The sequence below is a fragment of the Loxodonta africana genome, chromosome 5, assembly GCF_030014295.1.
Source record: "Loxodonta africana isolate mLoxAfr1 chromosome 5, mLoxAfr1.hap2, whole genome shotgun sequence".
Classification (NCBI taxonomy): Eukaryota; Metazoa; Chordata; class Mammalia; order Proboscidea; family Elephantidae; genus Loxodonta; species Loxodonta africana.
In genome coordinates this window covers 26,082,671-26,371,028 of record NC_087346.1, presented here as the reverse complement: position 1 = coordinate 26,371,028, position 288,358 = coordinate 26,082,671, and the positions used below count along the sequence as shown (strand labels likewise).

The window sequence follows — 288,358 nt, the reverse complement described above, 5'->3', positions numbered from 1 at the left end:
TTCAACATTCCATTCTGAAGTATTCCATAGATATGAATACCTTTGAAACTACTAAGTTCATTTTTCCTTCATTACAAGTGTTTTAGATCAGGCGTGGCGAACTTTTCTGAAAAGAGCCAGATGAGACACAAATTATGCTCTGCAGGCCATATAGATCTCTGTCGATGTTCTTCAGGGTTTTTTTGTTTGTTTGTTTTACAACCCTTAAAAAAAAAATAAATTCTTAGCTTGTGGGCCAAAGAGGCCAGCAGAGTTGGCTCAGAGGACTTACTTTGCATAGCCCTGTTTGAAATGTTTAAATAAAACAACTTTTTACCTGGAGGTAAAACACAGACACCTTGACTGAATTTTTTAAAGGCATTATTTCCCATGTCAACGGTGCCATCTTCCGGCTCTAGGAACTATTTTTGTATGAACGTAAAATCAGTTTTTTTTTTTTTTCCAACGTAAACTTTAAAAAAAACGATCATCTTTAGCGTGGTTTGAAATAGACATAATTTAAAAAGGAGACGAAGTTACGACCCTCGATCCTACTACTCTGTCTTTCAGTGACTAGATGGTGAACCTTAGACAAACTATACATCCTCTCTGAACCTTGGTTTTCTCATCTATAAGATAGTTCAACAAGGTCATTAATTACGGTTTTTTTTTTTTATTCTTAAATTCCAGATGATTTTTTCCAAATTTTTATGAGTTTATCTATGTTTTTAGCACTCTTACATGGTATATGACACGCTGGTGGCGTAGTAATTAAGAGCTATGGCTGCTAACAAAAAAAGCCGGCAGTTGGAACCCACCAGGCGGTCGGTGGAAACCCTATGGGGCAGTTCTACTCTGTCCTACAGAGTCACTATGAGTCAGAATCCACTCGACTGCAATGGGTTTGGAGTTTTTTTTTTTTTTTTTAAATACGGAATATTAAGTGTTTGGGTGCTAACCAAAAAATCGGCAGTTTGAACCCACCAGCCACCCTGCAGGAGAAAGACGTGGTTGTCGGCTTCTGTAAAGATTACAGCCTTGGAAATCCTATGGGAGAGTTCTATTCTGTCCTTTAGGGTCACTATGAGTCAGAACCTACTCAATGCCAGTAGGTTTTTTTTTTCTTTAATATGGAAATGGGCCTATTTATGACACACTTTTTCGTAGTTATCTTTTTTTATGAATATGAGTTCGTTTTGTTATATGTTGTGTTTGAATTTTCTTCAGAAAAAAAAAATCTTAATTTACACATCACCCTGTCCAAATACCCACCACCCTCAACAACACTTATTAGAAAAATTTTACTGAACTGTGAATAAAAGTAAACTCAAGTAACAGAAAACAATTTTTTTAAAACATTCTGTAAAGACAAGTCTGCATGCTTTGGTTAAGTTGGGGTCAAGGCCAAACTGAGCATCCAAAACTTAATGGAAAAGAAGCATCTCCTAATCCTCTACCATCCTGTTACTGGGGTGATGACTTAGAAGTAGTACGGGCTCAGAGTCTGGGCAGCTCTTTCTAACTTGCTCATGCTTTGACCAATACTATCTCCTATTGCACACTCGGCACCTTGGGTTTACGTGTATTACTCTTTCATTTTTCATTCATATCTGTCATCAACTCTTGTTTCAAAATGCCTTTCTCTGATATTTCACTCTTATTCAGCCTCTCTCGCATCCACCAGGTCAAGATGATCAACTTCCTCGACCTGCATTATGAAAATAGCCATCGTAGTCTATTGCTTTTCAAAGGGTGCTGTGAGAATTTGCATCACTTGGGATGCTGGTTAAACATGCTATGCCCTAAGCCCCATCCTGTAGAATACCACTGTTCAGCAGAAACATAACACAAGTGGCATGTGTAATTTTAAATGTCCCTGAAGTCACGTTAAAATTTTAAAACAGATTAATTTTAATAACACATTTTATTTAATCCAATTTATGTCAAAGATTCATTTCAAAATACAAACAAACCCAGTGCCGTCAAGTCGATTCCGACTCATAGCGACCCTGTAGGACAGAGTAGAACTGCCCCACAGAGTTTCCAAGGAGTCCCTGGTGGATTCGAATTGCCAACCTTTTGGCTAGCAACCTTAGCACTTAACTACTACGCCACCAATATATATAATCCATTAAAAAACATAGGAATACATGATACTTTATATTCTTTTTTCTGTATGTCTTTGAAATGTTATGGATGTATTTTACACTAGTTGCACATCCCAGTTCAGACAAGCACATTTCAAGTGCTCAAGAGCCACATGTGGCTAGTGGCTAGTCTACTGGACTGAATCAAACTGGAAGAGAAGGGAATATAATCCAGGAATTTGTATATTTAGCAAGATATCCAGGGGATTCTTCTACTTAATTTTGAGAACAACCATTCTAGGCTGTCCCGTGCACAATCCTTTCTACCAACATTACTGAACGGGACTTGAAAAAATGTCGCTTTCCTGGTCTCAATCCTGTGGTGCTTGGTGGCCATCCAGTCAGCCTCTAACTCATGGCGACCCCAGGCACAATGGAACAAAGGCCTTTCTTCCTAGTCTGTCTTGGTCTGGAAAGTGCTACTGAAACCTGTTCAGCATCACAGCAACACACAAGCCTCCGCTGACAGATGGTGCTGTCTACACCTGAGGTGCACTGACCAGGAATTGAACCTGTGTCTCCTGTATGGAAGGTGAAAATTCTGCCACCACTAAGACCCTAGAAATCTCTGGTGCCTCCAGCTCAATCAACTCAGATGAGCATTCAAAGCTCACTAAAAGTGGCATAACCTCATCCACCCAACATACTCTCCCACTAGGAAATGTATTAGGTTCTACCATGAAGCTACCATGAGGCAAATATTCAAACATTCATTTATGCAACACATATTTGTCGAGCACACATTAATGCCACCATGGATTCTACAGAAATATACAGACTATATAATACAAATCCTGATGAAGCAACTATTATGAGATGCTATCAGAATATATAAGAGAGGACTTCATACAGTGTGAGGAGTCAAAGAAAATTTTTCTAATAGTAACATTTAAGTTAAGAAGGGGTGTGAGTATAACTAGGAATCCGACCATCAAAAAGAAATTTCTAGACATGATGAAAAGCCCTGAGTTTGAAAGAATAATGAAGCAGAGAGGTTAGGAAAGTAATCTGAAAGGACGCTGTGGAGGCAGGCAGAAGGCTGAAAAAGCCTAAGTGGTGAAAATTCTGTTGTTTTTTTTTTTTTTTTTTTGCATGTATATTTAAATAAAACAAGACTACAAACTTCTCAAAAGGTAGACTATCCCTTTTATGCGTTATTTTTTACTTATATCTTCTCCTAGAGTACAAAGAAAATACTCAATAAATACTTCATCAAGGCATGGAAACCAAAAAAAAAAAAAAAAAGCCAAACCTACTGCCTTCGAGTCAATTCCAACTCATAGTGACCCTGTGCTTAATGCCTGAAAATTCTGTTAATTTCTAGAATCTCCAAGCTACACTAACAATTATTTGCATTTTCTGATAATTTAAAAATCATACTATCATGAAACACAAAGAAGTCTTTCCTGAGGTGCTGAGTTTTAACATAAAGTTAGTTCCTTCGAAACAGGCAATTTTTCTATGGGGAAAGGTGGGTACCAAGCCTTACTTACCATTATGATGTCAGAATGCAGGCCCCAACTGAACTCCCTGGAAACCCTGGTTGCCTAGTGGTTAAGTGCTAACCACTGCTAACCAAAATGTCGGCAGTTTGAATCCACCAGGCACTCTTTGGAAACTTTATGGCGCAGTTTTGCTCGGTCCTGTAGGGTGGCTAGGAGTCAGGTTTTGTAAGCGGAGGTCACAGTGGAAGGGTGAAGGACATTCAGCTTCCTTGCCTCTTACTCACTTCCCCTGACATCACTGTTCTTCACATTAAAACTGGTGATTAAAACACTCAAAAGAGACTAAATGATGTAAGATTTTACTGGGTCAACTCAGCCTATTATCCATTCTACTCGTAGTTTGCACTTCAAACTGATTGAAATACGCTATTTCACTGTGTGAAAGGCTCCCAAAATTCCTGCCCTTCTCTCCCACAAGAGCACACCCTGTAGAAACAATCCGTACACTGACAGCACTGGGGCAGAACCTGTGATTCTGAGGGGATATCACTTTAAAGGGGTTTTTATCACTTTCAAGATTAGGTCAAAAGGAAAATTATCTGAATGGTTCTGATCTAAAAGCCAGCCCTGACCTGACTTGAGTCCTTAAGACTCCAGGACTTCCTGAAGTCACAGAGCTTGGAAGTGAGAAGGCCTATGGAAGGGTGGCCTCCAGGAAACAATTAGCAAGACAAGAGGGACCTCAGTTGTACAAGGGAAGGGAAATTAATTTTTCCAACAACCAGAAAACCTGGAAGAGAACTCCATATGTCAGATGAAGTCTAATCAGCAGACACCTTGATTTCAGCCTTGTGAGACTCTAAGCAGAGAAACCAGCTATGCCATGCGTTCTGAGTGAGGAAACTGAGATAATAAATGGGTGTTGTTTTAAGCTGTTGAAATTATGCTCATTTGTTATGTATCGATAAAAAATCTAATACACACACTCAGGCATTTCTCATATAATTAAAGAACATAGCATGTCTGCTGGATAGCCTTTCAGACTTCATTTTACAAATAATTTCCTTCTTAATGACAAACATTAAACATCCAATGTCTCCTTAACACTCCTCACTGTAACATAAAAAAAACAAAAAAGAAAACTGTTGCCATCAGGTGGATTCCAACTCATAGCGACCCTACAGGACAAACCAGAACTATCCCATAGGATTTCTCTAAGGAGCAGCCTGTGTATTTGAATTGCTGACCTTTTAGTTAGCAGCAGAGCTCTGAACCACTGTACCACCAGGGCTCCCACCCTAACTATTGAATTTGTGAGTCAAATTCACCTTCAGTGTTGAAAGGTCTTTTTGGTGATGTGACCTTAGTTCTGACAAACCACCAAAGGACGGGAGGGTGAACCAAGTACATTTTGCCCAATGAGACACAGCCCCTGCCACCCCAGGCTCTGCTCCGCTGCTTTTGATGGGGCCCTGAGCTCAAGACGGATATGGACATGGAAGACAAAAGTGGATTTGGGTTCATTCTTTCAATTCCTAATCCAATTTCCTTGGGGAAAAAAAACACGATAGCAGACTTAGCGATCAAGAAATAAATGCTGTACTGTATTGGGCAAATCTGCTGCAAAAGATCTCTTTAAAGTGTTAAAAAGCAAAGATATCACTTTTTTTTTTTTTTATTGTGCTTTCAGTGAAAGTTTACCAACCAAGTCATTCTGTCATACAAAAACTTATACACCTTGCTATATACTCCTAGCTGTTCTCCCTCTAATTAGGCAGCATACTCCCTCCCTCCACTGTCTGTTTCCTGTCCATTTCCCCAGCTTCTGATACCCTCTGCCCTCTCATCTACCCTCCAGACAGGAACCACCCACATAGTCTCATGTGTCTACTTGATCCAAGATGCTCACTCATCAACAGTATCATTTTCTATTCCATAGTCCAGTCCAAACCCTAACTAAAGAGTTGGCTTTGGGAAAGGTTCCTATCCTGGGGTAACAGAAGGTCTGGGGATCATGACCTCTGGGGTCCTTCTCGTGCCAGTCAGACCATTCAGTCTGGTCTTTCTATAAGAATTTGGGGTCTGCATCCCCCTGCTCTGCTGCTCCCTAAGGGGTTCTCTGTTGTGTTCCCTGTCAAGGCAGTCATCAGTTGTAGCTGGGTACCATGTAGTCCTTCCGGTCTCAGGCTGATGCAGCCTCTGCTTTCTCAGGCCCTTTCTGTCCCTTGGGCTCATAATTACCTTATGTCTTTGGTGGTCTTCATTCTCCTTTGTTCCAGGTGAGTTGAGACCAACTGTTGCATCTTGGATGGCTGTTTGCTAGCATTTCAGACACCAGACATCACTCTCCAAAGTGGGATGCCGAATGTTTTCTTAATAGATTTTATTACGCCAATTGACTTATATGTCCCCTGAAACCATAGTCCCCAAACCCTCACCCCTGCTATGCTGGCCTTCCAAGCGTTGTTTATTCAGGAAACTTTGCAAAGACCAAGGTGCAGCTGATCCAAGCCATAGTATTTTCAATAGTCTAAAATGCATACGAAAACTGTACAATGACTAAGGAAGACCCCAAAATTGCTGCGTTAAAGTTAAAGTGTTGGTGAAGAGTATTGAATATACCACGGACTACGAAAAGAATGAACAAATCTGCCTTGGAAGAATGATAGCCAGAGTGCTCTTTTGAAGCGAGGATGGTGAGACTTGTCTTAAGGATTTTGGACACGCTATCAGGATTTATCAGGAGGGACCAGCCCCTGGAGAAGGATATTGGAATTAGTAAAATACAGGGTTAGGGAAGAAGAGGAAGACCCCTAACAAGATGGATTGACACAGTGGCTTCAATAATGGGCTCAAATATAGCAACAATCGTGGGGATAGCACAAGACCTGCCAGTGTTTCCTTCTGTCATGCACTGGGTCACTATGTGTCTGAACCAACTGGAAGGCACCCTGACAACATGGGCACCAGGCTCTAGAAGGCAGTGGCTTTGCTGCTCGGCGTGCACTTGCTTCTGGATAAATTTCCACCATGCATCTGCTACTGGGCAACATGAACAAGTATGAAGATCAATGGGGCCACTTTAGGTGCAGCTGATAGGCAGTTTACATTAGTTTCAAAATACCTTTAAAACTCAAAATTGTGCTCCTTGCTCAGTCAGTCCATAGTCGTAGTAAGCGGACGCAAAAATAGGAATTGCCCATCTTCTCCACTCTGCCCCATCGACTCTATCACGAGGAGACTCTATCACCCAAGGAGCAAAAACCCACACACATAACTGAACCCTGAGTAGCAAGGCCAGGTCTACTGACCGCGCCTGCGCATTTACCCAGCTCCGGCCAGGGCGAGGGAGGGAGGGCGGAGAGGAAGGCCAGGGCGCCGCTGCGTAGGCGGGACCAGGAAATTCACCGCGTCTGCGCGAAGGGCAGGACGACGGGCTGCTACGTAACGTTTGAAACGAATGGCGGGGAAGCGCTGCGGGATCCGTGGCAGTCGGTGTTTGCCCCGTGTAAGCCGCGCCTTCGTCTGTGGGCCGAGCCATGGCGCTGCAGCTCAGCCGGGAGCAGGGTGTTACGCTCCGCGGAAGCGCCGAAATCGTGGCCGAGTTCTGTAAGTCCTGGTGCGGGCCAGGGTTGGGGAGAACCGAGCCCAGGCCGTCACGTAGGCCCCCGGCTCGGCCTCGGAGGCGGGGAGCCGGGATGGGCTGGAGCGGCCCTGAATCCGAGCCCTCGCAGCCCCGCGCCGTCTGCCGGCCCCGAGGAATCGGCGGAGAGGCGGATGCCGGCGCCTAGCTCGGGACGCGTTGCTAATGGTGGAGGAGAGGGCTGGGCGCTGCGGGGGCCGCCTCCGGTTCAGCGGCTTCACCTTGAGCGGTTCTTTGGTCGGACTCCGCAGCCCCCTGAGACCTGGTACGGCTGAGCGGAGACCCAGTGTGTGTTTTGACCCAGCCCCTGCCCGGCGTTGGTTCTGAGGCAGGGCACGGTTCATGAGACTTTGTCTGGATAGCATTGTCCCCGACCAGGCCAGCTGTGTGCACGACTTCTACTAGAGCCCGGCAGGACATGAGGGGAGAAAAGGAGGAAAAAGAGGAGAAGCTTGTCTCGAGCAGTTGACCAGTCGGTCCAAGCCTGTTTTGTATCTTCTAATCCTGTAATCTGAATTTAGTCTTGGATTACAATGAGACGAAATGTGGCAGTGGTGGGTTAATGCATTTTGGGGTTTAATTTGTTCTTTATTGCCACGTGAACGCATATATTGCTTTCTTTTACCCAGAAGCAAGATTTTATGGACCTTTAATGCCACTTTGTGCAGACGTACTCTGCCTTGAGTAAGACAAGCAAACCTGTGTTTCAGCATTTACAGTTTTACACCATTAATGAAACCATAACCCACCACATAAAAAAAAAATAAAAAAATAATTTTTTCCGTCTAAATATGGTTTATTTTCTGTAGCTACAAATGATAATGACTTTAATGTTTCTTTTGCTTTCAGCATTTGACATTAACCTCATTTTATATCAGTGTGGCATATATCCATCTGAAACCTTTACCTGAGTGCAAACATATGGACTCACCTTGCTTGTGACTGCTGATCCTGAACTCATCAAATACCTAAATAATGTGGTGGATCAACTAAAAGGTATTTAATAATTGAAAACACTTTGAGTTTTGCAGCCATTTTTGTATCCACATTGCCTGTCATCTTGGTCGTTTTTCAGCTTCCTATATAGAAGTGTGAAACACACTGCCTTCTGAAATATACAGTGGTTTTCAATTGGGAGAAAGCACAGAGTGTATAAATTAAATCCTTTTCCACCACATTCTGAGGTGGCTGAGTATTTTGATGTTAGGAATATGATATGACTTGATAAATGTCTCCATCAACTCTCTTAGAATGATTTTTGCTGTAATTCAAAAGTTCATATGGACAAATGGTACAAGTTAGAACTTAACGTAATTATAATAGTGTTTGAGAAAACGACTACTATACATTCCTAAAATGATGCTTTCTCTGTAGCCGCTGAGATTTTAAAGTTAGTGTTAGAGAAACATCAAGGAAAATAAAATACTAAAATACTAAACTTGGGTTTCTGGGACTAAACTTAAAAAAAAAAAAAAATCCTAAGTAACAGAACACCCATTTTTTAGCTTTTTCCTTATATCTTTCTTTTTAATCTGCCTGTGACTGAGTCTCTTTTACCTGAACCCTCAATTCTTTCTTTCGCTCAAGAAATTGCTTTATTACCTGTTGTACCAGTACTGTTCTCCATGTATTTTTTTCCTTCTAGAATTTCTGATAGTTTCCCTTTCATGTTTCGACTTCCGTTTCTCCCCAATTGTTCTTCCAAAATACTAGTTTGTCTTTTAGCAGTGGCCATCCTTTTTCTTTTGAATTTTTAAATTCAAAAATTGTTTTTTGTATTGTTGTTTCAGAATTTTTTCATGTTGTAGCTTCATTTTTTAGTTTTTATTTTATTTTATACCTTTTCTGTTTTAATATGCCGTTCTGATAATGGCCATCTGACGTTCGTTAGCTTGATACCACTATGAAGCTACGTTATCCTCTAGATAAGCTAGTAACACTTCCCTGCCATTAATATCTGCATGAGTAAAATCCCTACATACTTGTGCAGGTCTGCATGGAAGGATCTCAAGCAATGGTGAAAAGGCAAGGAAAGGAAGATAGGAGTACAGAGTTTCTCAGCCTCAAAGAACTTATGCTTTAGTAGGTCAGTGCTATCAGAATAGCAAGATTGGGCGACTGTTGGGGGTGTGGTAGTAGATAGCAGTCTCAGGTGTAAGCAGGAAGCATGTCATTAGGAGTAACCTCGCTCTCCCAAAGTTGCATCCAAAGTTATGGGTCAGAGGGTTAGGGCTAAATCTCCCGTAGCCGTTCATAGAGCTACACCCAGGTGAATTGGCCTAGAACCTCCACAGATCTGTATGTATAGGTCTGTGTCTTCATCTCAATTTGATGGAGAAGCAAGCATTGCCTAAGCCGCTGGTTCATTGGATTATCTGTTTCAAGACCACTCAAATGAAATTCCACCTCAAATGTATCTGGACTTCCTATTTAGCTTGTTCCCTCTTTTGTATTTATTAAAATTGAGGAGTTATTCTTTGAGGCAAATTGTTTATCTGTTTTGAGTCCCGTTGCTTCTAGTGTCCTCAGGGACTTTACACTACTTTTTCTCCTATTTTTTATTTCTGTTTTGATTGGGATTCTTCCCAATGACATCATGTCTCCAATTGTCAAAGAAGAAAAATTGCTGCCTACCCGAAATCCCCTTCAAATGACCACCCATTCTCCTTTTAAGAGCTAAACCTTTGATGGCAAGTTGTTGATATATGCCAGGAGTCCAGCTGGTGGTCTGTTTTTGTACTGCTTGCAAACAGAACAGACACCTCGGTGGCCCACATAATCTGAAATATTTACTGATTACTAAATGTTTTTCTGTTTCTTGACGGAAAACTTTGCTGACTCCTGTATATGCTATATCAGTTTTCAAAGTTACCTCAGAGCTCAATCTGAGGCCCTCCTCTCACTTTATAATCTCTCTAGATGATCTCTGACATGTTCTGATAAACTTTGTGTAGTTGACTTTTTATATCTAACCCAAATCTCTCCTAACTCCAAACTTATATACCCAATGGCTTTCTTACGTAACTATCCCGGAGATACTTCCGACTCATCATGTTGAAAACTGAATTTAAGATTATCTCCAAAAGTGCTCCACTTTCAACTCACTTTCCTAGCAGTGAATGGCTCAACCATCCAACCGGCCATACAAGCCAGAAACTTGGGAGGTATTCCTGACTTGTTAGCTATGGGGGCTAATCCAGTAAGTTTTGATAAATTTCACCATGAAATCCCTTGAATCTGTCTACTTCTGCATTTCTACCAATATACCTCCTACATGCTTTAATGATCTCATCTTGCTTAAACTACTAAATGAACGAATTAGTGTCTAAAAACCAAAAATCCAAACCCGTTGCCGTTGAATCGATTCCAACTCATACTGACCCTATAGGACAGACTAGAACTGCCCCATAAGTTTCCAAGGAGCAGCTGCTGAATTTGAACTGCCAACCTTTTGTTAAACCACCTTTTGGTAAGGGAGTAAGGGATCTACACTAATGTCTAGATCCCCTGTAACCCATTTTCAAAGTGATAGTTTTGAAATGTAAATCTGATTATATCACGTCCTATTTCAAACACAGTGATGACTTCCCTGGTTTTTGAGATACAATTTCATTTGGCCCACCTGGCCTTGTATGGTCTGGCTCCTGTTTATTTTTCCTGCAGTTGTACTGGCTTTCTTTCAGTCCTATAGTCACCTGCTGTCACCCTCAAGTACTTAAGGCCTGTACCTTCTTCCCTTTCCTTGTGCATATTTAATACTGTTTGCCCCTCAGAGCTAAGCTGAAGCCTTCCCTGTCCTCCCTGATTGGGCCAGTTTTTCCTATTTAAATGCTCTTCAGTGTACCATTTATCCTTCACAGCAGTCACTGCAGTTGTAATTTCACATTTGTTGGTGTGGTGATTAAATCAGTTCCCATCTCCTACACTCCTACGTTGGTTGTGGATGAAAATCTCTCTTGCTCACTGTATCCTCAGCAGCGAGTACTGTACTTTGTAGAAATACTGAGAATTTCAAAAGAGGAGCTAGATTATTGATGTGATAAGTTTTCTGAGCAGGAGGGAGGGGGTACAAAATACCAGTGGTAGGAATTGGCCGAGGGTAGGACGAGAGACCTGAGAAGGTAAGAGTTGCTTTGCAATGCAGTGGACCAAAAAAGATGCCTTGTTTTGTGTTGCAGAATGGTTATACAAATGTTCTGTTCAGAAACTGGTGGTAGTCATCTCAAATATTGAAAGCAGTACGGTCCTTGAAAGATGGCAGTTTGATATTGAGTGTGACAAGACTGCAAAAGATGACGGGTAAGTAAGAAATGATTTTTGCTCTGATAAGCCTTTTCCAAAAACTTGTTTTCATTACGAAATGAGTTCTAAATGTATTGAACTAGTTTCATGTAAAGTAAATTGCATAAAGTGTTTCTGTCAGTTTAATTTAATCTTCAATCTCCTGTGGAAAAGAATTGTGCTCAGTTGAGCGCATCATGGATTTGTGTAGATGGTATTCTCTAAGCTAATGCCTTAGTTCATAGCATCGAGTTCTAAATTTTAATGTTTATGGTGCTCTATTCAGAACTCTACAAGACACACTAGATGGGGCATTTCAGGAATGTACCTATATCTAAGGGGTTTTCTTAGACTCTCCCCCAGCTAAAGATGTGACTCTGCTTTGTTTCCTTTAATGTCACGAACTTGGTAAGACATGTTCATGACCTAAACGTCATAAGTGACTGAGGGCTGAAGACTCCTGGATAGAAATGCCGATCATTCTCTGGTGATGTCTAGCATTGTCCGGGACGTGCTTATCTGCCAACTCATAACCGTAGTTGTGTCTCATAATGAAATGTACTTTGCTCCTGAAGCCTTTAGCTTAGATCAGGAAATTTTTAGATGATAAAAATAATTTGACATACAACTTTAACATTTTATTTGAGGCACTTGGGAGTTAGACTTTAGGCATTTCTAAAATCCAAAATGATATTGCTGATTAAATATTTTTGATCCTTCCTGTTTTTTTAAGAGATGCTGAACTTTTCCTAACTTAAAGAGGTTGGCAAATTTTCTAGTCATGTGATAATAAATGATATGATGCTGATCTTAATAGATGACTGAAAGGATAAATGAAATAAATAAGGATATTAAAATTATGCCTACTAGCTGTAGGTCCTAAGATACTTTTATTCATTATTTTTTAAACTCTTCTTATTGCATTACGCATTTGATTTCAGAAGCACTTAAGCAGGTAAATACTCTTGGTTACTGAGAAAGTTTTAAATAACTTGTTGAAACCTGAAATACATGAATAGATTTGGTTTCTTCCTAGTGCAGCCAGACCAAAGTCTCAGAAAACTATCCAAGATGAGATCCGTTCAGTGATCAACAGATCACGGCTACAGTAACATTTCTGCCGCTGTTGGAAGTTTCCTGTGAGTATTTACACAGCTCCTCATTCATTTAAAGTTGTAATGGGGAAAAGGCTAAACTACTGTTCAAGAATCACCCTTTATTCAGTTTTTTGTTAATTGTCAGTATCATGTGATATAAACGGGGGACAAAGCATTGTAAAGCAAAAAGTAAAGATTGGGGTATTGCAGGGAAAAAAAAAGAAAACTTTTACAATACCCGTTCTGGTGTAATTCCTTTTGCTATTTTCTATGTGTTAAGATTTTAGGTGTAAAATTGTGTTTTGCTCTTCAAACTTAGTTATTCTTTCATTTTCAGATATTTACTGAATGCCTATTATATGCCAGGGAGTGGTCTGGGTACTGAAACATAACAGTGAACAAACCAAGATGTTACCTCTCCTGTGGATTACATTGATTACATTCCTTTTTTTCCCATGTGATGATACACTTATAATATTTTTGATGATTTTCTGTTTAAAAAAAAAAGTCCTATAGTTTTCATAAGATATGATAGGAGGTTGCAGTATTTTCTGTATTAAAATTTATTTTTATTGAGGAAAAGATACTATCTAATGATTAGAGGCCAAGCTATCCTGTCTGAACGCTATGGGTGGTTCAAAAGGTGAGAGAGACAGGGAAGGTTGTTTTACATTTGAAAACATGGTGTACTTTAATGTATTTTTATCCCCAATTTAGGTTCATTTGATCTGCTGATTTACACAGATAAAGATTTGGTTGTACCTGAGAAATGGGAAGAATCAGGACTACAGTTCATTATCAGTTCTGAGGAAGTCCGTCTTCGTTCATTCACTACTACAATCCACAAAGTAAATAGCATGGTGGCCTCCAAAACTCCTGTCAATGACTGAGGGATGAGCTGAGAAAAATAATGTGCTTGCAATTCTCAAAGGTGTTTTCCTAAAAGGAAGTCAACTACAAGTTGATATGTTTTATTTTGCTGGTGGATTTTTAGGTGGGGAAACAACATTTTACCCTACTGAAGTGTGCATCATCCATTTTTTGTACCTGTTTAATGTTCCATGGAGTTGACATCATCCATTTGGGGAGATGATGGCATTATCCCCTCATGAATGTATTTGGCTAAATAGATGAGCACAAAAGCATCTTGCATGTAGTTCTAATGTCAGTTCTTTTGAAGGTGGCAACGGTAGTTGGAAAAACTTTCAGTATAAAGCTAAATAACTTGCTAAATCAGACATTTTGGTCAAGTAGCTTGAGTCAGAATGTAGGTAGGGTGATATTTAATTGTAAATTATTCCAAAAATAGTCTGACTATTCAGAATCTTTGTTTAGATCCTGAAAATAACTAATATAATCCATAAGTCAAGAAATATTGAGGTCCGTCCAGCATTTTTTTAGATCTAGAGTTCCCATGTTGAAAACATTTCCAATTATTTGACTTTATATAACTTTACCTATGAAGCTTTGAATGTTTCTACTGTTTAATTTCCTGTGATAGAGAACTCTTTGAAAATGTCCTTTTACGTTTGATAAAGTCAAGCTTTTAATGACAATGGTGAAATAAAGTTAAATTTGTATGTTTTAAATTTGTCTTAAAATGTTTTGATACTGGTGTTAAATGGTAGGTGGGATGGGTTCAGTATTGCACAGGATTTTTTTGTGTCACCTAGGCTATAGGTCCAAAGCATACAAAGACGAGGAAATCTTGAGGTACCTTGAATCTATTGTGTTTGGTTATACCACTTTAATCTCATAATAATCGACTTAAAATAAATGTTGATTGTTTGTATAACAAGAGATATGCTTTTTGGAATTAGTTCGGTTTAGCGAATGTTGGATTATAGTACCTTTAGGAGTCCCTGGGTGGCGCAAAAAATTAAGCACTGGACTAGTAATGAAAAGTTTGGTGGTTCAAACTCAACCTACAGGCAACTCGGAAATAAGGCCTGGCAATCTGCTTTCAAAATTTCAGAGCCTTGAAAAATATGGAGCGGTTCTACTGTGTGTACGATGGGTTGCCATGAGGCAAAATCAACTCGAGGGCAACTAACAATAACAAGAAAGTGCCTTTCTACACTCTTAGCCTTACCTTCTTGACTTATGTGTAAGATTTCTCACTGTATCCTTAATACGGCCTTTTTTTTACTCTCAAGTTCGTTATCTTTGTATACTTACACAGCTTGCTTATCCCTGTGCCTACATTAATACTATCATCAGGTGTGTTCTATCTAGTTCTCACCTATTTTTCCAAGGTCAATTTATTGCGAACTTCAAAGAAATCTTTTATAATCTATTCTGAATCTCATCTCTTTTGTAGTAAGTGAATTTATTACGTAGCTACAATGTCCATTGGACACTGTTCTAATTTAACTTTCACTTTTCAGTGAATACACATAGCCTGTATTCATTTATTCAAAAATTACATGTTGAGCGTCTATTAATGTGCAAAAATACTATGTTGCAAGTGTCAGGATGAATGAAACAACGTTCTGGCCTTTCCAAAGCTTAAAATCTTAGGAGGCAAAGGAAAATACCTTGCAGAGGACCATAAAGTAGCCACACATGTCATTTAATTATGTATTTCTTTGTCTTCATTACTTCACTTGATGAATCATATCTTTTTGATCCAATTGCATACTTTTTAAGAACGAAGTGCATTGTCTTATATTCCTTCATCTCAGTGCTTGGCAAATAGATGCTACTCTTTGATGGTGGTTATAGTGAATGCTCTTAAGAAAGCCCATACCCTAAGGAGCTGTTGAAGCTACCTAAATGAGGCCCAGGTGGCTAGAAAGGGTTACCCACAAGTCTTTTCTTGAATAAGAAAAGTAATAGTGCAGAAATGGAAGTGATTTTGAATTATGTATAATCAAAAGTCTCTAGGTTTCCAAACAACATACAGTGTAACACAAAGTGGACAGTATTAAAATTAAAGCATTCCTTTGAATTCTTGGATAGTTCATAACCTCCAACATTTGAAATATAGGTTGAGAAGGAAAACAGAAATAGAACATTGGAATAAATAAGGAGAAATGAAAATTCTGGTTGTATTTTTAGGAAATATGTTTGAAAATCTTTAAAGAAAGCAAGGACTATTTAGCCTTCAAGAAGCATTGAATGCCTATGTAGTAAACAATGGAAATGGTAAATAAGATGTGGTTCTTCCCCAAAGGAGCTCACATATTACTGATCACACCAAAATTTCAGGCATTCATGTCTTTATTTGGCGAATTAAATGATTTTGTTTTAATTTGTGATTTAGTATAGCACTGACTTCTTTCTCCTTTAAGAGACATCTCCAGAAATGAATGCTGTGAATTTTAATGTTTCTCAATCAAAATAGTTTTAATGATAGGAGCTTCTGTCCTGTGGTCTATAGCTGCAACTCTGTCGTACCAATTCTGCATCAGGTAAGCTCTTGTTTTGAAAATAAAAGCTAGTTTAGGGAAGGTTTAATGGAAGAATGTTAACCACATAAGGAATCAAAGGCTGAAAACCTGAGAAGTAGGGCAGCTTTAGAGTCCTCAGTGACAGCAACTGTGGATTCTCTATCTCTATGTAATAAATAGACCTTTCCCCAAATGACCTTGCTTGATGGATTCAAGAACAATGTCAATGGAAAGCTTTGTTTGTCTTTCAGTTTGAGAATTAAGAATGTAAAACTGAAATCACATTTTCAAAGGTTCAGCATATACTTCAGTCACTTCATCTCAGCTAATAACTGTTAACAGATTTAAATTTTCCGATTTTACATTTGCATGACACTGTTTACTGTTGTAGGGTTCTAAAGACCAGGCTATGTATCAGTTAAGAAATAAACATGTTGGAATTGAATAGGAGTCAAGCTACGAGCTTTATTGTTAAAGGGAGATGAGAAAACAGCTTCGGTCTATGACTCCAACTGGACTTGTCCCAACCTGTTTCTGCACCTTTAGGCGTACCTTAGGGGAAGACATTTAAAGCAAACAGCTCTAAGATTTGTGACAGGTTTCTACACCATTTTAAACAGAGACATGAAGATTCCAAGAGTCCGGTGGGCCTCTAGACCTGGCCTAGACCCTGATTCTGTTTTGCTTACCATAGGTAGAGGAATGAAAACATGTTCCTGTTGAGCCCATCAAAGTCTGAAATAGAGCCCAGAAGGGACTGAGCTATACCTGGCCTCCAGGATCCTTCTAGTGTCTTCAGTCTGAGAAGACAAGCCTTCGTGGGAATGTCCAAGCAAAAGTATAACAATCTCACGTATTAGGTGGCTTTTGCTGCATGGTAAAGAGCCATGGGGTATCAGTAAGCTCTTATTCTCACAAGTCAACAGGTTAGCTGAAGTTGTTGTGTTCCACATACCTCATTCTACCATCAGAGGGGCAGTGACTAGGTAAGACTGTTAAGGCTTGACTTCAGAACCTTCACACTGATGTTTTTCCCACATTCCGCTAATGAAAGCAAGACTCATGGCCAAGCCAAATATCAATGGGCAGGGGATGATACATGGAGATGAGGGAGGGGAAACATGAAAGCCATCTGATAAATCAGGGGTTGACAGACTTTTTCTGTAAAGATAGTAAATAGTTCAGGCTATGTAGGCGTCTGGTTTCTGTTGCACCTAGTCAAGTTTGCCATTGTATCTCAAAAGCACATGTAGACAATACATAAAGAAATGATCCTGGCTGTGTTCCAATCACAAAAACCAAGTGATGGGCAGGATTTGGCCCAATGGTTGTCATTTGCCTGTAGTAGATCATAGTTTCTTCTTTGGTCACAAATATTAAAACCCCTCCCTACTTCTCAGGATTCCATTTTGTGACATTTATTTAAGGCTCACATGTAAAACAATATCATTTGTTATCTTCATCCTTAGCATCTGAAATCATATGGCAAGTCTCCCGGTTTTATCTTAATTCCATATTCTCTGAAGCACAAATCAAGGACAAAATTCTTCAAGGTATTTGTTGCCCAGGACACCCCATAGTAAATTTTGATATGAAAACTTGGGAAGTGACTTCTATGCCATGTTGTGGTTGTTGTTAGGTGCCAACAAGTCGGTTCCAACTCATAGCGACCCTATGAATAACAGAATGAAACACTGCCCAGTCCTGAGCCATCTTTACAATCGTTGTTATGCTTGAGCTCATTGTTGCAGCCACTGTGTCAATCCACCTCCTTAAGGGTCTTCCTCTTTTCCACTGACCCTGTACTCTGCCATGCATGGTGTCCTTCTCCAGGGTCTATCCCTCCTGACAACATGTCCACAGTATGTAAGAATGCAAAGAATGGGAATTCTATGCCATACAATTGTGTAAAAAGAGACTCAGCACAGCGTAACTGCTCTATATCTACATATCTCTATATCTTCTTTTCACTGAAGTCGAACGCTTGATAAATGTTTATTCTTTTTATTATTAGAGTGTACCTAAGTTTCTTATGGAAACCCTGGTGGCATAGTAGTTAAGAGCTACGGCTGCTGACCAGAAGTTTGAATCCACCAGGTGCTCCTTGGAAACTCTATGGGGCAGTTGTACCCTGCCCTCTAGGGTCGCTATGAGTCAGAACCCGGATGGCAATGGGTTTGGTTTGTTTTTTAAAGTTTCTTATGTTTATTAACCTCGCATATATTTTTAGAATATAGACCACCCATAAAATATTAGCACAATAAGATATCCTCATAGACATTTTTTTCTTCACCTTTATGTTTTCATTTGGAAACCCTGGTGTCGTAGTGGTTAAAAGTTCAGCTGTTCACCAAAAGGTCGGCAGTTCAAATCTACCAAGTAAGTTCTCCTTGGAAATCCTCTGGGGTAGTTCTACTCTGTCTTGTAGGGCCTCTATGAGTCGAAATTGGCTCGATAGCAATGGGTTTGGTCATTTTTTTAGTTTTCATTTGGTTGCTTAGTATCTAAAATTTATTTTAATTACTAAACATGAAAAATCTGAATATCTGTAGTAATGCTACGTTGTAACTTTTATATTTTCCACCAGATGCCACTAATGCTGTGATGTTCATATTAAGATGAATTTTTTTTTTTACTTTTTTGATTATAATATTGAACTCTATACATTAGAGGTTAGCATCGAGATAATTTGAAAATTATAGAAATATGAAGACATTGGAAAAACACATTTAGCATCTATTATTTGCTAGGCACTTTATGTGAATTATTTAATTCTCACAAGAACAATTTGAGTTACTTTTTAAAAGTACTGATTCACCTTTTAGGAAATGGAGGCTCAGAGAATTCAAGGTACTTACCAAGGCCTTTCTTTAAATAAATGGTGGTGCTGGAATTCAAAATCAGGTAAGCCTGTCTTCCAGACCCACTCACATTCTACTCTGTTACCAACTTCCTCCTCTCCCCCCAAGCATGGGCAACTATGGAAGCATGGAGACTAGTTAGGAACCTATTGAAGCTGTCAAGGAGAGAGACAGTGAATGTTTGGATGAGTGTAGTAATGGTGGAGGTGGTTAGGAGAGGCTGCTGATAGCCCTTACTGATGGATGGGATGTGGGTATGAGAAAGAGGAATCAAAGATGCCACCTAAATTTTTGGCGTGGCAATCAGGTGAATGGTGGTATCATCAACAGAGAACACTTGGTCTGGGCATACTGGAGGGAAGAAACAAGTATTCTGTTTTGAATAAAATTTTTGATTGAAGTTGAAAGGAGATGTATGTCAAGTGGACAGTTGAATATTTAATGAGTTTGGGGTTCAAAAACTGAGGAGCTAGAGATAAACTCACCTGCAGGAAAAAACAGCAAAGAGACAAATGCTGAAGACTGAGTACTACAACACACCAATGTTTAGACAGAGCAGACTCTGTTACTTTTTCATATAGCTGGGAGTTGTTTGGACAATCTTGGCTATCCTATATTTTGTAATGTTAGTATGGTTTTTTAGTCTGTGCATTTGACTGTAGGAGGTCCTACATTTTTAGAGAACATTGACTATTAGAACATGTGCAGAAAAGGTAGCAGGGCTGATGAGGAGTTTGGAAGAACTGCCACATGCAAAACATTAACTGGTAATACCTGTAAAATTGAAGACTTAAGGTATAAGCGTGGATAGTGTGATTCTTGTTGTTAGCTGCCATTGGCTTCCGACTCATGGTGACCCTATACACGATGGAATGAAATGCCACCTGGTCTGTGCCATTTCCTCACGATCAAATGTAAATCTGATCATTGTAATCCATGGGGTTCTCCTTGGTTGATTTTTGGAAGTAGATCACAGACCTTTCTTCCTACTTGGTCTGACTCTGGAAGCTCCAATGAAAACTGTTCAGTATCATAGTAACATGCAGTCTTCAACTGGCAGATGGGTGGTGACTGTAGTTACTGTCAAGTGTAGTGATGATCATGTTGGGCAAGGATAGGATTCATTTTCTTTGGCATTCTAGGACAGAACCAGAACTGACTGGAAACTATACTAGATTTATTTGCTCAGTTATAAAGTAGAATTTTATAGCAATGAGTGTTGGGGAACAGTGGTAATTGCCAATATTTAATTCTGAGCTCTCTTTCTCTTCCTGAAAATGTTCATACATATCATAAGGAGGTTGTACACTTTCCTTTTTTGATGGAAGCTTGAATTAAATGACTTGTGAGTTTCCTCCCACCTCAAGGATACTGTGAATCCATAAAGGACAGTCATAATAAAGAGGGTAGATTTACAACTGGTAGACCTTTCCACTGGAATAAAAGATAAGTAGGTGAATCATCCGTGAGTTCAGTCAGTTGGGAATAGGACAGGTAGTACAAACTGAGTGATAGGACTCCTTGCTCCTCTGACAAATCTAATTTCCAATAAAGTTAAATTTCCTAATACATTTATGTGAGAATATTCAGTAACAGTTATCAATTTTCTCTTTCGGATACAGGTTGACATTGCTGTTATTGGAATATAAATAGACTCAAACACACTGTTGCTCTCATACTTGAAGTGGTTTTTCATACATTCTGCATTGCCAAATACTTTTTATTTCACTTAAAAATTTTGTTGATTTCTAGGTTTATTCAGAGTAGTTCTGTTTTTAAAAAAGTATCATTTATTTTAAAGAAAGTGCTATTTTTAAGAGAAAATTTAGTCCAAATAAGTGTATTTAAATCCAAATAAATTTTTACTTATCTCATGAGATGGGTCTGTATCTTCTTTCTTGTTTTTTTTTCTGCTGGTAGTCATTCTAATTAAAAGTGCTTTGTTATAAACATTTTTTTGTTGTTGTCAGCATCTAATCTTTATTGTTACTCATTTATGTATATCATACATCGGCCTCCAGAGTAACAGAGAACTTTTATTTTGATAGGACTCTCTGGCCTTGTATTATTTAGGCTGTGTTTATGTTTAAGTAATGTCTGCTTTTCTATTAACTGAAATTTTTTACAGACATATGTTCAAATATTTATATATTGCTTTTATTAAATGTATAATAAATACTGTAGAATTTTAAATAATAGTGTATAAATGAAAAGTAATCACTTGTATAATAAATACTGTAAAATTTTAAATAATAGTGTATAAATGAAAAAGTAATCACTTTTAATGGCTTAGCATAGTCTTTAAAACATTTTTCTATAGAAATATATATATATACTAAGCATATAATACAGGTGTATGTGTGTATGTATACATATATATACATATATATACATATATATATATATATATATATATACACACACACATACACACACATACACACACATACCAATCTATCTTGGAAGAAGTACAACCAGAATGCTCCTTAGAAGGAAGGATGGTGAGACTGCATCTTACGTATTTTGGACATGTTGTCAGGAGGGATCAGACTTGGAGAAGGACATCCTGCGTGGTAAAGTAGAGGGTCAGTGAAAAGGAGGAAGACTCTCAACAAGATGGATTGAGACAGTGGCTGCAACAATGGGATCATGTATAACAATGCTTGTGAGGATGGTGCAGGACCGGCAGTGTTTCGTTCTGTGGTACACACGGTTGCTATGAGTCAGAACCGACTCCACAGCACCTAATAACAAGAACAACATATATATATGTATATGTTGTTGTTCCCGGGTGCCATCCAGAACAAAACACTGCCTGATCCTGTGCCATCCTCCCATGTTTGCTAGGTTTGAGCCCACTGTTGTAGCTACTGTGTCAGCCCATCTCGTTGAGAGTCTTCCTCTCTTTCACTAACCCACTACTTTACCAAGCACAATGTCCTTCTCCAGAGACTAGTCCCTCCTGATAACATGTCCAAAGTATATAAGACAAAGTCTGGCCATACTTCTTCCAAGACAGGTTTGTTCATTCTCTGGCAGTCCATGGTATATTCAATATTCTTCACCAACACCATAATTCAAAGGCATCAATTCTTCTCTGGTCTTCCCTATTCACTGTCCAGCTTTCTCATGTATATGAGACAACTGAAGAGACCATAAAAAAGACATGGTGTGGAACAATTAGTTACTTTTGTGTATGGCCTTTCTAGCCATGGTCTTGTGACTCCCAGCCAGGTGATTGTGTGATAGGGTAGTTGTGCCCTACCAAGTGGGCTCATCAGTTTTGCCTTAAAAGACCCAATTTCAGAACAGTGAAGAGGAGCCTACTACTAAGGAAGGAGATACCCAGCAGCAGAGACCCCGGCAGCAGGAGACAGCATAGTGAGCTTTCTGGCCCATGAAGTGAGCAAGTTGAGTGCCTTTGGGCAGAGACTGAGGGCCCAGGACAGGTGTGCCTGTGAGTACAGCTAGGAAGAGGCTATCCTGATGCAAGAACTGTATCTTGACTGTTCTGAGCCTGAATTGTAACTGTTACTTCCCTAATAACCCCAATAATTGTGAAAATTGACTGTGAGTTCTGTGTGGCCATTGCAGTGACTTATCAAACCCAGTACAGAGTGCTGTGGGAGGAATGGTTGGTGTCAGAACTGGTAAAGATGGCAGAGAAAGGAGGCATTTCTGACCCCCACCTCATAGGAATCAGCCTTGCACTGTTGATGTTGGGAGCCCTTCCCACTTGTGGAGTCTGAGGAGGTCAGACGCTCCCCCAAGCTGCTTCTGCACATGGCTTGGGTCAGGTGCACCTTAGTCTTCAAAATGACATCTTTGTTTTTTAACACTATAAAGAGGTCTTTTGCAGCAAATTTCCCCAATGCAATATGTCATTTGATTTCTTGACTGCTGCTTCCATGGGCGTTGATTGTGGATCCAAGTGAAATGAAATCCTTGACAACTTCAATCTTTTGCCCCTTTATCATGATGCTGCTTATTGGTCTAGTTGCGAGGATTTGTATTTTCTTTATGTTAAGGTGTAACCCATACTGAAGGCTGTAGTCTTTGGTCTTTGTAAGTGCATGCTTCAGGTTCTCTTTGCTTTCTGCAGGCAAGTTTGCATCATCCACATATCAAAGGTTGTTGATGAGTTTTCCTCCAGTCCTGAGGCCATGTTCTTCATACAGTCCAGCCTCTCGAATTATTTTCTCAGCATAGAGCTTGAATAGGTGTGGTGAAAGATACACCCCTGAGGCAGAACTTTCCTGATTTTAAACCATGCGGTATCCCCTTGCTCTGTTCAAACGACTGCCTCTTGGTCTATGTACAGGTTCCTCATGAGCACAACTAACTATTCTGGGATTTCCATTCTTTGCAATGTTATCCATAATTAGTTAGAACCCACAGGGTCGAATACCTTTGAATAGTCAATAATACACAAGTAAACATCCTTCTGGCATTCACTGCTTTCAGCCAAGATCCATCTGACATCAGCAATGACATCCCCGTTTCCACACCCTCTTCTGAATCCGGCTTGAATTTCTGGCAGTTCCTTTTTGATGTAATGCTGCAGCCATTTTTTAATTTTCATTGGCAAAATTTTACTTGCATGTTTTTCATGATATTGTTTGATAATTTTCACATTCTGTTGGATCATCTTTCTTTGGAATGGGCACAAATACACATAAATATGTTTTATTGGATCTTGTTAAATATATTCTCCCTGTGCTTCGTTTTTCATTTAATACTATACAGTGAAGTATTTAGTACTTTTAACCTTTTTATTATATAACTATTTTTGTAATAAACATTTCCAATTTTTATGATAAAAAGTATTCAAATATTACAGTGGAGTTTAATGTGAAAATTAAAATTTCACCTTCTACCTTTCTCTCTTCACTGAATTAAAGTGATAGTCCGATCCACAACTTGATCATGGAGATGACACAGGACCGAGCAGCCTTTCTTTCCATTGTGCATGGGGTTGCCACGATTTGGGGGTTGATTCCACAGCAGCAAACTATAACAACAGTTTCTTATGCATGCTTCTACATGGAAGTGTTTATGTATTATATATTTACACATACATATAAATAGGTTCATACAAAAGATGTAATTTCCCACTTGGTATTTTCAATTAATATATTTTTTCGGTATAAATTTGCATGTATCGGTCTTTCTAAGACTGTTCTGTAGTATTCCATTAATTTATTTAATGAATCCCCTCTTGATGGCACTTAAGTCACCTTAACTTTCTCGCTTTTCCAAAATAATGCTGAAGAGCGTGTCTTTGCGCATGTGTCACGCTTTAGTCAGAAGCGGAATTGTGGGGTCAATGGGTAAGTAACTGGTCCACAGCCAAGGAAAATCCTCTTCTGACTCCCTGAGAAGCCTATCAAAAAGAGTGTTTCCCCAGCTTTTCCCAATGGCTCTTAATTTTTATGTCCTTTAGAAGCTGAGTTTCTAGAACAAATTGGTGTTCCTCTAGTGTGCTTTACAAATTTTGAACTTATTTTATTGGATTACTTCATGTTTACACTCTCCAAACCCTAGTGGTATAGTGGTTGAGTGCTACGGCTGCTAACCAAGAGGTCGGCAGTTCGAATCTGCCAGGCACTCCTTGGCAACTCTATCGGACATTTCTGCTCTGTCCTATAGGGTCGCTATGAGTCAGAATCAACTCAACAGCAGTGGGTTTGGTTTCTGGGTTTTTAGGTATTCCATCCTCGGATGACTTTGACAAATGGATGTAAGGAACCAAAAGACAGAGGACTTAATCCTATACCCTAAATCAGGTATGAATTTGTGAACAGGTTTGAAATGTAATTTTCTAACTAATAAGATTTGTTCATTAAGTAACCTCAGTTACTTAAAATCTCTGAGGAATTAATTTTTGGCTTAATTTGACATTTTATTTTTCATTAAATATATGAAATTCTTTTTCGCATTATTTTGTTCAGTGTGACCATGATAAAAGTTTGTGTTGGAATAACTATAGAATGAAACTCGTCTACTAAATTTCAAATGTTATTAGTTATACTTACTAAGAACAGATCTTTAGAGATCTTTCCATTCTTTCAAAGTTGGAAGTATTCACTAATGCTTATTTTTAAAAAAGAAAAAAAATCTAGTTAGGCAAGCGACTTAATCTCTATTAGAGTTGAAAGTCCTCTTCCAATCTGGCAAAAACATTGTAGCCCTAGCAACAAGACTGTTAGAAAAGGCCTAGAGAGAAAAATGTCAGAATTGGCCCTCTGATTACACAAGTCATTTTATGTTACCATTTCACTTATTTTTGTACTCTGACCATCTGACCTATTTTGATGCTAGAGAAATGTAATACAGTTTGATTTATTTGTTCAAAGTCCATTTTCATCTGCATTTATCTGTACCATTGTGCTCCGCAAGCATATTTACACAAAAGAACTTCTGTCAGAGAAAGATCTTTATTGTCTTTGCATGTTATCTATGCCAGAATAGGTCTTCAGGCGGAAGCTGGACCACCCAGACTCCATTTCCATGCAAGGGAAAGATCTCAAACATGTTTCAAAACGATCTAGATATGGACATAGCCAGTGGATGGCTAGACACGGATGTGAGTTTCCTTCTGAAATGGCAGTTTTGCTAAATGCAGATGTTAGCGGTTTTGAGGATTGAGGCTGCAATGTCCAAACTATTTCATGTCTAACATACAGTTAGTGGATCACTGTGTTCACAGTCATAATAGCCAGTACAGCACTGTAAAGAACTGTCTGTCCAGTCCACAGCTGCAAGGATGAAAAAGGAAATTCATGTACATTGATCACCCACTGTGTGCCAGGCACTAATTAGGTGCTTTTCGCCTGTTCAGCTCGGTGCCTCTAAATGAATGGAAGTTGGAGTTAGAGGGAGGGTTGGGGTGCTTGGGTCATAGTCTTGGCTGTGGTCTTGGAAATATGGGGTTAACCATGAGGCAAAGGAAATAATGAAGTCTCATTCCTAAATGAGGAGTCCTCAAATGAAAGAAACTGCCACCTTAAAGCCTCAATTCAGACCCATGGAGGAAGAATAGCACAGAGAGAGGAAAAGAACTGGATCCACAATGAAGATTTATAACTGCTGATGCCTGGTGAATTCCAGTGGAGAGCCATAAAGCAAAACCATGAGAAAATGCTCTTAAGGGTGAGAGAACCCTTTTAATTCAACTTGTGAACAGGGAGGGAGTCACACATCAAATTTGTTCATTATATGTGTTTTCAATCCTCACGACAACCGTGTAAGTTTTATTATCCCCATTTTACAGATGGAAAAACTGAGATTCAGGAAGGTTAAATTATTTTTCTGCTTCAATCATCCAAAATCCACCCCCAGGCTGACTCCAAAGCCAATATTCTTTCCACTGTTATCTGATTGCTTTTCAGTTACTACGAGACAGAAGGGTCCCCCTGCTCCAGTGTGCCCAGACTTAGCTTAAAGAAGACAATCACATGAATTGTACCCCAAGTTGGAGAAATAATAACGTGTCCCCACAATATTTGAATATGAGTTGCATTTACTTTTTAAAAGACACTTTTTTCCCCCCATTATAAGCTGTCATTAAATGTTAGTGTCCTGCTGTAAGACAGAAATATTCCTTTTCCTCAGTCAACTTTTTCTTCTCTTGTTTTTTTATGTTTGTGTCCAAATGATGTGTTTGAATTTGGGCTTAACACATAATGCCAACCCTTGTACTCTATAGGTTTTAACCAGTTTGAGAAATAGACACAGGAAACAAAGGGGGTTGAAATATAATGTCTACGTTATTACCCAAATGAGGGGATTCCCTGGGTAGCATAATGAGGCTTATACGTAAGGCAGAAATAGGATTTGCTCTTTCTTCTGATGTGAACTGAGCAGCCCATGTGGTCACAGGTAAAATGGGCAGATTACCTTATTCGTCTTCACCTCTTTCCACCCTTTATCTGGGTGTAAGCCTGCATGCTGAACTGTCCAGGGCAGATGTACTTGAAAGCTTAGAAGTCCTGGAGAGACGTGAGCTGTGGCATTTTCTCTTTTTTGCTTGGGATAGAGTGAGAAAGAATCCTGTTTTCCTTCATCAGGATTGGAATGGAAACCCAAAGCATGGAGTAGCAAGCATCCCTCCCAACCTTTGCCAGCTTTTTATTAGCATATTGCAGTGTGTATTAAAAAAATTCTTTTTTTTAATTCATTATGTGTGTTCATTTTAGATAGTATGTTGATAGGCTTTTTTTTTTTTAGTACCTAATTATGTATTTTTATCTGTATGTGTATAACTAACACACTTAACACATTGCTTATCATGAGCAGAATATTGTTTTAAAAATACACTCAGTATTTAAAGAAAAACATTAGGTCAGCCATCATATGAATGACAGGCTGATGTGAAGGCAGCATGTATATGAAGGAAGGTTTGAAAACAATGTCCTATCTCATTGGGCTTAACAAGCAAGTCAGAAGGAAGGCAGGATTGGCTGTCCCTCTCCGCAGGGAAACATGTATACTCAAAGGGCTACTGTGTTCCTATCCTGAACCCTGCTTCCTTCCACACTTAAGTCCTTTTGGAAATTGCTGGTAGGAATTTCACTTTTTGCCCAACAAAAGACTAACAACGAGTCAGAACAGGGCACCATACAGCACCCTAAACTGAACATGCATTCCCTATCTGATTTCTTATGACTAATCATGTCCAGTCATGTTGTCCAAAATAGCTCAGCAGACTTTATGTAATGAGTGCAAAAACTGTAGCAACATAAAACTATACCAAATAGGAACACGTTGAGACTTTTCTCTTTATCAAACTTCTTAATCCTCTTACAAATGAAAGCCCATAGAAACTAAAGTCCAAATTACTTCATTCTCAATTTTATACCATTGGCTCAGTCTCCGCCAGTCTCTCTCAGATTCCTGGGTTTCTGTAGCCACAGCTGTATCCTGGGGTGTCTTTTCACAGGAATTTCTGTAGCTTCTTTAGCTTCTTCAAAGTTAAATTAATTCAAATCTCTCCTTAGTTCAGTTCTCTAAGGGGTCAATAAATCACACAAAAAAACCACAACTCCATTATGGAAGTTACCACAGCAAAATTACAATCCCAGAATTAAGTGAATGGCATAATCTATTTTAACACTATTAGCTGAAAGGTAGGTGGTTTGAACCCATCCAGAAGTGCCTTGGAAGACAGGTCTAGTGATGTGCTCCTGAAAACCCTATGGAGTAGTTCAGCTCTGCACTCAGGGGGTTGCCATGAGGTAGAATCACTTTGACAGCAACAAAAAACAACAACAGCATTGTCGGCCAGGTAGCATGTGCAGAAAGATTTGTGGTATCTAATGTAGGAAGCAGGAACCTTAGAACATCTGGCCTTCATTCCTGTGCAGGACAAATCAGCTGCAACAGTATCAGGAGTTAGCAGCCTTTAAAGCCACATTCACTGAGCAGAAATTGTCCAAGTTGTGTCTCCATACGTTTAATATATATGTTTGTGTGTGTGTGTGTGTGTATTTGTTGTTGGTAGGGGTGTTGGTGGTGGTGCTTGTGGGGGTCTCCTCATATGTATTACCTACTATCTGAGAGAATGGCATTTAAGTCAATATTGCCTTCTTACACAATTTAAATATTCCGGTTTCCTCATATCCTTGTATTTAGTGTCTTGTGCTTTTGGCACTTCAATGCAAGATTGTGGCCAGTTTAGAGAAAACTTCTACTTCCAAGTTGTTCCAGGTGTGTCCTCTCCAGGTCAGTGGAATGAAGTCTATTCTTCTCTGTGACCATGAGGAATAGGGGAATGACTGTCATCCTATTCCCTCAACACTATATTTTAACTAATAATGTGTTATACTTTATTCTGGTAGTATTAATTGTTATCACTCTTCGCAGACTTCATTCCTATGTAGCCAGGTAAAGTTGGATCCAGCTGGGCAGCAGTTAACCATAGTCAAGATTAAAAAAAGAAAAAATTAAAATAGGAGGCTCACAGTAAGAGCCAATGAGTCAGAACTACTCTTGTTAAGAAATAACAGAAAGGGTAAAGAAACAGCCACATAAACCAGAGACTCCGTCAGCCTGAGATCAGAAGAATTAGATGGTGCCCGGCTACCAGCAATGACTGCCCTGACAGGGAACACAACAGAGAATCCCTGGTGGTGCAGGAGAAAAGTGGGATGCAGACCTCAAAGTCTAGTAAAAAGACTAAACTTAATGGTCTGACTGAGACTGGAGGGACCCCAGAGGTCATGGCCTCCGGATTCTTTGTTAGCCCAAAACTAAAATCGTTCCTGACGCCAACTCTTCAGACAAAGATTAGGCTGGACTATAAGACGTAAAATGATACTGGTGAGGAGTGTGCTTCTTAGCTCAAGTAGACACATGAGACTGTTTGGGCAGGTCCTGTCTAGAGGTGAGATGAGAAGGCAGAGGAGGACAGGAGCGGGTTGAATGGGCACAGGAAATACTGAATGGAGAGAAGGAGTGTGTGGTCACGTTTCAGGAAGAGCAAGTAGGGGTCATATAACAATGTGTGTGTAAGTTTTTGTATGAGAGTCTGACTTAAATGATAAACTTTCACTTAATGCACAATAAAAAAATTAAGAAAAGAAAAAGAAATAACAGAGGGATCCCAAAGTTTAGCAAAACTTTCAGGAGATTCCAGATAACATGAATTAAAGCAGTCAAAAGTTAGTATTCCAGAGGTAGAAAAGACAGAATGAGCACATACAAAACTACCCAGAAAACATGAACTTCAGGGCAGAAGGCAGTTCTGTTGTCCTCTTTTACTCCTTCCTGTCTCAGTGGGATGTGACCTGGGGTTTAAGGAGAGTGGGTTGAGCTGGTGAAGGAAAGGGTGCCAAGAGCTGTTTTGTTGAAACACTATGTGAATTTATAATCAAATTCACTATTTAGGTACATGGCTCTCAGCTACTTAACTTTATCAGCCTCAGGTTTTTCATCTGTAAAAATGGAGGTAACGATGCTTACCTCACAAGGCTGCTGTGAGGAAATGAGAGGACAAGCTTGAACTACCTCGCAAAGAGCCTGGCAACTTATAGTTGCTCGACCAATTTTACTACCTGTTTTCGCTCCCTTCTCTTTTAGTTCATGGAAATGTTTGCTATTTTTGAATAGAAAGTCTTCCTTCATATAAGCATAACTAAAATATTGAGGGATTACAGTGTCTTATACCTAGTGATACCACAAGAGACATACCACAATGGGTTGCTTTAAAGAGCACAAATTGATTTTCTCACAGTTCAGAAGGCTAGAAGTCCAAATTCAGGGTGTGGCTCTAGGGAGAGGTCTTTCCTTGTCTATTTCAGCTTCAAGTAAAAAAAAAATGCTGCCAGCAATCCTCAGTGTGCCTGGATTTGTAGATGATCTCTCTCTGTCGTCTGCCTTCCTCTTCCCCTGTCCGTGTCTTTATTCTGCTCTTTTCATAACTCAGAAGTGATTAGGTTTAGGATCCATCCTAACTCCTGATACGACCTCATTAATACAGCAAAGGAAAAACCCTATGTCCAAGCTGGATCATATCCCCAGGGGTAGGGATTAGGATTTGAGCACATATTTTATGGGATACAATTCAATCCATAATGCTATGTCAAAGCCATGCTAAGTTTATTTTAGTATTATCTGATTTAATTCTCATAGCAACCCTATGAATCTCATCTGCAGATGAGAATACTGAGGCGTTGAAAGTGTAACTGGTTTGCCTAGTGTCACATAGGTAGTAACTAATGAGGAGGGATTCAAAACCAGGTGGTTTGATTTGAGAACTTGACACTTCACAACCTGCTTCCTTATGTAAACATTTAATCAAAACATTAAAAATTGAAGGAAAAAATAGTATTAGGAAAGGAAAGTTTTCTTTTGCGATGTGCTTAGATGTTGGTACGGTTGGCATAGCGTCACCTCATACCCTCTGTTCTATTTGATATTTAGGGTGGGAAGTTCAGTGTTCAATGAACTAAAAGAAAGCAGACTCTATCACTGTTATTCCATTTGCAGGTTTTCGTGAAATAAAGAAATACCAATGCTACTTTGGAAGAAATTAAGCAGCTATTGTAAAGGTAACTTTTACGTGTAACTACCAAACTAAGGAAAGACCCCTCAATGTAACAAAAGGCTTCCTTTCCCTTGTTTCCTTTGCTACAAAGGAGATGGTATCAGAACACCACGTCTTTCCAATGTACACCCAAAGAACAGTCTTTCGTAGCCCTGGTTGCACACCAGTGTCACCCAAAGCCTGTTTTAAAATACAGATTCTCCAGGTCTGATTGATCAGAACCCGGGTGGGCGGATGCCTAAAAAGCTCCCCCACGTCATTTTGGTGCAGACCAGAATTGGTTACCAAGGATTATATTGTAGAAGGAAAGAAGTTCTTGGCCTCTAAGCTCTCTGAAAGAGAGGCAGAGAGTGAGAGTCACCTGGTGAATATTCTGCAAATTGGGGGAAGTGCTTGTTAATTCTACCTACATTTTTTACCTTAACTAAATCCTGACGATGCTTGATGAGTGGACAGAAGGTGTTGCTTAATACACTTCCATGGTGCTAAATACAGTCAGCGTGTCCCGGGCTAGCACTATGGCTTTAAAATATTTTACAAGCCTCTGGAGCCCACTGTCTACATGCCACTTGTATGCTAGTTTGGTTTGAAGACAAGAGGCCTTAACAAGGTCTAAAAGGACCTGCATTCCTGGCCCCTACTTAGCTCTTCAGGTTTATCTCACTTTCCTGTGCCTTCTATTAGCGTGTCCCCCACCTCCTCCAATCCAGCAAACTCATGACTCTGAAACTGCACATGTTGTATCCCCTTTGCATGGAACATTCCCTCCCACTACACACTGTTCTCTCTCCCTCCTTCTCTCCCTCTGTCTCTCTACTTCTTCACCTCTCTATACCTCAGTATCTATCTCTGTGTCTTCATCTAGTTAATCTCGAATTATCCTTTAAAGATCATTTAAATGAGTTCTTCGAATAAGCCCCCCTTGTCTGCCCTCTTTGCACAATCTAAGTCAGGTGACGGGTCCCGCTTCTAATCTCTTATCTCTCTCTTTACCTTTTCTTTGCAGTATTTTTCAGAGTCTGGTGTTACATACAAGGCTATTGATGTGATTATTTAATTTCTGTCTCCTGTATTCAGATCTAGGTTTCATGAGTGGGGCCTGGGTCCCTTTTGTTCTTTGCTGCCTAGACCTAACCAAGTGCCCTTTTCCTGGTACAGGTTCAGATACTATTTCTTGAATGAATGAAGTAGATGAAAGAGAGTCTATTTTCGGTCATCCCTTTCTTTTCCCCATCCATGGCAAAAAACTGTTTCACTCATTTACTTCAATAAAATGCTTTTTCATTCCTCCAATATGCCAAAGCCTGTGAGAATTAAATGATAAATGAGATATGGACTTTTTCTTGAGGTACTTAAGAGATATGTATTCAAATAACTATTATAGGAGACTACAAAGAAAACCACAAACTTTATTAGTAAGATCAAATACCACTGCTCCAAGGACTCAAGGAAAGGAGACACCATATGAGAAGAGGTTCGGTTACCTCACTTCCTTGAGACTTGTGTGCCCTCCAGAGTCAGCTAAATTTGAATTCCTAACATCATTGACTCCAAGATACTTAGCCTATCTGTACAGCATCTGTGAAATGGTCGATTAACTCTTGGAAAGGGAGCACTATATTTAAAGTGTTTTAACCAGAATACTATCAGTTTCATGAAACTTAAGAAGATACAGTACAAATACAAATAAACACATGAAAAGATGTTCAACATCATTAACCATTACGGAAATGTAAAGTAAACCCACAATGAGATAGTGCTCCACACCTCTCAGAATGGCTAAAATAAAAATAGTGAAAACACCAAATGCTGCTGTGGATGTGGAGACGCTGGATTATTCAGATATTTCTGGGGGTGGGGGTGAATATGAAATGATATTGCCACCCTGGGAAATAGTTTGACAGTTCCTTAAAAAATGAAACATGCAGCCACCGTACGGCCTAACAATTGCACACCTGGGCATTTATCACACTAAACCTGTACACAAATGTTTATAGCAGCTTTATTTGTTACAGCCAAACACCAGAAACAATCCAGATGTCCTTCAGCGAAGGAATGGTTACAGCGTGGTACACACCCATACCACTGAGTACCACTAAGTGATAAAAAAAAAAAGTCATACAAAGGAATAAATTATTGATACTGCAACAACCTGGATGAATCTCCAGAGAATTATGAGTGAAAAAAGACATTCCAAAAAGGTCACATACTGTATGATTCCATTTATATAATATTCTTGAAATGACCAAATTATAGAAATGGAGAACAGCTTAGTAGTTGCTACGGATTAAAGAGGTAGTGGGTTGGGAAGGAAGTTGGTGTGAATGTAAAAGAACAATATGAGGGATCCTCGTGATGAGGGAAATGTTCTTTATCTTGACTATATCAATGCTAATATACTGATTATGATATTGTAGTATAGCACTAGAAGACATTACAGGGTTCTCCAGAGAAAATCAGTAGGCGAGGGAGAGAGAGATTGATTTTAGTAATTGGCTCGCACGATTGTGGGGACTGGCAAGTCTAACATCTGTAGGACAGGCCAGCAGGCTGGAAACTCAGGAAGGGGTTGATATTGTAGTCTTGACTCTGAAATCTGGCCAGTCTGGTGAGCTGGAAACTTGGGCAGGATTTCCATGTTACAGCCTTGAGACAGAATTCCTTTTTCTCCAGGAAACCTCAGCTTTTGCTCTTAAGGCCTTCAACTGATTGGATGTGGCCCATTCCCGTTATTAAATGGGATCTCTACTTAAAGTCTACTGATCATAGATGTTAATCACATCTACAAGATATCTTCACAGCAACATCCAGACTGGCATTTGACCAAACAACTGAACACCATAGCTAACCCAAGCTGACACATAAAATTAACCATCTCATTACCATTGGCAGAAACTGAGTAAAAGGTACATGGAAACTGTATGTATTTCTTACAACAGCATGTGAGGACGGTTTAATTTTTTAAAAAATTCAAACTGAGGGGAGAAGTTATGTCAGTTAGTCAGTTACAGTTTGAACCTCAGAACTTTGAAATCATAATAACAAGTGATCGTGGCAACACTGGAATCCTCAGGCTCATGGATTTGTTTGAAGCACTCTGCCCAGTGCTGAGGACTGGACTGGTTTTCACTCCCAGGAGTTGAGGAAAAAAAAGATGTTTACGTCAATCCAAAAGCACCCCAAGCTTCTACGTGGTCCTTCAAGACTTAAGTGGACAAGGTAGTCTTTTAATATACTGTTTTTAATCATCAAAATAGACTGGGGATCACACGAAGCGTTGGGTCTTGTTTCCTCTGAAATACATGAACTAATTCTTAACTTCAGTACTGGTTTCATGAAAAGCTACTCTTATTCATTAGATATAGTGCTACTGAGCACAGAAGAACAGGCTTTACATTCTCAGGAGAGACAATTTCTTGGCTCCATGGGAGAGACTTTTCTGTAGGTCTATGAAAATGTCTTCCCTATTTATGAAAGCTTTTATGGTCTGTTCAACCTAGATGTTTTTCCTATCAAGGTCAGATACTCTTAGATATTATTTGGTTATAACTCAGCCAAATCATATCTAAGACCATTTTATTAATACTGTCTCATGTTTAGAAACTTTTTTTAGTGTTTCCAGTTTTATTTGATGTTCTTTATCAGTTTTCCCAGAAATCAAATATTGATTTAGGAAAGATGGGAATTAATCCTCAATGATCTAAATTTTCACGTTAACGTAAAACAAAACTGAAATTTCTTCTTCACAAATATCCATATCATTTTATCTATGTTGGGTTAGAAACTTTTTTTTTTTTTTAACTAAGTTCTAAGTGCTATTTGAATAAAAGCTGTCACATCCATCACAGTCTTCTCCGCAGAGTATAGCAGAGCAACTTCTGTAGATTCAATAGTAGCTTATGGAATGGAATGAGACTTTTCAAAGGTATAAGTTGGTTTAAAAACATTAGGGAAATATGATTATATTTTTTCCTTAAGAAATACCGTAGATACTTTTCATTAAGACCATGTCAATGGTTACTTTTTTTATAATCAAGATTAACTAGTAGCAAATATTTGTGGACAACTTTAGAGTTTAAAACTACTTTTGATTTCTTAAACTTCATATTAAGTTTAATCACAAACCAAACCCACTGCCACTGAGTTGATTCCAACTCCTAATGAACCCGTAAGGCTTCCAAGGCCATAAACCTCTATGGAAACAGACTGCAACATCTTTCTTCCACAGAGCTGCTGGTGGTTTCGAACCACCAGCCTTTCAGTTAACAGTTGATCAGTTTAACCACTGCACCACCAGGGCTCCTTTAAGTTTCATTAACCCGATTGCCATTGAGCCCATTCCGATCCATAGCAACCCTACAGGGCAGAGTAGAACTGCCCTGTAGGGTTTCCAGAGAGCTGCTGGTGGATTCAAACTGCTAGCCTTTTCGTTAGCAGCCGTATCACTTCACCACTGTACCACCAGGGCTCCCTTAAGTTTCATTATAATCGTGTAAATTGACAACATTTATTCCAGTTTACATGTTCTATTTTATTACTGTCACTGACATTTGCGAGATTAAATAAAGACTTGGTAATCTGAAATTTTTAAGAGATGATTTACATATATTGAGTATGCAAGATATAATATGTATTATATTATTAAGTTGAAAAGAGTATTTCCAAAGATACACTAAGGATAGCTCTCTGTGGCTCACAGCTCCAACCTCTGGGTACTTGATTCTAACCCCAAGCTTTTGGTGTTGCTTTCTGTGTGATTCTTCTTTTTCATTAAATATAGTGATGTTGGCAGCTGGGCGGCTTTATCAGCCTGCTTTCTGCCAGTGGCATTTTGAGGATCAAACAGCCTTCTTTAATTCTGTTCTCTTCCTGTCCCTTTCACTTTAAACTCACATTGTTTCTGCTAATATAAAGTTTTCAAGAACTTTGTGGGTCTACCGCGGATGTCACTGGCAATCACTTCATTAGATTCCACCCATCTTTCTGAGATACTTCCTTTTCTGGTTTTGGCTTCTGCTGAGATGGCTGATGGACAATGCCCAGAAGCTTCTTAGAGGCCCCTTAGAAGAGATCTGTGATTCATACCCTTAATCTCTTCAAAGAGGCTTTTGTATGACTGAACAGTCTCATCTTTTGATCTTTCTAATGTTTTAGCAAAAGACGTTACAATCACATGCTCAGCTTTTTATCTGTGCCACACTTTTAAAATCAATCTCTTAATTTTAGCATCTTTTGCCATCGGAATAGGCTGAGAATTTCCCAAATCATCGAGTTATGGTTCTTTTTTGTTTAATAGTTTTCTCACTTTATCTTTCTTTTCTCACACTTTACTATAAGTAGAGAGAAGAAACCAGGCCTGACCTTCAACAATTTGCTTGGAAATCTCCTCACCTAAATATCCAAGCTCATCAGTATTAAGTTCTACTTTCCACATAACTACAGAGCACAATTCCGTTAAGCTCTCTGCCCGTATATAACAAGAATCTCCCTTCCTCCAGTTTTCAAGAACATGTTCCTCAATTCTTTCTAGAACCTCTCCAGCAGTGCCTTTAAAGTCCATATTTCTACCAATAGTCTGTTTATAAATGATTCCGGTGTTCTCCAAGTCAACACAGGTTTTCTCTACCATGCTTCTCACCCTTTCTGAGCTCTCACCAGCAGAATTTTTAACATCCGTATTTCTATCACAGTCTGTTCAAGGGAATCTAGGCTTTTTCTATCATACTCCTCAAAATTCTCCCAGCTTCCATGTTCTGCCAATTCCAAAGCTACCTCTACATTTTTAAATATTTGTTACAGCAGCACCCACTTGCAGGTGCCAAAATCTATATGAATTTTTTTATTGTAGCTATAACAAATGGCCACAAACTAAGTGGCTTAAAACAATAGAAATTTATTACCTCATAGTTTTTCTACGTCAGAAAGTCCAGGTGGACTTGGCTGGATCCTCTGCTTACGGTCTCACAAGGTTGGTCAAGGTGTCTTTAGGCCCTTGTGAAAACTCTGCTTCCAAACTCATTCAAGTTTTTGGTCAAGTTCAGTCCCTTGAGGTGATAATACTGATGTGACTCTTTTCCTGCTGGCTGTCAGCCAGGGCTGACTTTTGCGCTTAGAGGCTGACTACTTTCCTGTTTCAAATGTGGTTCATTCCAGCAATGAGGGTCAAATCTCACTCACACTTCCAATCTCTCTAACTTCTTTCTGTGCCATCTCTCTAAATCCAGCTGGAAAAAGCTCTCTGTTTTTAAGCATTCATGCAATTAGATTGGACCCACCAGGATATTTCAGGATAATCTCCCTATTTTGAAGTTCATAACCTTAATTACATTTGCAAAGTCTCTTTTACTATGTGACATATTCATAGGTTCCAAGTTTAGGATTTAGGACAGAGGGGCATTCTGCCTTCCACAGTCCTACAAAGAAACTTTCCTCCCATTATTCTACCAACATTGTTCTTGTCAGGGTCCCCAGTGACCTTCAGGTTACTAAATCCGATTGTGAGTAACCATCTGCCTTGGCCTTCTGCAGCCTTTGACATGGCTGTTCTCACACTTCCTGTAGTAGTATCTACCCTTGAACTCTTAGTTTTCCTCTTCACTGAGAGTTCATGATCTGCTTTGATGTTTCTCCTTTTTCCCACCTCTCTGAGTTGCCATCCCTCAGGGCTCTTTCTTTAAATATGCTCTGCATCTATACCAACTTCCTAAGTGACCTCATCTTTTCCAGTAGCTTTAAAAACTATAACCCAATGATTCCTAAACTTGAATTGGGGAGCCCTATTTTGGGGATTGAGATTGTAATTTCTAGCAATTGTGTCATCCACAACCTTTGGAATAAAACTCTAGCGTACATTTGACCATTGACTAGCTATTCTGTGGTTTGCGGTGTGTTGCAGGAAAAGTCCTTCCACTGAGGTGGACACCCACAGTGAGAGAACTACATTATCTGAGGGCCCCAATCGTACCCTGCTGATTCATGGCCCTGTGGAATTCAAAAGAGGCTGGAGAAGGCAGAAGCGACACCTCTTCCTCTTCAGTGATTTGTTGCTTGTGTCTAATTCCAAGTAAGTGTATTCTACTCACTCTTCTGATTATCATTAGAATTGCATTCTCACTAACAAATTGCATTTTAATAGCCCTTACTATAAGCAAATACAAAGTTTTTTTTTTTTTTTTGGCTTTTGATCTTTGATTTACTCAACAAATATGCATGAAGATCCTGCTCTGTATGGTGCCCGTGGAGAGAATACAGTGAAGAATATGACAGGAATGTCCCTCTTCTTTGAACCTTACAGAGAGATAATAAAAATAGAGGAGAGAAACACAGTTTGTGATTAGTGCTCCTGGGAAGAAGATATGTTGGGTGGCATTTGAAGTAGAAGATAGGACATGTTAGAAAAGGGGTCATCAGAAAGGTATCTGGTGGCAGCATTTAAATCCCTACCTATGGGATGGGAAGCAGTTACCACTCCTAGATTTGGGAGCTAGCCATCTACCATGAAGGAATGGCAGACCCTACAGTGGGTGTAGCTTCTCCCCTTTCAGGGAAGGCTCAAGGAAAGCCCATATGACTGGAGTCTGACACATGGGGGTGTGACCTCTGTTATGACACTTGAGAATTAGGTAAGGATCTGGTCACACAGGGTCTCAGTAACCTTTGGTGAGAAGTTTGGAATTTATTCTAGTAGAGTGACCATATCTGGCTTATATTTTTAGCATATTGCTCTGGCTGTTGGTAGATAATGGATTGGAGGGTAGGGAGACTAGTTAGGGGAGGCAGTAGTCCTGATGAATGAAAAAGAGGGCTGCATCTTGGGAGCGGAAATGAAAATGAAAGAGAAGCAGACAAATTTTGAATGTATGTTGGAGATAGAGCCAACTGGGTACACTTTTACACCAACGCAATTTATACCCACATTAGAACATGGTGATTGCTCAAGAAATATATGAAGGCGAGGAGGGGGAGTGGTGGTGGAAGGAATTGACTAACCTGGTCATCTGTTTATCTGCTCCATCTCCATTTTCATTATGAAATATCGTGAAAGTGAAAGAATGATTCAGCATAGAAAATCTCATGAGGAAGCTATTTAGTCACTACGGAAAATAAAACTCTTTTCTTTTGCCTTTACCTTGGCTCCCATTTAAGGCCTGCCATGGATAAAATATGTAAGATTAAGTACTAATTTTGTAAACTGCTATATTTAATGCAAATGACAATAATAACAGGTAGGATTTATCAAGGGCTTATTATGTGTCAGGTATTATGGTAAAGACTTTATATACCTAAGCTTGTCTCACCCTTACAACCCCCCTGGGAGATGAGCTTGTTTTCCTTATTTTTCAGAATACCTTTATACTCAGAGGTCTAGTGGCCTCCCCCAGGGCACCATGTTAGTAATTACTGGAATGCACTTTTGAAACAGAACTATTTGAAAGCACAGGCTTTTACCCTGTGGTGCTGTGGCCACCGTTCTTCCTTTCTTTTGGATTTCATAGAACATTCATAAGCATGTAGTTTGTCTCTCACCATTGAAATCAACCTTTCCTTTGGGTTAAGTAAAAGACTAATTCCCATCTGTTTTGTATCTAGTAAGAAATAGAACAGAATGCTTAATAAACTAAAAAATTAATGACAAGTCCCCCCCGCCACCCCTCTGCTGCCATCGAAGTCAGCTACCAAAAAACAAGCAAACAAAAAACAGAGGCAATGATAAAGATATAAATGTCTTAGAATGCATTATGAATGAGAGAAGTTGCCTACAGATATAACTGTGGATTGGTATTCTCTTTAGAAGTAAAAAGAAAGGAAAAGACTCTGTGTCCAGCCCTTGGCTTGAAGAGAGGTCCACACCCAAGGGCTTGTACAGATTCCACATGGTTACAACCATAATCTCAGGACTTAGACTGCCTGAGTTCAAATCCCGGCACTGCTGTTTTGGCAAGTTACTTAACCTCTCTGTGAGTTTCTTCATCTAAAACCGTGGTAATAGAGACTATCTGATGTAGTTGTTTCAGGATTAAGTGGCATAATATTCATAAAATGTTTAGTGCTTGGCATATGATAAGTGCTCAATAAATGTTAGAGTAGAGTTGAAACTGTGTTCTGGGTTCTTAGATGGCTCCTTGGTTTGGTTTCCACTGTGGAGTAGATAATTTTGAAACTTTATCAAACTAAGGAGAGAATCCTAGAAATGGCTTCTTTGCAGGTCAATATATTTGGAAGTTGCGACGTAGTGTCTTGGATATCTTTACACATTTAAGACCCATTGCTGTCGAGTCGATTCTGACTCATAGCGACCCTATAGGAAAGAGTAGAACTGCCCCATAGAGTTTCCAAAGAGCACCTTGTAGATTCCAACTGCCAACCTTTTGGTTAGTAGCCGTAGCTCTTAACCACTACGCCACCAGTGTTTCCTCTTTACACATAGATGCCTGTGCTCAAAAATACAAAATCTGTGAAAGCAAGCAGATATGTGCTTGGCCTTCCAAATGGCCATGCATTTTAGCTTTATAATACCTTCAGAGTTGCTATCCAGAAAAATGATTTTATATGATAGTTGAATGTTTTCTAAAAAATCTTCAAAGATACAGGAATAGGGTAAGAACTATTGACATAAAATGTACAAAGAAGCCACCTTGTATTACAAGGTGCTTTTCCATTATACTTATATTCAGTTGCTCTAAGCTGTGAATCTAGATTATCCTTCAGGTGTACCTCCTGCACAATTCTTTTCATTTTATAAATCCCATTGAAGAGTTTTAGCTCTAACCTGTCCTTGACTCAGTGGAGTCATAGGGATGTTTCCACATGAGGTGTCTTTGATCTTATTTTAGCTTGAGTGTCCCCACAAGTAGTTCTAACTAGTCATGAGTCCCAGAGCGATGTGCCCAGGTCCGCTAGGCATTCTTCAGAGGGCTGTAACTATTTAAATCTCAGGCCCACCTGACCGTTAAATTTGCAAATTAAGTCAGGGGACATAGTGGTTTTATGTCAGAGTTATAAGGGGGATTAAGCAGAAATTGTCAGAAAGCAATTTCATTGCTGACAAAATCAGTCATCTTCTGACTCTCCAGAGTTAAACGGAAGTGTGTTCATCACATATATATAAGACCTCTTGGCTTCTGGTCTGAATTTTATTTTTTTTTGATTTGGTTTAGTCTTTAGGCTATAGTTTCTCAATTTTAGCCAGAATCTAAGGAAAAATCATATGAACAATTCCTCAAGAGAGGAAATTTGAAATAACTTATGCTTTAAGGGCTACAAAAACTAAAGTTGAGAGCACATTTTAAATCAATTATGTTTTCCTCTCTTAAAAAAGTATTTTATGAATATTTTTATGAATCATAAATCATGTACTTTTTATCTTTGTTCAACCTCTCAAATACTTCTTGAAGTAAGCAAGTCATCAATAATGAAAGAATGAATGTTTCCCTAAGAAAGTAATAATTTTGGTGACATAAACGGTAAAGCCCTTGACAGCTAGCCAAAAGGTTGCCAGTTTGAGTCCACCCAGAGGCCCCTCAGGAGACAGTTCTGTCTGACTGCATCCAAAAGATCACAGCCTTGAAAGCCCTATGGAACAGTCCTGCTCTGCACACATTTAGTAGCCATGAGTTAGAAATGAGTCGTGGCAACTAACAACAACAACAATTTGAAAATTAGAAGTTCACAGAAGCTGGCTGAATGGACATGGGGAATACAGGGTGGAGAGGAATGTACTATCTCGTTAGGGGCAGAGCAACTAGGAGTACATATCAAGGTGTATATAAATTTTTATATGAGAGACTGACTTGATTTGTAAACTTTCACTTAGAACAGTAAAAAAAGGAAAGAAAAGAAAAGAAAAGAAAATTAGAAGTTTTGGTTCCAAGTCAATAGTCAGCACTGAGAAAAATAAACCAGTCAGTCTGTGGTTACTTGCTTCCTTCAATGAAGTATTTTCAGGGCCCTCCTCAGCCAGGCTTCCATCAGCACTTAGGAAAGCCCCATCTGACCATTGACTGTGCTGTGCACCAAGGATAATAGAGATGAGGAAGGCATGCTTTGCTCTGGCACCATGAAAACTGATATCTTACCATGAGCAAAGCTCTGCCTTGGCATTTAAGAAACAAACGAGCAGAGTTTCTGTTGGGTTATCTTCCTAGGTATAGAAAGACCTTCAAAATTAAAGACAAAATACCACTGAACACCATGTGGATGACAGACTGTGATGACACCAATGCCAAGAGGTCCCTTGTTTTGGGCTGGCCCACCGTGAACTTCACAGCCACCTTTAGGTAAGAAGCACAGCTTGGCCCTGTATTTGTGTGGGTTAGCTATGTGAAGGGCATAGTCAGCTTTTCTAGAATGGAGAGAAAATTATAATTACATTTTTTCCTCTATTTTTTAAAATGAAAACATTTTAATCTGAGTGTGTTTTAAAACAATGACTCACCGTTTACCTCCCATCAAGACACTTACATGCCTTCTATTTTTGCAGAGTTTTTTACTCACATATGTGCAAATTGATAGTAAACAATGGGAAGTATCAGAGCTACTCCCTTTGGTTTTGACCAAGTGGTTATAAAAAAGCTCTAAGAGCTACATTGAGGAGTGAGTATTCAGGGTTCTGTTGAGATGACTGCATCCTAAGTCGGTTCTGGCATAAGTCAAGTACCTCATTTTTTTTTTTTTAAGTTTTCATGAGCATTGCCTTTTACTATCAGTATCTTTATAAATCTGGCAGTGTTTTGAAAAAAAAAAGAAAAAACCGAGTGCCGTCGAGTCAATTCTGACTCATAGAACAGTAAATCATAAAATGAAACATCTGCAAGTGAACATCTGAGAATGATAACATCAGCAAATTACGCCCTACAGCATATCACTAACAATAACATGTACAAAAAAATGGACAGTTAAGTGAAGTTGGTCGTTACCTGAATACGTTGTCAGTTGGGGACTGTCTGTACTGGAATAGACCTTTCTTAAGAAAGTATCATTAAGTAGTCCAGTTAAATTGGAAAAATTGCTTTTATGCTCCCAAATTAATTCCTTAAAGAAATAGTCATTAATCATACAAATAAAATTGATCATATTATCAATTACTCGGTTGGTTAAATCACTGTGATTACCTGATTTAGTGTCCAAGAAGGTGACAATGAAAAATAAAGGTATGATCGACAAAGTGCAGATTAATTTTCTAAGGTACATTTCTAGGCTTAGAATGGGAAATACCAACAGTCCGGCGTTCACAGTGACCAGGCAACACTTACATCTATCTACTCTTGTGAACAATGGCACCCCAAGCCCCGCACTTGTTTTACACAGAGCGTGAGTGTTCATCAAGTGCACTCAACACTCTTCTTTCTGACTTTTCCTCACCTCACTCCTTCACAGTCACACACATCATCTTTAAGTCAACTAAAATGTTTCCGAATTGTTCATCTATTAAACTGTAAAATGCAGCTGTTGACATAACAATTTTCAGAGCTTATTAGGAAGAAACATGTGTTCCTATTATCCTCTGCACGTCTTCTCTTCCATAATAGATTTCTGTAAAGATTATCAGTTGCTGTTATCCAACACCTCCTTCATGTTACAGATGAAGGGAAGCAGTTTAAATTGGGAATTCATGAAGTCTTTGATGAGGGAACGGAATAAATTTACACAGGCTGATACAGTGTTATTGGTTCTAAAGCTATGTGAATATGTATAAGGCATTTAAAACAGTGCCTGGCCCTGGTGCTTGCTGTTATTACTCTTCTACAAATGGGTGTGAGTAATTAGAGGCTGTGTACATGTGCGTATGCAGGTTAGGAGGCCAAGTGGAAGACCCCTTGTCTTGATGAAGTAGATCCTGAAATGGTGACTTGGGGAGAGGGAAGAGCTATTGCTGGTGGGAATGTAGAAGCGTGCAGCTGCTGTGGCAAAATGTGGTAGCTCTTCGAGAAGTTAAACAAAGAATTACCATGTTGTTGTTAGGTGCTGTCAAGTTGATTTCAACTCATAGAGTTTTCTAGGCTGTAATCTTTACGGGAGTAGATTGCTATGTCTTTTTCCCATGTAGCCGCTGGGTGGGTTTGAACCACCAACCTTTCATTTAGAAGCAGAACGCTTAGTCATTGCCCAACCACTCCTGGGTATATACTCAGAAGAATTGAAAACGTATTAAAAAAAAAATGCACACAAATGTGCATAGCAGCACTGTTCACAATAGCCCAAATTTGGAAACAACCCTGATCTCCATCAACTGATAAATGGATAAACAAATGTGAAATATCCATACACCAGATATTTTTTTTTTAGTAGGCCGTAAAAAAGAATGAAGTACTGATCCATGCTACAACATGGATGAACTTTAAAAGATGATGCTAAGTGAAAAGAGCCAGACAGAAGGGACCATATATTTTGATTCCATTTATGTGAAATATCCAAAATAGAGACAGAAATCAGATTCATGATCACCAGGGCCTAGGTAAAGGGGAGAATGGGAAGTGACTGCTTAATTGGTTGGGGGTTTTCTTTTGAGGCGAGGAAAATATTCTGGAACTAGATAGTGGTGATGTCTGTATAACATTGTGAAGGTCCTAAATGCCATTTATGGTAAATGTTATGTGTCTTTTACCACAAATAAAATCTGATAAGTGAGAAATCTACGTACAAATGAAGTTTAAAACACTTTAAGTCTGAATATTTGATGCTGTAGTAACTTTAGCAGGGAAAATATCAATCATTAGTAATTTAGCAGTCAGTGAATTGATATTGATAAGAGGATCCTTCTAATTAAGGGTAAGTTTTCTAGGAAATAATTTAACATTTTACAATTCTGCTACCTATATAAATAAATTAAATATTGAGTTTTTTTTTTTTTTTCTTTAAAGAGATATTCTTGTTTCTAGGCCAAGGTAGTTCCATCCAAATGCCAAATATCTTAAGTATGGTTTCATCTGAATAGTTCCGTACTTTATATTTGAGCAAGGCTCTAGGGGGCAGTGGTTAAGAGCTATAGCGTGCTATGGCTTTTAACCAAAAGGTCGGCAGTTGAAATCCACCAGCCTCTCCTTGGAAACCCTGTGGAGCAGTTCTACTCTGTTCCGTAGAGTCGTTATGAGTCGGAATCGACTCAACGGCAATGGGTTTGATTTTTTGTTTTTATATTTGAATAGCACTTTACGTTGTCTTTATCAGTCAGAATCCACTCAAGGACAACAGGTAGGTAGGTATTAAGTTGTAAGAACGCCCTGAGGTATAATTAACTTTCTTTCCAATGGTGACAAGTGACGGTCACGGCTGTTAAATGTCCAGATAACTTGCGTCTATGGTTGCAATCCAGTGTTTAGATTTCAAACCACCTTCTGTCCCACTGTCAGATCTACTTCCTATCGCCGTAACGTTGCCAGTAAAAGCGCAGGGTCACTCAAGGTCCAGGTGTGTGAAGGGCACCACTTACATGGGCATCCACAACAGTAGCAACTGGCTGCTGATATTTTATCAGGAATAGCAGTCATTACGATGTTAGTATAAGTGTCGCATACAGTTTAATTTTTTTTTCCTTTTTTATTCATGCAGTTCTTCAGAACAAAAGGAACAATGGCGCTCTTCCCTTCGAAGGTATTTGTGATAAAAGATATAATCCGTGATAAATGATATTGAAAAATGCAGGTCTCTGCAAGGAAGTGTCCCCAATTATTCCTCCCTCCTTAGCAGAAATTGTTGTACTGTCCTCAAGTAATTTATTTAGATTTACATTGGCTACTACTATAAATAATGTGCTCTTATTTACATGCATGTTTCACTTATCTTGAGGCACTGGGACTACTATAAATAATGTGCTCTTATTCACATGCATGTTTCACTTATTTTGGAGGCAGTTCTGGTTACCAGTCTCCTGTTTCCCTTCTCTCCAACTTAGACGTTGGGGCTAACTTTACTCCCAAAACATATATTCAATCTCCATGAATACAGGTTACTGTAGTGAGAAATTCACAAACCAACTTTTGCTGCCTACCCTTGAACCTAGGAAGGTTCTGGGCCCCCCAGTGCAGACAGGAAAGCTTTTAGGACCTAATCTGCTGCTCAAATCTCACATGACAGGGACCCCTTTATTTTCTAGGCCACGTCTTATTTTCCTGAAATATTTTTGTATGTTTTCTTCTAATCCATCCTTTGATCTTGCTGAGTCTACCCACCTGCTTTTAAAATGGCATACAGTATATTGAAAATATTAGCAACATAGGTTGATTTTCAAATAAGCTATTGGCTAAATTAATACTCTTTTGGCTTTTAATGAATTCGTCTAGGTACATCGATCTAGCCAAAGAGAAAGACCACCCGAAGAGCATTCCCCTGAAAATCTTTACTGAGGACATCGAGAACTGTGCCTGTGTAAGTGTCTTTAAGCCCCTAAATTAAATTCCTTGTCTCTGACTTAGGCAGAAGGAGAGAGAGAGAAGGCATGGAGACAATACCATGTGGAAAAGCATATGTCTTTGTAAAAGGCAAACAAGTGCTAGGCAATATGAAGCAAGAGGAATCCATGTTCCTTCCACTGTTTAGCTTTGAAAGAATTTTGCATGTTAAACGTCCTTCATGTTTCTCTGGATTTGTCTAATAGCAACCAGAGTGACTTGTGTTAACGAAGTGATTTCCACAAGCAGGTATTTCCTATCAGATTTGAGCACTGTCTTTCCAATTGTTACATACATACAGATTGGTTTTGGTTGTTTCTGCAGGTTTTTTTTTTTTTTTAACATTTTATTTGGAAATGGCCCTTTATTCTTAAATATTTATATATTTCCTAAGAGTAAGAATACTCTGTTACTTTACTGCCATACAGGTTCACTCTTGTCAGGTGAGACATAGATGTAGCGTGTGCATGATTCTCTAGAGCCATTTCCCTTTCTAAGGTCAGATATTGCATTTAGTTATGTCAAATGCAGAATAATTTTGAAATATTCTTCATTCTGAGGATTGTCAGGGATTGAATTGAACTGGAATGTGCGACTTTCTAAGGGATCAGTGTGTTTGTACCTCTTTTGTTTATGCAAATGGAGGAAAAGCATTTAGCCCCAGTTATTGTGTATCATTTGATTTCTGCGATTTCAGTGCAGTAGGCAAGATGCTCACACTGATGAATAAGATGGATACGTCATGTTCTGAATATTTTTGTGACATTGTGGCCTGTCATACTTTAAAGCAGCTGTACATCCCACAACACAGAATTTGTAGGTGAGAAAAGGAGGTCGTTCAAAACAGTTATTCCTGTTCAACAGCAAAAGGCATGTGGATGCCCTGACCTATTCCCAAGTGCCTGACGCCACTGCACGAAGGAGAGGAGACTCGAGAGTTCTCTTGTAGCGAAGCAAATGCTGGTCTCTGCCTGCTTTGTTTTCAATTGGTTCTGTTCAGAATTTTCATGGAAAATCACATTGGAATTAAAAAGAAAAACTTAAAAATAATATCTGCAGTGTGCTACATTCATTTTCTACGTTCGTCAGAGATCAAAGTTTTCCTCTGACTTTCATTCTTATGAGAGTTTCCTTAGCATTTTTCTATACTACACAGCTGATGCCAACAAATTTTCTTCGTTTTCTTTTATCTGAAAATGTCTTTATTTCCCTTTCACTCATGAAGGTGTTTTCCCCCATACAGAATTTTGTTTGCAAGGCTGTTTTTTCTTTATAGCTCTTTAAAGCTATCCCACTGTCTTTTGGTCTCCATGCTTTCTGATGCGTAGTCCACGATCAGACAAATCATTGATCCTCTGTATGTGACTTATCATTTTTCTTTGACTGCTTTCAAGATTTTCTCTACATTTTTAGTTTTCAGCCATTTGACTATGATGTGCCAAAGCATGGTTTTCTTTTAATTTATTCTGTTTGAGGTTTACTGCACTGCTCCAAACTGTAAATTTATGTCTTCCATCAAGTTTGGAAAAATTTTAGCCTTCATTACTTCGAACATTTTTTCTTCCCCATTTTCTCTCTTCGCTCCTTCTGATAAAAGTATATTACACCTTTTGATATTGTCCACAGGTCCCTCACACTCTTTTAGTTATTTACTTTTATTCTTTTTTCTTCCTCAGTTGGAATCATTATTATGGATCTATTTTCAAATTCACTGACTCTTTCATTTGTCATCTATATTATGCTCTTTAGCACATCCAATAAATTCTTTCTTTCATGTATTTTTCAGGTAAATTTTTCATTTTAAAATGTTTTGTATTTCTATGCTCAGATTGTGTATATTTTTATTTGATATGAACATATTTTCCTTTGTATCATTGAGAATCTGTGGAAAGAGGTGATGGAAAAGGTCAATATCATCAGTCAGAACAAGTCCAGGAGCTGACTGTGCAACATGCAAGTTCAAGCTGAAACTGAAGAAAATCGGAGCAAGTCCACGAGAGCCAAAATATGACCTTGAGTATATCCCACCTGAATTTAGAGACCATCTCAAGCATAGATTTGATGCATGGAGCACTAGTGACTGAAGACGAGATGAGTTGTGGAATGACATCAAGGACATCCATCCATGAAGAAAACAAGAGGTCACTGAAAAGACAGGAAAAGGTCAAGATGGATGTCAGAGGAGACCCTGAAACTTGCTCTTGAGCGTCAAGCAGCTAAAGAAAAAGGAAGATTTGATGAAGTAAAAGAACTGAACAGGAAATTTCAAAGGGCCTCTCGAGAAGACAAAGTAAAGTATTATACTGACATGTGCAAAGAGCTGGAGATGGAAATCCAAAAGGGAAGAACACACTCAGGATTTCTCAAGATGAAAGAACTGAAGAAAAAATTCAAGTCTCAAATTGAAATAGTGAAGGATTCCATGCGGAAAATATTAAACGACGCAGGAAGCATCAAAAGAAGATGGAAGGAATACACAGGGTCATTCTACCAAAAAGAATGAGTCAATATTCAACCATTTCAAGAGGTGGCATATGATCAGGAACGGAAGGTACTGAAGGAAGAAGTCCAAGCTGCTCTGAAGGCATTGGGGAAAAACAAGGCTCCAGGAATTGATGGAACATCAACTGAGATGTTTCAACAAACAGATGCAGCGCTGGAGGTGCTCACTCGTCTATGCCAAGAAATATGGAAGACAGCTTCCTGGCCAACTGACTGGAGGAGATCCATATTTATGCCTATTCCCAAGAAAGGTGATCCAACTAAATGTGGAAATTATAGAACAATATCATTAATATCACATGCAAGCAAAATTTAGCTAAACATCACTCAAAACCGGCTGTAGCAGTGTATCGATAGGGAACTGCCAGAAATTCAGGCCGGTTTCAAAAGAGGACGTGCAACCAGGAATATCATTGCTAATGTCAGATGGATCCTGGCTGGAAGTAGAGAATTCCAGAAGGATGTTTGTCTGTGTTTCATTGACTATGCAAAGGCATTTGACTGTGTGGATCATAACAAACTATGGATAATATTGCAAAAAATGGGAATTCCACAATACTTAATTATGCTCATGAAGAACCTTTACATAAATCATGAGGCAGTTGTTCAGACAGAACAAGGGGATACTGATTGTTTTAAAGTCAGGAAAGGTGTGCGTCAGGGTTGTATTCTTTCACCATACCTATTTAATCTGTATGCTGAACAAATAATCCGAGAAGCTGGACTATATGAAGAAGAACGGGGCATCAGGATTGGAGGAAGGCTCATTAACAACCTGCATTATGCAGATGACACAACCTTTCTTGCTGAAAGTGAGGAGGGCTTGAAGCACTTACTAATGAGTATCAAAGACCACAGCCTTCAGTATGGGTTACACCTCAACATGAAGAAAACAAATCTCCTCCCAGCTGGACCAAAGAACAACATCATGATAAACGGAGAAGAGATTGAAGTTGCCAAGGATTTCATTTCACTTGGATCCACAATCAACAGCCATGGAAGCAGCAGTGAAGAAATCAAAAGATGCATTGCATTGGGCAAATCTGCTGCAAAGGACCACTTCAAAGTGTTGAAGAACAAAGACGTAACCCTAAAGACTAAGGTGCGCCTGACTCGTGCCATGGTATTTTCAATCACATCATATGCATGTGAAAGCTGGACAATGAATAAGGAAGACTGAAGAAGAGTTGACGCCTTTGAATTGTTGTGTTGGCGAAGAATATTGAATATACCAGGGATTGCCAAACAAACGAACAAATCTGCCTCGGAAGAAGTGCGGCCAGAATGTTCCTTAGAGGCAAGGCTGGCGGGACTGTGTCTTACATACTTTGGACATATTGTCAGGAGGGATCAGTCCCTGGAGAAGGACATCATGCTTGGCAGAGTACAGGGTCAGTGGAAAAGAAAAGGTCAATGAAGTGGATTGACACAGAGGCTGCAACAGTGAGCTCAAGCATAACAATGATTGTAAGGATGGCGCAGGACCGGGCAGTGTTTCGTTCTGTTGTGCATACGGTTGCAATGAGTTGGAACCGACTCAACGGCACCTAACAACAACAGCAACAACATTGAGCAGAGTTCTAATAGGTGCTCTTTGTCTCATGATTTGAATATCTGGGTCATTTGAGAGTTTATCTCAGTCCTTCAGACGTGGTCAAATTTTCCTGGTTCTTCATAGGTCAGGTAAGACTTTAGCTCACAGAACAGGATAGCCATATTTGCATTTTTTTGATTAAATCATGCAAAAGGTTTTTTAAAAAATTATTATTTGTTTACAAAGATGTATTTGTTAGAGTGTATCTGATTTATTTACAAAGAGCAGCAGCAGGAAGAAATATACAGGTCCTGTTTTGAACAGGTGTGTTCCTTATGCTAAGAAAAACCATTATCTCACAAACAAAATAAATTAGGGAGGGATTATTAGCATTTCAAAAGAAATTTTCTACTTTACAAAAGATTTCATGGGAGAATTCCTTTCAATTAGATGGAAGGGTTTTCAGATATTTTAAGAAACAGCAGAACCTTCACTTCTAATGAAATACCAAGCTAAACCCTCATGTGTGAACCCTTCTAGGCACTTTAGCAATGGTTGCTGTTACTGGGTGACATTAAGTTGGTTCCCAGTCACAGCGACCCCATGTACAACAGAAAGAAACACTGCCCGGTCCTGGGCCATCCTCACAATCATTATGTTTGAGCCCATTGTTGCAGCCATTGTGTCAGTCTATCTTGTTGGGATCTTCTTTTTCAGTGAACTTCTCCTTTACCAAACATGATGTCCTTCTCCAGGGACTGGTCCCTCCTGATAACATGTCCACAGTACATGAGACAAAGTCTCACCATCCTTGCTTCTAAGGATCATTCTGGTTGTACTTCTTCCCAGACGCATTTGTTTATTCTTCTGGCAATCCATGGTGTATTCAGTATTCCTCACCAACAGCGTAATTCAAAGGCATCAGTTCTTTGGTATTCCTTATTCATTGTCCAACTTTTGCATGCATATGAGGCAACTGAAAATCCCTTAGCTTGGATCAGGCACACCTTAGTCTTTAAAGTGGTATCTTTGCTTTTTCACACTTTAAAGAGGTCTTTTGCAACAGATTTGCCCAATGCAATATATCATTTGATTTCTTGAGTGCTGCTTCTATGGGCATTGATTGTGGATCCAAGTAAGGGGGAATCCTCGATAACTTCAGTATTTTCTCCATTTAGAATGATAAACATCATGGTAAACTTTTAGCAATAGGAAGCCCTAATGCCCCTGATTCTGGGTCCCTGAGCTCTACTTCTGGGCTGTGAGACACTTGTTCAGAATCCTTGTGGCTGCATCAGTGCATTTCTGATGGTTTTGTTTTTGAAAATTGAATTAACAAACAACTTTCAGGCCCATGTGTCATATCAAGAAATTGGCTCATAAGAAAAAAAAAAAAAAGGACAAATGATGAATTATGAAAGGGTTTCCTTTAGCTTTGTTTTTAATATCATTTTTGTGTCAGTGCCTATGAGTGTCCACTTAGCCTGCTTATCTGTCCTCTTTAAGCCTTATTTACCAGAAGGCATAGCCCTCAGTGTGGATTTATGTGCTAATACTGTAAAACCTATGTGCATATCTTGGTTACATGGCATAATCCTATTTCTAAATAATGTCTCTTAGAATTCAAAGAGTTGAACAGATATCATCCCAGAATCCTCAGAGTCCCTTTCAGGTTGTTTTCTGCAAATTGTCCCGTGTTCTTATGGATCAATATGTCAATGTGAGGTGTAGTTGAGAGCTATTACAGATACCCTGTTCACTGGCAGCGTTGGAACAGAACGTAGATTTCTAAAATTTTCAGTCTTGTTTCAAACCATTGGTTTTATTTTATTTTTTTAATTCTATTGTATTTTCAATGGTATTCAACAATAAAAACGTCAGTAGCCACTGTGCATGACTTAGAAAATGGCCACTGAATAGTCTTTTGAAAACATTTTTTATAGCCAGTTCTTATTCTGATGTTACCATAACTGTGGGTGAAGTGCAAATCAATAAAGCCAGACTGTAAAAATAGGACTCAGGAAGAGAGAGAAAGGGTCCAAATCTCTCCATTTGAAATCGTCCCTTCCATATGGAAATATTGTTGAGGGGCTGAGGACCAGTCTATGTGCCCTCCCTGAATTCTCAATCTTTCCCTTTTTTAAGCCATTATGTTCGTGTGCCACACATCCTTTATTTTAGAAGAAATAGGTGTTTTACTGAAATGCTTTCTGCTGCCTTCATATTTAAAACAAAAAACCAAAGCCCACTGCGTTCGAGTCAATTCTAACTCATAGTGACCCTATAGGACAGAGTAGATCTGCCCCATAGGGTTCCACATAACACCTGGCGGATCTGAACTGCCGAGCTTTTTGGTTAGCAGCCATTGCTCTTAACCACTCTTCACCGGGGTTTCCTTCATATCTAAAGGAATGAAAAATAAAATTATACTTAAGGATCTATGCTCTACATGTGCTTTACTTTGTCAGTGTCTGAAATCAAGCTTTGCATTTAGAATATGGATAACAATTTGCAATCATTATTTACAGAGCTGTTTTAAAATTCTTTACTTACAAATGTATTTTTTATTTCATTCTTCAGCCTATAAGTTTAACAGTAACAAATTCAGATACAACCAATGACATTATCGACAAGTCACTACCAATGCTCAGAATAACTGTAAGTTACCTGCAAACAATTTTTAGTTAAGAATAAACTTGGATTTTTGAGAGTTGCGTGTGTGTGTGTATGAAATACAACTCCTTTCATAAGGCAGCTGATTGTTATAGATACCTAAGGCATATTTTGTCCTCCAGAATTTAGAAATTGAAAGCCTCGAAACTCTGATATTACTTTCTACACAGGTGCTGTTCTTATACTCCAATTTTAAATTCCATGTGACCTTGAAGTCATAGAATAATTAAATTGAAGTGTAGTTTTAGAGTGCTAATAACAGCATGTATTTTTACTGTATATATTGTGTATATAAAAGACCAAAAACCCCTTGCCATCAAGTCAATTCCGACTCACAGCAAGTGTATAGGGAAGAGTAGAACTGTCCCATAGAGTTTCCAAGCAGCAGCTGATGAATTTGAACTGCGGACGTTTTGGTTAGCAGCTGAGCTCTTACCCACTGAGCCACGAGGGCTCCGTTACATACGTATACAACAAAATTTTTATAAGATTTTTAGTGAGATAGTTGTAACCTCCGCCTTACCTGTTCTGTTTTACTGTTCTTTCTGAACCTCCTTTCCTGGTTCTTCCCCTCCCGTACCTCATTTATCCTAATTGTCACTCTAGAACTGAAACTCAGTATGATGGATCCTACAGGACGTGTTTTGTAGTAAATTTTGATGTGAAGAACCCAAAACTAGAAGTCATAGCCCCTGACTGCAGGTCCTGAGGATGAGATGACTGATGCCTCTAATGAGTTGCTAACGAGGGAGACAAGTTCTGAAGGAGACTATGAATTTAGGAGCATTTGTGTGTCCACCACTCTCGTCCTTGTTTTGCTTTTAGTGTCTGCTTCTTTATATTTTGATGGGGCTGACCTAAGTTAATGAAATTTTTCTCATGGAAGAAGTAGGCATGTTTGAGGATGAGGGTGAGGTTGGGGAAAAGGAAAGAGTAATTGTAAGAGTCTCCTGCTCTATGAACACCACACAATTGAGAACTATTATTAAAGAGAGTGACATTCAGGTGGATAGAAACTGTAGAAAGGACTTGGATATCATGGCTCCTTAAATAATGTAGAAATATGAAAATGCCTTGCTATTGTGGCGTGACGTGATTGTAAGACTTGTAATTAAACTCAGCCTGACCTACTGATATAATACCAAACCAAAAACCAAACTCATTACCTTCGAGTCAATTCCGACTCATAGAGACTCCATGAGTGATATAATAAAGCCCCTGAAAAGCCAGAATTTGGCTTATGGAATCAATGATTTCTTTACTAGAGAAATTTAATAATACATTTAAAATAAAATTGAATTTATATTCACTCAGTAAATCAGATACCTCTGTACCTATATCATATACATGCTGTGAAAAGGAAAACTTAAATCTTGGAAAGAGTGAGTAGCTTTAGGTGTAGAGTAGATTGATCAGTGATACAGTTCATTTTATTTCACGTTTGTAATTTTCCTTTGCTTGAAGTCATCAGTTTCACCAGACAAGAAAGAATTTCTACTTTACTAAAAAATCAGCGTTACTTGGCCCTGACTCTTCTATGGGATTCCAACATAGTGTTCCCAGCCCCTACCTTAAAAGAAAAGATTTGTGTTAGATCTTATTTCCTATTTGAAATACAATTTTGAGCAAATTTAGCTGAGAGAGTATGCAAGTGTGTGTGTATGTGTGTACGTGCATACACATACATGTGCTTGTGATAGCCTCCATAGCTGGGACCCTCCTTCACACAGGCAAGGCCATGATATCTTACCAGGAGTCAAGTGCAGGCATATGAACTATCACCAACAACTCCATTACTTTTTTCTGGAGGACTGTAAAATAATTCAGCACAGTGTGTATGATTGAGATGTGGTTGCTCCAAGGGGGCTTTCTAGTATTGCTGGGCAGTAACTGCTGGGATAATAGTTCTCCACATCTGGCCTGATCTGCAGCTTTGCATCCTTTATCCTTCTTGCTCCAGAATGTAGCTTGTCCAAACCAAAGCCAGTGGACTGACTTCACTCTGCCCATCTCCTCAAGGTCTTTGGGTATTTGTCTGCCTGCTCAAGGCAGCTGAGCTTGAGATGTTTTTCAAGTTTTCCTTTGCTCAGACATAGTCACGGCAGGCTGTGTGTCTCTCTGAGCAGCACACTTGTCTGGGCAGAGACAAATGAAGACAAAGCCTAAGGTTCTCCAAGGAGTCCAGAGACAGCAGGACCGTCAAGAAGAGATTAGACTTTTCTTTCTTAGTGAAGGAACCTAAATATGATTTCATATCCACGGGCCACAGATAAAGTGAAAGACTGATTCATTGTTGTTCCATAGATCCCCGGCCTATCAGAAGGGACAAAGCAGGAATCTGGAGTAGTCTACTGGGTGCTGGGAGAGGGACGGGTTGCTGAAATCACAACTGCTAACTCAAAAACTGTGGCCGACTGCATGGACTTACAGTATTTACACTGGTCCCAATTCTTTTTCTTTTTGAAAACATAGAAATGTTAAAGAAATGTGCCCTCTTTCAAGTACCTACTGTGAAAGAATTGTTGTGACTTTTTTTTTTTTTTTTTTTTTGGTCTCCAAGGGCTCTAAGAGTGATTACCAGTTGTGGGTCAGTTCTGGCAAGAAAGAGGCCCCATTCCCACTCATTGGTAAGTGGCAGGGAACTCTAAGACGGGGTTGACTGGATTCAAAATTATAACTCCAAAGTCTCAAAGTATTGCTTGTTTGGCCTTAAGTTTGAATATCCTTTGGAGTAAAAACTTCTCACAATATCCATTCATACATTTGATAAATAAATTATGAAGCTTTACTCTATCCCAGGGAATAAATAATAACATCTCTTCATTCAGCAGCTTGTGGTCAAGTTGGGGAGAAAAATGTGAATTTTTCCTCTCTGCTTTTTCACTTGACATACAGCCCTGTCTTGATAAACCTCTCCTTATTTTTTATGAAAGCAATACGGATTGAAATTTCTTTTCCCCATACATCATATTTTATATTCCATTCTTGAATTATTCTGTTCCATATTCTGACTACGAAGTAGCCTCTGTGTTGTAAGCATCCTCTAAAATGCAGCAGGTCTCTCTGTCCAACTACAAGTACTTACTGAACACCTGCTCAGCGCCCAGAGCTTCTCTCAGCATCACAGGCAAACTGAGATAAGCACATCTAGATTCCTGAGGTCTTCACTGGACGACTAACCTGCACTTTGCCATTTTAGATTTTACAGCCTGAGTTTTCCAACATTTATCCTCAAAATTATTGATAAATAGATTACACCTCTCCTGAAATAGTTATTAGAACCATTTAGGTAAAAAAAAAAAAAAAAAATTCTTGGATTAGCAAGTTGATTTAGTGTGGTCAAAAGAAATAGAGCAAATAAAATAAGGGAAGGGACAGGTTCTGTAGCAGAGCTTGCCATGGGGCGATGGTGAAAACTGATTGCCGCTAGAAATCCTGTGGGGTGTTCCCTCTTATCTACATTATCTTCTAAATTCTTTCCACCATCCAGGATGTTTCCAAGCGATCTGAATAATCTAAAAACCAAGTTTTTTAGGATTCACAGATTGCATGTTCTCCATCTCAGAATATAACAAATCAAGTACACAGCTGAGGACCAAAATCCTGTTTCATATTTTGTATTAACGTCAGCATCTTTGTAAAAGTCATTCTGCAATAAAATACATGAATAAAAATCAGACTAATACTTCAATATAAAATGTGTTCATTTAGATGAAATGAATGTAGATGGTAACTTCTAAGCTTAGAACAGCTTCAGGCACCACTGCTGACTCTGTGGAGTCTAAATCTTCCGTCATTTACAAGGGTCCTTTAAGAGCCATTCTGTACATGGATTTTCATGTGCTTTTAATTTTTTTTTTTTTTTTTCACTTCTTAGTTGTGGATTAGCCCCTGGTTACCCTGATGAATTTGTTTTATTTTGTTGCTCTCATGGCAGCTTCTTTGTGGCTTAGTTCCTGTTATGAACAGAGCATTCATATTGCATTTATACCAGGAGAAACGGAAAGGCAAGAGCTCACCACCTTACAGTCAGTCAGAACTAGAAGAAAGGGAGTGTTTCCTCTCTTCTTAAAAAGCTCAATCTATGTTGCAGCGCAGGGTCTCTGAGAATTCGATGGAGAGGAAGCCATTGGAAGCATGAAAGAGCAAAAGATATCATTTGGCTCTCAACACCTAATGATTGAGGGTTCCGTTTCTCTGTGTAAACACTGTTTTGGAGTAGGCTTCTGGGCTTCCAATACTCTGCAGCCTTATTTCTAATTCCGCCTGTGAGGGCCACCCTCACTCCAGCGGGGGGGTGGGGGGAGGGGGAGAGGAGGTAAGCATAAGGGCAACTCTACCTGCTGCTCTGGCTATAGCATTAATGAAATGTAATGAAATACCTGTTAAATGGACATATGTGTTAGAGAAGAGTGATCCTAGTGAGTCTTGACACGTATCATCCAATTATTTAAAGAACATTAACTGCCAATGTTTATTAATATATTTACTTTGTTACTCTGATCTGTACAAATCTGTGTAATATTGATGGTAAGTGCTTTAAATGATGAATTTAGGCTGGGGTGGTGGTCAGGTAATTTGCCTAAGATGCTCAGATCTAGTTAGTTTCTAGGCAGAAACTAGAGGGCTTTAAATATTCTCAGATGGAAACATAGTAAAAGTCAACATGGTGTAGTACTCAAACTGATCTCTACTTTCCAATCAGGTAACATATTTTAAAGACTATTTTCACTTTACGTTTTTTAAACACCTTTCTTGGGCCCCTGCTTTGTGCACGGTCTCCCCCTTGAGAGCACACGCAGGAGACACAGCCTTTTTTATCCCCGAGTCCCAGCACGCCAGTGTGGTGCACATGGGTGCCGTAAGGTAGCTTTGATCACACCCATCACCAGTCGGCCTGAATCTGTATGTACATGTTTCTCTGTATAGGACATGAACATCCCTATGGAATAAAAATGAGCCATCTTCAAGCCACTGCACTCCTGCCACACTGCCTAAGGGGCTCCATATCTCCATCCACTCTCCAGGAGCCCTTCTTACTGGAGCAGCCATTCCCAGAGATGGGAGGTCCGTTCATCCTAAAGCCCAGGCGCCCACTGAGGAGCCAGGAGCAGAAAAGTGAGTCCCTCCCCTCCTGCAGGTGTCTTCTCTCAACTCATGTCTCCATTCCTAGAAACAAAATCATAACACAGAGCTGATTCTCCATGTCAGGGAGAAGGGCAGTGTAGGCAAGGATCCAATCTTCACCAAGAATGAGACTGAGAGAAATGCCAAGGGTCTGTCCTCAAGAGCCAACTCACTTCTAGAAAGCTTCTTTTCATTCCTCCAGGTAGTAGTAGTTCCCTTCTCTGTATCCCCAGGGCCCTTCATGCATATTTTAAGTATGTGTGTACATATCTGTGTGTCTTATTAGAATATGGGCTTCTTAAGGCCTGGAAAGTCATGTTTTCCCCATCTCAGGGCTTTCGTCAGGATCTAGGCCACAGCAGAAGGGGATTTATGACTGCTTAGCTTAGACACACAAGGAATGGAAGAGTGGAGTAGAAGAGTTTCGGAGCTGAACTGGAATCTATTCAGAGCTTGGGCTGAAGTGGCCTCTAAGTTCTACCTCCACAGCAAGCCACGAGGACCAAGCTCACTTTCCCTGTGTGCTTCTGAGCGAGGACTAGACTGGAGCAGGACTGAGTGTGTATGGTTGGGGGCTTTTTAATCTTCCTTCTTACCATTCTTTTTCCTACCATTCCTGTATTTTCCCATCAGTATTTCTCTTTTTGAAGAAAATGTATTATTAATTTGAGGAATAGTGTGGCCAGAATGGAATTCCCACTTAAAGTGTTTTTATTTTTATGATAGTTATTCTATAAGCACAAAGTTTTACACATTTTATTTTTTAATATTCATACCCTATTTACAAGCATGAGGTAACACTACTCCAATCTTGCCAGGACCGTTGAAGAAAGGCTAGGTTTCTATAAAGTTAGCTTGTTCAATCACCTCATAGTTTTCATGACAATAGCACTTATTTTCACTGGTCCCAGAAGGAACATGAACTCTTACACAAGATAGTGTACATAACAAAAGGTCCATCTAGGCTCCAAAGTCCTTTTGAGAAAGTACAGAACTCAGTTTGTACTTTGCCTTCTGTTTATGTCACAGAGTAGCTTTATATATAGCTTTAAATCAAATGAGTCAGAATCGACTCGACGGCACTGGGTTTAAATCAAGGGATAGAGCAATGTTCTTAAGAGGTATTAAAGCTAAATAACTGAACACATTTGGATAGTATTAGAAATAATAAAATCAGGTCAAGGCTAGGGAAACCAGGCCGAGTACAACTACTTCACCAATATATTAACCTGTACATTCAACATTTGCACATGTTGACATTCCTGGATGTATAGAAATCCCTTCCTGGATTGAGGAATGTGTTTGTTTTCCTTGAGACTTTTAAAACGATGGAGTATGAATGTTAGGGCAGGAAGACAGAGTCTTAGTTAGGTGGAATGGTGGCAATCCTTCATGACCGCATACCCTCTGGAGGGTGCTAAGCCAAATGGAGAAGGGGATGGGGTCTGCTTTTAGAGGAGGAGACTGATGTCTTGATTGCCTTGGGCCCTCTGAGTGAGGAAAATCGTTCTCAACAAGGTTACTATGCAGTGTGCCTTGTGCTGAGGAGTACATTATACATTTCATCCATATTAGTACTCAGTTCCATGAGATGTTATGTTAAAGTGGAGGAACCTGAAGTTCAAAGAGATTGAGTAATTTGTTCCCGTACCTGGCAGAACCCTCTGATCCAGCACCGGAAGTACTGCACCTAAGGTTATACTTGCCACATCCTAGAAAAGCCAAGTCAATGGGCATTTAAGGATATTTGGTGAAATGTTGCTCATCTGTTTATCCTCCCACAACTTGGCTCGTCTATGGACTCTTTTAGCATCTGGTTCTAAGCACTTAAGAAAATATTAGGATATCTTATCAGGAAACATTCATAGCTGAGTATTAGAAAAGACCTCTCTGAACTCAGGTTTCATTGCTGACCACCTGGTCTTAGAAAAGCTCTTCTTGTTCAGCATTCCTTTGACAGGGACTGTTGGGTAGCTAAAAATCATCTCTGGGTAGCATGGATCGGTGTTACAAGAAACAAGGCCACCTGAGTTTTCATCACACAGCCAGCATTTAAAGGTGACTTCCCAAGACTCCTGTCCTCAGGTGGAGGCACATCGTCCATGGAACTGCCTGAGGGTTGTGGCCCCTTGGAGTGAAGGAGTTATAGGCTGCCCAGGAGCTGGGGTCAGGGAGGTTGAGTCATGAAGGGCAGATCTTTTTGATAAGAAAAAGTTCACAATAGTCAGGCACTCACTCAGAAAGCCAAAGAGGAAATCTAGAGGGGGGAGACTTACCGTAAAGGTAGGTGATTATCAAACTCTACTTGATTTTGATACCACATTTTTTAGCTTATGAAATGGGATCTGATCCTCATGGATCGTATTTAACATCAGTGAACTTGTACCACCAAGCACTAGGTGCCTCAGGAGGCACTGCAGCAGGAGCAGATAGCACCTGTAGGAAGTGTCTCCTCCAGAAGAATTGAACCTGAGTCTGATCAAGCCTCTGGATGTAACTATCCATTTATGGAATAAGGGAAAACAGAACAAGTTACCACCACGAGGATGTGATCCACCTGCCCAGGACGGGGGAAATTCTACACACTGAATGACTCCATTTCTCTCTCTTGTAGCCCTAGGAAACAACATGCTCTGCAAATGGAAACAGTGGAAATAAGCTTAAGTGAATTAATCTACTACTTCTAATAATCTCACTTCTTTCTTAGATGCAGGCCAGAAGACAGGTGAAAAGAAATGGCCTGTGGTGAACTGGGCCTTTCGGCGGAACCCCAGCACTTGCCAGGACAACGTGTGCAGGGCTCTACCATCCCCCGAGCCAGGGAAGCTCTTTGGGGTTTCACTCAAAGATGTTTGTCCCAGTGATGACCTGCCCACTCCTCTCCGGGTAGGTCTCCTTTTGGCCTTCTGTGGCCCCTCTGAGCAGAGAGACTGAGGAAGAGAAAGCTCTGCAAGCCCATGTGTTCTCATCCAAATCTATTTCTAAGTGGAGAAAGCACTAGACAGCCCCTGGCTTTGGCTGAGAAGCTTTGTTATATTCTTTCAAAGAATACAAAATTGACTTAGTTATTGCAGAATCATAAGGTAGACACAGAGAAAAAGGTAATTTTTCCATTCCAGTAGTTTCAGCAAAGACCCACATATGCCTGCTCAGATGAGTCAGAACGTGCTCTGTGTTTACCAGTCTCTGAAGCAGAGGTTCCACCTCCTTTCACATTCTCCTTTCAGCTCCTTCCTTGAACTCCAGGCTACTCTCAGCTTTCCCTTAGTTGCTTCTTCAGCTGAGACTACTCAATCTTACAACTCAAAATATTTCAGATGGTGTTTGATTTAATATTTCAGATGGTGTTTGATTTTATTTCAAGTGCATAAGCTTAAGACTACAAGACTCACCTTCTGGCATATACCAATATCTTAATCCTGATAGAATAAGTCAAACGAAAGCCACAAAGTTTAGCTCGTGTTGTCTCAAAGTAGTGTATTAAACCATCAGTGTTTCCAGTTATTGAGTATCTAGTATCCCTCCAGGGGCTATACTAGTGCCTCACATGGTTGATGTGAAGAAAATCATCATCTTAAGGGCATGCTGGGTACCACCCCAGACCCTGCAACTTTCACGGAAAATTTGGGGTCATTATCATTATCATCAGAGAGCCCTGGAGTTGCAATGGTTAAGAGCTGGGTTGCTAACCTAAAGGTTGGCAGTTGGATTCCACTGGCTGCTCCTTGGAAACCCTATGGGCAGTTCTACTCTGTGCTATAGGATTGTTGGGAGTTGGAATTGTCCCAGGACAACTGGTTTGTTTTGGTTTGTGATTATCATCATCCCCATTTCACAAAGGAGATAAACAAAAGCTTTAATATAGGTAAGTACTGTACTTTCCCCAAGGTCACACAGTGAATCGGTGGTAAAATACATTTCAATGCCACAGATTACCTGACTCCAACACCTATTATCTTTCTACACTGCAAGCAGAGGCCTAGCTGGGGGTAGGGGGAGTTGGGCAGGTAGGGTGCCTGTCCTGTGCTCTGACTGTGTGCCCTGGGCACCACTTGAGGAAGGGTGCCAGAACAGTTTCTATTCGCCACCACACTTTCCATGGCCAGCTGGGAGAGATCATTGAGAGATTTAACACTAATTGCCCTAGGTACTGCTTTCCCTAGATAGGCCCCTGACCGCAAGCAGGAGACATAAAGATAGAGAAAAAGGAAATGAAAAAGTAAGAAACCAAACTAAACCATTCCTATCAAGTCAATTCTGACTCATAGCAACCCTACAGGACAGAGTAGAAGTGCCCCATAGAGTTTCCAAGGAGCGCATGGTGGATTTGAACTGCCGACCTTTTGGTTAGCAGCAGTAGCACTTTACCACTACGCCACCAGGTTTTCCAGAAAGTGCTGAGAGGATTTATTTGGAGAAGGCTATCTGGAGGAGAAGGTTTTTGAGCCTGATTTTGAAAGAGGAGAGGAAATACAAGAAGTAGGAATGGGGAATACAGTTGCTTAAAAGGGGATAAGCAAATGGGGAAAGAATGGTGAGGTAGGACGGGGTGATGTAACAGAAGTCTTAAAGTAGACAGAGAAGTTTGATTTAGAAGTGTAAATTAACTGAAAAAGAAAATCTGAATAAAACAAGTGTTTGAAGTGTTTCAGTGTAGAAATGTAGAGTGGACCAATGAATAGAAAACATATTTAGAGATGCCCAAAGAATTTACTTGAGTCCTTCCAGCTTGAGCACCATACTCTCCTGTAGCCTAGCTCCGGATGCCAACAAGGACAAGCTTGTGCTGAGGCCTGTGTGTATGAAATTCTGCATGTTGTCTTTTCCATTCCTTCCCCCCAGGATATGCTTTTCTTTCTTAACCAAAAAGGGCCTCTGACAGAGGGCATCTTCAGAATATCGGCCAGTGTCAGAGCATGTGGAGCCCTCAAGCAGAAACTAAACTCAGGAGAGAAGGTGAATTGGGAGGACGAGCCAGTTTTGGTAGTAGCGTCTGTCTTAAAGGTAAGGAAGGTTCTAGCATTATCTTCACACAGTGTAGCTGTATAGAAATATGATTGGCTTCCTTCTTCATGATTGGCAAAGAGCCATAGTAGGTATAATAGGGTCAGAATTTGAAAATCTGAAAAACATTACAGAAAGGCAAGGAAACTGCCGTGGGTGTTAAAAGCACCTGTCTGTATGCCACGTGCAAAAAAATTAACTAAATAAAAATTTGAAAGCACGCACTTACACACACACAAGCATCCTACTTTTGAAGAGCTCCTCACCGGAAATGATGGCAAAGTTTCCAAAAGAAATTTCTTTTTAAACTTTTGAAAATAATGACAAAAATTTCCCATAGTAAGGAAATTTTTACCTTATGATGAGTCAAAAAATACTCAGCCCATGAGACTAGAGGGACCCCAGAGGTCACGGTCCCCAGATCCTCTGTTAGCCCAAGACTGAACCATTCTCCAAGCCAACTTCAGACAGGGATAGGACGGGATTATAGGACAGAAAATGATTCTGGTGAGAAGTGAGCTTCCTGGCCCAAACAGACACATGAGACTATGTGGGCAGCTCCTGTCTGGAGGCAAGGTGAGAAGGCAGAGGGGGACAGGAGCTCGTTGAATACATACAGAAAATACAGGGTGCAGAGGAGGAGTGTGCTGTACTCATTAGGGGAAGAGCAACTAGGAGGACATAGCAAGGTGTGTATAAGTTTTTGTATGAGAGACTGACTTGATTTGTAAACTTTCACTTAAACTAGAAGAAAATAAAATGAATAAATAAATGCTCAGTCAGGCCACCAACAGCTCCACTGGTTTTATCATCATTCCTTCCCATTCTCTTAACGCCTTTCACTTTAAAAGTACCATAGGAATGATGCTACCATTGGGCCTTCTTTCATCTTGACCACCTTCGGCATTCTTTGTTAATACGTGTTGTGCTTAACCTGCCACGTGGTAACCTGCTCTTCTCAAATGCCTTGCTCTTCACATCCTTAGAGATGCCTCACATATTTTGAAAATAGAATCTACATCCAAGACCACCTTTAAGCAAAGTGTTGATCCCAGAACAGCCTCTGCAGGCCTGCTTCAGGGCTCTTGTCCCCAGCATGGCGGAGATACAAGGAAGGCAGGGTAGAAACAGGGCCCAGGGCCTCCAACTCAGGCTGAGGCATAAAGGTCAAAAGTGCCTTGCCCTAGACATAAGTAAAGTAGAGTTTTCTGTATTCCCTTTCCAGTCAAGTGGCCAGGTGCCCATTTAATATTACTTCCCGAGTTTATTTACAATCAAATCTGTCTTGGTAAAGGGGACATCATATATGCATCAGTAAATGGACGTTTCTTGCAAACCTGTGTCTTGGTCCATATGAAAATATATAGCAACAAATGTTCTATCACTAGTGTGTACCTGCTTTTCTGTAACACCCTCCTGTCCACTAGCTTTTAACACGTAGGTTAGCATAAATTAGCCAGCCCCCAGATCAAAAGGCTTTGGCCCCTTACTGTGAGACTTCCACCAAGACAGTATGCGGAATTCTGCATGTACCAACAGCCTAAGCTGAATTTTTGCCCTATTGTTATTTTGTGAGTTCGGTGTTTGGTCTCCTTGGGATCCTTACAGGGCACTGGTAATGGAAGAAGGGACATGCTTCTGTTCAGGCAGTGCCCTGTTGGAAGCATGCAGAGGAAGCAAGGTCACCATTGCTCTAATGAGTGGAGGGTGGGAGGGACTTGGGAAACTGACTTTGTCCGTTTTCTTCACAGCTAAGTCCTCAGAACGCAAAGCAGAGCCTGACACACACAGGACCTCAGTAAATATAAGAAAGAGTGAATGATTTCCAGGTTGTGATCATGATAGTTGCCCTGAGGCATTTCCTGTAGTAGCTGCTATTAAGAGAAGTCTCCTGGCACAGTGGTTAAGAGCTAAGGCGTGTTTTGACTGCTAACCATAAAGATTGGCAGTTAGAATCCACCAGCTGCTCCTTGGAAACCCTGTGGAGCAGTTCTTCTGTGTCCTATATGGTCACTATGAGTCAGAATGGACTCAAAGACAATGTTGTTTTTTTGTTGTTGTGGGGGTGTTGGGTGAATGTTCGACCTATTTATTTAGTGAGACCACTGGCAGAAAGATGTGACTTTGAAGCTAGCAAGGTGATCTGACGTTTTCCCCTTGTTATCACACTAAAATTAAGCTTAATAAATTTTAATAGGCCCAACTGTATGATATTAAGACAGATTTTCCAGGTCACCACTTAGGAAGCTGGCCTGTGGACGCCTGTGGCTCTAGTACTCAGAGGCCTGAAGTTTTGCTGTATCTAAATTTTGATCATTTCTTTCTGTTTTGGAACATTTTACTTCCCAAAGAAACTAAACCCCCAGAAAATATGATATCCTATCCCACCTTTCCAATTAAGGCGGGGAGCCCTGGTGGCACAATCATTAAGCACTCAGCTCCTAAGGGAAAGGTCAGTCGTTTGAACCACCAGCCGCTCCTCGGGAGAAAAGGCCTGGCGATCTGCTCCCATAAAGGTTACAGCCTAGGAAACCCTATGAGGCAGTTCTCTTCTGTCACATAGGGTCACTATGATGAGTCTGAATCTACTCAGGGGTGCACGGAAACAACAAAAACCCTTAAAGAGATGAAAAAGGAAGCTTTTATGAGAGGAGGTTTTTCCAAGAAGCACATATATCTCAAGTCAGAAGACCTACTCCTGTTTTATGTGTGTGTGAGTGTGTGCCTGTATTTGTGTGTGTGGTGTTTGTTTCAGAACTTTTCTTGCCAGGAATTAAGAACACCATGGCTGAAATAGATCATCAAAATGTGTATGTATCTCTTTTGAAGAAAATAATAGGATTTAGGGTGTTTATCACCAGGCCTTGTAATTTGTACCAGTTGGCTAAACTGTACATAAGAAGATTTCAGAAGATAGAAAGGGGCTTTACCTTTATTCCCATCACAGCCCAGACTCTGCTTTGATGCCACTAGTTTTAGTTGGCGAAAATCCAAGCACCTGCTTATGGGTGTGCAAGTCAGCAAAGAGGTGGAGCCGAGGTCTGTGGATGTCACAGTGTGGGTGGCTATGAAGGAAGTGGGGACCAAACTGAATTTTTCAACTAAATGTGATCTCTATCATTTGTCTAATACACGTTTGCCCTAAGAATAATATTATTTTTCATCTATTTTAGGATTTTTTTAGAAACATCCCGGAAAGTGTATTTTCCTCTGGTCTGTATTATCAATGGCTTACTGTTATTGATGAAGGGAATGAGGAGGAGAAAATAACTGGAATCCAGAGGTAATGATGCAGTCATTACCCAGCTCTGGCCATGCCTCAAAAATACAACCAACACACTCTCAGGAAAAAATAGCTTCTATTGTAAAACTTTGCCTACTAAATAAGGACTACTGCCAAAGGGTTTCATGTGGTCACACCCATGGAGGCCAGTTTAAAAGTAGATGTCTACATTGCTGCTGTCACCAAGTTACTGTTTCTCTCCTCACCTTACTAATAGGGGTCCGTTGACCATTGTGCACCTTCTGAATATTTGAAATTAATAGGAGATGAAATCTGTTAGTCCAAGAGAGGTGGTAGAGGCCAACTCTGACAGCGTTATTATTTAAATTTCTCAAATTTTTAACTAACTAGAAAGTCTTGTTATGCTCAGAAAGTAAATTTAATGAAGCATTTCTGTATACATTCATGCCTGCAACTTGCTATTCTCTCGGCACACAGAGGTGAAGGATCTAATCTCTCACCTCAAGAAACTCAGAGGCTGGTGGAGGAGAGAAGTAGATAAACTGAAGTGTCATCAGTGCTATAAAAGGGACACTCAGAGGTTCTGGGGGAACATGGTGGAGTGATAATTAGCTTCCTACAAGACTCAGAGAAAACAGAAGCTCAAATTGCAAAGTCAAGAAATGATCACAAAGAATTCCAGGTCTATGCCCATGCAAGTAGAAATTTCTGGCAGGACTCATCATGAATGTTATGGGCAACATAGCAGAATAGGAAAAAAGTACTCAGTAACTCCATTTCCTAAGCTTTCCTTCTATGAAAAACCCTAGAATTCCAATAGTATGTAGTATGTGTATATGCCTGTTGAGAACAATTCTTTTTTCGCGACTTGCAAATGTTATGAATTATCGCCTTCACAATACTTTTGGTGAACCCCCTTTTAGCAATAGAACATAGTATTTGCATTGAAGAGTTAGAATCTAAGGAACAGCGTGAAAGTCACCAAAAAACAAGGCGATGGAACAAAATACCACCTCTATTTCTCTTATAGTTTAGAGAAGACCATTTGAGTACAATGAGCACCAAGTCCTATAGCTCTCTGTTGTGCGTGTTACCAACTGCACTCCTGTTACGCTTTAGAGGAGACCGTTCGGGTACACCAAGTATCACATCCCGTAGCTTGTTGCTGCTGCTAGTATAAAACCTGTGTACTTCACACTACTTTAAGGGTGTATCTTCAGTCCGTAGTACTCAGAGGTGGGCTCCCTGTTGCTGGTGCCGTTTTGGTGACCATATTTTCTCCTAGTTGCAGCATCTTGGTATAAAAAAAAAAGTAAAACTCTGAATATGAACTGAGAAACAGTTCCAATGCATGATTAGAAAAAAAAAAACATCAATCACAAATATTAGAACATTGAAAATTATACTCTTGTAAACTTGTAGAAGAAAGTGGTACCATTTAGATTGATTTGGAATAAAATTGACCTGGGATGCTGCTGAGCAGAGCAGATCTCAGAACGTACTTATACGTCTTAGTAGATAAGATTTGAACTTTTATCATCAGACGGCATGTTTTTCGTTGTTACCTTGGAAATAAAGGGAGTATTTTCAATGCAATTGCTGTTTAATTTCATCAGTAACTTTTGTGAGTGTTAATTGAGCACATTCTGGAATGTTATGGGGTTTGTGTGTCCTAAATTTATATTAAATTCTACATTAATAAGATTAGTCCAAGTGAAACACGGAAACCCTGTGGCATAGTGGCTGAGTGCCACAGCTGTTAACCAAAGGGTCGGCAGTTCGAATCCACCAGGTGCTCCTTGGAAATGCTATGAAGGGGTTCTGCTCTGTCTTATAGGGTCGATATGAGTTGGAATAGACTCGACAGCAACAGGTTTTGGTTTTTTTTTATTGTTGTTAAACACATGGTAGTGGTTTCTGGGAAATATTGCAGGCAGCATTTTTTATGAGACAGAGTTCTACATTCTTTTATGGTTTTCACTGGGTTATGGACATTGTGGACAAAAAAAAATGTCTTGTCTCTCTCCTTATTTACAAATTCTTAAAGAAATGACTTAAGAGTGTGTTTTTCTGTATTTCAAGGCTTTTAGACCAACTTCCAAAAGCCAATGTTGTTCTCCTACGATACCTTTTTGGGGCTTTATACAACATTGAACAACATTCTGCATCGAATCAGATGACTGCATATAATTTATCAGTCTGTATCGCCCCAAGCATCCTTTGGTCTTCTACTTCCTGCAGCCCAGGACTGGAAAATGAATTGACAAAAAAGGTAATCCTATTTCTCCTTTTTATGCCTTTGGGGCCTGAGTTCTCACTTCGAACTTGAAAATCAGGTTGTTATCTAAAGCACCATTTTTTAAAAGTATACACTTTAATCCTACTCTTCTGGGATGGCAGAGTCACTTGTCTTATCATGGTGGGGTATGGGACGGTGGGTCGTTAAGTGGGAAATTGAGAGCAGCTGAGTCACTTCTTTCCCATTCAGGACACTAAATAGAAGACTGACTGAACCATAAACCAAAACCCATTGCCATCAAGTGGATTCCGACTTAACAGCAACCCTATAGGAAAGAGTAGAACTGCCCCATAGGGTTTCCAAGGAGTGGCTGGTGAATTTGAAGTGCTGACGTTTCGGTTAGCAGCGTGCTGTTTAAACAGTGTGCCACCAGGGCTCTGACCAAACCACAGAAAGATAAAAAAGTGGTGTGATATGATAGAAAAAACCTGGGCTTTGAAGGTAGACAAGCCAAGCTTCAACTCTCAACCTTACCATTGCTGGATGTGTAAGCTTGGGCAAAGTCTCCAAGCCAGCCCCCTCATCTAAACATTGGTAGTTCTGACAGCACCCAGCTCATCTAGGCATTGCTTGCAGTTGTGCCCATGCACATCCCAGGGGGCCAGGCAATATGAGCACCCTTGGTTCCACACACACTAGACTTCTGCCAGCACTGGCCCACTCAGAAATACTTGGCTGCCCTTTTATGTCTGCTATTGGGGTGAAGAAACTAGTAAAAGATTCCAGAACATCCTAAGGGAGCAGCAGGGTGCCTAATAAGATCACAATTTCCCCCTAGCACCCCCACAGAGCAAGCCTAAGGCAAGACAATGCTTGGGGAAGGACAGCAGTTCGACAGACAGACAGATTTTTCTACCCCACTGCCCCATTCCTTCACAGTCAGCCCACAGAGAAATTCCACTTCTCACGCTTCAGATACTTCTTCACTTAACAAGTGAATTTCATGAATTTTCATGTATCGGATGCTTTATAAGTTGAATAACATCTTTACCCCCAACACCATATGTGGGTAATTTAAAAATTATCTGAATGTTAACTGTGTAGCCATTGGTATAAAAATATTAACCATTAAGCCAGGGACACAAATTTCATGTTTATTTCACTGATTAAGTGCATTTTTAACGTCTTTGCCCAAACTACTCTTCAAAGTATCACAGTTTCTTAGAGAAAACTAGTTTATTTGCTTTCACATCAACTCTGAATTTGTCTCAGAATTCTTTCACATTTTGGTTAGATTCAGGGTGCCTATATGAAATGTGATTTATAACTTTGTCAGATTAAAAAAAAAAAACAACATTTTTGCCATTTTGTGTTCCAGATTTCTCTTGTACAATTTGTTATCAAAAATTGCTTGAACATATTTGGAAAAGACATCACTTCCCTCTTAGAGGAAAGCTCAATGATCACAACAATGAGTTGTGATTATTCAGAGAAGGCCTCAGGTACTGTGAATAATTTAATGGCTTTTCTAAGAAAGAGTGAGCCTGGTAGGAGTCATGGGTGATGCGGAGACAGCAACTGTCCTGGAGCCCACAGCATGACCAAGGACAATGAAGCTGGGCCTAGGGGTCTTCTTACTGCTTCTTCAGAAGGGTGGCTCATGGATAGGGGGAGATAGCATGCTGTTGTGAGATCAAAGAAAAGACCAAGTCCACGATGTCAAGAAGTTGCTAGTGCAGCTTGTAACAGCATCAGGACAGAGCATGGTAGGATACAGTGGTTTGGAGACTTTTTCAAACAAAACTTTAAATGGAACCCTGATATATCTAACAGATGCGCTCTGGTTGAAACCAAAGTGAGGGGCCAAGAGCACTGCCTGTTTTATTTCTCCCCCTTTTCTTGCTCCGTGTCCCTGAGGTACCTCAGGGATCCAGTGCTCTTTGAAACAGTTTGAAAAGAACCAGCATCATTGAGAAAAAAGGACTTGATGTCAAACAGCCTTTTCAGAGTGTGAAGCCCTGCCCCACTGTTAGCAGTTCTGTCATCCGTGGCCAGTTTTTCCATCTCAGCCTCAAATTCTTAATCTCTAAAATTCAGATAAAAATGGTATCTAAATCTCAGGATATTTGTGAGGATTAAATAAGATAATGATGTCAAGTGAATTTGTAAAAAAGACAACAATGGAGTAGTAGAGATTTCTCTGAGGCCAGACTCAGTAGCTAGTATCATTTGAGTCTAGCTAATCATAGCTAAGGGGCCCCTGGGTGGTGCAAACAATTAAGCACCCTGCTACTAACCGAAAAGTTGGCAGCTCAAACCTGCTCAGAGATGCCTTGGAAGAAAGACCTGGCGATCTCCTTCCAAAAGGTCACCGTCATGAAAACCCTATGGAGCACAGTTCTGTTCTGCAACACCTGGGGTCACCATGAGTCAGAATTGTCTCAATAACACCTGGACATCATAGCTAACTGCCAACAGCCCATTTTACAAGGTGGATTTTAGATTCAGAACCAGTGTCATGTATCATGCGTCCCTTCATATTTTTGCTATTTATTGGTTGTATGATATGTATCTCAGTGCTCTGAGGAAATCTTTAAGAAAGTCCATTTTATCAGGAACTGAGATGAGTCTAATATCTGAGAATATGTTTATGCCAAGAGAACTTTTTTTTTTTCTCATTCAGAAGTAACAACGGAGCAGCCTGTTGAATGCAAGCCGATACGAGTTATACTAATTTACAGAAAGAGACAACTGCGGGATTCTGCCCAGGCCCCTTCTGACGTGGACCAACCACCTGTCACCATTTTCTGAGTCCCTGAAGATTAGAACAGCCATAATCGTATTGGACTCTTCCATATCACTCCTATCTATAAGACACCACTGAGAGCTGTTGTGTTTTCCAAAACGTTTGTAGGGCTTTGCTGAATTTGTATTTTATGGGATTTTTTTCCAAAATGTAAAGGTGTACAACTAATGAGGACAGAAAAAAACCTCAGGGTAATGCTTATCTCTGTGAAAGAAGGAAGGGGATGGGATAGGAAAAAAGAAATTTGAAGCATATGTGTGTTGTTTTATATCTTAAAAGAAAGATTTAAAAATGCTAACATTTTTCATATGCTTTTCACATCATTTTTAAAAATATTGTGATTTTGGAGAAAATTTACATAGAAATTAGGTCCTCATTTAACGATGTCTATACATATTCAATGACATTGGCTTTACTTCTCAGAATGTGTCAGCATTCTCATTATTTCCGTTCTGGTTGTTGTGTTTCCATTAATCTAGCTCCTTGACCCTCCTTACCTTCTCATCCTTGGTCTAGAGTAAATATTAACTGTTAGGTTTCATTCAGGTGGTTGGTTAGAGTAGCACAGTATTCACTGGCGATATTATTTATTGCTATGATCCACTCAGTCTTTGGCTGCTAGGTGACCTCTGGGAATAGTTTGAGTTCCAAGTTTAAAAGGCATCCCAAGGCAATAGTCTCAGGGTTCCTCTAGTCTCTACCAGTCCAGTAGGTCTGATCTTTTTCTAGGAATTTGAGTTTTGTACTTCTTTTTTTTTTTTTTTTCATTCTCTCTGGAACCATCTATTGTGTCCCCGATCAAAATGGTTGATAGTGGTAGCTGTGTACCATCTAGTTCTTCTGGTCTTATGGTAGCAAAGGCTGTGGTTCGTGTGGGACATGGGTCCTATGGATTAATTTCCTTCTTGAGTCTTTGGTTTCTTTCATTCTCCTTTGCTCCAGACCAGAAGAGATCAGGAGTTGTATCTTAGATGGCCGCTCACAAGCTTTTAAGGCCCCAAACGCTACTCACCAAACTGGGATGTAGAACATTATCTTTATGTGCTATGTCCTACCAAGTGGCCAGGTTGTCCCCTGAGATTATGATCCTAAGCCCTCAAACTGCTTCACATCATTTTTTAATAAATAAAAAGTTTAGATAGTTTTTATTGCATAAATATCCACAACATACCTATGTTTGCATATGTAAGTAAATAAAGTATTATTGAATGTACCAAGGGCTGCCAAAAGAACAAACAAATCTGTCTTGGAAGAAATACAGCCAGAATGCTCCTTAGAAGCAAGGATGGTGAGACTTGGTCTTTGGACTTGTTATCAGAAGGGATCAGTCCCTGGAGAAGGGATGGATTGACACAGTGGCCACAACAATGGACTCAAGCATAACAACAATTGTGAGGATAGCGCAGACCGGGCAGTGTTTTCTTCTGTTGTGCATAGTGTAACAACAACAAAGTATTATTCAATGAATCAGTAACCTACACAAATTTTTATTATTCTGCAGCTTTTCTTTTAAACCTTAACATGTTTTCTCCATATATGTAGAACTAATTCACTCAGTCTAGTTGTTTTATGGAGTCCCTGAGTGGTAAAAATAGCTACCATGCTTGGCTGCTACCTGAAAGGTTTGGAGGTTTGAGTCTATCCAAAGGTGCCTCAGAAGAAAGGCATGCTGTCTACTTCTGAAAAGTCAATGATTGAAATCCCTGTTAAGCCTTGTTCTACTCTGAAGGACGTGGGTTTGCCAAGATTCCGAGTCAACTCAGTGCTAACTTTTCTCTCTTTTTTTTTTTTTTGAGTTTCTATAAGTTGCTAAAGAGCCCTAGTGGTATACTGGTTAAGTATTTGGTGGTAACCCAAGGGTAAGTGGTTTGAATCCACCAACCACTCCACGGGAGAAAGATGTGGCTCACTTATGCCTAATGTATCTCCCTTTTTTTATTTGTTTGTATGTGTACAACTAGCTTATTGAAAAGCCTGATTCACTGGGGTACAGCTATGGAATTGCTTTACTTATTTATTTTTTTCTAATCACTGCCTTTGACTGTGCTGAATCTCCCTTTCTAGTCCTTTAATGATATGCAGGACAGATCTCACAGCTGATTACTTTCACATATTAAACAGTGCAGTTCAGTTCTGTCCACTTATCCCAGTTTAAATTAGCAGTCTCATGGCCTTCCTCTCTGCCAGCTCAGCCCAATCGTAACTGGAGGAACTTGGATTTAGGAGGGAGCCTCGTCTGCTCTTTTGCTTCTCCTCATCCTGTTATGGTCTTCATCTCTCCTCCAATGTAGTGGATTGGGGTGAGGGTGGGGGTCGTGGAAGCCTTTGGAATCTTCTCTTTACTGACATGAGCTGCGCTTTGATTCACTGAGTTGGCAGGCACCTTTATGTTGGGGGATATAGGTGAATTCTTTGTGAAATGAATGAAAAACTCTGACTTGACTTCTCCTGACCCACCTCCCCATTCCCATCCTTGGTAGTTCAAACCGCATTCTCTTTCTTTTTTTTTAAATTAGTTTTTATGGTTCTTTAAGTGAAAGTTTACAAATCAGGTTAGTCTCTCATACAAAAATGTATATACACCTTCCTAGACACTCCTACCTGCTCTCCCTCTAATGAGATAGCACAATTCTTCCCTCCACTCTCTCTTCTTATGTCCATTTGGGTAGCTTCTGGCCCCCTCTGCCTTCTCATCTCCCCTCCAGACAGGAGATGCCAACATAGTCTCATGTGTCTACTTGATCCAAGAAGCTCGTTCTTCACCACTATCATTTTCCATCCCATACACCAGTCCCATCCCTATCTGAAGAGTTCACTTTGGGAAAGGTTCCTGTCTTGGGCTAACTGAAGGTCTAGGAACCATGGCCTTCTAGTCCCAGTCTGACCATTAAGTAGGGTCTTTTTCTGAGAATTTGGGGTCTGCATCCCACTGCTCTCCTGCTCCTTCAGGGGTTCTCTGTTCTGTTCCCTGTCAAGGCAGTCATCGGTTGTGGCTGGGTACCATCTAGTTCTGCTCTCAGGCTGATGTAAAAACCAAAGCCAAACCCAGTGCTGTCGAGTCAATTCTGACTCATGGCGACGCTATATGACAGAGTAGAACTGCCCCATAGAGTTTCCAAGGAGCGCCTGGCAGATTCGAACTGCTGACTCTTTGGTTAGCAGCTGTAGTGCTTAACCACTATGCCACCAGGCTGATGTAGTCTCTGGTTTATGTGGTCCTTTCTGTCTCTTAGGCTCATCATTACCTTGTGTCTTTGGTGTTCTTCCTTCTTCCTTGTTCCAGGTGGTTTGAGACCAATTGATGCATCGTAGATGGACACTTGCTAGCGTTTAAGACCTCAAACACAACTCTCCAAAATGGGATGCAGAATGTTTTCTTAATAGGTTTTATTATGCCAATTGGTTTAGATATCCCCTGAAACCATGGTCCGCAAACCCTCACCCCTGCTATTCTGGCCTTTGAAGCGTTCAGTTTATTCAGGAAACTTCTTTGCTTTTGGTTTAGTTCAGTTGTGTTGACCTCTCCTGTATTGTGTATTATCTTTCCCTTCACCTAAAATAAAGCATATCTACTACCTAATTACTGAAAACCCCTCTACCTGCCTTCCTCCCTCCCCCCTCTCCTAACCATCAAAGAATATTTTCTTCTGTGTTTAAACTATTTCTCCAGTTCTTATGATAGTACTCTTATACACAGTTTGTCCTTTTGCAACTAATTTCACTCAGCATAATGTCTTCTAGATTTCTCCATGTTATGAAACGTTTCATGGATTCATCATTGTTCTTTATCGATGCGTAGTATTCCATTGTGTGAATATACCATAATTTATTTATCCATTCATCTGCTGATGATCACCTTGGTTGCTTCCAACTTTTTGCTATTGTAAACAGTGCTGCAATGAACATGAGTGTACATATATCCGTTCGAGCAAAGGCTCTTATTTCTCTAGGATATATTCCAAGGAGTGGGATTGCTGGATCATATTGTAGTTCAATCTCTAATTTTTTAAGTGCCAAATCCATTTCCAAAGTGTTGGTACCATTTTACATTCCCACCTGCAATGTATCAGTGTTCCGTCTCTCCACAACCTCTCCAGCATTTATTAGTATGTCTTTTTTGGATCAATGCCAGCTTTGTTGAAGTGAGACGGAATCTCGCTGTAGTTTTGATTTGCATTTCTCTAATGGCTAATGATCGTGAGCCTTTCCTCATGTATCTGATAGCAGCCTGAATCTCTTCTTTAGTGAAGTGCCTGTTCATAGCCTTTGCCCATTTTTTCATATGGTTATTTGTCTATTTGTGGTTGAGTTTTAGCAGAATCATGTAGGTTTTAGAGAGCAGGCACAGATCGGAAATGTCATAGCTAAAAACTTTTTCCCAGTCTCTAGGTAGTCTTTTTGCTCTTTTGGTGAAGTCTTTGGATGAGCATAGGTGTTTGATTTTTAGGAACTCCCAGTTATCTGGTTTTTCTTCTGCATTTTTATTCTTGTTTTGTATACTGTTTCTGCCAGGTATTAGGGCTCCTAACGTTGTCCCTATTTTTTCTTCCATGATCATTATCATTTTAGATTTTATGTTTAGGTATTTGATCCATTTTGAGTATATTTTTGTGCATGGTGTGAGGTATGGGTCTTGTTTCATTGTTTTGCACGTGGATATCCAGTTATGCCAGCACCATTTGTTAAAAAGACTGTCTTTTCCCCAATTAACTGACTTTGGGCCTTTGTCAAATATCATTTGCTCATATGTGGATAGATTTATGTCTGGATTCTCAACTCTGTTCCATTGGTCTATGTATCTGTTGTTATACCAGTAGCAGGTGTTTTGACGACTGTGGTGGTATAATAGCTTCTAAAATCAGGCCTCCCACATTGTTCTTGTTTTTCAGTAATGCTTTACTTATCTGGAGTCTCTTGCCCTTCCATGTGAAGTTGGTGATTTGTTTCTCCATCTCATTAAAAAATGTCATTGGAATTTGGATGAGAATTGCATTGTATCTATAGATGGCTTTTGGTATAATAGACATTTTTACAATGTTAAGTCTTCCTATCCCTGAGCAAGGTATGTTTTCCTGCTTACGTAGATCTCTTTTGGTTTCTTGCAGTAGTGTCTAGAAGTTTTCTTTGTATAAGTCCTTTGCATCTCTGGCAAGGTTTTTTCCTAAGTATTTTATCTTCTTGGGGGCTACTGTAAATGGTATTGATTTGGTGATTTCCTCTTTGATGTTCTTTTTGTTGGTGTAGTGGAATCCAATTGATTCTTGTATGTTTACCTTGTATCCTGATACTCTGCCAAGCTCTTGTATTAGTTCCAGTGTTTTTTTGAGGACTCTAGGGTTTTCTGTGTATAAGATCATATCTTCTGCAAATAGATATACTTTTTCTTCTACCTTACCAATCTGGATGCCATTTATTTCTTTATTTAGCCTAATTACCCCGGCTAGACCCTCTAGCACAATGTTGAATAAGATTGCGGATAAGGGGCATCCTAGTCTGGTTCCTGCTCTCATGGGAAATGCTTTCAGAATCTCTCCATATAGGATGATGTTGGCTATTGGCTTTGTATAAATGCTCTTTATTATGTTGAGGAATTTCCCTTCTATTCTTATTTTGCTGAGAGTTTTTATCATGAATGGGTATTGGACTTCGTCAAATGCATTTTCTGCATCAGTGGAGAAAATCATGTGGTTCTTGTCTTTTTATTTTATTTATATGGTAAAAAGAAAAAAGGAAAAAAATTTTTTTTTCCTTTGGATTACATTAATTGTTTTTCTAATGTTGAACCATCCCTGCATAAACACCCCTGCATTCGTGGTATAAATCCCACTTTGTCGTGGTGAATTTTTTTTTTTTGATATATTGTTGAATTCTGTTGGCTAGAATTTTGATGAGGATTTTTGCATCTAAGTTCATAAGGCTTATAGTTCTGTAATCTTTTTTTGTGGTGTCTTTACCTGGTTTTGGCATCAGGGATATGCTGGCTTCATAGAATGAGTTTGGGAGTATTCCGTCCGTTTCTATGGTGTGAAATACATTTAGCACTAGTGGTGTTAACTCTTCTCTGAAATTCTGGTAGAACTCTATAGTGAAGCCATCGGGGATAGGTTGTTTTTTCTGTGTGTGTGTGTGAGTTTTTTGATTACCTTTTCAATCTCTTTTTTTGTTGTGCGTCTATTTAGTTGTTCTAGCTCTGTTTGTGTTAGCTTATGTAGGTAGTGTGTTTCTAGGAATTCATCCATTAATTCCAGGTTTTTAAATTTGTTAGAATACAATTTTTTGTAGTAATCTGATATGATTATTTTAATTTCAGTTGGGTCTGTTGTAATATCGCCTATCTCATTTCTTATTTGGGTTATTTCTTTCCTTTCCTGTTTTTCTTTTGTCAGTCTGGCCAATGGTTTATCAATTTTGTTAATTTTTTCAAAGAATCAGCTTTTGGTCTTGTTAACTCTTTCAGTTGTTTTTCTCTTCTCTATTTCATTTAATTCTGCTTTAATTTTTATTATTTGTTTTCTTCTGGTGCCTGACTGTTTCTTTTGTTCCTCTCTTTCTATTCGTTCAAGTTGTAGGGACAGTTCTTTGATTTTGGTCCTTCTTTATATATGTGTGCATTTATTGCTATAAATTGACCTCTTAGCACTGCTTTCGCTGTGTCCCAAAGGTTCTGACTGAAGTGTTTTCATTCTCATTGGATTCTATGAACTTCTTTATTCCCACCTGAATGTCTTCTATAACCCAGTCTCTTTTGAACAGAGTATTGTTCGGTGTCCAAGTATTTGATTTCTTTTCCCTGTGTTTTCTCTTCTTGATTTCTACTTTTATGGCCTTATGGTCAGAGAAGATGCTTTGTAATATATCTTTTGGATTCTGCAAAGGCTTTCTTTATGAACTAATATGTGATCTATTCTAGAGAATGTTCCATGTGCGCTAGAAAAGAAAGTATACTTTGGAGCTGATGGGTGAAGTGTTCTGTATGTGTCTATGAGGTCAAGTTGGTTGATTGTGCCATTTAGATCTTTCATGTCTTTATTGAGCTTCTTACTGGATGTCCTGTCCTTCACCAAAAGTGGTGTGTTGAAGTCTCCTACTATAATTGTGGAGCTGTCTATCTCACTTTTCGATGCCGTTAGTGTTTGTTTTATGTATCTTGCAGCCCTGTCATTGAGTGCATAAATATTTAATATGGTTATATCTTCCTGGTAAATTGTCCCTTTAATCATTATATAGAGTCCTTCTTTATCTTTTGTGGTGGATTGAACTTTAAAGTCTATTTTGTCAAGAGTTAATATTGCCATTCCAACTTGTTATAGATTGTTGTTTTCTTGATATATTTTTTTCCATTCTTTGAGTTTTAGTTTGTTTTTGTCTCTAAGTCTAAGGTGTGTCTCTTGTAGGCAGGATATAGCTGGAATATGTTTTTTTAATCCAATTCGTACTCTCTGTCTCTTTCTTGGTGAATTTAATCCATTCACTTTCAGTGTAAGTATACATACGTATGAGTTCAGTGCTGTCATTTTGATACTTTTTTTGTGTGCATTGCTGACAATTTCATTTTCCACTGACCTTTCTGTGCTGAGAAGTTTTTCTTTGTAAATTGTAGTTGAATTTGTTTTTCATCGTAGTTGAATTTGTTTTTACCGAGTCTTTATGTTTATCTTGGCTTTTATTTTGAAGCATGGGATTGTTAGTCTTCTTTGTGGTTACCTTAATATTTATCCCTATTTTTCTAAGTAGAAACCTAACTTGTATCTCTGTATATCACCTTGATTTCCTCTCCATATGGAAGATCTATGCCTCCTGTATTTAGTCCCTCTTTTTTGATCATTGTCATCTTTTACATAATGACATCAGTGATTCCGTGTTTTGAGCATTTTTTTAATCTTATTTTATTTTTGTGATTTCCCTATCTGGGTTAATATCAGGATGCTTTGTTCTGTGTCCTTGTGTTGTGCTGATATCTGATATTATTGATTTTCTGACCAAAGAATTTCTTCAGTAATTCGTGTAGCTTTGGATTGGTTTTTGCAAATTCTCTAAGCTTGTGTTTATGTGTAAATGACTTAATTTCACCTTCATATTTGAGAGAGAGTTTTGCTGGATGTATGATTCTTGGTTAGCAATTTTTCTCCTTCAATGTTGTCTTTATGTAATCCCATTGCCTTCTTGCCTGCATGGTTTCTGCTGAGTAGTCCGAACTTATTCTTCTCCTTTGTAGATGAATTTTTGTTTACCCCTGGCTGCTTTTAAATTTTTCTCCTTATCTTTGGTTTTGTCATGTTTGATGAAAATATATCTTGGTGATTTTCTTTTGCGATCTATCTTGCATTGGGTTTGATGAGCATCTTGGATACACATCCTTCCATCTTTCATGATGTCAGGGAAGTTTTATGCCAACAGATCTTCAAAAATTCTCTCTGTACTTTCTGTTATCCCTCCCTGCTCTGGAATTCCATTGATACGCAAGTTATTTTTCTTGATACATTCCCACACGTTTCTTAGGGTTTCTTCGTTTTTTAAAGTTCTTTTCTCTGATTTTTCCTCAAATATATTGGTGGCAATTGCCTTATCCTCCATCTCTCCAATTCTGCATTCCAATTCCTCAATTCTACTCCTCTGACTTCGTATTGAGTTGTCTAGTTCTGTAATTTTGTTGCTAATCTTTTGAATTTCTGAATGCTGTCTCTCTATGGATACTTGCAGCTTATTAAATTTTTCATTGTGTTCTTGAATAATTTTTTTAATTCTTTCAACTGGTTTTTCTCTGTGTTCCTTGCCTTTTTCCGTACATTGCCTGATTTCATTTCTGACGTTGTCCCTGATGTCTTGAAGCGTTATGTATAGTAATCTTTTCTTTTCTACATCTGGCAATTCCAGGAATACATCTTCATCTGGCAGATATCTTGATTCTCTCTTTTGGGGCATTGTAGAAGCAATCATGGTCTGCTTCTTCGTGTGATTTGATATTGACTGCAGTCTCTGAACCGTCTATTAGTTATTGTTATAATTTATTTTACATTTGCTCACTGAGTCCTATCTTCTTGTTTTGTTTTGTTTCAATATACCCACATGGGCTTCTAGAGTGCACTAACTTGATTACTGGAGCCTTTGAAGCACTAATGTCCTATTACCAGATGGTTAGAGCTGTTACCAGGTATATGAGAATATAAGTCCATTCACTATTCTTGAGTAGAATCAGCTCAGGTGTCCTGATGATCAGTCACCTCATGTGTGGTGTAGGTTGTCACCTACTATCTTAGAGGAGTAGTGGTGATAGTTGTATGCGCTAGTTTCTGGTAGAGGCAGGGGTCACACTCTGAGGAGGTCAGCGTTCTAACAGCCTTCCTGTAAGTGCCAGTGAGGAAGCAGTGTTCCCTTCTCTAGAGCGCCTTGGTGGGTGGGCTCTGTATCTGTACCTTAGGCACCCAGTGCTTATACCTGTAAAGACTGGTAGGTACCATTATCCTCAGAATCCTTTCATGGGTGGCTAGGTGGTGTGGATGGAGCCTCAGCCCTCAGGTCCCTGCTCTGGGTAGGTGAGGGCTCTGTTTAATAGGTAGAGTGGTATCAGACCTCCAAAACCTGCCTCTCCACTGCTCAGCTGAAACAATTATAGTCAGACCTTTAGCAGATTTGCTTTTGCATTATAAAGGTCACCTGGTTCCATGTAGGGGTGAAAGCCAAAGTCTTTGGATCTCTTATGCCTGGACTGGAGCTGCTTCTGCTTTGATCTTCTGATTTAAGGGAGTCAGGAAATTATTTTTCCCCTGATTGTTAATTTGCTCCTTTTCCCAGGCCAGAAAAATGAATCAGACAAAAGCAGGTCACTACTATCTCAGGCCCAGGGAATTCAAATGTTATGAAGCTAGCTGGGGCAAGGAGTGGAGGGATCAGAGAGGTAGGAGATAGTAGTGTGGTAAAATAGACAAAATCACTTACCTTGTGTCCAGAACACTGTTTTACCTGAGGTTAGAGAGGTGTGTGTAGCCTGTGTGTTATGGGTGGGTCCCCTGTCGAGATAGCCTCAGGGCTTTAGGGCTGTATGCCATGCTTGCCTCGTCTCAGAAAACTACCATCAGCCCCACCACATTTGCACCAAAGAGCGGCACCAAGGAATTGGAGTTGTGATGCTGTGTGGGCTTAGCAACTAGTCGCTGCTTCTTAGTGGTCTCTCACTTCCCTTGTCACTCAGGTTGGTGTGTAGCCTCTGTGCGCTGGCTGGGTCCCCGCCCACATTGCCCCAGAGGGTTAAGGTTGCATCCTGTGCTTGCCATGTCTCAGGAATCTACCATCAGGCCCACCGCATTCACGCCAAAGAACAGCTCCAAGGATTCAGAGCTGGGACGCTGCACAGGCTTGGTAACTAGTTGCTGCTTCTGTGTTGTCTCTTGCTCCCCTGTTACTCAGGTCGATTCCTTAGTTCTATGTTTGTTGATCAGGGTTTGTAGATTGTCATATATGTTATCGATTCATTTTTTTTTTAGGTGTTCGTTGCATGAGGGTTCAGTGGCAGCTTTTGACTATTCAGTCATCTTGGCCCGCCTCTTACAGGTAGCATATAGTTTTTTTTTTTTAAATCCAAGGTGAAAATTTCTGACTTTAATCAAGTAATTTAACATATCTACATTTATTATCACCAATAATATATTTGAATTTACATTGAGCATCTTATTTCGCATTTTTATTTTATCAGAGATTTTAGTTTCTTTTTTCCTAATTTTTTTGATTGATAAACTATGGGTTACAATTGTTTTATTAGTGTTTTCCCTGTAATTTTTTACTTACAGATATTAAAATTTCTCAGCCCTTATCTTTTTGAATAATGCTGCTTCAACTTTCTATTATCTTTTTCAGAGTCCTATTAAAATTCTACTTAAAAAATGAGTTCTCAAACTTCCATATCTATTAGCTACTTAAATTTTTTTTATCTCTGTGTTTTATTATGGACAAAATTCTGTTCCCATTCTCTCTTTTCTTTACCGTTGTTAATTTCAGAGTTTATCCTTTAAGTTTTGTGTGTGTGTGTTTTAATACTTACACATTTTCTAGGATTAGTAATTGATTCCTCTTTCTGTTCATATCATTTTCCATTTTTTCCGTAGAAATCATTCTTTCCTCTCTGTGAACCTTAAACATACTTATTTTAAAGTCATTTTAAGATTGCACAATTGTTTTCCTTTTTTAGGGAGTAAATTTGTCTCCTGGCTGGTTATTTCTTTGGCTGTCTGTCTTTCTTCAGATCTCTTGTTTATATTGTTATTTTAGTTTGCTGGCTCATATTGAGGAGGAGATTTTTTTTAAGTTCTTCTCAGCCCTTACCATTCTTGTCTAATGGGTTTTCAGTCACGCCCATCTGATACCCTGAAGCTGCTAATACAAAGAAAGGTTTATATCAGTAGCACTTGTCAAGCTTTCATTCAGCATGAATACTGGCAATATCGCAGATCGATTCACAGTACTTTAAGGCTACGTCTGCTTCCCAACTTCTAAAAGGCTCCCTGGGCAGTGTTTTGTTCTTTTCGGATTCCCTTCCTGGAGTAGGATGGAGACTTACACTAGCCTTGGTTTTCAGCAGTGAGGTGGCTCTTTCCCTTGACTCTGCTGGGCCCATGTTATCCACATGCATTGGTTCCAGGCTGCCTCTGCCTGTTCCTAAACTCAGGGCAGTCAGGCCCATGGACTCAGCCCTTCTCACCACTTTGTGTTTCTGCTGTTTCCGATCCAAGGAGGTGCTCATCAGTTTTCTATACAGTTCTATCTTCTTTGCTCCACTTGTTGGTCACCAAAGAGAATAAATTAACAAATGAGGATACTCCATACATTTCCCAGCAATCATTCAAAGCTCTCTTCCCTTACTCTCAATCTGCCACTCTTCCAATTATATATTCCATTGATGTTCAGTTCATGGGGTCTCCCACTTGAAAGTCTGTTTTGCTTTCTTGACTAAATATTTTGTAGTGATGTTAAATAAAGTATAAAAATAAAGAGTTAAAAAGATACTCTGAAGTTTTGACAATATCATTGTTGTTTAGCTTCCAACAAGTCATCCCTTGATTCATGGTGACACCATGTAAAATGGAACAAAATTCCACCCGGTCCTTTGTCACCCCCAGAATCGGACTGCTATTATCCACAGGGTTTTCACTGGCTGATTTTCAGAAGTAGGTCACCAAGCCTTTTTTCCTAGTCTGTCCTAGTCTGGAAGCTCTGTTGAAATCTCTTTAGCATCATAGCAACAGAGAAGCCTTCACTGACAGACAGGTGGTGGCTGAGATGCACTGGCCAGGAACTGAACCCAGGTGTCCAGCATGGAAGGTGGGAATTCTACCACTGAACTTACTTCCCCTAAAGACTTGAGCTCACACTGACCCTTCTTGTGCTCTTCTTTCTAGACTTCCTTGGTAGAAGAGTCTATTTTAATTCTGCTGCTTATGCCCTGGCACATGGGATGGCTCCATTATGTCCCTTGGCCCTAGTATTGCCAGATTAAATAGTGCATGCCCAGTTAAATTTAAATTTCAGATAAATAATGAATAAATATTTCATATATTTACATCCTAGATATTGCATGAGACCTGCTTATCCTAAAAAATTATTTGTTGTTTACCTGAAGTTCGAAGTTAGCATTATTTTAGGCTTCTTTGTATCTCTAAGCATGTTAAACACAGGATTAGAAAGATAGTTATGTTTCTTTTCATTATGAAATCCATGCTACCTGCTACAGCCAACAAATAGGGTTAACTATCTCTTTAAAAATGCCAGTAACACAGGGATTGGACTGGACTATAACATGGAAAATGATACTGGTGAGGAGTGAGCTTCTTGGCTCAAGTAGATACATAATACTATGTGGGCAACTCCTATACGGAGGAGAGATGAGAAGGCAGAGGGGGGCAGAATCTGGCTGAATGGACACAGGAATACAAGGTGGAGAGAAGGAGTGTGCTGTTCATTAGGGGGAGAGCACCTGGGAGCATATTGCAAGGTGTGTATAATTTTTGTATGAGAGACTGACCGGACTTGTAAACTTTCACTTAAAGCACAAAAAAAGTCAGTAAAGAAATACACTTTATTTCAGTGATGCATTAAAAAATATAACATACTGGGGGCGGAGCCAAGATGGCAGAGTAGTCAGATGCTTCTGGTGATCCCTCTTACAACAAATACCTGAGGAACAAGTGAAACGATTATATATATGACATGCTAGGAGCCCTGAACATCAAAGGCAAAGTCAGGGAATCGGACTGAGCAGCAGGAAGAGGGAGAGACAGTTCAGAAGTTGCAAGGATTTACCTGAGCTGACTTGGTGGGAACAAGCACCCCTCAGACATGATGTCCTAGAGCCACCGTGGAGGGGCTGGCAGTAGTGTTTGGGATGCTGTTTCCTCAGGGAGGGATAGTGAGCCACACAGTCTACTTACACCTCTGAAACCAGAGAAAAACAGTGCTCTCAGCAAAAGCTAAGCACTTGTGTTTATTTTACCCCACCCCTTGCCCCCAAGCTGGCTTCAGTGGTTGTCGATTTCCCTGCATCTGAGATAGGTCTTGCTGCGCACCCTGAGCCATTCTCCCGGCCTTGGAGAAGGAATAAATTAACAATTGGGGGAAAAGATAATCTGCCAGCTCCACTAAGCTGGGGAGTTCAGGACAGAATCAGCTTCTGTCCAGGGACAAACAGTCCACGAACTTTGAATAGCTTTCGTACCTGCGTGGTACTGTGTGGGTCCATTTCAGGAGATTAGGCCTTGATTGGCAGACTGCAATGGTGTGTGTGCTTGAGGTCTGACTTCAACTGTTTCAGCTGTGTGGTGGACAGGTGGGTTTTTAATGTTTGACAACACTTTGCCATTAAACAAGGTCCTCCTCACCTGCCCATATCCAGGGCCTGAGGGCCGGTTGTCCCACCCAGATCACCTAGCCACCCATGACAGGGCTCCAAGGAGAAGTGGTGCCTCCCAGTCCTTCTAACCAAAACCATTCGGTGCCCATGTTCCAGCTGCACAACCCACCTGCCTGTGCAGTCTCCTTAACAGGGATGCAGTTTCCTTGCAGACACTTGGGGATGGTTGTCAGCCCCCTGCCTTTTTTAGAGCATGACCCCCTGCTGCAAGCAGATACCTCTGCCTACACCAATCACCCCTGACCCTCTAAGACTGTAGGACAAAGCGTTTACCACACACTTGCTGACCAACTGCCTGGACATGTGGGCTGAATCCATAGAAGAAAAGTGAATGGACTCCTAGGCTCATATACTTGGTAACAGGTCCAGCCGTCTGGTAACAGGACTTTAGAGCTTCAAAGGGGCAAATAATCAAGCTCGCTCACTCAAGCAGCCTATTTGGGTTTATCAAAACAAAACAAAGCAAGAAGCTAAGATACAGTAATCAAACACATAATAAATTAATACAATAATGTATAAATGGCTTGGAGACAACAGTCAATATTGAATCACATAAAGAAGCAGACAATGGCTTCAACAAGCTCTCAAAACAAAGAATGAAGGAATCTTCCAGATGAAGACATCTTCCTGAAATTACCACATGTAGACTAAAGAAGATTAATATACAGAACTCTTCAAGCGATCAGGGAGGTGATCAGGAAAACACACAAGCCAAAGAACACACAGATAAAACAGTTGAAGAAAGAAAAAGATTACTCAAGAACATAATGAAAAATTTAATAGGCTGCAGGAATCCATAGAGAGACAGCAATCAGAAATTCAGCAGATTAACAATAAAATTGCAGAATTAGAAAACTCAAGAGAAAATTAGAGAAGCAGAATTGAGGAAATGGAAGGCAAAATTAATGAGATTAAGGATAAAACACTTGGCACCAATATAGGCAAAGAAAAATCAGTTAAAATAATTAAAAAAAAAACTGAAGAAATCCTAAGAATCATGTGGGACTCTATCAAGAGAAATAACCTACAAGTGATTGGAGTATCAGAAAAGCGAGGGATAACAGAAAATATAGTGAGAATTGTTGAAGATATGTTGGCAGAAAACTTTCCTGATATCATGAAAGGTGACAAGATATCTATCCAAGATGCTCATCGAACTCCACATGAGGTAGATCTCAAAAGAAAGTCACCAAGTCATATGATAATCAAACTTTCCAAAACTGAAGATAAAGAGAGAATTTTAAGAGGTGCTAGGGATAAATGAAGTCATCTTCAAAAGAAAAGTCAATAAGAATATGTTCGGACTACTCAGCAGAAACCATGTTAATGCTTTAGAGTTTGTTTTCTCAAGGCCAGGCACAAAATTCAGATGAATAAATGAATGAATGAATGAATTCAAGGCATCTTTTTAAATGAAATGATTTGTTTTCCTACCTTATAAAAGGTAGAATACTAGAAATAACTAGAGAATTTTTGGTAGGCTTCATAAAGAGTGAACAAATCAGATTTAGAAGAAATACAATCAGAATGCTTTTTAGAAGGAATGATGGTGACACTTTGACTTGCTTACTATCCACGCATCATCAGGAAAGACCAATCACTAGAGAAAGACAAAACATTTGGTAAAATGGAGGACTGGCAAAAACGAGGGAAACTTTCAATGAGATGTGTAACGTGATAGTCACAACAATGGGCTCAAACATAACAAGTATCATGAAGATGGCTTTTTTCTTTATACATAAAGTTGCCATGAGCCAGATCCAACTCAAGAGCAACCAACAACAAAATTGTAAAAGCTGCAAGGAAAGAGTTGTGAAATCAGAGAAGCTCCCTTTTAGTGAGTGAATTTCACTCAGATAAAAATGTGATTGTTGTTATTCTTAGGTGCCATTGAGTTGATTTCAACTCATGGTGACCACAAGTGACAGATGAGAACTTCCCCCTAGGGTTTTCTTCGCTTTAAATCTTTACAGAAGCAGATCTGTACGTCTTCCTCCCACAGAGATGCTGCATGTGTTCAAACCATCAACCTTTCAGTTAACACTTTGTACCACTACGAATCCAAAAAAAGGTGATTAATCTGTATATATATTTCAGAAAGTAACACAAGAATGTGCTCACTGTCAATAGTATGTTCCTACCCGAAAGGGAAATATCGATCTAATCCTCATAAACCGGTTATGGATTACATGCCAACAGAGGATTTAACTCTCCACCATTCTGATGTTGTTGGTTACTGATAAAACTCAGCACTGTCATTTACCCTTCTCATCAACTGACAACTCTGCTTCCTTCTCTTGCCTGCCTGAAACTTCTGCTATGATGTAGACGCCAAACACTGAGTCTTCTACAAAGTAGAAAAGTTTCAGTCTCATGAAATGATTGTACCAGGTTCTCTTAACTACTGATGCTTTGAGAAATAGACTCATGACTTTGGAACTTAAGGAGGCATCACTTAGAACTGTCAGACTGTATTAGAGGAATGAGCCAGAATTTCCAGGGTTCCTTTTAGTCCAGGAGCAGATACCTTTGTGAGAGCGGACTGCTTAGCCAGCACCCAGAAAAACAAGAACTGATTACATGGGGCTGAATTAAGTATACTTGTTGGAAATATTGTTGATATCACTGTCTCTTAGGATCCAGGGACAAATATTTTTAATAAATGCCTTTACTCTTTTTGATAATGTAATTATATGCATAGGTTTAATAAGAATCTGTCCTCCTTGTTATCAGGATGTAATTAAACAAATCAGTTGCGTAACTTAAACCATGCCTGGGTATCATGTTTGACAATAAGCCCACCATTAAAAAACAAGGGTTTATATTTCATACGTCAACTGAGGTACACAGAGTCCTTGTAGGAAACTGAGCTGATATCTGCTCTACAGTTTATACAGTCCCTGCCTTACAGGTAGTAAGGAAGGTCACTTACTGGCAGGTCAAGAACTTTGGCAGATATTGGGAAATTCAGAAAGAAAGAAATTCACTCACACTTATGGAGACTTCAGCAAAATCTGGGGAAAATGAGATTCCTGGGCTTGGATTCCTAGCCTCAGATTAGGAGATTAAATAAAAAAAGTGTCACATCATACACTGCTGACATGGATGTAAATTGGTACAAGTCTTTCAGAGGGGAATTTGGCAATGTCTAACAAAACCACATATGTACTTACCTTTTGAGTCAGTAATCCCACTTCCAGGAATTTATCTTAAAGATATACCTCCAACCATAAAAGAAAAAATAAATACAGGTACATGTTATTCACTACAGCTTGGGTTATATTTGCAAAATACTGGACACTACCTAAATGCCAACAGAAGTCTGGTTGAATTAAACCATGGTACATCCACACGATGGATTACTATAAAACTGTCAAAATGGAGGTGGAAGATCTCTATGGAGCATGGCATTATCCCCAAATTTTTATTTTTATACATTTTTAAGAGAAGAAAAAAAAAATGCAACGTTCCATGTGAGAGAGAATGGGAAAAACATGTATCTGCGATCTGTACAATTTTGGAGAATAAAAAAGAGAGTAAATCAGAGACTAATGGGGTTGATTACCTACAGGAAGTGATTATGAAAAGAATGGGGGATTGAAAACAAAGAAGAAATAAGGTAGCTGTGTTAATTTAGCAGCAGACTTTTTTATAGCTTTCTTTTTTGTTTGTTTTTAGTTCTGATTTTTAGAACCAGGTTGATGTTTGCAACGCTTGAAAAATCAAATAACTCATTAGAATTAACCAGGGTATGGGGGAAATCCAGAACGGAATACAAATAATAAAAATCACCCCAACTGTATTATAAATGAGTAATTACCATATTTTTAGATAACGTGCCCACACATATAACATGCGGCATAGCCGGCTTATAAAAATAGGGGTGGAGGTGTTGTGCAGTTGGGAAAAATTCATATAACACTGCATTATTTGCATAAAAATGCCGTTCACTGAAAGGGATAGGGAAGGAAAGAACTTACCTAAGAAACTTTGGAAACCAATATTCTTTCTGTATACTCCAAAACTAAGACAAAAAAAAACCCAAAAAACCTACTCTATACATATTGTAGTGTGCTTAGCCAATCTCTTTTTCATAGGGTTATAGGTTCGGAATTCCATAAGTACTTTGTATATATTCTAGGATTAAGCAAGAAGTAAATACAGTGTGGATAATAATAGCCAGGATTCTTATTTTCAGAGCGAAGAGAGGATAAAGACAAGGGGAAGACTAGAATGAACTCTATGGTGTAGTCAGAAATGGAGGTCTAAGGATGAATTCATGATTTTTTAATATGTGTTATATACATATGTTTATGTATGTGTATGTGCAAGTGTATATATGCATATGTGTGTGTATATATATCATAAATATAGAAAAAGATACGGATGGGTATGTACCTGTGCATTTACACACATGCATTTCCTAGCTTCGTGCTAGGAAGTTAGCATAACCTGAGAGTAATTACAGTTCAGCAGCTGTGAGTGCATCCCATGTCCGTGTCTTAGCTTCTAAATGCCATTCTCCAATAAAAGGAGCCAGAGCATCTGGAGAAATAACAGATTCCACAGCCGGGGCACAGAAAAAACAAAATGATCCTGCAATATCTTGTGCCAGAAAGTATTGTCATGCTCAAAAATTAACGACATGTCAAAAGCAAAGAAGCTCTCTTAAAGAGGCTCCCAATGACCAAGTCTGGAGTAATTTGAACAAGAAAAAAAGTAGTTATAACAACAGATTATAACCCGTAGAATAAAATAAAAATCCCTAAGTCCAAACTGATGTGGATAAATAAATAAATGGTGCAGAAGGGAAAGCTGCCAGTAAAATTCCAATTAATAAATGTATAAGGAATCATAGAAATAGAAAACCAACTTTAGAAAACACATATTAATTATTTTTAGGCAAAATTCATAATGGATTCTAAATTTAGTAGGTGAAAGCATGATGAGAAACAGAATATTTACATAATATCAATATTTTGATTTATATATATAAAAAAATAATTTAAAAAAAATAAATAGAAACTGTACAGAGGAGAAACCTGGCAGACACAGCCCAGCTAAATAATCAAAGTTAACCTCACCAATATGAGATGTATCGACATGTGTTCCTCGATAAGATGCACCGAGAAAGGCACGACATCACCTCTATGATATTCTTCACAGAAGTACACATGAGAATTTAATAATGCTGACACATCAGTGTCTTAGTTTCCCAACAGAAACTAACAAACCTAACAAAATACCATGAAGTGGGTGACTTTGAAGCGTGTAAGTTTATCATCTCACAGTTCTCTCTCGGTCAGCTCTAGGGGAAGATCCTTCCTTGTCACTTCCAGCTTCCGGTAGCCCTGGGCATTTCTTGACATTCTTTGGCTTTTAGATGCACATTCCACTGCAGATTCATCTGTCCACTCCTCCTGTAACACTGTTTCTGTGTCTGTTGTCCCCTTTATAAGACACTATTCAAGGAGGGATTAGGACCCACCCTATTTAAATATGACCTTGTTAACTGATAACATCTTCAAAGGAAGACTTTATCTCCAAACAAGGCCACATTCACTAGTACAGGAGTTAAGGCTTCAACATATATTTTGGTGGCACACAATTTAACGATTCAACCATAACAGTCCACTGTCTGCCCCCCAAAATTCCTGTCATTCCCATGTGCGAAATGCATTCATCCCATCTATCTCAAAAATCCAAAACCAAACCCGCTGGCATAGAGTCAGTTGCGACTTCAAGTGACACTATAGGACAGAGTAGAACTGCCCAATAGGGTTTCCAAGGAGTGGCTGGTGGACTTGAACTGCCGATCGTTTGGTTAGCAGCTGAGCTTTAAGCACTACCACCAAGGCTTCTCACCCTATCTCAGCACCCCCAAAAGTCTTAAACCTTTCCAATATCCACTCTAAGCCTAAAATGCATTTTTTAAATAATTTATTTTTGTTTTTGTTGTTGAGAATATACACAGCAGAACATATACCAATTCAACAATTTTTACATGTGCAATTCAGTGACCTTGATTACAGTTTTCAAATTGTGCTACCATTCTCATCCTCCTTTTTTGAGTTGTTCCTCTCTCATTAGCAAAAACTCACTGCCCCTAAGTTTCCTATCTATCGTTTTGAGTTGCTGCTGATCCCATGTAGATAGATCTTAAAAGAGACATTCTTTACTAGTTAGGCTAAACTATTGCTTGGTTTTAAGAGGACTTCAGGGGATATTTTTGGTTTATGTTTGAAGGTTTAAAGATTATCTCAGGGCGATAGTTTCAGGGGTTTATCCAGTATCCATGACTCCACAAAATCTGTATTCCATGAGAATTTGAAATTCTGGTCTGCATTTTCCTTCTTTTGATCAGGATTCTCTTATAAAATCTTTGATGAAAATGTTCAGTAATGGTAGCCAGGCACTATCCAGTTCTGGTCCCATGGCAGAGGGGGCAGTTGTTCATGGAGGCAATTAGCCACACATTCCATTTCCACCTCCCCTTCCTGACTGTCCTTCTTCCTCTGTTGCTCCAGGACAATAGAGACCAATTGTTGTATCTTGGATGGCTGCTTGTAAGCGTTTAAGACTGCAGACACGTTGCAATGAACTAGGAGGTAGAACAGAAGGACTAAACACAATATTAGACATAAGTAAGACTCTGGGAAGCAGGCCTAGTGGCACAGTGGTTAAGAACTCAGCTGCTAACGAAAAGGTTTGTTCTTGTTAGGTGCCGTCGAGTCAGTTCCGACTCATAGAGACCCTATGGACAACAGAACGAAACACTGCCAAGTCCTGTGCCATCCTTACAATCGTTGTTATGCCTGAGCTCATTGTTGAGCCACTGTATCAATCCACCTTGTTGATGCTCTTCCTCTTTTTCGCTGACCCTGTACTCTGCCAAGCATGATGTCTTTCTCCAGAGACTGATCCCTCCTGACAACATGTCCAAAGTATGTAAAACAAAGTTTCGCCATCCTTGCCTCTAAGGAGCATTCTGGCCGCACTTCTTCCAAGACAGATTTGTTCGTTCTTTTGGCAGTCCACGGTATATTCACTATTCTTCATCAACACCGCAATTCAAAAGCGTTAACTCTTCTTCAGCCTTCCTTATTCATTGTCCAGCTTTCACATGCATATGATGTGATTGAAAATTCCATGGCTTGGGTCAGGTGCACCTTAGTCTTCAGGGTGACATCTCTGGTCTTCAACACTTTGAAGAGGTCCTTTGCAGCAGATTTACCCAATGCAATGAGTCTTTTGATTCCTTGAGTGCTGCTTCCATGGCTCTTGATTGTGGATCCAAGTAAAATGAAATCCTTGACAACTTCAGTCTTTTCTCCATTTATCATGATGTTGCTCTTTGGAACAGCTGTGAGGATTTTTGTTTCCTTTATGTTGAGGTGTAAACCATACCGAGGCTGTGGTCTTTGATATTCATTAGTAAGTGCTTCAAGCCCTCCTCACTTTCAGCAAGCAAGGTCGTGTCATCTGCATAACGCAGGTTGTTAATGAGTCTTCCTCCAATCCTGATGCCCTCTTCTTCAAATAGTCCAGCTTCTCGAATTATTTGCTCAGCATACAGATTAAATAGGTATGGTGGAAAAATACAACCCTGATGCACACCTTTCCTGACTTTAAACCAATCAGTATCCCCTTGTTCTGTCCGAACAACTGCCTCTTGATCTATGTAGGGGTTCCTCATGAGCACAATTAAGTGTTCTGGAATTCCCATTCTTCACAGTGTTATCCATAGTTTGGTATGATCCACACGGTCGAATGCCTTTGCATAGTCAAGGAAACACAGGTAAACATCCTTCTGGTATTCTCTGATTTCAGCCAGGATCCATCTGACATCAGCAATGATATCCCTGGTTCAACGTCCTCTTCTGAATCCAGCCTGAATTTCTGGCCGTTCCCTGTGGATATACTGCTGCAGCCATTTTTGAATGATTTTCATCAAAATTTTGCTTGTATGTGATATTAAAGATATTGTTCTATAATTTCCACTTTCACTTGGATCACCTTTCTTGGGAATTGGCATAAATATGGATCTCTTCCAGTCAGTTGGTCAGGAAGCTGTCTTCCATATTTCTTGGCCTACATGAGTGAGCACCTCCAGTACTGCATCTGTTTGTTGAAACATCTCAGTTGATTTTCCATCAATTCCTGGAGCCTTGTTTTTCACCAGTGCCTTCAGAGCAGCTTGGACTTCTTCCTTCAGTACTATCGGTTCCTGATCATATGCTACCTCTTGAAATGGTTGAATATCAACTAATTCTTTTTGGAATAATGACTCTATGTATTCCTTCCATCTTCAGCGAAAAGGTAGGCCGTTCAAATGCACCTGCCATTCTGCAGGAGAATGATGTGGCAATCTGCTTCTGTAAATATTAACAGCCTGGGAAACTGAATAGGGTAGTTCTACCTTGTCCTATAGGGTCACTAGGAGTCAAAATTGACTTGTTGGCCATAGGTTTAGGTATAGAAGACTCTGGGTATGTTCCATCTTGGAGCAAATTCCCTCCCCATCTGGGAACCTTGCTTCCAAGCAAAGTGGTGCAACAGGCACAGTGTCGACACTCCGATTCCAAAAGGAGAAATTGGAAGGAGTGAAGGGATCACACTTATCAAGAAGTCCGAAATCCAGCAAGGCAAATTTCAAGACTCGAAAATAATTCTTTCTCTGAAACCACCTGGGCAGTGGCCGTAACCTCCAAACCCTGTGCAGCCTGTCCTGGTCCACTAGTAAGGGAGCCCAGCCCATTGGACTGAGGCAGTGGCTCAGCCCTGTGGAATGGAAGAAATGGTAGCCCTGCCCCACCACCCATGACAAAAGCCCCTGTGGCCTCTGAATTGCTTGATGATCCTTTTCTTTTCTTGAAAGACAATAGATGTTTAGAACCCAATAGCTACATCAGCTTGTTTCCTGCCTATGAAATTTCAGGCATTACACCTCTTTCCTTCATTTTTTCCCATATCTATTCCCTTCAGTGTAAGCTAGTACAGTTTCTGTTGAGATAGTTGGATGCATTCCTAAATCACATGCCTGATCTCTTTAGGAAACAGGTATCTAGCCAAATACATGGTGTTTTTTCAAAAAAAATGCCTTCTTAATTTTTACAACATGAATAGGCTGATAATTCTCCAAATCTTCAAGCTATGGCTCCTTTTTGCACAGTTCATTTCTTAATCTATCTCTTTCCTCCTGCATTTTACTATAAGTAGCAAGGAGGAGCCAGGCTACACCTTCAAGATTGTGCTTAGAAATCTCCTCAGCCAAAATCCAAGTGCATATCTTGCAAGCTCTACACAAAACACTTGAACATAACTCAGCTAAATTCTTTGCCACGTTATAACAAGGATAGCCTTTCCTCCAGTGTTCAATAACGCATTCATTATTAACATTTAAGGCCTTACCAGAAGCACATTTGAGGTCCACCTCTTTAGCAACATTCTGTTTATGATGATATAAGCTTTCTAAGCTCTTAGCAGAATTGCCTGTTAAGACCGTCATTCTATTACCAATTGCCAATCTGACACAAAGAGTCCTTGTCTTTTTCCGAGTAAGAATACACGTAAAAGACAAACTTTATCTTCAGCAAACTTTATTTTGCTTGAGTCATGCAAAAGCAGACTACTTCTCATGTGCTTTGGGCATGTCATTAGGAAGGACCAATCCCTGGAGTAGGACATCATGTTTGGTAAAGCAGAGGGTCAATGAAAAAGAGGAAGGCCTTCAACCACATGGATTGACACAGTGGCTTCAACAATGGACTCTAAGATAGCAACGGTTGTGAGAATGTCACTGGATCGAGCAGAATTTCGTTCTGTTGTATATAGGGTTTCTATGAGTAGGAACAGAGTTGAGACCACCTGTGCCTGCAGATGAGCAGCTAAATTTAGCAGAAAAAAATTTATACATTCCTTCTGACTGAGCCCCGTTTAAATCTGTGACCATAAAACTTTAGTAGGCTCTAGCTCTCCCTGGCCATTCTACTACATTTGTCTAGTCAGTTTCCTTTCCCGTACTTAGAAGACTACTTCATACCTGATTATCTCTGAAACCACTATGCCACCAGGGTTTCCAAAGAGAGAAGGACAGTAGGGTTCAGAGGAGACAAACATAAGCGGAGATGTAAAGGGGCTCCGGGTCCAAAGATCAAATGCATAAATCCCAGTGCATCCAGTGGACAGAGAAATAGGATGAGGATAATGTGAATACATGGGACCCCATATAGCACAAAAGCCTGGAGCACCTTACCAGGGCAGGCTGCCTAGGAGCTATGGTTGTGCTGATGAGCAGACTTTGGTTTCTCTGTAAATAGAAATGATGGCTGAAGCCATATGTTTGGGTAAAACTGTCAGAATGAAGACAGAAGAGTATGTGTGTGTGTTTGTATTTGTTTATTCACCTCTACAATTATTTACAAATTAAAATAAAAAGTAGTTTGTTAATATATCACTAAAGAGTGCATGCTCTAAGACATCTATTAAGACCCGTTGGTTATGAGATCCTTGCAGTGCCTAGGTTTCTGCAAGAAGTCACCTAGGCATCGTCTGATGGCATTAAAAAAAAAAAAGAAACCCATTGCCATCGAGTCGGTTCCAACTCATAGCGACCCAATAGGACAGAGTAGAACTGCCCCATAGAGTTTCCAATGAGAGCCTGGTGGACTCGAACTGCCAACCTTTTGGTTAGCACCCATAGCACTTAACCACTACGCCACCAGGGTTTCCTGGTTTGTGATGGCACAGAGTAGACAAACTACACACTTCCATATCCTGTGGGTGATTATTGGAAGAGTTCAAATTGACTTTCTTTTTTTCAAGGCAAACAGGGAGGCATCAGAATGTCCTCCTCTGGGGACAGACAGGGGTAGATAACTTTATTAGAAGTATAGCATATTTGGGAAATAGAAGCTTAGAGAGGTTAAATAGCTGTCCAAATCCATGTAAATAAACTGAAGATACAATATATTTTCCCCCAAAGCTGTTTTCTCCAAGATGCCTTCCAAAGGAGGTGACATAAACAGTGTTGGCAGCCAAGTAGTGAATTAAGATCCTAGAATAAGACAGGAAGGAGAAGGCTGGCTATTGAGTCTGATGAAAAGGCCTTTGACCAAGCAAAGAGTTATGTTTTTTTTTAGAGCAATTTAAGGTATTATGTATTTTTTTACTTTTCGATCAATGATATGGAAATTTTTGAGGATTTTATTTTCCTCCCCTGATTGAGTTTTAAAAACATCTGATTTTTTCCCCAGAATTTTACCAGCAATTATTTATCATTTTAGAAAAAAATTGCAATGCCATCAGCAATGTTGCTTGTGATGATGCAACCATCAATAATACAACGCCGTCTGTCAGTCTGCATGTAGAGCGTGTGACTATGATATTCTTCAGCCAAGCTGCATTCTAGCAGTTGCATATTAAAATACCTATAATTTTATTACAAGCTGATTTCCTTTTATCTCCTGCACTTTAAAAGAAATTATTGTGGTGAAAATACACATAACAAAACATCTCAATAATATCTACACATACAGTTCAGTGACATTGATTGCATTCTTCAAAGTTGTGTGTCTATTCTCGCTATCCTTTTCCAAATCATTCCACCACCATTAACATAAACTCAATGTCCCCTAGCAAAAACTCCCTCTTTTCCCCCTCCCTCGTGCTAATGGTAAACGCTAAGCATCTTTGGCTTCTGCTTATTTGCTTATTTCATATAAGGGAGATCACACAATATTTGGCCTTTTTCAACTAACTTATTTCATTCAGCATGATGTTTACAAGTTTCATCCATGTAGGGGGATGCGTCAGGACTTCATTTCCCTTTATGGCTGAGTAGTTTTCCATTGTGGGTATATACCACGCTTTGTTTGTCCATTCATCTGTTGATGGACATTTTGGTTGGTTCCATCTTTCAGCTATTGTGAAAAGTGCTGCAATGAACATTGGTATACAGGTTTCTGTGTGCATTTCTGCCTTCACTTCTTCTGGGTACATACTTAGGACTGGGACTGCTGAGTCATACGGTAGTTGTGTGTTCCACACTTCGAGTAACTACCAAACTGTTTTCCACAGAGGCTGTACCATTTTATATTTCTACCAGCAATGGATGAGGATTTCAGTTTCTCCACAATCTTTCCAACTGTTGTTTCTTGACTTATTTTTATCATCTCCATTCCAGTAAGAGTGAGGTAGTATTTCATTATAGTTTTGATTTGCATCTTCCTAATGGGTAATGACACTGAGCATCTTTTCATGTGCTTGTTGGCCATTTGTACTTCACGTGGACAAAAATATCTGATAGATGTTTTTAATTATATGTGTGGATGGGTTTATTGTCTATAAATAAACTTCATTTCAGGTTAGTAAGGGGTCGTACAAAAAATATTCGGGGTGTGGTAAATTAACGATTGATAGAGGTGATGGAGATATTTAGCCTTTTATTAGAGGACAAAGATCAGTCACGTGAGAGTATGAGGATGGCCTGGAGATGTTAAGAATAGAGTGAGAAGGCCAGTTATGAGGATATTGACCATTTTCGCCAGGAAATGATCAGAGGCAAACTGACAAAGCAGCAGTGCAAAGAGAAAGAGGGGAATAGATTGAAAAAATAGTAGATAGAATGGACATGGTTGGCAATTGAACAGGTGTGAGATATGAGGACATGGAGATGGGTAAGTGAATTCCAGGATGACTGTGAGAAGAAAGATGAACTCAGTATTGGAGGTATTAAGCTTGAAATTCCTATGGGACATCCACGTGGAAATGTCAAATAGATAAATGCAGATTTCAAATCATGCCGGTTGTCTGGGACAGTCCTGGTGTACAACTGGTGCCTACAACTGTGGTCCTGGTGTAATTATTAATAGGACTGCTTTCACACTCCAAAATATCCCAATAAATTACATGGTTCTTCTAGTAGAGCTCTAAAACTCCGGAACAAGGGCTGTGCTGGTGAGTAAATGTTGGAGTCTCTGTATATAGAAATGATGGCTGAAGCCATGTGTTTGGGTAAACTTGTCAGAATGAATAGACAAGAGTATGTGTGTGGGCACGTGTGTGTGTGTGTCCTTTTTTATCCACCCTTAAAAAATGATTTCTAACTAATGGACCACAATTATCATAACCTCCACAAGACTGAGCCCAGGACAACTAGTTGGTGCCCAGTTACCACCACTGACTGCTCTGGCAGGGATCACAATAGAGGGCTCCAGACAGAGTGAGAGAAAAAGGTAGAACAAAATTCAAACTCACATACAAAACAGCAACAACAAAAGTCCAGACTTGCTTGTCTGACAGAGAGTGGAGATATCCCAAGAGTATAGCCCCTGAATACTTTTTTTTTTAATTGCGCTTTAAGTATAAGTTTACAAACCAAGTCAGTCTCTCATACAAAAACTTATGTTCACCTTTCTGTACACTCCTAGTTGCTCTCCCTCTAATGAGACAGCACACTCTTTCCCTCCACTATCTATTTTCGTGTCCATTCGGCCAGCTTCTGACCCCCTCTGCCCTCTCATCTCCTCTTCAAACAGGAGCTGCCCACATAGTCTCATGTGTCTACTTTATCCAAGAAGCTCACTCTTCACCAGTATCATTTTCTATCCCATAGTCCAGTCCAATCCCTGTCTGAAGAGTTGGCTTTGGGAATGGTTCCTGTCTTGGGCTAACAGAAATTTTGGGGACCATGACCTATGGGGTCCTTCTAGTCTCAGACTATTAAGTCTGGTCTTCTTACAAGAATTTGGGGTCTGCATCCCACTGCTCTCCCGCTCCCTCAGGGGTTCTCTGTTGTGTTCCCTGTCAAGTCAGTCATGGCTTGTAGCCAGACACCATCTAGTTCTTCCGGTCTCAAGCTGATGTAGTCTCTTGTTTATGTGGCCCTTTCTGTCTCTTGGGCTCATAATTACCTTGTTGTCTTTGGTGTTCATTCTTTACTCCAGGTGGGTTGAGACCAATTAACTGATGCATCTTAGATGGCCGTTTGTTAGCCTTTAAGACCCCAGACACCACTCTCCAAAGTGAGATGCAGAATGTTTTCTTCATAGATTTTATAATGCCAATTGACTTAGATGTCCCCGGAAACCATGGTCTCCAAACCCCCATCCCTGCTGGGCTGGCCTTCAAATCGTTCAGTTTATTCAGGAAACAGTTTTGCTTTTGGTTTAGTCCACTTGTGCTGACCTCTCCTGTATTGTGTTTTGCCCTTGCCTTCACCTAAAATAATTCGTAACTACTATCTAATTAGTGAAAACCCCTCTCCTTCCCTCCCTTTCTACTCTCGTAACCATCAAAGAATATTTTCTTCTTTGTTTATTTTTCAAGTTCTTATAATTGTTGTCTCATATAATTTTGTCCTTTTGCAACTGAATAATTTCACTTAGCATAATGCCTTCCAGATTTCTCCATGTTATGAAATGTTCCACGGATTCATCATTGTTCTTTACCGATGCGTAGTAGTCCATTTTGTGAATATACTATGATTTATTTATCTGTTCACCCATTGATGGGCACCTTGGTTGCTTCCATCTTTTTGCTATTGTAAACAGTGCTTCAGTGAACATGGGTGTGCATATATCTGTTCATGTAAAAGCTCTGATTTCTCTAGGATATGTTCCAAGGACTGTACGGTAGTTCTATTTCTAGCTTTTTTAAGGAAGCGCCAAATTGATTTCCAAAGTGGTTGTACAATTTTACTTTCCCACCAGCAGTGTATAAGTGTTCCAGTCTCTCCACAACCTCTCTAACATTTATTATTTTGTGTTTTTTGGAGTAATGCCAACCTCGTTGGAGTGAGATGGAATCTCATTGTAGCTTTGATTTACATGTCTCTAATGGCTAACGATCGGGAGCGTTTCACTGGACACACTTTCAACTCAGTAGTGAAGTTACTGCTGAGGTTCACCCTTCAGCCAAAGATTAGACAGGTCTACAGGCCCAACAATAACATATGTGAGGAACATGGTTCATAGTTCAATCATGTATATGAGACTAAGCGGCACAACAGCCCCAAAGCAAAGACGAGAATGTAGGAAGGGAGAGAAGACTGGACGAATGGAAACAGGTAACCCAGGGTGGAGAAGGGGAAAGTGTTTACACATTGCAGGGTTGGCAACCAACGTCACAAAACAATTTGTGTATTAACTGTTTAAAGAGAAACTAATTTGCTCTGTAAGCTTTCACCTAAAGCACACACACACATACACACACAAAAAATTTTAAACCAAAACAAATATATATTTCTAAAAAGAAAATAAAAAGTAGATTCTGAATATGTCATGGAAATTAGTTTACAATATGTTTTTCCTGTACCAGTCCTTTCTATTGTAGAAAAAAATTTGTTTGAATGCAGAATATAACTCTTAATAACTAGATTCTTAATGTTCAAAAAACTAGTTATTCATCAATTATAATTATACTTGAAGGCATTAAGTCAGAAATTTGCTAAGTTAAATACCTTTTTTAGCTGATGCTGCCTATCAAAATTGAGGTGGCCATAATTACATGAAATCCTGTAGATAGTAAACGTGTTGTCAGCTCCTAAAGAATTAGGATCACTTTACCTCATTGGCTTATTGGAATTAAAGGGATAAATAACCCCAAACAGGTCTGTAACCTATTAAATTTATTTTAATGAGAATCAAATACACTAATCTTAGCTTAAAACTTATAAAGACATTGGTAGTTGAAATGACAAGAACTTCAAAAAGTTAATTTACAAAAATAAACCGAAAAGGAAGTAAAACAAGACTCTAAGTGCATTTGTCCCTAGTTTTCTTTCTAAGATTAAATTAATAATAGCTTTATCTGATAGATGTTCTGTAAATATTGTTGCATAAATTCATATTTTTCAATACAGAAATCACTTTATTTTATGTTATAAATGTATAACAGGTAGTCATAAAAATTTCAGATAATGCAGAAATATATAAAGTAAAAAATAAAAACATAAATAAACAAGCCTGTAATACCACCTTTTAACATTTGGAATATGTCTCCTTTTTTTTTTTTTTGACAGTTTTATTGAGATGCTATACAATTGATTCACATAATATACAATTCACACATGGAAAATGTACAGATGTTTTTTAGTGCATTCAGAGAGTTATGTAGCCATCATCACAATTAAGTTTAGAACATTTTCATCATCCCCAAAAGAAAAATAAAATACCAATTAGCAGTCACTGTCCATTCCTTCCTAACACCTTGCATCCCCCCGCCCCCACTGCCCCCTGCCCTAGGTAACAGCTTTCTGTCTCTAGATTTGCCTATTCTGGACAATTCATATCAATTGAATCATACAATATGATCTTTTGTGACTTGTTTCTGTCACTTAAAATAATGTTTTCTAAGTTTGTCCACATTATGGCATGTATCAGTACTTCATTCAATTGCCAAATAATATTCCATTTTATGTACAAATCACATCTTCACTTGACTTACCACCTGTCTGTCAGTTTGTCTTACCATGGTGGCTTACCTGTTGCTCTGATGCTGGAAGCTATGTCATCAGTATTTTACGTACCAGCAGGGTAACCCATGATGGACAAATTTCAGTGGAGCTTCCAGACTAAGATAACCTAAAGGCCTGGCTATCTACCTACAAAAGTTAGCTAATTAAAACCTTATGGATCACAACAGAACATTGTCAGACTTGCTTGCTTTGTAGACATCATTAGAAGAGATCCATTACTGGAGAAGGTCACCATGTTTGGTGAAATAGAGGGTCAGTGAGGGCAAGGAAGATCCTCAGTGAGGTGGATTGGCACAATAGCTGTAACAATGGACTGAAACACGCTGGTGGTTTCGAGGATGATGCAGGGCCAGGCAATGTTTTCTTCTGTTGTACATAAGGTCACCATGAGTTGAAGTCGACTCTGTGGCAGCTATCTATTTTCTCTTTGGTTGATGGACATTTGGGTTGTTGGATGGTTTCCACTTTTGGCTATTATGAGTAATGCTGCTATGAACATTTCATGGACAAGTTTTGGGAGTGGACAATTTGTTTTTTTCTTTTGAGTATATACCTAAAGGTGGAGTTGCAGGGTCATATTGGAAACCCTGGTGGCATAGTGGTTAAGTGCTACGACTGCTAACCAAAATGATAGCAGTTCGAATCTGCCAGACACATTGGAAACTGTGTGGGGCAGTTCTACTCTGCCCTGTAGGGTCGCTATGTGTCTGAATCAACTTGACAGCAGGGGGTTTGGTTTTGGTTTTTTTGGTAACCCTATGTTTCATCTTCTCAGGCACTGACAGGCTGTTTTCCAAGGTGATGGTACCATTTTACATTCCCATCAGCAGTGTATGAGGGTTTCAATATCTCTGTATCCTTGCCACCACTTTTTATTTTGTGTCTTTTTCATTTAGAGCTTCCTACTGGGTGTCGTTATAAGTCCAAATTGAATTTAACCAAGAGGTCGGCTGTTTGAATCCACCAGGTAGTCCTTGGAAACTCTACGGGGCAGTTCTACTCTGTCCTATACGGTCACTATGAGTCAGAATCAACTCGACGGCAGTGGGTTTGGTTTTTTTTAAGCCACCTAAGAAGGGAGTGGAGCCCTGGTGGCACAGCGGTTAAAAGCTCAGCTGCTATCCAAATGGTTGGCAGTTTGAATCCACCAGCCTTTCCTTGGAAACCCTATGGGGCAGTTCTAGTCTGTCCTATAGAGTTGCTATGAGTTAGAATTGACTAGAAGGCAATAGATTAAATTTGGTATTTGGAGGAAGAGAATGTCATGGATTGAATTATGACCCCCCAAACATGTGTGTATTAACTTGGTTAAGCCATGATTCCCAGTATTGTGTGTTTGTCCTCCATTTTGTCATTTTAAATTTATGTTAAAGACAATTAGGCTGGGATGTAACACCCTTGCTCAGGCCACACCCCTAAACCAACATAAAGGCAGTTTCTCTGTGGTGTGGCCTGCATCACCTTTTATCTCTGAAGAGATAAAAGGATAGTGAAGCAAGCGGAGAGTTGGGGACCTCGTACCAGCAAGAAAGCAGCACCGGGAGCAAAGCACGTCCTTTGGACCCGGGGTCCCCATGCCTCAGAATCTGCTCGACCGGGGGAAGATTGAGGAAAAGGACTTTCCTCCAGAGCCAGCAGAGAGGGAATGCCTTCCCCTGGAGCCGATGCCCTGATTTTGGACTTTTAGCCTATTTTAGTGTGAAGAAATAAATTTCTCTTTTTTAAAGCCATCCACTTGGTGTACCTCTGTTACAGCAGCACTAGATGACTAAGACAGGGAGTAAGTAGAGAAGGGGAGCATCTTGGAGCATTCCAAATATTGGAATGAGAAAGACTCAAGGGAGACTGGAACAGAATATCCATGGAGAAAGGAAGAAAACTGAGTCTGTTTTTCTGGCGATCAAGTGAAAAAAGTGATTCAAGAATGAAAAAGTGGTTAAATGTGTCAAGAGCTCCTATGAATATAAGTTAGATGAGGACTGAAAATGGACCATTGGGTTTGGCATTGTAGAGATCTTTGACAAGATTGGATTCAGTGGAGAGGTGGGACAAATCTTACTGGAGCTGGATCAGAAGATAATGGAGTCGAAAAAGTGGAGACGAGGGGAAAGAAAACTTTTGCAAGGAATATCATTATAAAGGTGGCAGAAAATTCCAAAGGCGCCAGAAGAAGGAAGATTAAGGAGAGTTTCTATTTAAATATGTGAGATGTTGTTGTTGTTGTTAGGTGCCACCGAGACAGTTCCAACTCACAGCGACCCTATGAACAACAGAACAAAACACTGCCCGGTCCTGCGCCATCCTTACAATCATTGTTATGCTTGAGCTCACTGTTGCAGCCACTGTGTCAATCCACCTCATTGAGGGTCTTCCTCTTTTCCGCTGACCCTGTACTCTGCCAAGCATGATGTCCTTCTCCAGGGACTGATCCCTCCTGACAACATGTCCAAAGTGTGTAAGACGCAGTCTCACCATCCTTGCATCTAAGGAGCATTCTGGCCGCACGTCTTCCGAGACAGATTTGTTTGTTCTTTTGGCAGTCCACGGTATATTCAATATTCTTCGCCAACAACACAATTCAAAGGCGTCAACTCTTCTTCAGTCTTCCTTATTCATTGCCCAGCTTTCACATGCATATGATGTGATTGAAAATACCATGGCTTGGTTCAGGCGTACCTTAGTCTTCAGGGTGACATCTTTGCTCTTCAACACTTTGAAGAGGTCCTTTGCAGCAGATTTACCCGAAGCAATGAGTCTTTTGATTTCTCGACTTCTTCTTCTATGGTTGTTGATTGTGGATCCAAGTAAAATGAAATCCTTGACAACTTCCATCTTTTCTCTATTTATCATGATTTTGCTCATTGGTCCAGTTGTGAGGATTTTTCGTTTTCTTTATGTTGAGGTGTAATCCATACCGAAGGCTGTGGTCACTGACCTTCATTAGTAAGTGCTTCAAATCCTCTTTCACTTTCAGCAAGCAAGGTTGTGTCATCTGCATAACGCAGGTTGTTAATGAGTCTTCCTCCAATCCCGATGCCCCGTTCTTCTTCATATAGTCCACCTTCTCAGATTATTTATTCAGCATACAGATTAAATGGGTATGGTGAAAGACTACAATCCTGACGCACACCTTTCCTGACTTGAAACCAATCAGTATCCCCTTGTTCTGTCTGAACAACTGCCTCTTGATCTATGTAAGGGTTCCTCACGAGCAAAATTCAGTGTTCTGGAATTCCCATTTTTCCCAGTGTTATCCATAGTTTGTTATGATCCACACAGTCGAATGCCTTTGCATAGTCAATAAAACACAGGTGAACACCCTTCTGGTATTCTCTGCTTTCAGCCAGGATCCATCTGACATCAGCAATGATATTCCTGGTTCCACGTACTCTTCTGTAACCGGCCTGAATTTCTGGCAGTTCCCTGTGGATATACTGCAGCAGCCTTTTTGGAATGATCTTCAGCAAAATTTTGCTTGCATGTGATATTAATGATATTGTTCTATAATTTCCACATTCGGTTGGATCACCTTTCTTGGGAATAGGCATAAATATGGCTATCTTCCAGTCAGTTGGTCAGGAAACTGTCTTTCATATTTCTTGGCCTACATGAGTGAGCACCTCCAGTGCTGCATCTGTTTGTTGAAACATCTCAATTGATATTCCATCAATTCCTGGAGCCTTGTGTTTCGCCAATGCCTTCAGAGCAGCTTGGACTTCTTCCTTCAGTACCATTGGTTCCTGATCATATGCCACCTCTTGAAATGGCTGAATATCGACTAATTCTTTTTGGTATAATGACTTTGTGTAATCATTTCATTTTCTTTTGATGCTTCCTGTGTTGTTTAATATTTTCCCCATGGAATCCTTCACTATTGCATCTCGAGGTTTGAATTTTTTCTTTAGTTCGTTCAGGTTGAGAAACGCCAAGCGTGTTGTTCCCTTTTGGTTTTCCATCTCCAGCTTATTGCACATGTCATTATAATACTTTACTTTGTCTTCTTAAGAGGCCCTTTGAAATATTCTTTTCAGTTCTTTTACTTCATCAATTCTTTCTTTTGCTTTAGCTGCTCGACGCTCAAGAGGACGTTTCAGAGACTCCTCTGACATCCATCTTGGTCTTTTCTTTCTTTCCTGTCTTTTCAGTGACCTCTTGCTTTCTTCATGGATGATGTCCTTGATGTCATTCCACAAATCATCTGGTCTTTGGTCACTAGTGTTCGGTGCATCAAATCTGTTCTTCAGATGATCCCTAAATTCAGGTGGGATATACCCAAGGTCATATTTTGGCTCTCATGAACTTGCTCTGATTTTCTTCAGTTTCAGCTTGAACTTGCATGTGATCAATTGATGTTCTGTTCCACAGTCGGCCCCTGGCCTTGTTCTGACTGATGGTATTGAGCTTTTCCATCGTCTCTTTCCACAGATGTAGTCAATTTGGTTTCTGTGTGTTCCATCTGGCGAGGTCCATGTGTACAGTCACCGTTTATGTTGTTGAAAGAAGCTTTTTGCAATGAAGAAGTCGTTGCTCTGGCAAAATTCTATCATTTGATCTCCAGCATCTTTTCTATCACCAGGGCCATATTTTCCAACTACTGATCCTTCTTCTTTGTTTTCAACTTTTGCATTCCAACTACCAGTAATTATCAATGCATCTTGATTGCATGTTTGATCAATTTCAAACTGTAGCAGCTGATAAAAATCTTCTATTTCTTCATCTTTGGTCCTAGTGGTTGCTGCATAAATTTGAATAACAGTCATATTAACTGGTCTTCCTTGTAGGCGTATGGATATTATCCTATCACTGACAGCGTTGTACTTCAGGATAGATCTTGAAACGTTCTTTTTGATGATGAATGCAACACCATTCCTCTTTGAGTTGTCATTCCCAACATAGTAGACTATACGATTGTCCAATTCAAAATGGCCCATACCAGTCCGTTTCAGCTCACTAATGCCTAGGATATCGATGTTAATGCGTCCATTTCATTTTTGATGATTTCCAATTTTCCTAGAATCATACTTCATACATTCCATGTTCTGATTATTAATGGATGTTTGCAGCTGTTTCTTCCCATTTTGAGTCGTGCCACATCAGCAAATGAAGGTCCTGAAAGCTTTCCACCATCCATGTCATTAAGGTCAGCTCTACTTTGAGGAGGCAGCTCTTCCCCATTCATCTTTTGAGTGCCTTCCAACCTGGGGGGCTCATCTTCCAGCACTATATTAGACAATGTTCCACTGCTATTCATAAGGTTTTCACTGGCTAATGCTTTTCAGAAGTAGACTGCCGGGTCCTTCTTCCCAGTCTAGAAGCTCAGCTGAAACCTATCCTCCATGGGTGACCCTGCTGGTATCTGAATACTGGTGGCATAGCTTCCAGCATCACAGCAACACACAAGCCCCCACAGTACAACTAACTGACAGACACGTGGGGGGATTAATCTCTAGTCCTTAGAAAATGGAACAGGCTCTGTTCAGAATATAGCTGAACAGCCTGTTCCACTCTTAAAAATAACAAACACCCTAATACCTTACAACATATTCTCCCCTATTCAAAATGGATGATTGAGACCTTGAGATGACATGACATGATGCTCTAAGTAATCCCTAAACATTTTTTTATTACACCAGCTACACTGGTCTCTTACAAAGGGGTACAGAGCTATCTTAGCTCCTGTGGCCTTGGTCTCTCCTTTCTTTTTTCTTCTCTTGAGAAATGGCCTTCAGTCTACAAACCAACAAGAAGGCTGTCTGACATTTTTAATCTACAACTTTCTTACTCCCTATCTCAGCTACAGTAAAAAAGAAAAAAAAAAAAAAAACTTACTCCCCATCTCAGCTACAGTAGACTTGACAAAACTGTTCCACTAGCCGAGAGATTCTTTCGTGAGGTTTTTCAGCCTGTTACAAATATACTGATTAGAGCCCAGATGTCTGACATACATATCTTTAGTTTAAGTTTTTTTTTTTTTTTAGTTGTTTTGTGATGTATAAGACCATCTGTAGACTATGTGCTCAAAACATTAGGTAACCCTGATCTTCCCCATATAAAACCCTCCTATCAACCCTTTAGATAGACAAAATTTGAAAAAAACTTAACCTCCCCGTCTCTTGAATACCGGTATTCAATAAAGCCCTCTCTTACTGCTTCCTGTCTCAATATTAACTTCGCCACAGGCGACTTGAACCCGTGATTTGTGATAACAGTAGTAATCTCTACGGAAGCAGATCGCCACATCCTCCTCCCATAGAGCAGCTCCTATGCTCAAACCACCAGCCTTTTGGTGAACAGCCTAGCACTTAACCACGGGGCCACCAGGGCTCCTGTACCACCAGGACCTTCAAAAGAAGGATAACAGCTCTATACTGTCATTCAACAATCCATTCTGAAGTATTCCATATATATGAATACCTTTGAAACTACTAAGTTCATTTTTCCTTCATTACAAGTGTTTTAGATCAGGCGTGGCAAACTTTTTTGAAAAGAGCCAGATGAAACACAAATTATGCTTTGCAGGCCATATAGATCTCTGTCGATGTTCTTCAGGGTTTTTTTGTTTGTTTGTTTTGCAACCTTTAAAAAAAAAAAAAAATTCTTATCTTGTGAGCCAAAGAGGCCAGCAGAGTTGGCTCACAGGACTTACTTTGCATAGCCCTGTTTTAAAAGGTTTAAATGAAACAACTTTTTACCTGGATTTTTTTTTTTTTTTTTAAAACAGAGACACCTTGACTGAATCTTTTTAAAGGCATTATTTCACATGTCAACAGTGCCATCTTTCGGCTCTAGGAACTATTTTTGTACGAACATAAAATCAGTTTTTTTTTTTTCAACGTAATCTTTAAAAAAAACAAGAGCATCATGTAGCATGGTTTCAAATATACCCAATCTAAAAAGGAGACGAAGTTAGGACCCTCGATCCTACTATTCTGTCTTTCACTGACTAGATGGTGAACACCTTAGACAAACTATATATCCTCCCTGAACCTTGGTTTTCTCATCTATAAGATAGTTCAACAAGGTCATTAATTAAGGTTTTTTTTTTTTTTTTTTAAATTCCAGTTGATTTTTTCCAAATTTTTATGAGTATATCTATGTTTTTAACACTCTTTCACAGAATATGCACACGCTGGTGGCATGGTGATTAAGAGCTATGGCTGCTAACAAAAAAAGTCGGCAGTTGGAATCTACCAGGCGCTCGGTGGAAACCCTATGGGGCAGTTCTACTCTGTCTTACAAGGTCACTATGAGTCAGAATCCACTCGACTGCAACGGGTATGGAGTTTTTTTTTTTTTTTAATATGGAATATTGTTTGGGTGCTAACCAAAAAATCGGCAGTTTGAACCCACCAGCCACCCTGCAGGAGAAAGATGTGGTTGTCAGCTTCTGTAAAGATTACAGCCTTGGAAATCCTATGGGACAGTTCTACTCTGTCCTTTAGGGTTGCTACGAGTCAGAACCTACTCAATGCCAGTAGGTTTTTTTTTCTTTAATATGAAAATAGGCCTATTTATGACACACTTTTTTGTAGTTATCTTTTTTTATGAATATGAGTTCGTTTTGTTATATGTTGTGTTTGAATTTTCTTCAGAAAAAAAAATCTTAATTTATACATCACCCTGTCCAAATAGCGACCACCCTCAACAACACTCATTGGAAAAATTTTACTGAACTGAATAAAAGTAAACTCAAGTAACTGAAAACAATTTTTTAAAAACATTCTGTAAAGATAAGTCTGCACGCTTTGGTTAAGTTGGGGTCAAGGCCAAACTGAGCATCCAAAAGTTAATGGAGAAGAAGCACCTCCCAAGCCTCTACCATCCTGTTACTGGGGTGATGGCTTAGAAGTAGTACGGGCTCAGAGTCTGGGCAGCTCTTTCTAACTTGCTCATGCTTTGACCAATACTATCTCCTATTGCACACTCGGCACCTTGGGTTTATCTGCATTACTATTTCATTTTTCATTCATATCTGTCATCAACTCTTGTTTCAAAATGCCTTTCTCTGATATATCACTTCTTATTTAGCCTTTCTGGCATCCACTTAGTCGAGATGCTCAACTTCCTAGCCCTGCATTATGAAAATAGCCATCATAGTCTATTGCTTTTCAAAGAGTGCTCTGAGAATTTGCATCAGTTGGGATGCTGGTTAAACATGCTACCTCCTAAGCTCCATCCTGTAGAATACCACTGTTCAGCAGAAACATAACACGAGTGGCATGTATAATTTTAAATGTCCCTGAAGTCACGTTAAAGATTTAAAGGAAAACAGATTAATTTTAATAACACATTTTATTTAATCCAATTTATGTCAGAGATTCATTTCAATATACATACAAACCAAACAAACCCAGTGCCATCAAGTCGAATCCGACTAATAGTGACCCTATAGGACACAGTAGAACTGCCCCACAGAGTTTCCAAGGAGCACCTGGTGGATTCGAATTGCCGATCTTTTGGCTAACAACCTTAGCACTCAACTACTACGCCACCAACATATATAATCCATTAAAAAACATAGGAATACATGATCCTTTATATTCTTTTTTCTGTATGTCTTTGAAATGTTATGGATGTGTTTTACACTAGGAGCACATCCCAGTTCAGACAAGCACATTTCAAGTGCTCAAGAGCCACATGTGGCTAGTGGCTAGTCTACTGGACTGAATCAAACTGGACGAGAAGGGAATATAAGCCAGGAATTTGCATATTTAGCAAGATACCCACGGGATTCTTTTACTTAATTTTGAGAACAACCATTCTAGGCTGTCCTGTGCACAATCTTTTCTACCAACATTATTGAACTGGACTTGAAAAAATGTCGCTTTCCTGGTCTCAATTGCTTGGTGGCAATCCAGTCAGCCTCTAACTCATGGCGACCCCAGGCACCACGGAACAAAGGCCTTTCTTCCTGGTCTGTCTTGGTCTGGAAAGTGCTACTGAAACCTGTTCAGCATCACAGCAACACACAAGCCTCCGCTGACAGATGGTGGTGTCTACACGTGAGGTGCACTGACCAGGAATTGAACCTGTGTCTCCTGTATGGAAGGTGAGAATTCTGCCACCACTAAGACCCTAGAAATCTCTGGTGCCTCCAGCTCAATCAACTCAGATGAGCATTCAAAGCTCGCTAAAAGTGACATAACCTCATCCACCCAACATACTCTCCCACTAGGAAATGTATTAGGTTCTACCATGAAGCTACCATGAGGCAAATATTCAGACATTCATCTATGCAGCACATATTTGTGGAGCACCCACTAAATGCCACCATGGATCCTACACAAAAATAGGGAATATATAACACAAATCCTGATGAAGCAAGTAATATAAGATGCTATGAGAATACATAAGAGAGGACTTCATACAGTCTGAGGAGTCAAAGAAAGTTTTTCTAATAGTAACATTTACATTAAGAAGGGGTGTGAGTATAATTAGGAATCTGACCATCAAAAAGAAATTTCTAGACATGATGAAAAGCCCTTATTCTGAAAGAATAATGAAGCAGAGAGGTTAGGAAAGTAATCTGAAAGGAGGCTGTGGAGGTAGGCAGAAGGCTCAAAAAGCCTAAGTGGCAAAAATTCCGTTGTTCTTTGTTTTTTTTCTTGCATGTATATTGAAATAAAACAAGACTACAAACTTCTCAAAAGGTAGACTATCGCTTTTATGCGTTATTTTTTACTTATATCTTCTCCTAGAGTACAAAGAAAATATTCCATAAACACTTCCTCCAGGTACGGAAACAAACAAACAAAAGCCAAACCCACTGCCTTCGAGTCAATTCCAACTCATAGTGACCCTGTGGTTAATGCCTGAAAATTCTGTTAATTTCTAGAATCTCCAAGTTATACTAACAATTATTTGCATTTTCTGATAATTTAGAAATCATACTATCATGAAACACAAAGAAGTCTTTCCTGAGGTGCTGAGTTTTAACATAAAGTTAGTTCCTTCGAAACAGGCAATTTTTCTATGGGGAAAGGTGGGCACCAAGTCTTACCATCATGATGTGAGAATGCAGGCCCCAACTGAACTCCCTGGGAACCCTGGTTGCCTAGTGGTTAAGTGCTAACCACTGCTAACCAAAATGTCGGCAGTTTGAATCTACCAGGTGCTCCTTGGAAACTCTATGGGGCAGTTCTACTCAGTCCTATGGGGTGGCTAGGAGTCAGGTTTTGTAAACGGAGCTCCCAGTGGAAGGGGTGAAGGACATCCAGCTTCCTTGCCTCTTACTCACTTCCCCTGACATCACTGTTCTTCACATCAAAACTGGTGATTAAAAAACTCAAAAGAGACTAAATGATGTAAGATTTTACTGGGTGAACTCAGCCTATTATCCATTCTACTCGTAGTTTGCTCTTCAAACTGATTGAAATACGCTATTTCACTGTGTGAAAGGCTCCCAAAATTCCTGCCCTTCTCTCCCACAAGAGCACACCCTGTAGAAACAATCCCTACCCTGACAGCACTGGGGCAGAACCTGTGATTCTGAGGGGATATCACTTTAAAGGGGTTTTTCTCACTTTCAAGATTAGGTCAAAAGGGAGATTATGTGAATGGATCTGATCTAAAAGCCAGCCCTGATCTGACTTGAGTCCTTAAAACTCCAGGACTTTCCTGAAGTCACAGAACTTGGAAGTGAGAAGGCCTATGGAAGGGTGGCCTCCAGCAAACAATTAGCAAGACAAGAGGGACCTCAGTTGTACAAGGGAAGGGAAATTAATTCTGCCAACAACCAGAAAATGTGGAAGAGAACTCCATATGTCAGATGAAACCTAATCAGCAGACACCTTGATTTCAGCCTTGTGAGACTCTAAGCAGAGAAAGCAGCTACGCCACGCCTTCTGAGTGAGGAAACTGAGATAATAAATGGGTGTTGTTTTAAGCCGTTGAAATTATGCTCATTTGTTATGTATCGATAAAAAATCTAATACACACACTCAGGCATTTCTCACATAATTAAAGAACATAGCATGTCTGCTGGATAGTCTTTCAGACTTCATTTTACAAATAATTTCCTTCTTAATGACAAACTTAAAATGTCCGATGTCTCCTTAACACTCCTCACTGTAACATAAAGAAAACTGTTGCCATGAGGTGGATTCCAACTCATAGCGACCCTGCAGGACAAACCAGAACTATCCCATAGGATTTCTCCAAGGAGCAGCCTGTGTATTTGAGTTGCTGACCTTTTGGTTAGCAGCAGAGCTCTGAACCACTGTACCACCAGGGCTCCCACCCTAACTATTGAATTTGTGAGTCAAATTCACCTTCAGCGTTGAAGGGTCTTTTTGGTGACGTGACCTTAGTTCTGACAAACCACCAAAGGATGGGAGGGTGAACCAAGTACATTTTGCCCAGTGAGACACAGCCCCTGCCACCCCAGGCTCTGCTCCGCTGCTTTTCATGGGGCCCTGAGCTCAAGACGGATATGGACATGAAAGACAAAAGTGGATTTGGGTTCATTCTTTCAATTCCTAATCCAATTTCTTTGGGGAAAAAAACCTGATAGCAGATTTAGCGATCGAGAAATAAATGCTGTACTGTATTGGGCAAATCTGCTGCAAAAGATCTCTTTAAAGTGTTAAAAAGCTAAAATACCACTTTTTTTTTTTTTATTGTGCTTTCAGTGAGAGTTTACCAACCAAGTCAGTCTCTCATACAAAAACTTATACACCTTGCTATATACTCCTAGTTGTTCTCCCTCTAATTAGGCAGCACACTCCCTCCCTCCACTGTCTGTTTCCTGTCCATTCCCCCAGCTTCTCATACCCTCTGCCCCCTCATCTACCCTCCAGACAGGAACCACCCACATAGTCTCATGTGTCTACTTGATCCAAGATGCTCACTCATCAACAGTATCATTTTCTATCCCATAGTCCAGTCCAAACCCTAACTAAAGAGTTGGCTTTGGGAAAGGTTCCTATCCTGGGGTAACAGAAGGTCTGGGGATCATGACCTCTGGGGTCCTTCTCGTGCCAGTCAGACCATTCAGTCTGGTCTTTCTATAAGAATTTGGGGTCTGCATCCCCCTGCTCTGCTGCTCCCTAAGGGGTTCTCTGTTGTGTTCCCTGTCAAGGCAGTCATCAGTTGTAGCTGGGTACCATCTAGTCCTTCTGGTCTCAGGCTGATGCAGTCTCTGCTTTCTCAGGCCCTTTCTGTCCCTTGGGCTCATAATTACCTTATGTCTTTGGTTGTCTTCATTCTCCTTTATTCCAGGTGAGTTGAGACCAACTGTTGCATCTTGGATGGCTGCTTGCTAGCATTTCAGACGCCAGACACCACTCTCCAAAGTGGGATGCCGAATGTTTTCTTAACAGATTTTATTATGCCAATTGACTTAGATGTCCCCTGAAATCATAGTCCCCAAACCCCCACCCCTGCTATGCTGGCCTTCCAAGCATTGTTTATTCAGGAAACGTTGCAAAGACCAAGGTGCAGCTGACCCAAGCCATATTATTTTCAATAGCCTAAAATGCATACGAAAACTGTACAATGACTAAGGAAGACCCAAGAATTGCTGCATTCAAGTTAAAGTGTTGGTGAAGAATATTGAATATACCACGGACTACGAAAAGTATGAACAAATCTGTCTTGGAAGAACATATCCAGAGTGCCCCTTCCAAATGAGGATGGTGAGACTTGTCTTAAGGATTTTGGACATGCTGTCAGGAGGGACCAGTCCCTGGAGAAGGATATTGGAATTAGTAAAGTACAGGGTTAGGGAAGAAGTGGAAGACCCCTAACAAGATGGATTGACACAGTGGCTTCAATAATGGGCTCAAATATAGCAACAATCGTGGGGATAGCACAAGATCTGCCAGTGTTTCCTTCTGTCATGCACAGGGTCACTATGAGTCTGAACCAACTGGAAGGCACCCTAACAACATGGCCACCAGGCTCTAGAAGGCAGTGGCTTGGCTGCTCGGCGTGCACTTGCTTCTGGATAAATTTCCACCATGCATCTGCTACTGGGCAACATGAACAAGTATGAAGATCTATGGTGCCACTTTAGGTGCAGCTGGTAGGCAGTTTACATTAGTTTGAAAATACCTTTAAACTCAAAATTGTGCTCCTTGCTCGCTCAGTCCATAGGCGTAGTAAGCGGACGTAAAAATAGGAATTGCCCATCTTCTCCACCCTGCCCCATCGAGTCGATCACGAGGAGAATCTATCAGCCAAGGAGCAAAAACCCACACACATAACTGAAACCCCAGTAACAAGGCCAGGTCTCCGGACCGCGCCTGCGCATTTAGCCAGCTCTGGACAAGGCGAGGGAGGGAGGGCGCAGAGGAAGGCCAGGGCGCCGCTGCGTGGGCGGGACTAGGAGATTCATCGCGCCTGCGCGAAGGGCAAGACGGCGGGCTGCGGCGTAACGTTTGAAACGAGTGGCGGGGAAGCGCTGCGGGATCCGCGGCAGTCGGTGTCTGCCCGGTGTAAGCCGCGCCTTCGTCTGTGGGCCGAGCCATGGCGTTGCAGCTCACCCAGGAGCAGGGTGTTACCCTCCGCGAAAGCGCCGAAATCGTGGCCGAGTTCTTCTCTAAGTCCTCTTGGTGCGGGCCAAGGTTGGGGTGAACCAAGCCCAGGCCGTCCCGTAGGCCCCCGGCTCGGCCTCGGAGGCGGGGAACCGGGATGGGCCGGAGCGGCCCTGAATCCGAGCCCTCGGGGCCCCGCGCGGTCTGCCTGCCCCGAGGAATCGGCGGAGACGCGGATGCCGGCGCCTAGCCCCGGACGTGTTGCTAATGGTGGAGGAGAGGGCTGGGCGCTGCGGGGGCCGCTTCGCGGTGCAGCGGCTTCACCTGGAGCGGCTCTTTGGTCGGACTCCGCAGCCCCCTGAGATCTGGTACGACTGAGCGGAGACCCAGTGTGTGTTTTGACCCAGCCCCTGCCCGGCGTTGGTTCTGAGGCAGGGCACAGTTCATGAGACTTTGTTTGGATAGCATTGTCCCGGACCAGGCCAGCTGTGTACGCGACTTCTACCAGAGCCTGGCAGGATATGAGGGGAGAAAAGGAGGAAAAAGAGGAGAAGCTTGTCTCGAGCAGTTGACCAGTCGGTCCAAGCCTGTTTTGTGTCTTATAACCATGTAATCTGAATTTAGTCTTGGATTACAATGAGGCGAAATGTGGCAGTGGTGGGTTAATGCATTTTGGCGTTTAATTTGTCCTTTATTGCCACGTGAACGCATATATTGCTTTCTTTTACCCAGAAGCAAGATTTTATGGACATTTAATGCCACTTTGTACAGACATACTCTGCCTTGAGTAAGACAAGCGAACCTGTGTTTCAGCATTTACAGTTTTACACCATTAATGAAACCATAACCACATAGCCACATCTAAATATGGTTTATTTTCTGTAACTACAAATGATAATGACTTTAACGTTTCTTTTGCTTTCCGCGTTTGGCATTAACAGCATTTTATATCATCATGGCATATATCCATCTGAAACCTTTACCTGAGTGCAAAAATATGGACTCACCTTGCTTGTGACTGCTGATCCTGAACTCATCAAATACCTAAATAATGTGGTGGATCAACTAAAAGATATTTAATAATTGAAAGCACTTTGAGTTTTGCAGCCATTTTTGTATCCACATTGCCTGTCATCTTGGTTGTTTTTCAGCTTCCTATATAGAAGTGTGAAACACACTGCCTTCTGAAATATACAGTGGTTTTCAATTGGGAGGAAGCACAGAGTGTATAAATTAAATCCTTTTCCACCACATTCTGAGGTGGCTGAGTATTTTGATGTTAGGAATATGATATGGCTTGATAAATGTCTCCATCAACTCCCTTAGAATGATTTTTGCTGTAATTCAAAAGTTCATATGGACAAATGGTACAAGTTAGAACTTAACATAATTATGATAGTGTTTGAGAAAACGACTACTGTACATTGCTAACATGATGCTTTCTCTGTAGCCGCTGAGATTTTAAAGTTAGCGTTAGAGAAACATCAAGGAAAATAAAATTGTATTAAACCTGCATACTAAACTTGGGTTTCTGGGACTAAACTTAAAAAAAAAAAAAATCCTAAGTAAGAGAACACCCATTTTTTTAGGTTTTTCCCTATATCTTTCTTTTTAATCTGCCTGTGACTGAGTCTCTTTTACCTGAAACCTCAATTTTCTCTTTCGCTCAAGAAATTGCTTTATTACCTGTCGCACCAGTACTGTTCTCCATGTATTTTTTTCCTTCTAGAATTTCTGATAGTTTCCCTTTCGTGTTTCAACTTACGTTTCTCCCCATTTGTTCTTCCAAAATAGTAGTTTGTCTTTTAGGAGTGGCCATCCTTTTTCTTTTGAATTTTTAAATTCAAAAATTGTTTTTTGTATTGTTGTTTCAGAATTTTTTCATGTTCAGTTGTAGCTTCATTTTTTAGTTTTTATTTTTTACCTTTTCTGTTTTAATATGCCGTTCTGATAATGGCCGTCTGACCTTCGTTAGCTTGATACCGCTATGAAGCTACATTATCCTCTAGATAAGCTAGTAACACTTCCCTGCCATTAATATCTACATGAGTAAAATCCCTAGATACTTGTGCAGGTCTGCATGGAAGGATCTCAAGCAATGGTGAAAAGACAAGGAAAGGAAGATAGGAGTACAGAGTTTCTCAGCCTCGAAGAAGTTAAATGCTTTAGTAGGTCAGTGCTATCAGAATAGCAAGATTGGGCAACTGTTGGGGGTGTGGTAGTAGATATCAGTCTCAGGTGCAAGCAGGAAGCATGTCATTAGGAGTAACCTCCCTCTCCCAAAGTTGCATCCAAAGTTATGGATCAGAGTGTTAGGGCTAAATCTCCTATTGCCGTTCATAGGGCTACACCCAGGTGAATTGGCCTAGAACCTCCATAGATCTGTATGTATAGATCTGTGTCTTCATCTCAATGTGGTGGAGAAGCAAGCATTGCCTGAGCCGCTGGTTCATTGGATTATCTCTTTCGAGACCACTCAAATGAAATTCCACCTCAGATGTATCTGGACTTCCTATTTAGCTTGTTCCCTCTTTTATTTTTATTAAAATTGAGGAATTATTCTTTGAGGCAAATTGTTTATCTGTTTTGAATCCCGTTGCTTTTAGTGTCCTCAGGGATTTTACTCTACTTTTGTCCTATTTTTGATTTCTGTTTTGATTGGGATTCTTCCCAATGACATCACGTCTCCAGTTTTCAAAGAAGAAAAATTGCTGCCTACCCGAAATCCCCTTCAAATGACCACCCATTCTCCTTTTAAAAGCTAAACCTTTGATGGCAAGTTGTTGATACATGCCAGGAGTCCAGCTGGTGGTCTGTTTTTGTACTGCTTGCAAACAGAACAGACACCTAGGAGGCCCACATAATTTGAAATATTTACTGATGACTAAATGATTTTCTGTTTCTTGACGGAAAACTTTGCTGTCTCCTGTATATGCTATATCAGTTTTCAAGGTTACCTCAGAGCTCAATCTGAGGCCCTCCTCTCACTTTATAATCTCTCTAGATGATCTCTGACATGTTCTGATAAACTTTGTGTAGTTGACTCTTTATATCTAACCCAAATCTCTCCTAACTCCAAACCTATATACCCAATGGCTTTCCTACGTAACTACCCCAGAGATACTTCCGACTCATCATATTGAAAACTAAATTTAAGATTCTGTGCAAAAGTGCTCCACTTTCAATTCACTTTCCTAGCACTGAATGGCTCAACCATCCAACCTGCGATACAAGCCAGAAATTTGGGAGGTATTCCTGACTTGTTTCTCTTCCTTACCCCCATAGCTAATCCAGTAAGTTTTGAAAAATTTCACCATGAAATCCCTTGAATCTGTCTACTTCTCCATTTCTACCAATATATCCTCCTACATGCTTTAATGATCTCATCTTGCTTAAACTACTAAATGAACTAATTAGTGTCTAACAACGAAAAATCCAAACCCGTTGCCGTTGCATCGATTCCAACTCATACTGACCCTATAGGACAGACTAGAACTGCCCCATAGGTTTCCAAGGAACAGCTGCTGAATTTGAACTGCCAACCCTTTGTTAAACAACCTTTTGGTAAGGGAGTAAGGGATCTACACTAATGTCTAGATCCCCTGTAACCCATTTTCAAAGTGATAGTTTTGAAATGTAAATCTGATTATATCACGTCCTATTTCAAACACAGTGATGACTTCCCTGGTTCTTGAGATACAATTTCATTTGGCCCACCTGGCCTTGTATGGTCTGGCTCCTGTTTATCTTTCCTGCAGTTGTACTGGCTTTCTTTCAGTCCTATAGTCACCTGCTGTCACCCTCAAGTACTTAAGGCCTGTACCTTCTTCCCTTTCCTTGTGCATATTTAATACTGTTTCACCCTCAGAGCTAAGCTGAAGCCTTCCCTGTCCTCCCTGATTGGGGCAGTTTTTCCTATTTAAATGCTCTTCATTGTACCATTTCTCCTTCACAGCAGTCACTGCAGTTGTAATTTCACATTTGTTGGTGTGGTGATTAAATCAGTTCCCATCTCCTACGCTCCTACCTTGGTTGTGGCTGAAAATCTCTCTTGCTCACTGTATCCTCAGCAGCGAGTACTGTACTTTGTAGAAATCCTGAGAATTTGAAAAGAGGAGCTGGATTATTGATGTGATAAGTTTTCTGAGCAGGAGGGAGGGGGTACAAAATACCAGTGGTAGGAATTGGCCGAGGTGAGGACGAGAGACCTGAGAAGGTAAGAGTTGCTTTGCAATGCAGTGGACCAAAAAAGATGCCTTGTTATGTGTTACAGAATGGTTATACAAATGTTCTGCTCAGAAACTGGTGGTAGTCATCTCAAATATTGAAAGCAGTGAGGTCCTTGAAAGCTGGCAGTTTGATATTGAGGGTGAGAAGACTGCAAAAGATGACAGGTAAGTAAGAAATGATTTTTGCTCTGATAAGCCTTTTCCAAAAACTTGTTTTCTTTATGAAATGAGTTCTAAATGTATTGAACTAGTTTCACGTAAAGTAAATTGCATAAAGTGTTTCTGTCAGTTTAATTTAATCTTCACTCTCCTGTGGAAAAGAATTGTGCTCAGTTGAGCGCATCATGGATTTGTGTAGATGGTATTCTCTAAGCTAATGCCCTTAGTTTATAGCATCGAGTTCTAAATTTTAATGTTTATGGTACTGTATTCAGAACTCTACAAGACACACTAGGTGGGATTTCAGGAATGTACTTATATCTAAGGGGTTTTCTTAGACTCTTCCGCAACTAAAGATGTGACTCTGCTTTATTTCCTTTAATGTCATGAACTTGGTAAGACATGTTCATGACCTAAACGTCATAAATGACTGAGGGCTCCAGCCTCCTGGATGGAAATGCCGATCATTCTCTGGTGATGTCTAGCATTGTCTGGGACGTGCTTATCTGCGAACTCTTAACCATAGTTATGTCTCATAATGAAATGTACTTTGCTCCTGAAGCCTTTAGTTTGTTCAGGAAATTTTTAGATGATAAAAATAATTTGACATACAACTTTAACGTTTTATTTGAGGCACTTGGGAGTTAGACTTTAGGCATTTCTAAAATCCAAAATGATATTGCTGATTAAATATTTTTGATCCTTCCTGTTATTTTAAGAGATGCTGAAGTTTTCCTAACTTAAAGAGGTTGGCAAATTTTCTAGTCATGTGATAATAAATGATATGATGCTGATCTTAATAGATGACTGAAAGGATAAATGAAATAAATAAGGATATTAAAATTATGTCTTCTAGGCTGTAGGTCCTAAGATACTTTTATTCATTTTTTTTTAAACTCTTCTTACTGCATTACACATTTGATTTCAGAAGCACTTAAGCAGGTAAATACTCTTGGTTACTGAGAAAGTTTTAAATAACTTGTTGAAACCTGAAATACATGAATAGATTTGGTTTCTTCCTAGTGCAGCCAGAGCAAAGTCTCAGAAAACTATCCAAGATGAGATCCGTTCAGTGATCAACAGGTCACGGCTACAGTAACATTTCTGCCGCTGTTGGATGTTTCCTGTGAGTATTTACACAGCTCCTCATTCATTTAAAGTTGTAATGGGGAAAAGGCTAAACTACTGTTCAAGAATCACCCTTTATTCAGTTTTTTGTTAATTGTCAGTATCATGTGATATAAACAGGAGAAAAAGCATTGTAAAGCAAAAAGTAAAGATTGGGGTATTGCAGGAAAAAAAAAAGAAAACTTTTACAATACCCATTCTGGTGTAATTCCCTTTGCTATTTTCTATGTGTTAAGATTTTAGCAGTAAAATTGTGTTTTGCTCTTCAAATTTAGTTATTCTTTCATTTTCAGGTATTTACTGAATGCCTATTATATGCCAGGCAGTGGTCTGGGTACTGAAACATAAGAGTGAACAAACCAAGATGTTAGCTCTCCTATGGATTACATTGATGACATTCCTTTTTTTCCCATGTGATGATACACTTATAATATTTTTGATGATTTTCTGTTTAAAAAAAAAAAAAGTCCTATAGTTTTCGTAAGATATGATAGGAGGTTGCAGTATTTTCTGTATTAAAATTTATTTTCATTGAGGAAAAGATACTATCTAATGATTAGAGGCCAAGCTATCCTGTCTGAACGCTATGGGTGGTTCAAAAGGTGAGAGAGACAGGGAAGGTTGTTTTACATTTGAAAACATGGTGTACTTTAATGTATTTTTATCCCCAATTTAGGTTCATTTGATCTGCTGATTTACACAGATAAAGATTTGGTTGTAACATGAGAAATGGGAAGAATCAGGACCACAGTTCATTATCAGTTCTGAGGAAGTCTGTCTTCGTTCATTCACTACTACAATCCACAAAGTGAATAGCATGATGGCCTACAAAACTCCTGTCAATGACTGAGGGATGAGCTGAGAAAAGTAATGTACTTGCAATTCTCAAATGTGTTTTCCTGAAAGGAAGTCAACTACAAGTTGATATGTTTTATTTTGCTGGTGAATTTTTAGGTGGGGAAACAACATTATACCCTACTGAAGTGTGCATCATCCATTTTTTGTACCTGTTTAATGTTCCAAGGAGTTGACATCATGAATTTGAGGAGATGATGGCTTTATCCCCCATTAATGTATTTGGCTAAATAAAAATAGATGAGCACAAAAGCATATTGCACGTTGTCCAAAAGGGAATCAGTGTTCTAATGTCAGTTCTTTTGAAGGTGGCAACAGTAGTTGGAAAAACTTTAACTATAAAGCTAAATAAGTTCCTAAATCAGACATTTTGGTCAAGTAGCTTGAGTCAGAATATAGGTAGGATGATATTTAATTGTAAATTACAGCAAAAGAAACCTGAATATTCAGAATCTTTGTTTAGATCCTGAAAATAACTAATATAGTCCATAAGTCAAGAAATATTGAGGTCTGTCCAGCATTTTTTCAGATCTAGAGTTCCCATGTTGAAAAAATTTCCAATTATTTGACTTTATATAACTTTACCTATGAAGCTTTGAATGTTTCTACTGTTTAATTTCCTGTGATAGAGAACTCTTTGAAAATGTCCTTTTATGTTTGATAAAATCAAGCTTTTAATGACAATGGTGAAATAAAGTTAAATTTGTGTGTTTTAAATTTGTCTTAAAATGTTTTGATACTGGTGTTAAATGGTAGGTGGGATGGGTTCAGTATTGCACAGGATTTTTTTGTGTCACCTAGGCTATAGGTCCAAAGCATACAAAGACGAGGAAATCTTGAGGTACCTTGAATCTATTGTGTTTGGTTATACCACTTTAATCTCATAATAATCGACTTAAAATAAACATTGATTGTATAACAAGAGATATGCCTTTTGGAATTAGTTCAGTTTAGCAAATGTTGGATTGTAGTACCTTTAGGAGTTCCTGGGTGGTGCAAAAAATTAAGCACTGGACTAGTAACGAAAAGTTTGGTGGTTCAAACTCACCTACAGGCAACTGATAACTAAGGCCTGGCAATCTGCTTTCAAAATTTCAGAGCCTTGAAAAATATGGAACGGTTCTACTGTGTGCACGATGGGTTGCCATGAGGTAAAATCAACTCGAGGGCAACTAACAATAACAACAAAGTGCCTTTCTACACTCTTAGCCTTACCTTCTTGACTTACGTGACAGATTTCTCACTATATCCTTAATACGGCCTTTTTTTTACTCTCAGCTTCGTTATCTTTATATACTTATACAGCTCGCTTATCCTTGTGCCTGCATTAATACTATCATCAGGTGTGTTCTATCTAGTTCTTACCTATTTTTCCAAGGTCAATTTATTGCAAACTTCAAAGAAATCTTTTATCATCTATTCTTAATCTCATCTCTTTTGTAGTAAGTAAATTTATTACGTAGCTTCAATGTCCATTGGACACGGTTCTCATTTAACTTTCACTTCTAAGTGAATACACATAGCCTGTATTCATTTATTCAAAAATTACATGTTGAGCATCTATTAATGTGCAAAAATACTATGTTGAAAGTATCAGGATGAATGAAACAACGTTCTGGCCTTTCTGAAGCTTAAAACCTTAGTAGGCAAAGGAAAATATATTGCAGAGGACCATAAAGTAGCCACACATGTCATTTATTATGTATTTCTTTGTCTTCATTACTTCACTTGATGAATCATATCTTTTTGACCCAATTGCATACTTTTTAAAAACGAAGTGCATTGTTTTATATTCCTTCATCTCAGTGCTTGGCAAATAGATGCTACTCTTTGATGGTGGTTGTAGTGAATGCTGTTAAGGAAGCCCATACCCTAAGGAGCTGTTGAAGCTACCTAAATGAGGCCCAGGTGGCTAGAAAGGGTTATCCATAAGTCTTTTCTTGAATAAGAAAAGTAATAGTGCAGAAATGGAAGTGATTTTGAATTAGGTATAATGAAAAGTCTCTAGGTATCCAAACAACATACAGTGTAACACAAAGTGGACACTCTTAAAATTAAAGCATTTCTTTGAATTCTTGGATAGTTCATAACCTCTAACATTTGAAATATAGGTTGAGAAGGAAAGCAGAAATAGAACCTTGGAATAGATAAGGAGAAATGAAAATTCTGGTTGTGTTTTCAGGAAATATGTTTGAAAATCTTTAAAGAAAGCAAGGACTGTTTAGCCTTCAAGAAGCATTGAATGCCTATGTAGTAAACAATGGAAATGGTAAATAAGATGTGGTTCTTCCCCAAAAGAGCTCACATATTACTGATTACACTAAAATTTCAGGCATTCATGTCTTTATTTGGCAAATTAAATGATCTTGTTTTAATTTGTGATTTAGTATAGCACTGACTTCTTTTTCCTTTAAGAGACATCTCCAGAAATTAATGCTGTGAATTTTAATGTTTCTCATTCAAAATAGTTTTAATGATAGGAGCTTCTGTCCTGTGGTCTATAGCTGCAACTCTGTAGTACCAATTCTGCATCAGGTAAGCTCTTGTTTTGAAAATAAAAGCTAGTTTAGGGAAGGTTTAATGGAAGAGTGTTAACCGCACAAGGAATCAAAGGCTGAAAACCTGAGAAGTAGGGCAGCTTTAGAGTCCTCAGTGACAGCAACTGTGGATTCTCTATCTCTATGTAATACATAGACCTTTCCCCAAATGCCCTTGCTTGATGGATTCAAGAACAATGTCAATGGAAAGCTTTGTTTGCCTTTCAGTTTGAGAATTAAGAATAAAACTGAAATCACATTTTCAAAGGTTCAACATATACTTCAGTCACTTCATCTCAACTAATAACTGTTAACAGATTTAAATTTTCCAATTTTACATTTGCATGACACTGTTTACTGTTGTAGGGTTCTAAAGACCAGGCTATGTATCAGTTAAGAAATAAACATGTTGGAATTGAATAGGAGTCAAGCTATGAGCTTTATTGTTAAAGCGAGATTAGAAAACAGCTTCGGTCTATGACTCCAACTGGACTTGTCCCAACCTGTTTCTGCACCTTTAGGCGTACCTTAGGGGAAGGCATTTAAAGCAAACAGCTGTAAGATTTGTGACAGGTTTCTACACCATTTTAAACAGAGACATGAAGATTCCAAGAGTCTGGTGGGCCTCTAGACCTGGCCTAGACTCTGATTCAGTTTTGCTTACCATAGGTAGAGGAATGAAAACATGTTCCGGTTGAGCCCATCAAAGTCTGAAATAGAGCCCAGAAGGGACTGAGCTACACCTGGCCTCCAGGATCCTTCTCCTAGTGTCTTCAGTCTGAGAAGACAAGCCTTCGTGGGAATGTCCAAGCAAAGGTATAACAATCTCACTTATTAGTTGGCTTCTGCTGCATAGTAAAGAGCCATGCGGTATCAATAAGCTCTTATTCTCACAAGTCTACAGGTTAGCTGAAATTGTTGTGTTCCACATACCTCATTCTACCATCAGAGGGGCAGTGACTAGGTAAGACTGTTAAGGCTTGACTTCAGAACCTTCACACTGATGTTTTTCCCACATTCCGCTAATGAAAGCAAGACTCATGGCCAAGCCAAATATCAGTCGGCAGGGGATGATACATGGAGATGAGGGAGGGGAACATGAAAGCAATCTGATAAATCAGGGGTTGACAGACTTTGTCTGTAAAGATAGTAAATAGTTCAGGCTATGTAGGCGTCTGGTTTCTGTTGCACCTAGTCAAGTTTGCCATTGTATCTCAAAAGCACATGTAGACAATACATAAAGAAATGAGCCTGGCTGTATTCCAATCAAAAAAACCAAGTGATGGGCAGGATTTGGCCCAATGGTTGTCATTTGCCTGTAGTAGATCCTAGTTTCTTCTTTGGTCACAAATATTAAAACCCCTCCCTACTTCTGAGGATTCCATTTTGTGACATTTATTTAAGGCTCACATGTAAAACAATATCATTTGTTATCTTCATCCTTAGCATCTGAAATCATACGCCAAGTCTCCCTATTTTATCTTAATTCCATATTCTCTGAAGCACAAATGAAGGACAAAATTCTTCAAGGTATTTGTTGCCCAGGACACCCCATAGTAAATTTTGATATGAAAACTTGGGAAGTGACTTCTATGCCATGTTGTTGTTGTTAGGTGCCAACAAGTCGGTTCCAACTCATAGCGACCCTATGAATGACAGAATGAAACACTGCCCAGTCCTGAGCCATCTTTACAATCGTTGTTATGCTTGAGCTCATTGTTGCAGCCACTGTGTCAATCCACCTCCTTAAGAGTCTTCCTCTTTTCCGCTGACCCTGTACTCTGCCATGCATGGTGTCCTTCTCCAGGGTCTATCCCTCCTGACAACATGTCCACAGTATGTAAGAATGCAAAGAATGGGAATTCTATGCCATACAATTGTGTAAAAAGAGACTCAGCACAGCGTAACTGCTCTATATCTACATATCTCTATATCTTCTTTTCACTGAAGTCGAACGCTTGATAAATGTTTATTCTTTTTATTATTAGAGTGTACCTAAGTTTCTTATGGAAACCCTGGTGGCATAGTAGTTAAGAGCTACGGCTGCTAACCAGAAGTTTGAATCCACCAGGTGCTCCTTGGAAACTCTATGGGGCAGTTGTACCTTGCCCTCTAGAGTCGCTATGAGTCGGAACCCAGATGGCAATGGGTTTGGTTTGTTTTTTAAAGTTTCTTATGTTTATTAACCTCGCATATATTTTTAGAATATAGACCACCCATAAAATATTAGCACAATAAGATATCCTCATAGACATTTTTTTCTTCACCTTTATGTTTTCATTTGGAAACCCTGGTGTCGTAGTGGTTAAAAGTTCAGCTGTTCACCAAAAGGTCGGCAGTTCAAATCTACCAAGTAAGTTCTCCTTGGAAATCCTCTGGGGTAGTTGTACTCTGTCTTGTAGGGCCTCTGTGAGTCGAAATTGGCTCGATAGCAATGGGTTTGGTTATTTTTTTAGTTTTCATTTGGTTGCTTAGTATCTAAAATTTATTGTAATTACTAAACATGAAAAATCTGAATATCTGTAGTAATGCTACATTGTAACTTTTATATTTTCCACCAGATGCCACTAATGCTGTGATGTTCATATTAAGATGAATTTTTTTTTTTTTTTTACTTTTTTGGCTATAATATTGAACTCTATAAATTAGAGGTTAGCATCGAGATAATTTGAAAATTATAAAAATATGAAGACATTGGAAAAAACACATTTAGCATCTATTATTTGCTAGGCACTTTATGTGAATTATTTAATTCTCACAAGAACAATTTGAGTTACTTTTTAAAAGTACTGATTCACCTTCTAGGAAATGGAGGCTCAGAGAATTCAAGGTACTTACCAAGGCCTTTCTTTAAATAAATGGTGGTGCTGGGATTCAAAATCAGGTAAGCCTGTCTTCCAGACCCACTCACATTCTACTCTATTACCAACTTCCTCCTCTCCCCCCAAGCATGGGCAACTATGGAAGCATGGAGACTAGTTAGGAAGCTATTGAAGCCGTCAAGGAGGGAGACAGTGAATGTTTGGATGAGTGTAGTAATGGTGGAGGTGGTTAGGAGAGGCTGCTGATAGCCCTTACTGATGGATGGGATGTGGGTATGAGAAAGAGGAATCAAAGATGCCACCTAAATTTTTGGCGTGGCAATCAGGTGAATGGTGGTATCATCAACAGAGAACACTTGGTCTGGGCATACTGGAGGGAAGAAACAAGTATTCTGTTTTGAATAAAATTTTTGATTGAAGTTGAAAGGAGATGTATGTCAAGTGGACAGTTGAATATTTAATGAGTTTGGGGTTCAAAAACTGAGGAGCTAGAGATTTGTGAATCATCAGAGCCTAAACTCACCTGCAGAAAAAGACAGCAAAAAGACAAATGCTGAAGACTGAGTACTACAACACACCAATGTTTAGACAGAGCAGACTCTTACTTTTTCATATAGCTGGGAGTTGTTTGGACAATCTTGGCTATCCTATATTTTGTAATGTTCATATGGTTTTTTAGTCTGTGCATTTGACTGTAGGAGGTCCTACATTTTTAGAGAACATTGACTATTAGAACATGTGCAGAAAAGGTAGCAGGGCTGATGAGGAGTTTGGAAGAACTGCCACATGCAAAACATTAACTGGTAATACCTGTAAAATTGAAGACTTAAGGTGTAAGCGTGGATACTGTGATTCTTGTTGTTAGCTGCCGTTGGCTTCCGACTCATGGTGACCCTATACACGATGGAATGAAATGCCACCTGGTCTGTGCCATTTCCTCACGATCAAATGTAAATCTAATCATTGTAATCCATGGGGTTCTCCTTGGTTGATTTTTGGAAGTAGATCACAGACCTTTCTTCCTACTTGGTCTGACTCTGGACGCTCCAATGAAAACTGTTCAGTATCATAGTAACATGCAGTCTTCAACTGGCAGATGGGTGGTGACTGTAGTTACTGTCAAGTGTAGTGATGATCATGTTGGGCAAGGATAGGATTCATTTTCTTTGGCATTCTAGGACAGAACCAGAACTGATTGGAAACTATACTAGATTTATTTGCTCAGTTATAAAGTAGAATTTTATAGCAATGAGTGTTGGGAAACAGTGGTAATTGCCAATATTTAATATTGAGCTGTCTTTGTCTTCCTGAAAATGTTCATACATATCATAAGGAGGTTGTACACTTTCCTTTTTTGATGGAAGCTTGAATTAAATGACTTGTGAGTTTCCTCCCACCTCAAGGATACTGTGAATCCATAAAGGACAGTCATAATAAAGAGGGTAGATTTACAACTGGTAGACCTTTCCACTGGAATAAAAGATAAGTAGGTGAATCATCCCTGAGTTCAGTCATTTGGGAATGGGACAGGTAGTACAAACTGAGTGATAGGACTCCTTGCTCCTCTGACAAATCTAATTTCCAATAAAGTTAAATTTCCTAATACATTTATGTGAGAATATTCAATCAACAGTTATCAATTTTCTCTTTCGGATACAGGTTGACATTGCTGTTATTGGAATATAAATAGACTCAAACACACTGTTGCTCTCATACTTGAAGTGGTTTTTCATACATTCTGCATTGCCAAATACTTTTTATTTCACTTAAAAATTTTGTTGATTTCTAGGTTTATTCAGAGTAGTTCTGTTTTAAAGAAAGTATCATTTATTTTAAAGAAAGTGCTATTTTTAAGAGAAAATTTAGTCCAAATAAGTGTATTTAAATCCCAATAAATTTTTACTTATCTCATGAGATGGGTCTGTATCTTCTTTCTTGTTTTTTTTTCTGCTGGTAGTCATTCTAATTAAAAGTGCTTTATTATAAACATTTTGTTGTTGTTGTTGTTGTCAGCATCTAATCTTTATTGTTACTCATTTATGTATATCATACATCGGCCTCCAGAGTAACAGAGAACTTTTATTTGTGATAGGACTCTCTGGCCTTGTATTATTTAGGCTACGTTTATGTTTAAGTGATGTCTGCTTTTCTATTAACTGAAATTTTTTACGAACATATGTTCAAATATTTATATATTGCTTTTATTAAATGTATAATAAATACTGTAGAATTTGAAATAATAGTGTATAAATGAAAAGTAATCACTTGTATAATAAATACTGTAAAATTTTAAATAATAGTGTATAAATGAAAAAGTAATCACTTTTAATGGCTTAGCATAGTCTTTGAAACAGTTTTCTATAGAAATATATATATATACTAAGCATATAATGTAGGTGTGTGTGTGTATGTATATATGTATATATACAGATACACACACACCAATCTATCTTGGAAGAAGTACAACCAGAACACTCCTTAGAAGGAAGGATGGTGAGACTGCATCTTACGTATTTTGGACATGTTGTCAGGAGGGATCAGACTTGGAGAAGGACATCCTGCGTGGTAAAGTAGAGGGTCAGTGAAAAGGAGGAAGACTCTCAACAAGATGGATTGAGACAGTGGCTGCAACAATGGGATCATGTATAACAATGATTGTGAGGATGGTGCAGGACTGGCAGTGTTTCGTTCTGTGGTACACACGGTTGCTATGAGTCAGAACCGACTCCACAGCACCTAATAACAAGAACAACATATATATGTAGATGTTGTTGTTGCCAGGTGCCATCCAGAACAAAACAGTGCCTGATCCTGCACCATCCTCCCATGTTTGCTAGGTTTGAGCCCACTGTTGTAGCTACTGTGTCAGCCCATCTCGTTGAGAGTCTTCCTCTCTTTCACTAACCCACTACTTTACCAAGCACAATGTCCTTCTCCAGAGACTAGTCCCTCCTGATAACGTGTCCAAAGTATATAAGACAAAGTCTGGCCATACTTCTTCCAAGACAGATTTGTTCATTCTCTGACAGTCCATGGTATATTCAATATTCTTCACCAACACCATAATTAAAAGGCATCAATTCTTCTCTGGTCTTCCCTATTCACTGTCCAGCTTTCTCATGTATATGAGACAACTGAAGAGACCATAAAAAAGACATGGTGTGGAACAATTAGTTACTTTTGTGTATGGCCTTTCTAGCCATGGTCTTGTGACTCCCAGCCAGGTGATTGTGTGATAGGGTAATTGTGCCCTACCAAGTGGGCTCATCAGTTTTGCCTTAAAAGACCCAATTTCAGAACAGTGAAGAGGAGCCTACTACTAAGGAAGGAGATACCCAGCAGCAGAGACCCTGGCAGCAAGAGACAGCATAGTGAGCTTTCTGGCCCATGAAGTGAGCAAGTTGAGTGCCTTTGGGCAGAGACTGAGGGCCCAGGACAGGTGTGCCTGTGAGTACAGCTAGGAAGAGGCTATCCTGATGCAAGAACTGTATCTTGACTGTTCTGAGCCTGAATTGTAACTGTTACTTCCCTAATAAAGCCAATAATTGTGAAAATTGACTGTGAGTTCTTTGCGGCCATTGCAGTGACTTATCAAACCCAGTACAGAGTGCTGTGGGAGGAATGGTTCGTGTCAAAACTGGTAAAGATGGCAGAGAAAGGAGGCATTTCTGACCCCCACCTCATGGGAATCAGCCTTGCACTGTTGATGTTGGTAGCCCTTCCCACTTGTGGAGTCTGAGGAGGTCAGACGCTCCCCCAAGCTGCTTCTGCACATGGCTTGGGTCAGGTGCACCGTAGTCTTCAAAATGACATCTTTGTTTTTTAACACTATAAAGAGGTCTTTTGCAGCAAATTTCCCCAATGCAATATGTCATTTGATTTCTTGACTGCTGCTTCCGTGGGCGTTGATTGTGGATCCAAGTGAAATGAAATCCTTGACAACTTCAATCTTTTGCCCCTTTATCATGATGCTGCTTATTGGTCTAGTTGCGAGGATTTGTATTTTCTTTATGTTAAGGTGTAACCCATACTGAAGGCTGTAGTCTTTGGTCTTTGTAAGTACGTGCTTCAGGTTCTCTTTGCTTTCTGCAGGCAAGTTTGCATCATCCACATATCAAAAGTTGTTGATGAGTTTTCCTCCAATCCTGAGGCCATGTTCTTCATACAGTCCAGCTTCTCGAATTATTTTCTCAGCATAGAGCTTGAATAGGTGTGGTGAAAGATACAACCCTGAGGCAGAACTTTCCTGATTTTAAACCATGCGGTATCCCCTTGCTCTGTTCAAACGACTGCCTCTTGGTCTATGTACAGGTTCCTCATGAGCACAACTAACTATTCTGGGATTTCCATTCTTTGCAATGTTATCCATAGTTAGTTAGGACCCACAGGGTCGAATACTTTTGAATAGTCAATAATACACAAGTAAACACCCTTCTGGCATTCACTGCTTTCAGCCAAGATCCATCTGACATCAGCAATGACATCCCCCTTTCCACACCCGCTTCTGAATCCGGCTTGAATTTCTGGCAGTTCCTTTTTGATGTAATGCTGCAGCCATTTTTTAATTTTCATTGGCAAAATTTTACTTGCATGTTTTTCATGATATTGTTTGATAATTTTCACATTCTGTTGGATCATCTTTCTTTGGAATGGGCACAAATACACATACATATGTTTTATTGGATCTTGTTAAATATATTCTCCCTGTGCTTCGTTTTTCATTTAATACTATACAGTGAAGTATTTAGTACTTTTAACCTTTTTATTATATGACTATTTTTGTAATAAACATTTCCAATTTTTATGATAAAAAGTATTCAAATATTACAGTGGAGTTTAATGTGAAAATTAAAATTTCACCTTCTACCTTTCTCTCTTCACTGAATTAACGTGATAGTCCGATCCACAACTTGATCATGGAGATGACACAGGACCGAGCAGCCTTTCTTTCCATTGTGCATGGGGTTGCCATGATTTGGGGGTTGATTCCACAGCAGCAAACTATAACAACAGTTTCTTATGCATGCTTCTACATGGAAGTGTTTATGTATTATATATTTACAGATACATATAAATAGGTTCATACAAAAGATGTAATTTCCCAAGTTGATATTTTCAATTAATATATTTTTTCAGTATAAATTTGCATGTATCGGTCTTTCTAAGACTGTTCTGTAGTATTCCATTAATTTATTTAATGAATCCCCTCTTGATGGCACTTAAGTCACCTTAACTTTCTCGCTTTTCCAAAATAATGCTGAAAAACGTGTCTTTGCGCATGTGTCACGCTTTAGTCAGAAGCGGAATTGTGGGATCAGTGGGTAAGTAACTGGTCCACAGCCAAGGAAAATCCTCTTCTGACTCCCTGAGAAGCCTATCAAAAAGAGTGTTTCCCCAGCTTTTCCCAATGGCTCTTAATTTTTATGTCCTTTAGAAGCTGAGTTTCTAGAACAAATTGGTGTTCCTCTAGTGTGCTTTACACATTTTGAACTTATTTTATTGGATTACTTCATGTTTACACTCTCCAAACCCTAGTGGTATAGTGGTTGAGTGCTACGGCTGCTAACCAAGAGGTCGGCAGTTCGAATCTGCCAGGCACTCCTTGGCAACTCTATCGGACATTTCTGCTCTGTCCTATAGGGTCGCTATGAGTCAGAATCAACTCAACAGCAGTGGGTTTGGTTTCTGGGTTTTTAGGTATTCCATCCTCGGATGACTTTGACAAACGGATGTAAGGAACCAAAAGCAGAGTACTTAATCCTACACCCTACCTGTGCTCTCTAAAGAGTAAATCAGGTATGAATTTGTGAACAGGTATGAAATGTAATTTTCTAACTAATAAGATTTGTTCTTTAAGTAACCTCAGTTACTTAAAATCTCTGAGGAATTAATTTTTGGCTTCATTTGACAATTTGTTTTTCATTAAATGTATGAAATTCTGTTTCGCATTATTTTGTTCAGTGTGACCATGATAAAAGTTTGTGTTGGAATAACTATAGAATGAAACTCGTCTACTAAATTTCAAATGTTATTAGTTATACTTACTAAGAACAGATCTTTAGAGATCTTTCCATTCTTTCAAAGTCGGAAGTATTCACTAATGCTTATTTTTAAAAAAGAAAAAAAATCTAGTTAGGCAAGCGACTTAATCTCTATTAGAGTTGACAGTCCTCTTCCAATCTGGCAAAAACATTGTAGCCCTAGCAACAAGGCTGTTAGAAAAGGCCTAGAGAGAAAAATGTCAGAATTGGCCCTCTGATTACACAAGTCATTTTATGTTACCATTTCGCTTATTTTTGTACTCTTACCATCTGACCTATTTTGATGCTAGAGAAATGTAATACAGTTTGATTTATTTGTTCAAAGTCCATTTGCATCTGCATTTATCTGTACCATTGTGCTCCGCAAGCATATTTACACAAAAGAACTTCTGTCAGAGAAAGATCTTTATTGTCTTTGCATGTTATCTATGCCAGAATAGGTCTCCAGGCGGAAGCTGGACCACCCAGACTCCATTTCCATGCAAGGGAAAGATCTCAAACGTGTTTCAAAACGATCTAGATATGGACATAGCCAGTGGATGGCTAGACACGGATGTGAGTTTCCTTCTGAAATGGCAGTTTTGCTAAATGCAGATGTTAGTGGTTTTGAGGATTGAGGCTGCAATGTCCAAACTATTTCATGTCTAACATACAGTTATTGGATCACTGTGTTCACAGTCATAATAGCCAGTACAGCACTGTAAAGAACTGTCTGTCCAGTCCACAGCTGCAAGGATGAAAACAGGAAATTCTTGTACATTGATCACCCACTGTGTGCCAGGCACTAATTAGGTGCTTTTCACCTGTTCAGCTCGGTGCCTCTAAATGAATGGAAGTTGGAGTTAGAGGGAGGGTTGGGGTGCTTGGGTCATAGTCTTGGCTGTGGTCTTGGAAATATGGGGTTAACCATGAGGCAAAGGAAATAATGAAGTCTCATTCCTAAACGAGGAGTCCTCAAATGAAAGAAACTGCCACCTTAAAGCCTCAATTCAGACCCATGGAGGAAGAATAGTACAGAGAGAGGAAAAGAACTGGATCCACAATGAAGATTTATAACTGCTGATGCCTGGTGAATTCCAGTGGAGAGCCATAAAGCAAAACCATGAGAAAATGCTCTTAAGGGTGAGAGAACCCTTTTAATTCAACTTGTGAACAGGGAGGGAGTCACACATCAAATTTGTTCATTACATGTGTTTTCAGTCCTCACGACAACCGTGTAAGTGTTATTATCCCCATTTTACAGATGGAAAAAGTGAGATTCGGGAAGGTTAAATTATTTTTCTGCTTCAATCATCCAAAATCCACCCCCAGGCTGACTCCAAAGCCAATATTCTTTCCACTGTTACCTGATTGCTTTTCAGTTACTATGAGACGGAAGGGTCCCCCTGCTCCAGTGTGCCCAGACTTAGCTTAAAGAAGACAATCACATGAATTGTACCCCAAGTTGGAGAAGTAATAACGTATCCCCACAATATTTGAATATGAGTTGCATTTACTTTTTAAAAGACTCTTTTTTCCCCCCATTATAAGCTGTCATTAAATGTTAGTGTCCTGCTGTAAGACAGAAATATTCCTTTTCCTCAGTCAACTTTTTCTTCTCTTGTTTTTTTTGTGTTTGTGTCCAAATGATGTGTTTGAATTTGGGCTTAACACATAATGCCAACCCTTGTACTCTATAGGTTTTAACCAGTTTGAGAAATAGACACAGGAAACAAAGGGGGTTGAAATATAATGTCTACGTTATTACCCAAATGAGGGGATTCCCTGGGTAGAAGAATGAGGCTTATACGTAAGGCAGAAATAGGATTTGCTCTTTCTTCTGATGTGAACTGAGCAGCCCATGTGGTCACAGGTAAAATGGACAGATTACCTTATTCATCTTCACCTCTTTCCACCCTTTATCTGGGTGTAAGCCTGCATGCTGAACTGTCCAGGGCAGATGTACTTGGAAGCTTAGAAGTCCTGGAGAGACGTGAGCTGTGGCATTTTCTCTTTTTTGCTTGGGATAGAGTGAGAAAGAATCCTGTTTTCCTTCATCAGGATTGTAATGGAAACCCAAAGCATGGAGTAGCAAGCATCCCTCCCAACCTTTGCAAGCTTTTTATTAGCATATTGCAGTGTGTATTAAAAAAATTCTTTTTTTTAATTCATTATGTGTGTTCATTTTAGATAGTATGTTGATAGGCTTTTTTTTTTTTTAGTACCTAATTATGTATTTTTATCTGTATGTGTATAACTAACACACTTAACACATTGCTTATCATGAGCAGAATATTGTTTTAAAAATACACTCAGTATTTAAAGAAAAACATTAGGTCAGCCATCATATGAATGACAGGCTGATGTGAAGGCAGCATGTATATGAAGGAAGGTTTGAAAACAATGTCCTATCTCACTGGGCTTAACAAGCAAGTCAGAAGGAAGGCAGGATTGGCTGTCCCTCTCCGCAGGGAAACATGTATACTCAAAGGGCTACTGTGTTCCTATCCTGAACCCTGCTTCCTTCCACACTTAAGTCCTTTTGGAAATTGCTGGTAGGAATTTCACTTTTTGCCCAACAAAAGACTAACAACGAGTCAGAACAGGGCACCATACAGCACCCTAAACTGAACATGCATTCCCTATCTGATTTCTTATGACTAATTATGTCCAGTCATGTTGTCCAAAATAGCTCAGCAGACTTTATGTAATGAATGCAAAAACTATAGCAACATAAAACTATACCAAATAGGAACACTTTGAGACTTTTCTCGTTATCAAACTTCTTAATCCTCTTACAAATGAAAGCCCATAGAAACAAAAGTCCAAATTACTTCATTCTCAATTTTATACCATTGGCTCAGTCTCAGCCAGTCTCTCTCAGATTCCTGGGTTTCTGTAGCCACAGCTGTATCCTGGGGTGTCTTTTCACAGGAATTTCTGTAGCTTCTTTAGCTTCTTCAAAGTTAAATTAATTCAAATCTCTCCTTAGTTCAGTTCTCTAAGGGGTCAATAAATCATAGAAAAAAACCACAACTCCATTATGGAAGTTACCACAGCAAAATTACAATCCCAGAATTAAGTGAATGGCATAATCTATTTTAACACTACAAAGGTAGGTGGTTTGAACCCATCCAGAAGTGCCTTGGAAGACAGGTCTAGTGATCTGCTCCTGAAAACCCTATGGAGTAGTTCAGCTCTGCACTCAGGGGGTTGCCATGAGGTAGAATCACTTTGACAGCAACAAAAACAGCAACAGCATTGTCGGCCAGGTAGCGTGTGCAGAAAGATTTGTGGTATCTAATGTAGGAAGCAGGAACCTTAGAACATCTGGCTTTCATTCCTGTGCAGGACAAATCAGCTGCAACAGTATCAGGAGTTAGCAGCCTTTAAAGCCACATTCACTGAGCAGAAATTGTCCAAGTTGTGTCTCCATATGTTTAATATATATGTGTGTGTGTGTGTGTGTGTGTGTATTTGTTGTTGGTAGGGGTGTTGGTGGTGGTGCTTGTGGGGGTCTCCTCATATGTATTACCTACTATCTGAGAGAATGGCATTTAAGTCAATATTGCCTTCTTACACAATTTAAATATTCCGGTTTCCTCATATCCTTGTATTTAGTGTCTTGTGCTTTTGGCACTTCAATGCAAGATTGTGGCCAGTTTAGAGAAAACTTCTACTTCCAAGTTGTTCCAGGTGTGTCCTCTCCAGGTCAGTGGAATGAAGTCTACTCTTCTCTGTGACCATGAGGAATAGGGGAATGACTGTCATCCTATTCCCTCAACACTATATTTTAACTAATAATGTGTTATACTTTATTCTGGTAGTACTAATTGTCATCACTCTTCGCAGACTTCATTCCTATGTAGCCAGGTAAAGTTGGATCCAGCTGGGCAGCAGTTAACCATAGTCAAGATTAAAAAAAGAAAAAATTAAAATAGGAGGCTCACAGTAAGAGCCAATGAGTCAGAACTACTCTTGTTAAGAAATAACAGAAGGGGTAAAGAAACAGCCACATAAACCAGAGACTCCGTCAGCCTGAGATCAGAAGAATTAGATGATGCCTGGCTACCAGCAATGACTGCCCTGACAGAGAACACAACAGAGAATCCCTGGTGGTGCAGGAGAAAAGTGGGATGCAGACCTCAAAGTCTAGTAAAAAGACCAAACTTAATGGTCTGACTGGAGGGACCCCAGAGGTCATGGCCTCCGGATTCTTTGTTAGCCCAAAACTAAAATCGTTCCTGACGCCAACTCTTCAGACAAAGATTAGGCTGGACTATAAGACATAAAATGATACTGGTGAGGAGTGTGCTTCTTAGCTCAAGTAGACACATGAGACTGTTTGGGCAGGTCCTGTCTAGAGGTGAGATGAGAAGGCGGAGGAGGACAGGAGCGGGTTGAATGGGCACAGGAAATACTGAGTGGAGAGAAGGAGTGTGTGGTCACGTTTCAGGAAGAGCAAGTAGGGGTCATATAACAATGTGTGTGTAAGTTTTTGTATGAGAGTCTGACTTAAATGATAAACTTTCACTTAGTGCACAATAAAAAAATTAAGAAAAGAAAAAGAAATAACAGAGGGATCCCAAAGTTTAGCAAAACTTTCAGGAGATTCCAGATAACATGAATTAAAGCAGTCAAAAGTTAGTATTCCAGAGGTAGAAAAGACAGAATGAGCACATACAAAAAATACCCAGAAAACATGAACTTCAGGGCAGAAGGCAGTTCTGTTGTCCTCTTTTACTCCTTCCTGTCTCAGTGGGATGTGACCTGGAGTGTAAGGAGAGTGGGTTGAGCTGGTGAAGGAAAGGGTGCCAAGAGCTGTTTTGTTGAAACACTATGTGAATTTATAATCAAATTCACTACTTAGGTACATGGCTCTCAGCTACTTAACTTTATCAGCCTCAGGTTTTTCATCCGTAAAAATGGAGGTAACGATGCTTACCTCACAAGGCTGCTGTGAGGAAATGAGAGGACAAGCTTGAACTACCTCGCAAAGAGCCTGGCAACTTATAGTTGCTCGACCAATTTTACTACCTGTTTTCGCTCCCTTCTCTTTTAGTTCATGGAAATGTTTGCTATTTTTGAATAGAAAGTCTTCCTTCATATAAGCATAACTAAAATATTGAGGGATTACAGTGTCTTATACCTAGTGATACCACAAGAGACATACCACAATGGGTTGCTTTAAAGAGCACAAATTGATTTTCTCACAGTTCAGAAGCCTAGAAGTCCAAATTCAGGGTGTGGCTCTAGGGAGAGGTCTTTCCTTGTCTATTTCAGCTTCTAGTAAAAAAAAAAGTGCTGCCAGCAATCCTCAGCGTGCCTGGATTTGTAGATGATCTCTCTCTGTCATCTGCCTTCCTCTTCCCCTGTCCGTGTCTTTATTCTGCTCTTTTCATAACTCAGAAGTGATTAGGTTTAGGATCCATCCTAACTCCTGATACGACCTCATTAATACAGCAAAGGAAAAACCCTATGAGGGGTAGGAATTAGGATTTCAGCACATATTTTATGGGATACAATTCAATCCATAATGCTATGTCAAAGCCATGCTAAGTTTATTTTAGTATTATCTGATTTAATTCTCATAGCAACCCTATGAATCTCATCTGCAGATGAGAACACTGAGGCGTTGAAAGTGTAATTGGTTTGCCTAGTGTCACATAGGTAGTAACTAATGAGGAGGGATTCAAAACCAGGTGGTTTGATTTGAGAACTTGACACTTCACAACCTGCTTCCTTATGTAAACATTTAATCAAAACATTAAAAATTGAAGGAAAAAATAGTATTAGGAAAGGAAAGTTTTCTTTTGCGATGTGCTTAGATGTTGGTACGGTTGGCCTAGCGTCACCTCATACCCTCTGTTCTATTTGATATTTAGGGTGGGAAGTTCAGTGTTCAATGAACTAAAAGAAAGCAGACTCTATCACTGTTATTCCATTTGCAGGTTTTCGTGAAATAAAGAAATACCAATGCTACTTTGGAAGAAATTAAGCAGCTATTGTAAAGGTAACTTTTACATGTAACTACCAAACTAAGGAAAGACCCCTCAATGTAACAAAAGGCTTCCTTTCCATTGTTTCCTTTGCTACAAAGGAGATGGTATCAGAACACCACGTCTTTCCAATGTACACCCAAAGAACAGTCTTTCGTAGCCCTGGTTGCACACCAGTGTCACCCAAAGCCTGTTGTAAAATACAGATTCTCCAGGTCTGATTGATCAGAACCCGGGTGGGCGGATGCCTAAAAAGCTCCCCCACGTCATTTTGGTGCAGACCAGAATTGGTTACCAAGGATCATATTCTAGAAGGAAAGAAGTTCTTGGCCTCTAAGCTCTCTGAAAGAGAGGCAGAGAGTGAGAGTCACCTGGTGAATATTCTGCAAATTGGGGGAAGTGCTTGTTAATTCTACCTACATTTTTTACCTTAACTAAATCCTGACGATGCTTGATGAGTGGACAGAAGGTGTTGCTTAATACACTTCCATGGTGCTAAATACAGTCAGCGTGTCCCGGGCTAGCACTATGGCTTTAAAATATTTTACAAGCCTCTGGAGCCCACTGTCTACATGCCACTTGTATGCTAGTTTGGTTTGAAGACAAGAGGCCTTAACAAGGTCTAAAAGGACCTGCATTCCTGGCCCCTACTTAGCTCTTCAGGTTTATCTCACTTTCCTGTGCCTTCTATTAGCGTGTCCCCCACCTCCTCCAATCCAGCAAACTCATGGCTCTGAAACTGCACATGTTGTATCCCCTTTGCATGGAACATTCCCTCCCACTACACACTGTTCTCTCTCCCTCCTTCTCTCCCTCTGTCTCTCTACTTCTTCACCTCTCTATACCTCAGTATCTATCTCTGTGTCTTCATCTAGTTAATCTCGAATTATCCTTTAAAGATCATTTAAATGAGTTCTTCGAATAAGCCCCCCTTGTCTGCCCTCTTTGCACAATCTAAGTCAGGTGATGGATCCCACTTGGAATCTCTTATCTCTCTCTTTACCTTTTCTTTGCAGTATTTTTCAGAGTCTGGTGTTACATACAAGGCTATCGATGTGATTATTTAATTTCTGTCTCCTATATTCAGATCTAGGTTTCATGAGTGGGGCCTGGGTCCCTTTTGTTCTTTGCTGCCTAGACCTAACCAAGTGCCCTTTTCCTGGTGCAGGTTCAGATACTGTTTCTTGAATGAATGAAGTAGATGAAAGAGAGTCTATTTTCGGTCATCCCTTTCTTTTCCCCATCCATGGCAAAAAACTGTTTCACTCATTTACTTCAATAAAATGCTTTTTCATTCCTCCAATATGCCAAAGCCTGTGAGAATTAAATGATAAATGAGATATGGACTTTTTCTTGAGGTACTTAAGAGATATGTATTCAAATAACTATTATAGGAGACTACAAAGAAAACCACAAACTGTATTAGTAAGATCAAATACCACTCCTCCAAGGGCTCAAGGAAAGGAGACACCATATGAGAAGAGGTTCGGGTACCTCACTTCCCTGAGACTTGTGTGCCCTCCAGAGTCAGCTAAATGTGAATTCCTAACATCATTTGACTTCAAGATACTTAGCCTATCTGTGCAGCATCTGTGAAATGGTTGATTAACTCTTGGAAAGGGAACACTATATTTAAAGTGTTTTAACCAGAATACTATAAGTTTCATGAAACTTAAGAAGATACAGTACAAATACAAATAAACACATGAAAAGATGTTCAACATCATTAACCATTACGGAAATGTAAAGTAAACCCACAATGAGATAGTGCTCCACACCTCTCAGAATGGCTAAAATAAAAATAGTGAAAACACCAAATGCTGCTGTGGATGTGGAGACGCTGGATTATTCAGATATTGCTGGGGGTGGGGGTGAATATGAAATGATATTGCCACCCTGGGAAATAGTTTGACAGTTCCTTAAAAAATGAAACTTGCAGCCACCGTACGGCCTAGCAATTGCACACCTGGGCATTTATCACACTAAACCTGTACACAAATGTTTATAGCAGCTTTATTTGTTACAGCCAAACACCAGAAACAATCCAGATGTCCTTCAGCGAAGGAATGGTTACAGCGTGGTACACACCCATACCACTGAGTACCACTAAGTGATAAAAAAAAAAAAAAAGTCATACAAAGGAATAAATTATTGATACTGCAACAACCTGGATGAATCTCCAGAGAATTATGAGTGAAAAAAGACATTCCAAAAAGGTCACATACGGTATGATTCCATTTATATAGTATTCTTGAAATGACCAAATTATAGAAATGGAGAACAGCTTAGTAGTTGCTAGGGATTAAAGAGGTAGTGGGTTGGGAAGGAAGTTGGTGTGAATGTAAAAGAACAATATGAGGGATCCTCGTGGTGAGGGAAATGTTCTTCATCTTGACTATATCAATGCTAATATACTGGTTATGATATTGTAGTATAGCACTAGGAGACATTACAGGGTTCTCCAGAGAAAATCAGTAGGCATGGGAGAGAGAGATTGATTTTTGGAATTGGCTCGCACGATTGTGGGGACTGGCAAGTCTAACATCTGTAGGACAGGCCAGCAGGCTGGAAACTCAGGAAGGGGTTGATATTGTAGTCTTGACTCTGAAATCTGGCCAGTCTGGTGAGCTGGAAACTTGGGCAGGATTTCCATGTTACAGCCTTGAGACAGAATTCCTTTTTCTCCAGGAAACCTCAGCTTTTGCTCTTAAGGCCTTCAACTGATTGGATGAGGCCCATTCCCGTTATTAAATGGGATCTCTACTTAAAGTCTACTCATCGTAGATGTTAATCACATCTACAAGATATCTTCACAGCAACATCCAGACTGGCATTTGACCAAACAACTGAACACCATAGCTAACCCAAGCTGACACATAAAATTAACCATCTCATTACCATTGGCAGAAACTGAGTAAAAGGTACATGGAAACTGTATGTATTTCTAACAACACCATGTGAGGACGGTTTAATTTTTTAAAAAATTGAAACTGAGGGGAGAAGATATGTCAGTTAGTCAGTTACAGTTTGAACCTCAGAACTTTGAAATCATAATAACAAGTGATCGTGGCAACACCGGAATCCTCAGGCTCATGGATTTGTTTGAAGCACTCTGCCCAGTGCTGAGGACTGGACTGGTTTTCACTCCCAGGAGTTGAGGAAAGAAAAGATGTTTACGTCAATCCAAAAGCACCCCAAGCTTCTACGTGGTCTTTCAAGACTTAAGTGGACAAGGTAGTCTTTTAATATACTGTTTTTAATCATCAAAATAGACTGGGGATCACACGAAGCGTTGGTCTTGTTTCCTCTGAAATACATGAACTAATTCTTAACTTCAGCACTGGTTTCATGAAAAGCTACTCATATTCCTTAGATATAGTGCTACTGAGCACAGAAGAACAGGCTTTACATTCTCAGGAAAGACAATTTCGTGGCTCCATGGGAGAGACTTTTCTGTAGGTCTATGAAAATGTCTTCCCTATTTATGAAAGCTTTTATGGTTTGTTCAACCTAGATGTTTTTCCTATCAAGGCCAGATACTCTTAGATATTATTTGGTTATAACTGAGCCAAATCATATCTAAGACCATTTTATTGATACTGTCTCATGTTTAGAAACTTTTTTTAGTGTTTCCAGTTTTATTTGATGTTCTTTGTCAGTTTTCCCAGAAATCAAATATTGATTTAGGAAAGATGGGAATTAATCCTCAATGATCTAAATTTTCACGTTAACGTAAAACGAAACTGAAATTTCTCCTTCACAAATATCCATATCATTTTATCTATGTTGGGTTAGAAACTTTTTTTTTCTTTTAACTAAGTTCTAAGTGCTATTTGAATAAAAGCTGTCACATCCATCACAGTCTTTTCCGCAGAGTGTAGCAGAGCAACTTCTGTAGATTCAATAGTAGCTTATGGAATGGAATGAGACCTTTCAAAGCTATAAGTTGGTTTAAAAACATTAGGGAAATATGATTATATTTTTTCCTTAAGAAATACCGTAGATACTTTTCATTAAGACCATGTCAATGGTTACTTTTTTTATAATCAAGATTAACTAGTAGCAAATATTTGTGGACAACTTTAGAGTTTAAAAATACTTTTGATTTCTTAAACTTCATATTAAGTTTAATCACAAACCAAACCCACTGCCATTGAGTGGATTCCAACTCCTAGTGAACCCGTAAGGCTTCCAAGGCCGTAAACCTCTGTGGAAACAGACTGCAACATCTTTCTCCCACAGAGCTGCTGGTGGTTTCAAACCACCAGCCTTTCAGTTAACAGTTGATCAGTTTAACCACTGCACCACCAGGGCTCCTTTAAGTTTCATTAACCCGACTGCCATCGAGCCCATTCTGCAACCCTACAGGGCAGAGTAGAACTACCCCGTAGGGTTTCCAGAGAGCTGCTGGTGGATTCAAACTGCCAGCCTTTTCCTTAGCAGCCGTATCACTTCACCACTGTACCACCAGGGCTCCCTTAAGTTTCATTATAATCCTGTAAATTGACAACATTTATTCCAGTTTACATGTTCTATTTATTACTGTCACTGACATTTGCCAGATTAAATAAAGACTTGGTAATCTGAAATTTTTAAGAGACGATTTACATATATTGAGTATGCAAGATATAATATGTATTATATTACTAAGTTGAAAAGAGTATTTCCAAAGATACACTAAGGATAGCTCTCTGTGGCTCACAGCTCCAACCTCTGGGTACTTGGTTCTAACCCCGAGCTTTTGGCGTTGCTTTTTGCGTGATTCTTCTTTTTCATTAAATATAGTGATGTTGGCAGCTGGGCAGCTCTATCAGCCTCCTTTCTGCCAGTGGCATTTTGAGGATCGAACAGCCTTCTTTAATTCTGTTCTCTTCCTGTCCCTTTCACTTTAAACTCACATTGTTTCTGCTAATATAAAGTTTTCAAGAACTTTGTGGGTCTACTGCGGATGTCACTGGCAATCACTTCATTAGACTCCACCCATCTTTCTGAGATACTTCCTTTTCTGGTTTTGGCTTCTGCTGAGATGGCTGATGGACAATGCCCAGAAGCTTCTTAGAGGCCCCTTAGAAGAGATCTGTGAGTCATACCCTTAATCTCTTCAAAGAGGCTTTTGTATGACTGAACACTCTCATCTTTTGATCTTTCTAATGTTTTAGCAAAAGATCTTACAATCACATGCTCAGCTTTTTATCTGTGCCACACTTTTAAAATCAATCTCTTAATTTTAGCATCTTTTGCAATCGGAATAGGCTGAGAATTTCCCAAATCATCGAGTTATGGTTCTTTTTTGTTTAATAGTTTTCTCACTTTATCTTTCTTTTCTCACACTTTACTATAAGCAGAGAGAAGAAACCAGGCCTGACCTTCAACAATTTGCTTGGAAATCTCCTCACCTAAGTATCCAAGCTCATCAGTATTAAGTTCTACTTTCCACATAACTACAGAGCACAATTCCGTTAAGCTCTCTGCCCGTATATAACAAGAATCTCCCTTCCTCCAGTTTTCAAGAACATGTTCCTCAATTCTTTCTAGAACCTCTCCAGCAGTGCCTTTAAAGTCCATATTTCTACCAATAGTCTGTTTATAAATGATTCAGGTGTTCTCCAAGTCAACACAGGTTTTCTCTACAATGCTTCTCACCCTTTCTGAGCTCTCACCAGCAGAATTTTTAACATCCGTATTTCTATCACAGTCTGTTCAAGGGAATCTAGGCTTTTTCTATCATACTCCTCAAAATTCTCCCAGCTTCCATGTACTGCCAATTCCAAAGCTACCTCTACATTTTTAAATATGTGTTACAGCAGCACCCACTTGCAGGTGCCAAAATCTATATGAATTTTTTTATTGTAGCTGTAACAAATGACCACAAACTAAGTGGCTTAAAACAATAGAAATTTATTACCTCATAGTTTTTCTATGTCAGAAAGTCCAGGTGGACTTGGCTGGATCCTCTGCTTAGGGTTTCACAAGGTTGGTCAAGGTGTCTGCAGGCCCTTGTGAAAACTCTGCTTCCAAACTCATTCAAGGTTTTGGTCAAGTTCAGTCCCTTGAGGTGATAATACTGATGTGACTCTTTTCCTGCTGGCTGTCAACCAGGGCTGACTTTTGCACTTAGAGGCTGACTACATTCCTGTTTCAAATGTGGTTCATTCCGGCAATGAGGGTCGAATCTCACTCACACTTCAAATCTCTCTAACTTCTTTCTGTGCCATCTCTCTAAATCCAGCTGGAAAAAGCTCTCTGTTTTTAAGCATTCATGCAATTAGATTGGACCCACCAGGATATTTCAGGATAATCTCCCTATTTTGAAGTTCATAACCTTAATTATATTTGCAAAGTCTCTTTTACTATGTGACATATTCATAGGTTCCAAGTTTAGGATTTAGGACAGAGGGGCATTCTGCCTTCCACAGTCCTACAAACAAACTTTCCTCCCATTATTCTACCAACATTGTTCTTGTCAGGGTCCCCAGCGACCTTCAGGTTACTAAATCCGATTGTGAGTAACCATATGCCTTGGTCTTCTGCAGCATTTGATATGGCTGTTCGCACACTTCCTGTAGTAGTATCTACCCTTGACCTCTTAGTTTTCCTCTTCACTGACAGTTCATGATCTGCTTTGATGTTTCTCCTTTTTCCCACCTCTCTGAGTTGCCATCCCTCAGGGCTCTTTCTTTAAATATGCTCTGCATCTATACCAACTTCCTAAGTGACCTCATCTTTTTCCGTAGCTTTAAAAACTATAACCCAATGATTCCTAAACTTGAATTGGGGAGCCCTATTTTGGGGATTGAGATTGTAATTTCTAGCAATTGTGTCATCCACAACCTTTGGAATAAAACTCTAGCGTACATTTGAGCATTGACTAGCTATTCTGTGGTTTGCGGTGTGTTGCAGGAAAAGTCCTTCCACTGAGGTGGACACCCACAGTGAGAGAACTACATTATCGGAGGGCCCCAATCGTACCCTGCTGATTCATGGCCCTGTGGAATTCAAAAGAGGCTGGAGAAGGCAGAAGCGACACCTCTTCCTCTTCAGTGATTTGTTGCTTGTGTCTAATTCCAAGTAAGTGTATTCTACTCACTCTTCTGATTATCATTAGAATTGCATTCTCACTAACAAATTGCATTTTAATAGCCCTTACTATAAGCAAATACAAAGTTTTTTTTTTTTTTTGGCTTTTGATCTTTGATTTACTCAACAAATATGCATGAAGATCCTGCTCTGTATGGTGCCCGTGGAGAGAATACAGTGAAGAATATGACAGGAACGTCCCTCTTCTTTGAACCTTACAGAGAGATAATAAAAATAGAGGAGAGAAACACAGTTTGTGGTTAGTGCTCCTGGGAAGAAGATATGTTGGGTCGCATTTGAAGTAGAAGATAGGACATGTTAGAAAGGCACCTGGTGGCAGCATTTAAATCCCTACCTATGGGACGGGAAGCAGTTACCACTCCTAGATTTGGCAGCTAGCCATCTAGCATGAAGGAATGGCAGACCCTACAGTGGGTGTGGCTTCTCCCCTTTCAGGGAAGGCTCAAGGAAAGCCCATATGACTGGAGTCTGACACATGGGGGTGTGACCTCTGTTATGACACTTGAGAATTAGGTAAGGATCTGGTCACACAGGGTCTCAGTAACCTTTGGTGAGGAGTTTGGAATTTATTCTAGTAGAGTGACCATATCTGGCTTATATTTTTAGCATATTGCTCTGGCTGTTGGTAGATAATGGATTGGAGGGTAGGGAGACTAGTTAGGGGAGGCAGTACTCCTGATGAATGAAAAAGAGGGGTGCATCTTGGGAGCGGAAGTGAAAATGAAAGAGAAGCAGACAAATTTTGAATGTATGTTGGAGATAGAGCCAACTGGGTACACTTTTACACCAACGCAATTTATACCCACATTAGAACATGGTGATTGCTCAAGAAATATATGAAGGCGAGGAGGGGGAGTGGTGGTGGAAGGAATTGACTAACCTGGTCATCTGTTTATCTGCTCCATCTCCATTTTCATTATGAAATATCGTGAAAGTGAAAGAATGATTCAGCATAGAAAATCTCATGAGGAAGCTATTTAGTCACTACGGAAAATAAAACTCTTTTCTTTTCCTTTTCCTTGGCTCCCATTTAAGGCCTGCCATGGATAAAATATGTAAGATTAAGTACTAATTTTGTAAACTGCTATATTTAATGCAAATGACAATAATAACAGGTAGGATTTATCAAGGGCTTATTATGTGTCAGGTATTATGGTAAAGACTTTATATACCTAAGCTTGTCTCACCCTTTCAACCACCCTGGGAGATGAGATTGTTTTCCTTATTTTTCAGAATACCTTTATACTCAGAGGTCTAGTGGCCTCCCCCAGGGCACCATGTTAGTAATTACTGGAATGCACTTTTGAAACAGAACTATTTGAAAGCACAGGTTTTACCCTGTGGTTCTGTGGCCACCGTTCTTCCTTTCTTTTGGATTTCATAGAACATTCATAAGCATGTAGTTTGTCTCTCACCATTGAAATCAACCTTTCCTTTGGGTTAAGTAAAAGACTAATTCCCATCTGTTTTGTATCTAGTAAGAAATAGAACAGAATGCTTAATAAACTAAAAAATTAATGACAAGTCCCCCCCGCCACCCCTCTGCTGCCATCGAAGTCAGCTACCAAAAAACAAGCAAACAAAAAACAGAGGCAATGATAAAGATATAAATGTCTTAGAATGCATTCTGAATGAGAGAAGTTGCCTACAGATATAACTGTGGATTGGTGTTCTCTTTAGAAGTAAAAAGAAAGGAAAAGACTCTGTGTCCAGGCCTTGGCTTTAAGAGAGGTCCACACCCAAGGGCTTGTACAGATTCCACATGGTTACAACCATAATCTCAGGACTTAGACTGCCTGAGTTCAAATCCCGGCACTGCTGTTTTGGCAAGTTACTTAACCTCTCTGTGAGTTTCTTCATCTAAAACCGCGGTAATAGAGACTATCTGATGTAGTTGTTTCAGGATTAAGTGGCATAATATTCATAAAATGTTTAGTGCTTGGCATATGATAAGTGCTCAATAAATGTTAGAGTAGAGTTGAAACTGTGTTCTGGGTTCTTAGATGGCTCCTTGGTTTGGTTTCCACTGTGGAGTAGATAATTTTGAAACTTTATTGAACTAAGGAGAGAATTCTAGAAATGGCTTCTTTGCAGGTCAATATATTTGGAAGTTGCGACGTAGTGTCTTGGGTATCTTTACACATTTAAGACCCATCGCTGTCGAGTCGATTCTGACTCGAGCGACCCTATAGGAAAGAGTAGAACTGCCCCATAGAGTTTCCAAAGAGCACCTTGTAGATTCCAACTGCCAACCTTTTGGTTAGTAGCCGTAGCTCTTAACCACTACGCCACCAGTGTTTCCTCTTTACACATAGATGCCTGTGCTCAAAAATACAAAATCTGTGAAAGCAAGCAGATATGTGCTTGGCCTTCCAAATGGCCATGCATTTTAGCTTTATAATACCTTCAGAGTTGCTATCCAGAAAAATGATTTTATATGATAATTGAATGTTTTCTAAAAAATCTTCAAAGATACAGAAATAGGGTAAGAACTATTGACATAAAATATACAAAGAAGCCACCTTGTATTACAAGGTGCTTTTCCATTATACTTATATTCAGTTGCTCTAAGCTGTGAATCTAGATTATCCTTCAGGTGTACCTCCTGCACAATTCTTTTCATTTTATAAATCCCATTGAAGAGTTTTAGCTCTAACCTGTCCTTGACTCAGTGGAGTCATAGGGATGTTTCCACGTGAGGTGTCTTTGATCTTATTTTAGCTTGAGTGTCCCCACAAGTGGTTCTAAATAGTCATGAGTCCCAGAGCGATGTGCCCAGGTCCCCTAGGCACTCTTCAGAGGGCTGTAACTATTTAAATCTCAGGCCCACCTGACCGTTAAATTTGCAAATTAAGTCAGGGGACATAGTGGTTTTATGTCAGAGTTATAAGGAGGATTAAGCAGAAATTGTCAGAAAGCAATTTCATTGCTGACAAAATCAGTCATCTTCTGACTCTCCAGAGTTAAACGGAAGTGTGTTCATCACATATATATAAGACCTCTTGGCTTCTGGTCTGAGTTTTATTTTTTTTTAATTTGTTTCAGTCTTTAGGCTATAGTTTCTCAATTTTAGCCAGAATCTAAGGAAAAATCATATGAACAATGCCTCAAGAGAGGAAATTTGAAATAACTTATGCTTTAAGGGCTACAAAAACTAAAGTTGAGAACACATTTTAAATCAATTATGCTTTCCTCTCTTAAAAAAGTATTTTATGAATATTTTTATGAATCATAAATCATGTACTTTTTATCTTTGTTCAACCTCTCAAATACTTTTTGAAGTAAGCAAGTCATAAATAATGAATGAATGAATGTTTCCCTAAGAAAGTAATAATTTTGGTGACATAAACGGTAAAGCCCTTGACAGCTAGCCAAAAGGTTGCCAGTTTGAATCCACCCAGAGGCCCCTCAGGAGACAGTTCTGTCTGACTGCATCCAAAAGATCACAGCCTTGAAAGCCCTATGGAACAGTCCTGCTCTGCACACATTTAGTAGCCATGGGTTAGAAATGAGTCGTGGCAACTAACAACAACAACAATTTTAAAATTAGAAGTTCACAGAAGCTGGCTGAATGGACATGGGGAGTACAGGGTGGAGAGGAATGTACTATCTCGTTAGGGGGAGAGCAACTAGGAGTGCATATCAAGGTGTATAGAAATTTTTATATGAGAGACTGACTTGATTTGTCAACTTTCACTTAGAACAGTAAAAAAAGGAAAGAAAAGAAAAGAAAATTAGAAGTTTTGGTTCCCAGTCAATAGTCAGCACTGAGAAAAATAAACCAGTCAGTCTGTGGTTACTTGCTTCCTTCAATGAAGTATTTTCAGGGCCCTCCTCAGCCAGGCTTCCATCAGCACTTAGGAAAGCCCCATCTGACCATTGACTGTGCTGTGCACCAAGGATAATAGAGATGAGGAAGGCATGCTTTGCTCTGGCACCATGAAAACTGATATCTTACCATGAGCAAAGCTCTGCCTTGGCATTTAAGAAACAAACGAACAGAGTTTCTGTTGGGTTATCTTCCTAGGTATAGAAAGACCTTCAAAATTAAAGATAAAATACCACTGAACACCATGTGGATGACAGACTGTGATGACACCAATGCCAAGAGGTCCCTTGTTTTGGGCTGGCCCACCGTGAACTTCACAGCCACCTTTAGGTAAGAAGCACAGCTTGGCCCTGTATTTGTGTGGGTTAGCTATGTGAAGGGCACAGTCAGCTTTTCTAGAATGGAGAGAAAAATATAATTACATTTTTTCCTCTATTTTTTAAAAAGAAAACATTTTAATCTGAGTGTGTTTTAAAACAATGACTCACCGTTTACCTCCCATCAAGACACTTACATGCCTTCTATTTTCCCAGAGTTTTTTACTCACATATGTGCAAATTGATAGTAAACAATGGGAACTATCAGAGCTACTCCCTTTGGTTTTGACCAAGTGGTTATAAAAAAGCTCTAGGAGCAACTTTGAGGAGTGAGTATTCGGGGTTCTGTTGAGATGACTGCATCCTAAGTCGGTTCTGGCATAAGTCAAATACCTCATTTTTTTTTTTTTTTAAGTTTTCATGAGCATTGCCTTTTACTATCACTATCTTTATAAATCTGGCAGTGTTTTGAAAAAAAAAAAAAAAAAAAACCCAGTGCCGTCCAGTCAATTCTGACTCATAGAACAGTAAATCATAAAATGGAACATCTGCAAGTGAACATCTGAGAATGATAACATCAGCAAATTACGCCCTACAGCATATCACTAACAATAACATGTACAAAAAAATGGACAGTTAAGTGAAGTTGGTCATTACCTGAATATGTTGTCAGTTGGGGACTATCTGTACTGGAATAGACCTTTCTTAAGAAAGTATCATTAAGTAGTCCAATTAAATTGGAAAAATTGCTTTTATGCTCCCAAATTAATTCCTTAAAGAAATAGTCATTAATCATACAAATAAAATCGATCATATTATCAATTACTCGGTTGGTTAAATCACTGTGATTACCTGATTGAGTGTCCAAGAAGTTGACAATGAAAAATAAAGGTATGATCCACAAAGTGCAGATTAATTTTCCAAGATACATTTCTAGGCTTAGAATGGGAAATATCAATAGTCCGGCGTTCACAGTGACCAGGCAACACTTACATCTATCTACTCTTGTGAACAATGGCACCCCAAGCCCCGCACTTGTTTTACACAGAGCGTGAGTGTTCATCAAGTGCACTCAACACTCTTCTTTCTGACTTTTCCTCACCTCACTCCTTCACAGTCACACACATCATCTTTAAGTCAACTAAAATGTTTCCGAATTGTTCATCTATTAAACTGTAAAATGCAGCTGTTGACATAACAATTTTCAGAGCTTATTAGGAAGAAACATGTGTTCCTATTATCCTCTGCACGTCTTCTCTTCCATAATAGATTTCTGTAAAGATTATCAGTTGCTGTTATCCAACACCTCCTTCATGTTACAGATGAACGGAAGCAGATTAAATTGGGAATTCAGGAAGTGTTTGATGAGGGAACAGAAAAAATTTACATAGGTTGATACAGTGTTATTGGTTCTAAAGCTATGTGAATATGTATAAGGCATTTAAAACAGTGCCTGGCCCTAGTGCTTGCTGTTATTACTCTTCTACAAATGGGTGTGAGTAATTAGAGGCTGTGTACATGTACGTATGCAGGTTAGGAGGCCAAGTGGAAGACCCCTTGTCTTGATGAAGTAGATCCTGAAATGGTGACTTGGGGAGAGGCAAGAGCTATTGCTGGTGGGAATGTAGAAGGGTGCAGCTGCTGTGGAAAAATGTGGTAGCTCTTCGAGAAGTTAAACAAAGAATTACCATGTTGTTGTTAGGTGCTGTCAAGTTGATTTCAACTCATAGAGTTTTCTAGGCTGTAATCTTTACGGGAGTAGATTGCTATGTCTTTTTCCCATGGGGCCGCTGGGTGGGTTTGAACCACCAACCTTTCATTTAGAAGCAGAACGCTTAGTCATTGCCCAACCACTCCTGGGTATATACTCAGAAGAATTGAAAACGTATTAAAAAAAAAAAAAATGCACACAAATGTGCATAGCAGCACTGTTCACAATAGCCAAAATTTGGAAACAACCCTGATCTCCATCAACTGATAAATGGATAAACAAATGTGAAATATCCATACACCAGATATTAGTAGGCCATAAAAAAGAATGAAGTACTGATCCATGCTACAACATGGATGAACTTTAAAAGATGATGCTAAGTGAAAAGAGCCAGACAGAAAGGACCATATATTTTGATTCCATTTATGTGAAATATCCAAAATAGAGACAGAAATCAGATTCATGATCGCCAGGGCCTAGGTAAAGGGGAGAATGGGAAGTGACTGCTTAATTGGTTGGGGGTTTTCTTTTTAGGCGAGGAAAATATTCTGGAACTAGATAGTGGTGATGTCTGTATAACATTGTGAAGGTCCTAAATGCCATTTAAGGTAAATGTTATGTGTCTTTTACCACAAATAAAATCTGATAAATGAGAAATCTATGTACAAATGAAGTTTAAAACACTTTAAGTCTGAATATTTGATGCTGTAGTAACTTTCGCAGGGAAAATATCAATCATTAGGAAATAATTTAACATTTTACAATCCTGCTACCTATATAAATAAATTAAATATTTAAAAAAAATTTTTTTTTTTCTTTAAAGAGATATTCTTGTTTCTAGGCCAAGGTAGTTCCATCCAAATGCCAAATATCTTAAGTATGGTTTCATCTGAATAGTTCCGTACTTTATATTTGAGCAAGGCTCTAGGGGGCAGTGGTTAAGAGCTATAGCGTGCTATGGCTTTTAACCAAAAGGTCGGCAGTTCAAATCCACCAGCCTCTCCTTGGAAACCCTGTGGAGCAGTTCTACTCTGTTCTGTAGGGTCGTTATGAGTCGGAATCGACTCGATGGCAATGGGTTTGATTTTTGGGTTTTATATTTGAATAGCACTTTACGTTGTCTTTATCAATCAGAATCCACTCAAGGACAACAGGTAGGTAGGTATTAAGTTGTAAGAACGCCCTGAGGTATAATTAACTTTCTTTCCAATGGTGACAAGTGACGGTCACGGCTGTTAAATGTCCAGATAACTTGCGTCTATGGTTGCAATCCAGTGTGTAGATTTCAAACCACCTTCTGTCCCACTGTCAGATCTACTTCCTATCGCTGTAACGTTGCCAGTAAAAGTGCAGGGTCACTCAAGGTCCAGATGTGTGAAGGGCACCACTTACATGGGCATCCACAACAGTAGCAACTGGCTGCTGATATTTTATCAGGAATAGCAGTCATTACGATGTTAGTATAAGTGTCGCATACAGTTTAATTTTTTTTCCTTTTTTATTCATGCAGTTCTTCAGAACAAAAGGAACAATGGCGCTCTTCCCTTCGAAGGTATTTGTGATAAAAGATATAATCTGTGATAAAAGATATTGAAAAATGCAGGTCTCTGGAAGGAAGTGTCCCCAATTATTCCTCCCTCCTTAGCAGAAATTGTTGTACTGTCCTCAAGTAATTTATTTAGATTTACTTTGGCTACTACTATAAATAATGTGCTCTTATTTACATGCATGTTTCACTTATCTTGAGGCACTGGGACTACTATAAATAATGTGCTCTTATTCACATGCATGTTTCACTTATTTTGGAGGCAGTTCTGGTTACCAGTCTCCTGTTTCCCTTCTCTCCAACTTAGACGTTGGTGTTAACTTTACTCCCAAAACATATATTAAATCTCCATGAATACAGGTTACTGTAGTGAAAAATTCACAAACCAACTGTTGCTGCCTACCCTTGAACCTAGGAAGGTGCTGGGCCCCCCAGTGCAGACAGGAAAGATTTTAGGACCTAATCTGCTGCTCAAATCTCACATGACAGGGACCCCTTTATTTTCTAGGCCACGTCTTATTTTCCTGAAATATTTTTGTATGTTTTCTTCTAATCCATCCTTTGATCTTGCTGAGTCTACCCACCTGCTTTTAAAATGGCATACAGTATATTGAAAATATTAGCAACATAGGTTGATTTTCAAATAAGCTATTGGCTAAATTAATACTCTTTTGGCTTTTATTGAATTCGTCTAGGTACATCAATCTAGCCAAAGAGAAAGACCACCCGAAGAGCATTCCCCTGAAAATCTTTACTGAGGACATCGAGAACTGTGCCTGTGTAAGTGTCTTTAAGCCCCTAAATTAAATTCCTTGTCTCTGACTTAGGCAGAAGGAGAGAGAGAGAAGGCATGGAGACAGTACCATGTGGAAAAGCATATGTCTTTGTAAAAGGCAAACAAGTGCTAGGCAATATGAAGCAAGAGGAATCCAGGTTCCTTCCACTGTTTAGCTTTGAAAGAATTTTGCATGTTAAACGTCCTTCATGTTTCTCTGAATTTGTCTAATAGCAACCAGAGTGACTTGTGTTAACGAAGTGATTTCCACAAGCAGGTATTTCCTATCAGATTTGAGCACTGTCTTTCCAATTGTTACATACATAGAGATTGGTTTTGGTTGTTTCTGCAGGTTTTTTTTTTTTTTTTTTAACATTTTATTTGGAAATGGCCCTTTATTCTTAAATATTTATATATTTCCTAAGAGTAAGAATACTCTGTCACTTTACTGCCATACAGGTTCACTCTTATCAGGTGAGACATAGATGTAGCGCGTGCATGATTCTCTAGAGCCATTTCCCTTTCTAAGGTCAGATATTGCATTTAGTTATGTCAAATGCAGAATAGTTTTGAAATATTCTTCATTCTGAGGATTGTCAGGGATTGAATTGAACTGGAATGTGCGACTGTCTAAGGGATCAGTATGTTTGTACCTCTTTTGTTTATGCAAATGGAGGAAAAGCATTTAGCCCCAGTTATTGTGTATCATTTGATTTCTGCGATTGCAGTGCAGTAGGCAAGATGCTCACACTGATGAATAAGATGGATACGTCATGTTCTGAATATTTTTGTGACATTGTGGCCTGTCATAGTTTACAGCACCTGTAGATCCCACAAAACAAAATTTGTAGGTGAGAAAAGGAGGTAGTTCGAAACAGTTATTCCTGTTCAACAGCAAAAGGCATGTGGATGCCCTGACCTATTCCCAAGTGCCTGACGCCACTGCACGAAGGAGAGGAGACTCGAGAGTTCTCCTGTAGTGAAGCAAATGCTGGTCTCTGCCTGCTTTGTTTTCAATTGGTTCTGTTCAGAATTTTCATGGAAAATCACATTGGAATTAAAAAGAAAAACTTAAAAATAATATCTGCAGTGTGCTACATTCATTTTCTACGTTCGTCGGAGATCAAAGTTTTCCTCTGACTTTCATTCTTATGAGAGTTTCCTTAGCATTTTTCTATACTACACAGCTGATGCCAACAAATTTTCTTAGTTTTCTTTTATCTGAAAATGTCTTTATTTCCCTTTCACTCATGAAGGTGTTTTCCCCCATACAGAATTTTGTTTGCAAGGCTGTTTTTTCCTTATACCTCTTCAAAGCTATCCCACTGTATTTTGGTCTCCATGCTTTCTGATGAGTAGTCCACGATCATACAAATCATTGATCCTCTGTATGTTGCTTATCATTTTTCTTTGGCTGCTTTCAAGATTTTCTCTACATTTTTAGTTTTCAGCCATTGACTATTATGTGCCAAAGCATGGTTTTCTTTTAATTTATTCTGTTTGAGGTTTACTGCACTGCTCCAAACTGTAAATTTATGTCTTCCATCAAGTTTGGAAAAATTTTAGCCATCATTACTTCAAATATTTTTTCTTCCCCATTTTCTCTCTTCTCTCCTTCTGATAAAACTATATTACACCTTTTGATATTGTCCACAGGTCCCTCACACTCTTTTAGTTATTTACTTTTATTCTTTTTTCTTCCTCAGTTGGAATCATTATTATGGATCTATTTTCAAATTCACTGACTCTTTCATTTGTCATCTATATTATGCTCTTTAGCACATCCAATAAATTCTTTCTTTCATGTATTTTTCAGGTAAATTTTTCATTTTAAAATGTTTTCTATTTCTAAGCTCAGATTGCATATATTTTTATTTGATATGAACATATTTTCCTTTGTATCATTGGGAACCTGTGGAAAGAGACGATGGAAAAGCTCAATATCATCAGTCAGAACAAGGCCAGGAGCTGACTGTGCAACAGACCATCCATTGCGCATAAGCAAGTTCAAGCTGAAACTGAAGAAAATCGGAGCAAGTCCACGAGAGCCAAAATATGACCTTGAGTATATCCCACCTGAATTTAGAGACCATCTCAAGAATAGATTTGATGCATGGAGCACTAGTGACTGAAGACCAGATGAGTTGTGGAATGACATCAAGGACATCCATCCATGAAGAAAACAAGAGATCACTGAAAAGACAGGAAAAGGTCAAGATGGATGTCAGAGGAGACCCTGAAACTTGCTCTTGAGCGTCAAGCAGCTAAAGCAAAAGGAAGATTTGATGAAGTAAAAGAACTGAACAGGAAATTTCAAAGGGCCTCTCGAGAAGACAAAGTAAAGTATTATACTGACATGTGCAAAGAGCTGGAGATGGAAATCCAAAAGGGAAGAACACACTCACGGTTTCTCAAGGTGAAAGAACTGAAGAAAAAATTCAAGCCTCAAATTGAAATAGTGAAGGATTCCATGGGGAAAATATTAAACGACGCAGGAAGCATCAAAAGAAGATGGAAGGAATACATAGGGTCATTCTCTGAAAAAGAATGAGTCAATATTCAACCATTTCAAGAGGTGGCATATGATCAGGAACGGAAGGTACTGAAGGAAGAAGTCCAAGCTGCTCTGAAGGCATTGGCGAAAAACAAGGCTCCAGGAATTGATGGAACATCAACTGAGATGTTTCAACAAACAGATGCAGCGCTGGAGGTGCTCACTCGTCTAAGCCAAGAAATATGGAAGACAGCTTCCTGGCCAACTGACTGGAGGAGATCCATATTTATGCCTATTCCCAAGAAAGGTGATCCAACTAAATGTGGAAATTATAGAACAATATCATTAATATCACATGCAAGCAAAATTTAGCTAAAGATCACTTAAAACCGGCTGTAGCAGTGTATCGATAGGGAACTGCCAGAAATTCAGGCCGGTTTCAAAAGAGGACGTGCAACCAGGAATATCATTGCTAATGTCAGATGGATCCTGGCTGAAAGTAGAGAATACCAGAAGGCTGTTTGCCTGTGTTTCATTGACTATGCAAAGGCATTTGACTGTGTGGATCATAACAAACTATGGACAATATTGCAAAGCATGGGAATTCCGCAACACTTAATTATGCTCATGAAGAACCTTTACATAAATAATGAGGCAGTGGTTCAGACAGAACAAGGGAATACTGATTGTTTTAAAGTCAGGAAAGGTGTGCATTAGGGTTGTATTCTTTCACCATACCTATTTAATCTGTATGCTGAACAAATAATCCGAGAAGCTGGACTATATGAAGAAGAACGGGGCATCAGGATTGGAGGAAGGCTCATTAACAGCCTGCATTATGGAGATGACACAACCTTTCTTGCTGAAAGTGAGGAGGGCTTGAAGCACTTACTAATGAGTATCAAAGACCACAGCCTTCAGTATGGGTTACACCTCAACATGAAGAAAACAAATCTCCTCCCAGCTGGACCAAAGAACAACATCATGATAAACGGAGAAGAGATTGAAGTTGCCAAGGATTTCATTTCACTTGGATCCACAATCAACAGCCATGGAAGCAGCAGTGAAGAAATCAAAAGATGCATTGCATTGGGCAAATCTGCTGCAAAGGACCACTTCAAAGTGTTGAAGAACAAAGACGTAACCCTAAAGACTAAGGTGCGCCTGACTCGTGCCATGGTATTTTCAATCACATCATATGCATGTGAAAGCTGGACAATGAATAAGGAAGACTGAAGAAGAGTTGACGCCTTTGAATTGTTGTGTTGGCGAAGAATATTGAATATACCATGGACTGCCAAAAGAACGAACAAATCTGTCTCGGAAGAAGTGCGGCCAGAATGTTCCTTAGAGGCAAGGTTGGCGAGACTGCGTCTTACATACTTTGGACATATTGTCAGGAGGGATCAGTCCCTGGAGAAGGACATCATGCTTGGCAGAGTACAGGGTCAGTGCAAAAGCAAAGGTCAATGAAGTGGATTGACACAGAGGCTGCAACAGTGAGCTCAAGCATAACAATGATTATAAGGATGGCGCAGGACCGGGCAGTGTTTCGTTCTGTTGTGCATACGGTTGCAATGAATTGGAACCGACTCAACGGTACCTAACAACAACAGCAACAACATTAAGCATAGTTCTAATAGCTGCTCTTTGTCTCATGATTTGAATATCTGGGTCATTTGAGAATTTATCTCAGTCCTTCAGACTTGGTCAAATTTTCCTGGTTCTTCGTAGGTCAGGTAACACTTTAGCTCACAGAACAGAATAGCCATATTTGCATTTTTTTGATTAAATCATGCAAAAGGTTTTTTAAAAAATTATTATTTGTTTACAAAGATGTATTTGTTAGAGTGTATCTGATTTATTTACAAAGAGCAGCAGCAGGAAGAAATATACAGGTCCTGTTTTCAACAGGTGTGTTCCTTATGCTAAGAAAAACCATTATCTCACAAATGAAATAAATTAAAAAAAAAAAACAAACAGCATTTCAAAAGAAATTTTCTACTTTACAAAAGATTTCATGGGAGAATTCCTTTCAATTAGATGGAAGGGTTTTCAGATATTTTAAGAAACAGCAGAACCTTCACTTCTAATGAAATACCAAGCTAAACCCTCATGTGTGAAACCTTCTAGGCACTTTAGCAATGGTTGCTGTTACTGGGTGACATTAAGTTGGTTCCCAGTCACAGCGACCCCATGTACAACAGAAAGAAACACTGCCCGGTCCTGAGCCATCCTCACAATCATTATGTTTGAGCCCATTGTTGCAGCCATTGTGTCAGTCTATCTTGTTGGGATCTTCTTTTTCACTGAACTTCTCCTTTACCAAACATGATGTCCTTCTCCAGGGACTGGTCCCTCCTGATAACATGTCCACAGTACATGAGACGAAGTCTCACCATCCTTGCTTCTAAGGATCATTCTGGTTGTACTTCTTCCCAGACGCATTTGTTTATTCTTCTGGCAATCTATGGTGTATTCAGTATTCCTCACCAACAGCATAATTCAAAGGCATCAGTTCTTTGGTATTCCTTATTCATTGTCCAACTTTTGCATGCATATGAGGCAACTGAAAATCCCATAGCTTGGATCAGGCACACCTTAGTCTTTAAAGTGGTATCTTTGCTTTTTCACACTTTAAAGAGGTCTTTTGCAACAGATTTGCCCAATGCAATATATCATTTGATTTCTTGAGTGCCGCTTCTATGGGCATTGATTGTGGATCCAAGTAAGGGGGAATCCTCGATAACTTCAGTATTTTCTCCATTTAGAATGATAAACATCATGGTAAACTTTAGCAATAGGAAGTCCTAATGCCCCTGATTCTGGGTCCCTGAGCTCTACTTCTGGGCTGTGAGACACTTTTTCAGAATCCTTGGGGCTACATCAGTGCATTTCTGATGGTTTTGTTTCTGAAAATTGAATTAACAAACAACTTTCAGGGCCATCTGTCATATCAAGAAATTGGCTCCTAAGGAAAAAAAAAAAAAAGGACAAATGATGAATTATGAAAGGATTTCCTTTAGCTTTGTTTTTAATATCATTTTTGTGTCAATGCCTATGAGTATCCACTTAGGCTGCTTATTTGTCCTCTTTAAGCCCTGTTTACCGGAAGACATAGCCCTCAGTGTGGACTTATGTGCTAATACTGTAAAACCTATGTGCATATCTTGGTTACATGGCATAATCCTATTTTTAAATAATGTCTCTTAGAATTCAAATAATTGAACAGATATCATCCCAGAATCCTCAGAGTCCCTTTCAGGTTGTTTTCTGCAAATTGTCCCGTGTTCTTATGGATCAATATCTCGATGTGAGGTGTAGTTGAGAGCTATTACAGATACCCCGTTCACTGGCAGAGTTGGAACAGAACTTAGATTTCTAAAATTTTCAGTCTTGTTTCAAACCATTGGTTTTATTTTATTTTTTTAATTCTATTGTATTTTCAATGGTATTCAGCAATAAAAACGTCAGTAGCCACTGTGCATGACTTAGAAAATGGCGACTGAATAGTCTTTGAAAACATTTTTTATAGCCAGTTCTTATTGTGACGTTACCATAACTGTGGGTGAAGTGCAAATCAATAAAGCCAGACTGTAAAAACAGAACTCAGGAAGAGAGAGAAAGGGTCCAAATCTCTCCATTTGAAATCGTCCCTTCCATATGGAAATATTTTTGAGGGGCTGAGGACCAGTCCGTGTGCCCTCTCTCAATTCTCAATCTTTCCCTTTTTTAAGCCATTATGTTCGTGTGCCACACATCCTTTATTTTAGAAGAAATAGGTGTTTTACTGAAATGCTTTCTGCTGCCTTCATATTTAAAACAAAAAACCAAAGCCCACTGCGTTCGAGTCAATTCTAACTCATAGTGACCCTATAGGACAGAGTAGATCTGCCCCATAGGGTTCCACATAACACCTGGCGGATCTGAACTGCCGAGCTTTTTGATTAGCAGCCATTGCTCTTAACCACTCTTCACCGGGGTTTCCTTCCTATCTAAAGGAATGAAAAATAAAATTATACTTAAAGATCTATGCTCTACATGTGCTTTACTTTGTCAGTGTCTGAAATCAAGGTTTGCATTTAGAATATGGATAACAATTTGCAATCATTATTTACAGAGCTGTTTTAAAATTCTTTACTTACAAATGTAGTTTTTATTTCATTTTTCAGCCTATAAGTTTAACAGTAACAAATTCAGATACAACCAATGACATTATCGACAAGTCACTACCAATGCTTGGAATAACTGTAAGTTACCTGCAAACAATTTTTAGTTAAGAATAAACTTGGATTTTTGAGAGTTGCGTGTGTGTGTGTATAAAATACAACTCCTTTCATAAGGCAGCTGATTGTTATAGATACCTAAGGCATATTTTGTCCTCCAGAATTTAGAAATTGAAAGCCTCGAAACTCTGATATTACTTTCTACACAGGTGCTGTTCTTATACTCCAGTTTTAAATTCCATGTCACCTTGAAGTCATAGAATAATTAAATTGAACTATAGTTTTAGAGTGCTAATAACAGCATGTATTTTTACTGTATATATTGTATATATAAAAGACCAAAAACCCCTTGCCATCAAGTCGATTCCGACTCACAGCAAGTGTATAGGAAAGAGTAGAACTCTCCCATAGAGTTTCCAAGCAGCAGCTGATGAATTTGAACTGCTGACGTTTTGGTTAGCAGCTGAGCTCTTACCCACTGAGCCACGAGACCTCCATTATATATGTATACAACAAAATTTTTATAAGATTTTTAGTGAGATAGTTGTAACCTCCTCCGCCTTACCTGTTCTGTTTTACTGTTCTTTCTGAACCTCCTTTCCTGGTTCTTCCCCTCCCGTACCTCATTTATCCTAATTGTCACTCTAGGACTCAAACTCAGTATGATGGATCCTACAGGACGTGTTTTGTAGTAAATTTTGATGTGAAGAACCCACGGCTAGAAGTCATAGCCCCTGACTGCAGGTCCTGAGGATGAGATGACTGATGCCTCTAATGAGTTGCTAACGAGGGAGACAAGTTCTGAACGAGACTATGAATTTAGGAGCATTTGTGTGCCCACCACTCTCGTCCTTGTTTTGCTTTTAGTGTCTGCTTCTTTATATTTTGATGGGGCTGACCTAAGTTAATGAAATCTTTTTCATGGAAGAAGTAGGCATGTTTGAGGATGAGGGTGAGGTTGGGGAAAAGGAAAGAGTAATTGTAAGAGTCTCCTGCTATATGAACACCACACAATTGAGAACTGTTATTAAAGAGAGTGACATTCAGGTGGATAGAAACTGTAGAAAGGACTTGGATATCATGGCTCCTTAAATAATGTAGAAATATGAAAATGCCTTGCTATTGTGGCGTGACGTGATTGTAAGACTTGTAATTAAACTCAGCCTGACCTACTGATATAATACCAAAACAAAAACCAAACTCATTACCTTCAAGTGAATTCTGACTCATAGAGACTCCATGAGTGATATAATACAGTCCCTGAAAAGCCAGAATTTGGCTTATGGAATCAATGATTTCTTTACTAGAGAAATTTAATAATACATTTAAAATAAAATTGAATTTATATTCACTCAGTAAATCAGATACCTCTGCACCTTTATGATATACATGCCCTGAAAAAGAAAACTTAAATCTTGGGAAGAGTGAGTAGCTTTAGGTGTAGAGTAGATTGATCAGTGATACACTTCATTTTATTTCACGTTTTAATTTTCCTTTGCTTGAAGTCATCAGTTTCACCAGACAAGAAAGAATTTCTACTTTACTAAAAAATCAGCGTTACTTGGCCCTGACTCTTCTATGGGATTCCAACATAGTGTTCCCAGCCCCTACCTTAAAAGAAAAGATTTGTGTTAGATCTTATTTCCTATTTGAAATACAATTTTGAGCAAATTTAGCTGAGAGAGTATGCAAGTGTGTGTGTATGTGTGTACGTGCATACACATACATGTGCTTGTGATAGCCTCCATAGCTGGGACCCTCCTTCATACAGGCAAGGCCATGATATCTTACCAGGAGTCAAGGGCAGGCATATGAACTATCACCAACAACTCCATTACGTTTTTCTGGAGGACTGTAAAATAATTCAGCAGAGTGTGTATGATTGAGATGTGGTTGCTTCAAGGGTGCTTTCTAGTATTGCTGGGCAGTAACTCTGCTGGGATAATAGTTCTCTGCATCTGGCCTGATCTGCAGCTTTGCATCCTTTATCCTTCTTGCTCCAGAATGGAGCTTGTCCAAACCAAAGCCAGTGGACTGACTTCACTCTGCCCATCTCCTCCAGGTCTTTGGGTATTTGTCTGCCTGCTCAAGGCAGCTGAGCTTGAGATGTTTTTCAAGTTTTCCTTTGCTCAGACATAGTCACGGCAGGCTGTGTGTCTCTCTGAGCAGCACACTTGTCTGGGCAGAGACAAATGAAGACAAAGCCTAAGGTTCTCCAAGGAGTCCAGAGACAGCAGGACCATCAAGAAGAGATTAGACTTTTCTTTCTTAGTGAAGGAACCTAAAAATGATTTCATATCCACGGGCCAGAGATAAAGTGAAAGACTGATTCTATTGTTGTTGCATAGATCCCCGGCCTATCAGAAGGGAGAAAGCAAGAATCTGGAGTAGTCTACTGGGTGCTGGGAGAGGGACGGGTTGCTGAAATCACGACTGCTAACTCAAAAACTGTGGCCGACTGCATGGACTTACAGTATTTACACTGGTCCCAATTCTTTTTCTTTTTGAAAACATAGAAATGTTAAAGAAATGTGCCCTCTTTCAAGTACCTACTGTGAAAGAATTGTTGTGACTTTTTTTTTTTTTTTTTTTGGTCTCCAAGGGCTCTAAGAGTGATTACCAGTTGTGGGTCAGTTCTGGCAAGAAAGAGGCCCCATTCCCACTCATTGGTAAGTGCCAGGGAACTCTAAGATGGGGTTGACTAGATTCCAAATTATAACTCTAAAGTCTCAAAGTATTGATTGTTTGGCCTTAAGTTTGAATATCCTTTGGAGTAAAAACTTCTCACAATATCCATTCATACATTTGATAAATAAATTATGAAGCTTTACTCTATCCCAGGGAATAAATAATAACATCTCTTCATTCAGCAGCTTGTGGTCAAGTTGGGGAGAAAAATGTGAATTTTTCCTCTCTGCTTTTTCACTTGACATACAGCCCTGTGTTGATAAACCTGTCCTTATTTTTTATGAAAGCAATACGGATTGAAATTTCTTTTCTGCATACATCATATTTTATATTCCATTCTTGAATTATTCTGTTCCATATTCTGACTACGAAGTGGCCTCTGTGTTGTAAGCATCCTCTAAAATGCAGCAGGTCTCTCTGTCCAACTACAAGTACTTACTGAACACCTGCTCAGCGCCCAGAGCTTCTCTCAGCATCACAGGCAAACTGAGATAAGCACATCTAGATTCCTGAAGGCTTCGCTGGACGACTGACCTGCACTTTGCCATTTTACATTTTACAGGCTGAGTTTTCCAACATTTATTCTCAAAATTATTGATAAATAGATTACACCTCTCCTGAAATAGTTATTAGAACCATTTAGCTAAAAAAAAAAAAAAAAAAATTCTTGGGTTAGCAAGTTGATTTAGTGTGGTCAAAAGAAATAGAGCAAATAAAATAAGGGAAGGGACAGGTTCTGTAGCAGAGCTTGCCGTGGGGCGATGGTGATAACTGATTGCCGCTAGAAATCCTGTGGGGTGTTCCCTCTTATCTACATTATCTTCTAAATTATTTCCACCATCCCGGATGTTTCCAAGCGATCTGAATAATCTAAAAACCAAGTTTTTTAGGATTCACAGAGTGCATGTTCTCCGTCTCAGAATATAACAAATCAAGTACACAGCTGAGGATCAAAATCCTGTTTCATTTTTTGTATTAATGTCAGCATCTTTTTAAAAGTCATTCTGCAATAAAATACATGAATAAAAATCAGACTAATACTTCAAATATATTTATTTAATAAAATGTGTTCATTTAGATGAAATGAATGTAGATGGTAACTTCTAAGCTTAGAACAGCTTCAGGCACCACTGCTGACTCTGTGGAGTCTAAATCTTCCGTCATTTACAAGGGTCCTTTAACAGCCATTCTGTACATGGATTTTCATGTGCTTTCAATCTTTTTTTTTTTTTTCACTTCTCAGTTGTGGATTAGCTCCTGGTTACCCTGATGAATTTGTTTTATTTTGTTGCTCTCATGGAAGCTTCTTTGTGGCTTAGTTCCAGTTATGAACAGAGCATTCATATTGTATTTATACCAGGAGAAACGGAAAGGCAAGAGCTCACCACCTTACAGTCAGTCAGAACTAGAAGAAAGGGAGTGTTTCCTCTCTTCTTAAAAAGCTCAATCTATGTTGCAGTGCAGGGTCTCTGAGAATTCGATGGAGAGGAAGCCATTGGAAGCATGAAAGAACAAAAGATATCATTTGGCGGTCAACACCTAATGATTGAGGGTTCCGTTTCTCTGTGTAAACACTGTTTTGTAGTTGGCTTCTGGGCTTCCAATACTCTGCAGCCTTACTTCTAATTCTGCCTGTGAGGGCCACCCTCACTCCGGGGGGGGGTGGGGGGAGGGGGAGAGGAGGTAAGCATAAAGGCAACTCTACCTGCTGCTCTGGCTATAGCATTAATGAAATGTAATGAAATACCTGTTAAATGGACATACGTGTTAGAGAAGAGTGATCCTAATGAGTCTTGACACGTATCATCCAATTATTTAAAGAACATTAACTGCCAATGTTTATTAATATATTTACTTTGTTACTCTGATCTGTACAAATCTGTGTAATATTGATGGTAAGTGCTTTAAATGATGAATTTAGGCTGGAGTGGTGGTCAGGTAATTTGCCTAAGATGCTCAGATCTAGTTAGTTTCTAGGCAGAAACTAGAGGGCTTTCAGTATTCTCAGATGGAAACATAGTAAAAGTCAACATGGTGTAGGGCTCAAACTGATCTCTACTTTCCAATCAGGTAACATATTTTAAAGACTATTTTCTCTTTACATTTTTTAAACACCTTTCTTGGGCCCCTGCTTTGTGCACGGTCTCCGCCTTGAGAGCACACACAGGAGACACAGTCTTCTTTATCCCCGAGGCCCAGCACGCCAGTGTGGTACACGTGGGTGCCGTAAGGTAGCTTTGATCACACCCATCACCAGTCGGCCTGAATCTGTGTGTACATGTTTCTCTGTATAGGACATGAACATCCCTATGGAATAATAATGAGCCATCTTCAAGCCACTGCACTCCTGCCACACCGCCTAAGGGGCTCCATATCTCCATCCACTCTCCAGGAGCCCTTCTTACTGGAGCAGCCATTCCCAGAGATGGGAGGTCCGTTCGTCCTAAAGCCCAGGCACCCACTGAGGAGCCAGCAGCAGAAAAGTGAGTCCCTCCCCTCCTGCAGGTGTCTTCTCTCAACTCATGTGTCCATTCCTAGAAACAAAATCATAACACAGAGCTGATTCTCCTTGCCAGGGAGAAGGGCAGTGTAGGCAAGGATCCAATCTTCACCAAGAATGAGACTGAGAGAAATGCCAAGGGTCTGTCCTCAAGAGCCAACTCACTTCTAGAAAGCTTCTTTTCATTCCTCCAGGTAGTAGTAGTTCCCTTCTCTGTATCCCCAGGGCCCTTCATGCATATTTCAAGTACGTGTGTACATATCTGTGTGTCTTATTAGAATATGGGCTTCTTAAGGCCTGGAAAGTCATGTTTTCCCCATCTCAGGGCTTTCGTCAGGATCTAGGCCACAGCAGAAGGGGATTTATGACTGCTTAGCTTAGACACACAGGAATGGAAGAGTGGAGTAGAAGAGTTTCGGAGCTGAACTGGAATCTATTCTGAGCTTGGGCTGAAGTGGCCTCTAAGTTCTACCTCCACAGCGAGCCATGAGGACCAAGCTCACTTTCCCTGTGTGCTTCTGATCGAGGACTAGACTGGAGTAGGACCGAGTGTGTATGGTTAGGGGCTTTTTAATCTTCCTTCTTACCATTCTTTTTCCTACCATTCCTGTATTTTCTCATCAGTATTTCTCTTTTTGAAGAAAATGTATTATTAATTTGAGGAATAGTGTGGCCAGAATGGAATTCCCACTTAAAGTGTTTTTATTTTTATGATAGTTATTCTATAAGCACAAAGTTTTACACATTTTATTTTTTAATATTCATACCCTATTTACAAGCATGAGGTAACACTACTCCAATCTTGCCAGGACCGTTGAAGAAAGGCTAGGTTTCTATAAAGTTAGCTTGTTCAATATCTCATAGTTTTCATGACAATAGCACTTATTTTCATTGGTCCCAGAGCAACATGAACTCTTACACAAGATAGTGTACATAACAAAAGGTCCATCTAAGGCCCAAAGTCCTTTTGAGAAAGTACAGAACTCAGTTTATACTTTGCCTTCTGTTTATGTCACAGAGTAGCTTTATATATAGCTTTAAATCAAATGAGTCAGAATCGATCGACGGCACTGGGTTTAAATCAACGGATAGAGCAATGTTCTTAAGAGGTATTAAAGCTAAATAACTGAAACATTTGGATAGTTTTAGAAATAATAAAATCAGGTCAAGGGTAGGGAAACCAGGCCGAGTACAACTACTTCACCTACGTATTAACCTGTACGTTCAACATTTGCACATGTTGACATTGCTGGATGTATAGAAATCCCTTCCTGGATTGAGGAATGTGTTTGTTTTCCTTGAGACTTTTAAAACGATGGAGTGTGAATGTTAGGGCAAGAAGAAAGAGTCTTAGTTAGGTGGAATGGTGGCAATCCTTCATGACTGCATACCCTCTGGAGGGTGCTAAGCCAAATGGAGAAGGGGATGGGGTCTGCTTTCAGAGGAGGAGACTGATGTCTTGATTGCCTTGGGCCCTCTGAGTGAGGAAAATCGTTCTCAACAAGGTTACTATGTGCTGTGCCTTGAGCTGAGGAATACATTATACATTTCATCCATTTTAGTACTCAGTTCCATGAGATGTCATGTTAAAGTGGAGGAACCTGAAGTTCAAAGAGATTGAGTAATTTGTTCCCGTACCTGGCAGAACCCTCTGATCCAGCACCGGAAGTACCGCACCTAAGGTTATACTTGCCACATCCTAGAAAAGCCAAGTCAGTGGGTATTTAAGGATATTTGGTGAAATGTTGCTCATCTGTTTATCCTTCCACAACTTGGCTCGTCTATGGACTCTTTTAGCATCTGGTTCTAAGCACTTAAGAAAATATTAGGATATCTTATCAGGAAACATCCATAGCTGAGTAGTAGAAAAGACCTCTCTGAACTCAGGTTTCATTGCTGAGCACCTGGTCTTAGAAAAGCTCTTCTTGTTCAGCATTCCTTTGACAGAGACTGTTGGGTAGCTAAAAATCATCTCTGGGTAGCATGGGTCGGTGTTACAAGAAACAAGGCCACCTGAGTTTTCATCACACAGCCAGCATTTAAAGGTGACTTCCCAAGACTCCTGTCCTCAGGGGGAGGCACATCATGCATGGAACTGCCTGAGGGTTGTGGCCCCTCAGAGTGAAGGAGTTATAGGCTGCCCAGGAGCTGGGGTCAGGGAGGTTGAGTCATGAAGGGCAGATCTTTTTGATAAGAAAAAGTTCACAATAGTCAGGCACTCACTCAGAAAGCCAAAGAGGAAATCTAGAGGGGGGAGACTTACCGTAAAGGTAGGTGATTATCAAACTCTACTTGACTTTGATACCACATTTTTTAGCTTATCAAATGGGATCTGATCCTCATGGATCGTATTTAACATCAGTGAACTTGTACCACCACGCATTCGGTGCCTCAGGAGGCACTGCAGCAGGAGCAGATAGCAGCTGTAGGAAGTGTCTCCTCCAGAAGAATTGAACCTGAGTCTGATCAAGCCTCTGGATGTAACTATCCATTTATGGAATAAGGGAAAACAGAACAAGTTACCACCACGGGGATGTGATCCACCTGCCCAGGACGGGGGAAATTCTACACACTGAATGACTCCATTTCTCTCTCTTCTAGCCCTAGGAAACAACATGCTCTGCAAATGGAAACAGTGGAAATAAGTTTAAGTGAATTAATCTACTACTTCTAATAATCTCACTTCTTTCTTAGATGCAGGCCAGAGGACAGGTGAAAAGAAATGGCCTATGGTGAACTGGGCCTTTCGGCGGAACCCCAGCACTTGCCAGGACAACGTGTGCAGGGCTCTACCATCCCCCGAGCCAGGGAAGCTCTTTGGGGTTTCACTCAAAGATGTTTGTCCCGGTGATGACCTGCCCACTCCTCTCCGGGTAGGTCTCCTTTTGGCCTTCTGTGGCCCCCTGAGGAGGGAGATTGAGGAAGAGAAAGCTCTGCAAGCCCATGTGTTCTCATCCAAATCTATTTCTAAGTGGAGAAAGCACTAGACAGCCCCTGGCTTTGGCTGAGAAGCTTTGTTATATTCTTTCAAAGAATACATATTTGACTTAGTTATTGCAGAATCATAAGGTAGACACAGAGAAAAAGGTAATTTTTCCATTTCAGTAGTTTCAGCAAAGACCCACATATGTCTGCTCAGATGAGTCAGAACGTGCTCTGTGTTTACCAGTCTCTGAAGCAGAGGTTCCACCTCCTTTCACATTCTCCTTTCAGCTCCTACCTTGAACTTCTCACTACTCTCGGCTTTCCCTTAGTTGCTTCTTCAGCTGAGACTACTCAATCTTACAACTCAAAATATTTCAGATGGTGTTTGATTTAATATTTCAGATGGCGTTTGATTTGATTTCAAGTGCATAAGCTTAAAACTACAAGACTTACCCTCTGGCATATACCAATATCTTAATCCTGATAGAATAAGTCAAACGAAAGCCACAAAGTTTAGCTTGTGTTGTCTCAAAGTAGTGTATTAAACCATCAGTGTTTCCAGTTATTGAGTATCTAGTATCCCTCCAGGGGCTATACTAGTGCTTCACATGCTTGATGTGAAGAAAATCATCATCTTAAGGGCATGCTGGGTACCACCCCAGACCCTGCAACTTTCACGGAAAATTTGGGGTCCTTATCATTATCATCAGAGAGCCCTGGAGTTGCAGTGGTTAAGAGCTGGGTTGCTAACCTAAAGGTTGGCAGTTGGATTCCACTGGCTGCTCCTTGGAAACCCTATGGGCAGTTCTACTCTGTGCTATAGGATTGTTGGGAGTTGGAATTGTCCCAGGACAACTGGTTTGTTTTGGTTTGTGATTATCATCATCCCCATTTCACAAAGGAGATAAACAAAAGCTTTAATATAGGTAAGTACTGTACTTTCCCCAAGGTCACACAGTGAATAGGTGGTAAAATACATTTCAATGCCACAGATTACCTGACTCCAACACCTATTATCTTTCCACACTGCAAGCAGAGGCCTAGCTGGGGGTAGGGGGAGTTGGGCAGGTAGGGTGCCTGTCCTGTGCTCTGCCTGTGTGCCCTGGGCACCACTTGAGGAAGGGTGCCAGAACAGTTCCTATTGGCCACCACAGTTTCCATGGCCAGCTGGGAGAGATCATTGAGAGATTTAACACTAATTGCCCTAGGTACTGCTTTCCCTAGATAGGCCCCTGACTGCAAGCAAGAGACATAAAGATAGAGAAAAAGGAAATGAAAAAGTAAGAAACCAAACTAAACCATTGCTATCAAGTCAATTCTGACTCATAGCAACCCTACAGGACAGAGTAGAAGTGCCCCATAGAGTTTCCAAGGAGCGCATGGTGGATTTGAACTGCCGACCTTTTGGTTAGCAGCAGTAGCACTTTACCACTAGGCAACCAGGTTTTCCAGAAAGTGCTGAGAGGATTTATTTGGAGAAGGCTATCTGGAGGAGAAGGTTTTTGAGCCTGATTTTGAAAGAGGAGAGGAAATACAAGAAGTAGGAATGGGGGATACAGTTGCTTAAAAGCGATAAGCAAATGGGGAAAGAATGGTGAGGTAGGACGGGGTGATGTAACAGAAGTCTTAAAGTAGACAGAGAAGTTTGATTTAGAAGTGCAAATTTACTGAAAAAGAAAATCTGAATAAAACAAGTGTTTGAAGTGTTTCAGTGTAGGAATGTAGAGTGGACCAATGAATAGAAAACATATTTACAGACGCGAAAAAAAAAAAAAAAAAACCTAAAGAATTTACTTGAGTCCTTCCAGCTTGAGCACCATACTCTCCTGTAGCCTAGCTCCAGATGCCAACAAGGACAAGCTTGTGCTGAGGCCTGTGTGTATGAAATTCTGCATATTGTCTTTTCCATTCCTTCCCCCCAGGATATGCTTTTCTTTCTTAACCAAAAAGGGCCTCTGACAGAGGGCATCTTCAGAATATCGGCCAGTGTCAGAGCATGTGGAGCCCTCAAGCAGAAACTAAACTCAGGAGAGAAGGTGAATTGGGAGGACGAGCCGGTTTTGGTAGTAGCATCTGTCTTAAAGGTAAGGAAGGTTCTAGCATTATCTTCACACAGTGTAGCTGTATAGAAATATGATTGGGTTCCTTCTTCATGATTGGCAAAGAGCCATAGTAGGTATAATACAGTCAGAATTTGAAAATTTGAAAAACATTACAGAAAGGTAAGGAAACTGCCGTGAGTGTTAAAAGCACCTGTCTGTATGCCACGTGCAAAAAAATTAAATAAATAAAAATTGGAAAGCACGCACTTACACACACACAAGCATCCTACTTTTGAAGAGCTCCTCACCGGAAATGATGGCAAAGTTTCCAAAAGAAATTTCTTTTGAAACTTTTGAAAATAATGACAAAAATTTCCCATAGTAAGGAAATTTTTACCTTATGATGAGTCCAAAAATACTCAGTCCATGAGACTAGAGGGACCCCAGAGGTCACGGTCCCCAGATCCTCTGTTAGCCCAAGACTGAACCATTCTCCAAGCCAACTTCAGACAGGGATAGGACGGGATTATAGGACAGAAAATGATTCTGGTGAGGAGTGAGCTTCCTGGCCCAAGCAGACACATGAGACTATGTGGGCAGCTCCTGTCTGGAGGCAAGGTGAGAAGGCAGAAGGGGACAGGAGCTCGTTGAATACATACAGAAAATACAGGGTGGAGAGGAGAAGTGTGCTGTACTCATTAGGGGAAGAGCAACTAGGAGGACATAGCAACGTGTGTATAAGTTTTTGTATGAGAGACTGACTTGATTTGTAAACTTTCACTTAAACTAGAAGAAAATAAAATGAATAAATAAATGCTCAGTCAGGCCACCAACAGCTCCACTGGTTTTATCATCATTCCTTCCCATTCTCTTAATGCCTTTCACTTTAAAAGTGCCATAGGAATGATGCTACCATTGGGCCTTCTTTCATCTTGACCACCTTCGGCGTTCTTTGTTAATACGTGTTGTGCTTAACCTGCCACGTAGTAACCTGCTCTTCTCAAATGCCTTGCTCTTCACATCCTTAGAGATGCCTCACATATTTTGAAAATAGGATCTACATCCAAGACCACCTTTAAGCAAAGTGTTGATCCCAGAACAGCCTCTGCAGGCCTGCTTCAGGGCTCTGTCCCCAGCATGGCGGAGATACAAGGAAGGCAGGGTAAAAACAGGGCCCAGGGCCTCCAACTCAGGCTGAGGCATAAAGGTCAAAAGTGCCTTGCCCTAGACATAAGTAAAGTAGAGTTTTCTGTATTCCCTTTCCAGTCAAGTGGCCAGGTGCCCATTTAATATTACTTCATGAGTTTATTTACAATCAAATCTGTCTTGGTAAAGGGGACATCATATATGCATCAGTAAATGGACGTTTCTTGCAAACCTGTGTCTTGGTCCATATGAAAATATATAGCAACAAATGTTCTATCACTAGTGTGTACCTGCTTTTCTGTAACACCCTCCTGTCCACTAGCTTTTAACACGTAGGTTAGCATAAATTAGCCAGCCCCCAGATCAAAAGGCTTTGGCCCCTTACTGTAAGACTTCCACCAAGACAGTATGCAGAATTCTGCATGTACCAACAGCCTAAGCTGAATTTTTGCCCTATTGTTATTTTGTGAGTTCGGTGTTTGGTCTCCTTGGGATCCTTACAGGGCACTGGTAATGGAAGAAGGGACATGCTTCTGTTCAGGCAGTGCCCTGTTGGAAGGATGCAGAGGAAGCAAGGTCCCCATTGCTCTAATGAGTGGAGGGTGGGAGGGACTTGGGAAACTGACTTTGTCCGTTTTCTTCACAGCTAAGTCCTCAGAACGCAAAGCAGAGCCTGACACACAGGACCTCAGTAAATATAAGAAAGAGTGAATGATTTCCAGATTGTGATCATGATAGTTGCCCTGAGGCATTTCCTGTAGTAGCTGCTATTAAGAAAAGTCTCCTGGCACAGTGGTTAAGAGCTAAGGCGTGTTTTGACTGCTAACCATAAAGATTGGCAGTTAGAATCCACCAGGTGCTCCTTGGAAACCCTGTGGAGCAGTTCTTCTGTGTCCTATATGGTTACTATGAGTCAGAATAGACTCAAAGACAATGTTTTTTTTTTGTTGTTGTTGTGGGGGTGTTGGGTGAGTGTTCGACCTATTTATTTAGTGAGACCACTGGCAGAAAGATGTGACTTGGAAGCTAGCAAGGTGATCTGACGTTTTCCCCTTGTTATCACACTAAAATTAAGCTTAATAAATTTTAATAGGCCCAACTGTATGATATTAAGACAGATTTTCCAGGTCACCACTTAGGAAGCTGGCCTGTGGACGCCTGTGGCTCTAGTACTCAGAGGCCTGAAGTTTTGCTGTATCTAAACTTTGATCATTTCTTTCTGTTTTGGAACATTTTACTTCCCAAAGAAACTAAACCCCCAGAAAATATGATATCCTATCCCACCTTTCCAATTAAGGCGAGGAGCCCTGGTGGCACAATCATGAAGCACTCAGCTCCTAACGGAAAGGTCAGTGGTTTGAACCACCAGCCTCTCCTTGGGAGAAATGGCCTGGCGATCTGCTCCCATAAAGATTACAGCCTAGGAAACCCTACGAGGCAGTTCTCTTCTGTCACATGGGGTCACTATGATGAGTCTGAATCCACTCAGGGGTGCACGGAAACAACAAAAACCCTTAAAGAGATGAAAAACGAAGCTTTTATGAGAGGAGGTTTTTCCAAGAAGCACATATATCTCAAGTCAGAAGACCTACTCCTGTTTTATGTGTGTGTGAGTGTGTGCCTGTATTTGTGTGTGTGGTGTTTGTTTCAGAACTTTTCTTGCCAGGAATTAAGAACACCATGGCTGAAATAGATCATCAAAATGTGTATGTATCTCTTTTGAAGAAAATAATAGGATTTAGGATGTTTATCACCAGGCCTTGTAATTTGTACCAGTTGGCTAAACTGTACATAAGCAGATTTCAGAAGATAGAAAGGGGCTTTACCTTTATTCCCATCACAGCCCAGACTCTGCTTTTATGCCACTAGTTTTAGTTGGAGAAAATCCAAGCACCTGCTTATGGGTGTGCAAGTCAGCAAAGAGGTGGAGCCGAGGTCTGTGGATGTCACAGTGTGGGTGGCTATGAAGGAAGTGGGGACCAAACTGAATTTTTCAACTAAATGTGATCTCTATCATTTGTATAATACACGTTTGCCTGAAGAATAATATTATTTTTCATCTATTTTAGGATTTTTTTAGAAACATCCAGGAAAGTGTATTTTCCTCTGGTCTGTATTATCAATGGCTTACTGTTATTGATGAAGGGAATGAGGAGGAGAAAATAACTGGAATCCAGAGGTAATGATGCAGTCATTACCCAGCTCTGTCCATGCCTCAAAAATACAACCAACACACTCTCAGGAAAAAGAGCTTCTATTGTACAACTTTGCCTACTAAATAAGGACCACTGCCAAAGGGTTTCATGTGGTCACATCCATGGAGGCCAGTTTAAAAGTAGATGTCTACGTTGCTGCTGTCACCAAGTTACTGTTTTCTCCTCACCTTACTAATAGGGGACCGTTGACCATTGTGCACCTTCTAAATATTTGAAATTAATAGGAGATGAAATCTGTTAGTCCAAGAGAGGTGGTAGAGGCCAACTCTGACAGCGTTATTATTTAAATTTCTCAAACTTTTAACTAACTAGAAAGTCTTGTTATGCTCAGGAAGTAAATTTAATGAAGCATTTCTGTATGCATTCATGCCTGCAACTCTGCTAGTCTCTGGGCACACAGAGGTGAAGGACCTAATCCCTCACCTGAAGAAACTCAGAGGCTGGTGGAGGAGAGAAGTAGATAAACTGAAGTGTCATCAGTGCTATAAAAGGGACATTCAGAAGTTCTGGGGGAACATGGTGGAGTGATAATTAGCTTCCTACGAGACTCAGAGAAAACAGAAGCTCAGATTGCAAAGTCAAGAAAGGATCACAAAGAATTCCAGGTCTATGGCCATGCAAGTAGAAATTTCTGGCAGGACTCAACATGAATGCTATGTGCAACATAACAGAATAGGAAAAAAGTACTCAGTAACTCCATTTCCTAAGCTTTCCTTCTATGAAAAACCCTAGAATTCCAATAGTATGTAGTATGTGTATATGCCTGTTGAGAACAATTCTTTTTTCGCGACTTGCAAATGTTTTGAATTATCGCCTTCACAATACTTTTGGTGAACCCCCTTTTAGCAATAGAACATAGTATTTGCATTGAAGAGTTAGAAACTAAGGAACAGCGTGAAAGTCACCAAAAAACAAGGCGATGGAACAAAATACCACCTCTATTTCTCTTATAGTTTAGAGAAGACCATTTGAGTACAGTGAGCACCAAGTCCTGTAGCTCTCTGTTGTGCATGTTACCAACTGCACTCCTGTTACGCTTTAGAGGAGACCGCTCGGGTACACCAAGTATCACATCCCATAGCTTGTTGCTGCTGCTAGTATAAAACCTGTGTACTTCACACTACTTTAAGGGTGTATCATCAGTCCGTAGTACCCAGAGCTGGGCTCCCTGTTGCTGGTGCCGTTTTGGTGACCATATTTTCTCCTAGTTGCAGCATCTTGGTATAAAAAAAAAAGTAAAACTCTGAATATGAACTGAGAAACAGTTCCAATGCATGATTAGAAAAAAAAAACATCAATCACAAATATTAGAACATTGAAAATTATACTCTTGTAAACTTGTAGAAGAAAGTGGTACCATTGAGATTGATTTGGAATAAAATTGACCTGGGATGCTGCTGAGCAGAGCAGATCTCAGAACGTACTTATATGTCTTAGTAGATAAGATTTGAACTTTTATCATCAGGCGGCGTGTTTTCATTGTTACCTTGGAAATAAAGGGAGTATTTTCAATGCAATTGCTGTTTAATTTCATCAGTAACTTTTGTGAGTGTTAATTGAGCACATTCTGGAATGTTATGGGGTTTGTGTGTACTAAATTTATATTAAATTCTACATTAATGAGATTAGTCCAAGTGAAACTCAGAAACCCTGTGGCATAGTGGCTGAGTGCCACAGCTGTTAACCAAAGGGTCGGCAGTTCGAATCCACCAGGTGCTCCTTGGAAATGCTATGAAGGGGTTCTGCTCTGTCTTATAGGGTCGATATGAGTTGGAATAGACTCGACAGCAACAGGTTTTGGTTTTTTTTTATTGTTGTTAAACACATGGTAGTGGTTTCTGGGAAATATTGCAGGCAGCATTTTTTATGAGACAGAGTTCTACATTCTTTTAGGGTTTTCACTGGGTTATGGACATTGTGGACAAAAAAATGTCTTGTCTCTCTCCTTATTTACAAATTCTTAAAGAAATGACTTAAGAGTGTGTTTTTCTGTATTTCAAGGCTTTTAGACCAACTTCCAAAAGCCAATGTTGTTCTCCTGCGATACCTTTTTGGGGCTTTATACAACATTGAACAACATTCTGCATCGAATCAGATGACTGCATATAATTTATCAGTCTGTATCGCCCCAAGCATCCTTTGGTCTTCTACTTCCTGCAGCCCAGGACTGGAAAATGAATTGACAAAAAAGGTAATCCTATTTCTCCTTTTTATGCCTTTGGGGCCTGAGTCCTCACTTCGAACTTGAAAATCAGGTTGTTATCTAAAGCACCATTTTTTAAAAGTATACACTTTAATCCTACTCTTCTGGGATGGCAGAGTCATTTGTCTTATCATGGTGGGGTATGGGAAGGTGGGTCGTTAAGTGGGAAATTGAGAGCAGCTGAGTCACTTCTTTCCCATTCAGGACACTAAATAGAAGACTGACTGAACCATAAACCAAAACCCATTGCCATCAAGTGGATTCCGACTTAACAGCAACCCTATAGGAAAGAGTAGAACTGCCCCATAGGGTTTCCAAGGAGTGGCTGGTGAATTTGAAGTGCTGACGTTTTGGTTAGCAGTGTGCTGTTTAACCAGTGTGCCACCAGGGCTCTGACCAAACCATAGAGAGATAAAAAAGTGGTGTGATATGATAGAAAAAACCTGGGCTTTAAAGTTAGACAAGCCAAGCTTCAACTCTCAACCTTACCATTGCTGGATGTGTAACCTTGGGCAAAGTCTCCAAGCCAGCCCCCTCATCTAAACATTGGTAGTTCTGACAGCACCCAGCTCATCTAGGCATTGCTTGCAGTTGTGCCCATGCACATCCCAGGGGGCCAGGCAATATGAGCACCCTTGGTTCCACACACACTAGACTTCTGCCAGCACTGGCCCACTCAGAAATACTTGGCTGCCCTTTTATGTCTGCTATTGGGGTGAAGAAACTAGTAGTAAAAGATTCCAGAACATCCTAAGGGAGCAGCAGGGTGCCTAATAAGATCACAGTTTCCCCCTAGCACCCCCACAGAGCAAGCCTAAGGCAAGACAATGCTTGGGGAAGGACAGCAGTTCGACAGACAGACAGATTTTTCTACCCCACTGCCCCATTCCTTCACAGTCAGCCCACAGAGAAATTCCACTTCTCACGCTTCAGATACTTCTTCACTTAAGAAGTGAATTTCATGAATTTTCATGTATCGGATGCTTTATAAATTGAATAACATCTTTACCCCCAACACCATATGTGGGTAATTTAAAAATTATCTGAATGTTAACTGTGTAGGCATTGGTATAAAAATATTAACCATTAAGCCAGGGACACAAATTTCATGTTTATTTCACTGATTAAGTGCATTTTTAACGTCTTTGCCCAAACTACTCTTCAAAGTATCACAGTTTCTTAGAGAAAACTAGTTTATTTGCTTTCACATCAACTCTGAATTTGTCTCAGAATTCTTTCACATTTTGGTTAGATTCAGGGTGCCTATATGAAATGTGATTTATAACTTTGTCATATTAAAAAAAAAAAAACATTTTTGCCATTTTGTGTTCCAGATTTCTCTTGTACAATTTGTTATCAAAAATTGCTTGAACATATTTGGAAAAGACATCACTTCCCTCTTAGAGGAAAGCTCAATGATCACAACAATGAGTTGTGGTTATTCAGAGAAGGCTTCAGGTACTGTGAATAATTTAATGGCTTTTCTAAGAAAGAGTGAGCCTGGTAGGAGTCATGGGTGATGCCGAGACAGCAACTGTCCTGGAGCCCACAGCATGACCAAGGACAATGAAGCTGGGCCTAGGGGTCTTCTTACTGCTTCTTCAGAAGGGTGGCTCATGGATAGGGGGAGAGAGCATGCTGTTGTGAGATCAAAGAAAAGACCAAGTCCACGATGTCAAGAAGTTGCTAGTGCAGCTTGTAACAGCATCAGGACAGAGCATGGTAGGATACAGTGGTTTGGAGACTTTTTCAAACAAAACTTTAAATGATATATCTAACAGATGCGCTCTGGTTGAAACCAAAGTGAGGGGCCAAGAGCACTGCCTGTTTTATTTCTCCCCCTTTTCTTGCTCAGTGTCCCTGAGTTACCTCAGGGATCCAGTGCTCTTTGAAACAGTTTGAAAAGAACCAGCATCATTGAGAAAAAAAGGACTTGATGTCAAACAGCCTATTCAGAGTGTGAACCCCTGCCCCACTGTTAGCAGTTCTGTCATCTGTGGCCAGTTTTTCCATCTCAGCCTCAAATTCTTAATCTCTAAAATTCAGATAAAAATGGTATCTAAATCTCAGGATATTTGTGAGGATTAACTAAGATAATGATGTCAAGTGAATTTGTAAAAAAGACAACAATGGACTAGTAGAGATTTCTCTGAGGCCAGGCTCAGTAGCTAGCATTATTTGAGTCTAGGTAATCATAGCTAAGGGGCCCCTGGGTGGTGCAAACAATTAAGCGCCCTGCTACTAACCGAAAAGTTGGCAGTTCAAACCTGCTCAGAGATGCCTTGGAAGAAGGGCCTGGCAATCTCCTTCCAAAAGGTCACGGTCATGAAAACCCTATGGAGCACAGTTGTGTTCTGCAACATGTGGGGTCGCCATCAGTCAGAATTGTCTCAATAACACCTGGAGATCATAGCTAACTGCCAACAGCCCATTTTACAAGGTGGATTTTAGATTCAGAACCAGTATCATGTATCATGCGTCCCTTCATATTTTTGCTATTTATTGGTTGTATGATATGTATCTCAGTGCTTTGAGGAAATCTTTAAGAAAGTCCATTTTATCAGGAACTGAGGTGAGTCAGTCTAGTATCTGAGAATATGTTTATGCCAAGAGAACTTTTTTTTTTCTCATTCAGAAGTAACAACGGAGCAGCCTCTTGAATCCAAGCCAATAAGAGTTATACTAATTTACAGAAAGAGACAACTGCGGGATTCTGCCCAGGCCCCGTCTGACGTGGACCAACCACCTGTCACCATTTTCTGAGTCCCTGAAGATTAGAACAGCCATAATCGTATTGGACTCTTCCATATCTCTCCTATCTATAAGACACCACTGAGAGCTGTTGTGTTTTCCAAAATGTTTGTAGGGCTTTGCTGAATTTGTATTTTACGGGATTTTTTCCCAAAATGTAAAGGTGTACAACTAATGAGGACAGGAAAAAACCTCAGGGTAATGCTTATCTCTGTGAAAGAAGGAAGGGGATGGGATAGGATAAAAGAAATTTCAAGCATATGTGTGTTATTTTATATCTTAAAAGAAAGATTTAAAAATGTTAACATTTTTCATATGCTTTTCACATCATTTTTAAAAATATTGTGATTTTGGAGAAAATTTACATAGAAATTAGGTCCTCATTTAACGATGTCTATACATATTCAATGACATTGGCTTTACTTCTCAGAATGTGTCAGCATTCTCATTATTTCCGTTCTGCTTGTTGTGTTTCCATTAATCTAGCTCCTTGACCCTCCTTACCTTCTCATCCTTGGTCTAGAGTAAATATTAACTGTTAGGTTTCATTTAGGTGGTTGGTTAGAGTAGCACAGTATTCACTGGCGATATTATTTATTGCTATGATCCACTCAGTCTTTGGCTGCTAGGTGACCTCAGGGAATAGTTTGAGTTCCAAGTTTAAAAGGCATCCCAAGGCAATAGTCTCAGGGTTCCTCTAGTCTCTACCAGTCCAGTAGGTCTGATCTTTTTCTAGGAATTTGAGTTTTGTACTTCTTTTTTTTTTTTTTTTCATTCTCTCTGGAACCATCTATTGTGTCCCTGATCAAAATGGTAGATAGTGGTAGCTGTGTACCATCTAGTTCTTCTGGTCTTATGGTAGCAAAGGCTGTGGTTCGTGTGGGACATGGGTCCTATGGATTAATTTCCTTCTTGAGTCTTTGGTTTCTTTCACTCTCCTTTGCTCCAGACCAGAAGAGATCAGGAGTTGTATCTTAGCTGGCCGCTCACAAGCTTTTAAGGCCCCAAACGCTACTCACCAAACTGGGATGTAGAACATTATCTTTATGTGCTATGTCCTACCAAGTGGCCAGGTTGTCCCCTGAGATTATGATCCTAAGCCCTCAAACTGCTTCACATCATTTTTTAATAAATAAAAAGTTTAGATAGTTTTTATTGCATAAATATCCACAACATACCTATGTTTGCATATGTAAGTAAATAAAGTATTATTGAATGTACCAAGGGCTGCCAAAAGAACAAACAAATCTGTCTTGGAAGAAATATAGCCAGAATGCTCCTTAGAAGCAAGGATGGTGAGACTTGGTCTTTGGACTTGTTATCAGAAGGGATCAGTCCCTGGAGAAGGGATGGATTGACACAGTGGCCACAACAATGGACTCAAGCATAACAACAATTGTGAGGATAGCGCAGACCGGGCAGTGTTTTCTTCTGTTGTGCATAGTGTAACAACAACAAAGTATTATTCAATGAATCAGTAACCTACACAAATTTTTATCATTCTGCAACTTTTTTTTAAACCTTAACATATTTTCTCCATATTGATATATGTAGAACTAATTCACTCAGTCTAGTTTTTTTATGGAGTCCCTGAGTGGTAAAAATAGCTACCATGCTTGGCTGCTACCTGAAAGGTTTGGAGGTTTGAGTCTATCCAAAGGTGCCTCAGAAGAAAGGCATGCTGTCTACTTCTGAAAAGTCAATGATTGAAATCCCTGTTAAGCCTTGTTCTACTCGGAAGGACGTGGGTTTGCCAAGATTCCGAGTCAACTCAGTGCTAACTTTTCTCTCTTTTTTTTTTTTTTGAGTTTCTATAAGTTGCTAAAAAGCCCTAGTGGTATACTGGTTAAGTATTTGGTGGTAACCCAAGGGTAAGTGGTTTGAATCCACCAACCACTCCACGGGAGAAAGATGTGGCTCACTTATGCCTAATGTATCTCCCTTTTTTTATTTTTTTGTATGTGTACAACTGGCTTATTGAAAAGCCTGATTCACTGGGGTACAGCTATGGAATTGCTTTACTTATTTATTTTTTTCTAATCACTGCCTTTGACTGTGCTGAATCTCCCTTTCTAGTCCTTTAATGATATGCAGGACAGATCTCACAGCTGATTACTTTCACATATTAAACAGTGCAGTTCAGTTCTGTCCACTTATCCCAGTTTAAGTTAGCAGTCTCATGGCCTTCCTCTCTGCCAGCTCAGCCCAATCGTAACTGGAGGAACTTGGATTTAGGAGGGAGCCTCGTCTGCTCTTTTGCTTCTCCTCATCCTCTTATGGTCTTCATCTCTCCTCCAATGTAGTGGATTGGGGTGAGGGTGGGGGTCGTGGAAGCCTTTGGAATCTTCTCTTTACTGACATGAGCTGCGCTTTGATTCACTGAGTTGGCAGGCACCTTTATGTTGGGGGATATAGGTGAATTCTTTGTGAAATGAATGAAAAACTCTGACTTGACCTCTCCTGACCCACCTCCCCATTCCCATCCTTGGTAGTTCAAACCGCATTCTCTTTCTTTTTTTTTAAATTAGTTTTTATGGTTCTTTAAGTGAAAGTTTACAAATCAGGTTAGTCTCTCTTACAAAAATGTATATACACCTTCCTAGACACTCCTACCTGCTCTCCCTCTAATGAGATAGCACAATTCTTCCCTCCACTCTCTCTTCTTGTGTCCATTTGGGTAGCTTCTGGCCCCCTCTGCCTTCTCATCTCCCCTCCAGACAGGAGATGCCAACATAGTCTCATGTGTCTACTTGATCCAAGAAGCTCGTTCTTCACCACTATCATTTTCCATCCCATACTCCAGTCCCATCCCTATCTGAAGAGTTCACTTTGGGAATGGTTCCTGTCTTGGGCTAACAGAAGGTCTAGGAACCATAGCCTTCTAGTCCCAGTCTGACCATTAAGTCTGGTCTTTTTCTGAGAATTTGGGGTCTGCATCCCACTGCTCTCCTGCTCCCTCAGGGGTTCTCTGTTCTGTTCCCTGTCAAGGCAGTCATCGGTTGTGGCTGGGTACCATCTAGTTCTGCTCTCAGGCTGATGTAAAAACCAGAGCCAAACCCAGTGCCGTCGAGTCGATTCTGACTCATGGCGACACTATAGGACAGAGTAGAACTGCCCCATAGAGTTTCCAAGGAGTGCCTGGCAGATTCGAACTGCTGACTCTTTGGTTAGCAGCTGTAGTGCTTAACCACTATGCTACCAGGCTGATGTAGTCTCTGGTTTATGTGGTCCTTTCTGTCTCTTAGGCTCATCATTACCTTGTGTCTTTGGTGTTCTTCCTTCTTCCTTGTTCCAGGTGGTTTGAGACCAATTGATGCGTCGTAGATGGACACTTGCTAGCGTTTAAGACCTCAAACACAACTCTCCAAAATGGGATGCAGAATGTTTTCTTAATAGGTTTTATTATGCCAATTGGTTTAGATATCCCCTGAAATCATGGTCCGCAAACCCTCACCCCTGCTACTCTGGCCTTTGAAGCGTTCAGTTTATTCAGGAAACTTCTTTGCTTTTGGTTTAGTTCAGTTGTGTTGACCTCTCCTGTATTGTGTATTATCTTTCCCTTCACCTAAAATAAAGCATATCTACTACCTAATTAGTGAAAACCCCTCTACCTCCCTTCCTCCCTCCCCCCTCTCCTAACCATCAAAGAATATTTTCTTCTGTGTTTAAACTATTTCTCCAGTTCTTATGATAGTACTCTTATACACAGTTTGTCCTTTTGCAACTAATTTCACTCAGCATAATGTCTTCTAGATTTCTCCATGTTATGAAACGTTTCATGGATTCATCATTGTTCTTTATCGATGGGTAGTATTCCATTGTGTGAATATACCATAATTTATTTATCCATTCATCTGCTGATGAGCACCTTGGTTGCTTCCAACTTTTTGCTATTGTAAACAGTGCTGCAATGAACATGAGTGTACCTATATCTGTTCGAGCAAAGGTTCTTATTTCTCTAGGATATATTCCAAGGAGTGGGATTGCTGGATCATATGGTAGTTCAATCTCTAATTTTTTAAGTGCCAAATCCATTTCCAAAGTGTTTGTACCATTTTACATTCCCACCTGCAATGTATCAGTGTTCCAGTCTCTCCACAACCTCTCCAGCATTTATTAGTATGTGTTCTTTGGATCAATGCCAGCTTTGTTGAAGTGAGACGGAATCTCGCTGTAGTTTTGATTTGCATTTCTCTAATGGCTAATGATCGTGAGCCTTTCCTCATGTATCTGATAGCAGCCTGAATCTCTTCTTTAGTGAAGTGCCTGTTCATAGCCTTTGCCCATTTTTTCATATGGTTATTTGTCTATTTGTGGTTGAGTTTTAGCAGAATCATGTAGGTTTTAGCAGGCACAGATCGGAAATGTCATAGCTAAAAACTTTTTCCCAGTCTCTAGGTAGTCTTTTTGCTCTTTTGGTGAAGTCTTTGGAGGAGCATAGGTGTTTGATTTTTAGGAACTCCCAGTTATCTGGCTTTTCTTCTACATCTTTATTCTTGTTTTGTATACTGTTTCTGCCAGGTATTAGGGCTCCTAACGTCCCTATTTTTTCTTCCATGATCATTATCATTTTAGATTTTATGTTTAGATCTTTGATCCATTTCGAGTATATTTTTGTGCATGGTGTGAGGTATGGGTCTTGTTTCATTGTTTTGCAGATGGATATCCAGTTATGCCAGCACCATTTGTTAAAAAGACTGTCTTTTCCCCAATTAACCTACTTTGGGCCTTTGTCAAATATCATTTGCTCATATGTGGATAGATTTATGTCTGGATTCTCAGCTCTGTTCCATTGGTCTATGTATCTGTTGTTATACCAGTAGCAGGTGTTTTGACTACTGTGGCGGTATAATAGGTTCTAAAATCAGGTAGACTGAGGCCTCCCACGTTGTTCTTCTTTTTCAGTAATGCTTTACTTATCTGGGGTCTCTTGTCCGTCCATGTGAAGTTGGTGATTTGTTTCTCCATCTCATTAAAAAATGTCATTGGAATTTGGATGAGAATTGCATTGTATCTATAGATGGCTTTTGGTATAATAGACATTTTTACAATGTTAAATCTTCCTATCCCTGAGCAAGGTATGTTTTCCTGCTTACGTAGATCTCTTTTGGTTTCTTGCAGTAGTGTCTAGAAGTTTTCTTTGTATAAGTCCTTTACATCTCTGGCAAGGTTTTTTCCTAAGTATTTTATCTTCTTGGGGGCTACTGTAAATGGTATTGATTTGGTGATTTCCTCTTCGATGTTCTTTTTGTTGGTGTAGTGGAATCCAACTGATTCTTGTATGTTTACCTTGTATCCTGATACTCTGCCGAACTCTTCTATTAGTTTCACTGTTTTTTTGAGGACTCTAGGGTTTTCTGTGTATAAGATCATATCTTCTGCAAATAGAGATACTTTTTCTTCTGCTTTAGCAATCTGGATGCCATTTATTTCTTCATTTAGCCTAATTACTATGGCTAGACCGTCTAGCACAATGTTGAGTAAGATTGGGGGTAAGAGGCATCCTTGTCTGGTTCCTGCTCTCATGGGAAATGCTTTCAGAATCTCTCCATATAGGATGATGTTGTCTGTTGGCTTTGTATAAATGCTCTTTATTATGTTGAGGAATTTCCCTTCTATTCTTATTTTGCTGAGAGTTTTTATCATGAATGGGTGTTGGACTTTGTCAAATGCATATTCTGCGTCAGTGAAGAAAATCATGTGGTTCTTGTCTTTTTATTTTATTTATATGGTAAAAAGAAAAAACAATTTGTTTTCTTTGGGTTACATAATTTGTTTTTCTAATGTTGAACCATCCCTGCATAAACACCCCTGCATTCGTGGTATAAATCCCACTTTGTCATGGTGAATTTTTTTTTTTTTTTTGATATATTGTTGAATTCTGTTGGCTAGAATTTTGATGAGGATTTTTGCATCTAAGTTCATAAGGCTTATAGTTCTGTAATCTTCTTTTTTTGTGGTGTCTTTACCTGGTTCTGGTATCAGGGATATGCCTGCTTCATAGAATGAGTTTGGGAGTATTCCGTCCCATTCTATGCTGTGAAATACTTTTAGCACTAGTGGTGTTAACTCTTCTCGGAAATTCTGGTAGAACTCTATAGTGAAGCCATCAGGGACAGGTTTTTGTGTGTGTGTGTGTGTGTGTGTGAGTTTTTTGATTACCTTTTCAATCTCTTTTTTTGTTATGCGTCTATTTAGTTGTTCTAGCTCTGTTTGTGTTAGCTTATGTAGGTAGTATGTTTCTAGGAACTCATCCATTAATTCTAGGTTTTTAAATTTGTTAGAGTACAATTTTTGTAGTAATCTGATATGATTATTTTAATTTCAGTTGGGTCTGTTGTAATATCGCCTATCTCATTTCTTATTTGGGTTATTTGTTTCCTTTCCTGTTTTTCTTTTGTCAGTCTGGCCAATGGTTTATCAATTTTATTAATTTTTCAAAGAACCAGCTTTTGGTCTTGTTAACTCTTTCAATTGCTTTCCTCTTCTCTATTTCATTTAATTCTGCTTTAATTTTTATTATTTGTTTTCTTCTGGTGCCTGACTGTTTCTTTTGTTCCTCTCTTTCTATTTGTTCAAGTTGTAGGGACAGTTCTTTGATTTTGGTCCTTCTTTTTGTGCATTTATTGCTATAAATTGACCTCTGAGCACTGCTTTCGCTGTGTCCCAAAGGTTCTGATTGGAAGTGTTTTCATTCTCATTAGATTCTATGAATTTCTTTATTCCCACCTGAATGTCTTCTATAACCCAGTCTCTTTTGACAGAGTATTGTTCGCTGTCCAAGTATTTGATTTCTTTTCCCTGGTTTTTCTGTTGTTGATTTCTACTTTTATGGCCTTATGGTCAGAGAAGATGCTTTGTAATATATGTTTTGGATTCTGCAAAGGCTTTCTTTATGAACTAATATGTGGTCTATTCTAGAGAATGCTCCATGTGCGCTAGAAAAGAAAGTATAATTTGCAGCTGATGGGTGGAGTGTTCTGTATGTGTCTATGAGGTCAAGTTGGTTGATTGTGGCATTTAGATCTCTCATGTCTTTATTGAGCTTCTTACTGGATGTCCTGTCCTTCACCAAAAGTGGTGTGTTGAAGTCTCCTACTATAATTGTGGAGCTGTCTATCTCACTTTTCGATGCCGTTAGTGTTTGTTTTATGTATCTTGCAGCCCTGTCATTGGGTGCATAAATATTTAATATGGTTATATCTTCCAGGTAAATTGTCCCTTTAATCCTTATATAGAGTCCTTCTTTATCCTTTGTGGTGGATTGAACTTGAAAGTCTATTTTGTCAAGAGTTAATATTGCCATTCCAACTTGTTATAGATTGTTGTTTTCTTGATATATTTTTTTCCATCCTTTGAATTTTAGTTTGTTTTCATCTCTAAGGCTAAGTTATCTCTCTTGTAGGCAGGATATAGCTGGAATATGTTTTTCTTTATCCAATTCGTACTCTCTTTCTCTTTACTGGTGCATTTAGTCCATTTACTTTCAGTGTAAGTATACATAGGTATGAGTTCATTGCTGTCATTTTGATACCTTTTTTGTGTGCATTGCTGACAATTTCATTCTCCACTGACCTTTCTGTGCTGAGAAGTTTTTCTTTGTAAATTGTAGTTGAATTTGTTTTTCATTGTAGTTAAATTTGTTTTTAGCGAGTCTTTATGTTTATCTTGGTTTTTATTTTGAAGCATGGGATTGTTAGTCTTCTTTGTGGTTACCTTAATATTTATCCCTATTTTTCTAAGTAGAAACCTAACTTGTATCTCCGTATATCACCTTGATTTCCTCTCCATATGGAAGATCTATGCCTCCTGTATTTAGTCCCTCTTTTTTGATTATTGTCATCTTTTACATAATGACATCAGTGATTCCGTGTTTTGAGCATGTTTTTTAATCTTATTTTATTTTTGTGATTTCCCTATCTGGGTTAATATCAGGATGCTTTGTTCTGTGTCCTTGTGTTGTGCTGATATCTGATATTATTGATTTTCTGACCAAAGAATTTCTTTACTAATTCGTGTAGCTTTGGTTTGGTTTTTGCAAATTCTCTAAACTTGCGTTTATGTGTAAATGACTTAATTTCACCTTCATATTTGAGAGAGAGTTTTGCTGGATGTATGATTCTTGGTTAGCAATTTTTCTCCTTGAATATTGTATTTATGTAATCCCATTGCCTTCTTGCCTGCATGGTTCTGCTGAGTAGTCCGAACTTATTCTTCTCCTTTGTAGGTGAATTTTCGTTTATCCCTGGCTGCTTTTAAAATTTTCTCCTTATCTTTGGTTTTGTCACGTTTGATGATACTATATCTTGGTGATTTTTGTTTTGCGATCTATCTTTCTTGGGGTTCAATGAGTGTCTTGGATAGATATCCTTTCATCTTTCATGATGTCAGGGAAGTTTTATGCCAACAGATCTTCAACAATTCTCTCTGTACTTTCTGTTATCCCTCCCTGCTCTGGAATTCCATTCATACGCAAGTTATTTTTCTTGATACATTCCCAAATCTTTCTTAGGGTTTCTTCGTTTTTTTAAATTCTTTTCTCTGATTTTTCCTCAAATATATTGGTGCCAATTGCCTTATCCTCCATCTCCCCAATTCTGCATTCCAATTCCTCAATTCTACTCCTCTGACTTCCTATTGAGTGGTCTAGTTCTGTTATTTTTTTGCTAATCTTTTGAATTTCTGAATGCTGTCTCTCTATGGATACTTGCAGCTTATTAAATTTTTCATTGTCTTCTTGAATCATCTTTTTAATTCTTTCAACTGCTTTTTCTGTGTGTTCCTTGCTCTTTTCCGTACATTGCCTGATTTCATTTCTGATATTGTCCTTGATGTCTTGAAGCGTTCTGTATAGTAATCTTTTCTTTTCCACATCTGGCAATTCCAGGAATATATCTTCATCTGGGAGAGATCTTGATTCTCTGTTTTGGGGCATTGTAGAAGCAATCATGGTCTGCTTCTTCGTGTGATTGGATATCGACTGCAGTCTCCGAGCCATCTATAAGTTATTGTTATAATTTATTTTATATTTGCTCACTGAGTCCTGTCTTCTTGTTTTCTTTTGTTTCAATATACCCACATGGGCTTCTAGAGTGCACTAACTTGATTATTGGAGCCTTTGAAGCACTAATGTCCTATTACCGGATGGTTAGAGCTGTTACCAGGCATATGAGAATATGAGTCCATTCACTATTCTTGAGTAGAATCAGCTCAGGTGTCCTGATGGTCAGTCACCTCATGTGTAGTGTAGGTTCTCACCTAGTATCTTAGAGGAGTAGTGGTGATAGTTGTATGCACCAGTTTCTGGTAGAGGCAGGGGTCACACTCTGAGGAGGTCAGGGTTCTGACAGCCTTCCTGTAAGTGCCAGTGAGGAAGCAGTGTTCCCTTCTCTAGAGCTCTGCATCTGTACCTTAGGCACCCAGTGCTTATACCTGTAAAGACTGGTAGGTACCATTATCCTCAGAATCCTTTCATGGGTGGCTAGGTGGTGTGGATGGAGCCTCAGCCCTCAGGTCCCTGCTCTGGGTAGGTGAGGGCTCTGTTTAATAGGTAGAGTGGTATCAGACCTCCAAAACCTGCCTCTCCACTGCTCAGCTGAAACAATTATAGTCAGACCTTTAGCACATTTGCTTTTGCGTTATAAAGGTCACCTGGTTCCATGTAGGGGTGAAAGCCAAAGTCTTTCAATCTCTTATGCCTGGACTGGAGCTGCTTCTGCTTTGATCTTCTGGTTTAAGGGAGTCAGGAAATTATTTTTCCCTGATTGTTAATTTGCTCCTTTTCCCAGGCCAGAAAAATGAATCAGACAAAAGCAGGTCACTACTTTCTCAGGCCCAGGGAATTCAAACGTTATGAAGCTAGCTGGGGCAAGGAGTGGAGGGATCAGAGAGGTAGGAGATAGTAGTGTGGTAAAATAGACAAAATCACTTACCTTGTGTCCAGAACACTGTTTTATCTGAGGTTAGAGAGGTGTGTGTAGCCTGTGTGTTCTGGGTGGGTTCCCTGTCGAGATTGCCCCAGGGCTTTAGGGCTGTATCCCATGCTTGCCTCGTCTCAGGAAACTACCATCAGCCCCACCACACTTGCACCAAAGAGCGGCACCAAGGAATCGGAGTTGTGACGCTGTGTGGGCTTGGCAACTAGTCGCTGCTTCTTAGTGGTCTCTCACTTCCCTTGTCACTCAGGTTGGTGTGTAGCCTCTGTGCACTGGCTGGGTCCCCGCCCACATTGCCCCAGGGGGTTAAGGTTGCATCCTGTGCTTGCCATGTCTCAGGAATCTACCATCAGGCCCACCGCATTCATGCCAAAGAATAGCTCCAAGGATTCAGAGCTGGGATGCTGCACAGGCTTGGTAACTAGTCGTTGCTTCTGTGTTGTCTCTTGCTCCCCTGTTACTCAGGTCGATTCCTTAGCTCTATGTTTGTTGATCAGGGTTTGTAGATTGTCATATATGTTATGGATTCATTTGTTTTTTTAGGTGTTTGTTGCAAGAGGGTTCAGTGGCAGCCTTTGACTATTCAGCCGTCTTGGCGCGCCTCTTACTGGCAGCATATAGTTGTTTTTTTTTTTTTTTTTAATTGAAGCTGAAAATTTCTGACTTTAATCAAGTAATTTAACATATCTACATTTATTATCACCAATAATATATTTGAATTTGCATTGAGCATCTTATTTCGCATTTTTATTTTATCAGAGATTTTAGGGTTTTTTTTTCCTAATTTTTTTGATTGATAAACTATGGGTTACAATTGTTTTATTAGTGTTTTCCCTGTAATTTTTTACTTACAGATATTAAAATTTCTCAGCCCTTATCTTTTTGAATAATGCTGCTTCAACTTTCTATTATCTTTTTCGGAGTCCTATTAAAATTCTACTTAAAAAATGAGTTCTCAAACTTCCACTATTAGCTACTTAAAATTTTTTTTTCTCCATGTTTTATTATGGACAAAATTCTCTTCCCATTCTCTCTTTTCTTTACCGTTGTTAATTTCAGAGTTTATCCTTTAAGTTTTGTGTGTGTGTTTTAATACTTACACATTTTCTAGGATTAGTAATTGATTCCTCTTTCTGTTCATATCATTTTCCATTTTTTCCGTAGAAATCATTCTTTCCTCTCTGTGAACCTTAAACATACTTATTTTAAAGTCATTTTAAGATTGCACAATTGTTTTCCTTTTTTAGGGAGTAAATTTGTCTCCTGGCTGGTTATTTCTTTGGCTGTCTGTCTTTCTTCAGATCTCTTGTTTATATTGTTATTTTAGTTTGCTGGCTCATATTGAGGAGGAGATTTTTTTTAAGTTCTTCTCAGCCCTTACCATTCTTATCTAATGGGTTTTCAGTCACACCCATCTGATATGCTGAAGCTGCTAATACAAAGAAAGGTTTATATCAGTAGCACTTGTCAAGCTTTCATTCAGCATGAATACTGGCAATATCACAGATCGATTCACAGTACTTTAAGGCTACGTCTGCTTCCCAACTTCTAAAAGGCTCCCTGGGCAGTGTTTTGTTCTTTTCAGATTCCCTTCATGGAGTAGGATGGAGAGTTACACTAGCCTTGGTTTTCAGCATTGAGCTGGCTCTTTCCCTTGACTCTGCTGGGCCCATGTTATCCACATGCATTGGTTCCAGGCTGCCTCTGCCTGTTCCTAAACTCAGGGTAGTCAGGCCCATGGACTCAGCCCTTCTCACCACTTTGTGTTTCTGCTGTTTCCGATCCAAGGAGGTGCTCATCAGTTTTCTATACAGCCCTATCTTCTTTGCTCCACTTGTTGGTCACCAAAGACAATAAATTAACAAATGAGGATACTCCATGCATTTCCTAGCAATCATTCAAAGCTCTCTTCCCTTACTCTCAATCTGCCACTCTTCCAATTATATACTCCATTAATGTTCAGTTCATGGGGTCTCCCACTTGAAAGTCTGTTTTGCTTTCTTGACTAAATATTTTGTAGTGGTGATAAATAAAGTATAAAAATAAAGAGTTAAAAAGATACTCTGAAGTTTTGACAACATCATTGTTGTTTAGCTTCCAACAAGTTATCCCTTGATTCATGGTGACACCATGTAAAATGGAACAAAATTCTACCCGGTCCTTTGTCACCCCCAGAATCGGACTGCTATTATCCACAGGGTTTTCACTGGCTGATTTTCAGAAGTAGGTCACCAAGCCTTTTTTCCTAGTCTGTCCTAGTCTGGAAGCTCTGTTGAAATCTCTTTAGCATCATAGCAACAGAGAAGCCTTCACTGACAGACAGGTGGTGGCTGAGATGCACTGGCCGGGAACTGAACCCAGGTGTCCAGCATGGAAGGTGGGAATTCTACCACTGAACTTACTTCCCCTAAAGACTTGAGCTCACACTGACCCTTCTTGTGCTCTCCTTTCTAGACTTCCTTGGTAGAAGAGTCTATTTTAATTCTGCTGCTTATGCCCTGGCACATGGGATGGCTCCATTATGTCCCTTGGCCCTAGTATTGCCAGATTAAATAGTGCATCCCCAGTTAAATTTAAATTTCAGATAAATATTGAATAAATATTTTATATGTTTACATCCTAGATATTGCATGAGACCTGCTTATCCTAAAAAATTATTTGTTGTTTACCTGAAGTTCGAAGTTAGCATTATTTTAGGCTTCTTTGTATCTCTAAGCATGTTAAACACAGGATTAGAAAGATAGTTAAGTTTCTTTTCATTTTGAAATCCATGCTACCTGCTACAGCCAACAAATAGGGTTAACTATCTCTTTAAAAATGCCAGTAACACAGGGATTGGACTGGACTATAACATGGAAAATGATACTGGTGAGGAGTGAGCTTCTTGGCTCAAGTAGATACATAATACTATGTGGGCAACTCCTATATGGAGGAGAGATGAGAAGGCAGAGGGGGGCAGAATCTGGCTGAATGGACACAGGAATACAAGGTGGAGAGAAGGAGTGTGCTGTTCATTAGGGGGAGAGCACCTGGGAGCATATAGCAAGGTGTGTATAATTTTTGTATGAGAGACTGACCGGACTTGTAAACTTTCACTTAAAGCACAAAAAAAGTCAGTAAAGAAATACACTTTATTTCAGTGATGCATTAAAAAATATAACATACTGGGGGCGGAGCCAAGATGGCAGAGTAGTCAGATGCTTCTGGTGATCCCTCTTACAACAAATACCTGAGGAACAAGTGAAACGATTATATATATGACATGCTAGGAGCCCTGAGCAACAAAGGCAAATCAGGGAATCGGACTGAGCAGCAGGAAGAGACAGTTCAGAAGTTGCAAGGATTTACTTGAGCTGACTTGGTGGGAACAAGCACCCCTCAGACATGATCTCCTAGAGCCACCGTGGAGGGGCTGGCAGTAGTGTTTGGGATGCTGTTTCCTCAGGGAGGGATAGTGAGCCACACAGTCTACTTACACCTCTGAAACCAGAGAAAAACAGTGCTCTCAGCAAAAGCTAAGCACTTGTGTTTATTTTACCCCACCCCTTGCCCCCAAGCTGGCTTCAGTGGTTGTCGATTTCCCTGCATCTGAGATAGGTCTTGCTGCGCACCCTGAGCCATTCGCCTGGCCTTGGAGAAGGAATAAATTAACAATTGGGGGAAAAGATAATCTGCCAGCTCCACTAAGCTGGGAGTTCAGGACAGAATCAGCTTCTGTCCAGGCACAAACAGTCCACGAACTTTGAATAGCTTTCGTACCTGCGTGGTACTGTGTGGGTCCATTTCAGGAGATTAGGCCTTGATTGGCAGACTGCAATGGTGTGTGTGCTTGAGGTCTGACTTCAACTGTTTCAGCTGTGTGGTGGAGAAGTGGGTTTTTAATGTTTGACAACACTTTGCCATTAAACAAGGTCCTCCTCACCTGCCCATATCAAGGGCCTGAGGGCCGGTTGTCCCACCCACATCACCTAGCCACCCATGACAGGGCTCCAAGGAGAAGTGGTGCCTCCCAGTCCTTCTAACCAAAACCATTCGGTGTCCATGTTCCAGCTGCACAACCCACCTGCCTGTGCAGTCTCCTTAACAGGGATGCAGTTTCCTTGCAGACACTTGGGGATGGTTGTCAGCCCCCTGCCTTTTTTAGAGCATGACCCCCTGCTGCAAGCAGATACCTCTGCCTACACCAATCACCCCTGACCCTCTAAGACTGTAGGACAAAGCGTTTACCACACACTTGCTGACCAACTGCCTGGACATGTGGGCTGAATCCATAGAAGAAAAGTGAATGGACTCCTAGGCTCATATACTTGGTAACAGGTCCAGCCGTCTGGTAACAGGACGTCAGAGCTTCAAAGGGGCAAATAATCAAGCTAGCTCACTCAAGCAGCCTATTTGGGTATATGAAAACAAAACAAAGCAAGAAGCTGAGATACAGTAATCAAGCACATAATAAATTAATACGATAATGTATAAATGGATTGGAGACAACAGTCAATATGGAATCACATAAAGAAGCAGACAATGGCTTCAACAAGCTCTCAAAACAAAGAATGAAGGAATCTTCCAGATGAAGACATCTTCCTGAAATTACCACATGTAGACTAAAGAAGATTAATATACAGAACTCTTCAAGGGATCAGGGAGGTCATCAGGAAAACACACAAGCCAAAGAACACACAGATAAAACAGTTGAAGAAAGAAAAAGATTACTCAAGAACGTAATGAAAACTTTAATAGGCTGCAGGAATCCATAGAGAGACAGCAATCAGAAATTCAGAAGATTAACAATAAAATCACAGAATTAGAAAACTCAATAGAAAATTAGAGAAGCAGAATTGAGGAAATGGAAGGCAAAATTAATGAGATTAAGGATAAAACACTTGGCACCAATATAGGCAAAGAAAAATCAGTTAAAATAATTAAAAAAAAAAAACTGAAGAAATCCTAAGAATCATGTGGGACTCTATCAAGAGAAATAACCTACCAGTGATTGGAGTATCAGAAAAGCGAGGGATAACAGAAAATATAGTGAGAATTGTTGAAGATATGTTGGCAGAAAACTTCCCTGATATCATGAAAGATGACAAGATATCTATCCAAGATGCTCATCAAACTCCACATGAGGTAGATCTCAAAAGAAAGTCACCAAGTCATATGATAATCAAACTTTCCAAAACTGAAGATAAAGAGAGAATTTTAAGAGGTGCTAGGGATAAATGAAGTCATCTTCAAAAGAAAAGTCAATAAGAATATGCTCGGACTACTCAGCAGAAACCATGTTAATGCTTTAGAGTTTGTTTTCTCAAGGCCAGGCACAAAATTCAGATGAATAAATGAATGAATGAATGAATTCAAGGCATCTTTTTAAATGAAATGATTTGTTTTCCTACCTTAGAAAAGGTAGAATACTAGAAATAACTAGAGAATTTTTGGTATGCTTCATAAAGAGGGAACAAATCAGATTTAGAAGAAATACAATCAGAATGGTTTTTAGAAGGAATGATGGTGAGACTTTGACTTGCTTACTTTCCACGCATCATCAGGAAAGACCAATCACTAGAGAAGGACAAAACATTTGGTAAAATGGAGGACTGGCAAAAATGAGGGAAACTTTCAATGAGATGTGTAACATGATAGTCACAACAATGGGCTGAAACATAACAAGTATCATGAAGATGGCATAGGATCTATGTTTTTTTCTTTATACATAAAGTTGCCATCAGGCAGCTCCAACTCAACAGCAACTAATAACAAAATTGTAAAAGCTGCAAGGAAAGAGTTGTGAAATCAGAGAAGCTCCCTTTTACTGAGTGAATTTCACTCAGATAAAAATATGATTGTTGTTATTCTTAGGTGCCATTGAGTTGATTTCAACTCATGGTGACCACAAGTGACAGATGAGAACTTCCCCCTAGGGTTTTCTTCGCTTTAAATCTTTACAGAAGCAGATCTGTACGTCTTCCTCCCACAGAGATGCTGCATGTGTTCAAACCATCAACCTTTCAGTTAACACTTTGTACCACTACGAATCCAAAAAAAAGTGATTAATCTGTATATATATTTCAGAAAGTAACACAAGAAGGTGCTCACTGTCAATAGTATGTTTCTACCCGAAAGGGAAATATCGATCTAATCCTCATAAACCAGTTATGGATTATATGTCAACAGAGGATTTAACTCGCCACCATTCTGATGTTGTTGGTTACTGATAAAACTCAGCACTGTCATTTACCCTTCTCATCAACTGACAACTCTGCTTTCTTCTCTTGCCTGCCTGAAACTTCTGCTATGATGTAGACGCCAAACACTGAGTCTTCTACAAAGTAGAAAAGTTTCAGTCTCATGAAATGGATTGTAGCAGGTTCTCTTAACTACTGATGCTTTGAGAAATAGACTCATGACTTTGGAACTTAAGGAAACATCACTTAGAACTGTCAGACTGTATTAGAGGAATGAGTCAGAATTTCCAGGATTTCTTTTAGTCCAGGAGCAGATAACTTTGTGAGAGCAGACTGCTTAGCTAAAAAAAAAAAAAAAAACAAGAACTGATTACATGGGGTTGAATTAAGTATACTTGTTGGAAATATTGTTGATATCACTGTCTCTTAGGATCCAGGGACAAATATTTCTAATAAATGCCTTTACTCTTTTTGATAATGTAATTATATGCATAGGTTTAATAAGAATCTGTCCTCCTTGTTATTAGGATGTAATTAAACAAATCAGTTGTGTAACTAAAACCATGCCTGGGTATCATGTTTGACAATAAGCCCACCATTAAAAAACAAGGGTTTATATTTCATACGTCAACTGAGGTACCCAGAGTCCTCATAGGAAACTGAGCTGATATCTGCTCTACAGTTTATACAGTCCCTGCCTTACAGGTAGTAAGGAAGGTCACTTAGTGGCAGGTCAAGAACTTTGGCAGATATTGGGAAATTCAGAAAGAAAGAAATTCACTCACACTTATGGAGACTTCAGCAAAATCTGGGGAAAATGAGATTCCTGGGCTTGGATTCCTAGCCTCAGATTAGGAGATTAAATAAAAAAACGTGTCACATCATACACTGCTGACATGAATGTAAATTGGTGCAAGTCTTTCAGAGGGGAATTTGGCAATGTCTAACAAAACCACATATGTACTTACCTTTTGAGTCAGTAATCCCACTTCCAGGAATTTATCTTAAAGATATACCTCAAACGATAAGAAAAAATAAATACAGGTACATGTTATTCACTACAGCTTGGGTTATATTTGCAAAATACTGGACACTACCTAAATGCCAACAGGAGTCTGGTTGAATTAAACCATGGTACATCCACACGATGGATTACTATAAAGCTGTCAAAATGGAGGTGGAAGATCTCCATGGAGCATGGCATTATCCCCAAATATTTATTTGTATACATTTTTAAGAGAAGAAAAAAAAAATGCAACGTTCCATGTGAGAGAGAATGGGAAAAACATGTATCTGCGATCTGTACAATTTTGGAGAATAAAAAAGAGAGTAAATCAGAGACTAATGGGGTTGATTACCTACAGGGAGTGATTATGTAAAGAATGGGGGATTGAAAACAAAGAAGAAATAAGGTAGCTGTGTTAATTTAGCAGCAGACTTTTTTAAAGCTTTCTTTTTTGTTTGTTTTTAGTTCTGATTTTTAGAACCAGGTTGATGTTTGCAACGCTTGAAAAATCAAATAACTCATTAGAATTAACCAGGGTATGGGGGAAATCCAGAACGGAATACAAATAATAAAAATCACCCCAACTGTATTATAAATGAGTAATTACCATATTTTTAGATAACGTGCCCACACATATAACACGCGGCATAGCCGGCTTATAAAAATAGGGGTGGAGGTGTTGTGCAGTTGGGAAAAATACATATAACATTGCATTATTTGCATAAAAATGCCATACACTGAAAGGGATAGGGAAGGAAAGAACTTACCTAAGAAACTTTGGAAACCAATATTCTTTCTGTATACTCCAAAACTAAGACAAAAAAAAACCCAAAAAACCTACTCTATACATATTGTAGTGTGCTTAGCCAATCTATTTTTTAAAGGGTTATAGGTTCGGAATTCCATAAGTACTTTGTATATATTCTAGGATTAAGCAAGAAGTAAATACAGTGTGGATAATAACAGCCAGGATTCTTATTTTCAGAGCGAAGAGAGGATAAAGACAAGGGGAAGACTAGAATGAACTCTATGGTGTAGTCAGAATTGGAGGTATAAGGATGAATTCATGATTTTTTAATATGTGTTATACACATATGTTTATGTATGTGTACGTGCAAGTGTATATATGCATATGTGTGTGTATATATATATCATAAATATAGAAAAAGATACGGATGGGTATGTACCTGTGCATTTACACACATGCATTTCCTAGCTTCGTGCTAGGAAATTAGCATAACCTGAGAGTAATTAGAGTTCAGCAGCTGTGAGTGCACCCCATGTCCGTGTCTTAGCTTCTAAATGCCTTTCTCCAATAAAAGAAGCCAGAGCATCTGGAGAAATAACAGATTCCACAGCCGGGGCACAGAAAAAACAAAATGATCCTGCAATATCTTGTGCCAGAAAGTATTGTCATGCTCAAAAATTAAAGACATGTCAAAAGCAAAGAAGCTCTCTTAAAGAGGCTCCCAATGACCAAGTCTGGAGTAATCTGAACAAGAAAAAAAGTAGTTATAACAACAGATTATAACTCGTAGAATAAAATAAAAATCCGTAAGTCCAGACTGATGTGGATCAATAAATAAATGGTGCAGAAGGGAAAGCTGCCAGTAAAATTCCAATTAATAAATGTGTAAGGAATCATAGAAATAGAAAACCAACTTTAGAAAACAGATATTAATAATTTTTAGGCAAAATTCATAATGGATTCTAAATTTAGTAGGTGAAAGCATGATGAGAAACAGAATATTTACATAATATCAATATTTTGATTTATATATATAAAAAATTAATTTAAAAACAATAAATAGAAACTGTAAAAAAAAATTTTTTTTTTCTAGTACAGAGGAGAAACCTGGCAGACACAGCCCAGCTAAATAATCAAAGTTAACCTCACCAATATGAGGTATATCGACATGTGTTCCTCGATAAGATGCACCGAGAAAGGCACGACATCACCTCTATGATATTCTTGACAGAAATACACACGAGAATTTAATAATGCTGACACATCAGTGTCTTAGTTTCCCAACAGAAACTAACGAACCTAACAAAATACCACAAAGTGGGTGACTTTGAAGCGTGTAAGTTTATCGTCTCACAGTTCTCTCTCGGTCAGCTCTAGGGGAAGATCCTTCCTTGTCACTTCCAGCTTCCGGTAGCCCTGGGCATTTCTTGACATTCTTTGGCTTTTAGATGCACATTCACAGGGCCTCTCCTCCTCACTGCAAGTTCATTCGGCCACTCGTCCTGTAACACTGTCTCTGTGTCTGTTGTCCCCTGTATAAGGCACTATTCAGGAAGGGATTAGGACCCACCCTATTTAAATATGACCTTGTTAACTGATAACATCTTCAAAGGAAGACTTTATCTCCAAACAAGGCCACATTCACTAGTACAGGAGTTAAGGCTTCAACATATTTTTTGGTGGGACACAATTTAAAGATTCAACCATAACAGTCCACTGTCTGCCCCCCAAAATTCCTGTCATTCCCATGTGCGAAATGCATTCATCCCATCTATCTCAAAAATCCAAAACCAAACCCACTGGCATCGAGTCAATTCCGACTTCAAGTGACACTATAGGACAGAGTAGAACTGCCCAATAGGGTTTCCAAGGAGTGGCTGGTGGACTTGAACTGCCGATCGTTTGGTTAGCAGCTGAGCTTTAAGCACTACCACCAAGGCTCCTCACCCTATCTCAGCACCCCCAAAAGTCTTAAACCTTTCCAATATCCACTCTAAGCCTAAAATGCATTTTTTAAATAATTTATTTTTGTTTTTGTTGTTGAGAATATACACAGCAGAACATACACCGATTCAACAATTTTTACATGTGCAATTCAGTGACCTTGATTACATTTTTCAAATTGTGCTACCATTCTCATCCTCCTTTTTTGAGTTGTTCCTCTCTCATTAGCAAAAACTCACTGCCCCTAAGTTTCCTATCTATCGTTTTGAGTTGCTGCTGATCCCATGTAGATAGATCTTAAAAGAGACATTCTTTACTAGTTAGGCTAAACTATTGCTTGGTTTTAAGAGGACTTCAGGGGATATTTTTGGTTTATGTTTTAAGGTTTAAAGATTATCTCAGGGCGATAGTTTCAGGGGTTTATCCAGTATCCATGACTCCACAAAATCTGTATTCCATGAGAATTTGAAATTCTGGTCTGCATTTTCCTTCTTTTGATCAGGATTCTCTTATAAAATCTTTGATGAAAATGTTCAGTAATGGTAGCCAGGCACTATCCAGTTCTGGTCCCATGGCAGAGGGGGCAGTTGTTCATGGAGGCAATTAGCCACACATTCCATTTCCACCTCCCCTTCCTGACTGTCCTTCTTCCTCTGTTGCTCCAGGACAATAGAGACCAATTGTTGTATCTTGGATGGCTGCTTGTAAGCGTTTAAGACTGCAGACACGTTGCAATGAACTAGGAGGTAGAACAGAAGGACTAAACACAATATTAGACATAAGTAAGACTCTGGGAAGGAGGCCTAGTTGCACAGTGGTTAAGAACTCAGCTGCTAACGAAAAGGTTTGTTCTTGTTAGGTGCCGTCGAGTCAGTTCCGACTCATAGAGACTCTATGGACAACAGAACGAAACACTGCCAAGTCCTGTGCCATCCTTACAATCGTTCTTATGCTTGAGCTCATTGTTGAGCCACTGTATCAATCCACCTTGTTGACGCTCTTCCTCTTTTTCGCTGACCCTGTACTCTGCCAAGCATGATGTCTTTCTCCAGAGACTGATCCCTCCTGACAAGATGTCCAAACGATGTAAAACAAAGTTTCGCCATCCTTGCCTCTAAGGAGCATTTTGGCCGCACTTCTTCCAAGACAGATTTGTTCGTTCTTTTGGCAGTCCACGGTATATTCAATATTCTTCATCAACACTGCAATTCAAAAGCATTAACTCTTCTTCAGCCTTCCTTATTCATGGTCCAGCTTTCACATGCATATGATGTGATTGAAAATTCCATGGCACGAGTCAGGCGCACCTTAGTCTTCAGGGTGACATCTCTGGTCTTCAACACTTTGAAGAGGTCCTTTGCAGCAGATTTACCCAATGCAATGAGTCTTTTGATTTCTTGAGTGCTGCTTCCATGGCTCTTGATTGTGGATCCAAGTCAAATGAAATCCTTGACAACTTCAGTCTTTTCTCCATTTATCATGATGTTGCTCTTTGGTCCAGCTGTGAGGATTTTTGTTTTCTTTATGTTGAGGTGTAAACCATACCGAAGGCTGTGGTCTTTGATATTCATTAGTAAGTGCTTCAAGCCCTCCTCACTTTCAGCAAGCAAGGTTGTGTCATCTGCATAATGCAGGTTGTTAATGAGTCTTCCTCCAATCCTGATGTCCTGTTCTTCAAATAGTCCAGCTTCTCGTATTATTTGTTCAGCATACAGATTAAATAGGTATGGTGGAAGAATACAACCCTGATGCACACCTTTCCTGACTTTAAACCAATCAGTATCCCCTTGTTCTGTCCGAACAACTGCCTCTTGATCTATGTAAGGGTTCCTCATGAGCACAATTAAGTGTTCTGGAATTCCCATTCTTCACAGTGTTATCCATAGTTTGGTATGATCCACACGGTCGAATGCCTTTGCATAGTCAAGGAAACACAGGTAAACATCCTTCTGGTATTCTCTGATTTCAGCCAGGATCCATCTGACATCAGCAATGATATCCCTGGTTCAACGTCCTCTTCTGAATCCAGCCTGAATTTCTGGCAGTTGCCTGTGGATATACTGCTGCAGCCATTTTTGAATGATCTTCATCAAAATTTTGCTTGTATGTGATATTAAAGATATTGTTCTATAATTTCCACTTTCACTTGGATCACCTTTCTTGGGAATTGGCATAAATATGGATCTCTTCCAGTCAGTTGGTCAGGAAGCTGTCTTCCATATTTCTTGGCCTACATGAGTGAGCAACTCCAGTACTGCATCTGTTTGTTGAAACATCTCAGTTGATTTTCCATCAATTCCTGGAGCCTTGTTTTTCACCAGTGCCTTCAGAGCAGCTTGGACTTCTTCCTTCAGTACCATCGGTTCCTGATCATATGCTACCTCTTGAAATGGTTGAATATCAACTAATTCTTTTTGGAATAATGACTCTATGTATTCCTTCCATCTTCAACGAAAAGGTAGGCCGTTCAAATGCACCAGCCATTCTGCAGGAGAATGATGTGGCAATCTGCTTTTGTAAACATCAACAGCCTCGGACACTGAATAGGGTAGTTCTACCTTGTCCTATAGGGTCACTAGGAGTCAAAATTGACTTGTTGGCCATAGGTTTAGGTATAGAAGACTCTGGGTATGTTCCATCTTGGAGCAAATTCCCTCCCCATCTGGGAGCCTTGCTTCCAAGCAAAGTGGTGCAACAGGCACAGTGTCGACACTCCCATTCCAAAAGGAGAAATTGGAAGGAGTAAAGGGATCACACTTATCAAGAAGTCTGAAATCCAGCAAGGCAAATTTCAAGACTCGAAAATAATTCTTTCTCTGAAACCACCTGGGCAGTGGCCTTAACCTCCAAACCCTGTGCAGCCTGTCCTGGCCCACTAGGAAGGGAGCCCAGCCCATTAGACTCAGGCAGTGGCTCAGCCCTGTGGAATGGAAGAAGTGGTAGCCCTGCCCCACCACCCATGACAAAAGCCCCTGTGGCCTCTGAATTGCTTGATGATCCTTTTCTTTTCTTGAAAGACAATAGATGTTTAGAACCCAATAGCTACATCAGCTTGTTTCCTGCCTATGAAATTTCAGGCATTACACCTCTTTCCTTCATTTTTTCCCGTATCTATCCCCTTCAGTGTAAGCTAGTAGGGTTTCTGTTGAGATAGTTGGATGCATTCCTAAATCACATGTCTGATCTCTTTAGGAAACAGGTATCTAGCCAAATACATGGTGTTTTTTCAAAAAAAAATGCCTTCTTAATTTTTACAACATGAATAGGCTGATAATTCTCCAAATCTTCAAGTTATGGCTCCTTTTTGCACAGTTCATTTCTTAATCTATCTCTTTCCTCCTGCATTTTACTATAAGTAGCAAGGAGGAGCTAGGCTACACCTTCAAGATTGTGCTTAGAAATCTCCTCAGCCAAAATCCAAGTGCGTATCTTGCAAGCTCTACACAAAACACTTGAACATAACTCAGCTAAATTCTTTGCCACCTTATAACAGGGATAGCCTTTCCTCCAGTGTTCAATAACATATTCATTATTTCCATTTAAGGCCTTACCAGAAGCACAGTTGAGGTCCACCTCTTTAGCAACATTCTGTTTATGATGATATAAGCTTTCTAAGCTCTTAGCAGAATTGCCTGTTAAGACCATCATTCTATTACCAATTGCCAATCTGACACAAAGGGTCCTTGTCTTTTTCCGAGTAAGAATACACGTGAAAGACAAACTTTATCTTCAGCAAGCTTTATTTTGCTTGAGTCAAGCAAAAGCAGACTACTTCTCATGTGCTTTGGGCATGTTATTAGGAAGGACCAATCCCTGGAGTAGGACATCATGTTTGGTAAAGTAGAGGGCCAATGAAAAAGAGGAAGGCCTTCAACCACATGGATTCACACAGTGGCTTCAACAATGGACTCTAAGATAGCAACGATTGTGAGAATGTCACTGGATCGAGCAGAATTTCGTTCTGTTGTGTATAGGGTTTCTATGAGTAGGAACGGAGTTGAGACCACCTAATGACAACCTGTGCCTGCAGATGAGCAGCTAAATTTAGCAGAAAAAAATTTATACATTCCTTCTGACTGAGCCCCGTTTAAATCTGTGACCATAAAACTTTAGTAGGCTCTAGCTCTCCCTGGCCATTCTACTACATTTGTCTAGTCAGTTTCCTTTCCCGTACTTAGAAGACTACTTCATACCTGATTATCTCTGAAACCACTATGCCACCAGGGTTTCCAAAGAGAGAAGGACAGTAGGATTCAGAGGAGACAAACATAAGCAGAGATGTAAAGGGGCTCTGGGTCCAAAGATCAAATGCATAAATCCCAGTGCATCCAGTGGACAGAGAAATAGGATGAGGATAATGTGAATACATGGGACCCCATATAGCACAAAAGCCTGGAGCACCTTACCACGGCAGGCTGCCTAGGAGCTATGGTTGTGCTGATGAGCAGACTTTGGTTTCTCTGTATATAGAAATGATGGCTGAAGCCATATGTTTGGGTAAAACTGTCAGAATGAAGACAGAAGAGTATGTGTGTGTGTTTGTATTTGTTTATTCACCTCTACAATTATTTACAAATTAAAATAAAAAGTAGTTTCTTAATATATCACTAAAGACTGCATGCTCTAAGACATCTATTAAGACCCCTTGGTTATGAGATCCTTGCAGTGCCTAGGTTTCTGCAAGAAGTCACCTAGGCATCGTCTGATGGCATTAAAAAAAAGAAACCCATTGCCATCGAGTCGGTTCCAACTCATAGCGACCCAATAGGACAGAGTAGAACTGCCCCATAGAGTTTCCAATGAGAGCCTGGTGGACTCGAACTGCCAACCTTTTGGTTAGCACCCATAGCACTTAACCACTACGCCACCAGGGTTTCCTGGTTTGTGATGGCACAGAGTAGACAAACTACACACTTCCATATCCTGTGGGTGATTATTGGAAGAGTTCAAATTGACTTTCTTTTTTTCAAGGCAAACAGGGAGGCATCAGAATGTCCTCCTCTGGGGACAGACAGGGGTAGATAACTTTATTAGAAGTATAGCATATTTGGGAAATAGAAGCTTAGAGAGGTTAAATAGCTGTCCAAATCCATGTAAATAAACTGAAGATACAATATATTTTCCCCCAAAGCTGTTTTCTCCAAGATGCCTTCCAAAGGAGGTGGCATAAACAGTGTTGGCATCCAAGTAGTGAATTAAGATCCTAGAATAAGACAGGAAGGAGAAGGCTGGCTATTGAGTCTGATGAAAAGGCCTTTGACCAAGCAAATAATTATGTTTTTTTTTAGAGCAATTTAAGGTATTATGTATTTTTTTACTTTTCGATCAATGATATGGAAATTTTTGAGGATTTTATTTTCCTTCCCTGATTGAGTTTTAAAAACATCTGATTTTTTCCCCAGAATTTTACCAGCAATTATTTATCATTTTAGAAAAAATTTGCAATGCCATCAGCAATGTTGCTTGTGATAATGCAACCATCAATAATACAACGCCGTCTGTCAGTCTGCATGTAGAGCGTGTGACTATGATATTCTTCAGCCAAGCTGTATTCTAGCAGTTGCATATTAAAATACCTATAATTTTATTATAAGCTGATTTCCTTTTATCTCCTGCACTTTAAAAGAAATTATTGTGGTGAAAATACACATAACAAAACATCTCAATAATATCTACACATACAGTTCAGTGACATTGATTGCATTCTTCAAGTTGTGTGTCTATTCTCGCTATCCTTTTCCAAATCATTCCACCACCATTAACATAAACTCAATGTCCCCTAAAAAAAACTCCCTCTTTTCCCCCTCCCTCGTGCTACTGGTAAACGCTAAGCATCTTTGGCTTCTGCTTATTTGCTTATTTCATATAAGGGAGATCACACAATATTTGTCCTTTTGCAACTAACTTATTTCATTCAGCATGATGTTTACAAGTTTCATCCATGTAGGGAGATGCGTCAGGACTTCATTTCCCTTTATGGCTGAGTAGTTTTCCCTTGTGGGTATATACCACGCTTTGTTTGTCCATTCATCTGTTGATGGACATTTTGGTTGGTTCCATCTTTCAGCTATTGTGAAAAGTGCTGCAATGAACATTGGTATACAGGTTTCTGTGTGCATTTCTGCCTTCACTTCTTCTGGGTACATACTTAGGACTGGGACTGCTGAGTCATACGGTAGTTGTGTGTTCCACACTTCGAGTAACTACCAAACTGTTTTCCACAGAGGCTGTACCATTTTATATTTCTACCAGCAATGGATGAGGATTTCAGTTTCTCCACAATCTTTCCAACTGTTGTTTCTTGACTTATTTTTATCATCTCCATTCCAGTAGGAGTGAGGTAGTATTTCATTATAGTTTTGATTTGCATCTTCCTAATGGGTAATGACACTGAGCATCTTTTCATGTGCTTGTTGGCCATTTGTACTTCACATGGACAAAAATATCTGATAGATGTTTTTAATTATATGTGTGGATGGGTTTATTGGCTGTAAATAAACTTCATTTCAGGTTAGTAAGGGGTTGTACAAAAAATATTCGGGGTGTGGTAAATTAACTATTGATATAGGTGATGGAGATATATAGCCTTTTATTAGTTAGAGGACAAAGATCAGTCACGTGGCAGTATGAGGATGGCCTGGAGATGTTAAGAATAGAGTGAGAAGGCCAGTAATGAGGATATTGACCATTTTTGCCAGGAAATGATCAGAAGCAAACTGACAAAGCAGCAGTGCAAAGAGAAAGAGGGGAATAGATTGAAAAAATAGTAGATAGAATGGACATGGTTGGCAATTGAACAGGTGTGAGATATGAGGACATGGAGATGGGTAAGTGAATTTCAGGATGACTGTGAGAAGAAAGATGAACTCAGTATTGGAGGTATTAAGCTTGAAATTCCTATGGGACATCCACGTGGAAATGTCAAATAGATAAATGCAGATTTCAAATCATGCCGGTTGTCTGGGACAGTCCTGGTGTACAACTGGTGCCTACAACTGTGGTCCTGGTGTAATTATTAATAGGACTGCTTTCACACTCCAAAATATCCCAATAAATTACATGGTTCTTTTTTCTAGTAGAGCTCTAAAACTCCGGAACAAGGGCTGTGCTGGTGAGTAAATGTTGGAGTCTCTGTATATAGAAATGATGGCTGAAGCCATGTGTTTGGGTAAAATTGTCAGAATGAATAGACAAGAGTATGTGTGTGGGCACGTGTGTGTGTGTGTCCTTTTTTATCCACCCTTAAAAAATGATTTCTAACTAATGGACCACAATTATCATAACCTCCACAAGACTGAGCCCAGGACAACTAGTTGGTGCCCAGTTACCACCACTGACTGCTCTGGCAGGGATCACAATAGAGGGCTCCAGAGTGACAGAAAAACGTAGAACAAAATTCAAACTCACATACAAAACAGCAACAACAAAAGACCAGACTTGCTTGTCTGACAGAGAGTGGAGACATCCCAAGAGTATAGCCCCTGAATATTTTTTTTTAATTGCGTTTTAAGTATAAGTTTACAAACCAAGTCAGTCTCTCATACAAAAACTTATGTTCACCTTTCTGTATACTCCTAGTTGCTCTCCCTCTAATGAGACAGCACACTCTTTCCCTCCACTATCTATTTTTGTGTCCATTCAGCCAGCTTCTGACCCCCTCTGCCCTCTCATCTCCTCTTCAAACAGGAGCTGCCCACATAGTCTCATGTGTCTACTTTATCCAAGAAGCTCACTCTTCACCAGTATCATTTTCTATCCCGTAGTCCAGTCCAATCCCTGTCTGAAGAGTTGGCTTTGGGAATTCTTCCTGTCTTGGCCTAACAGAAGTTCTGGGGACCGTGACCTCTGGGGTCCTTCTAGTCTCAGACTATTAAGTCTGGTCTTCTTACAAGAATTTGGGGTCTGCATCCCACTGCTCTCCCGCTCCCTCAGGGGTTCTCTGTTTTGTTACCTGTCAAGTCAGTCATGGCTTGTAGCCAGACACCATCTAGTTCTTCTGGTCTCAAGCTGATGTAGTCTCTGGTTTATGTGGCCCTTTCTGTCTCTTGGGCTCATAATTACCTTGTGTCTTTAGTGTTCATTCTTTACTCCAGGTGGGTTGAGACCAATTAATTGATGCATCTTAGATGGCCGTTTGTTAGCCTTTAAGACCCCAGACACCACTCTCCAAAGTGAGATGCAGAATGTTTTCTTCATAGATTTTATAATGCCAATTGACTTAGGTGTCCCCTGAAACCATGGTCTCCAAACCCCCATCCCTGCTGGGCTGGCCTTCAAATCGTTCAGTTTATTCAGGAAACAGTTTTGCTTTTGGTTTAGTCCACTTGTGCTGACCTCTCCTATATTGTGTTTTGCCCTTGCCTTCACCTAAAATAATTCTTAACTACTATCTAATTAGTGAAAACCCCTCTCCTTCCCTCCCTTTCTACTCTCGTAACCATCAAAGAATATTTTCTTCTTTGTTTATTTTTCAAGTTCTTATAATTGTTGTCTCATATAATTTTGTCCTTTTGCAACTGAATAATTTCACTTAGCATAATGCCTTCCAGATTTCTCCATGTTATGAAATGTTCCACGGATTCATCATTGTTCTTTACCGATGCGTAGTAGTCCATTTTGTGAATATACTATACTTTATTTATCTGTTCACCCATTGATGGGCACCTTGGTAGCTTCCATCTTTTTGCTATTGTAAACAGTGCTTCAGTGAACACGGGTGTGCATATATCTGTTCATGTAAAAGCTCTTATTTCTCTAGGATATGTTCCAAGGACTGTATGGTAGTTCTATTTCCAGCTTTTTAAGGAAGCGCCAAATTGATTTCCAAACTGGTTGTACAATTTTACTTTCCCACCAGCAGTGTATAAGTGTTCCAGTCTCTCCATAACCTCTCTAACATTTATTATTTTGTGTTTTTTGGAGTAATGCCAACCCGTTGGAGTGAGATGGAATCTCATTGTAGCTTTGATTTACATGTCTCTAACGGCTAACGATCGGGAGCGTTTCACTGGACACACTTTTAACTCAGTAGTGAAGTTACTGCTGAGGTTCACCCTTCAGCCAAAGATTAGACAGGTCTACAGGCCCAACAACAACATATGTGAGGAACATGGTTCATAGTTCAATCATGTATATGAGACTAAGGGGCACAACAGCCCAAAAGCAAAGACGAGAATGTAGGAAGGGAGAGAAGACTGGACGAATGGAAATAGGTAACCCAGGGTGGAGAAGGGGAAAGTGTTTACACATTGCAGGGTTGGCAACCAACGTCACAAAACAATTTGTGTATTAACTGTTTAAAGAGAAACTAATTTGCTCTGTAAGCTTTCACCTAAAGCACACACACACATACACACACAAAAACTTTTAAACCAAAACAAATATATATTTCTAAAAAGAAAATAAAAAGTAGATTCTGAATATGTCATGGAAATTAGTTTACAATGATATGTTTTTCCTGTACCAGTCCTTTCTACTGTAGAAAAAAATTTGTTTGAATGCAGAATATAACTCTTAATAACTAGATTCTTAATGTTCAAAAAACTAGTTATTCATCAATTATAATTATACTTGAAGGCATTAAGTCAGAAATTTGCTAAGTTAAATACCTTTTTTAGCTGATGCTGCCTATCAAAATTGAGGTGGCCATAATTACATGAAATCCTGTAGATAGTAAATGTGTTGTCAGCTCCTAAAGAATTAGGATCACATTACCTCATTGGCTTATTGGAATTAAAGGGATAAATAACCCCAAACAGGTCTGTAACCTATTAAATTTATTTTAATGAGAATCAAATACACTAATCTTAGCTTAAAACTTATAAAGACATTGGTAGTTGAAATGACAAGAACTTCGAAAAGTTAATTTACAAAAATAAACCGAAAAGGAAGTAAAACAAGACTCTAAGTGCATTTGGCCCTAGTTTTCTTTCTAAGATTAATTTAATAATAGCTTTATCTGATAGATGTTCTGTAAATATTGTTGGATAAATTCATATTTTTCAATATAGAAATCACTTTATTTTATGTTATAAATGTATAACAGGTAGTCATAAAAATTTCAGATAATGCAGAAATATATAAAGTAAAAAATAAAAACATAAATAAACAAGCCTGTAATACCACCTTTTAACATTTGGAATATGTCTCCTTTTTTTTTTTGACAGTTTTATTGAGATGCTATACAATTGATTCACATAATATACAAATCACACATGGAAAATGTACAGATGTTTTTTAGTGCATTCAGAGAGTTATGTAGCCCTCATCACAATTAAGTTTAGAACATTTTCATCATCCCCAAAAGAAAAATAAAATACCAATTAGCAGTCACTGTCCATTCCTTCCTAAGACCTTGCATCCCCCTGCCCCCATTGCCCCCTGCCCTAGGTACAGGTTTCTGTCTCTAGATTTGCCTATTCTGGACAATTCATATAAATTGAATCATACAATATGATCTTTTGTGACTTGTTTCTGTCACTTAAAATAATGTTTTCTAAGTTTGTCCACATTATGGCATGTATCAGTACTTCATTCATTTCAATTGCCAAATAATATTCCATTTTATGTACAAATCACATCTTCACTGGACTTACCACCTGTCTGTCAGTTTGTCTTACCATGGTGGCTTACCTGTTGCTCTGATGCTGGAAGCTATGTCATTAGTATTTTATGTACCAGCAGGGTAACCCACGATGGACAAATTTCAGTGGAGCTTCCAGACTAAGATAACCTAAAGGCCTGGCTATCTACTTCCAAAAGTTAGCTAATTAAAACCTTATGGATCACAACAGAACATTGTCAGACTTCCTTGCTTTGTAGACATCATTAGAAGAGATCCATTACTGGAGAAGGTCACCATGTTTGGTGAAATAGAGGGTCAGTGAGGGCAAGGAAGATCCTCAGTGAGATGGATTGGCACAATAGCTTTAACAATGGACTCAAACATGCTGGTGGTTTCGAGGATGATATAGGGCCAGGCAATGTTTTCCTCTATTGTACATAAGGTCACCATGAGTTGAAGTTGACTCTGTGGCAGCTATTTTCTCTTTAGTTGATGGACATTTGGGTTGTTGGATGGTTTCCACTTTTGGCTATTATGAATAATGCTGCTATGAACATTTCATGTACAATTTTTGGGAGTGGACAATTTGTTTTTTTCTTTTGAGTATATACCTAAAGGTGGAGTTGCTGGGTCATATTGGAAACCCTGGTGGCATAGTGGTTAAGTGCTATGACTGCTAACCAAAATGATAGCAGTTCGAATCTGTCAGACACATTGGAAACTGTGTGGGGCAGTTCTACTCTGCCCTGTAGGGTCGCTATGAGTCTGAATCAACTTGACAGAAGGGGGTTTGGTTTTGGTTTTTTTGGTAACCCTATGTTTCATCTTCTCAGGCACTGACAGACTGTTTTCCAAGGTGATGGTACCATTTTACATTCCCATCAGCAGTGTATGAGGGTTTCAATATCTCTGTATCCTTGCCACCACTTTTTATTTTGTGTCTTTTTTATTTAGAGCTTCCTACTGGGTGTCGTTATAAGTCCAAATTGAATTTAACCAAGAGGTCGGCTGTTTGAATCCACCAGGTGCTCCTTGGAAACTCTACGGGGCAGTTCTACCCTGTCCTATATGGTCACTATGAGTCAGAATCAACTCGACGGCAGTGGGTTTGGTTTTTTTTAAGCCACCTAAGAAGGGAGGGCAGCCCCGGTGGCACAGCGGTTAAAAGCTCAGCTGCTATCCAAATGGTTGGCAGTTTGAATCCACCAGCCTTTCCTTGGAAACCCTATGGGGCAGTTCTAGTCTGTCCTATAGAGTTGCTATGAGTTAGAATTGACTAAAAGGCAATAGATTAAATTTGGTTTTTGGAGGAAGGGAATGTCATGGACTGAATTATGACCCCCCAAACATGTGTGTAGTAACTTGGTTAAGCCATGATTCCCAGTATTGTGTGGTTGTCCTCCATTTTGTCATTTTAAATTTATGTTAAAGACAATTAGGCTGGGATCTAACACCCTTGCTCAGGCCACACCCCTAAACCAACATAAAGGCAGTTTCTCTGGGGTGTGGCCTGCATCACCTTTTATCTCTGAAGAGATAAAAGGATAGTGAAGCAAGCAGAGAGTTGGGGACCTCGTACCACCAAGAAAGCAGCACCGGGAGCAATGCACGTCCTTTGGACCCGGGGTCCCCGTGCCTCAGAATCTGCTCGACCGGGGGAAGATTGAGGAAAAGGACTTTCCTCCAGAGCCAGCAGAGAGGGAAAGCCTTCCCCTGGAGCCAATGCCCTGATTTTGGACTTTTAGCCTATTTTAGTGTGAAGAAATAAATTTCTCTTTTTTAAAGCCATCCACTTGGTGCACCTCTGTTATAGCAGCACTAGATGACTAAGACAGGGAGTAAGTAGAGAAGGGGAGCATCTTGGAGCATTCCAAATATTGGAATGAGAAAGACTCAAAGGAGACTCGAGAAGAATATCCATGGAGAAAGGAAGAAAACTGAGTCTGTTTTTCTGGCGATCAAGTGAAAAAAGTGATTCAAGAATGAAAAAGTGGTTAAATGTGTCAAGAGCTCCTATGAATATAAGTTAGATGAGGACTGAAAATGGACCATTGGGTTTGGCATTGTAGAGATCTTTGACAAGATTGGATTCAGTGGAGAGGTGGGACAAATCTTATTGGAGCTGGATCAGAAGATAATGGAGTCGAAAAAGTGGAGACGATGGGAAAGAAAACTTTTGCAAGGAATATCATTATAAAGGTGGCAGAAAATTCCAAAGGCACCAGAAGAAGGAAGATTAAGGAGAGTTTCTATTTAAATATGTGAGATGTTGTTGTTGTTGTTAGGTGCCACCGAGACAGTTCCGACTCACAGCGACCCTATGAACAACAGAACAAAACACTGCCCGGTCCTGCGCCATCCTTACAATCATTGTTATGCTTGAGCTCATTGTTGCAGACACTGTGTCAATCCACCTCATTGAGGGTCTTCCTCTTTTCCGCTGACCCTGTACTCTGCCAAGCATGATGTCTTTCTCCAGGGACTGATCCCTCCTGACAACATGTCCAAAGTCTGTAAGACGCAGTCTCACCATCCTTGCATCTAAGGAGCATTCTGGCCGCACGTCTTCCGAGACAGATTTGTTCGTTCTTTTGGCAGTCCACGGTATATTCAATATTCTTCGCCAACAACACAATTCAAAGGCGTCAACTCTTCTTCAGTCTTCCTTATTCATTGCCCAGCTTTCACATGCATATGATGTGATTGAAAATACCATGGCTTGGTTCAGGCGTACCTTAGTCTTCAGGGTGACATCTTTGCTCTTCAACACTTTGAAGAGGTCCTTTGCAGCAGATTTACCCGAAGCAATGAGTCTTTTGATTTCTCGACTTCTTCTTCTATGGTTGTTGATTGTGGATCCAAGTAACATGAAATCCTTGACAACTTCAATCTTTTCTCCATTTATCATGATTTTGCTCATTGGTCCAATTGTGAGGATTTTTCGTTTTCTTTATGTTGAGGTGTAATCCATACTGAAGGCTGTGGTCACTGACATTCATTAGTATGTGCTTCAAATCCTCTTTCACTTTCAGCAAGCAAGGTTGTGTCATCTGCATAACGCAGGTTGTTAATGAGTCTTCCTCCAATCCCGATGCCCCGTTCTTCTTCATATAGTCCACCTTCTCAGATTATTTATTCAGCATACAGATTAAATGGGTATGGTGAAAGACTACAATCCTGACGCACACCTTTCCTGACTTGAAACCAATCAGTATCCCCTTGTTCTGTCCAAACAACTGCCTCTTGATCTATGTAAGGGTTCCTCACGAGCAAAATTCAGTGTTCTGGAATTCCCATCTTTCCCAGTGTTATCCATAGTTTGTTATGATCCACACAGTCGAATGCCTTTGCATAGTCAATAAAACACAAGTGAACACCCTTCTGGTATTCTCTGCTTTCAGCCAGGATCCATCTGACATCAGCAATGATATTCCTGGTTCCACGTACTCTTCTGTAACTGGCCTGAATTTCTGGCAGTTCCCTGTGGATATACTGCAGCAGGCTTTTTGGAATGATCTTCAGCAAAATTTTGCTTGCATGTGATATTAATGATATTGTTCTATAATTTCCACATTCGGTTGGATCACCTTTCTTGGGAATAGGCATAAATATGGATATCTTCCAGTCAGTTGGTCAGGAAACTGTCTTTCATATTTCTTGGCCTACATGAGTGAGCACCTCCAGTGCTGCATCTGTTTGTTGAAACATCTCAATTGATATTCCATCAGTTCCTGGAGCCTTGTGTTTCGCCAATGCCTTCAGAGCAGGTTGGACTTCTTCCTTCAGTACCATCAGTTCCTGATCATATGCCACCTCTTGAAATGGCTGAATATCGACTAATTCTTTTTGGTATAATGACTTTGTGTAATCATTTCACTTTCTTTTGATGCTTCCTGCGTTGTTTAATATTTTCCCCCATGGAATCCTTCACTATTGCATCTCGAGGTTTGAATTTTTTCTTTAGTTCTTTCAGGTTGAGAAACGCCGAGCGTGTTGTTCCCTTTTGGTTTTCCATCTCCAGCTTTTTGCACATCTCATTGTAATACTTTACTTTGTCTTCTTAAGAGGCCCTTTGAAATATTCTTTTCAGTTCTTTTACTTCATCAATTCTTTCTTTTGCTTTAGCTGCTCAACGCTCAAGAGGACGTTTCAGAGACTCCTCTGACATCCATCTTGGTCTTTTCTTTCTTTCCTGTTTTTTCAGTGACCTCTTGCTTTCTTCATGGATGATGTCCTTGATGTCATTCCACAAATCATCTGGTCTTTGGTCACTAGTGTTCGGTGCATCAAATCTGTTCTTCAGATGGTCCCTAAATTCAGGTGGGATATACCCAAGGTCATATTTTGGCTCTCATGAACTTGCTCTGATTTTCTTCAGTTTCAGCTTGAACTTGCATGTGAGCAATTGATGTTCTGTTCCACAGTCAGCCCCTGGCCTTGTTCTGACTGATGGTATTGAGCTTTTCCATCGTCTCTTTCCACAGATGTAGTCAATTTGGTTTCTGTGTGTTCCATCTGGCGAGGTCCATGTGTACAGTCACCGTTTATGTTGTTGAAAGAAGGTATTTGCAATGAAGAGGTCGTTGCTCTGGCAAAATTCTATCATTCGATCTCCAGCATCTTTTCTATCACCAGGGCCATATTTTCCAACTACTGATCCTTCTTCTTTGTTTTCAACTTTTGCATTCCAACTACCAGTAATTATCAATGCATCTTGATTGCATGTTCGATCAATTTCAAACTGTAGCAGCTGATAAAAATCTTCTATTTCTTCATCTTTGGTCCTAGTGGTTGCTGCATAAATTTGAATAACAGTCATATTAACTGGTCTTCCTTGTAGGCGTATGGATATTATCCTATCACTGACAGCGTTGTACTTCAGGATAGATCTTGAAACGTTCTTTTTGACGATGAATGCAACACCATTCCTCTTTGAGATGTCATTCCCAACATAGTAGACTATATGACTGTCCAATTCAAAATGGCCAATAGCAGTCCGTTTCAGCTCACTAATGCCTAGGATATCGATGTTAATGCGTCCATTTCATTTTTGATGATTTCCAATTTTCCTAGAATCATACTTCATACATTCCATGTTCTGATTATTAATGGATGTTTGCAGCTGTTTCTTCTCATTTTGAGTCGTGCCACATCAGCAAATGAAGGTCCTGAAAGCTTTCCACCATCCATGTCATTAAGGTCGACTCTACTTTGAGGAGGCAGCTCTTCCCCAGTCATCTTTTGAGTGCCTTCCAACCTGGGGGGCTCATCTTCCAGCACTATATCAGACAATGTTCCACTGCTATTCATAAGGTTTTCACTGGCTAATGCTTTTCAGAAGTAGACTGCCGGGTCATTCTTCCTAGTCTAGAAGCTCAGCTGAAACCTATCCTCCATGGGTGACCCTGCTGGTATCTCAATACCGGTGGCATAGCTTCCAGCATCACAGCAACACACAAGCCCCCACAGTACAACTAACTGACAGACACGTGGGGGGATTAATCTCTAGTCCTTAGAAAATGGAACAGGCTCTGTTCAAAATATAGCTGAACAGCCTGTTCCACTCTTAAAAATAACAAACACCCTAATACCTTACAACATATTCTCCCCTATTCAAAATGGATGATTGAGACCTTGAGATGACATGACATGATGCTCTAAGTAATCCCTAAACATTTTTTTTATTACACCAGCTACACTGGTCTCTTACAAAGGGGTACAGAGCTATCTTAGCTCCTGTGGCCTTGGTCTCTCCTTTCTTTTTTCTTCTCTTGAGAAATGGCCTTCAGTCTACAAACCAACAAGAAGGCTGTCTGGCATTTTTAATCTACAACTTTCTTACTCCCTATCTCAGCTACAGTAAAAAAGAAAAAAAAAAAAAAAAACTTACTCCCCATCTCAACTACAGTAGACTTGACAAAACAGTTCCACTAGCCGAGAGATTCTTTTGTGAGGTTTTTCAGCCTGTTACAAATATACGGATTAGAGCCCAGATGTCTGACATACATATCTTTAGTTTAAGTTTTTTTTTTTTTTTTTTAGTTGTTTTCTGATGTATAAGACCATCTGTAGACTATGTGCTCAAAACATTAGGTAACCCTGATCTTCCCCATATAAAACCCTCCTATCAACCCTTTAGATAGACAAAATTTGAAAAAAACTTAACCTCCCCGTCTCTTGAATACCGGTATTCAATAAAGCCCTCTCTTACTGCTTACCTCTTCCTGTCTCAACATTAACTTCGCCACAGGCGACTTGAACCCGTGATTTGTGATAACAGTAGTAATCTCTACGGAAGCAGATCGCCACATCCTCCTCCCATAGAGCAGCTCCTATGCTCAAACCACCAGCCTTTTGGTGAACAGCCTAGCACTTAACCACTGGGCCACCAGGGCTCCTGTACCACCAGGACCTTCAAAAGAAGGATAACAGCTCTATACTGTCATTCAACAATCCATTCTGAAGTATTCCATATATATGAATACCTTTGAAACTACTAAGTTCATTTTTCCTTCATTACAAGTGTTTTAGATCAGGCGTGGCAAACTTTTTTGAAAAGAGCCAGATGAAACACAAATTATGCTTTGCAGGCCATATAGATCTCTGTCGATGTTCTTCAGGGTTTTTTTGTTTGTTTGTTTTACAACCCTTAAAAAAAAAAAAATTCTTATCTTGTGAGGCAAAGAGGCCAGCAGAGTTGGCTCATAGGACTTACTTTGCATAGCCCTGTTTTAAAGGTTTAAATGAAACAACTTTTTACCTGGATTTTTTTTTTTTTTTTAAAACAGAGACACCTTGACTGAATCTTTTTAAAGGCATTATTTCACATGTCAACAGTGCCATCTTTCGGCTCTAGGAACTATTTTTGTACGAACATAAAATCAGTTTTTTTTTTTCCAACGTAAACTTTAAAAAAAACAAGAGCATCATTTAGCATGGTTTCAAATAGACCTAATCTAAAAAGGAGACGAAGTTAGGACCCTCGATCCTACTATTCTGTCTTTCACTGACTAGATGGTGAACACCTTAGACAAACTATATATCCTCCCTGAACCTTGGTTTTCTCATCTATAAGATAGTTCAACAAGGTCATTAATTAAGGTTTTTTTTTTTTTTTTTTAAATTCCAGTTGATTTTTTCCAAATTTTTATGAGTATATCTATGTTTTTAACACTCTTTCACAGAATATGCACACGCTGGTGGCGTGGTGATTAACAGCTATGGCTGCTAACAAAAAAAGTCGGCAGTTGGAATCCACCAGGCGCTCGGTGGAAACCCTATGGGGCAGTTCTACTCTGTCTTACAAGGTCACTATGAGTCAGAATCCACTCGACTGCAACGGGTATGGAGTTTTTTGTTTTTTAATATGGAATATTGTTTGCGTGCTAACCAAAAAATCGGCAGTTTGAACCCACCAGCCACCCTGCAGGAGAAAGATGTGGTTGTCAGCTTCTGTAAACATTACAGCCTTGGAAATCCTATGGGACAGTTCTACTCTGTCCTTTAGGGTTGCTATGAGTCAGAACCTACTCAATGCCAGTAGGTTTTTTTTTCTTTAATATGAAAATAGGCCTATTTATGACACACTTTTTTGTAGTTATCTTTTTTTATGAATGAGTTCGTTTTGTTATATGTTGTGTTTGAATTTTCTTCAGAAAAAAAATCTTAATTTATACATCACCCTGTCCAAACAGCCACCACCCTCAACAACACTCATTGGAAAAATTTTACTGAACTGAATAAAAATAAACTCAAGTAACTGAAAACAATTTTTTAAAAACATTCTGTAAAGATAAGTCTGCATGCTTTGGTTAAGTTGGGGTCAAGGCCAAACTGAGCATCCAAAAGTTAATGGAGAAGAAGCACCTCCCAAGCCTCTACCATCCTGTTACTGGGGTGATGGCTTAGAAGTAGTACGGGCTCAGAGTTTGGGCAGCTGTTTCTAACTTGCTCAGGCTTTGACCAATACTATCTCCTATTGCACACTCGGCACCTTGGGTTTATCTGCATTACTATTTCATTTTGCATTCATATCTGTCATCAACTCTTGTTTCAAAATGCGTTTCTCTGATATATCACTTCTTATTTAGCCTTTCTGGCATCCACCTAGTCGAGATGCTCAACTTCCTAGCCCTGCATTGTGAAAATAGCCATCATAGTCTATTGCTTTTCAAAGAGTGCTCTGAGAATTTGCATCAGTTGGGATGCTGGTTAAACATGCTACCTCCTAAGCTCCATCCTGTAGAATACCACTGTTCAGCAGAAACATAACACGAGTGGCATGTATAATTTTAAATGTCCCTGAAGTCACGTTAAAGATTTAAAGGAAAACAGATTAATTTTAATAACACATTTTATTTAATCCAATTTATGTCAGAGATTCATTTCAATATACATACAAACCAAACAAACCCAGTGCCATCAAGTCGAATCCGACTAATAGTGACCCTATGGGACACAGTAGAACTGCCCCACAGAGTTTCCAAGGAGCACCTGGTGGATTCGAATTGCCGACCTTTTGGCTAACAACCTTAGCACTCAACTACTACGCCACCAACATATATAATCCATTAAAAAACATAGGAATACATGATACTTTGTATTCTTTTTTCTGTATGTCTTTGAAATGTTATGGACGTATTTTACACTAGGAGCACATCCCAGTTCAGACAAGCACATTTCAAGGGCTCAAGACCCACATGTGGCTAGTGGCTAGTCTACTGGACTGAATCAAACTGGACGAGAAGGGAATATAAGCCAGGAATTTGCATATTTAGCAAGATACCCAGGGGATTCTTCTACTTAATTTTGAGAACAACCATTCTAGGCTGTCCTGTGCACAATCCTTTCTACCAACATTATTGAACTGGACTTGAAAAAATGTCACTTTCCTGGTCTCAATCCTGTGGTGCTTGGTGGCAATCCAGTCAGCCTCTAACTCATGGTGACCCCAGGCACAATGGAACAAAGGCCTTTCTTCCTGGTCTGTCTTGGTCTGGAAAGTGCTACTGAAACCTGTTCAGCATCACAGCAACACACAAGCCTCCGCTGACAGATGGTGGTGTCTACACGTGAGGTGCACTGACAAGGAATTGAACCTGTGTCTCCTGTATGGAAGGTGAGAATTCTGCCACCTCTAGGACCCTAGAAATCTCTGGTGCCTCCAGCTCAATCAACTCAGATGAGCATTCAAAGCTCGCTAAAAGTGACATAACCTCATCCACCCAACATACTCTCCCACTAGGAAATGTATTAGGTTCTACCATGAAGCTACCATGAGGCAAATATTCAGACATTCATCTATGCAACACATATATGTGGAGCACCCACTAAATGCCACCGTGGATCCTACACAAAAATAGGGAATATATAACACAAATCCTGATGAAGCAAGTAATATAAGATGCTATGAGAATACATAAAGAGAGGACTTCATACAGTCTGAGGAGTCAAAGAAAGTTTTTCTAATAGTAACATTTACGTTAAGAAGGGGTGTGAGTATAATTAGGAATCCGACCATCAAAAAGAAATTTCTAGACATGATGAAAAGCCCTTATTCTGAAAGAATAATGAAGCAGAGAGGTTAGGAAAGTAATCTGAAAGGAGGCTGTGGAGGTAGGCAGAAGGCTCAAAAAGCCTAAGTGGCAAAAATTCCGTTGTTCTTTGTTTTTTTTCTTGCATGTATATTGAAATAAAACAAGACTACAAACTTCTCAAAAGGTAGACTATCGCTTTTTTGCGTTATTTTTTACTTATATCTTCTCCTAGAGTACAAAGAAAATATTCAATAAACACTTCCTCCAGGCACGGAAACAAACAAACAAACAAAAGCCAAACCCACTGCCTTCGAGTCAATTCCAACTCATAGTGACCCTGTGCTTAATGCCTGAAAATTCTGTTAATTTCTAAAATCTCCAAGTTATACTAACAATTATTTGCATTTTCTGATAATTTAAAAATCATACTATCATGAAACACAAAGAAGTCTTTCCTGAAGTGCTGAGTTTTAACATAAAGTTAGTTCCTTCGAAACAGGCAATTTTTCTATGGGGAAAGGTGGGCACCAAGCCTTACCATCATGATGTCAGAATGCGGGCCCCAACTGAACTCCCTGGAAACCCTGGTTGCCTAGTGGTTAAGTGCTAACCACTGCTAACCAAAATGTCGGCAGTTTGAATCCACCAGGTGCTCCTTGGAAACTCTATGGGGCAGTTCTACTCAGTCCTATAGGGTGGCTAGGAGTCAGGTTTTGTAAACGGAGCTCCCAGTGGAAGGGGTGAAGGACATCCAGCTTCCTTGCCTCTTACTCACTTCCCCTGACATCACTGTTCTTCACATCAAAACTGGTGATTAAAAAACTCAAAAGAGACTAAATGATGTAAGATTTTACTGGGTCAACTCAGCCTATTATCCATTCTACTCGTAGTTTGCTCTTCAAACTGATTGAAATACGCTATTTCACTGTGTGAAAGGCTCCCAAAATTCCTGCCCTTCTCTCCCACAAGAGCACACCCTGTAGAAACAATCCGTACACTGACAGCACTGGGGCAGAACCTGTGATTCTGAGGGGATATCACTTTAAAGGGGTTTTTATCACTTTCAAGATTAGGTCAAAAGGGAGATTATGTGAATGGATCTGATCTAAAAGCCAGCCCTGATCTGACTTGAGTCCTTAAAACTCCAGGACTTTCCTGAAGTCACAGAACTTGGAAGTGAGAAGGCCTATGGAAGGGTGGCCTCCAGCAAACAATTAGCAAGACAAGAGGGACCTCAGTTGTACAAGGGAAGGGAAATTAATTCTGCCAACAACCAGAAAACGTGGAAGAGAACTCCATATGTCAGATGAAACCTAATCAGCAGACACCTTGATTTCAGCCTTGTGAGACTCTAAGCAGAGAAAGCAGCTACGCCACGCCTTCTGAGTGAGGAAACTGAGATAATAAATCGGTATTGTTTTAAGCCGTTGAAATTATGCTCATTTGTTATGTATCGATAAAAAATCTAATACACACACTCAGGCATTTCTCACATAATTAAATAACATAGCATGTCTGATGGATAGTCTTTCAGACTTCATTTTACAAATAATTTCCTTCTTAATGACAAACTTAAAATGTCCGATGTCTCCTTAATACTCCTCACTGTAACATAAAAAAAAACAAAAAAGAAAACTGTTGTCATCAGGTCGATTCCAACTCATAGTGACCCTACAGGACAAACCAGAACTATCCCATAGATTTTCTCCAAGGAGCAGCCTGTGTATTTGAGTTGCTGACATTTTGGTTAGCAGCAGAGCTCTGAACCACTGTACCACCAGGGCTCCCACCCTAACTATTGAATTTGTGAGTCAAATTCACCTTCAGTGTTGAAGGGTCTTTTTGGTGATGTGACCTTAGTTCTGACAAACCACCAAAGGACGGGAGGGTGAACCAAGTACATTTTGCCCAGTGAGACACAGCCCCTGCCACCCCAGGCTCTGCTCCGCTGCTTTTGATGGGGCCCTGAGCTCAAGACGGATATGGACATGAAAGACAAAAGTGGATTTGGGTTCATTCTTTCAATTCCTAATCCAATTTCTTTGGGGAAAAAAACTTGATAGCAGATTTAGCGATCGAGAAATAAATGCTGTACTGTATTGGGCAAATCTGCTGCAAAAGATCTCTTTAAAGTGTTAAAAAGCAAAGATACCACTTTTTTTTTTATTGTGCTTTCAGTGAGAGTTTACCAACCAAGTCAGTCTCTCATACAAAAACTTATACACCTTGCTATATACTCCTAGTTGTTCTCCCTCTAATTAGGCAGCACACTCCCTCCCTCCGCTGTCTGTTTCCTGTCCATTCCCCCAGCTTCTGATACCCTCTGCCCTCTCATCTACCCTCCAGACAGGAACCACCCACATAGTCTCATGTGTCTACTTGATCCAAGATGCTCACTCATCAACAGTATCATTTTCTATCCCATAAAAAAATAGTCCAGTCCAAACCCTAACTAAAGAGTTGGCTTTGGGAAAGTTTCCTATCCTGGGGTAACAGGTGGTCTGGGGATCATGACCTCTGGGGTCCTTCTCGTGCCAGTCAGACCATTCAGTCTGGTCTTTCTATAAGAATTTGGGGTCTGTATCCCCCTGCTCTGCTGCTCCCTAAGGGGTTCTCTGTTGTGTTCCCTGTCAAGGCAGTCATCAGTTGTAGCTGGGTACCATCTAGTCCTTCTGGTCTCAGGCTGATGCAGTCTCTGTTTTATCAGGCCCTTTCTGTCCCTTGGGCTCATAATTACCTTATGTCTTTGGTTGTCTTCATTCTCCTTTATTCCAGGTGAGTTGAGACCAACTGTTGCATCTTGGATGGCTGCTTGCTAGCATTTCAGACGCCAGACACCACTCTCCAAAGTGGGATGCCAAATGTTTTCTTAACAGATTTTATTATGCCAATTGACTTAGATGTCCCCTGAAATCATAGTCCCCAAACCCCCACCCCTGCTATGCTGGCCTTCCAAGCATTGTTTATTCAGGAAACGTTGCAGAGACCAAGGTGCAGCTGACCCAAGCCATAGTATTTTCAATTGCCTAAAATGCATACGAAAACTGTACAATGACTAAGGAAGACCCCCAAATTGCTGCATTTAAGTTAAAGTGTTGGTGAAGAATATTGAATATACCACGGACTACGAAAAGTATGAACAAATCTGTCTTGGAAGAACATATCCAGAGTGCCCCTTCCAAACGAGGATGGTGAGACTTGTCTTAAGGATTTTGGACATGCTGTCAGGAGGGACCAGTCCCTGGAGAAGGATATTGGAATTAGTAAAGTACAGGGTTAGGGAAGAAGAGGAAGAACCCTAACAAGATGGATTGACACAGTGGCTTCAATAATGGGCTCAAATATAGCAACAATCGTGGGGATAGCACAAGATCTGCCAGTGTTTCCTTCTGTCATGCACAGGGTCACTATGAGTCTGAACCAACTGAAAGGCACCCTAACAACATGGGCACCAGGCTCTAGAAGGCAGTGGCTTGGCTGCTCGGCGTGCACTTGCTTTTGGATAAATTTCCACCATGCATCTGCTACTGGGCAACATGAAAAAGTATGAAGATCTATGGGGCCACTTTAGGTGCAGCTGGTAGGCAGTTTACATTAGTTTGAAAATACCTTTAAAACTCAAAATTGTGCTCCTTGCTCGCTCAGTCCATAGGCGTAGTAAGCGGACGCAAAAATAGGAATTGCCCATCTTCTCCACTCTGCCCCATCGAGTTGATCACGAGGAGAATCTATCAGCCAAGGAGCAAAAACCCACACACATAACTGAAACCCCAGCAACAAGACCAGGTCTCCGGACCGCGCCTGCGCATTTAGCCAGCTCTGGACAAGGCGAGGGAGGGAGGGCGGAGAGGAAGGCCAGGGCGCCGCTGCGTGGGCGGGACCAGGCGATTCATCGCGCCTGCGCGAAGGGCAAGACGGCGGGCTGCGCGTAACGTTTGAAACGAGTGGCGGGGAAGCGCTGCGGGATCCGCGGCAGTCGGTGTTTGCCCGGTGTAAGGCGCGCCTTCGTCTGTGGGCCGAGCCATGGCGTTGCAGCTCACCCAGGAGCAGGGTGTTACCCTCCGCGAAAGCGCCTAAATCGTGGCCGAGTTCTTCTCTAAGTCCTCTTGGTGCGGGCCAAGGTTGGGGAGAACCAAGCCCAGGCCGTTCCGTAGGCCCCCGGCTCGGCCTCGGAGGCGGGGAGCCGGGATGGGCCGGAGCGGCCCTGAATCCGAGCCCTCGCAGCCCCGCGCGGTCTGCCTGCCCCGTGGAATCGGCGGAGAGGCGGATGCCGGCGCCTAGCCCCGGACGCGTTGCTAATGGTGGAGGAGAAGGCTGGGCGCTGCTGGGGCCGCTTCGCGGTGCAGCGGCCGCTTCGCGGTGCAGCGGCTTCACCTGGAGCGGCTCTTTGGTCGGACTCCGCAGCCCCCTGAGACCTGGTACGACTGAGCGGAGACCCAGTGTGTGTTTTGACCGAGCCCCTGCCCGGCGTTGGTTCTGACGCAGGGCACAGTTCATGAGACTTTGTTTGGATAGCATTGTCCCGGACCAGGCCAGCTGTGTACACGACTTCTACCAGAGCCTGGCAGGATATGAGGGGAGAAAAGGAGGAAAAAGAGAAGCTTGTCTCGAGCAGTTGACCAGTCGGTCCAAGCCTGTTTTGTGGCTTATAACCATGTAATCTGAATTTAGTCTTGGATTACAATGAGACGAAATGTGGCAGTGGTGGGTTAATGCATTTTGGCGTTTAATTTGTCCTTTATTGCCACGTGAACGCATATATTGCTTTCTTTTACCCAGAAGCAAGATTTTATGGACATTTAATGCCACTTTGTACAGACATACTCTGCCTTGAGTAAGACAAGCGAACCTGTGTTTCAGCATTTACAGTTTTACACCATTAATGAAACCATAACCACATAGCCACATCTAAATATGGTTTATTTTCTGTAACTACAAATGATAATGACTTTAACGTTTCTTTTGCTTTCCGCGTTTGGCATTAACAGCATTTTATATCATCATGGCATATATCCATCTGAAACCTTTACCTGAGTGCAAACATATGGACTCACCTTGCTTGTGACTGCTGATCCTGAACTCATCAAATACCTAAATAATGTGGTGGATCAACTAAAAGGTATTTAATAATTGAAAGCACTTTGAGTTTTGCAGCCATTTTTGTATCCACATTGCCTGTCATCTTGGTCGTTTTTCAGCTTCCTGTATAGAAGTGTGAAATACACTGCCTTCTGAAATATACAGTGGTTTTCAATTGGGAGGAAGCACAGAGTGTATAAATTAAATCCTTTTCCACCACATTCTGAGGTGGCTGAGTATTTTGATGTTAGGAATATGATATGGCTTGATAAATGTCTCCATCAACTCCCTTAGAATGATTTTTGCTGTAATTCAAAAGTTCATATGGACAAATGGTACAAGTTAGAACTTAACATAATTATGATAGTGTTTGAGAAAACGACGACTGTACATTCCTAACATGATGCTTTCTCTGTAGCCGCTGAGATTTTAAAGTTAGCGTTAGAGAAACATCAAGGAAAAGAAAATTGTATTAAACCTGCATACTCAACTTGGGTTTCTGGGACTAAACTTAAAAAAAAAAAAAAATCCTAAGTAAGAGAACACCCATTTTTTTAGGTTTTTCCCTATATCTTTCTTTTTAATCTGCCTGTGAGTGTGTCTCTTTTACCTGAAACCTTAATTTTCTCTTTCGCTCAAGAAATTGCTTTATTACCTATCGCACCAGTACTGTTCTCCATGTATTTTTTTCCTTCTAGAATTTCTGATAGTTTCCCTTTCGTGTTTCAACTTATGTTTCTGCCAAAATACTAGTTTGTCTTTTAGCAGTGGCCATCCTTTTTCTTTTGAATTTTTAAATTCAAAAATTGTTTTTTGTATTGTTGTTTCAGAATTTTTTCATGTTCAGTTGTAGCTTCATTTTTTAGTTTTTATTTTATTTTTTACCTTTTCTGTTTTAATATGCCGTTCTGATAATGGCCGTCTGACCTTCGTTAGCTTGATAGCGCTATGAAGCTACATTATCCTCTAGATAAGCTAGTAACATTTCCCTGCCACTCATGTAGATATTAAAAAAAAAAAAAAATTTTTTTTTTTTTTAATATCTACATGAGTAAAATCCCTAGATACTTGTGCAGGTCTGCATGGAAGGATCTCAAGCAATGGTGAAAAGACAAGGAAAGGAAGATAGGAGTACAGAGTTTCTCAGCCTCAAAGAAGTTAAATGCTTTAGTAGGTCAGTGCTATCAGAATAGCAAGATTGGGTGACTGTTGGGGGTGTGGTAGTAGATATCAGTCTCAGGTGCAAGCAGGAAGCATGTCATTAGGAGTAACCTCCCTCTCCCAAAGTTGCATCCAAAGTTACGGATCAGAGTGTTAGGGCTAAATCTCCTATTGCCGTTCATAGGGCTACACCCAGGTGAATTGGCCTAGAACCTCCATAGATCTGTATGTATAGATCTGTGTCTTCATCTCAATTTGGTGGCGAAGCAAGCATTGCCTGAGCCGCTGGTTCATTCGTTTATCGCTTTCGAGACCACTCAAATGAAATTCCACCTCAGATGTATCTGGACTTCCTATTTAGCTTGTTCCCTCTTTTATTTTTATTAAAATTGAGGAATTATTCTTTGAGGCAAATTGTTTATCTGTTTTGAATCCCGTTGCTTTTAGTGTCCTCAGGGATTTTACACTACTTTTGTCCTATTTTTCATTTCTGTTTTGACTGGGATTCTTCCCAATGACATTACGTCTCCAATTTTCAAAGAAGAAAAATTGCTGCCTACCCGAAATCCCCTTCAAATGACCACCCACTCTCCTTTTAAAAGCTAAACCTTTGATAGCAAGTTGTTGATATATGCCAGGAGTCCAGCTGGTGGTCTGTTTTTGTACTGCTTGCAAACAGAACAGACACCTAGGAGGCCCACATAATTTGAAATATTTACTGATGACTAAATGATTTTCTGTTTCTTGACAGAAAACTTTCCTGTCTCCTGTATATGCTATATCAGTTTTCAAGGTTACCTCAGAGCTCAATCTGAGGCCCTCCTCTCACTTTATAATCTCTCTAGATGATCTCTGACATGTTCTGATAAACTTTGTGTAGTTGACTCTTTATATCTAACCCAAATCTCTCCTAACTCCAAACCTATATACCCAATGGCTTTCCTACGTAACTACCCCAGAGATACTTCCGACTCATCATATTGAAAACTAAATTTAAGATTCTGTGCAAAAGTGCTCCACTTTCAATTCACTTTCCTAGCACTGAATGGATCAACCATCCAACCTGCGATACAAGCCAGAAATTTGGGAGGTATTCCTGACTTGTTTCTCTTCCTTACCCCCATAGCTAATCCAGTAAGTTTTGAAAAATTTCACCATGAAATCCCTTGAATCTGTCTACTTCTCCATTTCTACCAATATATCCTCCTACATGCTTTAATGATCTCATCTTGCTTAAACTACTAAATGAACTGATTAGTGTCTAACAACGAAAAATCCAAACCCGTTGCCGTTGCATCGATTCCAACTCATACTGACCCTATAGGACAGACTAGAACTGCCCCATAGGTTTCCAAGGAACAGCTGCTGAATTTGAACTGCCAACCCTTTGTTAAACAACCTTTTGGTAAGGGAGTAAGGGATCTACACTAATGTCTAGATCCCCTGTAACCCATTTTCAAAGTGATAGTTTTGAAATGTAAATCTGATTATATCACGTCCTATTTCAAACACAGTGATGACTTCCCTGGTTCTTGAGATACAATTTCATTTGGCCCACCTGGCCTTTTATGGTCTGGCTCCTGTTTATCTTTCCTGCAGTTGTACTGGCTTTCTTTCAGTCCTATAGTCACGTGCTGTCACCCTCAAGTACTTAAGGCCTTTACCTTCTTCCCTTTCCTTTTGCATATTTAATACTGTTTCACCCTCAGAGCTGAGCTGAAGCCTTCCCTGTCCTCCCTGATTGGGGCAGTTTTTCCTATTTAAATGCTCTTCATTGTACCATTTATCCTTCACAGCAGTCACTGCAGTTGTAATTTCACATTTGTTGGTGTGGTGATTAAATCAGTTCCCATCTCCTACGCTCCTACCTTGGTTGTGGCTGAAAATATCTCTTGCTCACTGTATCCTCAGCAGCGAGTACTGTACTTTGTAGAAATCCTGAGAATTTGAAAAGAGGAGCTGGATTATTGATGTGATAAGTTTTCTGAGCAGGAGGGAAGGGGTACAAAATAGCAGTGGCAGGAATTGGCCGAGGATAGGACGAGAGACCTGAGAAGGTAAGAGTTGCTTTGCAATGCAGTGGACCAAAAAAGATGCCTTGTTATGTGTTACAGAATGGTTATACAAATGTTCTGCTCAGAAACTGGTGGTAGTCATCTCAAATATTGAAAGCAGTGAGGTCCTTGAACGCTGGCAGTTTGATATTGAGGGTGACAAGACTGCAAAAGATGACAGGTAAGTAAGAAATGATTTTTGCTCTGATAAGCCTTTTCCAAAAACTTGTTTTCATTACGAAATGAGTTCTAAATGTATTGAACTAGTTTCACGTAAAGTAAATGGCATAAAGTGTTTCTGTCAGTTTAATTTAATCTTCAATCTCCTGTGGAAAAGAATTGTGCTCAGTTGAGCGCATCATGGATTTGTGTAGATGGTATTCTCTAAGCTAATGCCCTTAGTTTATAGCATCGAGTTCTAAATTTTAATGTTTATGGTGCTGTATTCAGAACTCTACAAGACCCACTAGATGGGATTTCAGGAATGTACTTATATCTAAGGGGTTTTCTTAGACTCTTCCCCAACTAAAGATGTGACTCTGCTTTATTTCCTTTAATGTCATGAACTTGGTAAGACATGTTCATGACCTAAACGTCATAAGTGACTGAGGGCTCCAGCCTCCTGGATAGAAATGCCGATCATTCTCTGGTGATCTTTAGCATTGTCCGGGACGTGCTTATCTGCCAACTCTTAACCGTAGTTATGTCTCATAATGAAATGTACTTTGCTCCTGAAGCCTTTAGTTTGTTCAGGAAATTTTTAGATGATAAAAATAATTTGACATACAACTTTAACGTTTTATTTGAGGCACTTGGGAGTTAGACTTTAGGCATTTCTAAAATCCAAAATGATATTGCTGATTAAATATTTTTGATCCTTCCTGTTATTTTAAGAGATGCTGAAGTTTTCCTAACTTAAAGAGGTTGGCAAATTTTCTAGTCATGTGATAATAAATGATATGATGCTGATCTTAATAGATGACTGAAAGGATAAATGAAATAAATAAGGATATTAAAATTATGTCTTCTAGGCTGTAGGTCCTAAGATACTTTTATTCATTATTTTTTAAACTCTTCTTATTGCGTTACGCATTTGATTTCAGAAGCACTTAAGCAGGTAAATACTCTTGGTTACTGAGAAGTTTTAAATAACCTCTTGAAACCTGAAATGCGTGAATTGATTTGGTTTCTTCCTAGTGCAGCCAGAGGAAAGTCTCAGAAAACTGTCCAAGATGAGATCCGTTCAGTGATCAGACAGATCACGGCTACAGTAACATTTCTGCCGCTGTTGGAAGTTTCCTGTGAGTATTTACACAGCTTCTCATTCATTTAAAGTTGTAATGGGGAAAAGGCTAAACTACTGTTCAAGAATCACCCTTTATTCAGTTTTTTGTTAATTGTCAGTATCATGTGATATAAACAGGGGGCAAAGCATTGTAAAGCAAAAAGTAAAGATTGGGGTATTGCAGGGAAAAAAAATGAAAACTTTTACAATACCCGTTCTGGTGTAATTCCCTTTGCTATTTTCTGTGTGTTAAGATTTTAGCAGTAAAATTGTGTTTTGCTCTTCAAACTTAGTTATTCTTTCATTTTCAGGTATTTACTGAATGCCTATTATATGCCAGGCAGTGGTCTGAGTACTGAAACATAACAGTGAACAAATCAAGATGTTAGCTCTCCTATGGATTACATTGATTACATTCCTTTTTTTCCCATGTGATGATATACTTATAATATTTTTGATGATTTTCTGTTTAAAAAAAAAAAAAGTCCTATAGTTTTCGTAAGATATGATAGGAGGTTGCAGTATTTTCTGTATTAAAATTTATTTTCATTGAGGAAAAGATACTATCTAATGATTAGAGGCCAAGCTATCCTGTCTGAACGCTATGGGTGGTTCAAAAGGTGAGAGAGACAGGGAAGGTTGTTTTACATTTGAAAACATGGTGTACTTTAATGTATTTTTATCCCCAATTTAGGTTCATTTGATCTGCTGATTTACACAGATAAAGATTTGGTTGTACATGAGAAATGGGAAGAATCAGGACCACAGTTCATTATCAGTTCTGAGGAAGTCTGTCTTCGTTCATTCACTACTACAATCCACAAAGTGAATAGCATGATGGCCTACAAAACTCCTGTCAATGACTGAGGGATGAGCTGAGAAAAGTAATGTACTTGCAATTCTCAAATGTGTTTTCCTGAAAGGAAGTCAACTACAAGTTGATATGTTTTGTTTTGCTGGTGAATTTTTAGGTGGGGAAACAACATTATACCCTACTGAAGTGTGCATCATCCATTTTTTGTACCTGTTTAATGTTCCAAGGAGTTGACATCATGAATTTGAGGAGATGATGGCTTTATCCCCCATTAATGTATTTGGCTAAATAAAAATAGATGAGCACAAAAGCATATTGCACGTTGTCCAAAAGGGAATCAGTGTTCTAATGTCAGTTCTTTTGAAGGTGGCAACAGTAGTTGGAAAAACTTTAACTATAAAGCTAAATAAGTTCCTAAATCAGACATTTTGGTCAAGTAGCTTGAGTCAGAATATAGGTAGGGTGATATTTAATTGTAAATTACAGCAAAAGAAACCTGAATATTCAGAATCTTTGTTTAGATCCTGAAAATAACTAATATAATCCATAAGTCAAGAAATATTGAGGTCTGTCCAGCATTTTTTCAGATCTAGAGTTCCCGTGTTGAAAAAATTTCCAATTATTTGACTTTATATAACTTTACCTAGGAAGTTTTGAATGTTTCTACTGTTTAATTTCCTGTGATAGAGAACTCTTTGAAAATGTCCTTTTATGTTTGATAAAATCAAGCTTTTAATGACAATGGTGAAATAAAGTTAAATTTGTGTGTTTTAAATTTGCCTTAAAATGTTTTGATACTGGTGTTAAATGGTAGCTAGAATGGGTTTAGTATTGGAAATGATTTTTTTGTGTCACCTAGGCTATAGGTCCAAAGCATACAAAGACGAGGAAATCTTGAGGTACCTTGAATCTATTGTGTTTGGTTATACCACTTTAATCTCATAATAATCGACTTAAAATAAACATTGATTGTATAACAAGAGATATGCCTTTTGGAATTAGTTCAGTTTAGCAAATGTTGGATTGTAGTACCTTTAGGAGTTCCTGGGTGGTGCAAAAAATTAAGCACTGGACTAGTAACGAAAAGTTTGGTGGTTCAAACTCACCTACAGGCAACTGATAACTAAGGCCTGGCAATCTGCTTTGAAAATTTCAGAGCCTTGAAAAATATGGAACGGTTCTACTGTGTGCACGATGGGTTGCCATGAGGTAAAATCAACTCGAGGGCAACTAACAATAACAACAAAGTGCCTTTCTACACTCTTAGCCTTACCTTCTGGACTTATGTGAAAGATTTCTCACTATATCCTTAATACGGCCTTTTTTTTACTCTCAGCTTCGTTATCTTTATATACTTATACAGCTTGCTTATCCCTGTGCCTGCATTAATACTATCATGTGTTCTATCTAGTTCTCACCTATTTTTCCAAGGTCAATTTATTGCAAACTTCAAAGAAATCTTTTATAATCTCTTCTTAATCTCATCTCTTTTATAGTAAGTAAATTTATTACGTAGCTACAATGTCCATTGGACACTGTTCTCATTTAACTTTCACTTCTAAGTGAATACACGTAGCCTGTATTCATTTATTCAAAAATTACATGTTGAGCATCTATTAATGTGCAAAAATACTATGTTGAAAGTATCAGGATGAATGAAACAACGTTCTGGCCTTTCTGAAGCTTAAAACCTTAGTAGGCAAAGGAAAATATATTGCAGAGGACCATAAAGTAGCCACACATGTCATTTATTATGTATTTCTTTGTCTTCATCACTTCACTTGATGAATCATATCTTTTTGACCCAATTGTATACTTTTTAAAAACGAAGTGCATTGTTTTATATTCCTTCATCTCAGTGCTTGGCAAATAGATGCTACTCTTTGATGGTGGTTATAGTGAATGCTGTTAAGGAACCCCATACCCTAAGGAGCTGTTGAAGCTACCTAAATGAGGCCCAGGTGGCTAGAAAGGGTTATCCACAAGTCTTTTCTTCAATGAGAAAAGTAACAGTGCAGAAATGGAAGTGATTTTGAATTAGGTATCATGAAAGGTCTCTAGGTATCCAAACAACATACAGTGTAACACAAACTGGACACTATTAAAATTAAAGCATTTCTTTGAATTCTTGGATAGTTCATAACCTCTAACATTTGAAATATAGGTTGAGAAGGAAAGCAGAAATAGAACCTTGGAATAGATAAGGAGAAATGAAAATTCTGGTTGTATTTTTAGGAAATATGTTTGAAAATCTTTAAAGAAAGCAAGGACTGTTTAGCCTTCAAGAAGCATTGAATGCCTATGTAGTAAACAATGGAAATGGTAAATAAGATGTGGTTCTTCCCCAAAAGAGCTCACATATTACCGATTACACTAAAATTTCAGGCATTCATGTCTTTATTTGGCGAATTAAATGATCTTGTTTTAATTTGTGATTTAGTATAGCACTGACTTCTTTTTCCTTTAAGAGACATCTCCAGAAATTAATGCTGTGAATTTTAATGTTTCTCATTGAAAATAGTTTTAATGATAGGAGCTTCTGTCCTGTGGTCTATAGCTGCAACTCTGTCGTACCAATTCTGCATCAGGTAAGCTCTTGTTTTGAAAATAAAAGCTAGTTTAGGGAAGGTTTAATGGAAGAATGTTAACCGCATAAGGAATCAAAGGCTGAAAACCTGAGAAGTAGGGCAGCTTTAGAGTCCTCAGTGACAGCAACTGTGGATTCTCTATCTCTATGTAATAAATAGAACTTTCCCAAATGACCTTGCTTGATGGATTCAAGAACAATGTCAATGGAAAGCTTTGTTTGTCTTCCAGTTTGAGAATTAAGAATGTAAAACTGAAATCACATTTTCAAAGGTTCAACATATACTTCAGTCACTTCATCTCAGCTAATAACTGTTAACAGATTTAAATTTTCCAATTTTACATTTGCATGACACTGTTTACTGTTGTAGGGTTCTAAAGACCAGGCTACGTATCAGTTAAGAAATAAACATGTTGGCATTGAATAGGAGTCAAGCTACGAGCTTTATTGTTAAAGCGAGATTAGAAAACAGCTTCGGTCTATGACTCCAGTTGGACTTGTTCCAACCTGTTTCTACCCCTTTAGGCGTACCTTAGGGGAAGACATTTAAAGCAAACAGCTTGTAAGGTTTGTGACAGGTTTCTACACCATTTTAAACAGAGACATGAAGATTCCAAGAGTCCGGTGGGCCTCTAGACCTGGCCTAGACTCTGGTTCAGTTTTGCTTACCATAGGTAGAGGAATGAAAACATGTTCCGGTTGAGCCCATCAAAGTCTGAAATAGAGCCCAGAAGGGACTGAGCTTCACCTGGCCTCCAGGATCCTTCTCCTAGTGTCTTCAGTCTGAGAAGACAAGCCTTCGTGGGAATGTCCAAGCAAAGGTATAACAATCTCACGTATTAGGTGGCTTTTGCTGCATAGTAAAGAGCCATGCGGTATCAATAACCTCTTGTTCTCACAAGTCTACAGGTTAGCTGAAGTTGTTGTGTTCCACATACCTCATTCTACCATCAGAGGGGCAGTGACTAGGTAAGACTGTTAAGGCTTGACTTCAGAACCTTCACACTGATGTTTTTCCCACATTCCGCTAATGAAAGCAAGACTCATGACCAAGCCAAATATCATTCGGCAGGGGATGATACATGGAGATGAGGGAGGGGAAACATGAAAGCAATCTGATAAATCAGGGGTTGACAGACTTTTTCTATAAAGATAGTAAATAGTTCAGGCTATGTAGGCATCTGGTTTCTGTCGCACCTAGTCAAGTTTGCCGTTGTATCTCAAAAGCACATGTAGACAATACATAAAGAAATGAGCCTGGCTGTATTCCAATCAAAAAAACCAAGTGATGGGCAGGATTTGGCCCAATGGTTGTCATTTGCCTGTACTAGATCATAGTTTCTTCTTTGATCACAAATATTACAACCCCTCCCTACTTCTGAGGATTCCATTTTGTGACATTTATTTAAGGCTCACATGTAAAACAATATCATTTGTTATCTCCATCCTTAGCATCTGAAATCATATGGGAAGTCTCCCTATTTTATCTTAATTCCATATTCTCTGAAGCACAAATCAAGGACAAAATTCTTCAAGGTATTTGTTGCCCAGGACACCCCATAGTAAATTTTGATATGAAAACTTGGGAAGTGACTGCTATGCCATGTTGTTGTTGCTGTTAGGTGCCAACAAGTCGGTTCCAACTCATAGCGACCCTATGAATGACAGAATGAAACACTGCCCAGTCCTGAGCCATCTTTACAATCGTTGTTATGCTTGAGCTTATTGTTGCAGCCACTGTGTCAATCCACCTCCTTAAGGGTCTTCCTCTTTTCCGCTGACCCTGTACTCTGCCATGCATGGTGTCCTTCTCCAGGGTCTATCCCTCCTGACAACATGTCCACAGTATGTAAGAATGCAAAGAATGGGAATTCTATGCCATACAATTGTGTAAAAAGAGACTCAGCACGGCGTAACTGCTCTATATCTATATACGTCTATATCTTCTTTTCACTAAAGTCGAACGCTTGACAAATGTTTATTCTTTTTATTATTAGAGTGTACCTGAGTTTCTTATGGAAACCCTGGTGGCATAGTGGTTAAGAGCTACGGTTGCTAACCAGAAGTCTGAATCCACCAGGTGCTCCTTGGAAACTCTATGGGGCAGTTGTACCCTGCCCTCTAGAGTCGCTATGAGTCAGAACCCAGATGGCAATGGGTTTGGTTTATTTTTTAAAGTTTCTTATGTTTATTAACCTCCCATATATTTTTAGAATATAGACCACCCATAAAATATTGGCACAATAAGATATCCTCATAGACATTTTTTTCTTCACCTTTAGTTTTCATTTGGAAACCCTGGTGTCGTAGTTGTTAAAAGTTCAGCTGTTCACCAAAACGTCGGCAGTTCAAATCTACCAAGTAAGTTCTCCTTGGAAATCCTCTGGGGTAGTTCTACTCTGTCTTGTAGGGCCTCTGTGAGTCGAAATTGGCTCGATAGCAATGGGTTTGGTTATTTTTTTAGTTTTCATTTGGTTGCTTAATATCTAAAATTTATTGTAATTACTAAACATGAAAAATCTGAATATCTGTAGTAATGCTACATTGTAACTTTTATATTTCCCACCGGATGCCACTAATGCTGTGATGTTCATATTAAGATGAATTTTTTTTTTTTACTTTTTTGATTATAAGATTGAACTCTATAAATTAGAGATAATTTGAAAATTATAAAAATATGAAGACATTGGAAAAAACACATTTAGCATCTATTATTTGCTAGGCACTTTGTGTGAATTATTTAATTCTGACAAGAACAATTTGAGTTACTTTTTAAAAGTACTGAATCACCTTCTAGGAAATGGAGGCTCAGAGAATTCAAGGTACTTACCAAGGCCTTTCTTTAAATAAATGGTGGTGCTGGGATTCAAAATCAGGTAAGCCTGTCTTCCAGACCCACTCACATTCTACTCTATTACCAACTTCCTCCTCTCCCCCCAAGCGTGGGCAACTATGGAAGCATGGAGACTAGTTAGGAAGCTATTGAAGCCGTCAAGGAGGGAGACAGTGAATGTTTGGATGAGGGTAGTAATGGTGGAGGTGGTTAGGAGAGGTTGCTGATAGCCCTTACTGATGGATGGGATGTGGGTATGAGAAAGAGGAATCAAAGATGCCACCTAAATTTTTGGCGTGGCAATCAGGTGAATGGTGTGTGGTATCATCAACAGAGAACATTTGGTATGGGCATACTGGAGGGAAGAAACAAGTATTCTTTTTTGAATAAAATTTTTGATTGAAGTTGAAAGGAGATGTGTGTCAAATGGACAGTTGAATATTTAATGAGTTTGGGGTTCAAAAACTGAGGAGCTAGAGATTTGTGAATCATCAGAGCCTAAACTCACCTGCAGAAAAAGACAGCAAAGAGACAAATGCTGAAGACTGAGTACTACAACACACCAATGTTTAGACAGAGCAGACTCTTACTTTTTCGTATAGCTGGGAGTTGTTTGGACAATCTTGGCTATCCTATATTTTGTAATGTTAATATGGTTTTTTAGTCTGTGCATTTGACTGTAGGAGGTCCTACATTTTTAGAGAACATTGACTATTAGAACATGTGCAGAAAAGGTAGCAGGGCTGATGAGGAGTTTGGAAGAACTGCCACATGCAAAACATTAACTGGTAATACCTGTAAAATTGAAGACTTAAGGTGTAAGCGTGGATACTGTGATTCTTGTTGTTAGCTGCCGTTGCTTCCGACTCATGGTGACCCTATACACGATGGAATGAAATGCCACCTGGTCTGTGCCATTTCCTCACGATCAAATGTAAATCTGATCATTGTAATCCATGGGGTTCTCCTTGGTTGATTTTTGGAAGTAGATCACAGACCTTTCTTCCTACTTGGTCTGACTCTGGAAGCTCCAATGAAAACTGTTCAGTATCATAGTAACATGCAGTCTTCAACTGGCAGATGGGTGGTGACTGTAGTTACTGTCAAGTGTAGTGATGATCATGTTGGGCAAGGATAGGATTCATTTTCTTTGGCATTCTAGGACAGAAGCAGAACTGATTGGAAACTATACTAGATTTATTTGCTCAGTTATAAAGTAGAATTTTATAGCAATGAGTGTTGGGAAACAGTGGTAATTGCCAATATTTAATTCTGAGCTCTCTTTGTCTTCCTGAAAATGTTCATACATATCATAAGGAGGTTGTACACTTTCCTTTTTTGATGGAAGCTTGAATTAAATGACTTGTGAGTTTCCTCCCACCTCAAGGATACTGTGAATCCATAAAGGACAGTCATAATAAAGAGGGTAGATTTACAACTGGTAGACCTTTCTACTGGAATAAAAGATAAGTAGGTGAATCATCCGTGAGTTCAGTCAGTTGGGAATAGGACAGGTAGTACAAACTGAGTGATAGGACTCCTTGCTCCTCTGACAAATCTAATTTCCAATAAAGTTAAATTTCCTAATACATTTATGTGAGAATATTCAATCAACAGTTATCAATTTTCTCTTTCGAATACAGGTTGACATTGCTGTTATTGGAATATAAATAGACTCAAACACACTGTTGCTCTCATACTTGAAGTGGTTTTTCATACATTCCGCATTGCCAAATACTTTTTATTTCACTCAAAAATTTTGTTGATTTCTAGGTTTATTCAGAGTTGTTCTGTTTTAAAAAAGTATCATTTATTTTAAAGAAAGTGCTATTTTTAAGAGAAAATTTAGTCCAAATAAGTGTATTTAAATCCCAATAAACTTTTACTTATCTCATGAGATGGGTCTGTATCTTCTTTCTTGTTTTTTTTTCTGCTGGTAGTCATTCTAATTAAAAGTGCTTTATTATAAACATTTTGTTGTTGTTGTTGTCAGCATCTAATCTTTATTGTTACTCATTTATGTATATCATACATCGGCCTCCAGAGTAACAGAGAACTTTTATTTGTGATAGGACTCTCTGGCCTTGTATTATTTAGGCTATGTTTATGTTTAAGTGATGTCTGCTTTTCTATTAACTGAAATTTTTTACGAACATATGTTCAAATATTTATATATTGCTTTTATTAAATGTATAATAAATACTGTAGAATTTTAAATAATAGTGTATAAATGAAAAGTAATCACTTGTATAATAAATACTGTAAAATTTTAAATAATAGTGTATAAATGAAAAAGTAATCACTTTTAATGGCTTAGCATAGTCTTTGAAACAGTTTTCTATAGAAATATGTATATATACTAAGCATATAATGTAGGTGTGTGTCATACACACACACCAATCTATCTTGGAAGAAGTACAACCAGAACGCTCCTTAGAAGGAAGGATGATGAGACTGCATCTTACGTATTTTGGACATGTTGTCAGGAGGGATCAGACTTGGAGAAGGACATCCTGCGTGGTAAAGTAGAGGGTCAGTGAAAAGGAGGAAGACTCTCAACAAGATGGACTGAGACAGTGGCTGCAACAATGGGATCATGTATAACAATGATTGTGAGGATGGTGCAGGACCGGCAGTGTTTCGTTCTGTGGTACACACAGTTGCTATGAGTCAGAACCGACTCCACAGCACCTAATAACAAGAACAACATATATATGTAGATGTTGTTGTTGCCAGGTGCCATCCAGAACAAAACAGTGCCTGATCCTGCACCATCCTCCCATGTTTGCTAGGTTTGAACCCACTGTTGTAGCTACTGTGTCAGCCCATCTCGTTGAGAGTCTTCCTCTCTTTCACTAACCTGCTACTTTACCAAGCACAATGTCCTTCTCCAGAGACTAGTCCCTCCTGATAACATGTCCAAAGTATATAAGACAAAGTCTGGCCATACTTCTTCCAAGACAGATTTGTTCATTCTCTGGCAGTCCATGGTATATTCAATATTCTTCACCAACACCATAATTCAAAGGCATCAATTCTTCTCTGGTCTTCCCTATTCACTGTCCAGCTTTCTCATGTATATGAGACAACTGAAGAGACCATAAAAAAGACATGGTGTGGAACAATTAGTTACTTTTGTGTATGGCCTTTCTAGCCATGGTCTTGTGACTCCCAGCCAGGTGATTGTGTGATAGGGTAATTGTGCCCTACCAAGTGGGCTCATCAGTTTTGCCTTAAAAGACCCAATTTCAGAACAGTGAAGAGGAGCCTACTACTAAGGAAGGAGATACCCAGCAGCAGAGACCCCGGCAGCAGGAGACAGCATAGTGAGCTTTCTGGCCCATGAAGTGAGCAAGTTGAGTGCCTTTGGGCAGAGACTGAGGGCCCAGGAAAGGTGTGCCTGTGAGTACAGCTAGGAAGAGGCTATCCTGATGCAAGAACTGTATCTTGACTGTTCTGAGCCTGAATTGTAACTGTTACTTCCCTAATAAAGCCAATAATTGTGAAAATTGACTGTGAGTTCTTTGCGGCCCTTGCAGTGACTTATCAAACCCAGTACAGAGTGCTGTGGAAAGAATGGTTGGTGTCAAAACTGGTAAAGATGGCAGAGAAAGGAGGCATTTCTGACCCCCACCTCATAGGAATCAGCCTTGCACTGTTGATGTTGGTAGCCCTTCCCACTTGTGGAGTCTGAGGAGGTCAGACGCTCCCCCAAGCTGCTTCTGCACATGGCTTGGGTCAGGTGCACCTTAGTCTTCAAAATGACATCTTTGTTTTTTAACACTATAAAGAGGTCTTTTGTAGCAAATTTCCCCAATGCAATATGTCATTTGATTTCTTGACTGCTGCTTCCATGGGCGTTGATTGTGGATGCAAGTGAAATGAAATCCTTGACAACTTCAATCTTTTGCCTCTTTATCATGATGCTGCTTATTGGTCTAGTTGCGAGGATTTGTATTTTCTTTATGTTAAGGTGTAACCCATACTGAAGGCTGTAGTCTTTGGTCTTTGTAAGTATGTGCTTCAGGTTCTCTTTGCTTTCTGCAGGCAAGTTTGCATCATCCACATATCAAAGGTTGTTGATGAGTTTTCCTCCAATCCTGAGGCCATGTTCTTCATACAGTCCAGCTTCTCGAATTATTTTCTCAGCATAGAGCTTGAATAGGTGTGGTGAAAGATACACCCCTGAGGCAGAACTTTCCTGATTTTAAACCATGCGGTATCCCCTTGCTCTGTTCAAACGACTGCCTCTTGGTCTATGTACAGGTTCCTCATGAGCACAACTAACTATTCTGGGATTTCCATTCTTTGCCATGTTATCCATAATTAGTTAGGACCCACAGGGTCGAATACTTTTGAATAGTCAATAATACACAAGTAAACATCCTTCTGGCATTCACTGCTTTCAGCCAAGATCCATCTGACATCAGCAATGACATCCCCCTTTCCACACCCTCTTCTGAATCCGGCTTGAATTTCTGGCAGTTCCTTTTTGATGTAATGCTGCAGCCATTTTTTAATTTTCATTGGCAAAATTTTACTTGCATGTTTTTCATGATATTGTTTGATAATTTTCACATTCTGTTGGATCATCTTTCTTTGGAATGGGCACAAATACACATAAATATGTTTTATTGGATCTTGTTAAATATATTCTCCCTGTGCTTCGTTTTTCATTTAATACTATACAGTGAAGTATTTAGTACTTTTAACCTTTTTATTATATAACTATTTTTGTAATAAACATTTCCAATTTTTATGATAAAATGTATTCAAATATTACAGTGGAGTTTAATGTGAAAATTAAAATTTCACCTTCTACCTTTCTCTCTTCACTGAATTAACGTGATAGTCCGATCCACAACTTGATCATGGAGATGACACAGGACCGAGCAGCCTTTCTTTCCATTGTGCATGGGGTTGCCATGATTTGGGGGTTGATTCCACAGCAGCAAACTATAACAACAGTTTCTTATGCATGCTTCTACATGGAAGTGTTTATGTATTATATATTTACACATACATATAAATAGGTTCATACAAAAGATGTAATTTCCCAACTTGGTATTTTCAATTAATATATTTTTTCAGTATAAATTTGCATGTATCGGTCTTTCTAAGACTGTTCTGTAGTATTCCATTAATTTATTTAATGAATCCCCTCTTGATGGCACTTAAGTCACCTTAACTTTCTCGCTTTTCCAAAATAATGCTGAAGAGCGTGTCTTTGCGCATGTGTCACGCTTTAGTCAGAAGCGGAATTGTGGGGTCAATGGGTAAGTAACTGGTCCACAGCCAAGGAAAATCCTCTTCTGACTCCCTGAGAAGCCTATCAAAAAGAGTGTTTCCCCAGCTTTTCCCAATGGCTCTTAATTTTTATGTCCTTTAGAAGCTGAGTTTCTAGAACAAATTGGTGTTCCTCTAGTGTGCTTTACAAATTTTGAACTTATTTTATTGGATTATTTCATATTTACACTCTCCAAACCCTAGTGGTATAGTGGTTGAGTGCTACAGCTGCTAACCAAGAGGTCGGCAGTTCGAATCTGCCAGGCACTCCTTGGCAACTCTATAGGACATTTCTGCTCTGTCCTATAGGGTCGCTATGAGTCAGAATCAACTCAACAGCAGTGGGTTTGGTTTCTGGGTTTTTAGGTATTCCATCCTCGGATGACTTTGACAAACGGATGTAAGGAACCAAAAGCAGAGGACTTAATCCTACACCCTACCTGTGCTCTCTAAAGAGTAAATCAGGCATGAATTTGTGAACAGGTATGAAATGTAATTTTCTAACTAATAAGATTTGTCCATTAAGTAACCTCAGTTACTTAAAATCTTGGAGGAATTAATTTTTGGCTTCATTTGACAATTTATTTTTCATTAAATATATGAAATTCTGTTTCGCATTATTTTGTTCAGTGTGACCATGATAAAAGTTTGTGTGGGAATAACTATAGAATGAAACTCGTCTACTAAATTTCAAATGTTATCAGTTATACTTACTAAGAACAGATCTTTAGAGATCTTTCCATTCTTTCAAAGTCGGAAGTATTCACTAATGCTTATTTTAAAAAAAGAAAAAAAATCTAGTTAGGCAAGCGACCTAATCTCTATTAGAGTTGACAGTCCTCTTCCAATCTGGCAAAAACATTGTAGCCCTAGCAACAAGACTGTTAGAAAAGGCGTAGAGAGAAAAATGTCAGAATTGGCCCTCTGATTACACAGGTCATTTTATGTTACCATTTCACTTATTTTTGTACTCTTACCATCTGACCTATTTTGATGCTAGAGAAATGTAATACAGTTTGAGTTATTTGTTCAAAGTCCATTTTCATCTGCATTTATCTGTACCATTGTGCTCCGCAAGCATATTTACACAAAAGAACTTCTGTCAGAGAAAGATCTTTATTGTCTTTGCATGTTATCTATGCCAGAATAGGTCTTCAGGCAGAAGCTGGACCACCCAGACTCCATTTCCATACAAGGGAAAGATCTCAAACGTGTTTCAAAACGATCTAGATATGGACATAGCCAGTGGATGGCTAGACACGGATGTGAGTTTCCTTCTGAAATGGCAGTTTTGCTAAATGCAGATGTTAGTGGTTTTGAGGATTGAGGCTGCAATGTCCAAACTATTTCATGTCTAACATACAGTTAGTGGATCACTGTGTTCACAGTCATAATAGCCAGTACAGCACTGTAAAGAACTGTCTGTCCAGTCCACAGCTGCAAGGATGAAAACAGGAAATTCTTGTACATTGATCATCCACTGTGTGCCAGGCACTAATTAGGTGCTTTTCACCTGTTCAGCTCTGTGCCTCTAAATGAATGGAAGTTGGAGTTAGAGGGAGGGTTGGGGTGCTTGGGTCATAGTCTTGGCTGTGGTCTTGGAAATATGGGGTAAACCATGAGGCAAGGGAAATAATGAAGTCTCATTCCTAAATGAGGAGTCCTCAAATGAAAGCAACTGCCACCTTAAATCCTCAATTCAGACCCATGGAGGAAGAATAGTACAGAGAGAGGAAAAGAACTGGATCCACGATGAAGATTTATAACTGCTGATGCCTGGTGAATTCCAGTAGAGAGCCATAAAGCAAAACCATGAGAAAATGCTCTTAAGGGTGAGAAAAAAATAAGGGTGAGAGAACCCTTTTAATTCAACTTGTGAACAGGGAGGGAGTCACACATCAAATTTGTTCATTACATGTGTTTTCAATCCTCACGACAACCGTGTAAGTGTTATTATCCCCATTTTACAGATGGAAAAACTGATATTCAGGAAGGTTAAATTATTTTTCTGCTTCAATCATCCAAAATCCACCCCCAGGCTGACTTCAAAGCCAATATTCTTTCCACTGTTATCGGATTGCTTTTCCGTTACTACGAGACGGAAGGGTCCCCCTGCAACTCCATTATGGAAGTTACCACAGCAAAATTACAATCCCAGAATTAAGTGAATGGCATAATCTATTTTAACACTACAAAGGTAGGTGGTTTGAACCCATCCAGAAGTGCCTTGGAAGACAGGTCTAGTGATCTGCTCCTGAAAACCCTATGGAGTAGTTCAGCTCTGCACTCATGGGGTTGCCATGAGGTAGAATCACTTTGACAGCAACAAAAAACAACAACAGCATTGTAGGCCAGGTAGTGTGTGCAGAAAGATTTGTGGTATCTAATGTAGGAAGCAGGAACCTTAGAACATCTGGCTTTCATTCCTGTGCAGGACAAATCAGCTGCAACAGTATCAGGAGTTAGCAGCCTTTAAAGCCACATTCACTGAGCAGAAATTGTCCAAGTTGTGTCTCCATACGTTTAATATATATGTGTGTGTGTGTGTGTATTTGTTATTGGTAGGGGTGTTGGTGGTGGTGCTTGTGGGGGTCTCCTCATATGTATTACCTACTATCTGAGAGAATGGCATTTAAGTCAATATTGCCTTCTTACACAATTTAAATATTCTGGTTTCCTCATATCGTTGTATTTAGTGTCTTGTGCTTTTGGCACTTCAGTGCAAGATTGTGGCCAGTTTAGAGAGAACTTCTACTTCCAAGTTGTTCCAGGTGTGTCCTCTCCAGGTCAGTGGAATGAAGTCTACTCTTCTCTGTGACCATGAGGAATAGGGGAATGACTGTCATCCTATTCCCTCAACACTATATTTTAACTAATAATGTGTTATACTTTATTCTGGTAGTACTAATTGTCATCACTCTTCGCAGACTTCATTCCTATGTAGCCAGGTAAAGTTGGACCCAGCTGGGCAGCAGTTAACCATAGTCAAGAATAAAAAAAGAAAAAATTAAAATAGGAGGCTCACAGTAAGAGCCAATGAGTCAGAACTACTCTTGTTAAGAAATAACAGAAGGGGTAAAGAAACAGCCACATAAACCAGAGACTCCATCAGCCTGAGATCAGAAGAATTAGATCGTGCCTGGCTACCAGCAATGACTGCCCTGACAGGGAACACAACAGAGAATCCCTGGTGGTGCAGGAGAAAAGTGGGATGCAGACCTCAAAGTCCAGTAAAAAGACCACACTTAATGGTCTGACTGAGACTGGAGGGACCCCAGAAGTCATGGCCTCCGGATTCTTTGTTAGCCCAAAACTAAAATCGTTCCTGACGCCAACTCTTCAGACAAAGATTAGGCTGGACTATAAGACATAAAATGATACTGGTGAGGAGTGTGCTTCTTAGCTCAAGTAGACACATGAGACTGTTTGGGCAGGTCCTGTCTAGAGGTGAGATGAGAAGGCGGAGGAGGACAGGAGCGGGTTGAATGGGCACAGGAAATACTGAGTGGAGAGAAGGAGTGTGTGGTCACATTGCAGGAAGAGCAAGTAGGGGTCATATAACAATGTGTGTGTAAGTTTTTGTATGAGAGTCTGACTTAAATGATAAACTTTCACTTAATGCACAATAAAAAAATTAAGAAAAGTAAAAGAAATAACAGGGGGATCCCAAAGTTTAGCAAAACTTTCAGGAGATTCCAGATAACATGAATTAAAGCAGTCAAAAGTTAGTATTCCAGAGGTAGAAAAGACAGAATGAGCACATACAAAACTACCCAGAAAACATGAACTTCAGGGCAGAAGCCAGTTCTGTTGTCCTCTTTTACTCCTTCCTGTCTCAGTGGGATGTGACCTGGAGTGTAAGGAGAGTGGGTTGAGCTGGTGAAGGAAAGGGTGCCAAGAGCTGTTTTGTTGAAACACTATGTGAATTTATAATCAAATTCACTATTTAGGTACATGGCTCTCAGCTACTTAACTTTATCAGCCTCAGGTTTTTCAGCCGTAAAAATGGAGGTAACGATGCTTACCTCACAAGGCTGCTGTGAGGAAATGAGACGACAAGCTTGAACTACCTCGCAAAGAGCCTGGCAACTTATAGTTGCTCGACCAATTTTACTACCTGTTTTCGCTCCCTTCTCTTTTAGTTCATGGAAATGTTTGCTATTTTTGAATAGAAAGTCTTCCTTCATGTAAGCATAACTAAAATATTGAGGGATTACAGTGTCTTATACCTAGTGATACCACAAGAGACATACCACAATGGGTTGCTTTAAAGAGCACAAATTGATTTTCTCACAGTTCAGAAGGCTAGAAGTCCAAATTCAGGGTGTGGCTCTAGGGAGAGGTCTTTCCTTGTCTATTTCAGCTTCAAGTAAAAAAAAAATGCTGCCAGCAATCCTCAGTGTGCCTGGATTTGTAGATGATCTCTCTGCCGTTACCCTTACTCTTCCCCTGTCCGTGTCTTTATTCTGCTCTTTTCATAACTCAGAAGTGATTAGGTTTAGGATCCATCCTAACTCCTGATACGACCTCATTAATACAGCAAAGGAAAAACCCTATGTCCACGCTGAATCATATCCCCAGGGGTAGGGATTAGGATTTGAGCACATATTTTATGGGATACAATTCAATCCATAATGCTATGTCAAAGCCATGCTAAGTTTATTTTAGTATTATCTGATTTAATTCTCATAGCAACCCTATGAATCTCATCTGCAGATGAGAACACTGAGGCGTTGAAAGTGTAACTGGTTTGCCTAGTGTCACATAGGTAGTAACTAATGAGGAGGGATTCAAAACCAGGTGGTTTGATTTGAGAACTTGACACTTCACAACCTGCTTCCTTATTTAACCATTTAATCAAAACATTAAAAATTGAAGGAAAAAATAGTATTAGGAAAGGAAAGTTTTCTTTTGCGCTGTGCTTAGATGTTGGTACGGTTGGCATAGCGTCACCTCATACCCTCTGTTCTATTTGATATTTAGGGTGGGAAGTTCAGTGTTCAATGAACTAAATGAAAGCAGACTCTATCGCTGTTATTCCATTTGCAGGTTTTCGTGAAATAAAGAAATACCAATGGTACTTTGGAAGGAATTAAGCAGCTATTGTAAAGGTAACTTTTACATGTAACCACCAAACTAAGGAAAGACCCCTCAATGTAACAAAAGGCTTCCTTTCCCTTGTTTCCTTTGCTACAAAGGAGATGGTATCAGAACACCACGTCTTTCCAATGTACACCCAAAGAACAGTCTTTCGTAGCCCTGGTTGCACACCAGTGTCACCCAAAGCCTGTTTTAAAATACAGATTCTCCAGGTCTGATTGATCAGAACCCAGGTGGGCGGATGCCTAAAAAGCTCCCCCACGTCATTTTGGTGCAGACCAGAATTGGTTACCAAGGATTATATTGTAGAAGGAAAGAAGTTCTTGGCCTCTAAGCTCTCTGAAAGAGAGGCAGAGAGTGAGAGTCACCTGGTGAATAGTCTGCAAATTGGGGGAAGTGCTTGTTAATTCTACCTACATTTTTTACCATAACTAAATCCTGACGATGCTTGATGAGTGGACAGAAGGTGTTGCTTAATACACTTCCATGGTGCTAAATACAGTCAGCGTGTCCCGGGCTAGCACTATGGCTTTAAAATATTTTACAAGCCTCTGGAGCCCACTGTCTACATGCCACTTGTATGCTAGTTTGGTTTTAAGACAAGAGGCCTTAACAAGGTCTAAAAGGACCTGCATTCCTGGCCCCTACTTAGCTCTTCAGGTTTATCTCACTTTCCTGTGCCTTCTATTAGAGTGTCCTCCGCCTCCTCCAATCCAGCAAACTCATGGCTCTGAAACTGCACATGTTGTATCCCCTTTGCATGGAACATTCCCTCCCACTACACACTGTTCTCTCTCCCTCCTTCTCTCCCTCTGTCTCTCTACTTCTTCACCTCTCTATACCTCAGTATCTATCTCTGTGTCTTCATCTAGTTAATCTTGAATTATCCTTTAAAGATCATTTAAATGAATTCTTCGAATAAGCCCCCCTTGTCTGCCCTCTTTGCACAATCTAAGTCAGGTGACGGGTCCCACTTGTAATCTCTTATCTCTCTCTTTACCTTTTCTTTGCAGTATTTTTCAGAGTCTGGTGTTACATACAAGGCTATTGATGTGATTATTTAATTTCTGTCTCCTGTATTCAGATCTAGGTTTCATGAGTGGGGCCTGGGTCCCTTTTGTTCTCTGCTGCCTAGACCTAACCAAGTGCCCTTTTCCTGATACAGGTTCAGATACTGTTTCTTGAATGAATGAAGTAGATGAAAGAGAGTCTATTTTCGGTCATCCCTTTCTTTTCCCCATCCATGGCAAAAAACTGGTTCACTCATTTACTTCAATAAAATGCTTTTTCATTCCTCCAATATGCCAAAGCCTGTGAGAATTAAATGATAAATGAGATATGGACTTTTTCTTGAGGTACTTAAGAGATATGTATTCAAATATCTATTACAGGAGACTACAAAGAAAACCACAAACGTTATTAGTAAGATCAAATACCACTCCTCCAAGGGCTCAAGGAAAGGAGACGCCATATGAGAAGAGGTTCGGGTACCTCACTTCCCTGAGACTTGTGTGCCCTCCAGAGTCAGCTGAATTTGAATTCCTAACATCATTTGACTTCAAGATACTTAGCCTATCTGTGCAGCATCTGTGAAATGGTTGATTAACTCTTGGAAAGGGAACACTATATTTAAAGTGTTTTAACCAGAATACTATAAGTTTCATGAAACTTAAGATACAGTACAAATACAAATAAACACATGAAAAGATGTTCAACATCATTAACCATTACGGAAATGTAAAGTAAACCCACAATGAGATAGTGCTCCACACCTCTCAGAATGGCTAAAATAAAAATAGTGAAAACACCAAATGCTGGTGTGGATGTGGAGACGCTGGATTATTCAGATATTGCTGGGGGTGGGGGTGAATATGAAATGATATTGCCACCCTGGGAAATAGTTTGACAGTTCCTTAAAAAATGAAACATGCAGCCACCGTACGGCCTAACAATTGCACACCTGGGCATTTATCACACCAAAACCTGTACACAAATGTTTATAGCAGCTTTATTTGTTACAGCCAAACACCAGAAACAATCCAGATGTCCTTCAGCGCAGGAATGGTTACAGCGTGGTACACACCCATACCACTGAGTACCACTAAGTGATAAAAAAAAAAAAAAAAGTCATACAAAGGAATAAATTATTGATACTGCAACAACCTGGATGAATCTCCAGAGAATTATGAGTGAAAAAAGACATTCCAAAAAGGTCACATACTGTATGATTCCATTTATATAATATTCTTGAAATGACCAAATTATAGAAATGGAGAACAGCTTAGTAGTTGCTACGGATTAAAGAGGTAGTGGGTTGGGAAGGAAGTTGGTGTGAATGTAAAAGAACAATATGAGGGATCCTCGTGATGAGGGAAATGTTCTTTATCTTGACTATATCAATGCTAATATACTGATTATGATATTGTAGTATAGCACTAGAAGACATTACAGGGTTCTCCAGAGAAAATCAGTAGGCGAGGGAGAGAGAGATTGATTTTAGTAATTGGCTCGCACGATTGTGGGGACTGGCAAGTCTAACATCTGTAGGACAGGCCAGCAAGCTGGAAACTCAGGAAGGGGTTGATATTGTAGTCTTGACTCTGAAATCTGGCCAGTCTGGTGAGCTGGAAACTTGGGCAGGATTTCCATGTTACAGCCTTGAGACAGAATTCCTTTTTCTCCAGGAAACCTCAGCTTTTGCTCTTAAGGCCTTCAACTGATTGGATGTGGCCCATTCCCGTTATTAAATGGGATCTCTACTTAAAGTCTACTGATCACAGATGTTAATCACATCTACAAGATATCTTCACAGCAACATCCAGACTGGCATTTGACCAAACAACTGAACACCATAGCTAACCCAAGCTGACACATAAAATTAACCATCTCATTACCATTGGCAGAAACTGAGTAAAAGGTACATGGAAACTGTATGTATTTCTTACAACAGCATGTGAGGACGGTTTAATTTTTAAAAAAATTCAAACTGAGGGGAGCAGATATGTCAGTTAGTCAGTTACAGTTTGAACCTCAGAACTTTGAAATCATAACAACAAGTGATCGTGGCAACACCGGAATCCTCAGGCTCATGGATTTGTTTGAAGCACTCTGCCCAGTGCTGAGGACTGGACTGGTTTTCACTCCCAGGAGTTGAGGAAAAAAAAGATGTTTACGTCAATCCAAAAGCACCCCAAGCTTCTACATGGTCTTTCAAGACTTAAGTGGACAAGGTAGTCTTTTAATATACTATTTTTAATCATCAAAATAGACTGGGGATCACAGGAAGCGTTGGGTCTTGTTTCCTCTGAAATACATGAACTAATTCTTAACTTCAGCACTGGTTTCATGAAAAGCTACTCATATTCATTCGATATAGTGCTACTGAGCACAGAAGAACAGGCTTTACATTCTCAGGAGAGACAATTTCTTGGCTCCATGGGAGAGCCTTTTCTGTAGGTCTATGAAAATGTCTTCCCTATTTATGAAAGCTTTTATGGTCTGTTCAACCTAGATGTTTGACCTATCAAGGTCAGATACTCTTAGATATTATTTGGTTATAACTCAGGCAAGTCATATCTAAGACCATTTTATTGATACTGTCTCATGTTTAGAAACTTTTTTTAGTGTTTCCAGTTTTATTTGATGTTCTTTATCAGTTTTCCCAGAAATCAAATATTGATTTAGGAAAGATGGGAATTAATCCTCAATGATCTAAATTTTCACGTTAACGTAAAACGAAACTGAAATTTCTTCTTCACAAATATCCATATCATTTTATCTATGTTGGGTTAGAAACTTTTTTTTTTTTTAACTAAGTTCTAAGTGGTGTTTGAATAAAAGCTGTCACATCCATCACAGTCTTCTCCGCAGAGTGTAGGAGAGCAACTTCTGTAGATTCAATAGTAGCTTATGGAATGGAATGAGACTTTTCAAAGGTATAAGTTGGTTTAAAAACATTAGGGAAATATGATTATATTTTTTACTTAAAAAATACCGTAGATACTTTTCATTAAGACCATGTCAATGGTTACTTTTGTATAATCAAGATTAACTAGTAGCAAATATTTGTGGACAACTTTAGAGTTTAAAAATACTTTTGATTTCTTAAACTTCATATTAAGTTTAATCACAAACCAAACCCACTGCCATTGAGTTGATTCCAACTCCTAGTGAACCCGTAAGGCTTCCAAGGCCGTAAACCTCTATGGAAACAGACTGCAACATCTTTCTTCCACAGAGCTGCTGGTGGTTTCGAACCACCAGCCTTTCAGTTAACAGTTGATCAGTTTAACCACTGCACCACGAGGGCTCCTTTAAGTTTCATTAACCCGATTGCCATTGAGCCCATTCCGATCCATAGCAACCCTACAGGGCAGAGTAGAACTGCCCCATAGGGTTTCCAGAGAGCTGCTGGTGGATTCAAACTGCCAGCCTTTTCGTTAGCAGTCGTATCACTTCACCACTGTACCACCAGGGCTCCCTTAAGTTTCATTATAATCCTCTAAATTGACGACATTTATTCCAGTTTACATGTTCTATCTTATTACTGTCACTGACATTTGCCAGATTAAATAAAGACTTGGTAATCTGAAATTTTTAAGTGACGATTTACATATATTGAGTATGCAAGATATAATATGTATTATATTATTAAGTTGAAAAGAGTATTTCCAAAGATACACTAAGGATAGCTCTCTGTGGCTCACAGCTCCAACCTCTGGGTACTTGGTTCTAATCCCGAGCTTTTGGCGTTGCTTTTTGCGTGATTCTTCTTTTTTCATTACATATAGTGATGTTGGCAGCTGGGCGGCTTTATCAGCCTCCTTTCTGCCAGTGGCATTTTGAGGATCGAACAGCCTTCTTTAATTCTGTTCTCTTCCTGTCCCTTTCACTTTAAAGTCACATTGTTTCTGCTAATATAAAGTTTTCAAGAACTTTGTGGGTCTACCACGGATGTCACTGGCAATCACTTCATTAGACTCCACCCATCTTTCTGAGATACTTCCTTTTCTGGTTTTGGCTTCTGCTGAGATGGCTGATGGACAATTCCCAGAAGCTTCTTAGAGGCCCCTTAGAAGAGATCTGTGACTCATACCCTTAATCTCTTCAAAGAGGCTTTTGTATGACTGAACACTCTCGTCTTTTGATCTCTCTAATGTTTTAGCAAAAGATCTTACAATCACATGCTCAGCTTTTTATCTGTGCCACACTTTTAAAATCAATCTCTTAATTTTAGCATCTTTTGCCATTGGAATAGGCTGAGAATTTCCCAAATCATCGAGTTATGGTTCTTTTTTGTTGAATAGTTTTCTCACTTTATCTTTCTTTTCTCACACTTTACTATAAGTAGAGAGAAGAAACCAGGCCTGACCTTCAACAATTTGCTTGGAAATCTCCTCACCTAAATATCCAAGCTCATCAGTTTTAAGTTCTACTTCCCACATAACTACAGAGCACAATTCCATTAAGCTCTCTGCCCGTATATAACAAGAATCTCCCTTCCTCCACTTTTCAAGAACATGTTCCTCAATTCTTTCTAGAACCTCTCCAGCAGTGCCTTTAAAGTCCATATTTCTACCAATAGTCTGTTTATAAATGATTCCGGTGTTCTCCAAGTCAGCACAGGCTTTCTCTACAATGCTTCTCACCCTTTCTGAGCTCTCACCAGCAGAATTTTTAACATCCGTATTTCTATCACAGTCTGTTCAAGGGAATCTAGGCTTTTTCTATCATACTCCTCAAAATTCTCCCAGCTTCCATGTTCTGCCAATTCCAAAGCTACCTCTACATTTTTAAATATTTGTTACAGCAGCACCCACTTGCAGGTGCCAAAATCTATATGAATTTTTTTATTGTAGCTGTAACAAATGACCACAAACTAAGTAACTTAAAACAATAGAAATTTATTACCTCATAGTTTTTCTGTGTCAGAAAGTCCAGGTGGACTTGGCTGGATCCTCTGCTTAGGGTCTCACAAGGTTGATCAAGGTGTCTTTAGGCCCTTGTGAAAAAAAACTCTGCTTCCAAACTCATTCAAGTTTTTGGTCAAGTTCAGTCCCTTGAGGTGATAATACTGATGTGACTCTTTTCCTGCTGGCTGTCAACCAGGGCTGGGTTTTGCTCTTAGAGGCTGACTACATTCCTGTTTCAAATGTGGTTCATTCCGGCAATGAGGGTCGAATCTCACTCACACTTCCAATCTCTCTAACTTCTTTCTGTGCCATCTCTCTAAATCCAGCTGGAAAAAGCTCTCTGTTTTTAAGCATTCATGCAATTAGATTGGACCCACCAGGATATTTCAGGATAATCTCCCTATTTTGAAGTTCATAACCTTAATTACATTTGCAAAGTCTCTTTTACTATGTGACATATTCATAGTTTCCGGGTTTAGGATTTGGGGCAGAGGGGCATTCTGCCTTCCACAGTCCTACAAACAAACTTTCCTCCCATTATTCTACCAACATTGTTCTTGTCAGGGTCCCCAGTGACCTCCAGGTTACTAAATCCGATTGTGAGTAACCGTATGCCTTGGCCTTCTGCAGCATTTGACATGGCTGTTCTCACACTTCCTGTAGTAGTATCTACCCTTGACCTCTTAGTTTTCCTCTTCACTGACAGTTCATGATCTGCTTTGATGTTTCTCCTTTTTCCCACCTCTCTGAGTTGCCATACCTCAGGGCTCTTTCTTTAAATATGCTCTGCATCTATACCAACTTCCTAAGTGACCTCATCTTTTCCAGTAGCTTTAAAAACTATAACCCAATGATTCCTAAACTTGAATTGGGGAGCCCTATTTTGGGGATTGAGATTGTAATTTCTAGCAATTGTGTCATCCACAACCTTTGGAATAAAACTCTAGCGTACATTTGACCATTGACTAGCTATTCTGTGGTTTGCGGTGTGTTGCAGGAAAAGTCCTTCCACTGAGGTGGACACCCACAGTGAGACAACTACATTATCTGAGGGCCCCAATCGTACCCTGCTGATTCATGGCCCTGCGGAATTCAAAAGAGGCTGGAGAAGGCAGAAGCGACACCTCTTCCTCTTCAGTGATTTGTTGCTTGTGTCTAATTCCAAGTAAGTGTATTCTACTCACTCTTCTGATTATCATTAGAATTGCATTCTCACTAACAAATTGCATTTTAATAGCCCTTACTATAAGCAAATACAAAGTTTTTTTTTTTTTTTGGCTTTTGATCTTTGATTTACTCAACAAATATGCATGAAGATCCTGCTCTGTATGGTGCCCGTGGAGAGAATACAGTGAAGAATATGACAGGAATGTCCCTCTTCTTTGAACCTTACAGAGAGATAATAAAAATAGAGGAGAGAAACACAGTTTGTGATTAGTGCTCCTGGGAAGAAGATATGTTGGGTGGCATTTGAAGAAGAAGATAGGACATGTTAGAAAAGGGGTCATCAGAAAGGTATCTGGTGGCAGCATTTAAATCCCTACCTATGGGACGGGAAGCAGTTACCACTCCTAGATTTGGCAGCTAGCCATCTAGCATGAAGATATGGCAGACCCTACAGTGGGTGTGGCTTCTCCCCTTTCAGGGAAGGCTCAAGGAAAGCCCATATGACTGGAGTCTGACACATGGGGGTGTGCCCTCTGTTATGACACTTGAGAATTAGGTAAGGATCTGGTCACACAGGGTCTCAGTAACCTTTGGTGAGGAGTTTGGAATTTATTCTAGTAGAGTGACCATATCTGGCTTATATTTTTAGCATATTGCTCTGGCTGTTGGTAGATAATGGATTGGAGGGTAGGGAGACTAGTTAGGGGAGGTAGTAGTCCTGATGAATGAAAAAGAGGGCTGCATCTTGGGAGCGGAAGTGAAAATGAAAGAGAAGCAGACATATTTTGAATGTATGTTGGAGATAGAGCCAACTGGGTACACTTTTACACCAGCGCAATTTATAGCCACATTAGAACATGGTGATTGCTCAAGAAATATATGAAGGCGAGGAGGGGGAGTGGTGGTGGAAGGAATTGACTAACCTGGTCATCTGTTTATCTGGTCCATCTCCATTTTCATTATGAAATATCGTGAAAGTGAAAGAATGATTCAGCATAGAAAATCTCATGAGGAAGCTATTTAGTCACTACGGAAAATAAAACTCTTTTCTTTTGCCTTTACCTTGGCTCCTATTTAAGGCCTGCCATGGATAAAATATGTAAGATTAAGTACTAATTTTGTAAACTGCTATATTTAATGCAAATGACAATAATAACAGGTAGGATTTATCAAGGGCTTATTATGTGTCAGGTATTATGGTAAAGACTTTATATACCTAAGCTTGTCTCACCCTTACAACCCCCCTGGGAGATGAGATTGTTCTCCTTATTTTTCAGAATACCTTTATACTCAGAGGTCTAGTGGCCTCCCCCAGGGCACCATGTTAGTAATTACTGGAATGCACTTTTGAAACAGAACTATTTGAAAGCACAGGCTTTTACCCTGTGGTTCTGTGGCCACCGTTCTTCCTTTCTTTTGGATTTCATAGCACATTCATAACCATGTAGTTTGTCTCTCACCATTGAAATCAACCTTTCCTTTGGCTTAAGTAAAAGACTAATTCCCATCTGTTTTGTATCTAGTAAGAAATAGAACAGAATGCTTAATAAACTAAAAAATTAATGACAAGTCCCCCCCGCCACCCCTCTGCTGCCATCGAAGTCAGCTACCAAAAAACAAACAAACAAAAACAGAGGCAATGATAAAGATATAAATGTCTTGCATTCTGAATGAGAGAAGTTGCCTACAGATATAACTGTGGATTGGTGTTCTCTTTAGAAGTAAAAAGAAAGGAAAAGACTCTGTGTCCAGCCCTTGGCTTGAAGAGAAGTCCACACCCAAGGGCTTGTACAGATTCCACATGGTTACAACCATAATCTCAGGACTTAGACTGCCTGAGTTCAAATCCCGGCACTGCTGTTTTGGCAAGTTACTTAACCTCTCTGTGAGTTTCTTCATCTAAAACCGTGGTAATAGAGACTATCTGATGTAGTTGTTTCAGGATTAAGTGGCATAATATTCATAAAATGTTTAGTGCTTGGCATATGATAAGTGCTCAATAAATGTTAGAGTAGAGTTGAAACTGTGTTCTGGGTTCTTAGATGGCTCCTTGGTTTGGTTTCCACTGTGGAGTAGATAATTTTGAAACTTTATTGAACTAAGGAGAGAATTCTAGAAATGGCTTCTTTGCAGGTCAATATATTTGGAAGTTGCGACGTAGTGTCTTGGGTATCTTTACACATTTAAGACCCATTGCTGTCGAGTCAATTCTGACTCATAGCGACCCTATAGGAAAGAGTAGAACTGCCCCATAGAGTTTCCAAAGAGCACCTTGTAGATTCCAACTGCCAATCTTTTGGTTAGTAGCCGTAGCTCTTAACCACTACGCCACCAGTGTTTCCTCTTTACACATAGATGCCTGTGCTCAAAAATACAAAATCTGTGAAAGCAAGCAGATATGTGCTTGGCCTTCCAAATGGCCATGCATTTTAGCTTTATAATACCTTCAGAGTTGCTATCCAGAAAAATGATTTTATATGATAATTGAATGATTTCTAAAAAATCTTCAAAGATACAGGAATAGGGTAAGAACTATTGACATAAAATGTACAAAGAAGCCACCTTGTATTACAAGGTGCTTTTCCATTATACTTATATTCAGTTGCTCTAAGCTGTGAATCTAGATTATCCTTCAGGTGTACCTCCTGCACGATTCTTTTCATTTTATAAATCCCATTGAAGAGTTTTAGCTCTAACCTGTCCTTGACTCAGTGGAGTCATAGGGATGTTTCCACATGAGGTGTCTTTGATCTTATTTTAGCTTGAGTGTCCCCACAAGGAGTTCTAAATAGTCATGAGTCCCAGAGCAATGTGCCCAGGTCCCCTAGGCATTCTTCAGAGGGCTGTAACTATTTAAATCTCAGGCCCACCTGACCGTTAAATTTGCAAATTAAGTCAGGGGACATAGTGGTTTTATGTCAGAGTTATAAGGGGGATTAAGCAGAAATTGTCAGAAAGCAATTTCATTGCTGACAAACTCAGTCATCTTCTGACTCTCCAGAGTTAAACGGAAGTGTGTTCATCACATATATATAAGACCTCTTGGCTTCTGGTCTGAATTTTATTTTTTTTTAATTTGGTTCAGTCTTTAGACTATAGTTTCTCAATTTTAGCCAGAATCTAAGGAAACATCATATGAACAATTCCTCAAGAGAGGAAATTTGAAATAACTTATGCTTTAAGGGCTACAAAAACTAAAGTTGAGAGCACATTTTAAATCAATTATGTCTTCCTCTCTTAAAAAAGTGTTTTATGAATATTTTTATGAATCATAAATCATGTACTTTTTATCTTTGTTCAACCTCTCAAATACTTCTTGAAGTAAGCAAGTCATCAATAATGAAAGAATGAATGTTTCCCTAAGAAAGTAATAATTTTGGTGACATAAACGGTAAAGCCCTTGACAGCTAGCCAAAAGGTTGCCAGTTTGAATCCACCCAGAGGCCCCTCAGGAGACAGTTCTGTCTGACTGCATCCAAAAGATCACAGCCTTGAAAGCCCTATGGAACAGTCCTGCTCTGCACACATTTAGTAGCCATGAGTTAGAAATGAGTCGTGGCAACTAACAACAACAACAATTTTAAAATTAGAAGTTCACAGAAGCTGGCTGAATGGACATGGGGAATACAGGGTGGAGAGGAATGTACTATCCGTTAGGGGGAGAGCAACTAGGAGTACATATCAAGGTGTATATAAATTTTTATATGAGAGACTGACTTGATTTGTAAACTTTCACTTAAAACACTAAAAAAAGGAAAGAAAAGAAAATTAGAAGTTTTGGTTCCAAGTCAATAGTCAGCACTGAGAACAATAAACCAGTCAGTCTGTGGTTACTTGCTTCCTTCAATGAAGTATTTTCAGGGCCCTCCTCAGCCAGCCTTCCATCAGCACTTAGGAAAGCCCCATCTGACCATCGACTGTGCTGTGCACCAAGGATAATAGAGATGAACTGATATCTTACCATGAGCATAGCTCTGCCTTGGCATTTAAGAAACAAACTAACAGAGTTTCTGTTGGGTTATCTTCCTAGGTATAGAAAGACCTTCAAAATTAAAGATAAAATACCACTGAACACCATGTGGATGACAGACTGTGATGACACCAATGCCAAGAGGTCTCTTGTTTTGGGCTGGCCCACCGTGAACTTCACAGCCACCTTTAGGTAAGAAGCACAGCTTGGCCCTGTATTTGTGTGGGTTAGCTATGTGCTGAGGCGTTTTTCTTAGTAAATTGTGAGATCCTCATTTTCATAGTGTTTGACTTTATGTTAGTTGAGTGGTTAAACGTTTTTCTTGGCTTTTATCTTGAGTTATAGAGTTGTTATACCTTTTTTTGGTTACCTTATTATTTACCCCTATTTTTCTAGGTAGAAACCTAACTTGTATTGTTCTATATCGCCTTATATCACTCTCCATCTGGCAGTTCAATGCCTCTGTATTTAGTCCTTCTTTTTGATTATTGTGATCTTTTACCTATTGACTTCCATGATTCCCTGTTATGTGTATTTTTTTTTTTTAGTTAATCTTAATTTGTTTGTTTTTGTGATTTCCCTATTTGAGTTGATATCAGGACGTTCTGTTTTGTGACATTGTGTTGTGCTGATATCTGATATTATTGGTTCTCTGACCAAAGAATATCCTTTAGTATTTCTTGTAGCTTTGGTTTGGTTTTTGCAAATTCTCTAAACTTGTGTTTATCTGTAAATATCTTAATTTCGCCTTCATATTTCAGAGAGAGTTTTGCTGGATATATGATCCTTGGCTGGCAGTTTTTCTCCTTTAGTGTTCTGTATGTGTCGTCCCATTCCCTTCTTGCCTACATGGTTTCTGCTGAGTAGTCTGAACTTATTCTTATTGATTCTCCTTTGAAGGAAACCTTTCTTTTCTCCCTGGCTGCTTTTAAAATTTTCTGTTTATCCTTGGTTTTGGCGAGTTTGATGATAATATGTCTTGGTGTTTTTCTTTTTGGATCAATCTTAAATGGGGTTCGATGAGCATCTTGGATAGATATCCTTTCATCTTTCATGATGTCAGGGAAGTTTTGTGTCAGGAGTTCTTCAACTATTTTCTCTGTGTTTTCTGTCCCCCCTCCCTGTTCTGGGACTCCAATCACCCGCAGGTTATCCTTCTTGATAGAGTCCCACATGATTCTTAGGGTTTCTTCATTTTTTTTAATTCTTTTATCTGATTTTTTTTCAGCTATGTTGGTGTTGATTCCCTGGTCCTCCAGATGTCCCAGTCTGCATTCTAATTGCTCGAGTCTGCTCCTCTGACTTCCTATTGCATTGTCTAATTCTGTAATTTTATTGTTAATCTTTTGGATTTCTACATGCTGTCTCTCTATGGATTCTTGCAACTTATTAATTTTTCCACTATGTTCTTGAATAATCTTTTTGAGTTCTTCAACAGTTTTATCAGTGTGTTCCTTGGCTTTTTCTGCAGTTTGCTTTATTTCATTTGTGATGTCTTGAAGCATTCTGTAAATTAGTTTTTTATATTCTGTATCTGATAATTCCAGGATTGTATCTTCATTTGGGAAAGATTTTGATTCTTTTGTTTGGGGGCTTGCAGAAGCTGTCATGGTCTGCTTCTTTAAGTGGTTTGATATGGATTGTTGTCTCTGAGCCATCACTGGGAAACTAGTTTTTCCAGAAAATCAGCTAAAAAATAAATGCAGTCAGATGGCTATCAGAGTTCTCGCTCTGGCTCAGGCTATTCAGATGTTAATGAAGCTGCCTGCAGAGGGTGGGGGAGGGAACAGAGAGATAGGAGAGTAGCACCTCAGAATATAGCCAGAGTTGCTTGTCTTCCTTGGAATGACTATTATATCTGAGATTCCCGCGGGGCGCGTCGCCTATGTGTGCTGGCTGTGTGGAGATTGCCCCCGGGGGGTCTGGCCCGCTGGAGTCACAGTCAGATCCTCCGCTTCCAGCCCCTCGGCCAGCGTTAAGGCTCCCCTACTGGAACGGTGCACTCTCGACTCCAAAATCAGTTGCAGCCTCCCGGGGACTTCTCGTCCCTCCAGCTGCGTTGCCGTGCCGCCCTCACGAACCGGTTCAGCCCCCTCCCGGGGTTAGTTCAGGTGGGTGGAGCAGCTCCCCGTACTTGTGCCGTGACCGAGTGTCCCGGCTGGGATGCTGTTCTCCCTGCTCCAATACCAGTCGCTGCCTCCCGGGGACTTCTCCTACCGGCTGCGTCCCACGCCGCCCGCGCGACCCGGCTAAGCCCCATCCTGGGGTTCGTTCAGGGGGGTGGAGCAGCTCTCCGTATTTATGCCATACCTGCCTCCAGTCCAAATCCTGGTGGGATGGTTCCCTGGCTGGGACGCTGCTCTCCCCGTTCCAAGACCAGTCACTGCCTCCTGGGGACTTCTCCTACCGGCTGTGTCCCTCGCCGCCCGCGGAACCGGCTGGTCCCCCTCCCGGGGTTAGTTCAGGGGGGTGGGGCAGCTCTCTGTGCTAGTGCCGTACCTGACTGGTACGCTGGCTCCAGGCTCTGAAAACAATCGCTGCTTCCCCGTATTAGTTCGTTCTCCGTCTCTAAATCTGTGTTTGTTGTTCAGGGTTCGTAGATTGTTATGTATCTGATCGATTCACTTGTTTTCCCGTGTCTTTGCTGTAAGAGGGATCCGAGGTAGCGTCTGCCTAGTCTGCCATCTTGGCTCTGCCCTCACTTTTTTTCATGGGTTAGGTATGTGAAGGGCATAGTCAGCTTTTCTAGAATGGAGAGAAAAATATAATTACATTTTTTCCTCTATTTTTTAAAAAGAAAACATTTTAATCTGAGTGTGTTTTAAAACAATGACTCACCGTTTACCTCCCATCAAGACACTTACATGCCTTCTATTTTTGCAGAGTTTTTTACTCAAATATGTGCAAATTGATAGTAAACAATGGGAACTATCAGAGCTACTCCCTTTGGTTTTGACCAAGTGGTTATAAAAAAGCTCTAAGAGCTACTTTGAGGAGTGAGTATTCAGGGTTCTGTTCAGATGACTGCATCCTAAGTTAGTTCTGGCATAAGTCAAATACCTCATTTTTTTTTTTTTAAGTTTTCATGAGCATTGCCTTTTACTATCAGTATCTTTATAAATCTGGCAGTGTTTTGAAAAAAAAAAGAAAAAACCGACAGCCGTTGAGTCAATTCTGACTCATAGAACAGTAAATCATAAAATGGAACATCTGCAAGTGAACATCTGAGAATGATAACATCAGCAAATTACGCCCTACAGCATATCAATAACAATAACATGTACAAAAAAATGGACGGTTAAGTGAAGTTGGTCGTTACCTGAATACGTTGTGAGTTGGGGACTACCTGTACTGGAATAGACCTTTCTTAAGAAAGTATCATTAAGTAGTCCAATTAAATTTGAAAAATTGCTTTTATGCTCCCAAATTAATTCCTTAAAGAAGTAGTCATTAATCATACAAATAAAATCGATCATATTATCAATTACTCGGTTGCTTAAATCACTGTGATTACCTGATTGAGTGTCCAAGAAGGTGACAATGAAAAATAAAGGTATGATCCACAAAGTGCAGATTAATTTTCTAAGATACATTTCTAGGCTTAGGATTGGAAATACCAACAGTCCGGCGTTCACAGTGACCAGGCAACACTTACATCTATCTACTCTTCTGAACAACGGCACCCCAAGCCCCGCACTTGTTTTACACAGAGTGTGAGTGTTCATCAAGTGCACTCAACACTCTTCTTTCTGACTTTTCCTCACCTCACTCCTTCACAGTCACACACATCATCTTTAAGTCAACTAAAATGTTTCCGAATTGTTCATCTATTAAACTGTAAAATGCAGCTGTTGACATAACAATTTTCAGAGCTTATTAGGAAGAAACATGTGTTCCTATTATCCTCTGCACGTCTTCTCTTCCATAATAGATTTCTGTAAAGATTATCAGTTGCTGTTATCCAACACCTCCTTCATGTTACAGATGAAGGGAAGCAGTTTAAATTGGGAATTCATGAAGTCTTTGATGAGGGAACGGAATAAATTTACACAGGCTGATACAGTGTTATTGGTTCTAAAGCTATGTGAATATGTATAAGGCATTTAAAACAGTGCCTGACCCTGGTGCTTGCTGTTATTACTCTTCTACAAATGGGTGTGAGTAATTAGAGGCTGTGTACATGTATGTATGCAGGTAGGAGGCAAAGTGGAAGACCCCTTGTCCTGATGAAGTAGATCCTGAAATGGTGACTTGGGGAGAGGGAAGAGCTATTGCTGGTGGGAATGTAGAAGGGTGCAGCTGCTGTGGAAAAATGTGGTAGCTCTTCGAGAAGTTAAACAAAGAATTACCATGTTGTTGTTAGGTGCTGTCAAGTTGATTTTGACTCATAGAGTTTTCTAGGCTGTAATCTTTACGGGAGTAGATTGCTATGTCTTTTTCCCATGGGGCCGCTGGGTGGGTTTGAACCACCAACCTTTCATTTAGAAGCAGAACGCTTAGTCATTGCCCAACCACTCCTGGGTATATACTCAGAAGAATTGAAAACATATTAAAAAAAAAAAATGCACACAAATATGCATAGCAGCACTGTTCAGAATAGCCAAAATTTGGAAACAATCCTGATCTCCATCAACTGATAAATGGATAAACAAATGTGAAATATCCATACACCAGATATTAGTAGGCCATAAAAAAGAATGAAGTACTGATCCATGCTACAACATGGATGAACTTTAAAAGATGATGCTAAGTGAAAAGAGCCAGACAGAAAGGACCATATATTTTGATTCCATTTATGTGAAATATCCAAAATAGAGACAGAAATCAGATTCATGATCGCCAGGGCCTAGGTAAAGGGGGGAATGGGAAGTGACTGCTTAATTGGTTGGGGGTTTTGTTTTGAGGCGAGGAAAATATTCTGAAACTAGATAGTGGTGATGTCTGTATAACATTGTGAAGGTACTAAATGCCATTTATGGTAAATGTTATGTGTCTTTTACCACAAATAAAATCTGATAAATGAGAAATCTACGTACAAATGAAGTTTAAAACACTTTAAGTCTGAATATTTGATGCTGTAGTAACTTTAGCAGGGAAAATATCAATCATTAGTAATTTAGCAGTCAGTGAATTGATATTGATAAGAGGATCCTTCTAATTAAGGGTAAGTTTTCTAGGAAATAATTTAACATTTTACAATCCTGCTACCTGTATAAATAAATTAAATATTGAGGTTTTTTTTTTTTTTTAAAAGAGATATTCTTGTTTCTAGGCCAAGGTAGTTCCATCCAAATGCCAAATATCTTAAGTATGGTTTCATCTGAATAGTTCCGTACTTTATATTTGAGCAAGGCTCTAGGGGGCAGTGGTTAAGAGCTATAGCGTGCTATGGCTTTTAACCAAAATGTCGGCCGTTCAAATCCATCAGCCTCTTCTTGGAAACCCTGTGGAGCAGTTGTACTCTGTTCTGTAGGGTCGTTATGAGTCGGAATCAACTCGATGGCAATGGGTTTGATTTTTTGGTTTTATATTTGAATAGCACTTTACGTTGTCTTTATCAGTCAGAATTCACTCAAGGACAACAGGTAGGTAGGTATTAAGTTGTAAGAACGCCCTGAGGTATAATTAACTTCCTTTCCAATGGTGAGAAGTGATGGTCACGGCTGTTAAATGTCCAGATAACTTGCGTCTATGGTTGCAATCCAGTGTTTAGATTTCAAACCAACTTCTGTCCCACTGTCAGATCTACTTCCTATCGCCATAACGTTGCCAGTAAAAGAGCACGGTCACTCAAGGGTCCAGGTGTGTGAAGGGCACCACTTACATGGGCATCCACAACAGTAGCAACTGGCTGCTGATATTTTATCTGGAATGGCAGTCATTACGATGTTAGTATAAGTGTTGCATACAGTTTAATTTTTTTTTCCTTTTTTATTCATGCAGTTCTTCAGAACAAAAGGAACAATGGCGCTCTTCCCTTCGAAGGTATTTGTGATAAAAGATATAATCTGTGATAAAAGATATTGAAAAATGCAGGTCTCTGGAAGGAAGTGTCCCCAATTATTTCTCCCTCCTTAGCAGAAATTGTTGTACTGTCCTCAAGTAATTTATTTAGATTTACATTGGCTACTACTATAAATAATGTGCTCTTATTTACATGCATGTTTCACTTATCTTGAGGCACTGGGACTACTATAAATAATGTGCTCTTATTTACATGCATGTTTCACTTATCTTGAGGCACTGGGACTACTATAAATAATGTGCTCTTATTTACATGCATGTTTCATTTATCTTGAGGCACTGGGACTACTATAAATAATGCGCTCTTATTCACATGCATGTTTCACTTATTTTGGAGGCAGTTCTGGTTACCAGTCTCCTGTTTCCCTTCTCTCCAACTTAGACGTTGGTGTTAACTTTACTCCCAAAGCATATATTAAATCTCCATGAATACAGGTTACTGTAGTGAAAAATTCAGAAACCAACTGTTGCTGCCTACTCTTGAACCTAGGAAGGTGCTGGGCCCCCCAGTGCAGACGGGAAAGCTTTTAGGACCTAATCTGCTGCTCAAATCTCACATGACAGGGACCCCTTTATTTTCTAGGCCACGTCTTATTTTCCTGAAATAGTTTTGTATGTTTTCTTCTAATCCATCCTTTGATCTTGCTGAGTCTACCCACCTGCTTTTAAAATGGCATACAGTATATTGAAAATATTAGCAACATAGGTTGATTTTCAAATAAGCTATTGGCTAAATTAATACTCTTTTGGCTTTTATTGAATTCGTCTAGGTACATCAATCTAGCCAAAGAGAAAGACCACCCGAAGAGCATTCCCCTGAAAATCTTTGCTGAGGACATCGAGAACTGTGCCTGTGTAAGTGTCTTTAAGCCCCTAAATTAAATTCCTTGTCTCTGACTTAGGCAGAAGGAGAAAGAGAGAAGGCATGGAGACAGTACCATGTGGAAAAGCATATGTCTTTGTAAAAGGCAAACAAGTGCTAGGCAATATGAAGCAAGAGGAATCCATGTTCCTTCCACTGTTTAGCTTTGAAAGAATTTTGCATGTTAAACGTCCTTCATGTTTCTCTGAATTTGTCTAATAGCAACCAGAGTGACTTGTGTTAACGAAGTAATTTCCACAAGCAGGTATTTCCTATCAGATTTGAGCACTGTCTTTCCAATTGTTACATACATACAGATTGGTTTTGGTTGTTTCTGCAGGTTTTTTTTTTTTTTTTTAACATTTTATTTGGAAATGGCCCTTTATTCTTAAATATTTATATATTTCCTAAGAGTAAGAATACTCTGTCACTTTACTGCCATACAGGTTCACTCTTGTCAGGTGAGACATAGATGTAGCGCGTGCATGATTCTCTAGAGCCATTTCCCTTTCTAAGGTCAGATATTGCATTTAGTTATGTCAAATGCAGAATAGTTTTGAAATATTCTTCATTCTGAGGATTGTCAGGGATTGAATTGAACTGGAATGTGCGACTGTCTAAGGGATCAGTATGTTTGTACCTCTTTTGTTTATGCAAATGGAGGAAAAGCGTTTAGCCCCAGTTATTGTGTATCATTTGATTTCTGCGATTGCAGTGCAGTAGGCAAGATGCTCACACTGATGAGTAAGATGGATACGTCATGTTCTGAATATTTTTGTGACATTGTGGCCTGTCATAGTTTACAGCACCTGTAGATCCCACAAAACAAAATTTGTAGGTGAGAAAAGGAGGTAGTTCAAAACAGTTATTCCTGTTCAACAGCAAAAGGCATGTGGATGCCCTGACCTATATTCCCAAGTGCCTGACGCCACTGCACGAAGGAGAGGAGACTCGAGAGTTCTCCTGTAGCGAAGCAAATGCTGGTCTCTGCCTGCTTTGTTTTCAATTGGTTCTGTTCAGAATTTTCATGGAAAATCACATTGGAATTAAAAAGAAAAACTTAAAAATAATATCTGCAGTGTGCTACATTCATTTTCTACGTTCGTCGGAGATCACAGTTTTCCTCTGACTTTCATTCTTATGAGAGTTTCCTTAGCATTTTTCTATACTACACAGCTGATGCCAACAAATTTTCTTCGTTTTCTTTTATCTGAAAATGTCTTTATTTCCCTTTCACTCATGAAGGTGTTTTCCCCCATACAGAATTTTGTTTGCAAGGCTGTTTTTTCCTTATAGCTCTTCAAAGCTATCCCACTGTATTTTGGTCTCCATGCTTTCTGATGAGTAGTCCACGATCATACAAATCATTGATCCTCTGTATGTTGCTTATCATTTTTCTTTGGCTGCTTTCAAGATTTTCTCTACATTTTTAGTTTTCAGCCATTGACTATTATGTGCCAAAGCATGGTTTTCTTTTAATTTATTCTGTTTGAGGTTTACTGCACTGCTCCAAACTGTAAATTTATGTCTTCGATCAAGTTTGGAAAAATTTTAGCCATCATTACTTCAAATATTTTTTCTTCCCCATTTTCTCTCTTCTCTCCTTCTGATAAAACTATATTACACCTTTTGATATTGTCCACAGGTCCCTCACACTCTTTTAGTTATTTACTTTTATTCTTTTTTCTTCCTCAGTTGGAATCATTATTATGGATCTATTTTCAAATTCACTGACTCTTTCATTTGTCATCTATATTATGCTCTTTAGCACATCCAATAAATTCTTTCTTTCATGTATTTTTCAGGTAAATTTTTCATTTTAAAATGTTTTCTATTTCTAAGCTCAGATTGCGTATATTTTTATTTGATATGAACATATTTTCCTTTGTATCATTGGGAACCTGTGGAAAGAGACGATGGAAAAGCTCAATATCATCAGTCAGAACAAGGCCAGGAGCTGACTGTGCAACAGACCATCCATTGCACATAAGCAAGTTCAAGCTGAAACTGAAGAAAATCGGAGCAAGTCCACGAGAGCCAAAATATGACCTTGAGTATATCCCACCTGAATTTAGAGACCATCTCAAGAATAGATTTGATGCATGGAGCACTAGTGACTGAAGACCAGATGAGTTGTGGAATGACATCAAGGACATCCATCCATGAAGAAAACAAGAGGTCACTGAAAAGACAGGAAAAGGTCAAGATGGATGTCAGAGGAGACCCTGAAACTTGCTCTTGAGCGTCAAGCAGCTAAAGCAAAAGGAAGATTTGATGAAGTAAAAGAACTGAACAGGAAATTTCAAAGGGCCTCTCGAGAAGACAAAGTAAAGTATTATACTGACATGTGCAAAGAGCTGAAGATGGAAATCCAAAAGGGAAGAACACACTCACGGTTTCTCAAGGTGAAAGAACTGAAGAAAAAATTCAAGCCTCAAATTGAAATAGTGAAGGATTCCATGGGGAAAATATTAAACGACGCAGGAAGCATCAAAAGAAGATGGAAGGAATACATAGGGTCATTTTCCGAAAAAGAATGAGTCAATATTCAACCATTTCAAGAGGTGGCATATGATCAGGAACCGAAGGTACTGAAGGAAGAAGTCCAAGATGCTCTGAAGGGATTGGCGAAAAACAAGGCTCCAGGAATTGATGGAACATCAACTGAGATGTTTCAACAAACAGATGCAGCGCTGGAGGTGCTCACTCGTCTATGCCAAGAAATATGGAAGACAGCTTCCTGGCCAACTGACTGGAGGAGATCCATATTTATGCCTATTCCCAAGAAAGGTGATCCAACTAAATGTGGAAATTATAGAACAATATCATTAATATCACATGCAAGCAAAATTTAGCTAAAGATCACTTAAAACCGGCTGTAGCAGTGTATCGATAGGGAACTGTCAGAAATTCAGCCCGTTTTCAAAAGAGGACGAGCAACCAGGAATATCATTGCTAATGTCAGATGGATCCTGGCTGAAAGTAGAGAATACCAGAAGGCTGTTTGCCTGTGTTTCATTGACTATGCAAAGGCATTTGACTGTGTGGATCATAACAAACTATGGACAATATTGCAAAGCATGGGAATTCCACAACACTTAATTATGCTCATGAAGAACCTTTACATAAATAATGAGGCAGTGGTTCAGACAGAACAAGGGAATACTGATTGTTTTAAAGTCAGGAAAGGTGTGCGTCAGGGTTGTATTCTTTCACCATACCTATTTAATCTGTATGCTGAACAAATAATCCGAGAAGCTGGACTATATGAAGAAGAACGGGGCATCAGGATTGGAGGAAGGCTCATTAACAGCCTGCATTATGGAGATGACACAACCTTTCTTGCTGAAAGTGAGGAGGGCTTGAAGCACTTACTAATGAGTATCAAAGACCACAGCCTACAGTATGGGTTACACCTCAACATGAAGAAAACAAATCTCCTCCCAGCTGGACAAAAGAACAACATCATGATAAACGGAGAAGAGATTGAAGTTGCCAAGGATTTCATTTCACTTGGATCCACAATCAACAGCCATGGAAGCAGCAGTGAAGAAATCAAAAGATGCATTGCATTGGGCAAATCTGCTGCAAAGGACCACTTCAAAGTGTTGAAGAACAAAGACGTAACCCTAAAGACTAAGGTGCGCCTGACTCGTGCCATGGTATTTTCAATCACATCATATGCATGTGAAAGCTGGACAATGAATAAGGAAGACTGAAGAAGAGTTGACGCCTTTGAATTGTTGTGTTGGCGAAGAATATTGAATATACCATGGACTGCCAAAAGAACGAACAAATCTGTCTCGGAAGAAGTGTGGCCAGAATGTTCCTTAGAGGCAAGGTTGGCGAGACTGCGTCTTACATAATTTGGACATATTGTCAGGAGGGATCAGTCCCTGGAGAAGGACATCATGCTTGGCAGAGTACAGGGTCAGTGGAAAAGAAAAGGACAATGAAGTGGATTGACACAGAGGCTGCAACAGTGAGCTCAAGCATAACAATGATTATAAGGATGGCGCAGGACCGGGCAGTGTTTCGTTCTGTTGTGCATACGGTTGCAATGAGTTGGAACCGACTCAACGGTACCTAACAACAACAGCAACAACATTAAGCATAGTTCTAATAGCTGCTCTTTGTCTCATGATTTGAATATCTGGGTCATTTGAGAGTTTATCTCAGTCCTTCAGACTTGGTCAAATTTTCCTGGTTCTTCATAGGTCAGGTAACACTTTAGCTCACAGAACAGAATAGCCATATTTGCATTTTTTTGATTAAATCATGCAAAAGGTTTTTTAAAAAATTATTATTTGTTTACAAAGATGTATTTGTTAGAGTGTATCTGATTTATTTACAAAGAGCAGCAGCAGGAAGAAATATACAGGTCCTGTTTTCAACAGGTGTGTTCCTTATGCCAAGAAAAACCATTATCTCACAAATGAAATAAATTAAAAAAAAAAAACAAACAGCATTTCAAAAGAAATTTTCTACTTTACAAAAGATTTCATGGGAGAATTCCTTTCAATTAGATGGAAGGGTTTTCAGATATTTTAAGAAACAGCAGAACCTTTACTTCTAATGAAATGCCAAGCTAAACCCTCATGTGTGAAACCTTCTAGGCACTTTAGCAATGGTTGCTGTTACTGGGTGACATTAAGTTGGTTCCCAGTCACAGCGACCCCATGTACAACAGAAAGAAACACTGCCCGGTTCTGAGCCATCCTCACAATCATTATGTTTGAGCCCATTGTTGCAGCCATTGTGTCAGTCTATCTTGTTGGGATCTTCTTTTTCACTGAACTTCTCCTTTACCAAACATGATGTCCTTCCCCAGGGACTGGTCCCTCCTGATAACATGTCCACAGTACATGAGACGAAGTCTCACCATCCTTGCTTCTAAGGATCATTCTGGTTGTACTTCTTCCCAGACGCATTTGTTTATTCTTCTGGCAATCTATGGTGTATTCAGTATTCCTCACCAACAGCATAATTCAAAGGCATCAGTTCTTTGGTATTCCTTATTCATTGTCCAACTTTTGCATGCATATGAGGCAACTGAAAATCCCATAGCTTGGATCAGGCACACCTTAGTCTTTAAAGTGGTATCTTTGCTTTTTCACACTTTAAAGAGGTCTTTTGCAACAGATTTGCCCAATGCAATATATCATTTGATTTCTTGAGTGCTGCTTCTATGGGCATTGATTGTGGATCCAAGTAAGGGGGAATCCTCGATAACTTCAGTATTTTCTCCATTTAGAATGATAAACATCATGGTAAACTTTAGCAATAGGAAGTCCTAGTGCCCCTGATTCTGGGTCCCTGAGCTTTACTTCTGGGCTGTGAGACACTTTTTCAGAATCCTTGGGGCTACATCAGTGCATTTCTGATGGTTTTGTTTCTGAAAATTGAATTAACAAACAACTTTCAGGGCCATCTGTCATATCAAGAAATTGGCTCATAAGAAAAAAAAAAAAAAAGGACAAATGATGAATTATGAAAGGATTTCCTTTAGCTTTGTTTTTAATATCATTTTTGTGTCAATGCCTATGAGTATCCACTTAGGCTGCTTATCTGTCCTCTTTAAGCCCTGTTTACCGGAAGACATAGCCCTCACTGTGGACTTATGTGCTAATACTGTAAAACCTATGTGCATATCTTGGTTACATGGCATAATCCTATTTTTAAATAATGTCTCTTAGAATTCAAATAGTTGAACAGATATCATCCCAGAATCCTCAGAGTCCCTTTCAGGTTGTTTTCTGCAAATTGTCCCGTGCTCTTATGGATCAATATCTCGATGTGAGGTGTAGTTGAGAGCTATTACAGATACCCCGTTCACTGGCAGAGTTGGAACAGAACTTAGATTTCTAAAATTTTCAGTCTTGTTTCAAACCATTGGTTTTATTTTATTTTTTTAATTCTATTGTATTTTCAATGGTATTCAGCAATAAAAACGTCAGTAGCCACTGTGCATGACTTAGAAAATGGCCACTGAATAGTCTTTTGAAAACATTTTTTATAGCCAGTTCTTATTGTAACGTTACCATAACTGTGGGTGAAGTGCAAATCAATAAAGCCAGACTGTAAAAACAGAACTCAGGAAGAGAGAGAAAGGGTCCAAATCTCTCCATTTGAAATCGTCCCTTCCATATGGAAATATTGTTGAGGGGCTGAGGACCAGTCCGTGTGCCCTCTCTCAATTCTCAATCTTTCTCTTTTTTAAGCCATTATGTTCGTGTGCCACACATCCTTTATTTTAGAAGAAATAGGTGTTTTACTGAAATGCTTTCTGCTGCCTTCATATTTAAAACAAAAAACCAAAGCCCACTGCGTTCGAGTCAATTCTAACTCATAGTGACCCTATAGGACAGAGTAGATCTGCCCCATAGGGTTCCACATAACACCTGGCGGATCTGAACTGCCGAGCTTTTTGGTTAGCAGCCATTGCTCTTAACCACTCTTCACCGGGGTTTCCTTCCTATCTAAAGGAATGAAAAATAAAATTATACTTAAGGATCTATGCTCTACATGTGCTTTACTTTGTCAGTGTCTGAAATCAAGGTTTGCATTTAGAATATGGATAACAATTTGCAATCATTATTTACAGAGCTGTTTTAAAATTCTTTACTTACAAATGTATTTTTTATTTCATTCTTCAGCCTATAAGTTTAACAGTAACAAATTCAGATACAACCAATGACATTATCGACAAGTCACTACCAATGCTCGGAATAACTGTAAGTTACCTGCAAACAATTTTTAGTTAAGAATAAACTTGGATTTTTGAGAGTTGCGTGTGTGTGTGTATGAAATACAACTCCTTTCATAAGGCAGCTGATTGTTATAGATACCTAAGGCATATTTTGTCCTCCAGAATTTAGAAATTGAAAGCCTCGAAATTCTGATATTACTTTCTACACAGGTGCTGTTCTTATACTCCAATTTTAAATTCCATGTCACCTTGAAGTCATAGAATAATTAAATTGAACTATAGTTTTAGAGTGCTAATAACAGCATGTATTTTTACTGTATATATTGTATATATAAAAGACCAAAAACCCCTTGCCATCAAGTCGATTCCGACTCACAGCAAGTGTATAGGAAAGAGTAGAACTCTCCCATAGAGTTTCCAAGCAGCAGCTGATGAATTTGAACTGCTGACGTTTTGGTTAGCAGCTGAGCTCTTACCCACTGAGCCACGAGACCTCCATTATATATGTATACAACAAAATTTTTATAAGATTTTTAGTGAGATAGTTGTAACCTCCTCCGCCTTACCTGTTCTGTTTTACTGTTCTTTCTGAACCTCCTTTCCTGGTTCTTCCCCTCCCGTACCTCATTTGTCCTAATTGTCACTCTAGGACTCAAACTCAGTATGATGGATCCTACAGGACGTGTTTTGTAGTAAATTTTGATGTGAAGAACCCACGGCTAGAAGTCATAGCCCCTGACTGCAGGTCCTGAGGATGAGATGACTGATGCCTCTAATGAGTTGCTAACGAGGGAGACAAGTTCTGAACGAGACTATGAATTTAGGAGCATTTGTGTGCCCACCACTCTCGTCCTTGTTTTGCTTTTAGTGTCTGCTTCTTTATATTTTGATGGGGCTGAACTAAGTTAATGAAATTTTTTTCATGGAAGAGGTAGGCATGTTTGAGGATGAGGGTGAGGTTGGGGAAAAGGAAAGAGTAATTGTAAGAGTCTCCTGCTATATGAACACCACACAATTGAGAACTCTTATTAAAGAGAGTGACATTCAGGTGGATAGAAACTGTAGAAAGGACTTGGATATCATGGCTCCTTAAATAATGTAGAAATATGAAAATGCCTTGCTATTGTGGCGTGACGTGATTGTAAGACTTGTAATTAAACTCAGCCTGACCTACTGATATAATACCAAACCAAAAACCAAACTCATTACCTTCAAGTGAATTCCAACTCATAAAGACTCCATGAGTGATATAATACAGCCCCTGAAAAGCCAGAATTTGGCTTATGGAATCAATGATTTCTTTACTAGAGAAATTTAATAATACATTTAAAATAAAATTGAATTTATATTCACTCAGTAAATCAGATACCTCTGCACCTTTATGATATACATGCCCTGAAAAAGAAAACTTAAATCTTGGAAAGAGTGAGTAGCTTTAGGTGTAGAGTAGATTGATCAGTGATACACTTCATTTTATTTCACGTTTTAATTTTCCTTTGCTTGAAGTCATCAGTTTCACCAGACAAGAAAGAATTTCTACTTTACTAAAAAATCAGCGTTACTTGCCTCTGCCTGTTCTATGGGATTCCAACATAGTGCTCCCAGCCCCTACCTTAAAAGAAAAGACTTTTGTTAGATCTTATTTCCTATTTGAAATACAATTTTGAGCAAATTTAGCTGAGAGAGTATGCAAGTGTGTGTGTATGTGTGTACGTGCATACACATACATGTGCTTGTGATAGCCTCCATAGCTAGGACCCTCCTTCATACAGGCAAGGCCATGATATCTTACCAGGAGTCAAGGGCAGGCATATGAACTATCACCAACAACTCCATTACCTTTTTCTGGAGGACTGTAAAATAATTCAGCACAGTGTGTATGATTGAGATGTGGTTGCTTCAAGGGTGCTTTCTGGTATTGCTGGGCAGTAACTGCTGGGATAATAGTTCTCTGCATCTGGCCTGATCTGCAGCTTCGCATCCTTTATCCTTCTTGCTCCAGAATGGAGCTTGTCCAAACCAAAGCCAGTGGACTGACTTCACTCTGCCCATCTCCTCAAGGTCTTTGGGTATTTGTCTGCCTGCTCAAGGCAGCTGAGCTTGAGATGTTTTTCAAGTTTTCCTTTGCTCAGACATAGTCACGGCAGGCTGTGTGTCTCTCTGAGCAGCACACTTGTCTGGGCAGAGACAAATGAAGACAAAGCCTAAGGTTCTCCAAGGAGTCCAGAGACAGCAGGACCGTCAAGAAGAGATTAGACTTTTCTTTCTTAGTGAAGGAACCTAAATATGATTTCATATCCACGGGCCACAGATAAAGTGAAGGACTGATTGCATTGTTGTTCCATAGATCCCTGGCCTATCAGAAGGGATAAAGCAGGAATCTGGAGTAGTCTACTGGGTGCTGGGAGAGGGACGGGTTGCTGAAATCACGACTGCTAACTCAAAAACTGTGGCCGACTGCATGGACTTACAGTATTTACACTGGTCCCAATTCTTTTTCTTTTTGAAAACATAGAAATGTTAAAGAAATGTGCCCTCTTTCAAGTACCTACTGTGAAAGAATTGTTGTGACTTTTTTTTTTTTTTTTTGGTCTCCAAGGGCTCTAAGAGTGATTACCAGTTGTGGGTCAGTTCTGGCAAGAAAGAGGCCCCATTCCCACTCATTGGTAAGTGGCAGGGAACTCTAAGATGGGGTTGACTGGATTCGAAATTATAACTCCAAAGTCTCAAAGTATTGCTTGTTTGGCCTTAAGTTTGTATATCCTTTGGAGTAAAAACTTCTCACAATATCCATTCATACATTTGATAAATAAATTATGAAGCTTTACTCTATCCCAGGGAATAAATAATAACAGCTCTTCATTCAGCAGCTTGTGGTCAAGTTGGGGAGAAAAACGTGAATTTTTCCTCTCTGCTTTTTCACTTGACATACAGCCCTGTCTTGATAAACCTCTCCTTATTTTTTATGAAAGCAATACGGATTGAAATTTCTTTCCCCATACATCATATTTTATATTCCATTCTGGAATTATTCTGTTCCATATTCTGACTACGAAGTAGCCTCTGTGTTGTAAGCATCCTCTAAAATGCAGCAGGTCTCTCTGTCCAACTACAAGTACTTACTGAACACCTGCTCAGCGCCCAGAGCTTCTCTCAGCATCACAGGCAAACTGAGATAAGCACATCTAGATTCCTGAAGGCTTCGCTGGACGACTGACCTGCACTTTGCCATTTTACATTTTACAGGCTGAGTTTTCCAACATTTATTCTCAAAATTATTGATAAATAGATTACACCTTTCCTGAAATAGTTATTAGAACCATTTAGGTAAAAAAAAAAAAAAATTCCTGGATTAGCAAGTTGATTTAGTGTGGTCAAAAGAAATAGAGCAAATAAAATAAGGGAAGGGACAGGTTCTGTAGCAGAGCTTGCCATGGGGCGATGGTGATAACTGATTGCCGCTAGAAATCCTGTGGGGTGTTCCCTCTTACCTACATTATCTTTTAAATTCTTTCCACCATCCAGGATGTTTCCAAGCGATCTGAATAATCTAAAAACCAAGTTTTTTAGGATTCACAGAGTGCATGTTCTCCATCTCAGAATATAACAAATCAAGTACACAGCTGAGGACCAAAATCCTGTTTCATTTTTTGTATTAATGTCAACATCTTTGTAAAAGTCATTCTGCAATAAAGTACATGAATAAAAATCAGACTAATACTTCCAATATATTTATTTAATAAAATGTGTTCATTTAGATGAAATGAATGTAGATGGTAACTTCTAAGCTTAGAACAGCTTCAGGCACCACTGCTGACTCTGTGGAGTCTAAATCTTCCGTCATTTACAAGGGTCCTTTAACAGCCATTCTGTACATGGATTTTCATGTGCTTTCACTTCTTAGTTGTGGATTAGCTCCTGGTTACCCTGATGAATTTGTTTTATTTTGTTGCTCTCATGGAAGCTTCTTTGTGGCTTAGTTCTTGTTATGAACAGAGCATTCATATTGTATTTATACCAGGAGAAACGGAAAGGCAAGAGCTCACCACCTTACAGTCAGTCAGAACTAGAAGAAAGGGAGTGTTTGCTCTCTTCTTAAAAAGCTCAATCTATGTTGCAGCACAGGGTCTCTGAGAATTCGATGGAGAGGAAGCCATTGGAAGCATGAAAGAGCAAAAGATATCATTTGGCGGTCAACACCTAATGATTGAGGGTTCCGTTTCTCTGTGTAAACACTGTTTTGGAGTTGGCTTCTGGGCTTCCAATACTCTGCAGCCTTACTTCTAATTCTGCCTGTGAGGGCCACCCTCACTTCAGCGGGGGTGGGGGGGGTGGGGGGGGAGGAGGTAAGCATAAAGGCAACTCTACCTGCTGCTCTGGCTATAGCATTAATGAAATGTAATGAAATACCTGTTAAATGGACATACGTGTTAGAGAAGAGTGATCCTAGTGAATCTTGACACGTATCATCCAATTATTTAAAGAACATTAACTGCCAATGTTTATTAATATATTTACTTTGTTACTCTGATCTGTACAAATCTGTGTAATATTGATGGTAAGTGCTTTAAATGATGAATTTAGGCTGGGGTGGTGGTCAGGTAGTTTGCCTAAGATGCTCAGATCTAGTTAGTTTCTAGGCGGAAACTAGAGGGCTTTAAATATTCTCAGATGGAAACATAGTAAAAGTCAACATGGTGTAGTGCTCAAACTGATCTCTACTTTCCAATCAGGTAACATATTTTAAAGACTATTTTCTCTTTACATTTTTTAAACACCTTTCTTGGGCCCCTGCTTTGTGCACGGTCTCCGCCTTGAGAGCACACACAGGAGACAGAGCCTTCTTTATCTCCGAGGCCCACATGCCAGTGTGGTGCATGTGGGTGCCGTAAGATAGCTTTGATCACACCCATCACCAGTCGGCCTGAATCTGTATGTACATGTTTCTCTGTATAGGACATGAACATCCCTATGGAATAAAAATGAGCCATCTTCAAGCCACTGCACTCCTGCCACACCGCCTAAGGGGCTCCATATCTTCATCCACTCTCCAGGAGCCCTTCTTACTGGAGCAGCCATTCCCAGAGATGGGAGGTCCGTTCGTCCTAAAGCCCAGGCGCCCACTGAGGAGCCAGGAGCATAAAAGTGAGTCCCTCCCCTCCTGCAGGTGTCTTCTCTCAACTCATGTCTCCATTCCTAGAAACAAAATCATAACACAGAGCTGATTCTCCATGTCAGGGAGAAGGGCAGTGTAGGCAAGGATCCAATCTTCACCAAGAATGAGACTGAGAGAAATGCCAAGGGTCTGTCCTCAAGAGCCAACTCACTTCTAGAAAGCTTCTTTTCATTCCGCCAGGTAGTAGTAGTTCCCTTCTCTGTATCCCCAGGGCCCTTCATGCATATTTCAAGTATGTGTGTACATATCTGTGTGTCTTATTAGAATACAAGCTTCTTAAGGCCTGGAAAGTCATGTTTTCCCCATCTCAGGGCTTTCCTCAGGATCTAGGCCACAGCAGAAGGGGATTTATGACTGCTTAGCTTAGACACACAAGGAATGGAAGAGTGGAGTAGAAGAGTTTCGGAGCTGAACTGGAATCTATTCTGAGCTTGGGCTGAAGTGGCCTCTAAGTTCGACCTCCACAGCGAGCCATGAGGACCAAGCTCACTTTCCCTGTGTGCTTCTGATCGAGGACTAGACTGGAGCAGGATTGAGTGTGTATGGTTAGGGGCTTTTTAATCTTCCTTCTTACCATTCTTTTTCCTACCATTCCTGTATTTTCTCATCAGTATTTCTCTTTTTGAAGAAAATGTATTATTAATTTGAGGCATAGTGTGGCCAGAATGGAATTCCCACTTAAAGTGTTTTTATTTTTATGATAGTTATTCTATAAGCACAAAGTTTTACACATTTTATTTTTTAATATTAATACCCTATTTACAAGCATGAGGTAACACTACTCCAATCTTGCCAGGACCGTTGAAGAAAGGCTAGGTTTCTATAAAGTTAGCTTGTTCAATATCTCATAGTTTTCATGACAATAGCATTATTTTCATTGGTCCCAGAGCAACATGAACTCTTACACAAGATAGTGTACGTAACAAAAGGTCCATCTAAGCCCGAAAGTCCTTTTGAGAAAGTACAGAACTCAGTTTATACTTTGCCTTCTGTTTATGTCACAGAGTAGCTTTATATATAGCTTTAAATCAAATGAGTCAGAATCGATCGACGGCACTGGGTTTAAATCAACGGATAGAGCAATGTTCTTAAGAGGTATTAAAGCTAAATAACTGAATACATTTGGATAGTTTTAGAAATAATAAAATCAGGTCAAGGGTAGGGAAACCAGGCCGAGTACAACTACTTCACCTACATATTAACCTGTACGTTCAACATTTGCACATGTTGACATTGCTGGATGTATAGAAATCCCTTCCTGGATTGAGGAATGTGTTTGTTTTCCTTGAGACTTTTAAAACGATGGAGTGTGAATGTTAGGGCAAGAAGAAAGAGTCTTAGTTAGGTGGAATGGTGGCAATGCTTCATGACTGCATACCCTCTGGAGGGTGCTAAGCCAAATGGAGAAGGGGATGGGGTCTGCTTTCAGAGGAGGAGACTGATGTCTTGATTGCCTTGGGCCCTCTGAGTGAGGAAAATCGTTCTCAACAAGGTTACTATGTGCTGTGCCTTGAGCTGAGGAGTACATTACACATTTCATCCATTTTAGTACTCAGTTCCATGAGATGTCATGTTAAAGTGGAGGAACCTGAAGTTCAAAGAGATTGAGTAATTTGTTCCCGTACCTGGCAGAACCCTCTGATCCAGCACCGGAAGTACCGCACCTAAGGTTATACTTGCCACATCCTAGAAAAGCCAAGTCAATGGGTATTTAAGGATATTTGGTGAAATGTTGCTCATCTGTTTATCCTCCCACAACTTGGCTCGTCTATGGACTCTTTTAGCATCTGGTTCTAAGCAGCTTAAGAAAATATTAGGATATCTTATCAGGAAACATCCATAGCTGAGTAGTAGAAAAGACCTCTCTGAACTCAGGTTTCATTGCTGACCACCTGGTCTTAGAAAAGCTCTTCTTGTTCAGCATTCCTTTGACAGGGACTGTTGGGTAGCTAAAAATCATCTCTGGGTAGCATGGGTCGGTGTTACAAGAAACAAGGCCACCTGAGTTCTCATCACACAGCCAGCATTTAAAGGTGACTTCCCAAGAATCCTGTCCTCAGGGGGAGGCACATCGTCCATGGAACTGCCTGAGGGTTGTGGCCCCTTGGAGTGAAGGAGTTATAGGGTGCCCAGGAGCTGGGGTCAGGGAGGTTGAGTCATGAAGGGCAGATCTTTTTGATAAGAAAAAGTTCACAATACTCAGGCATTCACTCAGAAAGCCAAAGAGGAAATCTAGAGGGGGGAGACTTACCGTAAAGGTAGGTGATTATCAAACTCTACTTGATTTTGATACCACATTTTTTAGCTTATCAAATGGGATCTGATCCTCATGGATCGTATTTAACATCAGTAAACTTGTACCACCACGCATTCGGTGCCTCAGGAGGCACTGCAACAGGAGCAGACAGCACCTGTAGGAAGTGTCTCCTCCAGAAGAATTGAACCTGAGTCTGATCAAGCCTCTGGATGTAACTATCCATTTATGGAATAAGGGAAAACAGAACAAGTTACCACCACGAGGATGTGATCCACCTGCCCAGGACGGGGGAAATTCTACACACTGAATGACTCCCTTTCTCTCTCTTCTAGCCCTAGGAAACAACATGCTCTGCAAATGGAAACAGTGGAAATAAGTTTAAGTGAATTAATCTACTACTTCTAACAATCTCACTTCTTCCTTAGATGCAGGCCAGAAGACAGGTGAAAAGAAATGGCCTGTGGTGAACTGGGCCTTTCGGCGGAACCCCAGCACTTGCCAGGACAACGTGTGCAGGGCTCTACCATCCCCCAAGCCGGGGAAGCTCTTTGGGGTTTCACTCAAAGATGTTTGTCCCAATGATGACCTGCCCACTCCTCTCCGGGTAGGTCTCCCTTTGGCCTTCTGTGGCCCCCTGAGGAGGGAGATTGAGGAAGGGAAAGCTCTGGAAGGTGCGTGTTCTCATCCAAATCTATTCCTAAGTGGAGAAAGCACTAGACAGCCCCTGGCTTTGGCTGAGAAGCTTTGTTATATTCTTTCAAAGAATACAAATTTGACTTAGTTATTGCAGAATCATAAGGTAGACACAGAGAAAAAGGTAATTTTTCCATTCTAGTAGTTTCAGAAAAGACCCACATATGTCTGCTCAGATAAGTCAGAACGTGCTCTGTGTTTACCAGTCTCTGAAGCAGAGGTTCCACCTCCTTTCACATTCTCCTTACAGCTCCTACCTTGAACTCCAGGCTACTCTCAGCTTTCCCTTAGTTGCTTCTTCAGCTGAGACTACTCAATCTTACAACTCAAAATATTTCAGATGGTGTTTGATTTAATATTTCAGATGGCGTTTGATTTGATTTCAAGTGCATAAGCTTAAAACTACAAGACTTACCCTCTGGCATATACCAATATCTTAATCCTGATAGAATAAGTCAAACGAAAGCCACAAAGTTTAGCTTGTGTTGTCTCAAAGTAGTGTATTAAACCATCAGTGTTTCCAGTTATTGAGTATCTAGTATCCCTCCAGGGGCTATACTAGTGCTTCACATGCTTGATGTGAAGAAAATCATCATCTTAAGGGCATGCTGGGTACCACCCCAGACCCTGCAACTTTCATGGAAAATTTGGGGTCCTTATCATTATCATCAGAGAGCCCTGGAGTTGCAATGGTTAAGAGCTGGGTTGCTAACCTAAAGGTTGGCACTTGGATTCCACTGGCTGCTCCTTGGAAACCCTATGGGCAGTTCTACTCTGTGCTATAGGATTGTTAGGAGTTGGAATTGTCCCAGGACAACTGGTTTGTTTTGGTTTGTGATTATCATCATCCCCATTTCACAAACGAGATAAACAAAAGCTTTAATATAGGTAAGTACTGTACTTTCCCCAAGGTCACACAGTGAATAGGTGGTAAAATACATTTCAATGCCACAGATTACCTGACTCCAACACCTATTATCTTTCTACACTGCAAGCAGAGGCCTAGCTGGGGGTAGGGGGAGTTGGGCAGGTAGGGTGCCTGTCCTGTGCTCTGACTGTGTGCCCTGGGCACCACTTGAGGAAGGGTGCCAGAACAGTTTCTATTGGCCACCACAGTTTCCATGGCCAGCTGGGAGAGATCATTGAGAGATTTAACACTAATTGCCCTAGGCACTGCTTTCCCTAGATAGACCCCTGACTGCAAGCAAGAGACATAAAGATAGAGAAAAAGGAAATGAAAAATTAAGAAACCAAACTAAACTATTGCTATCAAGTCAATTCTAACTCATAGCAACCCTACAGGACAGAGTAGAAGTGCCCCATAGAGTTTCCAAGGAGCGCATGGTGGATTTGAACTGCCGACCTTTTGGTTAGCAGCAGTAGCACTTTACCACTAGGCCACCAGGTTTTCCAGAAAGTGCTGAGAGGATTTATTTGGAGAAGGCTATCTGGAGGAGAAGGTTTTTGAGCCTGATTTTGAAAGAGGAGAGGAAATACAAGAAGTAGGAATGGGGGATACAGTTGCTTAAAAGGGATAAGCAAATGGGGAAAGAATGGTGAGCTAGGATGGGGTGATGTAACAGAAGTCTTAAAGTAGACAGAGAAGTTTGATTTAGAAGTGTAAATTAACTGAAAAAGAAAATCTGAATAAAACAAGTCTTTGAAGTGTTTCAGTGTAGGAATGTAGAGTGGACCAATGAATAGAAAACATATTTAGAGACTCCTAATTTTTTTTAAAGAATTTACTTGAGTCCTTCCAGCTTGAGCACCATACTCTCCTGTAGCCTAGCTCCGGATGCCAACAAGGACAAGCTTGTGCTGAGGCCTGTGTGTATGAAATTCTGCATATTGTCTTTTCCATTCCTTCCCCCCAGGATATGCTTTTCTCTCTTAACCAAAAAGGGCCTCTGACAGAGGGCATCTTCAGAATATCGGCGAGTGTCAGAGCATGTGGAGCCCTCAAGCAGAAACTAAACTCAGGAGAGAAGGTGAATTGGGAGGATGAGCCGGTTTTGGTAGTAGCATCTGTCTTAAAGGTAAGGAAGGTTCTAGCATTATCTTCACACAGTGTAGGTGTATAGAAATATGATTGGCTTCCTTCTTCATGATTGGCAAAGAGCCATAGTAGGTATAATACAGTCAGAATTTGAAAATCTGAAAAACATTACAGAAAGGCAAGGAAACTTCCTGGGTGTTAAAAGCACCTGTCTGTATGACACGTGCAAAAAAATTAAATAAATAAAAATTGGAAAGCACGCACTTACACACACACAAGCATCCTACTTTTGAAGAGCTCCTCACCGGAAACGATGGCAAAGTTTCCAAAAGAAATTTCTTTTGAAACTTTTGAAAATAATGACAAAAATTTCCCATAGTAAGGAAATTTTTACCTTATGATGAGTCCAAAAATACTCAGTCCATGAGACTAGAGGGACCCCAGAGGTCACGGTCCCCATATCCTCTGTTAGCCCAAGACTGAACCATTCTCCAAGCCAACTTCAGACAGGGATAGGACGGGATTATACGACAGAAAATGACTCTGGTGAGGAGTGAGCTTCCTGGCCCCAGCAGACACATGAGACTATGTGGGCAGCTCCTGTCTGGAGGCAAGGTGAGAAGGCAGAGGGGGACAGGAGCTCATTGAATACATACAGAAAATACAGGGTGGAGAGGAGGAGTGTGCTGTACTCATTAGGGGAAGAGCACCTAGGAGGACATAGCAAGGTGTGTATAAGTTTTTGTATGAGAGACTGACTTGATTTGTAAACTTTCACTTAAACTAGAAGAAAATAAAATGAATAAATAAATGCTCAGTCAGGCCACCAACAGCTCCACTGGTTTTATCATCATTCCTTCCCGTTCTCTTCATGCCTTTCACTTTAAAAGTGCCATAGGAATGATGCTACCATTGGGCCTTCCTTCATCTTGACCACCTTCGGCATTCTTTGTTAATACGTGTTGTGCTTAACCTGCCACGTAGTAACCTGCTCTTCTCAAATGCCTTGCTCTTCACATCCTTAGAGATGCCTCACATATTTTGAAAATAGAATCTACATCCAAGACCAACTTTAAGCAAAGTGTTGATCCCAGAACAGCCTCTGCAGGCCTGCTTCAGGGCTCTGGTCCCCAGCATGGCGGAGATACAAGGAAGGCAGGGTAAAAACAGGGCCCAGGGCCTCCAACTCAGGCTGAGGCATAAAGGTCAAAAGTGCCTTGCCCTAGACATAAGTAAAGAATAGTTTTCTGTATTCCCTTTCCAGTCAAGTGGCCAGGTGCCCATTTAATGTTACTTCACGAGTTTATTTACAATCAAATCTGTCTTGGTACAGGGGACATCATATATGCATCAGTAAATGGATGTTTCTTGCAAACCTGTGTCTTGGTCCATATGAAAATATATAGCAACAAATGTTCTATCACTAGTGTGTACCTGCTTTTCTGTAACACCCTCCTGTCCACTAGCTTTTAACACGTAGGTTAGCATAAATTAGCCAGCCCCCAGATCAAAAGGCTTTGGCCCCTTACTGTGAGACTTCCACCAAGACAGTATGCAGAATTCTGCATGTACCAACAGCCTAAGCTGAATTTTTGCCCTATTGTTATTTTGTGAGTTCGGTGTTTGGTCTCCTTGGGATCCTTACAGGGCACTGGTAATGGAAGAAGGGACATGCTTCTGTTCAGGCAGTGCCCTGTTGGAAGGATGCAGAGGAAGCAAGGTCACCATTGTTCTAATGAGTGGAGGGTGGGAGGGACTTGGGAAACTGACTTTGTCCGTTTTCTTCACAGCTAAGTCCTCAGAACGCAAAGCAGAGCCTGACACACACAGGACCTCAGTAAATATAAGAAAGAGTGAATGATTTCCAGGTTGTGATCATGATAGTTGCCCTGAGGCATTTCCTGTAGTAGCTGCTATTAAGAGAAGTCTCCTGGCATAGTGGTTAAGAGCTAAGGCGTGTTTTGACTGCTAACCATAAAGATTGGCAGTTAGAATCCACCAGCTGCTCCTTGGAAACCCTGTGGAGCAGTTCTTCTGTGTCCTATACGGTCACCATGAGTCAGAATGGACTCAAAGACAATGTTGTTTTTTTGTTGTTGTTGTGGGGGTGTTGGGTGAGTGTTCGACCTATTTATTTAGTGAGACCACTGGCAGAAAGATGTGACTTTGAAGCTAGCAAGGTGATCTGACGTTTTCCCCTTGTTATCACACTAAAATTAAGCTTAATAAATTTTAATAGGCCCAACTGTATGATATTAAGACAGATTTTCCAGGTCACCACTTAGGAAGCTGGCCTGTGGACGCCTGTGGCTCTAGTACTCAGAGGCCTGAAGTTTTGCTGTATCTAAACTTTGATCATTTCTTTCTGTTTTGGAACATTTTACTTCCCAAAGAAACTAAACCCCCAGAAAATATGATATCCTATCCCACCTTTCCAATTAAGGCGAGGAGCCCTAGTGGCACAATCATTAAGCACTCAGCTCCTAACGGAAAGGTCAGTGGTTTGAACCACCAGCCGCTCCTCGGGAGAAAAGGCCTGGCGATCTGATCCCATAAAGATTACAGCCTAGGAAACCCTATGAGGCAGTTCTCTTCTGTCACATGGGGTCACTATGATGAGTCTGAATCCACTCAGGGGTGCACAGAAACAACAAAAACCCTTAAAGAGATGAAAAAGGAAGCTTTTATGAGAGGAGGTTTTTCCAAGAAGCACATATATCTCAAGTCAGAAGACCTACTCCTGTTTTATGTGTGTGTGAGTGTGTGCCTGTATTTGTGTGTGTGATGTTTGTTTCAGAACTTTTCTTGCCAGGAATTAAGAACACCATGGCTGAAATAGATCATCAAAATGTGTATGTATCTCTTTTGAAGAAAATAATAGGATTTAGGATGTTTATCACCAGGCCTTGTAATTTGTACCAGTTGGCTAAACTGTACATAAGCAGATTTCAGAAGATAGAAAGGGGCTTTACCTTTATTCCCATCACAGCCCAGACTCTGCTTTTATGCCACTAGTTTTAGTTGGAGAAAATCCAAGCACCTGCTTATGGGTGTGCAAGTCAGCAAAGAGGTGGAGCCGAGGTCTGTGGATGTCACAGTGTGGGTGGCTATGAAGGAAGTGGGGACCAAACTGAATTTTTCAACTAAATGTGATCTCTGTCATTTGTATAATACACGTTTGCCCTAAGAATAATAGTATTTTTCATCTATTTTAGGATTTTTTTAGAAACATCCAGGAAAGTGTATTTTCTTCTGGTCTGTATTATCAATGGCTTACTGTTATTGATGAAGGGAATGAGGAGGAGAAAATAACTGGAATCCAGAGGTAATGATGCAGTCATTACCCAGCTCTGGCCATGCCTCAAAAATACAACCAACACACTCTCAGGAAAAAAAAGCTTCTATTGTACAACTTTGCCTACTAAATAAGGACCACTGCCAAAGGGTTTCATATGGTCACATCCATGGAGGCCAGTTTAAAAGTAGATGTCTACGTTGCTGCTGTCACCAAGTTACTGTTTTTCTCCTCACCTTACTAATAGGGGTCCGTTGACCATTGTGTACCTTCTGAATATTTGAAATTAATAGGAGATGAAATCTGTTAGTCCAAGAGAGGTGGTAGAGGCCAACTCTGACAGCGTTATTATTTAAATTTCTCAAATATTTAATTAACCAGAAAGTCTTGTTATGCTCAGGAAGTAAATTTAATGAAGCATTTCTGTATGCATTCATGCCTGCAACTCGCTATTCTCTCGGCACACAGAGGTGAAGGATCTAATCTCTCACCTCAAGAAACTCAGAGGCTGGTGGAGGAGAGAAGTAGATAAACTGAAGTGTCATCAGTGCTATAAAAGGGACACTCAGAGGTTCAGGGGGAACATGGTGGAGTGATAATTAGCTTCCTACAAGACTCAGAGAAAACAGAAGCTCAGATTGCAAAGTCAAGAAACGATCACAAAGAATTCCAGGTCTATGCCCATGCAAGCAGAAATTTCTGGCAGGGCTCATCATGAATGTTATGGGCAACATAGCAGAATAGGAAAAAAGTACTCAGCAACTCCATTTCCTAAGCTTTCCTTCTATGAAAAACCCTAGAATTCCAATAGTTTGTAGTATGTGTATATGCCTGTTGAGAACAATTCTTTTTTCACGACTTGCAAATGTTATGAATTATCGCCTTCACAATACTTTTGGTGAACCCCCTTTTAGCAATAGAACATAGTATTTGCATTGAAGAGTTAGAAACTAAGGAACAGCGTGAAAGTCACCAAAAAACAAGGCGATGGAACAAAATACCACCTCTATTTCTCTTATAGTTTAGAGAAGACCATTTGAGTACAATGAGCACCAAGTCCTGTAGCTCTCTGTTGTGCATGTTACCAACTGCACTCCTGTTACGCTTTAGAGGAGACCGTTCGGGTACACCAAGTATCACATCCCATAGCTTGTTGCTGCTGCTAGTATAAAACCTGTGTACTTCACACTACTTTAAGGGTGTATCATCAGTCCGTAGTACTCAGAGCTGGGCTCCCTGTTGCTGGTGCCATTTTGGTGACCATATTTTCTCCTAGTTGCAGCATCTTGGTATAAAAAAAAAAAGTAAAACTCTGAATATGAACTGAGAAACAGTTCCAATGCATGATTAGAAAAAAAAACATCAATCACAAATAGTAGAACATTGAAAATTATACTCTTGTAAACTTGTAGAAGAAAGTGGTACCATTGAGATTGATTTGGAATAAAATTGACCTTGGATGCTGCTGAGCAGAGCAGATCTCAGAACGTACTTATATGTCTTAGTAGATAAGATTTGACCTTTTATCATCAGGCGGCATGTTTTTCGTTGTTACCTTGGAAATAAAGGGAGTATTTTCAATGCAATTGCTGTTTAATTTCATCAGTAACTTTTGTGAGTGTTAATTGAGCACATTCTGGAATGTAATGGGGTTTGTGTGTACTAAATTTATATTAAATTCTACATTAATAAGATTAGTCCAAGTGAAACACGGAAACCCTGTGGCATAGTGGCTGAGTGCCATAGCTGTTAACCAAAGGGTCGGCAGTTCGAATCCACCAGGTGCTCCTTGGAAATGCTATGAAGGGGTTCTGCTCTGTCTTATAGGGTCGATATGAGTTGGAATAGACTCGACAGCAACAGGTTTTGGTTTTTTTTTATTGTTGTTAAACACATGGTAGTGGTTTCTGGGAAATATTGCAGGCAGCATTTTTTATGAGACAGAGTTCTACGTTCTTTTACGGTTTTCACTGGGTTATGGACATTGTGGACAAAAAAAATGTCTTGTCTCTCTCCTTATTTACAAATTCTTAAAGAAATGACTTAAGAGTGTGTTTTTCTGTATTTCAAGGCTTTTAGACCAACTTCCAAAAGCCAATGTTGTTCTCCTGCGATACCTTTTTGGGGCTTTATACAACATTGAACAACATTCTGCATCGAATCAGATGACTGCATATAATTTATCAGTCTGTATCGCCCCAAGCATCCTTTGGTCTTCTACTTCCTGCAGCCCAGGACTGGAAAATGAATTGACAAAAAAGGTAATCCTATTTCTCCTTTTTATGCCTTTGGGGCCTGAGTCCTCACTTCGAACTTGAAAATCAGGTTGTTATCTAAAGCACCATTTTTTAAAAGTATACACTTTAATCCTACTCTTCTGGGATGGCAGAGTCATTTGTCTTATCATGGTGGGGTATGGGAAGGTGGGTCGTTAAGTGGGAAATTGAGAGCAGCTGAGTCACTTCTTTCCCATTCAGGACACTAAATATAAGACTGACTGAACCATAAACCAAAACCCATTGCCATCAAGTGGATTCCGACTTAACAGCAACCCTATAGGAAAGAGTAGAACTGCCCCATAGGGTTTCCAAGGAGTGGCTGGTGAATTTGAAGTGCTGACGTTTCGGTTAGCAGCGTGCTGTTTAACCAGTGTGCCACCAGGGCTCTGACCAAACCATAGAGAGATAAAAAAGTGGTGTGATATGATAGAAAAAACCTGGGCTTTGAAGTTAGACAAGCCAAGCTTCAACTCTCAACCTTACCATTGCTGGATGTGTAACCTTGGGCAAAGTCTCCAAGCCAGCCCCCTCATCTAAACATTGGTAGTTCTGACAGCACTGAGCTCATCTAGGCATTGCTTGCAGTTGTGCCCATGCACATCCCAGGGGACCAGGCAATATGAGCACCCTTGGTTCCACACACGCTAGACTTCTGCCAGCACTGGCCCACTCAGAAATACTTGGCTGCCCTTTTATGTCTGCTATTGGGGTGAAGAAACTAGTAAAAGATTCCAGAACATCCTAAGGGAGCAGCAGGGTGCCTAATAAGATCACAGTTTCCCCCTAGCACCCCCACAGAGCAAGCCTAAGGCAAGACAATGCTTGGGGAAGGACAGCAGTTCGACAGACAGACAGATTTTTCTACCCCACTGCCCCATTCCTTCACAGTCAGCCCACAGAGAAATTCCACTTCTCACGCTTCAGATACTTCTTCACTTAAGAAGTGAATTTCATGAATTTTCATGTATCGGATGCTTTATAAATTGAATAACATCTTTACCCCCAACACCATATGTGGGTAATTTAAAAATTATCTGAATGTTAACTGTGTAGCCATTGGTATAAAAATATTAACCATTAAGACAGGGACACAAATTTCATGTTTATTTCACTGATTAAGTGCATTTTTAACGTCTTTGCCCAAACTACTCTTGAAAGTATCACAGTTTCTTAGAGAAAACTAGTTTATTTGCTTTCACATCAACTCTGAATTTGTCTCAGAATTCTTTCACATTTTGGTTAGATTCAGGGTGCCTATATGAAATGTGATTTATAACTTTGTCATATTAAAAAAAAAAAAAACATTTTTGCCATTTTGTGTTCCAGATTTCTCTTGTACAATTTGTTATCAAAAATTGCTTGAACATATTTGGAAAAGACATCACTTCCCTCTTAGAGGAAAGCTCAATGATCACAACAATGAGTTGTGATTATTCAGAGAAGGCTTCAGGTACTGTGAATAATTTAATGGCTTTTCTAAGAAAGAGTGAGCCTGGTAGGAGTCATGGGTGATGCCGAGACAGCAACTGTCCTGGAGCCCACAGCATGACCAAGGACAATGAAGCTGGGCCTAGGGGGCTTCTTACTGCTTCTTCAGAAGGGTGGCTCATGGATAGGGGGAGATAGCACACTGTTGTCAGATCAAAGAAAAGACCAAGTCCACGATGTCAAGAAGTTGCTAGTGCAGCTTGTAACAGCATCAGGACAGAGCATGGTAGGATACAGTGGTTTGGAGACTTTTTCAAACAAAACTTTAAATGGAACCCTGATAGATCTAACAGATGCGCTCTGGTTGAAACCAAAGTGAGGGGCCAAGAGCACTGCCTGTTTTATTTCTCCCCCTTTTCTTGCTCAGTGTCCCTGAGTTACCTCAGGGATCCAGTGCTCTTTGAAACAGTTTGAAAAGAACCAGCATCATTGAGAAAAAAAGGACTTGATGTCAAACAGCCTATTCAGAGTGTGAACCCCTGCCCCACTGTTAGCAGTTCTGTCATCCGTGGCCAGTTTTTCCATCTCAGCCTCAAATTCTTAATCTCTAAAATTCAGATAAAAATGGTATCTAAATCTCAGGATATTTGTGAGGATTAAATAAGATAATGATGTCAAGTGAATTTGTAAAAAAGACAACAATGGACTAGTAGAGATTTCTCTGAGGCCAGGCTCAGTAGCTAGTATTATTTGAGTCTAGCTAGTCATAGCTAAGGGGCCCCTGGGTGGTGCAAACAATTAAGCGCCCTGCTACTAACCGAAAAGTTGGCAGTTCAAACCTGCTCAGAGATGCCTTGGAAGAAAGGCCTGGCGATCTCCTTCCAAAAGGTCACCGTCATGAAAACCCTATGGAGCACAGTTCTGTTCTGCAACACATGGGGTCACCCTGAGTCAGAATTGTCTCAATAACACCTGGACATCATAGCTAACTGCCAACAGCCCATTTTA

General features: G+C 39.7%; 4 protein-coding genes and 1 pseudogene across 5 annotated transcripts; all 5 read left to right on the top strand.

Annotated features, from left to right (window-relative positions):
- Window positions 1-7,044: 7,044 nt before the first annotated feature.
- On the top strand, window positions 7,045-16,591 carry LOC135231417 (mitotic spindle assembly checkpoint protein MAD2A-like; annotated as a pseudogene).
- Window positions 16,592-23,114: 6,523 nt separating this feature from the next.
- Window positions 23,115-71,411, top strand: LOC135231475 (rho GTPase-activating protein 20-like). The gene is made up of 15 exons (XM_064286267.1): window positions 23,115-23,119; window positions 37,787-37,954; window positions 42,036-42,167; window positions 45,439-45,480; window positions 46,170-46,252; window positions 48,431-48,440; window positions 52,902-52,971; window positions 55,547-55,613; window positions 57,916-58,104; window positions 60,821-60,999; window positions 62,956-63,117; window positions 66,291-66,400; window positions 68,444-68,633; window positions 69,979-70,102; window positions 71,284-71,411. The coding sequence occupies exons 1-15, from the start codon at window positions 23,115-23,117 to the stop codon at window positions 71,409-71,411; spliced, it is 1,659 nt and encodes a 552-aa protein (XP_064142337.1).
- A 46,699-nt stretch (window positions 71,412-118,110) lies between these two features.
- On the top strand, window positions 118,111-231,276 carry LOC100668445 (mitotic spindle assembly checkpoint protein MAD2A-like). Of its 2 annotated transcripts, XR_010322026.1 has the most exons (7): window positions 118,111-119,649; window positions 120,667-120,769; window positions 121,448-121,638; window positions 124,833-124,979; window positions 227,738-227,858; window positions 228,875-228,978; window positions 229,657-231,276. XR_010322026.1 is itself a non-coding variant. In XM_064285400.1 (5 exons), the coding sequence occupies exons 2-5, from the start codon at window positions 126,972-126,974 to the stop codon at window positions 229,827-229,829; spliced, it is 474 nt and encodes a 157-aa protein (XP_064141470.1). In that variant the 5' UTR covers window positions 126,263-126,516; window positions 126,969-126,971; the 3' UTR covers window positions 229,830-231,276. The 2 variants fall into 2 exon arrangements, 1 of the variants encoding a protein (XP_064141470.1); XM_064285400.1 differs by lacking the exons at window positions 118,111-119,649; window positions 120,667-120,769; window positions 121,448-121,638; window positions 124,833-124,979 and adding exons at window positions 126,263-126,516; window positions 126,969-127,047.
- Window positions 149,688-161,824, top strand: LOC135231416 (rho GTPase-activating protein 20-like). Its single transcript, XM_064285399.1, has 4 exons — window positions 149,688-150,261; window positions 153,470-153,511; window positions 154,201-154,285; window positions 160,947-161,824. Exons 1-4 carry the CDS (start codon window positions 150,062-150,064, stop codon window positions 161,052-161,054), a joined length of 435 nt encoding a protein of 144 aa, XP_064141469.1. The 5' UTR covers window positions 149,688-150,061; the 3' UTR covers window positions 161,055-161,824.
- Window positions 231,277-239,410: 8,134 nt separating the features above from the next.
- On the top strand, window positions 239,411-287,927 carry LOC111749377 (rho GTPase-activating protein 20-like). Its single transcript, XM_064286266.1, has 14 exons — window positions 239,411-239,415; window positions 252,492-252,659; window positions 256,692-256,823; window positions 262,575-262,616; window positions 263,426-263,508; window positions 265,708-265,717; window positions 270,182-270,251; window positions 272,826-272,892; window positions 275,183-275,371; window positions 278,085-278,263; window positions 280,227-280,388; window positions 283,564-283,673; window positions 285,715-285,904; window positions 287,249-287,927. The coding sequence occupies exons 1-14, from the start codon at window positions 239,411-239,413 to the stop codon at window positions 287,432-287,434; spliced, it is 1,593 nt and encodes a 530-aa protein (XP_064142336.1). The 3' UTR covers window positions 287,435-287,927.
- The last annotated feature ends 431 nt before the right edge of the window (window positions 287,928-288,358 follow it).

What these genes read in the sequence shown, in the direction of transcription:
- LOC135231416 (XM_064285399.1), top strand. Translation starts at nt 150,062, where the DNA reads ATGAGCAAAGCTCTGCCTTGGCATTTAAGAAACAAACGAACAGAGTTT. An exon ending in TGGCGCTCTTCCCTTCGAAG is followed by an intron (nt 153,512 to 154,200) that starts GTATTTGTGATA and finishes GAATTCGTCTAG; the next exon opens with GTACATCAATCTAGCCAAAG. An exon ending in ACATCGAGAACTGTGCCTGT is followed by an intron (nt 154,286 to 160,946) that starts GTAAGTGTCTTT and finishes TTCATTTTTCAG; the next exon opens with CCTATAAGTTTAACAGTAAC.
- LOC135231475 (XM_064286267.1), top strand. An exon ending in GAGGAGCCAGGAGCAGAAAA is followed by an intron (nt 58,105 to 60,820) that starts GTGAGTCCCTCC and finishes CTTCTTTCTTAG; the next exon opens with ATGCAGGCCAGAAGACAGGT. An exon ending in TAGTAGCGTCTGTCTTAAAG is followed by an intron (nt 63,118 to 66,290) that starts GTAAGGAAGGTT and finishes CATCTATTTTAG; the next exon opens with GATTTTTTTAGAAACATCCC.
- LOC100668445 (XM_064285400.1), top strand. Translation starts at nt 126,972, where the DNA reads ATGGAGGCTCAGAGAATTCAAGGTACTTACCAAGGCCTTTCTTTAAAT. An exon ending in AAGACTGCAAAAGATGACAG is followed by an intron (nt 227,859 to 228,874) that starts GTAAGTAAGAAA and finishes GTTTCTTCCTAG; the next exon opens with TGCAGCCAGAGGAAAGTCTC. An exon ending in GCCGCTGTTGGAAGTTTCCT is followed by an intron (nt 228,979 to 229,656) that starts GTGAGTATTTAC and finishes TCCCCAATTTAG; the next exon opens with GTTCATTTGATCTGCTGATT.
- LOC111749377 (XM_064286266.1), top strand. An exon ending in TTGCTTGTGTCTAATTCCAA is followed by an intron (nt 252,660 to 256,691) that starts GTAAGTGTATTC and finishes TTATCTTCCTAG; the next exon opens with GTATAGAAAGACCTTCAAAA. An exon ending in TACCAATGCTCGGAATAACT is followed by an intron (nt 270,252 to 272,825) that starts GTAAGTTACCTG and finishes TTGGTCTCCAAG; the next exon opens with GGCTCTAAGAGTGATTACCA.